Here is a 288,358-nt window from a genome sequence, read left to right as displayed (position 1 = left end):
CAGATTGGATTAGGGCCCCCTAACTGACCTCACTTGAACTTAATTACCAGAGTCTATCTCTGAGTGCGGTCATATTCTGAGGTACTGGGAGTTAGGACTTCCACATAAGATTTTTGGGAGAATGAGGGTGACACAATTAAACTCACAACGTCTATTTTGTTTGATATTAACATAACCACACCACCTTTCTTATGCTATACTATTTATATGGTATATTTTTTTCCATACTTTTATTTTCAACCGATCTTGGTCTTTGATTTCAAAATGCATCTCTTATGAACAGCATATACTTGTATCTTGCTATTTTAATCCATTCTGACAGTCTTTGATTTTTAATTGGAATATTTGACTTTTTAACATTTCATGTCCCCAATGATATGATTGGTTTGGGTCAGTCGTCTTAGTATTAACTTTCTATTTGCCCATTTGGTGTTTGTGCCTTTGCCCTGTTCTGTCTACTTTTGGGTTTTAGCTATACCTTCTTAGATTATCTTCTTAATGATTGCTTGGGGGTTTTAAACATGCATCCATAACTTATCACAGACTACTTAGAATTAATGTTGTTTCATGTCACTTATAATGTAAGAACTTCACAATAGAATATTCTATTTATTCCTCCTTCTGTTCTTTTGTGTTATTGTTATCATATATTAACTTGTGTTTTAAACCCCATAAAAAATATAATTTTTTTCTTTAAAAAGTCAGTTAGTTGTCTTTTAAAGAAGTTAGGAAAGTAAAAAAGGGTAGTCTTTTACATTTACTTACATATTTGCCATTTCCAGTAATTTTCATTCCTTCTTGTAGATCTGACTTTTCATCTGATATAATTTCCTTTCAGTCTAAAGAACTTCCTTTAGCATTCCTTATAGCACAGTTCTGTTGGCACTTAATTCTCTCAGACTTATTTTTCTGAAAACTAGCTGAGACTTTCCTTTCATTGTCTTTCTGGCTTCCATTGTTTCTTATGAGAAGTCAATCAGTATTCTTATCATTGTTCGTCTGTATACCTTATAATAACTTTTTTTCTGGCTCTTCTTTCTTTTTCTTTTTTAGTTTCAGGTGTACAAAACAATGTAACAGTAAGCCATCTCACCCCTCACAAAGTAATAACCCCTCTCCTCCAATCTATTGTCCCTCTGACATCATATATATATATTACAATTCCATTCACTCTATTCCCTATGCTGTACTTCATATCTCGTGACTATATATATAATATATATATATATATATATATATATATATATATATATATATATATTTGTAGTTGACATACAGTATTATTCAGCTTCAGCTTCAGGGGTACAGTGTGGTTATCAGGCATCTTCACCATCCATGAAGTGGTCTTCCTAATGGGACAAGTGTCCATTCCATGCCCTACAAAAGTTTTATATTATTGATTATATTCCCCAAACTTTCATATCCCCGTGGCAATCTTGTGGTTACCGACTGTGCTTTCTAATCCCCTCACCTTCTCCCTCATCCCCCCCTCCCATCTAGCAACCCTCAGTTTTTCCTCTATATCTGACACTATATCTGATTACTTTGCTCATTTACTCAGTTCTTTAGATTCCACATATAAGTGAGATCATATGGTGTTTGTCTTTCTCTGTCTGACTTATTTCACTTAGCATAATGTTCTCTAGGTCCATCTATATTGTTGCAAATGGTAAGATTTCATTCTTCTTTATGGCTGCGTAATACTCCATTGTATGAATGTACCACAGTTTCTTAATCTAGTTGTCTACTGATGGGCATTTTGGTTGTTTCCAAAGTGTTGGCTGTTATGAATAGTGCTGCAATAAACATAGGGGTGCATACATTTTTTTGAATCAGTGTCTTGGATTTATCTGGATAGATACCTAAGAGTGGAATTGCTGGGTCATAAGGTAGTTTCATTTTCAGTTTTTTGGGATACTTCCATACTGTTTTCCATGTAGGTACACCAATCTGCAATCCTACCAACAGTGCACCAGCGTTCCCTCTTCTCCACATCCTCACCAGTACTTGTTGTTTGTTGATTTATTGATGATAGCCATTCTGACCGGAGTGAGGTGGTATCTCATTGTGGTTTTTATTTGCATCTCTCTAAAGATTAGTGAGGTTGAGCATTTTTTCATATGTCTGTTGGCCATCTGTATGTCCTCTTTAGAAAAATGTCTCTTCATGTCCTCTGCCCATTTTTCAATCGTGTTGTTTGTTTTTTTGGTGTTGAGTTTAATGAGTTTTTTAAATAAATTTTGGATATTAACCCCTTATCAGATGTATCATTGACGAATATCTTCTCCCATTCAGTAGGACGCCTTTTTGTTTTATTGATGGTTTCCTTTGCTATGAAAAAAAGTTGTGTTTTTTTTTTTTATTGGGAAATATTGAGGAACAGTGTGTTTCTCCAGGACCCATCAGCTCCAAGTCAAGTCGTTGTTTTCACTCTAGTTGTGGAGGGCGCTGCTCACTGGCCCATGTGGGAATCGTACGAGTGTCCTTGGTGTTATGAGCCCTGTGCTCTAACCCACTGAGCCAACCTGCTGCCCATGAAAAAACTTTTAGTTTGATGTAATCCCATATGTTTATTTTTTTCATTTACTTCCCTTGCCCAAGGGGATATATCAGTAAAAATATTACTGAGGGTAATGTCTGCAAATTTACTCCCTATATTTTCTTCTAAGAGTTTTATGGTTTCAGGTCATACATTTTCTGGCTGTTTTTAAAGTTTTCTCTTTATCTTTGAGTTCAAGAGTTTTATGCTTAGGTGTGATATTTTTGTTGTTTTGTCATAGTCAATTAATATAAAGTCAAAGAATAAAGAAAAGAGCATTTATAGTGTATCTACTTTGTGACAAATACCACGTAATACACTGATATATAAATGATCTTTTTTAGTCATATGCTTGGATTAAGTACATCTCCCTGATGAGGGACTGAAGCTAGAAATTCTGCATCTAGCCATGACAGAGTGACTGATAACAGACTTATCTTCTAGCCATAAACAGTACAATTAGGCTAGATATATGAAACAACTATATGCAGGCATTAGTCAACAGATACCACAACTTCGTGCTCATTGGGAGAAGGGAAACACCCAAAGTCAGCTCCACATTCCATCTCTCCCCTCTCCTCTCCGTACTTTCTGCCTGGGCACTTTTAGACCTTTGTGTAGAGAGGGAGAGGCCAAGTGGAAAGCTACAATTTTACTGCGTGGTGGAGGCAGAGATCAGAGTTGGGGGCTGCTGAGGGGTCTCTAACATGTGGGAAGAGACACACAACAGGAGTTCCCCTTGGGTCCTGGCCATGGAGTGCTGGAGGGTGCGGGTGAGACATCATGAGGCCTGAAGAGGCAGGTGCTTTTGGGCTGAGGGTTGAGTGCTAGGAGATCTAGGAGTCTGGGCCCAGCAGAACAGAGGAAACTGGCTAAGACCCACAGCATACAACTGAGACCTAAGGAAGGCTACATCTTAAGAGAAAGGACCACACCCAGGGATAAAGGCTCTGCCCTGAGACAAGGTACAAATCTGAAACAGACATGTCTATTTCTCAAACTCAGTTGTTCTCCTAGACTCCTCTTCTTCCTCTTTCTCTGCACCCAATACGACTAATAATAGCCCACATTCATGGGGTGCTTACTATGTGCCAGGTAGGCTGTTCTGAGTGTTTTGCTTTTATTGATTTAACTGATCATCCCAGCAACCCTGTGAGGCAAGTAGTATTTTTATCTCTATTTCACAGATGTGAGAACTGAGATACTAAGAGATGAAGCAACTTGTCCAACGCTAACAGTCAATAAGTAGCCGATGATGGGACTTGACTTCACGTGAGCTGACTCCAATGGCCACATTCTTAACCCCAACCCTCAGTACTTCAGTATTCCTTCAGTTGTTACTTATGGGCTAAAAAATCTATCCTGTCTGACCCTCTTCTCTTCCTTGCCTGTTGCCGCAGTCTTGGGTCAGACCCTCCTCGTCCCTTGCCTAGATTTTTATAGTGATCTTCCTATAGATTTCCCGGCCTCTGTATTTCATCACAGAGCTTTTTCTAAATTGCAAATCTGATTATACAAAATCTTTGTTTTTCTGCTCAAAATCTTTTAATGACAGCATCTAAGTCAGTTAAGATCTGGTGTCCACCTCTCTACCTAGAAGTTCCCCAGCATTCTCTTTCTTTTTGTCCCTCATTCTTTTTTCACCTTTAATAAGGTATAATTGACAAATAAAGTTGTAATATATTTTAAGCGTACAATGTGATTTGATGTATGTATACATAGTGAACAGATTCCCATGATACTTAGTTGATACATTTATCACCTCATAGATTTACCTTTTTTTGTGTGTGAGAACACCTATATTCTACTCTCTTAGCAAATTTCAATTATACAATACAGTATTATCAACTATAGACACCAAGTTATACATTAGATTCTCAGACTTTATCTTATAACTGAAAGTTTGTACCTTTCTATCAAATTCTCCCATTCTCCACCTCCTTCAGCCCCTGTCTTATTCTCTGTTTCTATGAGTTCACCCTTCTCTCCTTTAGTCTTTACCACTCCAGCAATACACACCTCTTTGTAGTTTAAAAAACCATTTTATTTCATGCCTCTGAGCTTCTGCCAATGTTGTTCCTTCCACGTCAAATACGTTTCCTTGTCATCCTAGCAACCTCACCTCCTCTCTGAAGCTTGTTCAAGCTTCTCCCAGGCACAATATAACCTTTCTTCCTCCACAGGGGTGGGCGTGCACCCCCAAGCAAAGAACATGACAGATCTCTGGTCTCTGGTTATCACATCCTGGATCAGGGCGATGTTTGACTTATTGTCCAGCACATAGTACGCATACAACAAATGCTTCTGTGGTGAACAGCCAACTCCTAGCACTAGCTGAAGGATGTTATGCTGTCCTCCCCTCAGGTGGGCAGGAAGGAGAGTGAAGGGCGTCTTGAGAAGCCCGAATACACCAGGAAAAGAGAGGAACACGATGGCAGAATGTTCTTTCGGTTTCACAGCCTCCGGGTAGCCAGGCCCTCAGTATCAGCAGATCAACAGCCGTTTCTCTAGGCTAGCGTCCTCACAAGAACCAGAGATATCTCTTCTTTGTTTTTAGACAAAGCTGAGATTCCACTTAAGCATTTCATTGTTCTCTGCCTGCTTCCTTTGCCCAGTTATTCCCCCCCCTCCCCAATCATCTTTATCTCTGAAAGGAGAGTTCACAAGACCTAACTAATTACAAAGAGCTCAGCAATACTTTGGGGGGCGGGGGGAACTTCTTGGCTCTGATGCCTGTGAGCAGAGGAGCAGTGACCCCAGCACCCAACTCTTGCCCACGGGTGCACGATTGAATAGCTTTGTTAACAGATGTGCAACTGGGCCGCTACCCACCTTCCCACTCGACCTTGCCAGAAAACTGTCAGTAGGATAGCTTTTGTTTTTGCCATTTACATTTTGTTTTGCTCTTTAAATAATTTTTACCAAGATCCTGAGAAGGTGGTTGTTTGACCAACATGCAGCTTTGGGGAGGGAGGGGTGGAAATCAGTAGACCCACCGTGCTGACCAGTGTGGGGGAAGGAGTTTTCGCCAGGGCTGGCCCGGACCAGTTTGATTAAAGCTGTGTTGCTCTGCAATGGGCAGCCATGGACTCAAGCTGCTTCCTGCAGAGAGAAGCCAGCCTGTTGTCTGGCTCCACCAGAAAGTTCCAAATCCCGCTGACTGCTCCAGCCTAGGTCAGGTACACCATTGCACTGCCTCTCGTACTTTGTATTAGGTTGGTGCAAAAGTAATTGCAGGTTTCGCAATTACTGAAAAAGGGTTTTTTAAACCTTTTAAACCGCAATTACTTTTGCACCAACCTAATACTTTTCCTTCACAGAACTACCAGAGTGTGCAAGATATATTTGAGGGAGTCTCTTATTAATGATTACCTCCTCCACTGGACTGTGAGCTCCCTGAGGAAAGGATGTGTCTATTATATCCAGACCCCAGCCCAATGCCCGAGACACAGCATTTGTTGAATGAATGAATGAATGAATATTGTTGAGTAGCTCTTAGCAGTTCTTGGAAGAAAAAGGGTTTTTATGAAATATTTTGACCATGATGTATTTGACCATGATGTCCCTCTTTCACCAGCATGACCCTGATTGACACAAGGCTACTTTTGAGCTGCTTGTGCAGGAATAGAGGTGGTCGACGTGACACTCGCGTGCTCAGTCTAAGCCAGTTTCCCCATCTTTGTTGTGGACTGTGGCTGACATCATGGCAGGGACATATGCCCCCTCAACATTCATAGGTTCCCCCCCTTACCCTCAATGGGGCTGTATTAGGGGGTAGGGCCCTTAAAAAGGTGATTAACATTAAATGAGGTCCTATGACCTAAATCAGTGAAATGAGGTCCTAATCTAATGGGACTGAAATGGCCATGTGAGGACACAGTGAGCAGGTGACCATTTGCAAGGCAAGGAGATTGGCCTCAGGAGAAACCAACCCTGCTCACACCTTGATCTTGGACTTGCAGCCTCCAGATCTGTGAGAAAATATATTTCTGGTGTTTAAGTCACATAATCTGTGTTACTTTTTATGGCAGCCCTAGAAAATGCACACAGGCCTTGACTGTAAAAATCAGTTAGGAGTACGGAAATGTAAGGGATACAATCATTGCTTCTGTGGGGTCTGAAGGACGGTGAGGAAGAGGTAGTATTGAAGCTGGTTTTCAGGACAGGAAAGGACTTTAGCAGATGACGATGGGCACCTCCCAGGTGCCAAGCATAGCTGGAGGCTCTCTTTGTGTGACCTCCCTCGGGGCTGACGACATCCCTCGGAGGGCTTTCATGCCCATTTTCCAGATGAGGAAATGGAGGCTAACTGAGGTTAAGTAATTTGTCTATGGTTATACCATTAATAAGTAACAGAACTGGAATTTGAACCCAGAATTTCTTTAGACCAAAGCTGCTGCCCTTTCCTTTACACCAGCCATAGTGTGTATTAGATGATAATAATGCCAGTAATACCACACCCACGATAGCTATGAGCCTAGCATGCACAAGTCACATACATCATCTAATGTCATCATCTCCCAAAAAGGAAAGGAGAGAGATACTCTGAATATCTGTATCTTACAAATTCCAAAAACAGGCACAGAAAGGCTTCATAAAACTCTTTCAGAATCATATACCTAGTGAGTGATTTTTTCAGATGTGCACACATGTGGGAGTTGGGGAATGAGACGGAGGGCATTCCGACTGGGCACTGAATGTTGCTACTTTGATAGTTTTCATGCCAAAATCTTTTAGGACATTGATTGATTGGCAAGAGTCTGTGTGAGCAGTAACAATGGGAACAATCAGCAATGACAAACGCAGCCAAATGTTTGCTTTCTCTGGGGCAAACCAATTAGGGTCAGAACAGTGTGTCTGACTCAATCGCCTCTGCACCCTTGAATGGGCACAGCACCACTGGTGTTCTGGGATTGAAGCATCTGAGAACTGAGACCAGAGGTGGGTGCTTCAGTAACTGACAACCCCTAAGGTTGCTGCAGGTTCTTGGGCCCTTAATCTCACAGCATGTTTGCTACAAACTCACAGTGTAGTTGGCATCCCTCAGTCTGGGCCTGAGAACCATGGTTGGAGGCCTTGAGTCCCAGGAATCTGTGGTTTGGGGCAGGCTGAGGCTCAGTATCGTTCCTGCAGGCAGCAGGCAGCCTCTCCCCAACCCAGCAGCCTATGAGGTGGTAAAGGTGCAGGATAGCCCTCTTTTGGCCATGGTGTCTGGTGAATCTTCACGGCCCTATCACTGTGTGTTAAAGGTGAACCTTTTTACCTGATGGAAACTTCAGGGCTCCATCACTGTTGTTAAAAGTGAACTTTCAGGGCTCCATCACTGTGTGTTAAAGGCGAATCTTCAGGGCTCCATCACTGTGTGTTAGAAGTGAACTTTCAGGGCTCCATCACTGTGTGTTAAAGGTGAACTTTCGGGGCTCCCTCATTGTGTGTTAAAGGTGCACCTGTGTAGGACAGACAAAGCTTTGCTTCGCTCAGTGCCCAGAGTTCCCTCAGAAACTGGCCCAGGGCCTCCCTAACTTGCTATTTCTTCTCTCCTCCCCAGCAGTACTCACAGGTGCCCAGGTGGTTGCTAAACAACTAGCCATTTGGCACCCTCCTTCCGGTTTCTAGACCTCTCCACTTGGACCCCTGTCTGTATGCCCATCTTCCTTGCAGCAGAATTAGCTAGACCCGGACCAGAGAGTCTGCAGTTCTCCTGTGGGAAACCTAGGTCCCCCCTCTAAGAAAAGACAGTCACTGCCCCTTGGGAACCTTCACCTTCCACTGTTGTTAGTGTTCCCATTTTATAACACTAAAAATGTGTGTATTCCTTATGGAAAGATTTATTAGCTCAGGGGTTATCTGGAAGTTTTCCTCTCCTCTCTCATGCTGTTACTTTCTGGCCATTTTCTTCTGGGATTCAGAGGCCTTTGGTACAGAAGAATAATCTACGTGCCATGATTTTGTTGCCACTGGATTAGGAGTGAAGGGGCCAGAACATGGCACCCCAAAATATGCCTCTTTGGCATAAGAATTATTTTGAGCTGAAGGCAATTGAGGAATAGCCGAGATAGTAAAAGCTCAAAAAGCAGAATATTAGTTTCCTTTTTGTAAAGGAACTTTACATTTATGAAGGAAATTGCAGAGTGTAAAGTTGTCTCCTCTCCCACAGCTCGAAGGGGAGACTCTTACTAACTCTTATCAGTGGAGAAGGCACTGACTTAAATCTGCTGGGCAAACCTCACTCAACAACCCTTGTTGATCACATTGTTCCTGGTCATCTTCCCATAACTTGCCTCCCTTGCTCAAAAGCCCCAACCCCTCTTCCTTTGTCTGGCCTCTTCTCCACACTTTGTCGCCATTTGGGGTGGTATACAAGCCCCCAAATTCTAAATGCCTCCTTGGGCCACATTTTTCTTTGTGAACTCCCGTGCATACATATATAATTAAATGTTTTCTCTCTTGTTAATCCGTCTTTAAATAGGTTTTATTCGCAGCCTCCAGTTATAGAAACTATGCAGGTGGAAGAAGAGTTTTTTTTTCCTCCCCTACAGTTTTGGCAACTAGAAAAGGACAAGTGAGACCCCACTTGCTCTGGAGGCTGTAGCTAAAATCCTGGGATGTCTGACAAAAGGTAAAAACTCTTTCTACCGTGTTTTCCCGAAAATAAGACCGGGTCTTACTTAATTTTTGCTCCAAAAGACACCTTAGGGCTTATGTTCAGGGGATGTCATCCTGAAAAATCATGCGAGGGCTTATTTTCCGGTTAGGTCTTATTTTTGGGGAAACACGATAAGTCAGCCTCTCAGATTTCTGCCTGTAGAGTTGACAGAGGGCATTTAAGAATCTTTTTGTCTTTTCTTTTCCAAATTCGGATTAACAGGATAAAAACATTGGTAAGATTCATTATCTGCAATGTGACGCTTATGAATTTGGTTTAGAGTGCTCATTGGTTCTTTTTTTTAATTAAAGTTTATTGGGGTAACAATTGTTAGTAAAGTTACATAGGTTTCAAGTGTACAGTTCTGTATTACATCATCTATATATCATGTTGTGTGTTCACCACCCAGAGTCAGTTCTCCTTCCATCACCATATATTTGACCCCTTTCACCCTCCTCCTACCATCTCTTCCCCCCCTTACCCTCTGTAACCACTAAACTATGGTCTATGAGTTTTTGTTTCTTCATTTGTTTGTCTTGTTCCTTTGTGGTTTTCAGTTTCATATACCACATATCAGTGAAGTCATATGGTTCTCGACTTTTTCTGTCTGACTTATTTCGCTTAGCATAATAATCTCAAGGTCCAGCCATCCATGTTGTCACAAATGACAGTATTTCATCTTTTCTTACAGCAGAGTAATATTCCATTGTGTGTATACACCACATCTTCTTAATCTATCTTCATCTATCAAATTTTGGTTGTTTCTATGTCTTAGCCACTGTAAATAAAGTTTCAATGAACATCAGAGCACATATATATTTATGGATAAATGTTTTCAGATTTTTGGGGTAGATACCCAGGAGAGGGATTGCTGGGTCATATGGCAATTCTAGTCGTAATTTTTTGAGGAATTTCCACACTGCCTTCCATAACAGCTGCACCAGTCTGCATTCCCACCAACAGTGAATGAGGGTTCCTTTTTCTCCACAGCCTCTCCAACACTTGTTACTATTTGTCTTGTTGATGATACCCATTCTGACTGGGATGAGGTGATGTGGTTTTTATTTGCATTTCTCTGATGATTAGTGATGTTGAGCATTTTTTCATATGTCTATTTGCCATTTGTATGTCCTCTTTGGAGAAATGTCTCTTCAGGTCCTCTGCCCATTTTTCAATTTGTTTGTTTTTTTGTTGTTGAGTTGTATGAATTTCTTATATATTTTGGATATTAGCCTCTTATCAGAGGCCTTGTTTGCAAACATTTTCTCCCGTTCGATTTGTTGCTTCTTTGTTTGGCCGATGGTTCGTTTGGTGTGCAGAAGCTTTTAGGTTTGATAATGGTTCTTCATCCTTCCTTCCCAGGGGCAGTCGCTGCTTTCCAGGTTGTCGTACCCTGTGCCCTGAGAGCTCGGTTTGGCTTTCTGCCCTCCAGGCCAGGGCACAGGTGGGTTGGCCTATGTCTGTAGATGGCCAACTATCAGAGGGGGCCCTGAGAATCTGTAGATGATGGACAGAAATGTGAGTCGTACCCCCTTGCAGCTGACATCCTATTGATTGTGGCCAGCTCGCAGAAGTTTCGTCTAAGCCTTTCTTTTGACTATCTCTGGGAGTTCCTCTGGGTCATCAGGGCCATGTCTTTTGCATTGTGTTTGGAAATGCCTTTTGTGTCCATGGTTAAGCTATAAAAAGGCTTATTGGATTTGTTTTTGAGGAATAGGTATACCTTTGGTTAAAAAAAAAAAAAAAAAGCCCCAAATTCCTTTCTTTTTTTGCCTAGTCTCTTCTCCACTTGCCCTTTGGGGTGGTATATGAGTCCCCATATTCTAACTGCCTCTGCACATAATTAAAGCTGTTTCTTTCTCTTGTTAATCTGTCTTTTGTCATTTCTAAGGCCCCAGCTGAAGAATCCAGGTGGGTAGGGGAAAATGTTTTTCACTTCCCCAACAGGAGGCAATGCGTTATTGATTGAGCAAGCATAGCTTTCTGAGTTCTGTGGTCAGAGATGAATAGGATGCAGACCTAAGAAGTAAAATATTAAATAACTCCCCACTCACCGCCACCAGCTGCATTTTCCCTCTTCAAGAAAAGGAGGCGTGGGCAATTCCATCAGAATGCCTGCAAAGTTTGCCCACGGCTGCTTCATTCCTCTGCAGTCTGCTTTATTCAGTGGACTATCCCTTTGGATTTCAAACCTTGTTTACACAACTCTGGTAAAACTCATACGCAGGACAAGACTAAACAAAATGTCAGTGAACCAAGAACATGCTATTAAGCAGCCTTTTAAAAGCCAAACTGGAAGATTTCCATCAAATATCCCCAAACATGTTCATGCATCTTTTCTGGCTGGATTCCACCCAACACTTGCCCCTCAACCGTCCCCCCAAAACAACATCCTTTGGTATCCCCCTCTTGTTGCCCTCCCCATGTTACCAAACTAAAGGGGGTTTGTTCGCCTGTGCACATCAAAGCCAAACGAGACACACATAGGGATTTGCAGCAAAGAAAAGAAGGGTTTATTTAAGGCAACGGTGCCAAGCCCAGAGACACAGGTGAGGTAGTGCTCAAAGACCTGGCTCCCCGATGGAGTGCCTCTAGAGGCTGGGTTCCACAGGGGGAAGTCGTTCATCATGGTGGCTAAGGGCATTTGGATCATGGGCTCCACTGATTGGTCAGGGCTAGGGTAGGGGGCAGTTGATCGTTGCATGAGTTCCTGATGCCAGGCATGGCATCGTTCTGTTTGGTTTCAAGGGCATATGGCCAGGAGGGTGGTAGGGTCATTTGGCCTCCATGGGTCCAAGGCTAAAACACACCTGAGGTCAAGATGTTATCTTTAGTTTGACCAAAACTCCGTTTCTGTGGTCAACAGACCTGAGGCCTTCTTCCCAAGACTGTCTGATGCTGACCGGGATCTGATGTCCTACGTGCTTAATGATTAAGGGAGTGGATGGGCGGCTGTGCAGAGGTGGAAGGATCAGGAAAGAAGGAAGCGGGTGAGTCACCGTGCTGTCAGACTAGACAAGGCCGTTTGAATCGAAGAGAAAGAAAAGAGAAAAGGTCATTTTCAAGAAGTGAAGTGTTTGCATGGTTACACTGACCCATCAAGGAAGCTCTCGCCTCCCCGTATTCTTTGTTTCTATCTGGAGAGTCTGTCCTCCTGAAGGAGGCATGAGCTGAGGAATAAGGAATCAAGAGGAGGAGAACCAGCATCACTGGAGGGACCACCCCTGGCCGGGCACCGCACTTGGTGCTTTCTCTCCTTTTTGCAGTAAATCCTTACAATAATCCTATCACGTTTAATCCAGTTTTAGGAATGAGGAAGCTGAAACGCAGAGATTGAGGGATTTGTTCACTGTCATACAGCTGGCAAAACCCCCAGCGGACTTCCCCTGGTCCTCAACCAGTTCTTTCCAGTCAGGGTGGAGTCCACAGAGCAACAGAGGCTTGCTGCCCTTCTCTACGCCCTGGCAAATCTGGGGCTCAAGCATGAAAACCAAGGAAAATGTAGGGTGGTGGCCGGAGACTTAAGTCCAGGTGCTAAGACAATGAGCTGGCAAACAAAACAGAACTGACCAGAGAGCCCAGAATAAGCCAGAGGCTTAAGAAAAGCCAGCAGGAAGTAAGCAGGTTTCAAGCCTCTCCTGTCCTTGGATGTCCTTGGCAGAATTTGGAAATGCAGCCTTGAAAACCCTGGCTGTGTTTTCTGAACTGGTAGATCTGAAAGCTAAGTGGAGGGTAAAGTGTGCTCAAGATCACCATCATTTTCCTTTACAAAATGAGGAAAGAACTTGCCTGCTGCATTCAGTGATCCAGCTAAAGCAGCCGACCTAAACTGCCATCTCCTTGTTGCTATAGGAACAATTGCCTACACATTTTCTGAAACACTCAGGCCGGGGTAAACGCTGCCATTGTTAATGCATGTGCTTCCACTGGTTCAAGTGGAAAAAGAATGGCCAGGGGGTCACCTACCACAGACAAAAACTGAAGACCTCCTTGCCAACTTGAAAACAAATTGCCAATCTCAATTCTAATCACAAGGGCACCTGCAAACTCTGTCCTGTGCTGCATTCCAACTTTCCCCTCAGGCTTGTTTCCTAGGTGAGGAAGGATTGGTGAAGGAGGTGCTGGTGGTTTAGTTCAAGGAACGCATCCTGGTGACTATAACTCATTCCAGGGGCCTTGGTTCAATACAAACACTAAGCAGCTGCAGATGAAATGTGGTGTGTGCACACACTCATTCACACCACACACACACACACACACACACGCATGCACACACAGCCCCTGTTTGATTGTTGTTGCAATCCACTGTGCTCCTCTCCTGGAGGTCACGTCACATTTGGTCAGCAGAAATCCATCAGACCTTAGGACTCAGGCAAATGTTGCTTCTCTCTGCATTGAACCCCACAGTCTGCACACTATTCCTATTTTACATTGGTGTTCAGGACACTTAATTTTTTAAAGGAAGATGAGGACATTTTTTCAAGGTGGAATTTTCCATGTGGAGGCAGCCACAACATAAGTGGAAAGGGGGCTGGAGTAAGATTCGGAAGACTTGCCCTGCCACTAATCTAGCTATGGGAACTTGAGCAAGTCATCTGGCCCAACTGGATGACATTTTTCTCATCTATAAAAAAGAATGATCAAGCCTTCTTCATAGCCAAGTTCATTCCGTTAAATAGATTGATTGATTCATTCAGTAGTTGTCTAGAGCTGAGGATATTTTAACTAAGCATGAGACAAGGTCCCTGCTCTCATTCTAATGTGGATAAATAAATAGGAAAAATAATAAATAGGGGGTAAATAGCATACAGATGAATAACCAGGGGAGTGTGAGAGGGACCAGACAATTGCTTTATAATGGGGGGCAGGGCAGGGAGGGGTCAGAACAGATATATGTGAAGAAGTGACATTTAAGCTGAGATCTGAATGACAGCAAGGAACCAGCCATGCCAAGATGACAGGAAAAGTCAAGCAGTAGAAGGGACATGTAGTTCAAAGGCTCTGCTATAGGAACAAACTTGGAGTGTTCAAGGCATTGAAACAGGGTGACGTAGCTGGAGCATGATGGATGAAGCAGGGAGGAGGCAGGGGACAGCCCCTGTAGCCCTTTGTAAACACAGGTTGTGAATTGGGATTTTATTTTAAGAAAGATAGGAAGCCATGGGAATGTTTTGAGAAAGAATGAGAAGTCATGATTTGATTTTTCTTCCTATAAGATTTCTTCAGTCACTCTTATGAAAGTGGATTAGAAACAAGAAAACCGTTTAGAAGGCTATTGCACTAGTCCAGGCCAAAGATGACGGTGGCTGGTCTAGGATGATGGGAGAGAGAGGGAGAGAAATGGACACTTCCGGGCTGTGTGTTGCAGATACTGTCGATGAGTCTTGCTGATGGATTGGATATGTGGGAAAAAGAATAATAGAAGAAAGGTCAGGATTTTGGCTTGATTAGGTGGTTGAGTAACATGGGGAAGCTTTGGGAAGGAATAGGTTTGGTGGGAGCAAGAATTCTATTTTATTTTAGACATGTTAGGTTTGTAACGTCTGAAATATCCAAGGAGAGATGTGTCTAGGCAGTTGCTATAGGAGTCTAAAGTTCAGAGGCAAATTGGAGCTGGAGATAGAAATGAGGAATTCATCGTGTCTTCATCAAGAGGCATTGGAAGCCATGGGACCCGATGAAGCCACCTAAGGGAAGAGAGGATGTGCAGGGACTGAACCCTGGCGCTCACGGACAGTCAGACGATGTTGAGGGAAAGAATCCAGTAAAAGACTGAGCGATAGTGGTCACTGTGGTCAGAAGCAAAGCAGAAGCGTGTGGTGTCCCTGAAGGCAAGAGAAGCAGAGAGTGTCTGACCAGAAGGCATGAGTGGCCAACTAAGAGGCCAGGTAATAAGTTTAGAAAAGTGACCCTGCATTTGACAATATGGAGACAGTCTCATCAAGCAGTTGCGTGGAATGAAAAAGTGCTTTGAAAACCACAAAGTGCTGTCAGTGCTACTCCAAAGGAACATTGGTGCGACAGAGGAACCTGGGGTGAGCTTTCTCAAAACACACATGCCTGGACCTCAGGCCCTGGTCAACCGAATCCATGTCTTCGGAGTGTTTGGAAAGCCTCTGATGCAGCCCTAAGTAAGGGCCACATTATTATCCAATTGTAAGTTACTGTTGCTATTATCTCCATGTCCCACTCCCAAGTTTATTCTGTGTCACTTTCACCCTTTCTATAGACGTCTTATGAGCATCATTGTGGGAGGGCAGTTATATTCTTACCATCAGACCCATTGATAATGTGTAACAATCATGTTATACGGTGACCCCACCTAATACTTCACGTGAAAGACTTCTTTGCATTGTCCAAATACCCTTGGAACTCTGCAACCAACAACCGCAGAGTTCACAGTAAGTGTGGCTGAGAGAGGTCTCTGAACTAGTTTATGAAATATCCCTGCTCAAACATGAGTTCCAGTTGGTTTAGATGAGAAAATTGGTAGGTAACCAAAAATGCCGCAAGAGTCACCTTTCAGGGCACAGCAAACAGGTCTTTTCCCACCATGGCAGGTAGCCACTGGGGAGCTCTCGGAAGGCTTGCTCATTAGGCCTCTTCTCTTCCTCCAGCTCTGTGGCCTTCCATTTTAGGGGCTATGGATACATTAGAAGATGTGGACAGGGAAGAATAGCGAAGGGACCATTTTTTAAAGATCTCATAAGCACTTTATTGATTTAAAAATATAATTTTGAAAGTCACAAATAATTGTAGGACAATTGCTTTGAGGAGGTTGTGGAGCCCTGGGGAGAGGATTATGAACACATTATTATGTCCATCACCACACAAATAATCGAATGGCCTTCTTCTCACATTCATACACCTGGATATGACTCAGGAGCGCTGTCACAGATGCCTGCTCTGCTGTGATATCTTTATTAATGAGCAAGAAGCAGAAGTAAATATTGTGCTAATTAAATCTACTGTGGATACTAATCTAGAAAACACAGCTAGCTGGGGGGAAGCACAGATGCCACACTAATTCACTCTGAGCTTTTAAGTATATAGAATGAGAATAACAAAATTAGTTTTGACAATAGAGGATGAAAATAAGAGAAAAAACACCCTAGATGCACAGATTATTGGAAAGATAATAGGAAAAGGGCGATAGCAATTATTACCATTATAACTCACCAAGAACACGGAGTTAGCATGGCCTTGCCCGCATATTGGAACTCCAAAGAAGACTGTTATATTAGTTGGAAAATTAATTTTCAAAGACAGTAAAGAAGAAGGCAGATGATTTGAGACCATGTTACAGAATGAGAGTGGGTTGGGGTCCAGTTGGCTGGGTCAGAAGTAGAGGCCAGTTGAAGTAGCCTACCTTATGGGAGAAGTTAAGGGGCAATTGAGGAAAAGGAAGATTGATGCAGGACTTCTTTCCTTCAGGGTCCTGGGGATAAGTGCTCAATAGGAGTCTGATTGGGCAGAGGTTGACATTAATATATGGTGATTATGCCCAAGAGGAAAAGGGCAGAAATGCCTTCAACTCCTTGGGGACATCAGCCAATTTTCACCTTTTCCTCCTTTTTCCAAAGCTGCTTGGACCCTTAATATTTCTCACCTTTTCTGTTAGGCCTGGGCCTGGCTTCAAGAATGAGTATGAAGAAAATTCACAGGAACCCAAAAAATTAAAACCTCTGGTCTGCCCCTGGCTGTACCTGTGAGGTCCAATAAAATAGCAGGCCCATCTGATAAGCATGGAAGGGTTTAAGGAGAGGTGAGGATATCAGCTGTGACGTGAACCACTGTACTCAACCTCCTTGGACCTGGGGATGGGGACCATGAGAAAGACCCAAACCCTCCCTAGGAAAGAGCCACATTCATTTACTCAGTGTAATTCTATACACATTTATTGGGCAACTGCTACTGCCAAGGTTTGTGTCAACATCTTAGGACATGAGGAAACAGGAAGAACAGATACATCAACAAATCATGTCAACAAGGGAACATAAACTCAATAACTTGATTGTATCCTAAGGGTGTTGTGGCACTGAGGGGGATACAAACTATTCATCACGAGGGCCTGAGGGCTGTCAGGGAAGGTTCATAGAGAAGACACTAAAACTGGGTTCTGAAAACCAAGTAGGAGAGTTTCCCAGAACATGTGTTAGCAGAGAAAGAAAGGCTGGGAGAGACAGGAAAGAAGGGAGGAGAGGGGTACTCCAGAGAGTGGAAACAACATGTGCAAAGGCACAGAGGCATCACATGGCAAGGTATGCTAAGGAGGCCACAGGATTTTCGAACAGCTGGAATTTAAGGGGCACAAGATAGACATTACTAGTATTTAACAGTATCTGGTTCTCCTTTCTTTCCAGAACTCATGAGAGACTACCCTCCCCTCCTGCTTTATAAGGTTGTGGGGCCATACACTAGCTCTGGCCAATGAAATGTAAGTGGAAGTGACATATGCCACCTTAGGTAGTGGAAGCCTCCTGGGTGTCTCTAGTCTTGCTTCTTCTCTGCCATGAAAGACTTAAAGGATCTGTATTGAGACAACAGAGCCATAGGCAGGAGGTTTGGGCACACGGAGTTCTCTCTATGCTAAAGAGTTAGGATACTCTGGACCTTGGAGAGATGTAGAAAGGTGCTTTAAACATGACAAGATCAGGTTTGGCGGCTGGATAGAAGAGTGTGACTGAGGGCAGACAGACCAGTTAGGAGATAATTGAAGCAGTTGACTAACTGTAGCCTTGAACTAAAGCCATGGCAGTGAGATGGGAAAATGTTAATATGGTAAAATTATGAGGACTTAGTAGCTTACATGACTGGAGAAGAAGAGAAGGAAGAATGAATTTAGAATGACTTTTTGGTCTTTGGCTTGGGTGGTTGCATTATGGATAATTTCATTATTAACCAGTATTCAAGACAGTGGACAGGTTTGGGTGACAGATTATTTATTGCCTTCTTCCCTGTCAATTTCCCAAAAAGCTTAGAGTTATATCCAGTAAAAGTTTCTGTGCGCAGTTTCTAGCTTCCAAGTTCTTCCTTCACAATGTTTTCCAGCCACAGCTTGGGCCCAGTGCCACAATTACAATAATTTCTAATGAGTCTTTCATGGCCCTGCTGTCCCATTGATGGAGAAAACTGTCAAAATATCACTCCAGAGGGTTGGGATGTGAAATCAGGCTCTACCCAGCCTTCACACGGCACCCTTGTGGCTTCTGATGAAGTCATACCACTAGGAACAGCAAGTAGTAACAATCCAGGCTACAAAAGTTAGACTACAAAACCAGTTACTGGGAGGCACCAGTAACCAGGAGAAGGAGTGCCAGGCATGATCCTTGGCCCAAAAGAGCCACCCCAGAATTGTCTTTGTGAAAAGAATCTCCTGGCTAGTGACTTAGGAGTTAATGGCCATCCAAAGCCATGAGGCAGTGGTTTTTCCAGATGTTACTTTATTACCCACCATTCCCATAGGTCTTTGGAATCCCATGGCTAAATTGGGAAGTCTTGGTTATCATTTGGAACAATCACATGCCAAACCTAAGAATGTTCATACTGCTGCTGCTAATAATAACATAGTAATAATAATAATAATAATAACAACAATATTCATTGAATATTGGCCCAATGGATAGAGGCGCCCAGCACATAGGCTCTGTGGTCAGCTTCTGTACTTATAGGTGGGTGGGTGCCTCCTAGTCCTAGGACTGGCTAGTCTGGTAAGTACATGGTTCAAATCATATGCCCTGGGGGTTTGTGTTGAGAGCGGAGGGGTCCTGACTGTTTCTAGCTGGGAATGACATGAGGATCAAGAATCCAGTCAGAACTAGGGGCGTGGGGAAAGGGACAAGACGTAAGGGAGGAAAGGTGCAGCTTGCACTCACACGCGTGCCATATGGCTGCCACGGACTGTGGAGCTGCGCTGGAGGCTCGCCCACGCAGAGCACTGGCTGGGTGGGCCTGTGTCCCTGGGTGTCTCAACAGAACAGGCCTGAATCTGTAGGTGGCTGCACATCAGTGTCTCTGGCTGACAGGGCCACTGAGTGGGGACAAATGATGACCTCGGGGACCTCAATGAGACCAAACCCACAGCGCAGGCGAATTATCCAATATCCTTCCTAGGGTCCCTTCCCCAGAATAAGAAATAGATGGGAATTGGGGGACGTGAGGACTGCAAGGCTGTTGGAGCTGGCCTTCTGGGGCTTCCTCTTCCCACAGGCTTTGGGCCTCAGGGCTGCAGTTAAGAGCACGGGCTGACTTCACTACTTACGTTATGTTTGAAAATGGGCCTGCCGCCTACCCTCTCTGAACCTTGTTTCTCATCTAGAAATTGCAGATAACAAGACCTGCCTCGTAAAATGATTGTTGTATTAAATAAGATATGTACTTCACTCTTACAATTTCCCGTATGGTCAGGTGATCTAAAAAAATGGAGGATGGGAACCCCCACCTAGGGCAATTTATAGTGATGAAGAGGAACTTGGAAAGCAAACGCAGGAAGGAACTGGTGGCCATGGATACGGGTTGTAGGGCTGTTACAGCTCCAGTCTCCTCCCAAGTACAAATCTCTAGTATAAGCTTTGTCAGAATCAGAATGCAGAAGTACTGACTCACTTGGGGTTTTCTTTCAGTCTCAGTTGCTATGAATAAGTCCCACCTGTGTGATGGATTTTATGCTTAGAAGCATCAGCCCACCAGGCTCAACACAATATAAGTATTATTTCTGGTTGCAGAACAAGATCTCGCTGCAGCTCATACAGCTTCTCAAGATCTCTGAGCTACTCTGAGAGGAACATTTCTGCTCATACCCATGGCCCCTGATATGTGCTTGTAACACCAAACTGGACTGTGATTTGAAAGAGGAGAAGGAAAGCAGGAGGCCCAAGCTAGCTGACAACCTCACTGATTAGCAAAGCAGTCAAGTTTTCCCAAGATCCAGTGCAGCACATCACCAAGATGTTAATATTCACAAGCAGCCCGGCCAAGTGTGGACACACAGCAGACACTTAGTGCACGTTAGTTCTAAGCATTCAAAATGGCCCTACTGGGAAGAGGAATTAGGCAATGTCTGCCACAGCTACAGATTCATTTGCCCTTTGACCCAGTCACCCCACTTCTAGAATTCTACCTCAAATACACACTGGAAACATACTACATGATGTACGAGTATATATATATATATATATATATATATATATATATATATATGTATATACACACACACACACACATATATACATACACATACACACATATACATATAATATGTATATATACATACATGTATGTGTGTATGTGTACACACACACACACACTCAGTAAAAAATATTATCATGGGGGAAGAGAGAGAACAGGATGGAAGGAGTTGAGTTGAGTAGTAACTAGATATCTCTGAATGCACCTTGTTTTATAGTTTGGTCTTGGAACCAGTAAATGTTTTGTATAATTTTTAATTAGCCAAATAAAAAGAATCCCCTAAAAATGGACATCAAACTGAAAACAATCTACTTGTATATCTAGCTGATATCTAACTACTCATAGGAGGCTTATTTCAAATGACATAAACCACAGGGTTTTCATTATATACCTCTAGTGAATTCTATCCCAAGGGCAGAAAGAGCCACAGAGATATCAAGAAACCTTACTCTGCATTCAAAGGTCTTGTTGTAAGTGGTTTATATTATTATTTTGAAAACATAAAATAAAACATATGTTTGCCCTGATCTCATTTGGAGGGAACCAGCCTTTCCGTGTAAGGAGGTAAAATGTAGACAGATAAATGAATAAAATGAAGACATTTAAATAAAATCCTGGTATTCTTACTTTAAATTGAAAATATCAGTATTAACTCATGATTTATTTTTCTTTTTCTAAAAATTTGATATTTCCTAGTGATGTCCACTGAAAAGATTGAGAAATAACGGTAACTTAATAACAACGGACACCCTAGTTCCCAGATTGTAGTCTCTAGGTGCCATTTCCTGCTTGAGTTGGAACATCTTGTCACGCCTGAAAGCAAGGAAGCTGTCAAAATTTCCTGTGATCACATAAAAATGACGTAGTAGCCAACTTGAAGGAGCCCTCACTTACCAAAGATGAGACAGTTTGATCATTAAAAGGAAAAACAAAACAAACATACTGCAGTGGATTGAAATACACCAAATATGTAAAAGTCTCTGGGGTCATAGCTATACTCCATACCTCCTATACCCCTCCCCTGCTACCATAGTAGGCAAAACCTTAACCATCTTTGGCATTGCCAGAGCACCAACTCATTATTCTGAAAATTTACAAATAAAGTAAAAGACTCAAGTAGTTATCCTGCCTTTCCTAAACAACCTGTGCCTCATGGCAGCCAAATAATTGCCATGAGGAAGTTCTTTACAGAAGAAACACAGCTAGTAAACACAATAGGGATGATAAAATTGGGAACTCTCCAGTTGGCAAACATTGATAAAATAGTGGTTCCAGGCAACAGTCACCAATGGCTGCTAAAGCCATTAGGTAAGGTTGGGAATTCTATAAGGTAAGGCACAGGTTGACACCATCTGAACCCCCAACCTAAACAAAGCAGGTGTTATGGGCATCTTGATGCGCTATCACTGGAGGTACACGGTGTCACTTATGAAGCATTATTCTACCCGTCCTTCAAAAAACAAAGAACCTGAATGTAACCAAACTCTACATCTAACTCAATTTTCAGGAAATATGGGACATAGAGCAACCCCATGAGTTCAATGACACCATGAGTAATTGAATAGAAAATATTAAGTACGTGGGAAATTCTACAGGTCAAATGACCCAGTTTGATCCAGAAATAAATAACCCCTTTTAAAAAAGAAGTGGAACAATTACAGATGAAATGACATTTGAGACACATACCAAATTTAGTGACTCTTGTTCAAAGATATATAGGTGTTAATTAAACTATTCTTTCAGCTTTTCCGTAGGGTTGAAAGATTTTCAATTTTTTTTTGTGTGTGTGTAAGTCAAAGGGAGAGACAGACATGTAGGCCAAATGCAGTGCGTGGCTCTGGTTTGGATGCTGATTTGAACAAGCCAATTTAAGAAGATATACTTGAGGCAACCAGGGAAAATGGAACATGGGCTTTATTGCGAATTATTGTTAATTTTGTTGGGTGTGACAATTGTACTGTGGTCATGTTAAAGTCGTTATTCAAAACACAGAATGCAGTAGTAATCAATGAAAACATATTAACATACAGCTGAGGTCAGAAGGTGACAGGACATGCTGGGTGTTGTCAGAGCTAGTGTTTAGGCTCAGATCCTGGTCCCTCCACTTTTTTGGGGAGAAGCTGAGTGTGTTTCTTGGGCTCTCTGAAATTCATTTTACACCAAATACTCTCTGCCTTGTAGGACCATGAGAATTAAATGAAATAATGTTTATGATAGTGTCTAACATACAGTTGATATTTAACATACATATTTTAATGTAAAGCATTATCCCTTACAGATGGATTTTAATTTAACCAATATCAATATTTTTATCTAGTGACTCTTGATAGATTTTCAAGCAATTACTACAGGCCAATGCCTAAGTTATTCCTTATATCATAGCCTAGATCACCTATAAAAGGTAGAAATCAAGGCTACTTAAAGAAATGGGCAACTCCACACTGATCACATTGCATATTTGTCAGATTAAATGAGTTCATATGTGTAAAAATGCTTAGAACAGTGCCAGGCTCGTGGTATTATTATATAAGCATTACTACTTCTACTACTACTACTGTCATAAATGACCTAGCAGAATACAAGTTACCTTTAACTTCTGCAAATTCATCCTTTTTCTGTTTCTCTGAACTCCCTCTCAGGTACTGAGGTGACAATCTATAAATTGACATATTTTTCCTAGGCGTAGAAAGGATGACTCAATCTCTCAATTCACAGATTCTGCTCTTGTCTTGGGGTTGAGCCATTTTGAGTTTCCATTTTGACTGTATTATCGCTAATGGGTCTTTGGCTCTCCTAGTTAACAACTGCCTGGACCCATCATGATGCGGAAATTGATGGCCCCATGGGGTCCTCCCTCCAGCTTCATCCTGCTGCTCCAAGAGAAGTCTGGTCCTCACTGCAGCCAGTGGTAGTCAGGGATAGAGACAGGAATCCTTTACTAATACACTGAGAAGTTCTCAAAGAAGAGCTTGGCTAACTCGCACTCTAGGGATTCTGCCACTTTTGCTAGAGAGGAGATTTCTGTTTCGCATTCTCCCCCTCACCATGGGCTGTACAACAGATGTCTCTAGGTGACATGTAGTCAGTGAGTTGCCCTGTGTGGTCGCTTTGGGCTTGGAGGTGCTCCAAACAAGGCATGTGGACTCAGAAATGTGACCTGCACGAGCGCTTTGTGACATTGGTAAAATGCAGCATCCGAAAAAGACCGATGCTTCTGGAGCCACATCTGCCTTGGCAGTAAAGCAAGTTGTTGTCTTCACCTCGACCTGAAATTGCAGAAACTTCGGTCCCCTAGGACCCACTGATGCCTCGGTTATTCCTGGGCTTCCCGGACCTCGTCTTACACACTCATTCTCACAATCCCAGCCCTCTTGGCAGAGCGGTGGCCGTCACTGGCCTCTTCTCTCTCTGGGTTCTGACCAGAGTCTGCTGAGAGGCCTCTGATCCTCACGCAGAGGGGGGTCGCAGCGCCACTGCACAGCCTCCCCAAGCTCAGTTTCCCGCTTTCCCTGGCTCCTGACTCTGATGCCACCTGATCCTCTGATGTTACATTGTTTTAAATGAACAATACAGGTTAGTGAGGGGTGGTATTGCTGGCTGGTTACCGCCTCGAGAAAGTCAGGCGGGTGAGATGGCCGGATTGCTACATCCAGAAGACACTGGGCCACATCAGCCAGTGCTGATTGCAGAGGCCAGATCACGTCTTGGGTTTCAGGGAGAGAGGTCAGTGGGGACTAGTGAAGGACTTTGAAACAACATGAGTCTGTTTTAATCTGACAGGAATGGCAGGAGCACCCCTCTGCTAAGAGAAGCCCAGCAGACGCTGGAACCCTGCAGGGGTTAAAGTTATTTGGCTTAGCAGGGCTGTCTGCCTAGCACCCATTTACTAGAAATGGTGTCATCTCTTACTATGCAGCAACCTCACACACCCATTCATTTCCCAGCTGAAATCACACTATATAAAATCAAATCTCAGGTCTGCCACTTACAGATGTGTCTTTGGACTTGTCATTTATCCTCTCTAAGCTTCAAGTGCCTCACCTGTTTGTTTTGTTGTTGTTGTTTATAGTTCCTTATTTTTTTAAATTAAAGTTTATTGGGGTCACAATTGTTAGTAAAGTTACATAGATTTCAGGTGTACAATTCTGTAATACATGATCTATATCTCACATTATGTGTTCACCATCCAGAGTCAGTTCTCCTTCTATCACCGTATGTTGGATCCCCTTTACCCTCATCTGCCACCTCCCTCCCTCCTCAACCTCTGGTAACCACTAAACTATTATCTATGAGGTTTTTTTCTTCATTTGTTTGTCTTGCTCTTTTGTTGTTGTCAGTTTTATATACCACATATCAGTGAAATCATACGGTTCTCTTCTTTTTCTGTCTGACTTATTACTCTTAGCATAATAATCTCAAGATCCATCCATGTTGTCACATATAGTACTATTTCATCTTTTCTTATGGCTGAATAGTATTCCATTGTGTATATATACCACAGCTTCTTTATCCATTCATCTATCGAAGGACACTTTGGTTTCCATGTTTTGGCCACCGTAAATAAAGCTGCAATGAACACTGGAGCACATATGTCTTTATAGATAACTGTTTTAAGATTTTTTGGGTAGATACCCAGGAGAGGGATTGCTGGGTCATATGGTAATTCTAGTCGTAATTTTTTGAGGAACCTCCACACTGCCTTCCATAACGGCCGCACCAGTCTGCATTCCCACCAACAGTGTATGAGGGTTCCTTTTTCTCCACAGCCTCTCCAACACTTGTTACTATTTGTCTTGTTGATGATAGCCATTCTGACTGGGGTGAGGTGATGTGGTTTTTATTTGCATTTCTCTGATGATTAGTGATGTTGAGTATTTTTTCATATATCTATTTGCCATTTGTATGTCCTCTTTGGAGAAATGTCTCTTCAGGTCCTCTGCCCATTTTTTAATTGGATTGTTTTGTTTTTTGTTGTTGAGTTGCATGAGTTCCTTATATATTTTGGATATTAGCCCCTTATCAGAGATGTTGTTTGCAAAAATCTTCTCCCATTCAGTTGGTTGTCTCTTTATTTTGTTGATGGTTTCTTTTGCTGTGCAGAAACTTTTAAGTTTCATATAGTCCCATTCATTTATTTTAGTTTTTACTTCCCTTACCTTTGGAGTCATATTCATAAAATGCTCTTTGAACTCAAGGTCCATAAGTTTAGTACCTATGTTTTCTTCTATGCAGTTTATTGTTTCAGGTCTTATGTTTAGGTCTTTGATCCATTTTGAATTAATTTTGGTACATGGTGGCAGATAGCAGTCTAGTTTCATTCTTTTGCATGTGGCTTTCCAATTCTTCCAGCACCATTTATTGAAGAAGCTGTCTTTTCTCCATTGTATATTTTTGGCTTCTTTGTGAAAAGTTATCTGTCCATATTTATGTGCCTTTATTTCTTAGTTCTCAATTCTATTCCATTGGTCTGTGTGTCTGTTTTTCTGCCAATAACATACTGTTTTGATTATTGTTGCCCTGTAGTACAAGCTGAAGTCCAGGAGTATGATACCTCCAGTATTGTTCTTTTTTCTTAGGATTGCTTTGGTTATTCAGAGTCTTTTGTGGTTCCATATAAATCGGATGATTTTTTGTTTTGTTTCTTTGAAAAATGCCTTTGTGATTTTGATGGGGATTGCATTAAATCTGTATATTACTTTGGGTGTTAGGACCATTGCATTGTAACTATGTTGATACTTCCAATCCATGAACATGGAATGTCTTTCCATTTCTTTGTGTCTTCTTCAATTTCTTTTTAAAATCTCTTATAGTTTTCAGTATATAGGTCTTTCACATCCTTGGTTAAGTTTATTCCGAGGTATTTTATTCTTTTTGTTGCAATTGCAAAAGGAATTGCTTTTTTATTTCTTTTTCTGAGATTTCATTGATAGTGTATAGAAATGCAATGGACTTTTGTATGTTGATTTTGTAGGCGGCAACTTGACTGTATTCGTTTATGGTTTCTAATAGCTTTTTGGTAGATTCTTTAGGGTTTTCTTTATATAGCATCATGCCATCTGCAAAGAGTGACAATTTAACTTCTTCATTCCCAATTTGGATGCCTTTTATGTCTTTCTCTTGCCTGATTGCTCTGGCAAGGACTTTCAACACTATGTTGAAAAGCAGGGGTGATAGGGGACAGCCCTGTCATGTTCCTGAATGTAGAGCAAAGGGCTTCAGTTTTTCACCATTAATTATGATATTAGCTGAGGGTTTGTCATATATGGCCTTTATTATGTTAAGGTGTTTTCCTTCTATTCCTATTTTATTAAGTGTTTTAATCATAAATGGATGTTGTATCTTGTCAATTGCTTTTTCTGCATCAATGGATATAATCATATGATTTTTGTCCTTTATTTTGTTTATGTGATGTATAACATTGATGGATTTGCAGATGTTGAACCATCCTTGTGCCCCTGGGATGAACCCCACTTGGTTGTGATGAATAATCTTTTTAATGCATTGTTGCATTCGATTTGCTAGAATTTTGTTTAGGATTTTTGCATCTGTATTCATCAGAGATATTGGTCTGTAGTTTTCTTTTTTTGTGTTGTCCTTACCAGGTTTTGGTATCAGGGTAATGTTGGCCTCATAAAATGAGTTAGGGAGTGTTGTCTCTTCTCAAATTTTTTTGAAGACTTTGAGTAGGACAGGTATTAGATCCTTTTTGAATTTTTCATAGAATTCACTAGTGAAGCCATCTGGTCTCAGACTTTTGCTTTTGGGAGGGTTTCAGATGACTGTTCAATTTCCTTACTGGTGATCAGTCTGTTTAGATTTTCCAATTCTTTGTGATTCAGCCTGGGAAGGCTATATGTTTCTAGGAACTTGTCCATTTCTTCTAGGTTATTGAATTTGGTGGCATATACTCCTTCATAGTACACTTGGATGATCCTTTGTATTTCTGTGGCATCCGTGATAACTTCCCCTATTTCATTTCTGATTTTGCTTATTTGTATCTTTCCTCTTTTTATCTTAGTGAGTCTAGCTAAGGGTTTGTCAATTTTATTAATCTTTTCAAAGAACCACCTCTTTGTCTCATTAATTTTTCCTATTGTCTTTTTGTTCTCTATTTCATTTAGTTCTCTGATTTTTGTTATTGCCTTCCTTCTGCTGACTTTGGGTTTCATTTGCTCTTTTTCTAGTTCTTTAAGGTGTAACGTGAGGTTATTTATCTGGGATTTTTCTTGTTTCTTGAGCTAGGCCTGTAATGATACAAATTTCCCTTTTAAAACTGGTTTCGCTGCATCCCAAAAATTTTGGTAGGATGTATTTTCATTCTCATTTGTTTCTATGTATCTTTTGATCTCTCCTCTAACTTCGTCTTTGACCCGGTCGTTCTTTAAAAGTATGTTGTTTAATCTCCATGTATTTGTGTTTTTTCCCGCTTTTTTTTTTGCAGTTGATATCCAATTTCAAAGCCTTGTGATCAGAGAATATGCTTGGTATGATTTCAATCTTTTTAAATTTGCTGAGGCTAGTTTTATGTCCCAATATATGGTCTATCCTTGAGAATTTTCCATGTACACTAGAAAAGAATGTATAGTGTGATGTTCTAGGATGAAGTGCTCTATAAATGTCAATTATGTCCATTTCATCTAATGTGTCATTTAGGGCTGATATTTTTTTCTTTATTCTCTGTTTGGATGATTTATCCATAGCTGTCAATGATGTATTTAGGTCCCCTAGCATAATTGTCTTTTGGTCAATTTCTCCTTTTAGCTATGTTAATAGTTGCTTGGTATATTTCGGTGCTCCCTGATTGGGGGCATAAATATTGATGACTGTTATGTCTTCTTGTTGTATAGTCCCCTTTATCGTTTTGAAATGTCCATCTTTGTCTCTTGCTACCTTTTTTATCTTGAAGTCTGTTTCATCTGATATCAGTATGACTACAACTGATTTTCTCTGGATACCATTTGCTTGGAGTGTGAATTTCCACCCTTTCACCTTGAGTCTATATTTGTCCTTATAGATGAGATGTGTCTCTTGGAGGCAGCGTATGGTTGGGTTTAGTTTTTTGATCCAATCTGCTACTCTGTCCTTGTTATTGGTGAGTTCAGTCCATTTACATTTAGGGTGATTATTGATAGAGGAGGATTTCCTATCATACTATCTTTGGTTTTCTGGTAGGATGGCATCTCCATTGTTTCTTTGCCTTTTTGTTGTTGTCTATTATTTCAGTGTGGTGGTAGTCTATGATTTTCTCTTCTCTTTCTTCTTTTATTATGTTATATATTTCAGTTCTGGAATTTATTTTTTATTTTTTATTTATTTATTTTTTTGAGTGGTTACCATTAAGTTTAGGCTTACTTTCTCCATTCCTGTATTCCGGTTCAGGCTTTTACTCTCCCCTCTTTTATGTTTTTGTTGTTTTGGTAGAATAGCCTCCTTCAGTATTTCTTGTAGTGCAGGTCATGTGTTAGAAAATTCCTTCAGCTTCTGTATGTCTGGAAAGGTCTTTATTCCTCCTTCATATCTAAAGGATATCTTTGCTGGATATATTATTCTTGGCTCAGAATTTCTCTCTTTCAATAGTGTGAATATTTGATTCCTCTGCCTCCTGGCTTGTAGAGTTTCTGCTGAAAAATCTGATGATAATCTACTGGGCTTTCCTTTGTAGGTTACTGTCTTCTTTTCCCTGGCTGCCTTGAAGATCTTTCTTTTTCATTTGTTTATTTTTTTAAAATTGTATTGGGGAATATGTTGGAACAGTGTGTTTCTCCAGGGACCATCCGCTCCAAGTTGTTGTCCTCCAATCTAGGTGTGGAGGGCGCAGCTCAGCTCCAAGTCCAGTCACCATTTTCAATCTTAGTTGCAGGGGACACAGCCCGCCATCCCATGTGGGAATTGAACTGGCAACCTTGGTGTTGAGAGCTCGCGCTCTAACCAAATGAGCCATCTGGCCACCCCGAGGATTCTTTTTTTGTCGTTGATTTTTGACAGCTTCAATATATGTGCCTTGGAGAAGGCCTGTTGGGGTTGAGGTAGTTAGGTGTTCTATTTGCTTCCTGGATTTGAGGATCCAGTTCTTTCCACAAGTTTGGGAAGTTCTCATTGACTATTTGTTTGAATATACTCTGTGTTCCCTTCTCACTTTCTTCTCCTTCTGATATGCCCATTATTCTTGTATAACTCTTTCTGATGGAGTCAGAAAGTTCTTGTAGAGTTCTTTCATTTCTTTTAAGTCTCAAGTCTCTTTCTTCTTCCATCCATGTGATTTCCAGATTTTTCTTTTTAATGTCACTGATTCTTTCCTCCATCTGGTCAACTCTACTAAGCCTTAGCTGGCTATTTCATTCTTCATTTCTTTTATTGAGTTCTTAATCTCCAGAAATTCTATTTGATTCTTTTTTAAAATTCCAGTCTCTATGGTAAAATGTTCATTTTGTTCTTTGGTTGTGTTTCTGAGTTCATTAAACTGCCTGTCTGTATTTTCTTGCATTTCGTTGAGTTTTAAGACTGCAATCTTGAATTCTCTGTCATGTAAGTCACGTATTTCCATGTGTTTAAGTTTATTTTCTGGAGACTTTTCATTTTCTTTCTGAGCTGCCTTGTTACCTTGGTTATTCATGGCAATTAATGAATTATTATTTATCTTCTTAGACATCTACAGGAGTGGATTCTGCAACAGGTTGATAGAAAGAGGTTTTTCTTTTGTTTTCTGTAGGTGTTGGTAGAATGTTTTATTTTCTCTCTGACTGCAGCCTTTTATTCTCTCTCACACTGTAGTGTTATATTTTCTCTGCACTGTTCCAGCTTCTCACACAATGGGGGGACTCCCTGGAAGGTGGGTTTCTCCTCTGTGAACAGTTCGCCTGGGTCATAGGGGACCACCTCCGTGGGGGAATGTGGAGAGCTTCTTAAGTTCCAAAGCTCTTCCTGCACCAAATTCAGAGCCCGTGTGTTTCAGCTCTGTTTACTCCTGCAGGGATCTGCCCAGATAGGTGGGGACAGGGGCAGGGTGAGTTGTGAGAGGTGGCCCAGAGGAATGGCGGCAACCACCACCATAGGCAGTCCTGCACCCAAGGTTCCCTCCCCTTTGCCGGAAATACCATGTTTCCCTGAAAATAAGACCTAGCTGGACCATCAGCTCTAATGTGTCTTTTGGAGCAAAAATTTATATAAGACCTGGTCTTAGTTTAAGACCAGGTCTTATATAACATAATATAACATAACATAGCATAGCATAGCATAGCATAGCATAGCATAACATAACATAACATAACATAACATAACAATACTGGGTCTTATATTAAGTTTTGCTCCAAAAGACGCATTAGAGCTAATGGTCCAGCGAGGTCTCATTTTCAGGGAAACACGGTAGTTGTGCTGTAAGTCTGTGGCTGTGGGCCACAGTTCTCAGAACTGCAAATATTCTCTTCTTTTGATCTGACACTGCTACCTTTCTGCTTCTAGACCTGGGAGGCTGGGGGTGGGGCGAGCTCCGGGAGGGTAGGGAGGGGTCAGCTAGGCACAGTGCCTAAGGCTTCAGTTCTCTGCTTAACGTTGAGGGCTTAAACTGCTGTTTTCACACTTCTTCCCTTAGTCTTTGCTCCACGGTCTCTGCCATGAGCGTTGGGTTCAGCCGTGTTATATGCTGTCTCCTCAGCCCTGCGGACCATAAGCGGAGCCCTAGCAGTCCAAGTTCTTCCCTGTCCCGTGACTGTAGTAGCTCCAGAATGCTGGGAGCTAGGAGCTCCTGTCTGCGTCCTGCCCCCTGAAGCCTGTGTCTTCACACTTCCTGCTTCCCTCCTCCCCCACTCATGCAATTTGCCCACCTTTAGGTGACTTCAGTTGCGTGCCTCTTAGTCTTGCCTGTCTGCTGTGCAGGGAGTCCTTTGTGGTATTATAGTTGTTCAATTTACAAATTCCAGGGGAGATTTCAAGAGGCTCGCCTCACACTGCCATTTTTGTGATACAATCCCTCTGTTGTTGTTTTTTAAAGGATAATAAGTGTACCTTCCAAGTAGTATTGTTTGGGACATCAAATGCATGTAACACGCTTGGCACAGAGCCTGGCACACGGTAATTGTTCAATAAATGTATCATTACTACCACCATCAGCATTTTGAGTATCCCAAAATTGTATACATTTTTATATCTGACATTAATAAAACCCCACATGGTCTATTCTCTGCATGGAGTTACATGTTATCCAGGAGCTAACATTAAATATAAAGATATTGTAACATTTAGTCACATTTCCTGAAGAACATTCCAGAGATTCCAGTCCATGTCCAACCCCAGTCCTTTGCTAACCCCACTTCCATCCTTCATGGTCCCCTCAGTGCCCAGCTCCTACAGAGCCTCTTCCAAGCAGCTTACCACCCCAACTCTCTCGTCCATCTGTTAGTCCTCCCTTTTCCTTCCCCTCCACCTGCTGCCTCTTTTTTAACCTCTGCAGCCTCTCTCTTGTAGTCTCTTTGAACTCTGTTCTTCCTCATAAACGATGTAGATCAGAGCTGCCTGGCAAAGAGGAAATTCTCAGGCAGCAGCCTGGGGGTTTCCCCAGTAAATATAAGTAATGTCGCTGGACGGGTATGTAGTACCTCAACATATATTATCTCTTCCTTCTAATTTAATTGAGTGGATAAGGCAACATCCTTTTTAGTGGGCAGGTGAGAAAGACAGAAAAGGTCAGAATAAGCACCAGGTACTAAATCTTGGCTCCAGAAAATGTATGACTTGCTGTGCCCTGGGGCCATCATTGATTGGTCTGCAGTGGGAATTTAAGCCCTGTTTTCCATCAGGGACTTTCATGGGAACACTTGGACTTAGGACCAAGAGAGCCTTTGGAAGCTAAAACTGTAGATTGCAAAACTTAGAATTTTTTAAATCATGCTTTTCAACAGTTTTATTATAGTCATGGCTGTTCATTTGTTTGGCTTATCTGCATGACAAAACAAACAAAAAACCAGTCTGTAGCAAGACATAAGCATGAGGCAGGAGAAATAGAAACAGCAGGTGGAAAGAGTCCCCTGTCTTCTGGATCCCTCCATCCAGGGGTTCCTGAGGCCCTCAGTGATATTTCTGACCCTTCTTTCCATCATTTCCTCGTGGCATAAGTGGATTTGAGCTGTGCTTCAATCCCTTATAACAGGAGAATGTAACCCACGCCCCTAGATTTGAGATGTGGCCTTAGACAGGACTCAGCTGTAGGCAAGGGAGCAGTGCAGCTTAAGTGAGGGATGAGAGTGTGGCCTGAGGCAGCTCTGAGCCAGGAAAGGCCTCCAGCTTTCTGGAACATGAGAAGTGGTGGCCAGCGGATCTATCTGTGGTGCTGGAAAAAGCCCAATCCATCCGCAGGCTCAGCAGAAGCCCACACTGAGCTGTGCGTGGGGGAAGAGCAGCCTGGGAGGTCAGTGAGAAGCATAGTGTAAATCTGGAGCTGGGGCTCAGGCTCTCTCCCCTTACCTGCCCACCCCGGGCCCCGCTCCAGTCTCCACAGAATCCTCCCTCTTCTTGCCTGTCTGCCTTTTTCCCAGCAATTGGTTCCAGCAAGCATTTCTCCTGCCTGCGGTTTCTTCCCCTGCCTCAGGCCATTGGCAACCCCTCCACCCCCCATCTTCCACCCGACCCCATACCCCTTCACAACCTGACTCCAGGCTTTTCCCAGCCATTGGGTGATCCCTTGGCATTTTCACGGGTGCCTCAGGCAGAGGCGCTCATCTGAGTCCAAGCAGGGTAGCCACAGATATTGCATCCTCCACCGGCCTGTGACCTCCTGAGCTTACCCTCCTGAAACCCTGGGGTCTCCTGAGGGAACCTGCTCACCCACTGCTACCGCCACAATCGTCCTACTTGAACGTGAGATTCAAGAGCTGAGAAAGGGAGCTCGCTTTTAAAGTAGCTTCCAAATGCTGCTGTCTTCAGTTCAGTCTGGGGCATGTTGTGAGTAATAGTCATTATTTCGACAGGTGTTATTATTAATTAGAAAGTTTTCAGTGCAGGAAAAATCAGTTTGACAATATGACTGTGTTTAAAGGTTCAGTCAAGCAGTACCAGCCTGACTACAACTGAGGTCACCATCAGGAGTAACAATAATAACAGCAACAACAAAATAATGCTACCATGCATATTTTTAGACTTTATACTTTATACTTTATTTTTCAGAACAGTTTTAGGTTCATAGCAAAATTGAGTGGAAAATCCAGTGTTCCTACATACAATACCCTGCCCCGACCCTTCCCCCACTGTCAATGTCCTCCCCAAGTGGTATGTTTGTTTCATTGATGAACCTACATGGACACGTCATCACCCCAAGTCCATAGTGTATATTAGGGTTCACTCTTGGTGTCGGACATTCTATGGGTTTGGACAAATGTATCATGACACGTATCTTCCATTATAGTATCGTACTGAATAATCTTGTTGACCTAAAAATCCCCTGTGCTCCATATATTCACCACTCCCTCTGTCCGAACCCCTGGCAACCACTGATCTTTTTACTATCTCTATAACTTTGTCTTTTATCGTACTTGGAACCATACCAAATGTAGACTTTTAAGATGTGCTTCTTTCACTTAGTAATTGTGCATTTATGTTTCCTCCATGTCTTTTCATGACTTGATAGCTCCTTTTTTATTTATTTATTTTTTTTTTAGCACTGAATAATACTCCATTGTCTGAATGTACCAGTTTATTTATCCATTTACTTACTGAAGGACATCTTGGTTGCTTCCAAGTTTTGGCGATTATGAATAAAGCTGCGATACTCATCCTTGCGCAGGTTTTTGTGTGGACCTTTTCAACTTCTTTGCGTAAATACCAAGGAGTGTGATTGCTGGGTCATAAGGTTAGAGTATCTTTAGTTTAATAATGTCTTTAATACACATTAATCTGGTTTTGTCTTTAAAGTAAACCTCTAGTGTCACTGGGGTGAATCTTAGATTTTATAGTTTAGCAAATCAAGACTCCAAGAAGTGAAGTGACTCCCCCTAGGTGACCAGACTGAACTGCTACTCTCTTACCTGGGAAGACAAGTTCTTCACCACTGCTGAACTGCAGCCCCTGGAAGTCCTTGGCCCTTGTCAGGCAGCCCTCTACGCTGGCTCTCACTCTCACATGCCTCTCAGGCTGTGGTTGTCAGGATGCCTAGAAGGGGGGTTCAGGGAATCCCACTGGCCCCCTCTGTCTTGGATTGCTTATAGCAGCTCTTGCCTATTGCTCACTGCTCCCTCCCCAACCTACAACCCCATACCCCTCCACCCCAACTTTGGAGGAACAAAAGAGACCGTCTTCCTCCTCAAAGGCTAGAGGAGCCGCCTGCCCCCCCCCCTCCACACACTGCTCACCATTGGTTCAGACCACAGTTAACACTTAGAAAGACCCTTTTCCTGCATCTCAGGGTCCTAAGGGCTGCATTCTTCTGTGGGTTCCTGGATATTCTCATTCTGTGAGAACCTGTCTGATGCTGGGGAGGAAGGCTGAGTAGCAGAGAAAAAATAGTGACTATTGGCCATTTTGCACACACTGGATGGCAATAGAAGAGAAGTTTGAGCCTTGTTTCCTCCTTGAAGGACAAGCCACCTGTAACAATAGGCAATCAGTTGTCTTGTAGGTTTCTTCCTTTGGGGGGAAAAAAACTTTTTTGAGGCTCTGTTCTTTTTGCAGTTGTTTGTTTAAAATAATTTCTCCAGAATTGCCTGTTTATACTGCCCTAAATGTGGTACTTTGTGTTTCCTGTACAGTACATCCTCTTCAGGGGACATAGAGAAACCAGGCTAATAAGAACTATGTACATTTTGTTGTTCTCTTCACAAATGTGTGTGTGTGTGTGTGTGTGTGTGTGGACAAATTAGAATCTGGGAATTTTCTTTGTTTGTAAGAATGATAGGAAATTGCTAGTGGTGTGATTAGGATTATCTTTTCACAGTTATGACTGAGATCAATTTATTCAGCCTGAGTAGCTGTAGGAAAATAGAAGGGAAGGGCTGCAAGAGGACACAGCCATTTGTTCCTTTTCAGTGTCTTGCTTTCTTCTTATTCCATGTGTTAAGGAGACAGATGCAAAAGAAAGCAGCTTAAGGGCTTTTTACATCAACTAGGCATCAGGTACACTCGGCTCCACGGGGACAGAAATTCCTGTGCTTGGGACCCTGTCACTTCCCAGACTTTGCCTGATCCCATTTGGCAATTGTCTTTTTTATTGGGCTGTTCCTGAATTGTATTCTTTACAATAAAACTGTAAATGTTGTGTGTGTGTGTGTGTGTGTGTGTGTGTGTGTGTGTGTGTGTGTAAAAATATATATCAAGAAAAAACATGTGCTTAGTTTGAGGATATGTTGTTCACCAAGACAAAGGTGGTGAGTGTTTGCAATGTTCCCTTTGAGAAACCGCTGCAACAGTGATTCAAAACTCCTAGAAAGCAGGTGGGTAAATACACAGCAGGACAGGGACAGGACTGGCCAACCCTGACAGTGCCAATCAGCCTCAGGGTGAAGCATCCTCCCAACATATAAACGTGGCCCTGGGCCTGTCCCTTGGGAGCAGTGGGCATCGCATTTCTAGTGATACAGATACATCAGGACCAATGACACAGGCGTGGGGCTTCGGTGTGTCTGTGCTGGGGAAGCAGGAGAATTAATGGACAACTCTTTCCTCCAGGGATTCAGATACCTGTGGACTCAGGGGGGAAAGAAAGGCCTGAGCAGGAGAAACCAGGAGAATGAGTCTAGGAGGCCTTTATGGTGGAGGTGACTTTTCTGTAGGGTTTGAGTGGAGAGAGGTGGTGTAGAGAAGACAGAGAAGTGATGTAGAGAAGAGGGAGAGAGCTGTGCTCAGGCTGGGCGCTACCAGTGGAGGAGGGGAGGAACGTGCAAAGCCGGCTGGGCTGGAGTGTGGTCCAGGCTGATGATGGTCTTGGGGAAACAAGGTGTCCTAAATGGAGCTGGCGGAGGATGGGGACGGTGAGAGCACTGTCATTCATATTAGGTGAACAGTTACTTCCATGTTAGGTAGGCCTCGAACTTCTGCCACTTGACATGCTTTGCAAATGGTGAAGTAAAATCTTACCAATGCTATTGCCATTAGCCAGGTTTTTGTTTTGTTGTGTTGTGTTTTTGTAGAAGCACAGGAGGATTTTCTACATTTCTTCAGTTCCTTTCTCCCACTTAATAATAAAAATGTGTTGTATTCAACTGTGGCCAGAAATGGAACTAACTGAGCCTAGAATGCTTGCCCTCAACCCCCAGAAAGTTTTAAAATGTCTTAAAAACCTTTAAAACTATAAGAATGATTCTATAAGAGAGGCTGTCAGGGTGCTTCTATTAGTGAATATTTATTTCAACAGGTATTTATACAAGCTTATCATGCAGGAGGCGCACGGCTGGGTGCTGGGAATGCAGGGCACCCAGGGATTAGAGTGGGAGTCAGGGCAGCTACCTACAGAGGCCGGAACCACACTAGGGTGCGGATGCCAGAGGACAGGTGGGTCTGGGCATGGAGGAGCTCCCTCTAAGCTGCCCCCACCCCCGTCCTTCCCTGCATCTATAAACACACTCCAGGCTCTCCCTGCGGGAAAGAAAACTCCTAGTCCTGCCCTCGAAATAGCATCGACTCTTTCTTTAACCCCCAGCCTCTGAGAAATGGAGATAATGCCCATCATACAGAGTTGCGAGAATAAAATAATTGAATACCCGCAAAGTCGTTATGACAGTGTCTGGCACATAATGAACACCCAGTAAATGTGAGCTATTGTTAGGAGCTCAGATGTAGGCGGGAGTGGGAGGCAAATGCATCTACTCAGTCCATCGGTCTTGAACCAGAACCTATTCTATGTCTATTGGCATAGAAATAGCACATATTAAAAAAAAATGTTAAGCAGGTTACAAAATAGTAATTACATTATGATCCCCATTTTAAAAAAAAAGGCATATTTTTACATAAAAATTAGTGGAGGTTATGTGCTGGCGTTATGTTATAGATTCATGTTGAAGTCCTAACCCGCAGTACCTCAGACTGTAACTATATTTGGAGATAGGGTCTTTAAAGAAGTAATTAAGTTAAAATGGACTAGGTTGAGTCCTAGTCCAGTATAACTGGTGTTCTTATGAGAAGAAATTCAGACACAGGCATGTTCCCACACGGAGGAAGGACCATATGAGGAGAGAGAGGAGGCGGCCATCGGCAAGATACAAAGGAAGGCCTCAGAAGATATGAAACCTGCCAATACCGAAAAAGATATGCTGAAGTCCTAAACCGCAGTACCTATGAATGTGACTTGATTGGAAATAGGCTCTTTGCAGGTGTAGTCAAGTTAAGACGAGATGATTCAGGTGGGCTTTAATCCAGTATGACTAGTGTCCATATAAGAAGAGGCAAACCGGACACAGACACACGAGGAGAATATCATGTGAGGACACGAAGACATAGAGACACAGAGGAAAGACCCCCTGGAGACAGAATAGAGTTGTGCTGCCAAAAGCCAAGGAGTGCCTGGGACCGCCAGAAGCTGGAGGATGCAAGGAAGGGTCCTCCCCTAGAGTCTTTGGAAAGAGCATGGCCCTGCCAACACCTCGATTTTGGGTGTCTATGTGACGGTAGCCTACGGATACTAACACATGGGTTCTGTAGGGTATAAGCAGAAACCAACTTAATTTTCTTTTCCTCTACGGCCTTCCATGCCCACACTCTTAGACCATTTATCCCCAGTCATGAATGCAATCTCAGGCAGATCCCATAGCTTTTTCTGGTCATTTAGATATTAAAAGTCCAATTTTGTCTGAAATCAAAAGTTGTGTCCTTATCCCATTTAAAACTTCTTCTCTTTCTAATTGAGGGTTTAACTGAAGCTTAGAATAGGTGGAACACAGGGGCTATTTAGGGCCGTGAGACTATTGTGTATGATACTGTAATGGTGGCTACAGGACATTATGCATTTGTCAAACTCATAGAATGTACAATGCAAAGAGTGACTTAGTGTAAACTGTGGACCTTAACTAATGTAATAATAAAAATATATGCTATATCATAAACCTAAGATTCATGTAGGTACATAATAAACATATAAATAGATAATAATCAATATTGGTTCATCAGTTGTAACAAAGGTGCCCTACTAATTCAAGATATTAATAGGGAAACTGGGGGGGAGTAGGGGGGGTACATGGGAACTCTACTTTCTGCTCAGTTTTTCTGTAAACCTAAAGCTTTTGCGGAAAACAAAGTTGATTAATTTAAAAAAGAGTAAGTCAACTGTTTCAGTGAGTTGACATCTCAAAAAAGTCTAATAGATCCAGTATTTGGATGTGGTTTTGGAGAAACTATAATCAGTGGGACATTATTTTTTCTCTAGGACTATTGAGTAATGTGACTCCATGCATTAATTCTATTGTGAAAATACACACAAATTTGCTATGATTAACTGGGAAGTTTTCAAGACCTGCAAGCATGAAGATAAGTGGTTTCTCCATGAATGTTCGGTTCCTATTGACCGAATGCCAAGACTTGCACCGTCTCTGGCCCTCCCCCCGCACACCACCCTCACCCTGGCACAACCTGCTCCTCCTGACAGAAGGACATGGGCTTCTCAGGCTTGTCCTGAAACTTGCCTTCTGTGCGCTTTCCCCTCTTTTTCATGTGCAAGAGAAGAACTATTACAGGATTGCTTAGTTCCCCCCAAAACAGTCTGCTCCCCCCCAAGAGTGCACTCATGGCAGGCAGAGAGGTTGTACATGTGCGTGCCTTGGCACTGGGCAACCCTGGCGAGTCCCCAAGCTGAGGGTAAGTCAGAACTCAGAGTGAACACTCCCTAGAAGCTGTCAGACTGGGCCTCGGGAAAAGGTTGGCAAGGGAGGTGGCGATGCAATCCATGCAGACACTTTGGTCCTGGCTCAGTCGGCCTGCGGAGGAGGGTCCCAGTCCCAGCACTACTCACGGTGACACCAGCCAGCAGGAGTGTGTGGCTCCTTTCCGAAGTTTTCCCCTGACATGCACCGAGCCTTTCCCAACCTCCAGGGCTGCTCTCTAAAGACTCCCTGGCCAGCCTGGTTTTCCTCCTTGGGAAGAGGACATCCAAGAAAATTCATTTTACCTGACTGAAATTGACAAGTAGACCATGGCTCGAAAGGGTCTTTTGGCAAGCATGCATCCCCTGACCAGTATGGATCACGGGCCTCCCATGTGTCGGGGTCTATACGACTTTTGATGCTAAAGACAAAATAATGGATAAGAAAATACTTCCATCCTCAAGAAACTCATGGTTTGTGGGGGAGACAGGCAGTCAAGAGGTGCTTACCATGATAATTCTCCAGAACCTCAGTTCTTCTTATGTGAAATCCTAGCATATATCTTAGCAATTCCAGCTGTAGTATCTACACATTGAATCATTCCCATTGGTGGTACTTAGATTGGGGCAGTGGGAGAGGATGGAGCTTGGGGCAGAGAATGGACAAGGAAGATATTGTGAATGGCAGAGTCAAAATGAAGACATTTCCGTTGCAATATTAGGGGAGAAAGCAAAAAAACTGGGAGCCCCCTCCAGAGGGAGAGAAGTGGAGATGTTTACCAGGAAAGCTAAACAAGAGATGTGCGTGAATTTACAGACAGAGCCAAGGCTAAATGACCCGTGGAGGATGGGAGGGAATTGGAACACTTCTATGCAGCTGAGCTTCTCAACTCTTCAAGTGATTTTGAATTAGTGAGAGCCAGAAGTCGGGAACCAACAAGTCCATGTATAAAATCAGAAAAGCTTTGAACATTTAGGTGGGTGAAACAGACAGTAAAGTGAATCCCTTTTATTGAGCAAATAACTGTAAGAAAGTAAAATTTTCATGTTGAAGCAATTTGTTGAATCAGCTGAGGAAGGGAGAGCCTAAAGATTTTTCTCTGAACCAACAGATGTTAATCATACAATGTACATTACCATGAATGCAGAAAGTGTACATGTATTGACAATCTCTTTATCTAAGATGCCATTATTTTATTTTGGTGACTGCAATCGTGTAATAGAGTCACTTGTAACTTCCACCCCTCAATCTACATTTTCATATAAGGTGTTAAACTTCTAATTCTCTAGGGATTTTCTGGTTCCGATGTTACCTAGTTGGAGAGATTTATGGTAGATATTATTGGAAAACAAAGGCAAGCCCATGTTGACCTGGTGTCTTCTCAAGGAGGTGATTTTCTTTTTTTAGGCTGGTCCTGAAAGATAAGACGACATTAGCCAGGGGACTAAGAAGGAGACGTCATAGCCCTTTTCATGTCCACGTCCTCGTGGTCTCCATTAGACCATTCTGTCCTTATCTGGTTGTGCTTCCAATTTAAGAGAGAGCTGAGTAGGAGTGTCAGAGAATCGTAGTAATAATATTAACAAACCACCCCCGAGCTATATAATCTCATGTGATTTACCTCACAAAAACCCTGGGAGATACATACAGAGAGCTCAATTTATAAAGGAGGAAACTGAGGCCCAAAGAAGCTGAACAACTTGCCTAAAATTGTGATGGAGCCAGGATTCCTCCCAGGTCTTCCGGTACTCAAACCTGTGTACTACGAAGTATCAGTACTGGTTTACTATTACCCTCTGCATTTCAGAAGGAACGTACCGTATTGGCACGGATATGCTCTATTATGGCCAAAAAGAGGCTGGATAACATTTGGACCTATTTTAGAATGAAAAAATCCATTATTTGAAATTAAAAAAAAATTTTTGACGTAAATGACTCCAATAAGTGACAGTAAGCAAGGCAAGTGGGGAAAAAGATAGAACCAGTGCCAGCTTTATATATTTAGAGTAATATTAGTTGAACCAACTCTTACAAACCAACAGCAAGGAAAAGTAAAGAGAGCATCAGAAATCGATAACACAATTTTAGTGTTAGCTGCATTTAAGTGAGACAGCTCTGACTCATTCAACATGTGATATGAGGCCAGGCAGGTTGTAAGGGGTAAAAATGTTTTTTGGGGAAAACTTGGAAAAGGAACGATAACTTTGAAAATACCACATCTTGGTAACTCATCACTGTGGATGGAGATAAAAGAAATCATAAGGGACCTTCCTGGAACCCTGAGGAATCTGTATTCTTTCTAATTCTTGCATTGCCCAGTGTAGGGAGCAAAGGCCCTATACGAATCTCTGACAACAGATAGAAGATGAATTCTGGGAAGCCAGAAAAGCAGAAAGTCTTAGGGACCAAAACAAGAAGAGACCTTATACCCCAGTGCATTCAGTCCCTGCAGGCAAGGAGTGATCTACAGCAACACAGAGAAAGAAGGAAGTATCTAACTGCCAAGAAAAGGAGGGTCTTTAACAGTTCTTGGTTGTCCAGTCTACAGACCTCAGGGAGGGTCTCCTGTTATATCAATTTAATTAATCCTTTATTACATACAATTTAAACACTGCCCTATCCTTGGGGTCATTACTTTTTCTTTTCTCCTTCTTTCTATTCTTGATCTAACATCTCTGGGAGGACTCCTTTGGTATCGCTTTTGAGAGACTGGACTGAGCGTTATCTCACATAACTGATGTCTCTGTCCTACCCCAACGGGCATGCTTTGATCCAGGACTCTCTAGAGCCCTGCAACAGAAGATCAGTGTAGGTGGGGTTTTATTCTGCTTGCATTTGTTGTCACCTTTGGTGGGAAGGATGCGTCATCCAACAATATTCATGAGCTCCTTCCCTAAATTATAAAAATTTCTATTATGATGATTACTTTTCTATTATTTCTCCCTGCAGAATTGCACAAAGCTCATATAATAGAAAAGATGGTGAGATGGGCTATGAGATTCCAGCGGGAGACGGGCTCTGAGGCAAAGGATATGTGCACAGACTTGGTTTATAGAGAAATTGATAGCGAGTTCTGAGGCTGTGTCTTTCAGGTAGAGGGAATGCCGGGGCGGGAGGAACTCGGGCCTATTGCTTCCTCAGAGGAACAAGTTTAAGGCATTACTGACTCCCAGGGTGCCTTGCAGCTGTAAGGCTGCTGCAAAAGACTACACAACTGAATGTCATCAATAACTGCCTGGGTTATGGTGCCCCTGAGCTCAGTGTCCCCACTGTGCCTCTGGGTGACAGGCCAGGACAACCGGGAACCGAGACCAAGGGCCACACAACTCCTTACTTTGTATGCTGGTCAGGCTTCCAATTGACAACACCCTCTTCTTAGACAACTGAGGCTTTGGGGTGTCATAAAATAACCAATTTTATTTTAAAATTCATTATTTTTACCTAGAAAGGGGCAAAGCCACCCACGCTCATGGTTTAGGCTTTTGGGAGACCAGGAGTGATTCATCTCCAGTGTAAAATGAAGTGTTTTACAGGATATGAAATACTGTTGTTCAACAAGGAAAACCCTAGACTGTTTATTCTCCTTCATGTTATTGAATTTTTTTAATACCAAAGTTATCCATGCTTGTTATTACAAATCAGATAGGGAGGAAGCTGTCATTTGACAGTTGCATCTCTACCACCCAACCCATCGCCATGTGGTAAAGTCTGTCCCTGCCTGGCTTGCATCTTTCACACCTTTCCTGAAGTGTGTCCACTCACATCCCAGCGCGCACATTCCAGCAGAGCAAACCCCTGGTTCTGACTCTTGCGTGGTCCTCTCCCACCCGCCCCATTTAAACAGGTTTTGAACACTCCCTTCATCCTACCTGTATTTCCTCTGTGCTCAGTGTCTTTGGAGTAGCTATTACCCAGTCTGCTGGGGAACAGGATGAAGGGTGGTGGGGGAGACATAGCACAAGGTGGACTTGCGTGGTCAATACTCTCTGCTTCCTGAGGGGCCAGTGGTCAAGTTGAGTGACTGAGTCCCTCTCTGGTCTGAGAGCGTTGAAGGTGTGACGATGGACACAATGAGACACCTGTGTTGATTCACCCTGGTGCAAAAAGCAGAATCTGGAGACTTCTGTCCAAGCGGGAGAAGCTGGGGCAAAGATGGTTGTTCCCCTTTGATAACTGATTCTGGAATATTCTGTGACAGTAAGTGGATTATTCAGGATTCTTACTTCTCCTTGACCTCCTGCTGAGAACAGTGTCTTGCTCATTAGCACTTCAGTAGAATCGAGCCCTTGCTGTGAGAAGAGGTGAGAGCAGTCAATTTTGCCACTCATTAGCAACTCTGGACAGATGGTGGTGGGCAGATTGAACCAATTGGCAAAATGAGAATCTTCTTCTCTGTGGACACAGCTATTCCTTCTAGTCCTTTCGCCATCAACGGGTCACCCAGAGTTGACTGTCTGCTGGTCTCACAGGGCAAGGGGCAAGACAATATTTTTTAGGTATTAGTTACTTTGTATAACCGCTGAGTCACCAGTATTGTGATCCTTAGTGTAGTGGGAAGACTGTAGGAGGAATAATATCTCATGTATAACAGACACCACAACCCTCCCAGCTGTTGTCTTCCTGTCCTGTAAGGTATTAGTAGGCACTGTTCTTACCTAAATGGTAAGTAGGATCGTGATTGAAAACAGTGTAGGCAGCTCTGTGTGGAAGGACAGCACTTTATTCATGTGTCCCACAAGGGCCTACTCTGATCAGCTGAACTTGATATTTGTGTAGTGTTTTACAGTTTGCAAAGCAATTTGACATATCTTTCAATTCTCTCAACAACTCTGTCGGGTCACAACTTTTCTTGTCTCCATTCCACTGATACTAAAGGTCATGGAAACTAACTGAATTGCCCAAGGTCACATCAAGCGCAGGACCCTTTCCCTGACCCCAAACTATACGGGAATGTATGGGAGCTTAATAAATGGTGAAAGGAAGGGCATCTTTTAACACTGTTTGATGATGTGGAGAATGAAAGGGACACAAGAGAAATCAAGGTGCACCCCTGACTCTAAAGATGAATAGCAAACTTCAGTAACATTGGTTATCAAGGGTGTAGGTGAAGGGTTGAACGAGCTAAATTAAGTAGGAAGAATTTCTATTTCTTGGCTAGTCGTCTTTGGGACATTAGCTTGTTTTTATAAAATGTGGTGCCTCGTGCTGTAATATGGATAAACCTTGACGAAATTATGCCAAGTGGAATAAGCCAGACACAAAAGGACAAGTGTCTGCTTCCACTTACACGAGGAACCTAGAATAGACACATTCATGGAGACAGAAAGTAGAATGCAGATTCCCAGGGCCAGGAGAGGGGGAATGATGAGCTGCGGTTTAATGGGTGCAGAGTTTCAGTTTGAGATGATGACAGAGTTCTGCAAATAGCAGTGACGGTCGCACGACATTGTGAATAAGCTTAATGCCACTGAACTGTACCCTTCAAAAGGGTTAAAATGGTAAGTTTTATATTATGTATATTTTACCATAATTTAAAACAATTTTTTAAAATGTGGTTCCTTTAGTACAAAAAGTTTAATTTGGGGATTCTTCACAAAACATATCTAGGTCAATCTGCCATGTCAATCAGTTGAACTACTTCCTTTTCTGGATGAGTAAACACTTCTATTTAAAAATATTTTTTTCCCGAGGTATTTTGCCTATTAGTTGTATTTTTGTTATGTTTCTGTTTTTAAGCTTAGGCAAAAAGAGCTCTTTTGAGCTCATAGAATTACAGGTAGTTTCTCTCAAGGTAATTGTTTCTTCTTTGTTAAGTGATCATTTTTCGTATTAAAAAAGGTTGCTATTAGAAAATGAATTGAAATTTCCACATAATTAAAAGCAGCTGTCTCGTTAGGATCTTACCAAGTTTGGAGACAAATACCAGAGGAGAAACTAGAGGAACCACAACTTTTGTTTTTGAAAATGAAGTCAGCTTCTTTCATTATTCAATTCCGCATCTTTGAGCCAATATTGAAACCAGCATGTACAATTTCTATCTGAAATTTTATTCTCCTGTGCAGAATTCTGGGAACAAAATATCAATAAAGACTGTCAGAAAAAAACTATCAAAGATTCGGAAATGAGCAGGAAAGCTCCCTGGCTGTCCTTTCGGTGATGGGCTGGGCACTGTCTAGAGACCCTGTCTTTCTAATGACTGGACAGCGTGACAACCCCAGAAAAGAGTGAAGATATAAGAGAAGTGGCAGATGAAGGTACAGACACCTATTGCTGAGTGAGGCTAAGCTGGAAGATATGGTGCAGGTCATCAGCCACCAGGCTGGGGACAGCTCTGGGCAGGGGCAACCTGTCCCCCCTGCACAACTCAGCTCACAGGAAGCGTGGCTCCCCACCAGAGGTCAGTGAGACGGTGAGACTGCACCTCACCAGAGGCCAGGAGGAATGAATGTCTAGGTTTGTGCTCAAGAAAATCCCTCCCGCAGGACGAAAGCCAGGAGAGGGAAAAGGCACCCCCTCCGACACTCCAGGCAATGGCATGCCCTGTATGTTTCCTCCTCCGTCCCTTCCTGAAAAGCTGCGCTTTTCTGTTTGCTCACTCGTAGTACCGGTTGACATGTCACCTTCCCTAGGAAGACTTTACTGAGTGCTATGTACTGAATTGTGTCTCCCCAGAATTCATGTATGTAAACCCTAATGCTGAAATGATGGTATTAGAGATGGGCCTTTGCAGGTAGTTATGGTTAGATGAGGTCAGGAGGGTGGGGCCCTCGTGAAGGGATTAGTGCCCTTATAAGATGAGACACCAGAGAGCTGCTTCCTCTCTTGCTCTTCCTCTTCCTGCGCGTGCACAAAGAAGTCATGTGAGCACACAGTGAGCAGGCAGCTGTCTACGAGCCAGGAAGACAGGCTGCACCAGAGCCCAGCCATGCTGGCGCCCTGACCTCTGACTGCCAGCCTCCAGAACCGTGAGAAAATAGACTTCTGTCATTCAAGCCACCGAGTCCGTAGCTTTTTGTTATGTGGCCTGAATCTAATACACTGAACACAGTCCAAATAAAGTTAATCACGTCTTCCTCAGCGCTACCTCCTTTTATTAAGCTTTCTTTTTTATTTCTTTTTACCAAAGTCAGACATTCACATATTTAAAAAGTCAAGTGATACTACAGAGTTTATAATAAAAATAGTAGTCTATGGCTTTCCCCCTATCCCTAACTTGTGTCTGGCTCCCCAGGAAAAAGCCTTCTTAACTCTTTCAATTGTTCCTTATGAATTGGGGCCCATTCAGTGCTTCTAAGTAATTTTTACGGCACTATTCCCTCCCTGACTTATGAATTTTATGCTTTAGTTATTGACTTTCTATTAAGAGGCTTTAGCATTCTTATACTTCACTACCAATTTCCCTCCTTCCAACTTCACAGTTAAGTGATGTCACATTTTCAGTTATTAAGTGATTACATTATTTATTTTATTTTTTAATTGAGGTATATTTGACATATAGCATTATACTGGTTTCAGATGTATAACATATGGATTCAATATTTGTACACACTGTGAAATGATCGCAATAAATCTAGTGACCATTCGTCACTATACATAGTCACAAAAACTTCTTTCTTTCTTTTTCTTGTGATGAGGACTTTTAAGATTTACCTTCTTAATGACTTTCAAATACACAATACAATATTGTTAACTATAGTCACCAGCTGTACATTACATCCTGAGGACTTATTTGTTTCATAACTGGAATTTTGTACATTTTGACCACCTACACCCGTTTCCCCCCACTCCCCAACTCCCTTCCCTTCTGGCAACCACCAGTCTGTTCTCTGTATCAATGAGCCTGCTTTTTGTTTTGTTTTTCAGATTCCACATGTAAGTGAGATCATATGGTATGTGTGTTTCTCTGTCTGACTTATGTCACTTAGCATAATGCCCCATAACACATTTTTAGTGTTCATTGTTTACATTATTTTGATCATTTAGTTGTCATTTACTGCCAGGCCAAATACTATGACACAACTCCATTTCTTTCTTTGTACAACTTTGTTTTCCCATAGATATTTATCAACTTTTTCTTCTTTTAGCTTACTACCACTATCACAGATTCTTCACAAATTCTCCAATAGAAGTGTTAAATTCCTCTAGAAGCCATTTTTCACATGCTTAAATCATTGAGTTCAATATTTGTTCCTGCTCTCGCATTTTTAAATGCCCATGAGTTTTATGTTGTTCTCCCAATATTTATTTGTTGTTGTTATTGTTCTCTCCTGCTGGATTTAATGCTCTATATGCATTATGTACTTGAATCCTCACTACATCTCAGCAAGGTGTTTATCCCCACTTTATAACTATAAGAAAACGAAGGTTTAGAGAGGCAAAGGAATTAACTTAAGGTCACATAGCTGGTATGGGCCAGAGCTGAGTTTTGTGTGGTGTTTTTAATTGTGATTAAAAGAAACACATAACATGAAATCTACCCTCTTAACAAATTTTAAGTATATAGTACAGTATTGTTCATTATCTGCACATTGTACAGCAAACGTTTACAACTTTTTTATCTTATGTGACTGAAATTCAATATCCATTGAATAACTCATCCAATTTCCCTCTCCCTCCAGGCTCTGGAAACCACCATTCTGCTTTCTGCCTCTTAGTCTGACCACTTTACACACCTCATAAAAGTGGAATCGTGCAGTATTTGTCTTTCTGTGACTGGCTTATTTCACTCAGCATTATGTCCTTAAGTTTCACCCATGTTTCGCATGTGACAGGGTTTCCTTCTTTTTGAAGGCTGGACAATATTCTATTGTACATACTATATAACACATTTTCTTTAACCTTCTATTAGTCTACAGACATTTAGGTTGTTTCCACTCCTTGGTTCCTGTGAATGACATTTTTTTTAAAATGGTAGACTCTTCTTGGTTTGGAGACGCATTTTCTCTTCAAGGCTATTAATTATAAAAGTGTTTCTTTCTGGTTTTCTGTTTCTGCTTAGTTTGCCTTTTGTTGTTTACTTATTTTGATTTCTATTTTCCATGTTAAACACTTTCCTCAGGTGTCGGAGGAGACTTGGGCTATTCATTCAACACTAAAAGATTGATTGAAGCTCTGTGTGTGCATTGGGGTGAGGGGCTTGTCCATGTATGTGTAAGGTTTAGGGTGGGGATCTGTAGGATAACTCAGGGAGCACTTGGGTTTTCTTTCCCTTCTTTCTTTCTTTCTTTCTTTTTGTTTTTTTTTTTTTTTTTTTTTTTGTTTCAGAAATCCCAGTTGTTACTATCTGTATATATCTTTTCTTTGGGACAATTTATTCTCTCCAGAGAAAATCTACTAATCTCTCCCTGAGGGCTATAGGCCTGGTGTCAGAACTCCTAGGAGTGGGGACGGGGGCAGAGGGCTGACAGCCTCGTGGTTCACATGTCAGCGTTCACTCTCAGAACAGCACTTGGCCTGCTCTCGGCTGTGACTGCAGCCCCTTTTGATCCTGCTGTCCAAAAATAAATCTCCCACTTGGGTGGGAGGGATGGCCCCTTAGCTGCTCCAGATGGGCAAGGGACCTGGGATCTAATTTCTTCTTAAACTGAATTTCAGCCAAACCTCTTGTTCTTCACGTCACACCTACCATGACTTCCCACAGTTCAAATGTCTCCAGTTCTCCTGTAGGCACGTGGTAGGCAGATTTCTCTGCTTCCTCTAGTTCCCATCCTGCCAAATCCAATGACGATTCTCATTTGTTATGGTGTCTTCCCCAATTCTCCTTGTCCTTTTCCTCCCATTACATTCATTTTCAGGAGGAGCAGAGATAAACATTCATGTTCAATTTACCACATAATTGAAAGGTCATCCCAAGCCACTTCTTTGGCTGGTAGATACTTCTGCATCCCACTTAGGCTCTAATTTATTGTTACTTTTCTACCTTCCTTATGGGCTATGGTTCTCCTGAGGGCAGTGGTCTCTTTGCATCTCCTGCCTGCAGCATAGAGGGCATGCAGCAATTATTTATTCAGTTGAACGAAACTTAATTTACATAGTTGGTGCTATGCATTGGAAAGCTGGATAATAAAGTAAACAACCACGTAGGCTTCATCACTTGCCCATTCTTTATTAAAAATGGTCCTGATGTAAGCAGTTTTTCAAGGTTGAAGCAGGAACAGCAAAATCCCTCTCATATAGTACCTTGTTTACTGTATGTACAGCCTTTTTCTGACTTTCAGAGAAGTGCTTATTTTACTTAGAAGTGATTGCTTTTCAAAGGCTGGCAATTCTCATTAGTTACCAGGTGAGTGAATCTAATAAGAAAAGTCTCCTGACTGAGGCGGGAAAAGTAATGGAACAAAATGTAGAGTGGGGATTTTTCCCACCTTGCAAACCAAACAGCTCCTGTGCTACACATAATTGAAAGAAAATTGACATGTATTATCGCAGAAGCATTCTTTTCCATGCACCCAGAGAAAACGGGGCATGCAGGGGAGAGACCTCTGAAGGCCAGAAAAGGGCTGAGCTGAGGAGAGCATTTACTTGCCTCTTCTAGAGATGTGCCAGGGAGACCTTTGAAACAGCTTGCATTTGTTCCCTAGGGCTACTGTAACAAATTACCGCAAACTGGGTAGCTTATAACAACAGGCTTAGTCTCTCACAGTTCAAGAGGCCAGGACCCCAAAAGCAAGGTGTCAGCAGGGGTGGCTCCTTCTGGAGGCTGTGAGGGAGACTCCGTTCCATGCCTGTCCCCGGGCTTCTGGAGGTGGCCGAGAATCCTTGGTGTTCCTTATAGCTGCATCCCTCCAGTTCCTGCCTGCAGCCTCCCAGAGACTTCTTCCCACTGTGTGTGCCTTTCAGTCTTTCTCGCTTGTTAAGGACACCAGTCACTGGCTTTAGGGCACATCCTAATCCAGTCCGACGTCATCTTAACTTGATTATATCTGCAAAGACCCTATTTTCAAATAGGGTCACATTCTAAGGTTCTGCGTAGACATGAATCTTTTGGGGACATTAGATTGGATACGTGGCCTGAAAGCCTTCGTCTTCCTGCTCCCTACTTCTACTTATAATTTGGAGATTACGTTTGTAATCAAGTACTTTCAAACAGTTGATATAGGAGAAGACATAGGCCACGCCCAGCGAAGGTGCCTGGGCAGCGAGGGAGATGGGCTTGTAGGTGAGGCTCCCAGAGGCTCTTCACCTTGGCTGCACGTTGGAATCATGCCAGGGTTTTACTCCTGCTGTCCCCGCCTCAGGTGTTCTGAAAGCACCACAGGTAGTTCCAGTGTGCAGCCCGGATGCAGACCTCCGACCCAGGCACCTTCCTGCAACAGTTGCCGATGAGGCGGCCTTATGTGAGCTCTGCTAATCTCTGTACAAGCAGGTCCCACGTCAAGTGTGCTTTTGCTGACTGCTGAGAACTTAGTATCAGCACCTGTGGGGTTTATTTCTGTTCCTTTATTTGCTTTGAAAAGGAATAGCATCATCGGTACCGAAAACTCGAAAATTAATTAAAAAGAAAAGAAAAGAAAACATGTGTAGGGATATATGGATAAGAGGGAGGTTAACATTTAATTTTACATTTTAGAAAAAAAAAATTGTACTTATCAAAGTAGGATGTGTTCATAGAAATGTGAAAACCCTGAAAAAGCCCACAGAAGAAAATCACCTATCATTCTTTCCCTCTCGGAAAACAAGGTGGTGGCAAATGTTCTAATGATTGTTTTTCTATGCATCTATAAACATACACTGTGTATTTCAGGAGTTATGTGGTTTGGAAGCTTGGGTTCTTCATTTAGCAAACATATATCACTAAATGTATGTCAATAAATGATGTGTATCAGTAAATACTTCCCATTAAGTAGTCTTCAGATTTCGAATGGCTACATTTTATTCCTTCATAGAGAGTATACTGTAATTATTTAACCAATCATTATGAAAGAATGTCATATGGAACTTTTCCTGTTGTCTGATTCCTGGGGCGAAATCCAGGACTGAGGAGCAGAGGCCCTGCCTATCGCATTATTCTACACGGGCTCCCAGACCCATCCCCATAGTGCCCGACTCACCCCCTCCCTGGCCCCCTGACAATTTCCATAGGCCCAACATGTGGAAACTGGAGGAGGCTTTGGATAGAGAGTTCCTAACCTAGGGAAGAGTGTGCCCCTAGCCCCGCATCCAGATGAATGGTAGGATTTGAGAGTATGTGTGAGGAGAGATAGCATCTCACCCCATGAACATTTGCTTAGAGTACAATTGCCAATCTGTGTTCTGTACTGTCTGAGCAGGAGAAAGGAACCGGGTAGGAAAGGTGCTGCAAAGAGAGGGAGCCGCCAGCTTTTGGCCCACCCACGTCATCTGGTGTGATAATGGGACATGAGTTGCTGTGGCCAAGTGGGTGCCATGGAAGGAAGTCAGTCTTGGCTGCCTCGTTGGCACCCTGTCCTGGAGACAGACCAGCAGCAAGAGACTGTGGGTTTTTCTAGTGTGGGACGGATTTGAGGAGGGAGGATGAGGTCCAATAGAAGCATGTCTGCTGTGTGAGGTAAACTACATGGGGGGGGGTGTCCCCAGACCTCCCGAAGAACCTACCAAATGCTCCACAAGACAGTGAGCTTCTAGATGCTCAAGCCCCAGAAGTCATGCAAGCCGAGACAGGACAACACCAGGGACGAAGGCGTTTCCCCTGTTCTATCTCTTTCACCTCTCCCTACACTCTGCTCTGGGGAACCTGGAAACGCAGAGTGAGGGGGAGGCGCAAGCATGAGAGAGCAGCCATGCCCTCTCCCCAAGCAGCTCCCCGAGCCTGGGTGCAGGGAGGGCATTGAGTTAGACGTGAAATACAGCAACTTGGTTGTGTGACTCAATAATAGCCTTTAAAACGTGCATGTCACTTGACCCAACAGATCCATCTCTAGGAATTTATCTAAGGGAACACTCAGAGACATGTAGGAAGATTTATGTAACAAGAGAATTGCCATACATGAAAAGTACTTCCCCACATCCTGCAAAGCTATAATTTTTATGTTTAAAAAAATCACCAGTTCTTTCAAAAAGACCAGAATTCTGATGGTCTAATTTTTATAGACATTTGCAATGCCACAGCCCTTATAACAAATAGAATCACTCAGAATAAATAAAGAGTTTCAGAAAGCTGGCCATTACACAGTGTTGAGGACATGGTTCCAGTTACTATTGCTGTGAAAAACTACCCCCAAATACAGTGGCATAAACTACAGTCCTTTGATTATAATCCTGGGTTTTGTGGGTCAGGAATTTGGACAAGGGATGGCATGTCTCTACTCCAGGGTTCTGGGTCTTTAGCTGGGAAGTTGAATGGCTGAGGTGTCTCAAACATCTGAGAGCTATAAACATCAAGAGGCTTCTGTATTCACATGGCTGACACTTAGCAAAGGAGGGCTTTACAGCTGGGACAGTCAAGCAGAACCCTTGTGCGGGGCTTACCTGGGAGCTAGGGCTTCTCTCTGTACGGCTGCCGGGTTCCAAAAGGGAGACTCAGCAGAGTGAGAATTCCGAGGGAGGACCAGATGGAAATTGCATGACCTTTTATGATCTAGCCTTGGAGGCAAATGGTGTCACTTCCACCATACTCTATTGATTGGAGAAGTTATTAACCTGCCTATATTCAAGGAAGGATGTCTCCTATCTCTCAGTAGAAGGCATGTTAAACTGTCATAGACAAACTTCTTAATATTTGATAACAGCAGAGTACAGTCGCCCTTAGCGTCAATTCACACTTTACACTTTTTCTTCAGTATTAGTGTGTACAGGTGGTATCATTTCTCCAACAACAAACATGGTATTCCAATACCCACCAACTGTCCAGCTCTCTGACACCCATCGGATGGCCCACAATTCAATGCAGTTCTGACACTGTGTACCCAGAGTTAGCGCAGACCCCAGTTAAGGGCTCAGCCCCATCAGACTCCCACTCACTTCAGATGCCAGTTGCAACACCAGGGTCACCAGGCGACCCACACTCATGCCCAACATGGCTACAAATTTTGGGGTTCTCATTACCCTCTTTCAAATTTGATAGTTTGCTAGACGACTCAGAGGACTCAGGAAGGCACATTACTTACAACTTGTGGTTTATCGTACAGGACACATGTCAGGAACAGCTAAAGGGGAGAGATGCATAGGGCAAGGCCTCCGTGATGGCCGGGCAAGGAGCTTCCATGTCCTGCCTGGGTCCGCCACCCTTCCCGCACATTGATGTGTTCACCAACACAGAAGCTTCCCTAGCTTCACTTTTTCAGCATTTTAATCAAGACTTTGTTACCTAGACACGGCTGGTTAAAGCATTAGCCATTGATGAACTCTCCAGCTCCTCTCCCCTCCAAAGATATTTGGGGTGTGAGGATGGGGCTGAAAGTTCCAACCCTCTAAATTATGTGGTTGGTTTTTCTGGCCATCAGCCCCCCATCCTGAAGCTATTTAGCCACCTCCCCTGCACCTGCGCCCAGAGAAGGCCTTCCTATCGCTCAGGAAATTCCAAGGGCGTTAGGAGCTATGTGCCAGGACCCAGGAACACATTATATATAATATATATTATAACGCCACAACATAATGCTCATTATTTATATGCTGAGCAAGGGCTGGGTGCTAGAAATCTAAAGAGGAAGAAGGTGCAATACCTGCTTTTGCGGAGCTCTGAACCTGGTGGAGAAGACAAAACAGCTTTCCGCAAATATTGTGAAAGAAGCACCTACCAGGCCTCAAAGGAAGAGTGAGTAACGGTGAGCTAGGAAGCAGACGCTTTAGGAATTGCTCTTCCACTAAAGAAGAAATTACTGACTTGTGAGCATTGCCCCGACTGTTCACAAGCCGCGTAGGGGTTTTGTCATCGGCACACTGCTCACAAAGGGACCGCCTTACAAGGGGCTGTAAAAACTCGAGGCATTTCCAAGTCAAGCAGGGAAAATCTGATAGGGATGAATAGAAACACTCAGCAAGTAGAAATGACCTCTATATACATGTTTTTCATAAAATACAGTAGAAATGCAGAAAGGCTCTTGACATGTGAAGAGTACTTGGTTGTGTATTTGGTATGTGTAGCGCTGTGTACACCTCAGCATTGCATCCCCGCACAGGAGTGCAAAGGAAGGTCCACACCCCATAGGTCTAAGTCTCTAGAAGTTATTAATCAAGCTAATAAACCACCAAGCAAAGTGTGTTTTATCCTCCTATTTTGACAAATACATCTTCATAACAACTTGGAAGGACCAGGTTGAAATTCAGGATCTCAGCTCTATGCCTGATTGTGGTGGGACAGTGAGCGACAGCCTGGGGCACTCCATCCTTATGGCCCTACCCTTGGCTCCGTCTCCCACACATGTGGACACCCCCCTGCACACGGCCTCCCTCAGCCACCCCTCAGGCCCAGGGACACAAGTACCAGCATAGCTGTCAGCTGGGGGATGATGGCCTGGGGAAGAGGCCCATTCAGGGTCCAGCAGTGAGCTCAGGGACACTGGGGGATGTCTTAGTCTGCTCGGGCATCTATAATACAACAGAATGCTACAGACTGGGTGGCCGAAATAACAGACATTTATTTCTCATGCTTTTGGAGGCTGGAAAGTCCAAGATTAAGGCGTCAGCCTATTCGTGTCTGGTGAGGGCTCTCTTCCTGTTTTACAGATGGCCACCTTTCTTGCTATATCCTCACATCATGGACACAGAGCTCTGATCCTTCATGTCTCTTCTCATGAGAGCACTAATCCCATCATGAGAGCTCTCCATCATGACTAGTTCATTATTTCCCAAAGGCCCCATCTTCTAATACTGTTACATTGGGGATTAGGGTTTCAACATATGAATTTGGGGAACACAAACATTCATTCCACAGCAGGAAGGAAACACTGGTTCCTGGATACCTAGTGCCCAGCCCAGAAGGGGAGGACTCATGGGCTCTGAGCGGGCACTTCTCCTGACCCTATGGATTCCTGGCCCATGGGGAGACGTATGGTGGGGTTTGGGCCAGAGCTGGGCCCTCTAAGGCTCAGAGTCTGGGGTGGGTCCCTCTTTCCTGGTATAAGGGGGTACAACCTTGGCTACCACATCTCCTGGCTCTCACTGGCTGACCTTCAGAGCAAATTGAGAGGCCAGATGTGAGGCTGTCTGACAAAGACATGGAGCGATTGTTTAGAAAGCCACATTGCAGGTAGGAAAAGAAAGACTGAGGTCAGGGTCACACATTTCTATCCTAATTCCTGTACTTAACTATTATTTATTACTGCCACTGTCTTAAAACATAACTTCCTTCCTTCCTTCCTTCCTTCCTTCCTTCCTTCCTTCCTTCCTTCCTTTCTTTCTTTCTTTCTTTCATTTTGTACCCTCTCACAGAGATAGGGTAATTTATTAAAACTACTGGATTCTAACTTCTTTTAAAGAAGCAACTGGCTGAGAGCCTGTTAGTAGTTGTGTGGATCAAGCCATTTTCTGTTTCTCCTACTAAAATGTCCTGGGCTCAAACCATCATTCACTGAGTTGGAAACTCTCCGGGTTAGAAGTCACTGTATCAAAACTTCTGTCCTACTCAGAACGTTTGTAGAACTTTTGATGCTACAGGCAACAAGAGGTAACATGTCACTCAGTCCTGCCTTTAATCTAGCTCCCTAAATCCCAGGCGAGGCTGCCCTTAGGGGTCCCCTGGGGACCTCAGAAATGCTGGTGCCTAGGCCCAGCCCCTGACCAATGAAATCAGAGACTGGGCCAGGTGGTGATATTTTTATCAGAGCTTCCCAGGAGGTTCTCACATGCCGACCCAGCTACCAGGATCAGGAGAGCAGATGCTCTCTCACTGTGCCAGGGAGGACAGTGGCCTGGCCAGGTGAATGTCCTACAGGACCAGCTAAGGTGCAAAAGTGCCCTGTCAGCAGTCAGAAGGGAGGCGCCACCCTCTCTGCTCTCAGCGAGGGGATTTGCATGAATCGTGGATTGTGACTCAGGCTGGTACCCATGAGCTCCTCCTCCTCCCGGTACTCGCTGCTGTTGGATAAATGAAAACTTAACCCCCAACCCCCCCCAATCACACAACTGACCTTAATGGCAGCGAACAAATTACTAAAGAGGAAGAGAAGGAAAAACACCTCTGTGACGTAAATAAATCTGGCTCCCATAGAGAGAGCACAGATCAGTACCTGAGACAGAGAATTTTTGTAAGGTTATAGAGACATGCGTGGTAGTGACAGGACAGAGGGTGAAATCCAACTCTTAATGGACTGCCCATTTTTGGAAAAGAAGGACTTGAAGGGAGTACTGAAATCAAAAAGTAGACTCTACACCATAAATGGATGTAAATCCAACCAATCACAGAGATTAAAGCCATCTTTTATGAAAACTTCTCCTGGAAGTGAAGAGTGAATTGCTAAACCAGAACTGCCTAGGGCGTAAGATCTCTTCAGTGCCTGGAAAACCAGCCTGTGGATTGTTCTCTGGTCTATGCCTGCCCGTCACATACACACAGGCTGGGAACGGGCGGGGCCACGGCAAGCAGCCACGGCACGTTTCTCCAGCTGCACTTCTTCTAGAACTAATCTGGCTATGCGCTTGGCACACATTCCTTGAGGGCCTGTTATATACCAGGTATGTGCTAGGTGCTGAGGTAGATCCAGAGAAAGGAATAATCCCACTGTCATGTTCATAGTCCGATGATACATCGGACTCTAAGAACACAAAGAGTAATACACGAGAGGTCCTGACTTAGTTCAGAAACACTCTAACCGTGTGATCTGAAAGTCACACAGTGTCTCTAGGTCTCAGTTTCCCCATGTGTACATTCAGGGCTTAGGGCGAAGGAGAAGCAAGGCTGCTTCCACTCCACTTTTGATATTCACGTCAAGCTTTTTTCTCTGTCACTATTTATATAAACACCTGTACCAGGTCTCTGAAGTAAGCAGAACAATTCTACAGGATGGAACCTGAAACTCTAGACAAAAACTCTATTTCCATAGGTCTCATATAGGCGTGGGGACAAAAAGAACAATTAGAAACAGTGAACCTCTTGCTGTTTTCCATCCCCCCACTTGGGGCGCCGTGGCTCTCTTCAGAGGAGCCCATCAGGGTCCCCAGGTGAGTCTCGTGTGTTCATGAAAGGAGCCCCTGCGCTCACCCAGCCACAGGGGGCGCCGCAGCCTTACCCTTCCCTCTGCCTGGTGTTGCCCCTACTTCTCCGTCTCCACTACGGAAGCGGAAGCGCTGAGTTCAGAGGCCCCTATATGGTGGTCTCTTCCGCCAGGGGTGCAATCGCCACTGTTCCTGGAGGTGCCCCGGTGCCCCTATCACTGCAGAACAGGCTGGGCCCTTGCTGCAGTTACTGCGGCTCCCTCCGGGGCTGTGGCTGCTTCTGACCCTTGCGGTCCACCCCTTTAGTTGATGTGTGGAAACATTTCCTGTGCTGTTTCAAAGGACTGCAGGGCGGAGTCCTTTTCCTTCAACTTTCTATCACATTCTGTTGCACTTGTCCCGAAGCAGCCCTGCCTTGCCCTAGGATTTGTCCAGAGACTCTATAGTTTGGGAATAGTGGTTAAGAGCTCAGGATCCAAGGCCAAAATGCCTGATTTGAGTCCTGGCTCCTCTACTTAGCAGCCAGTTACTTTCTCTGGGCCTCGGTTGCCCTTGCGTCAAAGGGGGATGCTAATATTATTTATTTCAAAGGATTGTTGTGACAGTTAAAGTTGAGTTCTCACATCTCACATGTTCAGAAGAGCATTTGTCACATAGTAAGTGCTCAATATATACTTGTATTTGTACATTTAAAGATGGCTAGTTCTCAAAGGCTGCAGGGCTCTCATGAAAGAGGCAGAGAGTGCTTATGTCTCCACAAAGCGTTTGTGTTTTTATCTCTAGCTCCTAGCACCTGCCTGGCACAGGATCAGTGCTCATTTGGTGAACAAACGAATTAATGAATAAATGAATAAAACAAACAGCCTAGAGGCTGGATGGAAGAAGGCCATAGTGCTATCACCCGAAACACCCAAAGGCATCGAGTGGGTCCTGGGAGAGAAATGGAGGGGACAACAGGAAGAGAACTCTGCTCATTTCACTCCCCCCCCCCCGCCTTCCCCCCCACACATCCAGAGCACTCCCTCAGTAATGCACCCAACATTAATGCCAACTTGGATAAGACATGAATTTGGTTTCACTATGATTGGCTCCCATCCTTCACGAGCCTTGTTCTCAAAGGGTGGAATCAAGTTCTTTTCCTGGGGGAGGGGACAGTTAAGGAGGGCCTGGGTTGGGCACGGGGGCTTTGGGAAGAGATGCCCTCTATCATTTGGGACTTTGAGTTTCTCATACAGTCAGTTGTGTGTAAGTGTCACTCTATTTCTGTGCTTTATGTGATAATACAGAAAAAAGTTTTTTATTGACCTAGAATTTGGACAATTGAAGATTGCAGACCCCACTTGCACATATGGCAGAATTTCACGGCACATCTAGCTCCTGTTGCCACTCAGGAACGTGTCCACTATCCTGTCCAGAGCTAAGTGATCTGGGTGACAAGTTATGGCTCCTGAGATGACCAAGACTAGACCACTCTCCTCAAGAGCCCTGCCCCTCGCCCCTTTCTCTCCCCTTCTTGCCTTTTTCTCCCACCGCAACCACCAGCTGTTAATTTTATGTGCTTTATTTCCCCACCCCCCTGCTGGGACATCAGGGACTGGATCACCCATCCAGGGAATACTACACTAGCTCTGGGAAACAGAGGTGTGCTCCGTGGGGGAAAGCAACTGGTGGCTCAGGGCCTCAGGAAACGCGGGCAGCAGCAATCCTGTGCTAACGTCATTGCCCTCCATATTCAGTGATTCACACACAGCATCATCATTCATTGAAAAACATTAAAACTCATTATCTTCCTTAGAACAAGGCTAGAGACTTTAATTACAAGAATCAGGAAAGGCAATGACATTTTCACTACACAGTAATAGTTTTTCCTAAATGAGTCTTACTCATTTGAGCCAGTGCTGTAAGACCACATTTGAAATTTTCTTTTCTAGTGAAGCCGGAGTTGGCGAGTCATTGCCTAAAATCTTGAATGCCCAGGGAGCAATTTGATGTCAGAATCAAACCCCAACTTTTTGTGTAACCTTCTACTCTGGTGGTTTTGCTTTGTTTTCTCTCGTTAATAGTTTGGGCCACATAAACTATTCCCCTCAGCGTTGTCCCAAACAGAACTAGATGGCATCTCAAAGTTCATCGCAAAACCGCCTCACTTACAATTCCTCTGAACAGAGGCAGACATAAATAATTTTCAAGTGAAAGATTCAGAGAATCAGACTTGAAGTCTGAGCCTGGTGTGTCTTGGGGGCATATGGTAGGTACGAAGGGCATTCCCAGTGTCTCTTTTCCTTTCCTTTCCACAGAAAAGGCTGCCCAAAAGGCATGGGCACTGGTGCTTGGTGCCACTTGAGGGGTACAGGAATGTCAGGTCTTGCAGCATCTGTGTTGGGAAAGCAGCTGTACATTTTGCAGGAAGACAGGCTTGCACTGGGATCCCAAACTTCTCAGATGGTAGCTGTGATGTGGGAGAAACTCGTTGGTACAGTGCAGTGTTAGTTAAAAGCATAACAGACTTTTTTTTAAAAGGAGCTCTGGAACAGAGACAGCTTCATGGCAGTGCCACCTGGGCAGGCACACAGGGCCTGGCATTTAGAAGGGCCCCACGCTTGGTGAGCTGTGCTACTGTTGCTGCCGGGAAATTCTTAATAATGTTTGGACGAGGGGCTCTGCATTTTCATTTTGCGCAGGGCAAATTACACAGCCGAGTCTTCTCTGGAATCTGACAGAACTGGTTCGAACTCTGATCTGCACTTATTATTACCACTACCCCTTTTACTGTTGTGCAACTCTTACTACTGCTGGCTATCATTTGTTAAACCCCTGGCACTGTGCTAAGTGCTTTCCTGGAGTTATTGCATTTAATCCTCACCACAACGCTATATGCTAATTGCCAGTTGTGCCTTCATTTTACAGATGATAAACTGAGAAGTTAAGTAACTTTCTAAACTCGCGTATGGTCCCAAACAGTTTAATTTCAGAGCCTATGCTCTTAACCACTGTACAATTTGGTCTTACTCGCTTTGTGACTTTGCGTATATCACTCAGCGTCTCTAACCCCAAGGTTTCCACATTGTGAAATGGGGTTATAGGGGTGAGAACAGAGCAGGTCAGCTCCCACACTGAGCCCAGAAACTTAGAGCCAAAACCACCCTATTGTCTAGTGAACCTGATTTTGTTATCTTCATCAGCAAATCGTTAGCATGGTTTTATTAGCAGGACTTTACTTTTCTAGGACCCTCCTGCCCAGGCAAAATTTTGATTGTTTATTACAGGAACTTCCTGTAAGGCTCATCAACTCTTCTATGGAAAGCATCATCAGACAAGATGCTTTGAACCCCTCCAGATCCTCACCTTGCTCTTTCCCCCCACCCAGGACTTCCATGTCATGATTCTCACCCAAACCTAACCAGGCCCCTGTTGTAAGGACTGCCTTCAACCAAACTTCCAATTCTCGGTCAGTGCTGACCTTACCTTTCCCTGCTCGGAGACCCTGCTGAGATGGCGTTGGTGTTCTCTCCTACTGCACTAAGGAGTAAACTCATCTTTGTCTTATCAACAGGTTCTGTTGGTGACATTCAGGGAGCCAGCTCCTGACTGTGAGTACAAATCTCAGACCACAAGTCCAGGTATGTGTGAAATACATATCTTTGCTTCTCTGCGACTCCATATCTATATTGGTTCCCCAGAGATAATGGAAACTTACTTTCCATCACTTTTGTGTGGCTGGGAAGGGAAGACTTTTTCTCTACCCTCTTATGATCTGTGACTGGACCTGAGAATTAAACTGACAAAAGACAGATCAGTAGGAGAGAAGCATATCAATTTTATTTGATGTTGATATTTTTATGCGTACATGGAGGCCTTCATACACAAGAAATGAAGACCTAAAGAAGTAGCTAGGCCTGAGAGCTTCTATACCATTTTAACAAAGAATGATAAATTATGGAGACAATAAGACAAAGGAAAAAGGGTTTGGGACTGGGGAAGTAAATTGTGGGAAAGTGACTGGGAAATATATAGGGGAAATTCATGGATGATAAAGGTTATTTTAGTAGATGTGTTTGTATAGACTCATCTCGGAGTCAACTCCCCATTTGCAGTGACAAGAATGTTCGTCTCTTCCTGGTACAGGGAGGGACTTTTTCGAGGGAAATTTATGCTCTGCTTTTAGGTAGAAACGGAGAGGTCAGAGAGCCCTTCCTGCACCTGATAATTTTCAATTGTATTTAGCTTAAAATAATCAGTGTGCCAATATTTTTGGGTGGCATGTTCTGATCCCTGCTAGTGTCCTTTCATATTTTCCAGGACTGTGTCCTTGTTTTTACTGGGGAACATGTGGGACAGTGTGCTGGGGAGGGTCCGAGATGGTCCTCAATCTACTAGAACATCCGTCACCCCCTCTGTGACCAGCTGTTGGTTGGCACAGGTCACCGCTAGGCCTCCCCGGTTTCATTCTGGAGGCTGCCCACATCCATTGGCAGTTGGTGGCTTCTAAGCTTCACTTGATCTGGGCTTTGTTGGAACAGAGTTCAGGGATCTCATTGGGGACGTTCAAGGGCCAGTCTGCCCAGGCAGATCACACGGCCGTTCTCCCTCTGCGGGGTGTCCTGGGGCCTCTGCAAGGAAACCTTGTGTAGGTCCCAGCCGCCTTTTCCTCCCCAGTCCTGAAAGCTTAATGCAGGGAAAGGAGATGAGTGGACTGAATCCACACTCTTACGGGACTCAGCAGTCCCATCTCTGTTCTTTTGGGGAGTCCAAGACAACGCCACCCAAACTCACACTGGCCAGTACTAACTGGGCTCTTTATGGGTCTAGTTCACTGTGAGCTTCCTGGTGTTCTGACGAAACCAGAGACGCAAGCTTCTGCTTCCCCCTGTTGATGCTACCACATGGGGCAGACATGCCGACCAGACATGAAATGGCATGCATTGCCACCTCTTCTTAGCACAGGGGTTCTCCCCTGGGACCAAACCTTTGTCCCTAGTCTCTAACCTCAGGACTCCAGAAGGGCCATGTGGTACATTAGCTGCAGAGCCTGAAGATTTTAGCGGTGTCTCAGTTCTGGGGCTCCCATATTGCCAAGTGCTGGGCTAGGCTGCAGGAGGCCACAGGAGCACCTGCTGCTCGCTGCTGTCTGCCCACATGGCTTGTTCTGAACCACGTCTGACCTCGGTCACCTGCCCTCCCAGGTGACCACTTCTTTCTTGTCTCGTCCCATCTACGCCTGCATGTGAGTAAAGGAACCATCCTGCTGATTCTAGAGCACACTAGATTTCTGAACCTGAGACACTGCCCTAGGCCCTATCACCATGTCACCATTCAGTCTCTGAGCTCTTACCCCAGAGCTCTCCAGAAGCACAGATCCTCTTCTGGAATCTTGGAACCCACCAGTAGGACTTACCGGTCTCTTCAGCCCTGGAAAAAAGGCTGGGTTCTGTGCTGGTTGTTTCTGCATAACAAATTACCCCCAAATTTAGTGCCTTAGAACAACCGTTATTTTTATGCTTATGGAATCTATGGGTCAGCAATTCACAAAAAGCACATAGGGACACCTTCCCTCTCTCTGCTCTAAGATCTGAAGCCTCACACAGGCTCGACTACAGCTGAGAGCTGGAATCATCTGGAGTTTTCTTCCCTCACATGCATGGCTGTGGATGGCAGCTGTCAGCAGGGACCTCAGCAGGGGCTGCTGGCCAGGACCCCTCCCCGGACCCCTCGATATGCCCCGGCTTTCTCACAGCATGGCTATGTAGGGCTCCACAAGTGACTGTCTCAGCTCCCAAGCAGAGCTGCATGGCCTTTTAAGAACGACGCTCAGAACCCACATAATGTTGCTGCACCCATGGTCTCCATCCAGCCTGCCCAGACTTAAGGTGAGGGGACACAGACCCCAGCTCCCTTTGGGAAGACCGTCAGTCACATTGTAAGGAGAGCATGTGAGATGGGGGACAGCCCATCTCTCTAGGACCCTCCTAATTGTATTCTTGTTTCACCATCATCTCTTCCTAGTGTGTGTGTGTGTGTGTGTGTGTGTGTGTGTGTGTGTGTGTTGGGGCAGCAGTGGGAGGGGTGTCGGGGAAGGCAAAAGAGAATTCCTCCTCTTTTTTTTTTTGAATCCTCAAACAATTTCACAATTCCAGTAGACCTCTCTTTTCTCCCATGTCACTGGCTCATGGAAAGCAACCCAAAAATGCTCCCCTTGTTTCCTTTGCAATTGTTGTGTTTCATAAATGGCCTGGCTGTGGGGAGAGAAAAGAGTGAATTATCAGGAGAAAGAGTATGCTCCTCAAAATTCTCCCACCACAAGGAAAATAAGTATCTCATAGACGTGTTGTGAGAATTAAAGTGAGAACATATGCAAAGCCCTGGCAGTTAAACTTGTACTGAATCTTGCCTGTCCTTTCTCTGTGGGGACAACCCCATTTCAGGGTGTGGCCTAGCAGGAGAGTTGCTGTTGCTGAGCAGAGTTGACTTGAGGAGAGTGAATTAATATAAACGTGGACCTGCTGGTGTGGATACATAAGTAGTCCTTTAAAAGCATCTGGAGAGAGAAATGCTATTTGCTAAGGCCCTTCATGGCTCTAAAATGCCTCTCCGTCTCTGAGAGAACCCATGCCACTTACCAGCTTCCCGTTGCCCTGAGGGTCACCCTGGCAGTGACTCACTTCAGCCCAGACCGTCTGTGTGAGTTGATGGGGAGGCCCACATTGGGGGGCATTTGGCTGGTGATTGAGTGCAGAGTGACTGGTGATTTTTCAAATTCAGTGTCTGGGTCTCCAAAGGGTGGAGTCTTCAAAGCATTCCAGCCTGTGAGGTTACGGTGAAAGTGCAGGAATATAAGTGCAGGAATGTAAGCAACTCCTGCTGACAAGAGTCACTTTCCCCCTCTTCAGGTGGGCCAACCTGAAAGAAGGCTGTGGCCACTGGTCGTATTTCACAGGGTTCCTGTCCTGAAAGTTTTTGTGGATAATTTGTAGCCTGCGGTGCCAAAGAAACTCTTAATATCTTCTGCCCTTTCCTCAGAAAGTGGGACTAAAGTCAAGCTCGCAGAATGAAAACAATTTTTTCAAAAAATGTGTAGATAGATGGCTTTGTCGTTGACGGCAAAAGGGAAAGTTTGCCTACATCCTTTCACTGGTGAGCTTTCACTCTCTCAGAGCAAGGAAGAGGCATGCGATGGGCTCAGCCTGTGTTGTCCTTACTCGTGCTGGAAGCAGAAAATGCAACACCTTTGCTTCTCTGTGGTTTAGACTGTCATGCGGCAATTCTCAACTTTTTGTGATCACAGCATTCTTTCTGATCGTGAAAGGCTGGTTGCTAAATGTGAGGGTGCGGAAAGATGAGAACCATGCCAAACCTGCCAACAATCCCGGCAGCGCAGCCCTTACCACAATGTAGCACAGTGATGTGATTCCCAGCCTCGCCTTCAGCGTGAACAGAAAGGCTGCTGCCCAGACACCACTCAAGTGTTCTAGGGCCAAGTTCTCCTACAGTTCAGTATGCGGGAGCTCTCCCGTGCCTGTTCCACGTCACACTGCCCAAGCAGCCCCGTCACCTTCTGTCTCACAACATGGCCCTGCTGTATGGACACTCAGCAGTCGCTAAATGAGTTATACACACCAATTAAAGATCAAGAGCACATTTGTGAAGGGATTCCTGCACCAATGGAGAACCTCTGGATATTACTTTGTGTTAAGTATTATCTCTACCTAACAGCAGAGAGCTGCTGTCCTGGGTGCTGTCCTGTGTGCTCTCGCCCTATGCCCAGTACGTACCACGTACCATCACACTTACCATTATGGATCCAAAGTGTCCTTTTCTCACCCATCTTCCCTATTAAACCATCAACTCTTTGAGGAAAGGAACTCTGTTTTGCTTGCTGGTGTATTCTCAATCTCTAGCAAAGAGCCTAGCACATAGTAGGGGTTCAGGTCTAATCCTATAATGGTCCAACTTTGCCACATGGCAAGAGCTGCCTTTTCCTTTTGGTAACTGGCAGACACACTTGGGGAGACCTGGTCCCTAAGTCTACAGTCTCTCTGTGCTTCCACCTTGTCTAGTACATGGGCAATGCACCAAAAAAGAAAAAAAAAAAGAAAAGAAAAAACAGTTTGTTGAATGAGTTAGCTTAGGAGGCGTGCTTAAGCCAAGGAGTGACTGGATTCATTCATGTTAGTTAGGCAGCCATATTCTCATCTTTGTGGGCCTCAGTTGGAGGAGGACAAGGACCTCTTAAGACAGGAAGAGTGACACAGATAGGTGGCGGTTGTGTGGTGGGGGGTGGGAAGGGTAACATTCAGAAGAAACACTTGTGGGAGAAGTCCAAGTGCTGGGGGAAGGTTACCAGGCAGACAGCGTTTGGTTCAGAAAGTTCCTGGGAGCACTCGTCTCTGGAAATGTCAAGATTTGTGGCGCATTCTTAAGGCTAAGGAGTCCTTCAGGGCTCCAGGTGTGTCTGATCTAACTGACGACGTCGCAGTTTTCAGATCTAACTGACGCTGTCGCTGCTTCCATGGGAAGGATGCTGTCACACAGCAAGTATATTCCATGGCGATTCCTCCTGTCTTTCTCCAAAGTGACCAGTGGCCATTTGCTTAAGTGACTGGACACTGGGGAAAGGGAACTAGACATTTCACTCACTCTTAGACACAGATATGAGTTGACAGTGATACCTGGATATGCAACATGTCATCATGGCCCCCCATTAGAGTGAGGGCTCCCAGGGGCCAGGTAATAGACACCAGCCTATAGTCCAGCTCACTGTGGACCCATTGGGTCTGTGGTGGTCATTTTCCCAGCCCTTGAGTACATAACTGGAACTGTCATACTTGGCAGAGGGTGTGGAATCCACATGGGATCCTTGGACTATGGGTTAATAGTTCTGAGAGTGAAGATGACCAAGTGGACACCTTTCAGAGGGCTCCCTCCTCATGGGCCAACATCATGCATCATAAAATATCACCCCCCAGGGCAAAAGGAGGAGATGAGTGCCACTTTGTAAAAACAGAATCGTTTCATACAGCCCTGGATTGGTCCTTGCCCTGGAGTACATTACGTCCCCTGGGTAACGTAGGTGTGGGCATTTCCACTTACAGCCAGTTCTGACCCAGATCCAGAGGAGCCTTTTCCCTGTGTCTGCCAACCCTCTGCAAGCTGATTTTGTTTAAAAAAATAACAAACCCACCCTGGTAAGTGTATGTAAAATAGAGTCCTTAATGCAGGTAGTAAATTGAGTTTCTTGCATAGACAATTTTTTTTAATGTAGAAGACTCTCAGAAGGTTTATAGAGACATTTAATTTTATTATCCCAAAGATTTAAATCTTTGTCCCAAAGATTACATGAGGAAAATATAAAATAGATTGTTTTTTAACATAGGCTTAATTGGCTTGAAATAATGATTAGAAAGGTCATATATTTCCATTTACTAAATGTTTTCTGTGAACAAGCTGACCTGTGAATTTCTCTCTCTGAAGATACAGACAAAATTAAATGTTTTATTGAACTGAATTAAAGATGACTTCATAACCAGGGAAGAGAGATTCATACAGGCTTTTATCACACGTGATTTGCCAACATGTGGCATCTTTTCTCAAATTGATTTTTCAGAGGCATTAGATTTTATTGAGGCAAAGCCAAACTTAACAAAATTTTATCCATATCTCTTAGAGAAAAACAGACCTCTATAGTTAGTTCATCTGGAAGTGAAAAGTTAAACTAATTCTCCACAGTTAAGTGAATAGTAAAAAAAAAAAGCACATTAATATAATCTCTAGTCTACCTTGTGAATAGTGTAAAAAAAAAGAAAGCATGTTAATATAATCTATAGTGTACTTTCCCCTGCTAAAGAGCAATAGAAAGTAAATATAGATGGAAAAAGTCCATATTTAAGACTTTTCAATATTGTCAATATAATTTCTAGTATGTTGCAATGACCAAATCCAACAAAATTGAGGTTTTGGACTAGCTGATCCTTTTGGATGTGATAAAAGCAAAATTTATATTTCCATAAATCTTTTCTTCTCCAGAAAGACAAGGTATATAGTCTGGACTCAGAACAGCTCTGCTGCTGGCAGGAACACGCCACAGGTAGGGGAGTGAGGGGTTTAGGGAGGTGCCATCAAACCTCCCTCAGACGTCTTTTAAAACGGAAATAACATCTTTCTAACTGGGTTTGACCCTCAAAGGCAGGAGGATGATTCAAGTCTCTTGTTTCTGGTCCTGAGCCTCCAGTGTCACAGTGCTGCCAGAGTCACCCTCAGAGCATTTACTGAGTGTCAGCTAGAGGGGCTCTGGGCTCGAGAGATGCCACTGAGTGTGGCGTGGCTGTGCTCTGACAATGCTCAGTCTTCTTGGGGAGACAGACACTTAACCCAATCTGCAGAACAATGTGGTAAGTGCTGCAAGAAGCCAGGATGCGGTAGCACCCAGAGGAACGTGTCCAACTGAGGCACTCTCTTCAAGACCCTTACTGGTGCCACCTGTCCACTGGTTAACACTCAAGCCCGTGATCTCTTAGCACAGTAGTTCTCGAAATGTGGCTCATGGGCCCATGGGAGTTCTCCAGGCTCATCCAGGGAGTTGGCCGGGTCAAACCACTTTAGTAATGATACTCAGGATTTGGGGATGCGCCTGTCTTAGCTATTCTGCCCCCTTGAGGCCAGATGGTAAAATTTATCACCAGCCCAACCACCTCTAAACTACAATGATTGGGGGATAGAGAGAGAGAGAGAAGGGGAGAGAAAGAAACGTTGTATTTAAATTATAATTCCCATTTTAAAAGGAAAAATGATGGTGTTGAGGGAGTGCTGGAGTCATTTGCTTTTAAGCAGCAGAGAAAATGCAGATGGAGGCCCTTTCCTTGTTTCTGTGGCTCACTTGAGAGACCACAGTATATGTGACTCTCCCCTCAGCATCCGTGCCACACTTCTCTTGCTTCTGATCAGAGCCTGGCTGCTTCCTACTTTAGCAACTCATATTTCACAGTCCTTCTCTTTATAAACTAATGCTCGTGGTTTAGTTTTGTGATTTGCTTTATGAAAACCTCTGCATAAACTATGGAAGTTCAATTTCAGACCATAGTTCTTATTTACCAATTGGATGGCAATTACATTGGAGGCCACTTAGATGAATGTATCAAAGAAATGAGCCCATAAAAATATTTTGTGTGTGGGTAGCAAGAGTTAAATGATAGCTTACTGTTCTTTATTAGTAAATGGCCCTCCAGCTTCTGAAAATGAAAAGGGGACTCAAGAGTCTATTGAAGGAAGTTGCTCATGTGTGGACAGAGAAACCTGAGCTACCATAGGAGCATATCAGTTTGGAAACACGTGCAGTTTCCAAAGAGGTGTGGATTCATCACCTCTTCCAAAAGGAGCACATTAAGTCTCCATAAGGAAGAAAAATAGATCATCCTTTCTTCAATAAAGGATTCACTTAACCATAAAAATCATCAATTACCTCTACTGTTAGGAGAGATTCTGAGAAGTGGTATTTATCTCAACAAAACAAATAAAAAATGCCGGGGGGGGGGGGGGGCAAACCAGAAAAAGAGAGTGTGTCTTTAAACTGGTTTTAAGAGAGCAAAACATGATTTCAAGAAAAGCATGTTTGGGACATTAGACCACCTTCACCTTCTCTGGCCACTCTGAGCCATTTTATTCTGACCAGACAACACCACATTCCTTTTGCCTATTATTTTGTCATTCTTTAATCCTAATTTTATGATGGCATCAAATCAAAAATGTCTGTTAATTAGTGCTTAACTTCTATCTGCAATTTAAAAAAAAAATCCCAGAATCTTGGTGTTGGAGATATTTTCAAGGTCAGTTAGGCTGATCAGTTTTCCTTCTCCCATTAGACGGCTTGGTTTTCTTCTTTATTTTATCTATGAGGAGGGAGAACTGAGACAACTTGTTTTTAAAAAAAGCAGAGAGATAATGAGATCAAGTCATTTGTGTTCAACTATTAGAAAATGCAGAAAGTTGTCCCTATTATGTTTGACTAAACGGAGAACAAACCATACACGAAGAGTCAACTCTGATTGGACACCACATGTAACAGAATTATACACCACAGAAGTTATGCAGAGTAACAACTTTTTAATGTTTTATTTTGATATAATTTCACATTTATAGAAAAATTGTAAGAATAGTTCCAAGAACTCCTTTTTATTCTTTCTCAGGTTTACCAATTACTAATATTTTGTCCCATTTGTGCTGTGTTTCCTGAATCATTAGCACTTTGTTGACATCTTGTCCCTTTACCCATAAATACTTCAGTGTTTATTTTCTAAGAACAAGGCCTTTCAAAGTAATACATTTTAAATCAAAACACAAACTTAACATAAAAATCATCAGAATAAATGAGAAAAATATGTTAACTACAAAGAAAACTACTCCTTTTGCACAAGAGAGGAATTTCGGTCCCGTTGTTCTTTCTGTGATACGCCCAGGCCCTCCCAAGTGCCTGGCACACAGCAAGTGCTCAAGAAATGGCTATTAGTTTCTTAATGTCATGGTACGAGACTATATTGATCACAAGTCTAAACAAAGTATTTCTAAAATAAAGCAAAGGCAATGACAGTTCAATATTCAGTCATTTCTTTATTACCTATAGTTTATAATTCACCAATTACAAAAAGAGGAAAAACCTTCCGATGTAAAGGACTGACAGGCAATTACCTTTTCAGATGAGACAAAACAGATTACAACATAAGCAAACTGACTTTGTTGGTCCCCGTCAGGGCCACCGTGGGGACCTCCCTTCACAGGTAGCGGTTTCTGATGTATTCTCGGTACACAGAGGTGTCTTCTTTCCCAAGGGGCTGCGTGATTCCGTGACTGGCCTGGATGTGGGCCTGGAAGATCTCTGTAGATTTTCTATCTACTCTTGGAGGCTGAACTTCATAGATGTTGTCTTGTGAGAAAGCCGAGATGGGTGTTCTGTAAAACAGAAGAGAAGGTTATGTTAAAGAAATAAAGGGAAGGACCACAGGGAGCGGTGGTCTCCAAGTGTTTGAGAGCTACTGACCTTGAATGAGTGGGCTTAGTAGTAACAAGTGGAGGTAGTGACCTCCCCTGTCCCCTCTCAGATGGCTTCCTCCTCTGCCTGGAGGACAGAGCTGGACCCGCAACTGCCCAGGGAGCTTTCCCTGAAGCACAGGCCAGGCGGGCACCCGTCCTCTGTTCCCACCGCCCTGGGCAGCCATTGTCTGTGCATCCAAATGCCTCCCTCACATGACCGGAGTCGCTTTAGGTGGGCGCTGTACAGACTTTTTGCTCCCTTTTTTTGTATATTGATTTGGTATCCTGTAACTTTACTGAATTCATTTATTAATTCTAACAGTTATCAATAGTCTTTTTTTAAGGAAGATTTAGCAGGAATCAGTGAAGTAGAAGATTCTAATAATTCCTACGTCCCACATTCATTAGAGGAGTAAAGGAGCTTATGTGCAAAGTGCTCACTTAGCATAGCACCTGGCACACTCTAAGTGCTCAGTAAATGTGAACCACTGTTAACAACGATAGGTGCTTAATTCCTTGTCTGCAATTCTGACATCCTAAAAGCTTTAATACCCTAATGTTACTTTGCTGGTAAAACCTGATCCAATTGAAACTCATTTGGTGGCACATCGTAACCTGAACTAACAACACTCATCCCGTTTCCTGTGAGTATTAGTGTGTTTCATTATCAGACAAGGTATATGTTCCACTGTGCTGTGCTAACACCCCCAAAATTCTGAATTCTGAAATAGCCTCAGGCTTTAGGATAAGAGATTGTTGATCTGTACTAGGAAGCTTCCTTCCTTTCTGGGATGATTTGAAAAGTGCCAAAGAATCTCCCTATTCAAAAATACCCCTCCATTCCCACCTCACCTAACCTGGTGTAGCGCTCAAAATTGCCATCCACCCCTTGGGGAAGGTGCTGTGAAAATGCATCTCGCTGTCTGACTTACCCTCTACTCATCAAAGGGTGAGCACCTACTAGTTCTTACATCCTTAGCGGGAGGCAGGGCCTCAAGGGATGAGTCAACCAAGTCAGGTGTGATGCAGTGAGTCCGCGTGTACAGTGTGGGTGGAAGGTCAGGAAGAGGTCACTGACAGGGGAGGATGGTAAACTAAAAAGATGTGTGGGGCATTGGGAGTGTAATGACAACACACTCCACCACTTAGCCCAGGGCTGGCCCTGCCAGGTGGAGGGGAGTTCTCCATTCCCGGGCACCAAGATAACACAGAGAAAGATCTGGAGAATCTATTCTGCTAGGCTGACACCTAGCCTTGTTCATGTGCATATTATCAGAGGAATCAGGAAAGCATCCTGCATGCTGCTGTTTGGTTAGCTGGGACTCCTAGGGCTGGGGGAGAGAGCCTGCAGTCAGAAGCAGAATTGGACCTCAGACCCAGTTAGATCTGTACTTGGCATGTCGTCAACATTTCAAGGGACACGAGGAAGTGTAGACACACACGGAAGACAGCATTTATACACTAACACCCTTGATCCTGATAGGATGTGTTACACTTAAACGTGGGTCTTTCTTACTCTCCCAGAAAACAGTCAAGGCAGCTTACTGTATTTGCTTTTATCTAGAACACTAACACATCCTGCCATGGCGGGAGACTCTGCATTAAGTCACATTAAATAAAATCGCATTAAAATGAAATACAACTAGAGGTGAAATATTCTTTCTGGAAGCCAACCTCAACTGTTTTCACCTCAGGGTAATATATTTCAACTCAAATTTGGTAGATAGTTTATGAAATACTCCCATTTTTTCAAAGCACTCTGATAATTTCACATAATCTCAGAGAATGTATTCTTACTTAAGTAAACAAAAAACAAAGGTAAAACGATTTACTCAAAGTTAAAAAAAATTAAAGACCAAGGTGAAAGGATCCTGAGATGTCTGAATCTCACTTTGAATGTCAGCCTGACAGCAGTGCTGTCCTTCAAAATACAGAAGTTAGTTATTGTCATGTCTGTGGCTAACACGTTATAATGGTGAATAATTAGGATGATTAATATATGAATTCTTCTTCCCAATTTTCTCTCACAAAGGCATAGCAACTCTATCGTCATTTACATAATTCCAAGTGAGATGCTAGAATCCTTTAATGGTTGATAATATTCAGGGTCAAACCATTCTAACCTGAACCTTTAAAAAGGAGGCTCATTAACATTTTTAAAGATAATTATCAAAGCACCGGTCACAGCCTCACACACCACCTACACCTGTCTAGTATCTTCTTCTCACATCCCTTTCACATGTATTATCTTATTTACTTTTCACACCCATCTTGGAGGCAGGAAGCACAGGGATTACACCCTCCATTTTATAGATGAGACATTTGAGGTGGGACGGCTTTCAAATGGGACTAATGGTTTCTGTCCCGTCTCTGAAGGCTGACCTTTGCCAGGATCCTTACAAAGGCCTTAATGAAGGCCTCTCTGGCAGAAATCACACCAGACAGCCAAAAGACGTAGGAAGCTACCATCTGGAATTACACTTGAATGTAGCTGAGAAGGGAGCGTGCCAAGTCACGGAGTCACTGCTTTATCCTTCAGAGGCCTCAGCTGCAGACACGGGCAGGTGGGCTGTGGGAGGTAACAGGACCAGGGCTCCCGATGACGGAAGGCCGGGACAACCACAGGCTGGGCCACAGACTAGCCATTTCCACCCAGGGCCTTGGGTTTCTTGTCAGTAAATCTATCGGGAGTTGCCACCCTGCTTCTGAGTAAATTGCTTCACTGCCCCGTGGCATCATGGGAAACCATTACAAACACTCTAAATACGACATGCCAAACATCAGCCTTAAATGGTAGCAGACTGAGTGGCAGGTGGGTTCAGGGCTCCACCACCACCTCTCTATAGTTGCGAAACAATGTATGGAGTCAGAAAATGCATCCACTACCCCCTTTGTCCTTTTTACTCTTCTAGATTCAAAGTCTATATTAACAAAATTGTGACGTTAAAATGTTTGTTAGTGGATCTGGGCCAGGAAGAAGCTTAAGACGTACCCCATGTTGTTGGCAGAGTCAGAAAAAAGAGCAGGAAGAAATGGGTTCACAAAGAAACCTTTGTTTCCTCAGATATCAAAAGCCAGTCACAATGGGCTCCTCATGGTTTTAGGGCAGTGGTTCTCCAAGTATGGTCCCCAGACCAGGGGCATTCGCGTTACCTGGGAGCTTGTGAGAAATATAGATTCTCAGGCCTACTCCAGACTTACTGACTTGGAAACTCTGAGTGCGGGGCCCAGCAACGGTGTTTAACAAATCCTCCAGGTGATACTGACACTTGCTAAAGGTGGAGAACCCTTGGTCTAAGGAGACCAATTGTACATAACGTGCTAAATAAGACCTTATTTGTGGTCAACCAGCAGCACTGAACATTTTAAAGCAAGAACTTTTTTCTCAAATGATATACTACTACTAACCCTACATTGAGAAGGCATAACTAAACATTTAATTATAAAGATAAGCAGCAATATTAGATTCATCACACACTTCCTCATGAGGAGACACTTTTGATTTCCCCTTTGGCTTACACATATCTAAGATGGGAAAGAAATACGAAAACATCCACGGGTTGGCACTTGTCTCAGAAGGCACTGGAAAGAGATGGAGGTAAACCCAGTAACGCTTCCAATACTACACGGAATAGTCTTTTTTACTAGTTTAGGTGGCATCTGTTTTGGGATATGAAAACCAGTCTTTAAACACTAAATGATATGGAAATTGTGAGACTACTTTCTTTTATTCATTCCATAAAATGAATAAAATCCAGAAAGAGCTGGATTATGGTTGCACTTTCACGGTGGAAAACAATGGTTCCACATTTCTCTCCTGGCCATAAAGAGGGAATTGTTTTTTTTTCAGCTTCTCCTTACAGACCCCAAAGGCACATGACTTATTGACCCTAATTCCAGTGCTAGTTGTATTTCTGGAGATAAAGCATTACAATTACAAATCTGTAGGCTTATTTCTTTTTATCTATAAAACTTAATTCTACCTTTAAGGAGAGCTCTTACAGTCTTATTTAGAATAACGTATTTGCCAGTTCATTTATGGGTTGCTTAACCTATATTGCTTACTCAAACACCAAGGATTGATGACATTTAGCCTTAACCGCAGTTCTCATTCATAGAAGAGCAACGCTTTGGGCAGAAATTAATTAGACACACCATGTGCTTGTAAAGAAAATTCTTATTCTTGCCCTTTTATACTCTTTCTTAAGTGTGGCATTACTTACTTGGTTAAAATGTGACCATGTCTGATAACAACCGTATCTTACACTTGAACACAGAACTAATGTTTGAGTTTCTTTTAAAGTTCAATTCCTGTTGAGGATTTTTTCTGACTTACGTGTATTGAGAACCCAATAAACATATTCTGGTTTCACAAGAAAATTATATATAGATATATATATATATATATATATATATAGATATAGATATATATATATATATATATATATATTAGAAAGTATTTTATATATATGTGAATATACATACACATATATATAATTAGTTTCAGGTGTACAAAACAACATAATACAGAATAAATGTGGAAACAAAACAGAAATAGACTCAGAGATACAGAGAAAAAAACTGAGGTTGCTAGATGGGAGGGGGTTTGAGGGATGGGGGAGAAGGAGAAGGGATTAGAAAGTACAAATGGGTAGTCACAAAATAGTCACAGGGATGTGAAATTAAGTTTGGGGAATTTAATCACTAATGTTGTAGAGATCATGTAGGTTGCCAGATGGGCACTGGACTTATTAGGGAGACCACTTCACAGACTGTAAATACCTGACCACTACACTATGCACCTGAAGCTGAAGTGGGAAAACATTGAATGTCAACTATAATTAAATATATATGTAAATATATATACAGTCACAAGAAAATATTTAATTCAGATTAAAATCTTTTTAATTTAGTAATGTAGTTGGTGATAGAAAAACTAGACACTATTCATATAATTTCAATAATTTTATATATGTGATACTTTCCCATATGTTAAAATCTTATTATACTTTCTCTATGATTAGCATTTTGGCATGCGTCAAACCCCATTTGGCATTTCCAGAAAATTTCGTAATGGCTCTAGTCACAGAATAGGTTTCCCTTCCAGTGGTCCCTTCTGTTGCTACACAAACTCTAAGTTTTCTCCCAACAGGGCTGTTCTCACCTCACCAAATCATTCTTTGTTGGTCATGACTGAATCACAGAATGAAGAGACTACAGAGCTGAGAGGCCCTGACTGCAGACCTTGGCCAGCCCCTCGATTTGCAGATGACGATCCTCATTAGGGCATTTCTCTCATTCCTTCTACTTCCTAGGAGAAAACTACTAGGGGCAGTTCCACGTCGATCAGATGCTCTGTCTCGGTGAACAAAACCTCAGCAAATGCTTGAGTAGCACTAGCCCTTGATTATTAGTCTATGTGTCTTTCTGCCAGTTTGGGCATTTCTACTAGGAAATAATAACCCTTATCATCTAACGGTACACATGGCCATGCAACGATGTGCTCTTGCTACGCCTTCAATATTGCTCAGAGCCTTTAGCCGTCCCTTGTGGATGCCATTCGAACATTTTTTTCGTGACCATCCACTGCTTCTCTTTAGTCCCCTTGTTAGGTTGCTTGTATCTTTACAACAAGGCCCTCATACACTGCAGCCTCGTCATGAATCTATTCTACCAAGGTGATGCAGTGAGAACGTGTTTGCTTTTTCATGTTAAAAAGATGAAGACAGTGCTGCACATTACTCACCTTCCCTGCACAAGTATAGACACCTAAGTCCAACATGCAGCTCTCAAACTGCACTTGTCCTATATGGTAGCCATAAGCCACATGTGGCTACTTAAATTCATTAAAATTAAATAAAATTTAAAATTGGTTTCTCAGCAGCACGGGTCACATGTTCAATGCCTGATAGCCGCAGCAGCCCATGGGCACTGTATTAGCGCAGATACAGAATTTTCCCATCATCACAGGAAGTTCTATCGGACAGACTGTTTTAGAACCACTTTCCTGTTATATTTTTCCTCAGAAATTCTGGGTACTTTTATGTCTTTCTGGACCCATTACCCTAATATAATATGTTTCTGCAGAGCATTTATCACTATCCAATCATTTACTTATGTGTTTATTTACTTACTTGGACGTGAACTCCATCTCTGTCACCCCTTTATCCCCAGTGCCCAGAAGAGCACCTGACACATAGTAAGCGGTCAATAATTATTCGCTGACTGAATAAATGATGTCTGGTTAAGGAAGGTGATTTTACCTTGGGTTTCTAAATGCAGAACCTGCATTTAGTGTGATCTGGATTATTCTAGACTATAGGGAAGCTATAGTCTATTTCCCATCACAGGCCTCGCCCTTAGGTTCCTTAAATGGATCATAGGTGAGCTAGAAAACTGAGGGAAAGCTGGAGTGCTTTCTAAAGGAGCAAAACTATCAAAGGGGCTCAAAAAACAAGGGTAAGACAGGAGGGGTGAGTTCTTACCCCTCTTTAGAGGTGACAAAATAGTGTCTCACAGAGATTAATACATTTACTAAAGGGCTGAAGTCAAGAGGAAAGTGTCAATCTTCAAACCACCTCTACTACAATGAAACAAAAGGCAAAATACACCCCCATATTCTGGAATCCTAGAAAGCAGGCTCTGCCTATACTCACTTTTATATACCCTGTCCCACCAATTTCAGTATTGGAAGTTGAGTAAGCACTCAGGGTTACCGGCTGCCTTGCCCCTCCCCCCCGTAGGGCACTTTCACATGCCTTTGGGTAAATATAGGTGTATGACAGACAGAGCAAAGGTGACAGGCTTGAGGGGCAAGCACTTGCCCTGTATTGGGAAACTAAACCATGTTATTAGCTGCTGATGACATTCTAAACATCATCAAGGTAAAGAATAATAATTAATTCCATTTTACTCCTAAAAGACAAGTTCTCACATACACAAAATGCTATGAATCTGATACACAGCCCACAGCAAAGTCCAATTATTTCAATCTTATTATGCCATTGAGAGCTAATGAACGTGACACAAAACAGGAAACAAATCTGACTCCAAATCTCAACAGTTCCGAATCCGTTTAACAGGGGCTATGATAACGGGATGACTGAACTGTCCTCCAGCACTGACCCTGAAAGGAGGGTTGGAAATTCACAGGCAGGTTAGGATCCATTAAAGCGAAGATGACAATGCCAGGCCCTCCATAAACCACAATTAGAAGGAGCAAAAGGGGTGATGAGAAGCAAGTGAAGGAAATCATCTATGACGCTGGAACAGAAAATGTTGCAGCTCCTGTGTCTGCATAGAAGGCCCTTCAAAGGCTCGGCAACAAGGAATCTCAACTCCTTAGAGCAGACTAGGTCTTTAAAGATTTTGATAAAAGTGGAACAAGGGAGCATTTTGGTCATGAGGACAGCAAAACCTTTACTGTCTGTGTGTTTCTTAGACACGTATCTGCCTTCAGCCTGCAGGGGCGCTGTGAAAGGCACTGCAGTCGCACAAAAGGTGAGGATTTTACACGTACGCCTAAGCAACATGAACAACACAGAACAATTATTTACAGAAGAACGTACACAATGACCTTAATATAGCGCAAAGAAATTTATGCAGTTGTAATGAATGCCTAAGACTGCTAAACTCTATCTTTTGAAGACTCATTTGTCATCAGACCCACTAGATGAAAAAACAGTGTATGTATGTGCACACACACGACTGTATGTAATAGATATATTTACCGGTAACATGTAGTTATGGCTATATACACTATTATATACATGTACGCATTTTTTAAACACAATGCTGAGGAAAGGGCAGTATATATGTATTACAACCTTCCCCACAAAGCGATGTACTTCAAATGAATCCATGAGAACTCACTGTACAGTGCCCATTTTAGTGTGAAGATACTGGCACGGAAGTATATAGCTGATGAGTGTCTAGGATACTGGAGCCAATAAATCTAGGTAACACACTGTAACATTTACTGTTTCTTAGACGGACCTGGAACATCTTAAAAGGTAACTTTTTATTTATACTGTTATATACTGGGGTGCCAAAAAATGTATACACATGACTTGTATTCATCTTTTGTTATCGGTATATATTATTACAATTTTAATAGTTTCCTCCTTTCTTAAAACGTATGCATTTTTTTGGCACCCTCTGTATATATGATCAATGCAATACACACTAGAGCCTTAGAAACTGTTACAAGCTTGCCAGAGGGGGCGCTGGAGAGAAGGTGGTAGAGCCCTTAGTCCCCGTAGTTCTTCTACATCTGGCTGATCAAGCAGTGCCTATCTGGCTGATTAAGCAGTGCCTTTCTGGCAGCAGCACATGTAGAGTTAGGGACATGAAAAAGTGACAGGCTACCAGCTATACTTTTATTGCGTCTCCCATTAGCTAATGGGAGTATGGCTAGTATACCAGGTACCTTACTCCACTATCCAAGCAGGGTGCTTTCCTCATTCTTGCCTAATGGGATTTGATCACTGCTAATACATATGGCAGTTGTATGTTCCCATTCTCTCCTTTGTGAATGACAGTTTTCCTTTTCCTTTGCCACCATTATATATTAGGAACAGTCAGTCTTTTTGTTTATAGGTCACTAAATTACAAGCCGCCTCATCTGGACCAGATAAAGAGGGCTAACACAGAATGCAGAGATCCTGGACTTTGAGTGGAATACAGTAACTTATGGTAGGGGGTGGGGACTGGGTTCTACCTATAGCAAGAAGAGTACGCATGGATTACTGGGCAACAAGATTTCTAAATATCCATTTGAACTCACCTTCTAGTATGCAAAAGCTGAAAAGCAAACAATATCCCAGACTCCCTTGCAATTCAGGTTCAAAACGTGATTTAGATTCTACTCACCGCTTGTACTCACAGGAGGCTTTGATTTGGAACTGAGTCATATGGAAAGAAGCAAGATATAGGATATGTTTTGCAGACTGTGGCAAAGCTGACATATTCTTGAGTTGGCCACTGCAGTGGCAGCTTCCTGATTATAGCTGAGATGGCTGGTTTTGCAGCCAGAGCTGCTGTGATAGCGTCCTGATCAAGGCAGATGCAGCAGCCCCTTTGATAGTTTGCCATATGGTTTTGGGAGTTGTTCCTGGAAGCTTGGCCTATAGTCTCTTTGGCCCTCAGTGATTCTGAAAAACCACCTAAAATCCTGTAATAAATCACTGTCTATTTAATCTACCTAGAGTGGATTGTTTTCTGCAACTGAACTCTGATTACCACTGTGAGCCAGTGAGCAAAGCACAGCCAAGTCCAGCTCTCTCTTGCTTTACCCAGAACAGACAGCCAGGTTGGTTCCTAGATGGTTCTAGAGGGAAGGGGATACTTCCAGCCATTGGGCACGTACGTGTGTATGTTTGCTGCCCATGGAGACGGAAGGGGTAGTCTACCAAAGCACACAGGTGAGTGTTCATGGTGGTACTTTTTATGTTTGCCCATACCCATTAATGTCTTCATTGGTCCAGGTATGGCAGAATGACACTGTTTTACATTCTGTGTGAGAACTGTAAAATGAGAATGTAATTGTGTTTTTAAAAGAAATTTTGGTTTTGGAGAAATAAAGCAGAATGATTTTCGGGCTTTAAACAGGTAAAATGCTTCCAATTTACAGTGCAATTTATAAACCGTATGGATTTCCTCCCATCTATAGGACATAGTATCTTGTTATAGAATGAAATGCAGTTTTTCTCTGTTCCAGCTGCGTTTTTGTTACAAACACTGGGGGAGTGGCCAACAGTACTGGGCTGCATTGTTTTGTAGGCTGTAAGGTGAACATTCCAGCTGTTGTTTAATGAGAGAACCCTTAGCTTTGAGCCACAGACCTCAGGCACTGGTTACGCTGCACAGCACTAGGTCTGTTCTGCCAATAAAGGGCGGGCTGCACATCAGGGACCTAACAGCTGTTCCCAAAGGGCAAGACAGAGCCGCACTGCCTGGAGTCCTCCGATTTGCCCTGCCTGTGTGCAGCCCTGACTCTCCCCCAGGTTAACCAGTCATCTATCGGGCATTTACACTGTGACCTCTGGGAGCCATCTGTCCCTTCTGTACTCAAATATCCTGCAACAGCAGCAGCAAAGGTCTGTCACTCCTTCAAACCTCAGACCAATGGGTTACTGTAGTGGTCATGTGTCTTATCGCCCACATGGAGGTGATGACACCCTACTTATCTTCTTCTTGCCCATTCAGGTATTTTCACCTTTTCCTGGATGATTCACAAAGGGCTACCATTGAGTTTACCATGTCACATCATTACATCTCTTGTAACCTGCATCTTTTTTTTTTTTTAATTTTTATTGGGGAATATTGGGGAGCAGTGTGTTTCTCCAGGGCCCATCAGCTCCAAGTCGTTGTCCTTCAATCTAGTTGTGGAGAGTGCAGCTCAGCGACAAGTCCAGTCGCCGTTTTCAATCTTTAGTTTCAGAGGGTGCAGCCCACCATTCCATGCAGGAATTGAACCAGCAACCCTGTTGTTGAGAGCTTGTGCTCTAACCAACTGAGACATCTGGCCTCCCCTGCATCTTTTTTTCTAACCTTTAATCTTAGAACCACTTTAGATTTATAAAATTATTGTGCAGAGGATGGAGTTCCCACATAGCCCACATCCATTTTCTCCTATTAGTAACATCTTCCATTAGCATGGTATATTTGTTGCAATTAACAAGCTGATATTGACACATTGTTATTAACTAAAGTCCAGACTTAGTTTTGACCCAATATCCTTTTTCTGCTCCAGGATCCCATCCAGGATATGTTACATTTAGTCAACATGTCTCTTTACGTTTCTTATGGCGGTGACAGTACACTTTTCTTGTTTTCGATGACCCTGATTTTTTAAAAATAATTTTCTTATTTTTCAATTACAATTGACATACAATATTATATTAGTTTCAGGTGCACAATATAGTGATTAGACATTTATATAACTGGTTAAGTGATCACCCCAATAAATCTAGTACCCATCTGACAGCATAGTTACGTGTTACAATATTATTGACTATTCCTTAAGCTGTACTTTACATCCTCATGACTATTTTGTAACTACCAATTTGTACTTCTTAATCCCTTTACCTTTTTCATTCACCCCCCAACCCCCCTCCCATCTGGCAACCATCAAAATGTTCTCTGTATCTATGAATGTTTCTATTTTGTTTGTTCATTTATTGTTTTTTAGATTCCACATAAAGTGAATCATATGTTATTTGTCGTTCTCTGTCTGACTTATTTCACTTAGCATAATGCCCTCTAGGTTTGTTCACGTTGTTGCAGATGGCAAGATTTCATTCTTTTTCAGGCTGAGCAATATTGACCATTCTTCTTTACTCATCTGCTGATGGACACTTACTTTGCTTCCATATCTTGGCTACTATAAATAATGCTGCAATGAATATACGTATGCCTATGTCTTTTTGAATTAGCATTTTGGGTTTGTTTGGATAAGTACCCAGAAGTGGGATTACTGGGTCTTTCTCTGTCTCTTGTTAATAGCCTTTCTGTTAAAGTCTATTTTGTCTGGGATAAGGACTGCTACCCCATCTTTTTTTTTTCCTTTTCATTTATGTTTTCATGAAATACCTTTTTCCATCCCTTTACTTTCAGTCTGTGCGTGTCTTTCAATCTGAAGTGGGTCTCTTGTAGGCAGCATATGTAAGGGTCTTGTTTTCTTAATCCATTCAGCCACACTATGTCTTTTGATTGAAGCATTTAGTCCATTTACATTTCAAATAATTATTGATAGATATGTAGTTATTGCCATTTTATTATTCATATTTTTTATCTTTTTTTTTTCTTCTTAAATAAGTCCTTTTAACATTTCTTGTAATATTGGTTTGGTGGTGATAAACTTAACTTTAACTTTTTCTTGTGTGAGAATGACCCTGATAGTTTTGAAGAGTACTTAACCTGCATCTTGTCAGAGTTGGCCTTTCCTTTACTAAGAATCAAAGAAAACTATCTCTTGGAAGGAGCTATCAGTAGGATCATGAGCCTTCAAAACAAATCCTAACTGTCCTGAGTTTTCAGAAAGACCCTGTAACTTCCTGGTCGTCTGTGACAGAGTGTTGGGTGCGCTGGCCAGTGGATATCCAGACAGCTGCTGAAGGGATTTCCGTGGGGTATTCAGTGGAGCAGGGGTTCCCCAACCTGGCTGATCATGACATCCAAACGGAGAATTTTATAAAGCACATGTTCCCGGGCCTTAGCCCAGGTGTAGTGAATCAGAATCTCTAGCAATAGGGCTTTGAATTCTGTATTTTGTATCCCTTTAAAAAGAAAATAATACTGCTAATTTTGTTTTGAATACAGAAAATTATAAAGAAAACATGGTGCATAATGTCAGTATTATTAATATAAATAAAAGTATAAATATAGAAACTTTAAAGAGTAACCACAAAATCCAAAATGAAAACTGAATGCCTCCCCATAATCTACATATTTAACCATTTTCTAGGGAAACTCTGGTTGCTTCCTGTTTTTATTGTTGTCTTTTGTTTGCTTTGGGATTTGTATTTCAACAAGATATTCTGGTATAACAAGACATTTAGAATCTGCTACTACAAAAGAAACACAGATTCAGCTGTGGGGGAGCAGAACGTCCCTTTCAGTGCTGATGTCCATTATAAAATCATAGAGCCTTGCTTCCCCCCCAACAAGTAAGGCTAAAGCCATTATTAGATGGGGCAGGGCAAGGAGAGACAGCCGGTGACAGCATGTGGGGAACTGCAGCCCAGGCCGGGTGAGGAGGCGTCCATGTGGGGCAGCCTGAGCAGGGAGAGGCGGGAGTGGGTATCCATGTGGTGGGGTGACCTGCAGCCCAAGGGATGAGGAGTGCGTTCCGGAGGGTAGGTGTCTCTGCGGTGGGAGTGAGAGCCTGAGTGGAGGGCATCTGTGTGAGGGAAGGGGTGGATGCGGTGCCGAGGGGAGACTGGTTATGTGTGGGGGGATTCATCAAATAAATAAATATAATAAGGGTAACAGGAGCCAAGCTTCTCACTGCTGGAGAAGGAAGTCACTAATATGGACAGGGAGGACAGAATAAATGCTGGGTACCCTACAATTACTGGTATCAGTATAAATTTATGGATTTAAATCTATCTATCTATCTATCTATCTATCTATCTATCTATCTATCTATATTTACCTATGTTTATTTACATTATATTTATAAATACATTTATGTTATATACTAAATATTTATGCAGTATATACTTGTGTATACATATATGTATATGTATAGTTACACATAGATGTCTGCATACATTTACATATATATGCATATGTAAATGTGTACATGTCCTATGAATGGGCCTGGGAGCAGCAACGCCCCAATGGCAGTGGCACACCCAGTTCCCAGATCTTGGCTTTAATACCATTTTCCACTAAAAAGGAACCAGGGATCCTTAGAGAAATGGCTGATTTTGGGGCTGGGGCAGGCAAAGAACATGATGAGCTTAGAACATCTTGTGCCAGAAATCAAGGAAGTGCTCAAAAAATAATGAGGACATGTCCAAAGAACACAGAAGCTAGGTTAAAGGGACGCTGGTGAAATTGGGGCAATTTGAGCATCCAAATAAATGATAGAAACAGATTATTCCCCATTGAACAAAATAGGAAACGGAGATCTCATACTGAGAAAAATACATCAATGAAAAAAATTGAAAGTTTGATGAAGTAAGGGATATTTATATAGTTTCAAAGCATCTTCCACAAAATATTCACTCATTAAAAGAAGAAAGAAAGAGGAACTTCACAGTGAAAACACCCAGAAGATACAATACCACTTTAATCAAGGGATTGAAATAAAGATCGTTAGTAATGGGACGAATTGAAATTGTGTGGCACCTGATAGGATGCAATGAATAGAACCCACCATCCTTCTGTGATAGTCCTGCCTCTGTTCATATGTACCTTAAGCCAACAAACATTATGTCACAGTTTCTGGGAGTCAGGAATCTGGGACTGGCTCCAGTTCAAGGTAACTCACAACGTTGAAGTCAAGATGTTGCCTGGGATGACAGTCACCTCAAAGATTAACTGGGGCTGAAGCGTTCACTGCCAAGGTCACTTCACATAGCTGGTAGGCCTCAGTTTCTCACTGCCTGTTGATGAGATGCTTCAGTTCCTTGCCATTTGGGCCTATCCATAGGGCCGCTCACAACAGGAAGCTTGCTTCCCCCAGAGCAGGGGATCCAAGAGATCACTTTCATAACCTGATCACTTCTGCTATATGCTCTTGATCACAAAAATCAACTCTGGTATAATGTGGGAGGAGACTGCACAGGGTGTGAATAACAGGCGGTAAGGCCAATCTGAAGGCTGGCTACCACACTGCCCAAGATTCAGAAGATAATCATGACAAACCCAAATCGATGGCCATTCTATAAACAATTGGCCTGTATTTTTCAGTGTCAAGGTCATGAAAATCAAGGAAGAATGGGGGAATTATTCCAGAATGAAGGAGACTAAAGAAACATGACAACTAAAAGTAATGTGAGATACTGGACTAGATCCCTTTGGGATTAAAGATTTTATTGAAACAACTGGCAAAAAACTTGAATGGGGTTTCAATAGCTTCATCAGAGGATCAACTGGTAGCAATGTACTGATGTTAACTTCCTGACTTTACCAGACTGTACTGTGGTTTTGTAGGAAAATGTTCTTATTTATACGTAATACCCACTGGAATGTTAAGGAGAGATAGGATATCAGGTCTGCAACTTACTCTCAAATGGCTTTCAGGGAGTGTTCTTTGTCCTGTAGTTGCAACTTTTAGATAAATTTGAGATTTTTTCCAGACTAAAAATGTATATAAATTATAAAGACCTATGAGAGAAATTTAAAATTGTCTAAGTTAAAGTAGAAAATCCTAATTCTATTAGGTAGAACTACAGGACACTGCTGTTTTTATAGGTCAAAATGTGTGAATATTGGTACTTCATATTTCATATGGTTCAGAAAATATTGGCAATTTCATATGGTTCACCTTAACACAGAAAGTCCCAACGAACTAATCAACATCAGAGACAATGAAATTATGGATGTCAATACAACGCAGTCAATTCACAGCGCCCTTTGAGGGTCTCACTCCTGTAGTTACCCACTCTTTATCCAGAGTCCTCAGCATCGGCCTCTCTTGCAGACCCCTTCCTGTCAGCACAGGGAAGCTGCTGCAGTGACTCACATCTTAGAAAGAATTTCTTGATTTCATATTCCTCTCCAGATACAGTCCTATTTTTCTGCACCCTTTTACAGCATTTCTTGAAAGAATGGTTTCCATTCCCCATGTCCTCTTACTCACTTCCCATTTCTTCCTAGATTCACTCCAAGTGGGAGACCATCCATAAACATTTTCTCATCACGGCCATCAATAACTTGCCGGTTCATTTTTCTCTATTCAGCACTGCTGCCCACTCCTTCTTTCTAGAAACATGTTCTTCTCTTGGCTTCTGCGAAACCACACTTCTCTTGAGTGTCCTCCTATTTCCCTCTTGGCTTTCAGCTTTGCCCCCTACAATTCATCCTCCAGAAGGAACCTAGTCATCTTTTAGAGCTGTGACTCACCGCATGCCACTCCACTGAAAACCCTCCAGTGGCTTCCCCGGGGACAGAAGACCGGCTAAGCTCCGGAGGGACCTGGCCCCCACTCCGCCTGCCTCCTTCCCACAGCACATTCCTCTGGGCCTCTCCTTCAGCCTTCTGCTTGCTTCTCCAACCTGCCAAGCTGGCTCCTGCCCTGGTCTTTGTGCACATCCCCCCTGCTTTGAACAGTCTTCCCCAGTCAGCTCACGGCAGGCGCCTCCTTTTCATTCAGGTCTCAGCTCCAATGTTAACTCCTCAAAGTGACTTTCCTTCAAAACTTAAATTAAAACAGATCCCAACCTTTAGCTGCCCCGATCACTCTCTCTCATCACCCTGGTTTGTGTTCTTTGGGGCATTGATTCTAATGTAAAATTGCTTTATTTATTAGTTCAATGTTTGTCTGCCTACCCTAAAACATACACCTCCTAAGGGACTTTGTCAGTCTCGTTCTTTACTATATCTCCATGTCTCAAACAGTGCCTGACGCATAGTAGGGGCTTAAAAAATATTTAGTGAATAAACAAATCACCTACTTCTTGTTTCGAACTGCTAATGATCCCAATCATCGGATGTCCCATGATTGTGATAATGATAATTACAGAATCTTTGAGATGACCTTCCTTCCAAATCTTCTTGTCCAACATCAAGTCCAATGAAGAAACTCTCCCCAACACTGCTGACAGGTTATCCAGCCTCAGCGTTAGTATTCTCAGTAACAGGACAACCCATGACTTTTCATAATGGAATGTCTACATGCCATTGTTGATAGCTCTAACTATTTGAAAGATTTTCACTTCAGCGGCCCTAAATCTTCCTCCCTGTATATTTTACTTATTGGTCCCCAAAGTGAAAAAAATCCCTGCTTCACCTGATAGTGATTCAAATATTACTTGAGAGAATGACCACATGACTCCTAATTCTCTTTCCTGAGATAAATGCTCCCAGTTATCTCTATACTTCATGTGACATGAAAAATTAACCAACACTGCACATGGAAAAGGTCTCCAAAAATTTAGCAGCTTGGTTTAAAAAACTAAATCCTTTCTAAGCATTTTATCTGAAAAATAAAGCATGAGAGTGGCCTGGGGTATTCAGAGACCATGGTCTCATTTCCCATGGCTGTCTTTCTGTTCTCTTAACAGCCTGCTTCTCTGTGTCACACTCTTTCTGATACTGAGGGAACTGCAACAATCACGGACAGCCAAGCCCATGTGCATCTTTCCCGAGGACAAAGACTTTTATTTTTCAGAATATATCTTTGGGTCTGTGTTCTCACTTGTGAATAAATTTTAATAAGATGAGAGAGAACTCTCACATTATAACTGTTTGCTAATGAGCATTGTGGCAAGGGCTCTTTGCTGAAGGCATGAAACAGTTTATTCTACGAGTGAAAAAACAGTTTGGATCTTATTCCCCTTTGGGCTTTCAATATGTGTGGAATGAGGGAGGAAGAATGTGTGTCGTGGTTAAACAGGCAGCATCCCGGTGCATATGTGTGTCCTTCCCTGTGACTTCCAAGTAGAGTAAGCATTCTAAGTATTCCTGAAGGAGCGAGACTATGAAAAAAGAAACTGACGAGCCAGAGGATGTCTCAGCTGGTGCTCTTGTCCAAGCCCTCATTTTACAGATGAAGGAACATGGCCCCGACAGGGAAGAACTCATAGTTCAACAATGCCAGACGTGGGACCAGGCCCCAGGGTTCCTGATTCTCGGGTTTCTTTCCACAGATTCATGCTGCCTCTCTTATTGGGCTCCTGTGCAAATACATTTCCAGCTAACTGGATAAGTAGGAAGGATTTTGTTCTGTTTTCTGTTTAAAAACCAAGTCATTGTGAGTGACTTTCTCACATCCATGTCCCCCAAAATGATTATTTTAAGCCAATCACAGCTAGCTCATGGCCCTTGGCAGTGACAAGTTCAGGGACTGGCAATGTGACCCAATCCTGGCCCATGAGGCTTGAAAAGTCTGCTAGGCAGGTTCTGGGACTCCTTGCTCCTAACAAGGAGACACAGGGAAAATTTCCTTTTCTCCCTTTGGCACCACTGGGTCTGACTGTGGTACTTGGACCTGCTACGGCCATCTTGCTACCAGTCTGAAGATGAAAGAGCAGAGACATGGAAAAAAACTGGACACTTTATGATCCCAGGAAGCTCCTGAATCAACCAACTCCAGAGCCTGCACTATCAGCAATCTTTCAGTGAAGTAAAATTATAAATTATCTTATCGCTCAAATCAATTGGGTAAGATGTTCTGTTATTTGGAGCTGAAAGTATCCAAAGAAGTTCAAACAACTTTTTAAAAAGAAAATATTTGCTGCCTTAATTCTTTAAACAATAAAAATAAATAAATAAACATTTCTTCAACCAGTCAAGAATATCGTTCTGGGGGCGGCCAGTTAGCTCAGTTGGTTAGAGCGTGGTGCTCACAACACCAAGGTTACCGGTTCGATTCCCGCATGGGCCACTGTGAGTCGCGCCCTCCACAACTAGATTGAAACAACTGCTTGACTTGGAGCTGATGGGTCCTGGAAAAACACACTTAAAATAAATAAAAGTTAAAAAAAAAAAAAAAAGAAAAAAAGACTATCTATCATTCTGCTGGCCAGAACTGAGTAAAGCTATAATGTATCAATGTCTTGGTTACCTCAGCGCCACACACTGACATAAATGGTTAAATATTCTAGGCCTTTTTTAGTCTTAGGGCCCCTTTACACACTTAAAAACATTATTGAACTTTGGTTTATATGGGTTATGTCTACTGATATTTACTGTATGAGAAATTTTGTAAATATTTATTAATTCATTTAAAAATAGTAATAATAAACCCAATAAATATTAACATCATTACCAATCACACCAGTATTGTTCATTATGATGGCTATAAGTTTTCTGATTTTGGCTTGAAATATCCACATTTATCATTAACAAATATTATCAATTGTTTCTCTTGAAATGAAACGCTTATTTTTTGTCATAATTATTTAAATTGGTGTTCCGTGAAAAAAGGGGTGAGTTCAAGCTCACAACTTAGACAATTTCACAAGTGCTTTTCCTCGAAACACCATCATATTTTGATATGCAGTGGAAGTGTTTTAGATGTATTTCCCATTTTGTCACAAAGAATACGAAAAAGAAATACATTCAAGGGTTGATAGTTAATTTTTACTGCTTCATCAAGGACCTATGTGTGTAACTGGCCTCCCTTCCTCCCTCCTTCCGCTCCCTCTCTCTCATTCTGCTATAAGTGTGTAGCAATGAAGAAAATGACTACCAGTACAGTTTGGCGCCTCTACTTTGATCTCATAAACCCAATCAAAGGGTCTTGGAACCCCCAGGAGTTCACAGACCACATTTTGACACTCATTGCTTCATGCTTTTTATCTTTATCCTTTTCTTCCTTTGCTGACAACCTGCTAGCTGTCACTATCCGTTACAGTCCATGCTACCTAGGGGAGGCTCCCCACTTTTAGCTGCACCCAGTAGGAGTATGGGTTGGGGAAATTCCAGCTGCCTGACTCAGGCCAGCATGTTATTGGACTTTGGGTTTAAGCACCAAAGAAATGGATTTGAGTCCCAGCTTTATCACTGTATCAGCCCAGGGGACCCTCTCAATTCAGTGCTGTGATGGTCAGGAGGGAGGACAGTAAGATCAGAATGTAGTCACTCCTTTACTCTTCTAATGCTGTCCTTGTTAGTCTCTTTGGGTACAGTGGGGTGAGTCAGTCTCACTCTTGGGTTTTGAGATTTTCACAATGGTCTCTTGTCTATGGAGAGTTGCTCGTTGGTCTTTGAGGGACGTTGAATTTGGGAATAACCTATGTCACCATCATGATCCATGATTTTCTGATTTTCAGTTCCCTGCTACCAAATTGCTGAAGCAATTCAAAAGAGTTCTTCAAAAGAATTTCCCCCCATACGAAACTAGTTCTTGGAATCCCTTAATCAACATGTCTAGAATTAAACCAGGATTTCCTGATTTTCATTTGGCTGTTGTTTCCAAACACATGAAGCACTAAAAAGGTTTGCTTTGTTTTATATGTAGCTTACTCATAGAATCTTATGATTAAAAAAAAAAATTATGACTGTTTGATCTCAGTTGCAAAGGATGAAATTTTTTACATTTAAAAAAAATCTTCCCACTCAAATCCACTTTCCATTAGCTTGCAAAACACTCTTTATAAGATGGTTTATATTCCATTAGTAAAAGGTCATGGTTTCTATTCTATCTGCATGATGTCACCAAAACACAACTAAGCCCCAAAAAATCTGAGTAAAACATATCCTGATAAAGGAACTACCAATTTAGCTATTTATCTGTTGAAATAAGCCTAAAAGAGTTTTATTGTTAAAGAAGTATTATTTTGATGTGCAACACTTAAAAAGCAGTAATTGACGTTATTTTGACATTAATTAATGAACTTCTAACACAATTATAAGTACAGTTTGGCTTTACAGTAGTAAAACAAAATGGTTAAAAAAGTCAGAATAGTCTCAATTCCTCTTTTCTTCTAGAACAGGGAGGGCACGTCCCACGGGGTCCACTTGGGTCTCGCCTCACAGGGATCACTGCTGAAATCTTTGGGTTTTGACCACAGAGAATCAGACAGATGAAATGAAGAAGCGGGAGGGTCTTACAGTAACCAGCACTCAGATTTTGGCAGACCACATTTATCCTTGAAACTACAACTGAAAAGAGATCCCAGCCAGGGACTCTTTCCATCCTCAGAGCTGAGCTCATGGCCCTGTCTGGCCAGAGAGCTTGGTGTGCAGTGGATTAAAAAAAATGCTAAAGGATGCTAATTAATATCACAAAAACATATGCATGTGTAACTCTCACCAGTAATAGTAAATATATAGTAAAGTCAGATTCTCTGATATTGTAATTATGGTGTGTAATTCACTAGTTTAAAAGTAACTAATTTAAAAAATAACCATAACTACAATAATTTGCTATTGAATACATAATATAAAAAAAGATGTAAATGGTAGTATCAGTACCCTAAAATGTAAGGGGGGAGATGTAAAAGTATGAAGTTTCTATATGCTATTGAAGTTATCAACTAAAAACAGGATGTTATAAATATAAGATATTTTATGTAAGCCTCATGGTAACCACAAAGGAAAAACCTGCAGTAGATACACAAAAGATTATGATAAAGCAGTCAAAGTATACTGCTATAAAAAGTCATCAAATTACAGAGGAAAACAGCAAGAGAGGAAGCAAGGGACAAAGGATCTACAAAACAGAAAACAATGAACATAATGGCAATCATAAGTCCTTACCTATCAATTTCTTTAAATATAAGTGGATTAAATTCTATAATCAAAAGACAGAATGACTGAATAGATTAAAAAACAAGATCCAATGATATGCTGCCTACAAGAAATTCACTTTAACTTTCAGAACACATAGACTGAGAATGAAGAGATGAAAAAAAAGGTATTTCAAGCAAACTGATAACCAAAAGAAAGCATGAGTAGCTATATATTTATATCAGACAAAATAGACTTTAATGGTCAAAAGGACAAAGTCATATGATAAAGGAGGTCAATCCATCAAGAAGATATAATAATTGTAAATATGCACCCAATATCGGAGCACCTACATATATAAAGCAAATACTAACAAAACTAAAAGGAGAAATAAACAGTAATACAGTAATCATTGGAGACTTTAACAGCCCACTCTCAATACCAGATAGATCATCCAGAGAGAGATTCAGTAACAAAACTGAGAATCTGAACACTATAGATCAGCTAGACCTAACAGGTATATACAGAACATTCCATCTAACAGCGGCAGAACTCACATGCTTTTCAAGCAGACATGGAACGTTTTCTAGGATAGATCATATGTTGGACCATAAAACGAGTCTCAACAAATTCAAGAAGGTTAAAATAATACCAAGTATCTTTTCCAACCATAATGGAATGGATATAGAAATCAATAACAGGAGAAAGCTGGAAAATTCACATAAATTAAACAATACACTCCTGAACAACCAATGGAGCAAAGATGCTAATTAAAATGGAAGTAAAAAATATTTTGAAACAAATGAGAATAGAAACACAACATACTAAAACTTATGGGATGCAGGAAAAATAGTTACAAGAGAAAGGTTTATAGAGATGAACACATTCATCAAGAAAAAAAAGATCTCAAAACAAACACAAAACCTAACCTTACACCTCAAGTAACAACACAAATGAACAAACAAAGCCAAGAGTTAACAGAAGAAAGAAAAATAATAAAGATTATAGCAGAAATAATGAAATAGAGAACAGAAAAAATTAAAAAAGATTAACAAACTAAGGGTTGGTTCTTTAAAAAGATTAAAAAAAAAAAGATGAACTTTTAGCTAGACTAACCGAGAGAGAGAGAGAGAGAGAGAGAGAGAGAGAGAGAGAGAGAGAGAGAGAGAGAGAGACCCAATTGAATAAAATTATAAATGAAAGAGGAGACATTACAAATGGTACCATAGAAATACAAAGGATTGTAAGAGACAAGATGAGCAATTACATACCAACAAATTGGACAACCTACAAGAACTGGATAAATTCCTAAAAACTTACAACCTCTCAAGGCTGAATCATGAAGAAACAGCAATCTGAACAGACTAATAATAAGGAAATTGAATTGGTAATAAAAAAAACCTCCCAACAAAACCCAAGACCAGATAGTTTCACTGATTAATTCTACCAAAGATTTAAAGACAACACCAATCTTTTTATTCCCACCAACAGTGTATGACAACATGGATGGATCTTGAGAGTATAATGCTAAGCGAAATAAGTCAGACAGAAAAAGCAGAGAACCATATGATTTCACTGATATGTGGTATATAAACCAAAAACAACAAAAGAACAAGACAAACAAATGAGAAACAAAAACTCATAGACACAGACAGTAGTTTAGTGGTTACCAGAGGGTAAGGGGAGTGGGGGTGGGAGATGAGGGTAAAGAGGATCAAATGTATGGTGATGGAAGGAGAACTGACTCTGGGTAGTGAACACACAATGGGATTTATAGATGATGTAATACAGAATTGTACACCTGAAATCTATGTAATTTTACTAACAATTGTCACCCCAATAAATTTAAATTAAAAAAAACACACCAATCTTTCTCAAACTCTTCCAACGAACTAAAGAGGAGGAAAGACTCAAAATCATTTTATGAGGCCCGTATTATACTAATACCAAAGCCAGATAAGGATATTACAAGAAAAGAAAACTACAGGCCAATATCCTCAATGAATATAGATGCAAAAATTCTCAAAATACTAGCCAATCAACTTCAACAGCACATTAAAGGGGTCATCCACCATGATCAAGTGGGATTCACCTCTGGGCTGCAAGGATGGTTCGACATATACAAATCAATAAATGTGATACACTACATTAATAAAATGAGATAAAAATCACATGACCTCAATAGATGCAAAAAAATTGAAAAAATTCAACATCCATTCATGATAAAAACTCTCAACAAACTGTGTATAGAAGAAGTATTTCTCAACATAATAAAAACAAGATATGACAAGCCCACAGCAAAGATCATATTCAATGGTGAAAAGCTGAAAGCTTTTCCTCTAAGATCAGGAACACTACAAAGTTGCCCACTCTCACCACTTCCATTCAACATAGTACTGAAAGTCCTAGCTAGAACAATCAGACAAGAAAAATAAAAGGGATCCAAATCAGAAAGGATGAAATTATCTGTTTGCAGATGACATGATCTTATATGGAGAAAATCTCTAAAGACTCCACCAAAAAAACTGCTAGAACTAATAAATGAATTCAGTAAATTTGCATGATATAAAAATCAAGAAACAAAATTCAATTGCTCTTCTATACACTAACAACAAATTATCTGAAAAAGAAATGAAAAAAACAATCCTATTTACAATATAAAAAAGCAATAAAGTACTTAGAAATAACTTTATCAAAAGGTGAAAGATCTGTATAATAAAAATATAAGACATTGATGAGTGAAATTGGAAGAAGACATAAATCAATGGAAAGATATTCTGTGTTCATGGACTGGAAGAATTAATACTGTTAAAAAGTTCATACTACCCAAAGTAATCTATAATTACAAGTAATCTGTTAATTTCAATCTATTAATTATGAACTCTATCAAGATTCCAATGGCATGTTTTACAAAACAGAACAAATAATCCTTAAATTTGTAAGGACACACAAAAGATCCCAAATAGCCAAAGCAATCCTGAGAAAGAAGAACAAAGCTGAAAGCATCACACATCCTGATTTCAAACTATATTACAAAGCTATAAGAATCAAAACAGTATGGTATTGGCATAAAAAAAGACACAGACCAATGGAACAGAATTGAGGACCCAGAAATAAACCCATGCGTATATGGTCAAATAATATTTGACAAGGGAGGCAAGAATACTTGATAGAGAAAAGATAATCTATTCAATAAATGGTTCTGGGAAAACTGGATATACACACACAAAAGAATGAAAATGAACCCGTATCTTACACCACACACAAAAATTAACTCAAAATAGATTAAAGACTTAAATGTAAGAATTGAGAGCATACAACTCCTAAAAGAAAACAGGGGAAACCTCTTGGAAATTGGTCTTGGCAATGGTTTTATGAATATTATACCAAAAACATAAGCAACAAAACCAAAAATAAACAGATGGGATTTTATCAAACTAAAAACCTTCTGTGCAGCAAAAGAAATGATCAACAAAATGAAAAGGCAACCTATGGAATGGGAGATAATATTTGCAAACCACATGTCTGATAAGGAGTTATCCAAAATATGTAAGGAACTCATACCACTCAATAGAAGAAAAATAAATAATCCAATTAAAAAATGGGCAAAGGACTTGAATAGATGTTCTTCCAAAGAAGACATACAAATGGCTAACAGGAACATGAAAAGATGTTCAACATCACTACTCATCAAGGAGATGCAAATCAAAACCACTTAACACCTATTAGAATAGCTATTATCAACAAGATGGGAAGTAACAAGTGCTGGCAAACATGTGGAGAAAAGGGAATCCTTGTACACTGCTGGTGGTAATGTAAACTGTGCACCACTACAGAAGCCAGTATGAAGGTGCCTCCAAATATTAAAAATAGAACTATCATATGATGCAGCAATTCCAATTCTGGGTATTTACCTGAAGAAAACGAAAACACTAACTTGAAAAGACATATGACATATTCACAAATGACATATTTACAAATGACATATTCATGTTCATTGTAGCATTATTTACAATAGCCAGGATATGGAAACAACCTAAGTGTCCAGAGATGGATTTATGAATAAAGAAGATATGGTATATATGTAGTGGCATATCTTTCAGCCATAAAAAGGTAGGAAACCTTGGCATTTACAACAAAATGGATGGACTGTGACAGCATTATGCTAAGTGAAATAAGTCAGAGAAAGATAAATCCCATATGATCTCACTAACACATGGAATCGAAAAACAAAACAAAACAAAACAAAAAATCAATAGAATCAGAGAACAGATTGGTGCTTACCAGAGGCAGGGGGTAGAAGATGGGGAAATGGGTAGAGGTGGCCAAAAGGTACAAACTTCCAGTTATAAAAGAAATAAGTTCTGGGTACGTAATGTACAGCACGGTGGCTACAGTTAATAATATTGTATTGTATATTTGCAAGTTGCTAAGGGAGTAGGTTTTATAAATTTTCCTCATTCATACACACACACACACACTATGTTAGGGGAGAGATGTGTTAGCTAATTTCATTTTGGCAATCATTTTGCAGTATATACACATATCAAGTCATTACGTTGTACACCTTAAATTTACACATTATAAGTCAATTATATCTCAATAAAGCTGGAAAAATTAAATTTAAAGAATCATGATTGTATTTTAGCTTGTCCTACTAACATTAACATATAAATTAACTAATAAGGACAGCAGTAGTTTTATCATTTGAAAAAATCCTGAGAGACCTGCCAAAATCTCTGAGTTGTTACTACATCTAAAATTGAAAATAAACTATAGTGAAATACAACTTACACATATTTATTATTTGTTTTGCCATTTGCTTCAATTTGTTAACCCTCCCTCTTTTTCCCTCACACTTAATTACTGCATGACATTCCTAGAAGTGGTAATACTACTGAATATCAAATATTACTCATGTGTAATTTATTTAATGCTTACTGTTACCAGGTATTGTGCAAAGGCCTGAGGATACAAAGGCAGATAAGCCCTGGCCTCAAGTAACTCATTGTCTTTTTTAGATTTGTTTCAGATTAAAAATACCACATGGTGGGTTCTATTTATCAAGGACTTTCAGTTCCCATAAAATTGAGAGGGATAGCATAAGGATGTTTATAAAATATGAGCAGTCCTTTAATTGTGAAGACATAATGCGATTAATTTCCATGGTAGTATTCCTCACATTTCTTCATGAGACCATGAAGAAAATGAATAAGAGTAATATTACAATATTAAACATGAAGAATTACTGATATAACATTAAAGACTATTGAAGCCTGTTGGTGAATTTTAAACAAATTAGGACTTAGTGGAATTTGTACTTTACTTTTTAAACCATGTGTAAAAACCCCAAGGGGTTCTAAGTGACTTATAGAACGGTAAAGCTATATTTAGATATAAAATTGAAATGTTTTCTCTTGCATGTAACCAAAAGTGTATCTTAACTGAAAAGACTACTCGTGTTTGGTCAAAGAGAATGGCAATGAACACACCATACCTGGACACACATCTTCATTGTGCAAAGAAAAAAAGGTTGTCAGGAAGCCATGGTGACATAGCACAGGCTCAATAAATGCGCCGTCTGCCCCCCATCATCCCACTCACCTTCCATACACAAAGATGATCAGAATTTGGTAAAGTAGCAAAATATCAAAAGGTTAAACAGTTACAACAAAATGTGACTCTTGTGTATGGAGCTAAGAGAACCAATGAGTAATAGCCCTCGTGTGGCGATAGCCGATCTCCAAGCCTGTTCCCACAGGATTAACCTACTTGCTCATGACAGCGTTTTATGAGCTAAAAATACACTTGGAACTATAACAAATTCTTCCTCTCTATCAGTAATTAAAGGATTGTTTTCCCTGTAATCTGACCATGACTCTCCAAGAAATTTAAAGAGCACGTATGATAATCTATTTAACTTGGACCCCTTCAGAGCAAGTTAAGAAATTTCACTTACTTGCTTTTTAAATCAAGAGCAGAAAACAAAACTAAATTATTCACTATCTTTAATGTAAAACATCTTGAGCTCCAGAAAAATCATCTCGGAAGTCTTATTACTGTCACAAATGAACCACCTTAGCCCCCAAATTTCATGTCATGTACTGCCAATTCCTGATGACCCACCACCCTATCTAGTCAACCAAGCTAGAAAACTCTTGCTCTCACATGTTCCCCACACCCAATCCATTACCTACATGTGGCAGATGGAGCATTTTTTTTTTTTTTTTTTACCAAGCTCTACAGATTCTACATTTACAAAATAACCCCTTTCTTGATTTCAGCTGCCAATAGTACTCCAGTCACTTTGTCCTGATGTTTCCAACAGATACGTTGTTTATTTCCTTGCCTCCAATCTACTCGCCATGCTATTTCCAGAAGTGAACTTTCTAAAACGCAAATATAAGCCTGTCACTCCCCTGATTAAAGCAGACTTTTAGGATAAGGGTCACGCTCTCTCACTTAGCATCTCCATCTGATCCGTTCCTGTCTGTATCTCTTGTATCCTCCTTGACTATCCCCTGGCATGAGGCACCGAATTGTGTATGGGTCTCCCAAGTGGTGTCTGGAGCCTCGGCCCTTTGCCCTCCTTGCCTTTTTAAGCAGATAACTCCATTTTTCCCTTAGAATTTACCCAAGCGTTAAGCCTGCCCAGGAATCTCTGCTTGATTTGGATTCTCCCTGTATTCCTACGACCTCCTCTGCTAAACAGTCACACCTCGCCAGCCCTGGGAATCACTGACTCACCCCGCAGTGTAAACCCTCAGACTCGGGCTACTACGTCTCATTCCACTCTGTATTGTGAGCACCTAACCTGGCACACAGTGAGGAGCATTCAATAAATATCTGTCATTGAATGCCTTTAATGTCTCACCAGTAAGGTAAGTATACCTTACCTTAGAGATCTACGTTCCCGAAAAACAACAAAAAAACCCATTAAGTGGGTATGTAACACCTCACGTGAACTGTGAAAGCTCCCATAGAGGGTATGCTCTGTAGTGATCAAAATAAAACAGGCAATACACTAAATTAAAAAAAAAATACATCCAAGTCATTTTAGATACCTTAAATTAATAACATAAGTACCTACAATTAAATTTATATTTATTATTCCTTATATGCTAGAAACCTTTCAGGGTAGTCCTCCCTGAAAGTTTCAACACATTCACCCTGTTTCTTTGACCTTATGTTGTTTAACATAGTATGCAGATGCTATTTTAGATAATATTCAGACAAAGAGGCATGCACTTTATCTACCTAATGGCTTTTCATTTTGACTTTCAGTTGTAGCTCCCGTGCATGCTCATCCCAGCTCTCAATTCATTGTAAGTAATGAGAGTGTATTCCCCAAGGTCTGCATTTCTTTTACCCACTATGGACACACCACAGAAACCTCTCTCATCTCTTCCTGGCCCCTTTTCTTCCTGACCTGTCTTCTCTTTTTCTAATTATTCCCAACAGGAATCACTCACACATACTTGCATTCAATCAACAAACATTTATTCAGTGTCTAGATTCCAGGAACAGAGCTAAGTTTTTAAATTCATGTGAATCCAGAGAAGGTTCATTCACATAAATCCAACCTGCAACTGTTCCCCACAGTAAGAAATGTACTTTGCATGGCAAACCAGTACATACATGCTGTATTTATGCATAGAAACAAAATTTCATGAAATAAGACTTAATCATATACTATGGGCAAGCACTGCAACTTTCTGTTGGTTTCAGTTCAGTTTTATTTCATTTCACTGTGTGGGAGCCTACACAATAAATTTCATGACCCACTAGTAAATCAAGAATTACAGTCTGAAAAGCACTGTCCTAGAGTATATCAAGGAAGGAAACTTCTATTTTGGAGAGATTCCTGTATTAAAAAACAAAAACAAAAAAACTGAAAATACCCTGGAAGGAATGGAGAAAGGATGGCGAGGGAGGAAGAGGGAAAGAGGAAGATAAGAGTAAAATAAATGGGGGTGGTGGGTGGGGAATGAAACAGAACAAGCTAATTTAGAAATAAAAAAGATATATAGGGAAAGCCAGAGAGGGTTAAAGAAAGAGAGAGTGAAGTAAAGGCCAGAATGAAAGAGGAAGAAAGGCTGTTGAGGTAATTTCTGGGGTGAAGGAAGAAATCACAGCCTCGTTTCTGGGGCTGAGGAACTGTCACCTACCATCTCCTGCCTATGGAGGGAATTAGCTGATTCATCATTGATCCTGGCCTCCCAACTGCTCTCATCCTTAAGCCTTTGAAGACTGTACTCTGCGGTGTTTGGGAACGATAACAAGAGTTACCCATTGAGGAGGAAATTATTTAGCCTTCAGCACAGAGACCAGAGCATTATCTGCAGAGGACTAGATGCAATCAATTGGAGGGGCGTGGGACCCCAGAGAGTGACTTGTATATAGAAAGCACATTATTGAAAATGTTTTCATGAAAAGAAAACAAAGTTGAGTTAGTCATGGCCATTGTGTCACACTCATCAGTGTGAAAAGGTGTGCTAATACTGTGTAAGAACACACTCTCATCTGTGAAACGCTTCCCCTGCCGAAGCCCATACCCAGAGGCATTCACTCTAAGGTCAATACATGATTCTTATTATGAGATGCACTCAGGGAATAATTTCAACCTTATGGTCCTGTAACAGTTAACATACTTATTTACCTTGTATTACATTTCAGCTCATTCTGCATTGGAAAAATCCTCAGACAGTATTTATCCAAACCCTATGTGTTATATTTTGAACCATTTCTTAGAGGTAATTTCTAAATGAGTGAGACATATTCCTGGAATAGGTGAGCTACAGAAGAGCAGGCACTAATGATATGTGTCCTTGTTCTTTTAAACCTACACTGATTGGCCTTTGTTGCTCCGTTAAACACTCCCAGAGAACTGGTTGGAGTGTAAAACGAGAACAGGCTGGTCTTGAATGAATGCAGGGAATCACTGCCAGGCCGTAAGCACAGCACCCCACCCGCCCGGGCACAGCACGTCCTCCCACTTGGGTCCTTCTCACTCTGCGTTTGGTCACAGATGCAAGTGGAAGCAGGACAGAGGGAAAAAAGGCTCAAAACTTGGTGTGCTTACTTTTTTTCTTCTATCAGAAGGCAGTCCGGGAACAACAACAACAAAAAAACCAGGAGGGGGCCGAGGGCTTACAAACAGGAAACAGAATAGGGGAAGAACTAAAAGGAAAGTTCAAGGATGGGGTGAGGAGGGAAGGAGTCACTGGGAGGATGGCAGAAAACCAGGGCGGGCGGGTGAGGTGGGCCTCTAGGGAAGCTCAGGTGGCTTCATACACCCCCTGACAGTAATGAGAGGGTCTGGGGGGCGAGGTGCAGTCCATTTCAGCACTCAGTCTCAGGTACTGTTTTGGGGGGCAGTAGAGAACACCAAACACGGGCTGCCCTCTGGGAACTTATCACCTGCTAGGACAGCAATAACCCTAAGTGGCAGCAGCACTGTTCTGAGGCTGGCCGGACACCGTTCTGAGGCTGGCCGGACAACGTCTGCACGGTGGCGGGAGTCAAGCAAAGCATGCTTGTCCAGGAAGCACCTCTACATTAGGGACGATGCGCTGGGTACCGGGACAAGAATAGAGGTGTATACCGGGGGTGCCAAGAGGATCTAGACATATCATAAGAGATGTTAACACTTTGGTCAGCGTTGCTCAAGCAGTAGTCCGCCATAATTAGAAGTGTCCGGACGCTGATGGTAACCACTTTGAGCACCTCTTGTAATTGCAGAAGTCAAACGTGACTTGTATGCTTCTTTTGTTATCAGTATATATTAATACCGGTTTTTCCCCTTCTTAAAATGTGCATACAATTTTTTTGGCACCCTCTGTATTTTCTTTAAATATTAACAAAATTAAAGCTCAAGAGAGCAGAGAGAGTATGTCTGCATGTAAAGGTGTCTACAAATCCAGACCATGTCAGAGAACCACAGGGAGGGCTATTAACACTAATGACAAAGTATTTCTGCCACTGTGGTTACAAAAGCAGCTGGTCACACGAGGCATTTACAGCTTAGTGGTGGAGATCCAGCCTGTCGGGGTTTGAATCTGGGTTCCTTCACTCGTTAGCTGTTTGACTTTGGGCAAATTACGTATTTCTCTGTGCTTCAGTTTCTCATGTGCAAAATAAAGGCGATAGTAAGATCTACTTCACAGGGTTATTGTGAGAATGGAATTAATACAGGTTAAGACCAGTGCTTACCCAGTGCTCGCTCTGTAAGTGATGGCTGTTATTTCTCCCTAATCACCACCCATCCACTTAGGAAGCGGCATGAGTCAAAGGGAGGGGTCACACGCAAACAAAGTACAGCTTTGAGTGGGCTGACGGTGCAGACCCTGACCAGTTTTGGTTTAACACATCCATTTCTAATAAATGTCTTGCAAGAAGACCTTGGGTGAAAATGTCCAGCTCCCCCATCTATTAGGTTGGTGCAAAAATAATTGCAAAAGCCGCAATTACTTTTGCACCAACCTACTAGGTTTCTGTACTTCTGTTGTTGTATTTACCTCATATTTAGCAAAGGAGTAAGGTTTGCCTCATGATTTCAAGAAAAATTGGATAGATTATGAGTTATCCAGAGAAGAGTAGCTACGTATGTATATATAAACTTAAAATAAACTAATTACCCTTTTAAAATCTACTAGAACCTAAAACATAACAAGATGAGAATCTCGATAATCTCATACAAATCTAACTTCTCTTGGTTTTGGCATAGCTTTGGAAATCTAAAAATGAATAGTTGACATTTTAAGAACTTAGAGTGGTTTCAATTTAAAGTGCACAACCATGTACAAACACAGACACACACACCCCAAAACAACAATAACACTCTTGGGCAGTTGCCATGACAACATAATGCAGAGCCTACCAGGCTCTTTGTTATCCTGCTGAAGATGCTGTGCAAAAACACACTCAACTTAGACTCTGCACTAATTAATTGGAAAAGGTTAAAAAAAAATTCTAGATCCACATGGTTTTCATATGTCCTAGAACTCAGGAAAGCAAATACTAAATATTTTAAGAAAACAATTTAAAAGTAATAACTGCAAGATCAATTATGCATCAAAGTAGTCCCAATGTCAAAGGAAACAGGGGAAAAGGTTTTCTTTCAGTTTGTGTACTATATTCATGTCATCATCTTCTCCTCCTCAGTTGTGCCATGCTATTTTAATGGAATAATCAATTTGTATAATACAATTTGGTTAACAGAGTCTCTTATTTTACTGACACATTTAAATACTTTCCTTCTTTGGCCACATCTATTTCAATTCAGTTAGGAGCCCATACTTCCATATGCTAATTAGACATAAGGGAATAAAACTGTCTCTGCTAGGAGTTTGTATCTTTTAAAAAAAAAGGAAAAACAGAAAAAAATACTGATGGGGAGAGAACAAAGGGATAAATAGCCATTTTGAAGGCTGTGATAAAATATGGTAGAGCTATGATTCAGGATATGAACCTAGTTCTGTTTAAGAATTGACTAAACACCCATTTAACTTTATAGCAAGTTAAGAACTGGTGAGGACCTATAGCTAGAAGAGACAAGCCCATTCCTCCCCTCGAAGAGCTTGTATTAAACTTGAGGAGCATGTCTACAGGGTCAGAGCTGTTTTGTCATCCCACCTCTACACAGTGGAGAGCAGAGTTCATGGCGAGAAGCCTCCATCAACTCCAATCTTAATCCAAAGGATGCATTCCAAGTACCGTCAAGGCTCCCAATCTCTTCCCCATCCCTTAGCTCCCCCGTTTTCCTTGGATAAGGTACTAGGAGGAGATGCTATGGTGCTTACACTATTGTGTTGAGAAGATGATTTTTTTTTTTCACAAAGTCTTCAAAAAAAGCACTATGAATGGCATGAATACGAAGATTTTTTTTTTTTAAAGGTCTAATCTAGTACTTACAATTTTGTAACTCCATCTGGGCACCTGGAACAGAGCTGCTGGCTGCTCTTGTCTTGTTGATGTTGACTCAGACCCAGCTGGACAAATCTATACATTACAATGGATAAAAAGTAAGCTAAAGAAGAAACTACTTGCAATAAGTTCAGTAGATCACACAAAATGGAATGAGCTTTCAAATGACAATACAGTAGTATCTCGGTTTTTGAACATGTCTGTTGACGAACACTTCGGTTTACAAACGCTGTAAATTTTATGGATCTATGGTATCAATAGTAAAATTTGTGCTAAATTTGCAGTTTTAGGGGTTGATTTTAAAGGTCTGGAACGGATTAATCCATTTTGCATTACATTCTATTGGGAAACGGTGCCTTGGTTTTCAAATGTTTCAGAACTTGAATGATCTTCCGGAATGGATTATGTTTGAAAACCGAGGTATCACTGTAATATGCTTATTTCAGAAAAGCACACAAGTATTCTGTGTAACAAAAGACTTTACTTGTAAATGGTTGTCTGATTTTAGAGTGGGTTTGTTAGTTGTAAAGAAGGAGAGATTCTGCAGAACCATGGGTATAAGAATGAAACGAAACGTGTACTTCATTGTATTTCTATCTACTTAAATGTGATACAGAACTGAACCAAAACGTTCCTAAAGCCAAACAGATGATCTTTTAGGACCTCCCAAATCTAAGGGTGACTGTGGCAGGAAACATGGGGAAACATTTGTGGTGAGACACGTTAACAGGGACAGGGCAGGATCGGGCTAGGGATCCATCTCCTAAAGCAGCGACACCGCTGAGAACCCAGGAAATGGACTGTTTCCTTAGGACCAGAAGAATCCCCAAGTGGACTCCTCTCACTCCTAAGAGTACCTTCAACAAGGTGGAGGGGACTGAGGAGACCATCTGCTGAGCACCACTGTATACCAGCCCTCCTTAGAGAAGACTGGAGCAATACTAACCTCGGCCTGAAGCTAAGAGCCAAAGGGTATCGCCCCAGCCCAGTCCGCCGGTCAGAGGATATCTAAGATGGGCCCAGCTATTTCTCAAGCGCAGACCTGTCTAAAGGTGGCCTATGCTACGCGCATTCATCTTCCCCTCAGGGTTGTGGCTTGTAGTTTTGTTCTAATGTGCCCCTGGGAGGTTACAGGGCAGGATTAAAGGGCTAATTCTCTTTCCACTTTTCTGCTATTTAAAACATTTTCTTTTGATGACTATGGATACTTTTATAAATTTATTTTTAATTAGCTTTTTTAAGGTCAAACAAACTGCTGTAGAACTACCAATTCTTAAATCATTACAATGCTACTGAAAACTTTTAAATAGCTTACTTTTACGGAACTTTTTATCTTTACCAAGTGAACATTTTTGATGCATTTTTTGAAAAGAATGTCACATAATATCTAATATTTGTACAGAACTTGAAACTTACCAAATCATGTACACAATCACTGTCAGAATTTTAAAAAAAAAAAGATTTGGTGGGGGTCTGAGGCTTTGCGGAAGTATGTAGAAAAGTTCTGGGTCTGGTCAAGATAGCAAACCAAAGCTACCAGAAAGGATGAGGGCAAAGGATGGTACAGGGAATAGGGCTCAGCAATTAGAACAAAACCATAAAACCAAGAAATCCTCAGGAGTTTGATGGTGGTTGAGAGTCAACGTAGGAAAAACAGGCAGGAGAGCAGGAAGCTGCGAGACAGGCCTCAGAAGCCAACTCTAGCTGCATCACTTCCCTGCACCATTGTTCTATGGTAGCCCACGTGGGAACTGTGACAGGCTAGCCCACGTGGGAACTGTGACAGGCTAGCCCATGTGGGAACTGTGACAGCCTAGCCCACGTGGGAACTGTGACAGCCTAGCCCACGTGGGAACTGTGACAGCCTAGCCCACGTGGGAACTGTGACAGGCTAGCCAGGATAAGGCACCTTTGTTACAAGCACAAACTTTGGGGGTACCAGCCGAGTGGGTACAGAACTGCAGTGGGAGAGGGCACCTCACAATTTAGGGCAGAACATGGGCTCTTGTCCTGCCCTTGAAGCTCTCCCCTCTAGATCAGAGGATGCGCTAAGAGAGCATTGGGCCCAGCGGGGGCAAAAGGGGATGCCAGTCAGTCCCTGCACATTCTTGGCCACCCCATGGCACAGCTACCCATCCCCCAGACCCTGACGGAGCGAGGCTTCCTCTGCCCACAGCAAGGCCCGTGACCAGTCTCAGAGAGGGGAGATGCCCCTACTGCAGACAGGCAGTCTGCCCATAGGAAGGGGCTACTCACAGAGAGAGGAGGAGATGGCCTGGACCCCAGTCTGCATCATAAGCAGGGGCAGCTGATATTACTAAGAGGATAAAGAGGAAGGTACAGTCTAAGATCACAGCACACCTAGGAAGCACGGGCTAGGGCTCCTGGGTAAGTCACTGAATGGCTCTTTCTGTGCTCTCAGCATATAAAAAGGGATAATAATATCTTTTCAGTCTATTACAGAGCTGTTTGAAAAAACAACTAAAACACAGTAAAGTGTTATACACATCAAAGAAGGAGGTGTTGTTCTTCAGAATATCCAAACCAGAATCTTAGTGCAGGACGTGGATTCCTTCCAGTTCTGAGGTAACCCCTTCCCCACAGGCCTGCCCTTGTACACCTCTTAGATTGTTTCCCGGGGATGTTGTGGCTGAACAAGGCTGTATCTTACTTCTCGAGAAGGGAGAAGTAGAAGTGGGCCTCAGGGCAGCCTGAGTTATTATACAAAGGCTCCAGGTGAAAGTTATGCCTGAAGCAAGAGGTATGTTTTGCTTAATTGAGCCAGAATGTCAGTGCTTGACATGTATACTCACGCTCTCTGCGATAAGCAAAGTCATATTATTCAGTCACGAACCCCAGATAACTCGGGCTGCCAGACCGTGCTGCTTACAAAGACCCACTTCAACTAATGAAGAGTTTTTAGCTGCACTGCTGTGACTGCACGTCTGTGTGTCCAGGAGTGAGGCGGGTGCGGCCGAGTTCTGAGTGACTAAATTGGCTTCTCCTAAGACAGTGATGTAGTCACGCCAGTGCTCTTGCAGTCAAGAATACTGTGCATTTTTGTATTTTACATATGACGTGGGAGATCTTACTAGTTTGAATTAAAAAGCTAACAATATCCAGTTCGATGGATTCTGCAAATGAAATACTCTCCTTAGAAAGAATGGAAGGTCAGTGCTCCTTTATATTATAGAGTTTACATAAGCCAAACTTATATGAATGAAGTGGGATGGTGTTCACATACAGTAATTAAGGCTTCTCAGTGCATGTCCTCTAGGCTGAGGGGGTGTTTCCAGTGGTCTCGTCAGGTTCTTGAGGATTTCTAGGTAAAGGATTCTTTTGAGAATCTGATAACTATGAATCTTCTAAGATACACAAAATTATGTATATTAGTAATTTCAGGGAATGCCTTTTGGTGGATCATGTCCTTTCAGCTAGGTCTGCCTAATAAAGGTAGGTAGCATTCTGAATTGGCATCCTGTGTCACTGCTTCCTTTTTCCTGCTCAGCCACCACTCCCACCAGCGGCCCAGAAATAAAGCGAATGTAAGGTCCTCAATTGTGAATATCCCAGGTTCATTGTATAAGAAGGTACAGATCTTAAGGCTTTGTTAATGCAGAAACGTATATGTACTTCAGTCTGCAGCTTATATGTGCGCAGTGAAAATACATGTACGTATCACTACTTTTTATCACTGAGGGGCACTGAGATAGTCTCAGGCAGTAGACCCTTTAACTCCAAATATAAATCAGTGTTTCCAAATTTGACCTAAACTCTATGACTGTACCACAAGTGGAATTCATTTCCCTCTGTATTGACTGTTTTCAGTTTTTCAAAGTTATACTCTCAGAACTTTCACGATCACTCCCAGACATGTGCATGTACAGAACAGTGAAAAATTAGAGTAACCCAATATAATGTGTCCAGCTGAGGCAGAACAAGGTGACACTGTCTTTTTGTTTTAGCTCTCATACTGTAAACAATTATCCTTTTCACAGTCTATAACTAGATGTTATTGTAATAATAATTTGCATTTTTTTCCTTAATCTCTACATGGAAGTAGTTCACCTTGAATAAATGGAGAGATCTTCTTCTGAGAGGCCATCAAAGAGATTAATTCCATATACCTCTTTCATGGGCTGGACCACATTCTGGGGTTAAAAACAAAAGAACGAGGAAGAATTTTTAGACATCTAGGATATTAATTATGTCCAAAGATGAAGAAAAATGAACCTGTGAATTTTTCCACAAAAGTAATCACAATATTTCTTCAATCTTATTCATTATACTTCTCATTTAAATGTTTTATAAAATCTGATTTCATTTCCATTGAAAATAGTTTACTTTAGGGTAAAAAAACTTAAATAATTACGAGTTATATGATGCAGGAGTTGGCAAACTTTTTCTGTAAAGGGCCAGACAGTAAATATTTTAGGTTCTTTGGGTCATACCATCTCTGCTGCAACTACTCCCACTCTGCTGTTACAGTGCAAAGGCCACCACAGACAACATATAAACAAAAAGGCATGGCTGGGTGCCAATAAAACTTTATTTACAAAAACAGGCAGCAGGCTGGATTTGGCCAATCTGGTTGCAATTTGCTGACTCCTGGAATAATGGATTTAGTTCTTATCACATTTTATTTGCCATCTCTACCTCTAATGACTTTTGGCGAATTCTAGAAATTAAATTTCCCCAAAGCTAGATTCGGTTCTTTTGTTGTTTATGTCCCTTTATTTTCCCTTAATATATTAGTTATATCAAATTGAACAGGATGCATTTCCCACTGAAGCTATGCAAAGATTGTGAGGCCCAGGTCCAAACCCTGTATTCATTCCAACAACGGGCTGCTTAAAGAGGGATAAAATTCTCTTTAAAATTCTGAAGTGATAAGAATTCACCATTATACCTGGGAGCAAAAATATGCCAGTCTTTTCTCAAAATGAAACCATTTGCAATTTTGTCGATGCTAAATGTATTCAGCGCCTCAACCACGGCACATTGGACTAGTGTGAGTGAGATAACGTGACCTTTTCTCAGCCTTTTAACGGAAAGTAGAATTTTAGAGCTCTTTCCTCAGAGCCTCCCGCTGGCCCACACAAGCTCCTCTCCCACACACCTCGGTCACTTTGGCACCGTCTCCCGTGTCGGTCATCTTCACTGGGGTGGAGCGCTGTGACACAGAGCCCTCGTCTTCCCTGTCGGTCCCCGAGTCATCCTCAGAGCTGCTGGACACCGCCTCCTCGCTGGGGGGTGGCGGGGCGCTGGCTGCCGTTTTCCGCTGTAATACAGCTTCTTCTCGATTGCTTTTGTTTCTTTGAAAGATCAATATGGAGGTGAAGCAACTTTAAAGCAAACCCTCAACACGCACTGTGCAGCACTCTACCCCAAAGCCTTAGTCCTGGTGAAGCATAAGAAAATGACTGTGAGAAACTGGTTTCTAAGCTCAAGTTGTGCTAATGGGAAAACCTTAATATTTTACCATGTACAGGTACTGACTTTATATGAATTTGAGCCCTGTTACAAATTCAGAAAATAAACCAGAATGTGAGTGTAAGCCAGTGCAGAAAAGTTTTCTGACCACTTAGTTATTGTGCCTTCCTTTGGTAACTGAAATCAATATTTTCAAAATATATGGTACAATAATAGACTACCTGTTTGAGGTATTAGTAAAATTACCTATAACTTGTAAAAGCTTCAATAGCAAATCCATGTATATTTCCTTCCTTCCTGTGATTTTTATCAATCACAGTATCAGCAGATTATTTGTACCAAAGTAGTGAGTAATTAATGAACATAAACTAAATTTTAAAATTTACTGTTATTAGTAAATAACTATATTTGCTGAACATTCCTTCTAATAGTAAGGGCTAGATGGGGGTGGGGGGAGGAGGGGAACAGAAAAAATACCCAGACTTATAAAAGAATTTACTTTTATTTTAGTTCTAAATTTGAGAGTAGTAAGAATATTGTGTTTTTTGATTCAAAAAATATTTTATAGTAATAATTTTGGCTTTTATTAAAAATGTTTAATATTTCACTCTTTTTAAAAAGTTCTCTGCAAGGGATATAAAATAGCACAATATTTTGAAATGTTCTAGGAAAGGAAAATGTAATACTATCTGACTATGGGTTGGATAGTTTAGAAAATAAATTAGTTTCTACTTTCAACAATTAAAAATTAAAGTTGATAGCATTTCTGTGCCATATACTAATATAGCTGGTTATTTATGTATTTGTCCCAGGAACTCCTTAAATTCTAAACTCCTCAGGACATCCTAGGCTTCTGGCCCAGGGCTTAACATATACTATTTAAAGACACATATTTAAGCCACAGAAATGGTGTGTCTGAAAAATAGTAATATATATTCCATTGTATAAATCACATGTAGCTAGAATCTAATTAGGACCCTATACACACTCCTAAGTATAATTAGGACTTAACACCTACAGTCTGGTCAGGGTCTAGAAGAAATCTTATCACTGTGTTTATTCAGGTCAGAGGCAGTAACAGATTCTCATGCTAGAACACAACACAGTTCACTCCAGTCTCTAAGCATGGAGATGTAAACATGGTTCGTCGTCTTCTCCATATTATTGGATATAAGAAAAAAAGTCTCCCTCAAAACAACGTTACAGTTATATACAGAAAATCTATTAATCTCTCTATCTGAACATATTTGCTTTAATGTTTCCTCAGGATGCAAACAAAAGTAAATACGTTGAATATAAATTTTTACCTAAGTATTTTATGTTGAGGGAAATAGAGGATGTTGACTTATTCATAGGACATACATTATGCCATCTGTGATATTTCTAATTAAAAATGAAAAAACACCATGTGGCTGAAATTCCCATAAATTCTACTTTCCACATTGAATACTTTAGTGATCCCAGTGCTACAAACAAACTACCTGTATAGCTGCAATAAATGGACTGTGCCCCAAACTATGTGACTTGAAGTCATTAGTTTTTGGTGGAAATTACATTGCAAATGCTATCTTATTTTATATGAATCTTTAAAATTTCATTCTATATGCAAATCTTACCCCAACACGGATTTTCCGGTTTCATCTGGTTTACGCACAGTAAATGGACTTGGATCAATGCCAACGGTCTTAGGCATAAAGTCACTGAAGAAAAGAGAAAAAAAATTACATCTGAATCTCTGTCCATCCAGATGATACTGGCTTCCACTCAATTCACATTTGTATACTATTCCTTCTTAGCCCTTGGAGTTCCATATATTCAGAGCCAAGTGTTGTGGGGAGCTTAGGTGGTCAGGGCCATAAAACCCTATGAACTAACGGCACTAGGCAACTTCAATGTTATTAGTCTTCACTGTGAATTTTCTTTATAAGTTAGGAATTTGAGATTTTGTGTACTGGAACAGAGTTGATATCTAAATTACTACTAAGATGTATACCCTCTGGTTAGGTATTACGATTAGTTTTCAGGTATAATTAAACTCATAAAACCCACTGACTTTTTAAAACACTAAGCCACTCGGTTTTATGGACAACGTTTTCATTACACTATACCTCCTAAGGAAGCGGACATAATGATAAAAAATACAGTGGCACAAATTAAAGTATCAACATCTACCTCATTAGGCTAAGGTTCATTCATTAAAACACTGGTGGAACACTTAAATAGAAATTGTTACCACCTACTAAGATAAGCAAAAGCTACTTCCTCACTATGCAACACCTACCTACCTGTCACTGCTGAAGTCAGACCAAACTCCTTACTAGCTGCTAAAAAAAGCAACAGTTATTGGCAAGGATACTGCTCCAAGTGTGATTCAATATTACATTTTTTTGAAGGAAAAGAAAGTAATATTGAATCTGACTCAAAATGCCTCTTTAACAGTTTGAAAATGTTGTTTGTAAAATGTAAGTGGTTTAATTTTTCTTTCTTTTTGAACATGTAGTTTATCCTCATTATCAGTGAACTCCATATTTGAGAATTTGCTTACTCGCTGAAATTTATTTCTAATCCAAAAATCAACATTCAGAGCTTTTGCGATCCCTCCCAGATGTGTGCATGTGCAAAAGTGTGAACAATTAGCGTAAGCCACTGCTCCTGTTCCCAGCTGAGGCAGAACAAGGTGACAGTCTGCCTTTCGGTATTAGCTCTCATGCTGTAAACAAGTATCCTTTCCAGTCTATATGGTGCCATGGTTTTCACATTTTTGTGCTTTGTGTTGGTGATCTCTGTCTAAAATGGCCCCCAAGCATAGTGCTGAAGCTGTCTTGTGTTTTAGAGCACAAGACAGCTGTGTGTTATAGAGAAAATACGTGTGTTAGAGAAGCTTCATTCAGGCAGGAGGCATAGTGCTGTTGCTGTGCGTTCAATGTTAATGAACTGACAATATGTATTAAATAAGGTGTCTTAAAACAGAAACACACAAAACAATGGCTGACGAAAATGTGACCAGTGGCTTTCAGGAACCTAACAGTGTGTTTCCCCTAGGAGCAGGGATTCACTGGTCTCTAATTCAGTGTTTCCAGGAGCTTTATAGAACATAAGTCCTGTAAATACAGAAATCCCATGTATACCTGTATGTACGCATATACCTAACATCATCCTTTGCTGAATTGAAAAATTCTGGAAATGACAATGAGCTTATAGTTAAAACAGCTAAACTTTAACAAGTTTAATTGAAAATGCAAGTAACAACTCCAAACTTTCCATCTAAAACTGAAGCAAAATGTAGAGTGATTTATAGAAAATAAAAACCATAAAACGTTTCCGCATGTACCATGTTAAGCTTAGGCATATATATATATCACACTTGAAGAAAATTTAAAATATAAAAATGTAAACTTCAGCATTAAACATAATAATCAAAAAGTGCTATGCTTTACCTAATTTTCTTATGCTAGTTCTATCATTTTCCTAAAAGGCCCCACACCAAAGTCTAAAAGAGACCCAGAAAAATGCAGTTATGTTCAGGGGTGACAGACCAGGACGGGGAGAGTCTGGAAGCAAGGTCACATGACTTACGAAAGAAAGAATGGAAGATATTTACCCTGAAAAAAATTACTACTGCTTCCTCCAATATCTGGCAGGCTGACCTATAGAAGAATTAGACCGGCAGTGTACCTAATAAAAATAGTAATATAATGGTAGCCACCCTTTATTAGTTACCTACCTGTGTCAGGCACATTAGGCACTTGGCATGTGTGTGTATAGTATTTATGTGTGTAGGTGTGTGCATGTCACACACACCCCTATGTGTAAGAAATGAAGAAACGGAGACTCAAGATATGTTGGATAATTTTCTCAAAGTCACACAGGTAGGCAGTGGCTGGTCTAAGATTCACATCCTGGCCTTTCTAATACCAAAGACTGTTTTTTCCCTGTGAATTATGTTAGCTCTCAACTTCTATGTTTAATGAAAAAAAATTGAGTTTACTTCAAATGACAAAGTGAGACCAGTGAGAGGCAGGTTTCAACGGGTCACAGGGCAGCAATTAACTCCAGTTGTCTAACAATAGAAGGGACTCCCTCCTGAAGTGGTGGGCTCCCCATCACAGGAGGTATTCAGGGGCTGAACCACCACCTGCTAGCAGGCTTGCAGAACAGATTTCGGGTAAAGTAAGACATGTCTCTATAATCCAGGACAACTGCAGCTCCCAAATCCTTACAGAAGCAGAATGCTCGTGACATACCGTGCGGAACTTGTCATAGCCAAGCAAAAGGTATCGTCAAAACTGCTCAGTTCGTACGGTCGGAAGAACTCGTTGTGGATGTCAATCTCTTCTTCGTATTTGTGAAATTTCTTCACTATCAACTTCTTTAAGTTCGCAGCACAGATAACTAAGGGAGATACTGCCTGTTACTCTTTCGATTACATCTAGCAAACATGCCGGTAATTATCAACTGTTTCCAAACAGCACACTGAACAAGGTTCCGTTTCTGTCTTTGGCACTCAGAAAAGAGACAAAATATATGTGCACAGAATATACAACGTAAAGCCGAGTGTCACAGGCTGTAAGGGGGCAGGAGCAAGGAGTTGTTTTAGAAGCCACATTACTCAGCAATTTCAGTTCCTTTCTGTTCTTAAATAAGTGCCCTCTGGCCTTCTAGATAAAAATCGAGCAGCTATTTCACTAAATTTTCTTGTATATTTCAAATCTTGTTTATGGCCAATGTTAAACTGTTAAAAGTCCTTTCCTTTCTTCCAGAAACTTCGTAGCAATATGAGTGATCATTTTGCCCAGAATGTTAAGCTTCCAAATACTTTTTAAAAATCAATTAATTTATTAAGAACTAAAAATCATTTGCTATCTTCTTACTTCATGGTTTCACCACCCAGAGCTGGGATGGTTAACCACGACTACATGGCGTCCCCAACCGGAGCGTTCCAGACGGGCAGTAATCATACTTCCCTTTCACACATAAAAAAAATTGGCTTGCCCAAGGTCAGGGGAGTCAGAAGCAGAACCAGGGCCAAACTGTATTTAAAACTGAGCAGTTATTTAAATTCGGAAACATCATTCTAATGTATTGTACATTGGAGAATATTTTTTAATACAAAAATTTTCCTGCCTTTCTGACCAATTAATAAAATTTAATTTAAACTTTAGTGACTAAAAGATACTTTTATAAACACATCTGTACCTTTTTTCACTGCTTAGGTACAGGAAAAGGTTTTATTGCTCCTTGTAAATGGGTCTTCACTTTCTCCCCATTCCCACCAAATATCTAGAAATACAATCAGTACTAATTTGAAATGATGAAGTAGTATTTTATATCTACTAACCATGTGAGGGACATAACCTAGTAAGTGTAAGACACAATGCAAGGCATTGGCCTACTTAGATAAAAGAAGTTTAAAACAATCCTTGCCCTTAAAAAAGCTGTCTAAGATGTCTCAATCCCCCATTATAACAGCAACATAACACTGAGTAGCTATTCATTTCTTTCTAACAAAATATTATATGCCAAGAATTTAATACTTCAAGCTCATGTAGGAATAATTCCAAAACGTTAGTATGAAAACTAAAAGAGAAAAAGCATACCTACCTTCATCATAAGGCAGGGGTAAATGTTTTATTATCTCTGGTGTCCACCAGTAAGTATAACTATAAAATAAAAAAAAGAAAGATGGATTAAATGTAAATGTTGGTTTTCTACAATTCACTGGATTAAAGGGATTGTATGATTTATGGTAAGATAGTTCCTCATACATCAAAGTTTTTTTTTCTTTTTCTTTTTAAAACACGTTTGTGAAGCTTTTGGCATGGTAAGTCTTCAACATGTTAATTCCTTTCCCAAGCCCTTTCTTGTTTCAACTGTGTCACAGATCTACAAAAATGCCATGAACACATCTGAGAGTCAAGATGTTCTGATGTATTTACTTTTTGCTAAAACAAGATTTGGGTATACTAAGCCAGATTCTATGAGCTGCTGTTACTTGTCCCCAGGGAGGGGACTGGCACCCGGTGAGTGGCAGGGCCTTGGCCGCCAGGATTGGCTTGTACGTAATTATCTGAGAGTTAGATTATCTTTTCTACTCTGCTCTATGTGCATGGGTCTGTGTGTATAGTTACTTAAAACAGTTCAGCAAATTCATGAAGTGAATGGATAGTCCTAAAGAGCAAGTTCCCTCAGAAAATAGAAGAAGCCCTGTTTATCTTTCTAAGTATTCATTACTTGATCAGAGTAATCAAGTGAGAGTAAGGCAGGGAATTTCAATGATCTGCATTTCTGCTTGAACACTCATCTGCTCTGAGCAGAGAATCTGAAAGAGCGTTCTCGCTGAACACTGAATTTCATTATAAATCAAATTCTGATGAAGTGGATATTTAAAGAAAAAATGCTATATCAAAGTTCATGAGAACTAGGAAGGGGAATGATGTGCGGTGGCATATCAAAACTTTTAAAAAAACACCTTTTCAAAAGGTTCAGAAAAAAGAGCCTATGGACAAAAATGCTGAAAATATAATTTTAAAATGAAAGGCTTTCTAAATATAAAATGCTGAGATTATAATCTTGGATAATCCCAATTATGAAGAATGGGGGAGTATTTAAATGAAATAGGCAACACAGAGAACTCTCTTTGGAGATGGCAAGCAGAATATGCGTACATAACCAAGCATGATGAAGAAAGGAAATATGAAACAAAATATACCCAGCTTGGTCAATAAAAAGTAAATATTATAAAAACTTGTTTTAATTCAGAGTGCACCATGTGGAGAAAAAGAATTACGAGATAATCTTGTATTAGTGATTTGAGACCAGGACGTAATTTGTTTCTAAAGAACACTAAACTGTATTTCCTAAGCAAGACAAAGCAACTGAACAATACTTTTTTGGAAGTCCACCTCCTCTAAGTGGGTCTCAGAAGAAAAGAAGCCCAGGAGAAATATGTGCCCTGGGAAAGATGAACTGAGATGGATGAAGGATGAGAGCATGAGACCAAGCCCAGGACGGGGTATCTTCATTACCTCCAGCACCAGGTACATTTATTCAGAGGAAGAACGCCTGCGCCAGGACAGAAACCTCCTTTGGGACCAGGGATCAAAGGAGGGAGATGCAAGGTGGTGTCAGTTCTTTCTCTGTGTATATACAATACCTAGTAAGTTAGCATCTTTTCTCTCTTTCAGTCCCCAGTATTAAGAACGCTCAGTTCCACTGGCTCATATAGAAAGGTTAAGGAGATTAAAAATGACTCTTTAGTTCCCCAAGCTAACTTGGGAGCCCTCTGAAATAACATATATGGACTTTAGCAAAGCAATCAATATTTGTGAACAAGACACAGAAATGTGGGCAGGATGACAGTATAGTTAAGTGATAATAATATAGTAAGTTAACAGCTGTTGAAATGATTCCAACCAAAAATTATGGAACAATTTTAAGGAATTGTCTGGTGGTATTCCACAGGCCAACTACCCTATTTTATTCAACAGTTTTCATCAAAGACTTTTATTAGAATCAAGGTGGCCCAGATGATTAAATGTGAAGAAGCTACAAAGCTACTAAGATGAACAGTTAATAAAAAGGACACACATTTAAATACTTTTTTGGGGAAGCAGTCAAAGCACATATGAGCACGACCAGAGTGCTCCAAGGAACACAGCCTGGTATAAATAAGGCGCGGCAGTGCATGTTAAACAGACTTGGGAGTTCTAACGGACAGGAAGCTCAGCGTTAACACTGATGGCAAGGCTGAAAACAGTTAATGTAATCTTACACTTAATGATAAAAATAGAGTACCAAGGACAGGGGAATAATGGTCCCATAATAGTTGGCACCAATCACACCAAACTCTGACTATGATTGGACCCAGGTTTGGATATCAATTTAAAAAGAACATTGACATTGAATGGAATACATACAGAGGAGAGAATTCTGAAGCTAAAGAGACTTGATACCACAGTATACGAGGAACAGCTGAAGAAAGTGGGGCCATTTAACCTGGAGAAGACGAGATTTTGAGAATGTATGAACTTGTCTTTAAATATTTAAAAGAGGATCAAGTGGATGAGGAAATCATGTTCAGAAGGTCTCAGTGGGTTGAACTAAGATTCGTAGGTAAAGTACAGAGAAGCAGGTCTCAGCATGATATGAGGAAGAATTGTGTAAGTGAACTTTCCGAAACGACTGCCTCCTCAACCAGGCTTGTGATGGATGACAAATGAGGACAAGTCAAGCATAGACCAGATGACCTCTCTCTGGGCAGATACAGAGGAAAGTCCCATAGCAGACAGTGAGGGGAGCCAGGAAACCTCCCAACTCTGAGTCAATGAAATAATTAATGCTTCATATCTAACAACATCTTGGTGACATTATAAACACTTACATGACGGATGCCACAACCTAATTCAGAACAAAGCTTCAATTAGTAGTTTTGAGCCGATCAATAAATGTGGGATTTTGAGTAACAAGTAGTTACCTGTAGGGGACCTGGTTTGGATGAACTCTAGGCAGAGCTAGGTTTATTATTCCTTTATCATTCAATAAAAATATTATTTCAGAATAAATCAATGGTAAACACAGTATAGAATACAGGATTATCACCAAATTTGGAAACAAACAAATACATAATAAAGTTTCTATTTATATTATAATAAGCGATAAAATAACATTACTTAAGTTTCCAGATTTTATGGCCACCTATATGATTTTTAATAAATGTTACAACTAGGGAATGTGATCTATTTAAAGAATAAAAACAATACTGATGTCTATTGGATTTAGTATGTGCTAAGCATTTGTATTATCTCATCTGATTCTCAGAAAAACCTACAAGTTATACACTATTCTCTCTGTTTTACCGATGTGGACAGAGAATCAGACCAGTTACATGACTTGCTCACCGTCTCACGGGTAGTAACTGGAGGCAGTCTCTCCATCACCTGACCGCTTCAAGGCCTTGTTTATTCTGTGTCAGACCCGGTACTAGGTACTTCCCTCACATTTTCTCATTTAATCCGCAAAACAACCTTGTGAGGTATGCAGAGTCATATCCATTTTACAGATGAGAAAACGAGATTTCCAGAGGTTAAGTAGCAGGTCTAAGGTCAAACATTTGCAAAAATTCCAACTCAGCTGCATGCAAGCCTTAAATCCATGCTCTTGTCCTGTTAGTGCCTCTGGCTAAATAGTTCATTTCCTCTGAGAATTATACTGCTTTAACTGTCATCAAAATAATCAGTAAAGGTGAGTGACACTAGAAAGTCCAAAATAAAACACTGAAATTTATCTTACAGAATTTATAACTACTGTTTATAGGCAGTACCAATTTTTGACATGATTAACCAATTTTGGGGATTCTTGACGTTCTGGAGAAAAAAGCAAAAACAACTGAGAAAGAGCCGTATCAGCTACTTCGATAAAACTTTATTTTTAGTAGCAGGCTTGTAGCTGATTCTTGTTAAATCACCTAACTAGCTGAATAATCTGTCAAGATACATTCTCTTCACACCTCAGTATCCTTTTTTCTAGAAAATGGGGATGTAACACCAGCTTCTTTTTATTTCCCCAAATAAGCTCTAACACTGCCTGCCTTACTTATGTAACTCAAGGTAAGCAAGTGGTTTAATTTACCCTTGAAAAATACTAGCTAATTTCTGCAGTAGAAAATCAAGTTTTTGTTGTTTCCAGCTTGTCTTAATATTTTCCATACTTAGAAGCAATATAAAATTTCAGAAAATCAAACACATTTACCCATAGTCAATTGTATCACCAAAGCTAAAATAGGTATTTACGCTCATTTCTCCCCAGATATATGTAATTAGTTCCAATTTTTTTGCTTGTCAGCCAAAATTCACATAGACAATCATTTATGAATATTAAATTTAATGTAAAAACCAGCAGAACTTCATTCATAGGAAAAGTAAGCTCAAGCATTAAGTTGGTTATTCCAGTAATATGCACATATCAGAACAAATCTGAGAAACTTATGAAGTCTGACACTTCCCTAATATTTTAAATATTCCTGAAGTAACACAGAATTTGGTTTAACAGCTGTAACATCCGCATTTATTAATTCACCAGTTATTTGTGGTCTATCCACATAATTAGCACAGACTGTCAATAACCCCTGTAGTGTTTGGGAGGCGTCAGTGCACAAAATAAGGGCTATATCAAACTGGTGCTGTGAGAGAAGAGCATTATGAGAGAACTTGACATTATGGCCTGTGAGCAGAATGGACCAGGCTCCAAACTCATATACATATGTGAAAATTGCGCTTATGGGGCAAAACTGATCATATTAGGACATGACTCCTCAATTAAAACCATGAGTGTTCTCATGAAATCCTCACAATAACTCTGTGAGGCGTGTCCTGTCATTTATATTTTGCAGATGAGGAAAATAAGGCTTAGAGAGGTTAAATAACTAGTCCAAGGGCACACAACTGCAGATACTCAACTCTCTGACCCTGAGGCCCACACTACCTGGTGTCCTGTTAAAACACTTCAGGTAAACAGTTCATCTCTTTTGAGAACATTAATACCAATTTAACTGTCATCAAAATGACCTGACCTGATGAATGACTCTAAAAAGTCCAAATTGAGTGGTAGAGGTGATGGGAGTGGTATCTGCCACTGAAGTCACTGCTCTAGTTTCCTGTCTTTACTAGTATCACCAAGAGTTGGTTGTGCTTCCTGGAGGAAAAGACACTGGAGGAATCCCAAAGTGATGCTACTTAGACACCACCCTTGAAAAACCAAATGCTGACTTCTTAAATGTCAGAATTCTTTAGAGTTCCCCGGTTGTAGGAAGCACTCAAAAATGATGGTGATGGTTTGCTTCAGTGAAGCTAAAACTTACATTCAATAAGGAAGTTCTGAAACTTTGTATCTTGCAGAAAATGCAAAACACCAATTGTTAAGGACAATTTCCCAAACCTACTATCAGGACGTCAACAATACTAAATTCCTCATGGCAAACATGTAGAAAGACTGACTACTTCAGTAATATGTAATTATTTCTCAAAACAAAACAAAAACAAAAAGTTTCATTTTCAAAATAATATCAAATCTGAGTTTACATAGTAGACTAGGAAGAAAAATACCTTCTTGTTGGTAGAAGTCTCATGGTGTTTTTATGATGCAAATAAAAATCTGTTGGAAGTTCCCAGAGATGAGGTTTCCCTTCAGTGGGATGGAAAACTCCCAAGAAGAGATTAATGGCATCTTGTCTGTCAGCATCTAAAAAGCAAAAATACGCATTTCAGGAAATCCATTACTGACATATACAACTCAGAAGAACGTTTTCTCAGGAGAATGAGTACAACTGTGATTTCATGGGATATATCTTTGAAAATAACAGTATTTATACTTCAAAAGCCATACACAAACAAATCTAAAACCAAGATTTTGAGCAGAGTTCAAAATTTGCTTCAAAATGTTTTCTTTTTGCTCCATACCGCTCATAATATAGAGGATACTGCACAGAAACTACTTCTTGAACTTTGAGAGGCTCTTACAAATCTTTAAGAACTGCCATAATACCACAGTGATTTTTAGGATTAAAATATATTCTCACCATTTGTTAGTTTTATTGAAATAAATACATCTCCACTTTACTGCAAAGATAAGCGGAGATATTAGAGACAAATAAAATAACCCATTTCCTACCCATGTTCTGTTGCACATCCTTGAACAAGTTAGTTCACATAGTTTCCACTTTGAATCCTTGAAAAGCTAGTCTCCATTTCTTTAGCAGAGAATGTGTTTACAACATTTCCTGCTCTCCTGCCCCGCCCAGCTGTGGACCTGGCCCATTCCCTTTTGTGTGTGCTAATAAAGGCAGAACAGGCACACTGATAATAGCCTCATTCTAACCATTCAGTCACTCCAAATTACTGACCATGTATGTATATGTTGTATTTCCTCTTCCTCTTCTAATTAAATTTTGGTAAAAATGATGATAAGCTCTGAAGTGGTCTTATAAACTTCCCTTCCCATTCTGCACCGTCTCCCCCCAGCATCCTTTTTTCTTTCCCCTCACTTCCTTCTTTTCATTCTTGTCTCAGAGCTCTAGGTACTCAAGTTTGGGGCAGATATCCACAATATAAATAATGACCTCTTTCTGAAAATGAGCATGGAACTCAAAACATAGCCCAGTACAAATGACTGTTTTTGAAATAACATTATCATAAAATCAATTTTCTTCCAATAGATATTGTGAACACATATACCTGAAATTAGCAACATTGTTCTCATTGGGCTATTTGGTCATTTTAGCAAAAGCAATAAACGCAATATGGTACACCAAACATGTATTTGAGTTATTAGTATTTTGACAGGAAGTATTCCATTAAAACAGCGCTTTCAGGCTAAAAGTAACATATAAATGCGATGTGTTTATATGCTGAATATATTTGGGGGCTTTTTTTGCCATTTGTTGAGAGAAAATATCAAGTATTAAATGATGTAGACATTATCGCATCCTCTTTACACAATACAAAAGTAAACATACTGCTTTTATGGTAATTACATTCCTTATGCTTCTTGAATAGCCTTAATGACACTTATTAACTCATCTATGTGGTACCTCAAAATATCTTAATGCTATCTAGAGAAGCTTTCCATTTTTTAGCCATGTTTTCAAGGAGTTTCTTTCATCCTTTAAACCAAGAGTAGCTTCCTTGAATTTTTAGCAAGTATGAAAAAATATAGGATGTGAGAAACATAACCAAATAAAGAATAGTCCTTCAAAGGATCATAATGAAGACTTCTTGAAGGTACTGCTATTGTTATAACTTAAAATATATCTATGGAGCTTATGGTCACTTGTTAAGCTTGGACTATAAAGCCAGGCCTAATGAGCCTGAAGATTTTTTCCTGGCTCTTTTTGACAGCAAGTAAGACAATCACACTCAGGAAGTACTTGTGGTATTTTGGATATGGACAATAGCCTAAAACAGGGAAGTTCTCTGTAGAATAAAATGATTACCTATTTTTGTACTCAATCATGCTTCAAAGGAAAAAAGAATATGCGCCAATTCAAACTCCATTCAAACAGCTAAACACTAACCAGTTTTATTATACACTGTATTTAAATAGATCAGGCTTGAATATAACAATTCTTTTTAATCAGCCAAAAACTTTATTTTGGAAGTAGAAAATTTGTTATTCTAATATTTTATTAAGTGTGTGATAAAAGGGCCCTGACATCAGTAATGAAAAGGAACATTATTTGACTGTCATAAGAGCTGCTGCAAGGCTGAGTAGATAAAGATAGAAAAGTGATCCCTGGGATTTGGCAATGTGGGAATAGTCGGTGATTTTGACAAGCACAGTTTCAGTGGCATGACAGAGCAGTGAAGCAGATGGAGAGAATAGGATTTAAGAGAGGAAACAGGCAGGCAGATAATTCTTTCAAGAGGTTTTGCTTATGTAGAGAAATGGGATGTGGGATTAAGGATAGAAGGAAAGGTAAGATGGAAAACACTAAGGTGTGCTTTCATGCTAATGGAAAAAAGGCAGTAGAGAGGGAGAAACTGACCAGGTACAGCAATGAGAACATAATTACGGGACTGCAGGAGGGAAGGGATTTCAGAGCACAGTAGAGGGGGCAGGGCCACTCCAAGCACAATAACACAACACAAGGTAGCAACTATGGATGCCATAAGGGCAGGTTCTGCATTTGGTGGTAAGACAAAGCGGGAGTTCACCTCAATGACTTATTTTCTCGAAGCAAGGTCATCAGCTGAGATTGGAGTGCTATAGGATTAGAGAAAGGACAGGTATGAAATGGTTGTTTTGGAGAGTGGGAGCATGAACATACCAAGGAAATGTAGTATAGTAGCTGTCACGCTGTTTTTAGTGTCCTTTGGAAAACTGCAGTCAGTTTAAACTGAAAGTAAGTAGTAAGTTAAAACTTTTTCTTTTGCCACATTTAATTGTGGGAGAGATGGGTAGCTGTGTTTTAATGAGAGTTACTAATGCTATTTAAAATGTCATTAAAGCAAAACATGTTTCCAATTGTCCTCTTTCCGTATAGCCAAAGCTTATTCACTCTAAACATGCTGTTGGAAGAATGACCTTAGGAGGCTGTCTCACGCTTCTTGATAAACTAAAATGCTCAGCATGCTCCCTGGCATTTACCTCTTTCAGTGATGAGCAGAAAGAAAAACAGTTCCACTACCTTATAGTACTATCATAATGCTAGATGATACCATCTGGACAGTTTTCTGTAATTACTGTTTTCTGTACATGGTAAGCTTTAAAGTCTTTACCCTGAGAGCTTTTTTATTTTAAAATCTCTGTTTGAGGAGGCTATGATTCCCCTCCATGCATGCATACACACACGCTTACATTTAAACTGTACGTGTGTATATATGTATGTTTGTATGTATATATACAGATCTATTATTAACTGCTGTAGATATCCTATTTTTTTCCTTATAATAGTATTTAAATTCAGTGAGCCTCAGCAAAAAAAATTCAGGCTTACAAAAATGTAAATGTAAAAAAAAAAAAAATCAGAAAGAGCTTAACAACGTCCTTAAGGCAATTATAATTACAAAGCTCTTCCTAATATCCAAAGTGAATATCTAGGTACCTCTTCCTTCCTTGTTGGCATCCGTCAACTGATTATGTAATCAGTTATGTTAGAAATGAAAAGATGCTTCTTAGAGACAAACCTCAGAGCCTGCTAATATGTGAAGCCTTAGGAACAGTTTTTAAAATGAGTTCGAAAGGAAGTCAGGTGGGTTGTCCATATAGCATCAATCTATCTAATACAAACCAACAATAAAATTCCTAACAACCTAATTTCAAATATCTTCCTGCTTACCTACAGGCATAACATGAGGACATTAAGTTTTAAAGTCATCTTGAGTGCTTTAAAGAATATGGTTCTATAAATATATTATTATATAATATTCATTGTAATTTAAAAATAAGTTGTACACCCCAATGACACCATGCTTCTCAAAATAAAGTCCATTTTAGCACCATTATTCATAAAATAATTCCTGTAAAGTAATTCCCATCATACTAGTTCCTCTTTCAGTTGTGCATGTGATTTTACCTTGCCTTTCCACTTCTGCATGTTACTATTTTATAAAAGTTTTAGGGCAGCCAGTTAGTTCAGTTGGGTAGAATGTGTTGCTACGGTACTAACACCAAGGTTGCCAGTTCAATCCCTACATGGGCCACTTTGATCTGCACCCTTCTTTAAAAAGAAAAGGAAGGAAAATTTTTATTAAATTCATTGGGGTGACATTGGTTAGTAAAATTATATAGGTTTCAAGTACACATTTCTGTAATACATCATCTACATATTGCATTGTATGTTCACCACCTAAAGTCAGTTCTCCTTCCATCACCATATACTTGACCTCCTTTCCCCTCTTCTACCGCCCTCTTCCCCCCTTACCCACTGGTAACCTGTTGTCTGTGTCTATGATTTTTTGTTTGTTTGTCTTGTTCGTTTGTTGTTTTCAGTTTTATATCCCACATATAAGTGAAGTCATATGGTTCTCAACTTTTTCTGTCTGACTTATTTCTCTTAGAATGATAATCTCAAGATCCACCCATGTTGTCACAAACGGCAATACTTCATCTTTTCTAATGGCTGAGTAATATTCCATTGTATATACTCGTATGTACCACATCTTCTTTATCCAATTATCTATCGAAGGACATGTTGGTTGTTTCCATGTCTTGGCCACCATGAATAATGCTGCAGTGAACATAGGGGTACATATATCTTTACGGATAAATGTTTTCAGATTTTTTTGCATAGATACCCAAAAGAGGGATTGCTGGGTCGTATGGTAATTCTATTCTTAATTTTTTGAGGAACCTCCACACTGTTTTCCGTAGTGGCTGTACCAATTTATATTCCCACCAGCAGTGTATGAGCGTTCCTTTTTCTCCACAACCTCTCCAACACTTGTTACTTGTCTTGTTGATAATAGCCATTCTAACAGGTATAAGGTAGTATCTCACTGTGGTTTTGATTTGCATTTCTCTAATAACTAATGAGGTTGAGCATTTTTTCATATTATCTGTTGGCCGTTTGTATGTCTTCTTGGGAGAAGCTTCTGTTTAGGTCTTCTGCCCATTTTTTAATTGGATTGTTTGTTTTTTTGTTGTTGAATTGTATGAGTTCTTTATATATTTGGGATATTAGCCCCTTATTGAAGCTGTTATTTGCAATATCTTCTCCCATCTGGTTGTTTTCTTGATAATTTCATTTGCTGTGTGGAAGTCTTTTAGTTTGACATAGTCCCATTCATTTATTTTTTACTTTTACTTCCCTTGGCTTTGAGGTCAATTTCATAAAATCCCCTTTGAACCCAAGGTCCCTAAGTTTAGTACCTACGCTTTCTTCAATGCAATTTATTTTTTCAGGTCTTATGTTTAGGTCTTTGATCTATTTTAATTTTGGTATATGGTGACAGATAGCAGTCTATCTTCATTCTTTTGCACGTGGCTTTCCAATTTTCCCAGCACCATTTACTGAAGTGGCTTTCTTTTCTCCATTGTATGTTTTGGCTCCTTTGGCTAAAATTAACTCCCTATGTATATGTAGGTTTATTTCTGGGCTCTCAGTTTTATTCTATTGGTCTGTGTGTCCGTTTTTCTGTGAATACCATGCTGTTTTGATTATTGTCACTTTGTAGTATAAACTGAATTCAGGAAGTGTGATACCACCAGTCTTGCTCTTTTTCCTCAGGATTGCTTTAGCTATTTGGGGTCTTCTGTGATTCCACACAAATCTGATGATTTTTTTGTTCTACTTCTTTAAAAAATGCCACTGGGATTTTGATGGGGATTGCATTAAATCTGTATATTGCTTTGGGTAATATGGCCATTTTAACTATGTTGATTCTTCCAATCCATGAGCATGGAATATCTTTCCATTTCTTTGTGTCCTCTTAGTTTTCAGTGTATAGGCCCTACACATCCTTTAAGTTTATTCCTAGGTATTTTATTCTTCTTGTTGTACTTGCAAAAGTTTTTTTTTTTTTTCATTTCTTTTTCTGAAATTTCATTTTTAGTATGTAGAAATGCAATGGATTTTTGTGCATTGATTTTGTATCCTGCAACTTTACTGTATTTGTTTATTGCTTCTAATAGCCTTTTGGTGGAGTCCTTAGGGTTTTCTAGATTTCTCCTGCTGTTTTTTGTTTTGTCTTGTTTTTTTTATTTTTTTTGCAGTTGATCTCCAATTTCAAAGCACTGTAATTGGAGAATATGCTTGGTATGATTTCAATCTCCTTAAATTTGCTGAGGCTAGTTTTGTGTCTGAACATATGGTCTGCCCTTGAGAATGTTCCATGTACACTAGTAAAGAATGTTTAGTCTGGTGCTCTAGGATGAAGGGCTCTGTAAATGGCAATTATGTTCATTTGGTCTAATGTGTTATTTAAGGCTGATATTTCCTTACTGATTTTCTGTTTAGATGCTCTATCCAAAGCTGTCAATGGAGTATTTAGGTCTCCTACTATTAATTGTATTGTCCCTTACTATAACTGTGTTTTTGTCAGTTTCTCCCTTTAGTTCTTAGTAGTTGCTTTATATATTTTGGTGCTCCCTGATTGGGAGCACATATAATGATGAGTGTTATGTCTTCTTGTTGTGTTGTCCCCTTTATCACCATGAAATGCCCATGTTTGTCTCTTGTTACCTTTTTTATCCTGAAGTCTGTTTTGTCAGATGTAAGTATGGCTACACCCACATTTCCCTGGATACCATTTACTTGGAGTATCGTTTTCCACCCTTTCACTTTGAGTCTATATTTGTCCTTGCAGCTGAGATGTGTCTCTTGAAGGCAGCATATGGTTGGGTTTTGTTTTTTGATTCAATCTGCTACTCTGTCCTTGTTATTGGTGCGTTCAGGCCATTTACATTTAAGGTGATTCTTGATATGTAAGGATTTCCTGTAGTCATTGTATCTTTTGTTTTCTGGTAGCTCAGTGTCTCCATTGTTTCTTTGCCTTTGTGTTTCTGCCTGTTATTTAACTTTGGTGGTATTCTATGGATTTTTTCCTGTTTCCTCTTTTTTTAATGTTGAGTGTTTTTGTTTTTTGGGTTTTTTTGAGTGGTTACCACTAAGTTTACAGTATACATTGAGCTTACCCAGAGTAGTACAATGGGCAGAGTAGTACAGTGAATTCTAAAGAAACGATCTGAGCAGCCTAAGAGTGCCACTGATAGGCTACATATTATTAGGCTGACATACTTAGTCCTACCAATGTTTCAATTCAGGGAAAAGGGGGAATTTGGTAGGACCTAGGTAACAAATTAACTCATGCATTTATTAATTCATCCCACAAATATTTAGTCTGCCACAAGCAAGCCTTGGGGGCACCATAGTAAACAAGCTGTATATGGAGCTCTCAGGTCTCATTGTGGGGGGTGGGGTAGATATGGAAAACAATTAATTGCATAGTTAATGATTTAACTGTAATTGTGCCAACTGCCACAAAGGAAAAGTACAGAATTCTACACCAAAAATTGGAGGACCTTCCTTGAGAAAGTGAAAGTAGAGTGAGCTCTAAGGCCTGGCTAGGAATTAACTAGAAGAAGCTTGCTTGCAGTCATGTGTTCCAGTAGGTGGAACAGCATATGATTAAGGAGCCTCTGGCAAAAAGAAGTATAACTTAGGAACCTATGAGAAGGACGGTGTGTCTGGGGAGTAGCGATGGAGGATGGAAATAGGAGTGAATGCCAGGATGTCAAGGTAGGCAGGGCCAGGCCGTGTAGAACCTCTAGGTCTGTCTTGTACTCCTTCCTGCACCCACAAAGTTGCCAACCAGTTTCTGACTCCCCCATAGTGTGTGACTAGGGAAGGTACTTGGTGTGGTAGAGTCCAAAGTGGCCTCCATGATGTCCACCTCCTGGTCTTCATACCATAGTGTAATACTCTCTGCTATGGAGTGAACTCTGTCTCCCCCAAAATATACATTGACGTCTTAATCCCCAATACCCATGAAGGTGATCTTATTTGGAAATAAGGTCTTTGCAGATGTAATCAAATTAAGATGATGTCATACTGAATTAGGGTGGGCGCTGATGCGATATGACTGGTGTCCTTATAAGAACAGGGAAATTTGACAGACACATGAAGGAGGAAGGCCATGTGACAACAGATTGAAGTGCTGTAGTTGCAAGCCCTGGAACAGCAAGGATTGCTGGCAAAACTACCAGAAGGTAGGGAGAAGTAAGGATTCTCCCCTACGGGTTTCAGAGGGAGCCTAGTTCGGCTACCGACTTGATTTTGGATTTCTAGCCTCCGGAACTATGAGATAACAAATTTCTATTGTTGTAAGTCACCCAGTTTGTGCTGTTTTGTTATAGCAACCCTAGGAAATGTATACAGATTTCCCTTGTGTGTTGGTGGGATATGGCAAAGGGATAGGATGTCACACTTATGGTTACATTAGTTATATAAGACTGTCTTGCTAGAAGACTCATCCTAAAACTCTTTCCCATGCTGGATGTGAAGAGGCAAGCTGCTATGAGTCCTACAACACAAGGAACTATAAGGAATTGAATTCCAACAAACACACGATGGGGACAGTCGCTCCTTCCCTAGTCAGACCTCCAGATGATATCCCAGCCTGGCTGACATCTTGACTGCAGCTTTGTGAGACTCTATGCAGAGAACACAGTTAAGTTGTGCCTGGACTTCTAACCCACAAAAATCATAAAATAATAAATGCATGATGTTTTGAGCTGCTAAGTTTTTAGTAGTTTGTTACACAGCATAGAAAACTAATATTCTTGAACAGTAGCACAGGAAACTGGCTTTGCATTCTCTCTGGGCATGGAAAATGTTGAAAGATGACTCTTGTGGATGCTTTCATGCCCACTTCTGAGGTTCCCATCACTGGGTCTCTCCTGCAGTTCCCTTGCTATGGGCACAGGCATCTTTCATATTAGTCAGTTTCTTGCACCTCCTTCCTTAGGAATCCAGTGATCGCCTTATCCTGATTCTTGCTGTTAGGATCCCTCTGGCCAGGACTTAGGCCAACCCCATATCAGCACCCTTCTCCATGAGGTCTAGATCTGGTCACCAGTAAACACTTAACTAGTAAACACATGGCCCAACCAACTCTAGGAGGGCAGGCCATTGCCAACATGGCAGCCGTCACCTCAGCCCCTCCATCTGCTTCAGTCTGCTCCACAGGAGCCCAAAGCCAACAGCTCCAACCACAGGACACATTGCACTTGCCCAGTCAAGCCTGTTCTAAGCTTAAGGTGAAAGAGTGACAGTCACTGCGTGGCAACAGTTTGCTGCAAAGTATCTCTTTAGCAATCTGCCTTCTTCACATCCTGTAAACATTTTTATCCTTGATCTGGTTCAAGAGCCTAAGACTCACAGAATCAGTCACTGAGCACTTTCTTTGTAAATTCTGTGCATGGGGATTTATCTCACAATCACTTTGGTCTGTGATATCTATTATGTTGGAAATTCCATCAGAATGGAGGCAGGAAAAGTAACATTTTTAACAACCTGTTACTTTTAGTATTCACAAGTCATAAAATAAGAAAATAATTTACTGTTAATGTTATCATTCATTTCTAACTGTGCTGTTTTGTTAATAGCACCCCTAGGAAACGTATACAGATTTCCCTTGTGTGTTGGTGGGATATGGCAAAGGGATAGGATTCATTTCTAACATTATTTAAATAAACACAGTGATATTTATATTCTTAGACAATTGTCAAGATTATGAACTCTATTTAAAAAATTATTCAACACACTCAAACACTTTTATCTATGTATTGCAAGCAGAAATATAGGAGACAGAAGTCAAGGAATCAAAGTATTTTGCATTATGTAAAAGTTCCAGTTATGAGTAGCAAAATGCAAAAGTGCCCCATTTAAAATACAAAGTTGATTCATTTACTGAACAAATGTTTACTGAGTACCTTCTCAGTGACAGACTATTTTATTTAAACTTTTTAAATATTTAATTTTGAATTTTACTTAACCAGATAGCTAAAAAAAAAAAGTGTATGTATAAGAAAAACGCACATTGGGATGAGACTTAGAAATGCCTAATGCTCCAGAATTACCTGAAAAAGCATTGCTGTAATATCTAGACAGGGTCTGCATGATGTCTTTTGAGTGCTGGGTCCACGGCGCTATCTTTCTGTAGGTTTTTACACGATGAACAAGTTGAGAACCACCATACTGAAGGGACAAGGTATCCCCATGATCTTCATAGAGTTCCTCAAATAACCTAAGCAAAAAAACCACAGATATTAAATAATTTTAGAAAAAGTGTCACACATGTTATTTACTTAGCCACAAACACAAAATATGTCTTATTTTAGTAATTCTCTGAACCTTTCCTGTCAAGAAGATTCGTGAACATCTTGAATAGAAATGCAAATGCAAAATACATTATATTTTATAGAAATAGTCTATTGAGCAACAAAGTCACAGAAAACAGTAAAAAAGAAGTGGGGCACCAAAAATATAACCCACCAAAGCCAGACCAAGCTGGTTCTAACCTTATTAAAAGATGCCTGTATCCAATCATCTATCGAAGGACACTTTGTTTCCATGTCTTGGCCACCATGAATAATGCTGCAGTGAATATAGGGGTACATATGTCTATACAGAAAAAAAATGTTTTCAGATTTTTTGGATAAATACCCAGAAGAGGCATTCCTGGGTCACATGGTAATTCTATTCTTAATTTTTCTGAGGAACCTCCATACTGCCTTCCATAGCGACTGCACCAATTTACATTCCCACCAGCGGTATATAGGAGTTCCTTTTTCCTTTTTCTCCACAGCCTCTCCAACAGTTGTTATAAGTTTTGTTGATAATAGCCATTCTAACTGGTGTGAGGTGATAGCTCATTGTGGTTTTGATTTGCATTTCCCTAATAGCTAGTGAAGTTGAGCACTTTTTCATATATCTCTTAGCTGTTTGTTTGTCTTAGAAAAAGTGTCTGTTCAGGTCTCCTGCCCATTTTTTAATTGGATTGTTTGGTTTTTCATTGTAGAGTTATATGAGTTCTTTATATATTTTGGATATTAGCCAAGGTGTCCTTCCATAGATGATTGGATAAAGATGTGGTACATATATACAATGAAATATTACTCGACCATAAGAGAAGATGAAATACTGCCATTTGTAACAACATGGATGGATCTTGAGATTATCATGCTAAGCGAAATAAGTCAGAAAAAGTCAAGAACCATATGATTTCACTCATATGTGGGGTATGAAACTGAAAGCAACAAACGAACAAGACAAATAAACAAAAAATCATAGACACAGACAACAGTTTAGTGGTTACCTGAGGATAAGGTGGGAAGGGGGCAGTAGATGAGGGTAAAAGGGATCAAATATATGGTAATGGAAGGAGAACTGAGTCTGGGTGGTGATCAACAATGCAATATATAGATGATGTATTACAGAATTGTACACTTGAAACCTATATAATTTTACTAACCAATGTTACCCCAATACATTTAATGAAAATTAAAAAGAGTTACTTCTCAGGATAAAAAAAATACTAAAATATAAAAGACGCCTAACTTTCTGCAACCTTCCAGACCAATTTACCTCACATGACAGAATTTTCTGTTCTCTTTGAATTGCCTTTTGAAAAAAGGACATGCTCTGATCACAGATAAACCATATTCTTTCCTGAAAATACATGTTTGAAACTTGCATTTCTTCAAGTGCCTTTTAAAGACTTTCAGTGCAATGATATTTGTGGATCTGACACTTGTAAGCTGATCACTTCCCTTGATTGAGTCTTTCTGACTATCTCAGATGACCGATAACAGCTATCACTGTATTTTCAAGAAATAGTACTTCACGGTTTAGGGAATATAATCCACAATGTTGTAGAGATCATGTAGGGTGCCAGATGGGCACTGGACTTATTAGGGAAACCACTACATAGACTGTATAGATGCCTGATCAATGCACTGTACACCTGAAGCTGAAGTTGAATAATATTGAATGTTGACTATAATTAAATATATATACAGAGGGTACCAAAAAATGTATATACATTTTAAGAATGGAAAAAACTGTATTAAGTTTATAATACTCAATATATACTGATAACAAAAGATGAATACAAGTCGTGTGTATACATTTTTTTGACACCCCCGGTATACATGTATATAGTCACAGGATGTGGAGTACAGCATAGGGAATATAGTCAATGCAATTGTAACAGCTACATACGGTATCAGAAGGGTAGTAAATGGGGGCGGTATCAGTTTGTGAGTGGTGTAAATATCTAATTATTACATGGTTTTGTACACCTGAAACTAAAAAAAAAAAGAAAGAAAGAAGCAGTACTTTATGCAATGCCATGGATCCAATGGATAGTGAAGAAACCAATCCCTAATGAAGACTCAATCTTTTAATCAATCAATTACTTTTTTTCCTAATATAGGCTAGATTTGTTTTTTAAAAGTCCCACTAGTTTGGATTTATCTAGAGCACTTCAGATTTATCTAAAGAACAGTGTTTACTGATAATTAACACAAACAAAAAAACATAGCAACAACACATAAGTCTTTAATAGAAATATTTATTACAGAATTAACTTCAAAAATTAGCAACATCATTTCTGAGAAGCTGAAAGTAGAAACGATTTCATAAAATCCTTATAATAATTAATCAGGTTTGCTTTCTGTCATTATCAGCATGCAAAAGGCAGAACATAAGGCTTACCTGACTGCATCTGTATCAAACTGCAGATTAGGTTTGTCAATCAATCCCAAGGAATAGAGCTGATAAGCCAGAGCACATTTTCCCACCATAAACTGTGCTGTGTTCGTGCGATCTAAACAGTCCACACAGTTGGTTCGAAGAACACCAGTCTAAAGAGAAATACCGTAAGACTTTTAATCGTTATTCAGTCACCAAAACGACTTTCATACTTAAGATTTATTTTCTTTAAGAAGTAGAAGACACGCTGTAGGCTTGGTATTATTCTTGAACAAATAATGATGAACACTTCTTAAATTATAAAAGGTCATATTTGCTGCTCACTTAATGTTGCTGTAACAGCATCATTACACTTTCTAGCCTATATTTGAATTTTCTTCTTTAGTTTAACAAGATAAACCACATACCTAACATTTTCCACATGTACCAATTAGTAAAATATGTGCTTTTTTCCCTGATATATCTCCTTTACTGTACAAACCAAGTATTCAGTGGTTGAGACCATATATATCACTTACCATGTTTCCCCGAAAATAAGACCTAGCCGGACCATCAGTTCTAATGCGTCTTTTGGAGCAAAAATTAATATAAGACCTGGTCTTATTTTACTACAATATAAGACCGGATCTTATATAAGACTGGGTCTTATTTTACTATAAGACCGGGTTAATATAATATAATATAATACAATATAACATAATACCGGGTCTTATATTAATTTTTGCTCCAAAAGATGCATTAGAACTGATGGTCCGGCTAGGTCTTATTTTCGGGAAAACACGGTAAAGCATAATTAGTAAATATAGTGATCATACCTGGCTCATTGTCCAAAGTCATCCTAACTTATTCTTTTCACATTTCTGTTTATGTTTTTATTTCTATTAATAAAATCTATACTATACAGAAAAAAATCTGTAGGCCATTATTTTAGCTGCACATCCTCTGTAGGAGTTAAACTAGCAGTAAGGCTTTTAAAATTATTCTCAAATGATTAATAATTTTGCATTAATTAAGAAGGATGTCTCTCCATGGTTGCTTTCAGAAACCATCATACACTGTGGATACAGATTCTGTTCATTATTAATATAACGTCGTCTATACCTGCAGGCGACCAGTGGGAATCACACATCCTCCTAGGTCATTCCACCTGTGTTTAAAAACACATGCTTTAAAAAAAAGTTTTTTAGAGGTTTCATTTATTTATTTTTAAAGGTTTTTATTCAAATGTACCTCACATACAATATTATATTAATTTCAGGTGTATAAAAAGTTTTAGTAGCATAATCTATATTCATTTTTGGTACTAGATCTTTATTAAGAATCACATAAAAGTAATAGACCTAAATGCACTGAAATCATCAGCTGATTCTGCTTACTTTCCTTCTTTCTGGTAAGTGAACAAGCAGATTACTGCGCTGGTACGCTATCCATGCCCTCCTCAAAGACAGCCCAGGAAGGCAGCATCCGAACTTGTCCCAGTGCCCCACACCCTGCCATTCGGTCACCCAGGTCCAATCACAATCGCTCTTCTTGAATTCAAGCTCATTTCTTGCTTTGTTTCTACAGACATGAATAATAATTGCAGGGCATCTTCCTAATCAAATCTTCCAAGCCTTATCCTTCTACCCTCAACATTAGGATTCTCTAGCTCCTCCGGCTTTTCTTCATGGAGCTTTGTCCCATTCCTTTGGTTATGTTTTTTGTTCTGTTTTCTTAGAAGTATTAGTGTGTCCTTCCGTTTCTTGCTGTGTCCTTTGGCCGTTTTTGCAGACTTCCTTTATTATATTCCTACATGTTCTCCATGTGCTAATGACAGCAGGGAGATTTGTTCTAAGTACTACAGAATGACACTGATATTTTATTTTGATTGTTTAACAAAAGATGTAGTGCAGAAGAGTTAACATAGCAGGCCTGACTGCTACCCTCAGAAAGGTGGTACCTCTCAGAACTTGGGTTCACACCATTCCCAGAAGAGACAAGAGGGGCTCACTGTGCCTAAACTGCCTGTAGAAACAATACAGTTTTGAAGAATATCCTCTTTCCTTCTGGGAGACTGGAATTTTGGTATGCGCCAGGCAGAGATAAAAAATCCTGGCACTGAGTCTCTAATAACCTCCCCTGGTTGGCAAGATTTCACACATGCTGTCACAACAAGTTGCTGGGGGAATTAGTGTGTCCTGGGTGACTACTAGGAGGTCTCTGGAAGCTTGCGCCGTGCACTGGCTTTTTCCTTTGCTGATTCTGCTTTGTATCCTTTGACTGTAATAAATCATAGCCATGAGTACAATATGCCGAGTTCTTTGAGTTCTGTTAGTGAGTCACTGAGCTTGGGAGCGGTCTTGGGGACCCCTGTCACAGGTGCCCTAAAATTCAAACTGTAACCAAAGGATTACTTCTAAAGACATACATACTAGTAGTTGATTGTTTTTTGCTCTTTTTTTTTTTTAACCATTAGTTAACTCTGTTAACTGAAAATAAAATGCTAGAAATATCGGTTCCTTACAAGATAAATAAAGCACAGATCTTTGATCTGAAGATACTCAAAGTAGTAGTGAAGATCTGTGAGCAAATAACTATAATACAATGATAAATATTACTGTCATTAAAATATAAGTATTTAGTCTATAAGGAAAAAAACTTTCCTTCTCTTATTTAATACTGAAAAGTATATTCATTGCAGAAATTTTTATTTACAAAAGTATTTTACATAATATTTATTCCGTGAATCAAGAGATAGAGTCCATGGCTTCCATCGGAAGGTATACAACCACCTGCGGAAATCTCCTGCCCACAGTGAATGCTCGTTACACAGGCCCATGAGCACCTTGTATTGTCTCCCCATAGGAAAAAATTCATCTATCTTCCAACTAGTACAAACTGCTCATATTTAGAATATTTTTATCCATAGAGCAAAATTCTTAATTCATTTTAAGTTTTCAAACACTATACATACTTTTCATCTGGCCGCAAAATGCTACAGTAAGAATCGGGGCGGTTTACAAAGAAACCTGTTTTCTTCACCACACTTTCTGCGATCACATTTAGTCGATCAAGAACATTACACAGCTTGCTGAGGGGAGAAGGAAGAATTAGAAAAGTGAGAACAACCCAAGTTTTAATTAATATTTATCCTTACATCTAAAGCAAATAAAGTCTACAGTATGATATTTAGGGATTTAATTTTAAAAATCTCTGGTGTGTACTCAGTTGGGACATTGTAACAATTTTTAGAATATAATGTATACTCAATAACTAACAAGATGTGGTGCAAAGAGACACGAAGGGCCTGTAACTTAATATTAACTATTGGCAAGCCTTAATCTTGGCACATTACATCCCTTCAAGAACTTTTCCCAAAGACTTTCACTCCTCAGGAGACAAGTCAGTAACGTCAATATACATTCAGAAAATGACTGTAAAGAGAGCACAATACACTGTGGGTGGCAGGGGAAGAAAACACTGGACAATAAATTAATATGAATGGCACCAACCTGTAATCAAGCTAGTTATACTCTGGGATAGTACATGCGTGCGTGTGCGTGCTGTGTGTGTGTGTGTGTGTGTGTGTGTGTGTATCTAACCACATAAAATGATTTAGAAAAAAGTACGAGTTAAATGCAAAGCAATACAGTAACATTAAAAAAAAAAGTGAGACCTCAAAATAAACTCAGTGTTTGTATGATGCCTAGTAAATGAGCAAAAAGACAATGCAAGGTTAATGAAAGGAAGTTCCTTGGAAGAGATGAGCTTTGAATCAGCTTTTGACAAGTAAAAGAGGTAGGAAAGCTCACTGAGAAGAAGGGAGGGTGAGTGAACAACAGAAACAAAGGCTGCTATGCTGGGGGGCAGAGCATAAAGTTTAGCTTTTCTGAAACAGAACAGCCCTAGAAATAAAAAAGTTGTTACATTCTGGAACAGACCAGGTAACAGGGCTTTCTTTAACATCACACTAAGGAGTTTGGATTTACTTCAAACTCTCAGTTACTGCAGGTTCCTCCATGAGTGGGACCATCTGCAAGAGGTGTCAGAGAAAGTGACTAAACAGGGAGCTAGAAGGAAATCCAAACAAGTGAAACGAATGCCTTGAACGAAAAGCAGTGGAGTAGAGATGTTCTTAAATGATGAGATACTACTTCAGAAAGGATTTGCAAATGGTATAAATAGTGGGCAAAAAAATGTTTGGTCAATTAATCTAAGCACTCAAGTTCTACACCAGCAGCAAAACAGCCCCTCAGCAGGTTCCTGCAGGAGATTACCATGCAGATCAGCTTCCTGCTATCTTACATCAGAAGAAAAGGAAAACGTCCCGACCAGACATACAAATGTCTACTCGCCTTTTGGTGTACTTGGCCATATCCCAAGGGATGTAAATAATGGTGTGCTCAGGAGGCAGAAACTGGTTGAGATATGTTACAGCAGCTACGAGCTCTTCACTCAGAATTCTCTCATGCTTTCTTTTCTCTCGTTCCTTTACCAAAAATTAAACATTTTCAGTATTCTAATTACCCTCAATGTTCTAATTAGCTTAAATCAGAAGAACAGACTCTTAACATTTTTATTTTTCAGCTAAGACAAGACAAAAACCTAAGTCGTAAATATACAGAAATGAAACCTACCTACCCAAATGAAAATCATATAAATACAAAGAAATAAATATTTCATTGAATTAAAGTCAACAGATAAGGAACTTTTAAGACTCAGGGAGATCAGGTCTTTTCCCAGTAACCTGCTGCAGCTCCAAGAATCTCAGCTTACCCTACACAGGTCCGGTCTACACAGGTCTACACCCCACTCTGACAGAGGAGAATCCCCAAGGATCAGAAGAAGGGAACCCCCAAGTCCAGTCAGCTACAGACCAGGCAGAAATCAAATGGGTCAATGGATAATCCCCAAACTGGCATTGCAAAGGGTGCTTTCGCAGCCTCTGCGTGTTTTAAAATTTGACTCTCGTAAAATATCCTGGGAGGCAGCCAAGGCAGGTCCTTTTGCCCTTTTATGCTGTGGGTGAAAAAACTGAAGTTGAGAGGCGTCCATGTCTACACTTTACCTTCTGCCTCCTTGCCCGCTGCACCTCTTAGATATTACACTGCCTCTCATTCAAAAGGGGCTAGCGCATGACTGGACAGCTGTGTGGCTGGAATGCTAGGTCTGCCCCTTACTGGCCAACTGTCCTAGGCCGCCAGGTCCTCATCTGTATAATGGGCTAACAATGATATCTCCCTTACAGCATTCATGTGAGGTTTAATGGGGATAAAACATGAGCATTTTGTATCACAGCATCTGGCACATGGTAAGTGTTCATAAAAATTAACTATTTTATTGTTATCCTGAGCCAACCTTTACTGAGAAACAAAGAAAAACAGTTAATTCAGCAATGTTGACACTGACGTGGTATTGAGACACTATTGCTGGCAGTAAAATAGGTCTTGGCTATTTTCAATCATGGTGATTACTTTTCAGTTGTCATGAATGTAATTGGACAACCACTATGGAAACAAAAGAGGTGTCAATTTTGCACAGCTGAATAAATCAAATGGAGGGGTTAGATAAGAGCTGATTAAAAACTGTTATATCAGTTTAGGATGAACATATATTTAGCTTACTTTTACATCTGAGAAAATTATATACTGGAATTTTTCTCAAAAACATTTTATTTTTTTAATTATTTGTTCAGTTGTGGTTGACATTCAATATTATTTTATATTAGTTTCAGACGTACAGCATAGTGGTTAGATAGTGTTGGGAAAACTGGACAGATATATGCAAAAAAATGAAACTGGACCATCTTCTTATACCATATACAGGAATAAATTCAAAATGGATTAAAGACTTAAATGTAAGACCCGAAACCATACAACTCCTAGAAGAAAACATAGACAGTGAACTCTGACACTGCTCTTAGTGATATTTTTTCAAAAGCACTTTCAGTCAAGTAGGGAAACAAAAACTTCTTGAAATTCTTGTATCAAATCTGATGTTTTATGAGATGGAGAGAAAAGGTTATTTAATCAACTTTCGATCATCTCTATGTAAGGAATCGGCCATAGTGGATAAGCGTTAGTGGGCCAGTTAGTCAGCCTGCATAGGCTCACAGGCCCCCTTAACCAAACGAAAACTTCACGTATATAAGTGATTTTTCGTTTCACCTCAGAGGGTTCAGAGACCCCTGACTGGCCATCCACGGCCCCCCTGATGTACAGTGATGCTCATCCTAGGTTAACTTCCTATTGATCCCCCAGCAGCGGCACTGAAAGCGTACAGATTGGTGCCAAACGTCTGTCACCCAGTGCCTGAGACGTCCACAAGTGTGGGGGGCAGGGTTCACAACACAGGGTAAAAAATAAAAGAAACCAAGAAAAGTATTTCACTTTAGTAACCTCATATGGAGGCAGAATAAAGAGCAAATATCCCTCAGTATCATTCTACACACATTCATTCTTTGACTCTTTAATCACAAGTTAATGATTTCTTCTAAATGAACTGAATAAACATCTTCCTTTATCCTCTGAATATAATAACTAATGACAAAAACAACAAAAAACATTATTTCCTATTCCTCAAAACAGCAATTTAATCTCTAAACTATTCTCTAGTTAATCTCTAGTTATTGCAGTATTTTTATGAAAATGGAACAATAAACAAGTAGTTTTAAAATCCACTGACTGGCCTTTAAATATTTAAAAAAATGTAGATTTGAGAAATCACATGTATCAAACATTATTTTTTGAATCTGCACATTTAATAGAGAATTATTTCAAACATTGTAGACTGAATCTCCATTTGACCACAGCTTTTAACCACACTGTAAGGACTCTAAAGTATGACGAAGATTCACTAATTTAGGTTGAAGTTTATATTCCAGAGACACTTTGTAATGTCGTGCTTTAGCAAGAATTTATTTCTGTACTAACAAATATCTTATTTTCTACACATTTACTAGAAAAGTGCTCATGAAGGTTTTTGTTCTTAGCGTTTTCCTCCTTTAATTTTTCAATTATGTATATTATAGTAGGCTAAGGTTACAGATTATCCCGCTACATTGCCTTATATTACTCTCACTTGACAGGGAGAGAGACCGGAAAACGAAACTTCTGAAATAATGTGAACAAGTCTAGAAAACGACATAGTTAATATCTGTATGATTTGTTTTACAAAGTCAGTCCCTGGTAGGATGCAGTAATTACATAAACCAAAGAGCAGCAAAGGAAGAAATAAAGGTGATTGCCTCATTGTAGCCTGGCCACTTTCAGGCCATGATCTTCTAAACTCTTGTTTTAACACACACACACACACACACACACACACACACACACACACACACACACACACCGGCTCCTTTGAACCTGTGCATTTATTAGGTTGGTGCTAAAGTAACTGCAGTTTTTGCAATTATTTTTAACCTGTTAAACCGCAGTTACTTTTGCATCAACCTCCTAGTTACGCGGTCCTCTCCTGGCAACTGGCTCACAGCCTTCGTCCCGACCCCAGCCTCTGCCTCTACCCGGGACCAGTGTCAGGACAGTGAAGTCGTCACTCTCCCCCTCCCATCTTAGATATGTCATCAGCACAGGTAACTCCTCTGCCTTCCACTTGCCTGTTCAGAGCCTGTTTTATTTTCAGATTGCTTGTTTTAACTACCCCCATCTTACAGGGGCCTCAATCTACCAACAGCCCCACCTTCTCCATCAAGCCCACTCCGTTACTCCCCTTTCTTCTCCAGCTCAGACTTCATGGTCCACTTCAATTATATTATTGCCAATATTCAAAACTCCTTTGATCCTGTCTTTTCATGTCACACCTGGATGGCAAAACTAAATGAACCCAATTATCTATTTTATCTGTGATTATACCCATTCAGAAACCCTGCCAGAAGAAGCCAGGCGAAAACAGAATGGTTCCATTTAAGAAATCCTGATCGCCAACCTGAAATGAGCCCTTAGCACTGGCTGGATGTCACTAGTCAACTTCCCCTCCCACGTACACGAAGACTGTTAACCCTTCTCCACGGCCCTCAAACCCCCACTCTGGGATGCTGATCTGTCCTCCTCCCTTAGGGAGAGGGTAGAGCCATCAGCAGGGAGCATGTGGGTGTGCATGCCCTTACTATTCTCTGTCCTCCCAGTAAAGTAATTCCTCCATCTCTGTTTCCAGTTTCCTCCTTTCTTCTTTTCTTGAGTACATGATGCCACTGACCATCCCTTCTCTCTCCTGTTTTCTACCTCTCCTCAAGGATCTCAAATGGATCCTTTCCACAGGCATTTGAACACATCATTATAACCTCTTAAAAAAAATGATAAAAACGCCAACTCTTTCATTTTTCAGTAGGCACTCCCCGGGGGGGGGGGGAGGGAAAAAGGACTCTGCTCACTGCCACCACTTGCTCGTGTTTACCCCACGCCTCAGTCGGCTTCGGTCAGCAACCTCGGAGTCACTCACACCAGTGAGCATTTTCCCCTTTTCATCTTACTTGACCCGTTAGCAGCACTTACCACTGCTGACCACTTCCTTCCTTCATTGTGAAACATGCTTTCTGTTGGTGTTTATAACACAGCACTCACCTGGTTTTCCTCCCACTTTTCTGCCTGGTTTTCCTCTGATTCTTCTATACACTCACTCTACTCTACCTGGACATTAAGAGCTGGAGATTCTCAGGATTGGACCTGAGGTCTTCCCTCTTCTCACGCTGTACCCTCCCTATGGGCTTCCCATCCGTGCCCAGGCCTCAAATAGCACCCGGACACAGAGGAGTCACAAAATCACACCCGGGCTCAGCCCTCTTCTCCGAGCTTCCAGCTCACACTGCCACCTACTTGCCTCTCCTTTGAGAGGACTCGAGGACACCTCAAACCTCAGCCTTTCCCACCCATACTCGTCATCTTCTCCCACAGACGGAGGCAGTGTTCCCCCATTTTAGTGAACGGCTTCCCCATTTTAGCGAACGGCATCCCCATCCATCCACCGGAGTAGACCAGAAACCTAGGAAGCAAGCCTGACATCATCCTCTCCCTCATCTTCCACCAGCCCATCACTGAGTCTGCTGCCGCCATCCACTTCTCTCCATCCCCCCCACACCTCTCTAGTGTAAGGCAGAGTCACCCCTTTTCTGGATAATTATAGTAGCCTCTTGTGTGGTCTTCCAGAACTGATTTTAGTCTTATACCAATCCATTTGTTATCTATGTTGAGATCAGGATAATCTGAGCATAAGGCTCTCAACCGTGCAGAACCTTCAATGATTTTCCCTGACTCTCAGGATAAAGACCAGACTCATGAACACATCCCACAAGACTCTGCATTGTCCGTCTGTGACATCTGTTCAGCCTCATCTCGCCAAAGCCTCTCTTGCCCTCATCCTTTGGGCCCCAGCCATACAGATACAGGCCTTTCATCCTCAAATGCACCATGTCCGTTCCTGTCCCAGGGACTTTGTACCTGCTGTTCTGAGTTGAATATTATTCTTTTTCTTCTTGGCCTAACTAATGCCTCTTCCTTCAGGCTGCACTGACTCGTCACTTCCTCAGGGAAGACTTCTCTCCCATTGTAAGCGCTCATAGCACCATTTACCCTGTCTTGGTACCTGTGCATTACTTCACCTTCTCCTCTTCTGGACTGTTAGCTCTGTGAAGGCAGGAAGTGTTTCTATGATTGCCTTCACACAAAGGAAACCTTCAAAAATACTTATTAAGTGATGGGCTAAATGAACACAGGACTCCTTGGTTTTTTTTTATGGAATTGAGTTATATTTATAACCAACCTCTCAGAATAATCTGACACTACTAGGTGGTTGGTGGCTGTCACAACAATAACAAAATCCTTGCTTTTCATACTCTCTTGACTGGGGACTGAGAGTCTTTCAGTTAACTTGGCTGCACCATATACAGATACAATTTATCGTCTGGTCTCCCTGCCCTCCACCCTAGGCTCCTGACCTAAGAGCCAACTCATATACATGACCATGGTGACCAGACACTACTCTAAAAAGGAAGCATAGAACTGAGGCCATGCCACCACTTTGTCTGCCTGATTCTTGAGACACAGTGGCACCCCATTTTCTGAATCTAGCCTTTAGATCCTATTGCTACATAGTAACTTGCCCAGGAGATTTTCTGATTGTCAAGGGAAGGGCTGTACCAAGACTGGGCTGTGGCTGTTTCATCTCCATGTTTCCTTCTCCAGGCTGTCCTGGATACAAAAGTAGAATTTCACCCATGCCTAGTTTACTCATGGAAATCAGGAGATTGCATCGCTCCCTTCCCTTGGACACATGCCACTGATTCTCCTAGGTATCCAGGGAAGAGGTCACATGCAATCTGAGGCCAAAGGACAGTGGCTCAGACAGCTGACACAGTGAACCATCACAGCATGATAGGTCTACAAGTCTTTCCTCTGGGAAGAGGTAACACAAGCTTGTGAAACCCTTTTGTGCTGAGGAAGAGGTTGTCCAGTGTGGCTGACCTTCATAACCAGACAGGTGAGCACGTCATACCTTCACTAAATTCAGGATGATGATGGGGGAGCCAAACCGCTGAAGCATCTGGTCAAAGTGAAGGGCAGCCACATGTGCAAATGGATCTGCCTGATCCACTGGGGAGAAAAGAGGAACACATATCAGAATGAAAATGATAAAGCAAGAATAAAAGGAATATAGAATTTTGTGTTGTTTTTTAATGTTTAAAGATGCCATTCAACGAATCTTCTAGTAGTTTCACTTCCCAAATTCCTCTCGAGCTTATTAGACACTCATTCCACATGTACATATGGAATGTGAATGATTCTTCCATTTCTGATGTGAAATATAAATAATTTACTAGCAGCCAAAATTAAAGAAAAAATATAAAGTTACTGCATAAAAATAACAGAAGTCCCTCTTCCAAATTATCTTTCTTGGACTAAAACTTGATTAAGACCTAAGCATTTATGAGATTTCTGTGACAACAGTCCATTGTCTCTAAATGTGTATGCAGAACAGTTACTATTGAAAACACTGTTCCACGCACATGTGATGGGTGGTTTAGGCATCATAGTTGAAATGTCCTGAGACCAGTATAAAGGAACTGATCCTCTAACTTGCACATAAGAAGAGTAACTTCCTGCAGTAAAAGACATCACAGAAGCATCGCAGAGTATTTGCTCAGTCTCCACTTCATTTGCAACATCACCCTGAAAAGAAAGGTGCATTTAAATGGATTTTATGTTCTTAGAATTTTTCATGGAAAACATTTCAAGTACGCAATGAAATTCTAATTCTTATTCTCAATGTTTTAAAAGACATAAATGTTGATCAATTGTCAATATGCACATTAGACAAGGAAAACCATTAAAATGTAATAAAGGAAGGCAATTTAAAATAGCAGAGATAAGACTAGAAAAAAATAAGACTAAATAGCTACGAATACAAGTAGTAGACAACAGCTTGAGTGATATAAGTGGCAGAGAGGGGGAGAAAAGAAAAACAATTACATGAAATTATATAGGAGGTTAGGAATACCAGTGGAATATAAAAATCTGCTTCTGAAGACCAAGAAGAAATGAAAGGACGAGAGTGAGATTCAAATAAGGCCTGATACACAGAAGGAAAAAAGGGTCTTGAGGTCAGTTTACCTACAAGGGCATATATGGATCACTGCATAAATTATACAAATGTCTAACCACTATGCTATACTAATATAAAATACTGAATTGTCAACTGTAACTGAAAAAAATAATTATTAAAAAAAGAGTATATATGGATATGACAAATAATTTTAGAGGCATAAACAACATGTCTGTTTGGTTATCCTTTGAATATGTGAAAGTAAATAATATAGCTACAAAATTCTGATTTTTTTAAAGCACCAGTTATAACTATTTTCATTATTGATACAATTCTAGGAACAATGTTGCTATTTTAAGCCAGGATCAAAACCCAATGTCTCACTCAATCTGTCTACTCAATCACACATCTGCTTAAGAGTCAAATAGTACCTACTGCAAACAGATGGAGCACTCCATGGGGAGTACATGACTGATCGCAGGAAAGATGAATTTTTGTTATTTTCTGGTAGTGAACAGAATAAGGAGTCTCTTTTGAGCCAAACTAAAGCAGAGGGAAGTGGGTAAAGGGTTTCCCGTGCTTTGCTCTCCTTAGTCTTATCATGGATGCGTTCCCAACAAGTGCTCTCCTCCACTCATTCCTTGGGTGGAGGTGCTTTGCTATTTTAGTCTCTACACTGAATACGTACATTTTTTCATGTATTACAGAAAGGGTGAGCCCTCCCAAACATTAGACATTTCGTAACTCTCTAAGGCATTGTATAACTCATTCTAAGATAGCTGATTCTTTAGAACAACTTGTGAGAAATATGACTAATATATAAGAAGATATTCTGGAAAATTATTCTCTTGATAATGTCCCAAACTAAGCCATTCCACCTTCTATAATTCCACTTTGCTTCATCTGCCAGCAAAGCTGATGTAAAAGGTTAAAATACCAGCAGCACTGTTATTTCCCCATCTTACCTCGCAGTTTGCACCTCTCTTGAGAAAACGGGTCCCAGCAAACTTACTGGATCTTCTAGCTATTAGAGTGACATACACTGGTCGTCCATAGATCAACAACTCTTAGAAATCAAGTTAAAGTTGTTTAGCATTCATGACTGTCACACGAAACCAAGAGGATCATTTTTTATACCTTAAATACCCATTTAAACAGATCTTGAGTTTAAAAGCTCCACCCAAGAATGAACAGCATTGAGTCCAACTATTCTTTGAATGGTGCATGTATTTAAGGCAAGAACAGGTTTCCCTAAGGGGTGGTTTCTAAGAATTTCAGAGGAAATGGTAGCCAGGTGTAAGGTTACTGACCAAGGGAAGACCTGGTCTCTCCTTATAGCCAACTACAGGATGTAAAGAGGTACAACTAAACCTCCCTTAGTCTTCAGAGAGCATACATCTCTCAAAGAGAACATGTCACCTAACAGGCTATTTAAATTAAAAGCAGTATATAATACTGAGTGAATGGAGTGAGTTTAAAACAATCCAAATGTGTCACCTAACTGCAAACACTGAACACTGCACTGTTTAACCAACATACAGCTTATTTAGTTCTACAACTTCATTTAACTTTCTAAGCCTGTTTCATCTTCTTATACCATAAAATGGTGTAAGTATTAATAATGTAACTAATTGTATTAGGTGGTTGGGAGGCCTAGGTTAGGAAATGTGTGTAAAACTAGTGTCTGGCCTGTAGGAAATGTTCAATGGATAGTAATTACTTTTATCATCATATAGACTTCCAGAATTCACTACATGCTTGATGAACTAGAAGACCAGATTCATCATCTAAACTAATGAGCTTTCAAATTATAATCTATGGTGCTATTCACTACTTCATAAAAACAAACATTTATCGTGCTCAATCTATGCCAGGCCCTGAGGTAGCTCTTGGCAATACAAAACAGCCTAGAACTACCTTTTAGAAACTGCCTTTAGAAACTGTAGCACAGGAATCTCACTCATCTTCATTTCAAACTTCCTTTGTATCTTTATCTAGCCTCTCCTCTCCCTCACTTGCCACCAGGAAGGCACTACCGGTCCTCTTTAAGGGTAACCTCTCCAAAGTAGTCCTTGAGTCCACTCCTCCCAAATGCTTACAAGAAAGCATATTGATTAATCACATTCACCCACTTACTGGTCTCCAAACAACCACTCTTTTAAAGTTTTCACTATAGATCTTTTAAAAATCTAAGACACAAGGAAGAATATCAACTAGAAGACATGCTAGGTGCTCAAATGCCGTACTTGATCTCAAAAAGGGACAGGAAAACCCTGAACACCACTTCTAGAAAGCAGACACTTGCATTCCTAAGCCTCATAATAGCACTTCTTTGAAAGGTTTCAACATAGCTACCGTTGTTTCCTGGAAAATAAGACCTAGCTGGACCATCAGCTCTAAAGCATCTTTTGGAGCAAAAATTAATATAAAACCTGGTCTTATATAAGATCCAGTATTGTATTATATTATATTATACTATATTATATTATATTGTACCCTGTCTTATATAAGACCGGGTCTTATATTAATTTTTGCTCCAAAAGACGCATTAGAGCTGATTGTCCGGCTAGGTCTTATTTTTGGGGAAACACGGTAGAAATTAAATGGAAAGGAAAAATAGTATTTATAAATTTGACCTCATCTGCTTAACCCAAGGCTACTTCTATTTAATCTATTACGCCCCTTTCTAATTAAAGCCTTTATTACATTATGCCTGAACCACTACAATTTTTTCCTAACTCACATCCCTTGTTCTAGTCTTAATTCAGTTTAAAAATGGCTGTCAACTCAGGGATTACTCAGCTCTGCTTTGTATATGACCCTCTTAAAAAAAAACAAAAAACTTTCAACACTTCTAGCACCAAACCCAAAGTCCTTAGTCTGACCACCAAAGCAACCCAGTAACTGGCAATCTGACTCCCCACTAGCAGTCTCCTTCCCATTACATTGTACCTTCCAGGGGTTTTTAACACAAGCCACAAGAACACTCCCATAAACTCTTCCACCTCCACACCCATAATGCTTCCCCAACCCATGATCTTGCTCCTTACTCGCTGCTAAGGCCTGACTTTTGTTTAGGGCCCAGGCCAAGTTCAACTTTTCCTAGGAGCCTGCCCCATCCTCCCAACCTGTCAGTAATTCTGCTCCCTCTCTCGGGTAAGAATGATATTTCCCACCTATACAACTTACTAGGCACATTGCATCTTCTTCCTTATTATTTATCTTTCGGCGTACATAATAGATTTCTTCAAGTGATTTGCACTCCTCTCTGTATTTCTACTACATGGCATCACGGGTTAAGTTTCCCATGGGTGTCTATCGTGATAATTATAATCTTATAATTCATCTATAGCTTTCTACAAATTGCTACAGTATAAGTTTAATAATATGTATCTTTTTTTAAAAAAAGGATACTTGATTGCCCACAGAATCCATGAATAACATATAGCAGCCAGTCACGATGCACAGTATTTTTAATTATATCCAGAAGTTCACCATTCCACACATACTTCATGTAAGGCTCACTACAGATCCCAAATACACCTGAAAAATAAAAATTAGTTATCAGAAAGATAAGGAAATTGGTTGACACTCAACTCATTTTTAAGATCTTAAACTTCCATTTTTAACCTCAAAATAAGATGCCTGATTAATAGCATTGCCATTTTCAGTGGGTATCATTTATATCATTACCCAGAACACTGTGCTGATTCTGTACAAACACAATTTCTGATCTGTGAGTTTTTAACCTAAGAGGAAAGAAAACAAGAGGGAAATTAAGGACTCCTATACGAATATACAAACAAGGCCAAGAGACGCACAGAGCAGTCAGTGGCTGGGAGCGCTGATCTGGGGGCAGAGGGCCTAGGTTCAAATCCTGGCTCTGCTCTCATCAGCAGGGTGGCAGGTTTGACTAGGACTGTCACATACTATCTCAGTGCCCTGCTTCCTCACCTGGACCTGGATCGTAAAGATGAAATAGGTTAACAATGCACATACAGTGCTTACTGATACTTCCATAAGTGGTAGTTATTAGTGTTATCAGGATTTTTGTATATAAAGAAATGATTTCAGCATATCTAGATACATTTATTAAACATCAATGAGTTTTATAAAAGTTATATAAAGTGAAAAATGAGTATATTTATAATAATGGTTTAAAAGGTTGCAACAGTTCTGGATAGCACGCAATCAATACTATGTTTCTTCTCAAAACATATGCTAAGCGTGTTTATATACTATGACGAATACATTTGGTTTGAGTCATAAAAACAGAACCTTCTCTGTCTTTTTAATGTGTTACAAAGAGCATGCTTAGTACAGACTCGGATTGGAGTCCTGTCTATGCCACTTACCAGCTCTGTGATCTTCGGCAAGTTACTTAATGTCTCTGAACCTCAATTTTCTAAACTGTAAAATGATACAACTACTCACTTCAGAAATATTGTTCAGATTAAACAATATACGCAAAGTCACTAATACACTACCTGACCCAGTAGAGACTTTTTAAAAAATGTATTATTTTATTTTTCTACCTACCCCCATACCTTCTGTTTCCTGTCAGTTTTCCCCTGCGTGGCAGGAGAATAATGCCCCCCAACACCAAAAAAAGATGTCTACGTCCTAATCACCAGCACCTATGAATATGTTCCATTACACGACAAGGAAGAGTTAAAGTTGCAGATGGAATTAATGTTACTAATCAGATGACTTTGGATGGAGAGGTTTATTTGGATTATTCAGGTCGGCCCAATGTAATCATAGGATCCTTATAAATGAAGAGGAAAAGAGGAGTGTGAGTCAGGCAGCCTTTAGAAGATGGAAAGGACAAGAAAATGAATTTTCCACTAAGTTCTCAATAAAGGAAGGCAGCCCTGCCAACACCCAAATTTGAGTCCACTGAGACCTATTTTGGACTTCTGACTTCTGTAAGATAATAGATTTATATAGTTTTAAGCCATTAAGTTTGTGGTAATTTGTTATAGCTGCTATAAAAACCTAATACACACTGTTATTCATATCTATCAAGTAGAATTGCTCTAATGATAGTATAAAAGTAAGTGGCTTCAGAGGCTTAATTAAGATCCCAGAACAGATATTCAAATTCTGGGATGAAAATTTAGTAATCCTTTTAGCTTTTCTATTACAAAAGGTGATATTTAGAAGAAATGTTGCAAGCAAATATTCAGGCACACGTTATCTTACTCTCTACCTGTGTCTAGAAGTATATGTTACAATTCAGGTTCTGAATAAGGGCAAATTGATGTGATCTAGCTGTTCTGGGGTAGGGAGGGTGCATGGGGTTTGACCTTAGCTAAAGTGTTAGTCAATCTAATAAACTGACAGGAGTCAAGGGTAATGACAGAGATGGCATTCAGTTTAAGTAACAGTCTAAATCTTCTTGGGGTGGATCAGAACCTTCGGCAAAATGGTACCAGAGCACAGCCTCTTCTTGTGTGTCCTACAAGGACAAAACTTCTGGAACTTTAGATTACATCCTACCTCCTGCACCCACATATTCATCACTATCATTTAAGTTGCATAGAGCAAGGTGCCCAAGATGCTGTTGACTTATTACGCTTCCATAGCAAGTCTAATTCAGCTAAACAGCCTTGGCTATAAGTTTGAAAGGATTCCTTCACATTCACTTTAGCAAGGCCTCTGGCTTTAGAGGTCTAGACCAACCCAAAACCTTAGGATAAAGATGCCAGTTCTGCTGTAGGACTGGTTAGTCTAGGGTCTCCGGTGTCACCCTAAACTAGTCTCACCGTGGTCCTGCAGTGGTCCTACAGTGGGCCTGACAAAAGCAGGGCCTATGCGGGACCAGGGGGTAAAACTGGGACCAACGTACGAATAGCCTCTGACCCGCTGCACTGGATCCTCTGGGTATTGGCCATGTGGGCTTCATCTCAGGCCTCCGTTTCCTGCTTAGTCCTTATTTCTTTCAAAGTGGCATTATAGCTACTGAGCAGCTTTTATGGGGATTAGAGGCATTGTGTGTAAATGGCTAGGACACAACAGACAACGCATGGTAATTTTTCTCTAAAACTCAGCCCATACAGAGCTGGTCTCTATGAAAGAAACTCTATGGGAGTAGCGTGTATTCTCCAATACTTAGACACAAAATTCTCCATTTCAGCTTCACCAAAGTGTAGACCTGAATGTATTCCACAAAAAGTGCATGAAAATTTGCTACAAAATGTCAGCATACCATTTCCTGGCTGGCCTACAAATAAAATCACCCAGTGATTAATCTCTATAAAAATGAATTGGTCAAGTTCATATATCTGAAACGACCTCATGTAAGGACAAAGAGCAACGAGGGATGCAGAAATATGAGGGAAAGGTGAGTGAATTTCATGAGTGCCATTACATGGAAGCCACATTAACATGCATTAGATGTGCTGAAAACCACCTACCACTTCCACCCTGTGTAGTTAATCCTTCATCTTCAAAGATGTCGAAACTCTCCTGGCGAGTCTGGGTCGTTTCTGACTTTAACATTTCCAGGGGCATTCGCAAGACAGTGAGATTATATTGAAGTGAGTGGGACAAATCATAGCTGTAACTGAGAACAGAACTGAAACTTAATAAGAATTACATTAGTAAAACATATTTCAGGGTCTTGGTTCCCATATGGAATTAAAAACTGTGAACTAAATTACTTAGCACCTGTTACTTTACCTAAAAGCAATGCTGTTCAAGTGAGCACAGTAAAACAGAGTAAACCATGAATGTAATTGAAAATTCAAATATCACTGCATGACTTAGGCATCTGCATGGCTGGAAATATAACATATACAATATAATGTGAATAATCTACATTCATTGATTTGCAAAGTGCATTTTTTGCTTCACCTTAAAATCAATCTAACTTCATGGCCTTGTAAAACAGGGTCACCCTCTCACATATATCTGAATATCGTTTACAGATGTTATAGTATCTACTGCAATAGTGCGTGCTCTGTACTACAGTTTACCTATGAACTAAAATAATTGTATTAATTGTTAATGGTGATACTATAACTGACTTTGTAATAAAACAGGAATAAGAATACAACACAAGCCATTACAGTGGAACATGTTTTAGGAGAGTGACAGCCACCCAGGAAATTATAAGAGTTTGAACAGTCTGTGCAAATAAAATTTGGACTTTAAGCCAAAAGAAACCCTTTACAATTCTGATTCACATAATAATTTTTATAAGTATCTCTCTAGCTACATAGTTTTAGCATATAATTTCAGACGGTATCTAGATTATTTAGGTTTATACAAATATGTAAAATATTTTAGTCATATTTTACGATGGTTATAATTGTGCCTGAAGACTCATCCATTATGTTTTAATTATTACTTCTTCTTTTATTTATATAATTTCATTGAAATTTATTTGTTTCATCTGTGAAATTAATTTTCACCACATTTGTTTGATAGAGCAATTACTTTACCGCCAACTAATCTCACAGGGATAAAAATTGTATTAAGAAGTTGGTTTTTCAATCCCACCTACAAGAGCATCAGAAAAAAAAAAATACTTAGGAATAAATTTAACCAAGGAGGTAAAAAAATCTATATGCTAAAAATTATAAGACATTGATGAAACAAACCGAAGAAGACACAAATAAATGGAAAGATAGCCTGTGTTCACGAAACAGAAGAATATTGCTTCAATGTTCATACTGTCCAAAGTTATCTATAGATTCAGTGCAATCCCTATCAAAATTCCAATGATATTTTTCACAGAAATAGAAAGAACAATTCTAAAATTCATATAGAACCACAAAAGATCCCTAATAGCCAAAGCAATCCTAAGAAAAAAGAACAAAGCTGGAGGCATCGCACTTCCTAATTTCAAACTTTATTACAAAATTACTGCATTCAAAGCAGTATGATACTAGCAGAAAAGAAGGACACGCAGAACAATGGGACAGAACTGAGAGTCCCAAAATAAACCCACTCATATACAGTCAACTAATATTTGACAAGGAAGTCAAAAAGATGCAATGGGGAAAGGCTACTCTCTTGAATCAACAGTGCTGAAAAGACTGGATAACCACCTGCAGAAGAACAAAACGACCCCTGTCTTACACCACTCACAAAAATTAACTCAAAATGGAATAAAGACTTAAATGTGATACATATACACAATGGAATATTATTTGGCCATTTAAGAAAAAGAATACAGGAAATATACTGTGTCCTCTGATTCCGTTTTTATACCCTGGAAAATAATATAAACATTTAAGTGACTGATAGGAGAAAAATTAAGCTCAAACTTACCTAAAGTAAAAATTGCTAGATAGGTCCACATTTTGAAATATTCGTAGATACCTAAAAAACAAATTTAAAAAAAATAAAAGCATGTTACATGCATCAAATACTATTTTTTTCATAGCTTACCATAAGCTCATATATACATTTATGTTTGTAAATATGTTCATTAAAACTGAGGAATTCAATCCATAACTGGATTAGTGATTTCATCTGAAGCAATTTCTAAGTCTGTTGATCATCCTTTCAGAGACTCTTAACCTTATAGTTTGACCATTTCCTCATCACTGATTATGCCACAGAGGGAAAGTCATGCACTTACCTGTGTGTGGGGGTAGAGGGGGAGTGGCGGGGGGGGGGTACCTGGACTTGGGGAAGACAGATGTAAACACTGTTCTTGTTTTTATGATGTGCTTTGTAAATGCTTTGAGGTTGGAGAGAGGAGAGTAACAAAAACAACCAAAATACTTGTGGGCCATCACAATTTTAAGTTGGAAAGTGTTTTTAACATAACATTTATAATCTTTTGACTAGCTTTCTAATTGCTCTACTACATTAAAAAAAATAGTAGTTACCACCAGCACATACCTAGCTTCATCAGGATGAGTAATTCGTACCGAGTCATTGGGTATATAGATCATATTTGTATCTTCAATTTTATATATAGCATGACCTCCAATATCTGCCATCTTCCTCCTTTTTGTTATTAACACAATATAATAGCCTTCTAAAAATCTGACGAAACCTACAGAACAGAAAAGAAAGATAATGTTTCCTAAACTTAGTAATGCTTTTAAATAATACATTTAAAAGGAAAATGATTTTGACATATTTCCTACTTTACTTCTCTCTATGATTTATAGTCATACAAATTTTCAGTTGTCTTAGAACTATTCTCTAGAACTATCTAAAATGACATTTATCTCACTTAAAAATATCACGCTAAACAATTTTATTTCCTTCATTCATTCTTTTACATTAAGTCTCATTCCAAATAGGACTTCAGTGCTGTAAGCAAAAATATGTACAAGATTAAGAAGCATTGTTGTTCAGTGAATATAAGTTTCAGTTTTGCAAGATGAAAAGTTCTGGAGATCTGTTGCACAGCAAGGTACAAATAGTTAACACCACTGTACTGTACAGTTAAAATTGGCTAAGGTTGTAACTTTTATAGTATGTTATGTTTTGTACATACATCTGTACAATAAATCAATATGCATTTAGTAACACGTATGTAAAAACCACCTAAGTTCTCAGAAACTTATAGTACTGTGCTAACTTGCACTGTGAACCTTGAGGAGGGACAAAGATTAAGCACCACCATAGATTTGTTTGATCAAGAAACCTCATCTCCTTTTCAAAATGAAATTAACCAATGGATAAATACATATTCTGAGGAACATACTTTGAAATATATTGCTCAAAAGTAAGAACAAATTTCATGGATTCTTGATTACTAGAGGCAAAACCCAACTTGAGTCAGCTTTTGTTTATTTATTTATTTATTTAGGTTGTTTCCAGTTTTTATTTATTTATTTACTTGTTTCAGGTGTACAAAACAATGTAATAGTTAAACATTTATCATTTATATCCCTCACACAGTGATAACCCTCTACCCCCATCTACTACCCCTCTGACATCGCATACAGCCATTACATTTCCACTGTCTCTATTCCTAATGCTGTACTCCACTTCTTGTAAATATATATATGTATACACACACACACACACAGTATATATATATATATATATATATATATATATATATACACACACACACACACACACACACACACACACAAAATTGTAGTTGACATTCATTGTTGTTCAGCTTCAGCTTCAGGCGTATAGTGCAGTGATCAGGCATCTACATCATCCCTGAGGTGGTCTCCCTAATGAGACAAGTGTCCATCGGATACCCTACAAAATCTTTACAACATTATTGATTACATTCTCTAAATTGACTTTCGTATCCCCGTGGCAATCTTGTGGTTACTGATTGTGCTTTCTAATCCTCTCACCTTCCCCCTTATCCCCACCCCCCAAACCCCATATAGCAACCCTCAGTTTTTCCTTTATGTCTCTGAGACTGTTTCTGATTAATTCATTCATTTATTCTTTTCTTTAGATTACACATATAAGTGAGATCATATGGTATTTGTCTTTCTCTGTCTGACTTATTTCACTTAGCATAATGTTCTCTAGGTCCATCTATATTCTTGCAAATGATAAGATTTCATTCTTCTTTATGGCTGTGTAATACTCCATTGTATAAATGTACCAGTTCCTTAATCCAGTTGTCTACCGATGGGCATTTCGGTTGTTTTCATGTCTTGGCTATTGTGTATAGTGCTGCAATAAACATAGGGGTGCATAAATTTTTTCGAATTAGAGTTTTGGATTTCTCTGGACAGATACCTAGGAGTGGAATTGGTGAGTCATAGGGTAGTTCCATTTTCAGTCTTTTGGGATACCTCCATACTGATTTCCATAGTGGCTGCACCAATCTGCAATCCCACAAACAGTGCACAAGGGTTCCCTTTTCTCCACATCCTCGCCAACACTTGTTATTTGTTGCTTTATTGATGATAGCCATTTTGACTGGGGTGAGGTGGTATCTCATTGTGGTTTTTATTTGCATTTCTCTATAGATTAGTGAGGTTGAGCATTTTTTCATATGTCTATTTGCCATCTGTATGTCCTCTTTAGAAAAATGTCTCTTCGTGTCCTTTGCCCATTTTTCAATTGGGTTGTTTGTTTTTTTGGAGTTGAGTTGAGAGAGTTTTTTATAAATTTTGGATATTAACCCCTTATCGGATGTATCATTGGCAAATATCTTCTCCCATTCAGTAGGATCCCTTGTTGTTTTACTGATGGTTTCTTTTGCTGTGAAAAAACTTTTTAGTTTGATGTAATCCCACATGTTTATTTTTTCTCTTACTTCCCTTGCCCGAGGGGATATATCAGTAAAAATTTTACTCTGGGTAATGTTTGTAAACTTTCTTCCTATATTTTCTTCTAGGAGTTTTATGGTTTCAGATCTTACATTGAAGTCTTTACTCCATTATGAATTTATTCTTGTGTATTGTGTAAGGAAGTGGTCTAGCTTCATTTTTGAGCCAGCTTTTAAAAAGGGAATTAATATGAAGGCTACTGAGGTGATCCATGACACCAATGGGCAACAATATGATTGGGCCTCAGAAAAAAACCTAGTCAAGATGCATCTCTGAATGTACTCCACTCTCATCTCTCTCCATAGACCAGGCTCCTCCACTTCTCTGGATCGTGTGGTGGGAAATACAGCTGCTAATAGCTCTAGGCTTTACATCCCAAAGCTTCCCTGGAAAGAAACAACTTTTTTATCAAGCTCAATTCCAGAATTCCTAGGGAAGTACTTGGATTGGCCCAACATGGATTTGGCGCCCATCCTTCAATCAATCAACTGTAGCCAAGGAATAGAGTAACATTACATTAGAAGCCATTCAATACAATAACTACCGGTAGATGATTTAGATGAGGCACAGGGCGTTGGTTCCAGTTCCCAGAAAACAGGTTGATCAAACAAGGCAACATATCCAGTAAATAGCATATCCTTCATGCAACTCCCACAAATATCACTTCTGATAGTTAAGCATTTTATGAATGTTGGAGTATTGGAGTATTATAAAGTTATATTTTATGTTAAATCATTGGAATGCACATGTTCTATACTAGTGATTCAAAGAAAGATTGTATGTGTTAACGTTCAGTAACACTAATTTCTCAGCAACACACTAGTTACCACAGAGCCTTGGTCAAAATTTTCTGGTTCCCAGAACTTTTGCTTTGGGAGTTAAAATTAAATCTTTAGGTGGTGGTAGTGGTGGTCGGTGGTCACTCCCAAAATAGCAACATGAGGAGTTTGGAGACCCTCTCCCCAGTGGAACAACCATAACTGGGGAATTTTTTTTTTTTTTTAAGTTGAAAGTTTCTGGAAATTGTCCTAATGCAATTTAGCAAACAGAAAAACACTTATTCAAGAAAATCTACTAAACTTTGGTAAAAACAGATCTGTGGCATTTGAATTACCTGCTTTCCTTCCGTACCTCTCTCCTAGTTCCGTGTGACAGAGTATCTATTCCAGGCAGGTGCAGCCAAGAAGATAGTGCTTCCCCTTCTCTGCCCAGCTCTCAGTCTTGGGCCATGGTTTCTGCTCAGGAGGTACAGGCCACCAAAATTCCTCATTCCCTTCAGCTCTGTGTTACAGAAGCTCTATTCCAAGCAAGAGCTGAGATCTGGGTTCATTTCTTCTACTCAGCTCCTACTCATAGGGTGGACACTCTACCCCAGCATAAATGGTCAAGAATCCTGGGTCTCGATCCCCCTCGCCCAGCTCACTCATAGGGCTAGTCAGATACAGTCATATACAGCTGACTTCCTATCAGAAACACAGAGGCCAGAAGGCTGTGAGATAACATATCCAAAGCACTGGGAAAAAAAATGTCAACCAAGAATCTTGTATCTAGCGTAAATATCTTTCAAAACTTTCTTTTGTGCACCTGTGAATATGCTTGTTCTCTCTCTCTCTCTCTCTCTCTCTCTCTCTCTCTCTCTCTCTCTCTCTCTCTCTCTTTCCTTCTGTTGCTGTCTGTCTCTGTCTCTCTCCCAGAGTGTTATATTCTATAAAATCTGAGCTAGGATCCTGGTGCTATGAATTTTTGTTCTAGAATTGACAAATACCCATTGTCTGTGTCTTATTATTCGTGGCTGACAAAAAAGGAAACTAGTGATTGAATACACTAACATAAATGAGCTGAAATATATTAGAAAGATGTTTCAAGGAGTTTATGCTTCAAGGAGCCACACTACTGAGAAAAAATGCTATTAAAACAAGGAAAAATACTTACATTTTAGAGATCCACACAGCACAAAGTACTTTTTAAAAAATGTTCATTTATACTCCTTTGCTCACCTCAGAGACTAGCCAAAAATTCCCTGACTAAAGCTAAAGGATATAGGAATGGGAAGGAAAAAAAGATGATGACAATCACATTAATAGCATGTCAGGAAGTACTTATCCTTTTAGAAGGATAAAACTTACAAAAGTAAGGCTCTCAGAAGCAGCATAAAAACACTCAAAAAGAGAATCTAATTGGGTTTAAGTAATAAATATTTCCAAGATGAATGATTTTCCCTTTTACTCTTGCTATATACTTATTTTTATATAAAAAATCTCTGTAATAATTTCTCTCAACTTGCATTCCAATTGAATTTTAATTTTACGTTTTTAGCTGTAGACTAATATCACTCTACCTTTCCCTTTATAATTTGTATAAAGGAAAGTAAATATATTGCACAAAAGAGACTCTTTTCTACCAGAAAAAAAAAAAGCCTTCAGTATATTATATTACAGATGAGAGTATTTTCTCCTTCCTTTTTACTACAAATTGGAAGCGGCACTCTCTTTTTTACAAGGTTCCTATCAAATACATACAGCCAACAATGAAAGCGTTTCTGTTTGGCACAGACATCTGCCAAGAGTCAGCCTATTCATCACTTTAACACACTAAACATCAAAACAACCTTTTTCATCTTCATTCTATGTACTTGTGGAGAGGACCCCGCCAGCCGACCAATAGGGAAGAACACGATACCTGTTTAGGGAGATGGAATCACCATGCCAGCTAGTCATCATCTTGAAAGCCTATAGGGAGAACAGCACTCTGGCGGCGAGGTTTGAAAAACCTCCACAAGGTACCTCGGGTTTTTACACAACAGAGCCCACTGGAACCAAAGGGACTCCCTGACACCAAGTCTATTGCTCCCTTGCTAGTCTGAGGCTCACACTTTGATGTTGCTGTTGTTTTCATTATTCATTATGTTGTTTCATTATTAACTTGGATCTGCAACCAATTTCTAAGTGTACAATTTTAAGTAATAACTGAGTCCATTGCTTATTTGGCTTCTTATATAAGAAGTAATAAAACTTCTTATTCTACCACTTTTCTCCAGTGTACTAGCAGCTTAAAAGAGGATCCTCTGACAGGTGACACAGGCAGAAAAAAGACAGACCTGAGGCTATTGAAAGGGGCTGGGGCGGTCTCAATCCCAGCGGAGGTGAGAGTAGCCAGGACTACAGTCCTCCAGCCCCCAACTCCATGGACGTGCCCCTAGACCTGATAAAGCAACTTCTGTGAAAAGATGCTCTTCATCCCATCCAGTGATTTCCCAAACTTCCTGCTGGCGATCAGATAACAATAGGGCAGGTCGGAAACGGGCAAGGTAGCTACAGGACTGGATCAATCCATGTCTAGGGACGAGTGATAGTCCATGAACTTCTGGTACCAGCTCACGAACAAACTGAAAGTAAAGGTTTAGAAACTTTACAACAATTTGAGATGGCCACAAAATCCGAGCGGCATGATCAATGAACATGCCTCAAACAGGGTGTAGACTAGTTTGGGTATTATTGAACTTGTGTGATGAGTCACATGTGGTCCAAGGTGCAGACAAGTTCTGGACAGTATGGTTGTATTAGAATACATAAAAGGCATTTCCATAAAAATAATAAATGCTTACTTTGTACATTGTTGTGTTACTTTGCTGGCAGGTCACTCTTTCAGTGACTTCATCTCCAAGAAGAGTCTCACACCTGAGAGGCCTAATCGCAAAGGTAGCTACTACAACACCTAAGTATGTCACCTTTAAAAGAAACATGAAGACACCTTCAGCCCTTACTCAGAGGTTATTAACCAATACTTATATATAAAATAAATATCTGATTACAAAGTTGGTTATCAATTGATAAAAATAAAGTTTCTGGTTTTACAAGCTTATTTATCAATAGATTTAAAATGAGGCAAGGAATATTGCTAAAAGCAAATGTGCCAAGAACAATTAAGAGTGACTAATGTACCATAAAAACAACAGTATAGCAGACTAGGGGCCATTTAATGTAAAGGTAAACTGCCCAAATTCAACTCCAGAATACCCAAGGGAACCTATTTTTAAACACTATTCAATAACTGATCTTCACTTTGTTATACTTAATCATCAAAGATAGTTCAATTTTGAATAATAAACCCTGGCTAATGAGGCAATCAATATTACATATGCCTTAGGAAATTTCTATTTCAAAAAGTTGTAGTAAAGTAGCAACATTTAAAGGAATAAGTTTAACCTATTAAGTAACTTAAATTAAGCCTACTGTATTTAAGACACATTTTACTTCCAATTTTTTTCTTTTAAATATAAGCACCACTTAAAGTGAAATTTAATATATATGGAATTTATGGAATTTAAACATGTGAACTCATATGACATACAGACACGCACACACCCACAAACACTTATCTAGACATGTAAGTAACCTCAAGGGACTTTTCAGGACTGAGCAGAAGGTGTAGAAAAGGGGCCAGTCCAAAGGAGATGAAACTAACCATCAACTAACCACACCTGACCTTCCCTGGCAGCCACCTAAGACACCAAATGGAGTTACAGGGATTACATATGAAGAGCTCTGAAAGCAAACTGAAAAAAACAAACTTCCAATATGGCAGAATATAATCAAAATATCAACAAATACAGAATCACAAAATACAAAGTGTTAATCAGAAAAACTGTTAGGTTGGTGCAAAAATAATTGTGGTTTAAAAGGTTAAAAATAATTCCAACAACACAATTACTTTTGCACCAACCTAATAACATAAGAATTTGAAACTACGGCGTAGTTAGGGCCATATTAATTTTAATATCTGTAGAAAGCAATCGCTCACTCCATGATGCATGAAGTACAGTAGGTTTAAGAAGCACAAAGATAATTTTGTAAGTGTTTAAAAAAATAGACTTGAAATACAGCTCTGCCAATAGAGAAGGTGAGATACAATTGCCCTCATTTTCGCTTCCAAGGCCCCATCGGGCCTCACACCACTGCTTGCCAACGTTCCAGGACCCACAGGCTTCTTCATGCCTGTACCTCTGCTGACAGCCCTACTAGAGTTCTCTCCTCTTCTCCCCACATCCATCCAAATCTTGTTCGGCCTTCAGGGTCCAGCCCAAGTCTCGTCTTCTCCAGGAAATCCTTCCTGGCCATGCCAGATCCAAGTGATCTACCTCTTATGTAACTTCCAACACCACTTAGCTTTTACTACATATCTCGGCCCTTAATTACAACCTTGGGAGTTCTTTCATGGGCATTGGTTTCTGTCTGCCACCCCAGTCTAATCATCCTAAGACGCGCAAGAACAAACCCGCAATACAGCAAAGACGGGTTTACTGACCCTCTGCAGTGAGGGACGAGCACACCAGAGAACTATGGGGCACTCATAAAGGCCCCACCTGCCAGACAGCACACTCCTTAAAGGCCAAAACCATATCTATCTTTGTTCATGAATAAATAAAGTAATGGAGTTATCGGATTTGAGGGAAGAGTTTAGGTAAAATTGAAATGAAGAGGATCAAACAAAGCAGGACCGTATGTAAAGAGACGAATATCAAGTCTGGATGGTGAAGCCGAATCAGTGTCCCGTTTCCTTGAAAACAGTGCAGTTAGAACAACTGTAGACTGCTGTGTCCACAAACCCCTTATCTGAAGCTCTGCATCTGAGTTGTAAATCGAGGTTGCTCCTCTGTGTCAAAGCGGCTTGGATCATCCAGGCAGGAGGGGGTGTTTTCTCTCACTGCCAAAATTTCCAACAGCCAAGTGTCTGACAGTCTATGATTCTAGAGAACAAAGTTTCTCAATGAGCAAGAATGCAGCAGTCATGGAAGGAAGTTAGGACACTACACTGCAGCATGTCCCTGGGAAAAATTCCTGTTAATTTTCAAGCTAGTTTTTCCAGCTGATGAACAGCAGGGCAGATGTTTACAGTCCAAGATCATTCCTCAACAAGCCAAAGAGCAGACTCCTTAACGGCCCCAACCATTGTCTCCACTGGTTTGCCTCCTCGATGACACGAGCATACTGCTGAGTGTACAGCAGATGCTACAAAGGCTGCTTGACATCTGACTGATGGATAATGAAGTTTTAAACAACCAAAGCTACAGAAAATGGGTTATAAGTATAAAGCACTTATATACCCTTGCAAACTATTCTTAAGAAGTCTATGTAGGGAAAAAAAAAAGGTAGTAAGAGGGAGATATGTTTCTTACCTACAACACCAAAAGCAGAAACAGCTCGAAACAACCCGGAGGAACCTTTCTGTCCCATCTTTGTTCTATTTCCGAGATCCAAGCGGCCAAGGAGTTCTCTCACTTCTTGTGGAGAATATACATGCTAAAAATAAGCAAATTTAATCTGTAAGGTTGTGCTTAGTTTTTACATTATTTATTCTTTACTCCTAAAAAATTAAAAGAATCATTACAAGAATCATTAGTTATTTCACAGATAAGTATATAACAGTGCAGGACTAAGCTACAATTTTAAAAAGCCAACAAATTATTTACTATTGGCAATGAAAGGTGGTTATCAGATCACGTTGCTATACCATAAAACTGTATCAAACCTTATCTCCTGAACCAGAGATTTAAGGGATTCACAAATTTCAAGAAATCTGTAAACCCTTTAAAATTATAGGCAAAGTTTTTGTTGTATGTGCATTTTTTATAAGAAGGCGCTTAGCTTTTTTAGATTCTCAAAGAGAACGCTGAACAATCATTCCTACCCCCAAATAAATTATTACATTGTATTAATAAAAACTCCCAGATTTGGGGGGTGCAAGAGATCACGACACCCAGGAGTGCAGGAAATCACAAAATAGAATTTATCTAAAATTATTATAACACAGAAAATTTTGCAAGAGCTTAGTGAAAATTGGTTCCAAACTGTAGTTACTAATACATTTGAAAAACCAGGAATCTACATGTTTTCAGAAATATTCACAAACTGGAACTTTAATACAAAGGATAAGTTAGGTTCTCTCATTTGAAAGAGTTAAAATTAACTGTTCAACACCACCATATTTTGACTAACAGCCTCGTGTTTTTGTGCCACCAGAATTAAGTCTCATATTCCTGACTGGGTAATATAACATCTGGATAAAAATACTTTATCATTTTTCTAGTGCATAGTAAGTCATCAGGAGAGGTCGTGCAGGTGATTTTTTTAGCAAAATAATAAAGTCTGCAGTAGGGAAGTCCTTTCTGACTTCAAGTAACTTCCTATTAAAGCATAGTAATAAATACTCTCTTGGGTAGATGAAATATTAAGAGTTGTACTGAATTATTAAAATGTCACCTTTAAGAAAATATATTCTTATACAAAGAGTTTGCTTTGTAAAACAAATCAAAATGAGGAACAAAGTGTCATTCTGGCATATTACTTGACATCAGTAATTTGTAGAAACCACATTAGAGATTCAAATTCTAGCCAATCATGAAAAATAATTGTAATTGTTAGATGCATGATAAAAAAATTATGTATCGCTAGAAGGTGTAAGGATATTTCATATCCTTTAAACAAGAACCAAAGTTTATGTTTGTATTCAGGTTTGCAAGATACTTACCCTATCATCAATTATGACCAAATCTTTTGGTTCTGTTCTATCAATTTTCAAAACACGGTATTTTGTTTCTGCATGATTGCTCCCAACCAGAAAGTATCTCTATAAATAAAAAGGAATGTCATTAGTTTTTTAAGGCATTTTGCCTTAAACACATTTAATAATCACTTGTTTTTGAAATAAATACATTAATAAAGTGAGATTAATTTTTAAAAGAAACATTTCTGTTAACACCGGCACATTAAAAGAAAGGCTGATTCAAAAGGTCAATTTTAACATTGAAATATTCTTAGTGGTTTCATGATAAGCATCAGTCTGATAGCTGAAATGTACCCAGTAACCAGGTCAGATGAATTTAATTATATTATATAGAGATTAACCTAACTGATTGGTGACTGATGTTTAAACTTTGCCAGGAAGGAGCAGCTCTGGTAAGAATTAGAAAGCTCAGCATATAATTAGAAATGCTCAATTATCACTATTAAAATATTGATAATATATCAAATAAATCTTTACACATTTTCTATAGAAGACTGAAAATGACTTTAATATAGCAATGTAAAAATCCACTCCAAAATCTTATGAAAGTTTAAAATGAGTGCACTTTCTCAAATGGCTTTTTATAGATAAGCTACAAGAAATAATTAATATTCTTTATTTTCTGAAAGAAACACTTCCTTGGATCATTATACCTGAACATATTAGTCTTCTTATATGAATACTGAGAATAAAGTGAATAATAAAACTGTAGAAAAAGAATAATCTTATATTTAAATGAAAATGCATTTAAGAAAACCTAAACAAGATGAATCATTTTAAAATTGCATTTAAGAGAATAAATCTCCATTAGCAAAAATAAGTTACTTAAAGATATTTTCCTTCAGAAATGTCCTTTAAAAAGTGCTACATCTTCAACATTGCAAAAACTGAGAAGACATTGCCACAATCAACTGGCATCTTACCATCTCATTGGTCAAACGAGATAGAGATACACAAAGCAATTAGATAAAATTCTCTAGATTAATGACCAAACTGAAGTGTAAAGACCACAGCAATTCAGAGCAAGCAAGATTAATGTGGATTACTATCGATGCAGAGAATGTCAGTGGAGTCAGGACCTAAATTGAGTCTTAAAGGATGGGTAAGATTTCAGTAAGATTTTACTGTGTATCAGAATGTAAGCACTTGGTTGTATTGTTTTAATACTAAATCTGCAGAAATAACGAGTTTTTTATTAAGTATATATCGGTTAGTAACGGTCTGATCTAGACTTCCAGGTTATAAAGAACAATACTATATGTTAAAAGATGCTGGGTTAGCCCTATCTCAAGAGGAAGGCTAACCGAAAAACCGAATCCCTCATCTCCTAGGAGAGGTAAAGTCTGGATGACACTACCAGTTATAACGAGGTGGGAGACAAGCAATTGTAATCAAAATTAGTAAACTACTTCCAGACGTCCTGGCACTTCATGTGACAGGACTTGATGCATTGGGGGTAGAAAGGCCAGGAGACAGAGAGAGGGAGAAGCTCCAAATTCTCAGCCTGGCCTCCTTTAATTTCTTCCCTCAGTCCCTGCCCAGAGGGGAGGGATAACCAGGTAATAAGGTTAACTTCAGAAGAATGGTTTGCAAACTATAGACGTTTGTTAGCAGAAAAGGGAGCCGGCTTCTTGAGGATCTAAGGAAAAACAGTTTCTGGGAGAATAAGTTACTTAAAGATATTTTCCTTCAGAAATGTCCTTTAAAAAGTGCCACGTCTTCAACATTGCAAAAATTGAGAAGACATTGCCACAATCAACTGGCATCTTACCATCTCATTGGTCAAACGAGATAGAGATACACAAAGCAATTAAATAAAATTCTCTAGATTAATGGCCAAACTGAAGTATAAAGACCATAGCAATTCAGAGCAAGAAAGAGAGAAGAAGCAGCGAGTACAAAGACATGGAAGGAAGAAGCTTGGTGTTTTTGTTAGAGGAACAAGATGACAGGTAACTGAGAAAATGCTCCCTAGGACACCTAACACAATGAATAGTGTTCAACAAAAAGCACTCAATGAGTGTTAGTTTCTTTTCTCTCCTATACTTTGTAAGATATCAGCAAGTTTATGACATTGAATTTGAGAAAAAGGGGGAAAAAACAGTAAAAAAAAGTACCTCAGTGGAAGAAAAGCATGTATAAGACCAGAATGGAGCCAGATAACAGAAGAATGTACACGTCTGTTAGTCATCAGTCTTTGTCCTCAGGAGAGAAGAGCATGCACATCAACAACCATGAGTAGCGGGCAATAATAGAGATATGAACTGGATGCAATGACAGCGTGACAGGAGGGGCACCTAATCCATCTGGGGAGGGTCAGAGCAAGCTACCCAAAGAGGCTAGTGCTGTCCTGATGTGGAGTTTGGCTTGAGGGACCTCTAAAATAGGCCTCGCTATACTGAGCCATGATAGACAAGGGATACCCACCATGTCCGCCAGTAACAATCCTCTCATCACCGGCCCCACCAAAGCACTTTTATTGGTATCTAAATGTAGCACTTACTTCTGAAGGCCTTGTCATAATTTGTTGGGGGCACGTCTGTCCCCTTCACCTAATTATACACGGCTCAGGGGACGAGGGCTAACACCCGAACCTCTGTGGTTTTTAATTCCAGCCTAGGGGTACAGCTTGGTTCCACAGGCACTGGGTAAATGGTAGGTGAAAGAACACTGCCCACCACAGACTAATCATTTAATTTGCTGGGTAACTTTCTACAACATCTACACGAACCCATAGTTTTTGGGTAAGCACACAGAAAGACGGCTCTTTTGGTCAACCACTCAGTAAGGAAGAACATCACAGCTTTACGGGAGGTAAAATCCCGGAATGAAATTCCTAGAATTTTAATAGATCCTAGGAACTCTGAAGATTAATTGCAATATGACTATGATTTGGCAGTTCGTAAAAAATACACACACACACACACACACACACACACACACACACACTTCCTGAGATTTGAGCGGTTAGTGGGCAAATGCACTGCCGGCCCTTGGAGCAGATACATAAGAGGGCAGACTTACACCTGCCATTTCCAGACCCCTCCAAAGCCTCTAGTAAGCAGGGGAGCCAAAGCTAAAATCCACAGAATTTTGAAGCGGATCTGAGTGGGGAGAAAGAAACAGAAAGTAGTATATATACCTATATTTTCTCTCTTCTAAAGTAGTCTAAGAATCCTAAAAATGTTTTGTGCAGAGAAGAGCGACTTCATATGAAGCCAGTTATGTGGGAAAGAAAACCACAGCCCTCAGCTGGCGTGCTCCGGACAGAATCACTCTCCTGCACTGCCCTCTGGTGGGCAGTTGACCATCGACTTTCACACCAAATTTTTAAGAGATAGTAACTTCCAGAAAGCCCTTATTTCTACTCGGTTTAATTTCCTTCCTATTAAATATATCAACTCTATATAACTATGTATGTATATCCTTAGACTTTGTTATATTACAACCCATTTGCTTCAAAATGGACTTCAGCATTTGGAGGCTTAAAAATTGTCCTGAAATATCTTTTCCTTAAATTCTTCTCCACTGCTGATATTTTTATATTTTCTTATTTTGAAAAATTTTCCAACCTACAGTAAGATGAACAGAATATACAATAAAAACTCATATACCTTTCACCTAGATTCACCAGTTGTTAACATTTTGCTACATTTGTTTACTCCCTTACTCTCTGTAGAGATAAGCTTTTTTCCTTCTGAACCATTTAAAAATGAGTTGCAGGATCATAACACAACACCCCTAAAAACTTCAACTTGTGTTTCCTAAAAACAAGGACATCCTCCTATATAATCATATTATCTATATACAATCCATATACTAATGAAGTAGTTTTATGCCCCAAGAACAAAAGGAAAAGTGAAGGAGATAGCAGCCAAAAAATTATTTAAAACTGAAAAGCATGCCCAAGAAAGCTGACTCCTACGCTGGCAATGAGAAAGTCAAGAAGCAATCCAACTTACACCACAGAACTTCCAAAAGGTGTCAAAATGTGTGGCATCTCTTATCTCTGGAGGAAGGAATGTAAAATTTCAGAAAACAAGATAAAAAGAAGGTAACACAAGCTTCTAAAGAGGAAAAATACAAGCTTGAAACTAAAGATCAAGCACTAGACTAACAGTAGAAATTCTCAGTAGCAACACTGGAAGGTGGAAGCCAGGGACATAATTAATACCTTCCAAGTTTTAAGGGAAAATTAATTTCAATCTTTAATTTAACATTAAACCTATCAATCAAACATGAGCATAGGATAAGGACATTTTCAAACATGCATGGGCTCAAAATAATTTATTGTCCATGAATCCTTTCCCATGAAGCAATTGGAAGAGGTATTCCACCAAAATGAGGGAATAAAGTCAAGAAACAGGAAGACACAGGGTCTGGGAAAATAAGGAAGTCATCACAAGGGCAGCTGTAGGATGATGGTGCATAGGCAGGACAGCAGCTTGCGGCAGCCTCAGGAGCAAGCAGTCTAGATTCGAGCCATTGCTTCAAGAAGATGAGACCCAGAAGAGTACCTAACGGAGATTTTAAACACCTGGGAAAGTTGAGGTTGAATTCATTGTAAGTACTTAATAAGAGCTAGGGCTTGTAGAAAGAAGGAATGGTCATCTCAAGTACGGGCAGTCTGAAGTTCAAATGGTAAAGATGAAAAAAGAGGTAAATAAAATGCCCAAAAGCAACAGAGAAGGAAAAGGAGCAGTAATTGGCGTGTACAGGATTTCCATAGGCCCGGCTTGTGTCCGCTGGATTGCCTGAATGCCCACATACACGCAGGTGCGCATGAATCAGGGGAAAACGTTTGTGTGTGCTTATAGATGTGTTGGGGGTTGGGGGCTTGGCAGGAGTTGGGGTGCAGAATTAAGATACCAAACAAAAGCTATATTAAAATGCCCATTAAGACAGAAGATGACCTGAGCTGGCTCTCTTCCGAAAGTTAAGCATCGGTATTGAAGAAAACGCTTAAAATGTCAATATGTGGCTTTAACAGTGGTTGACTTAATATAAAGATGCACATGTTTCTAAAATATATACATGCACTCCAAATGGAATACAATAGATAACCCGTTTAACAGGAAATTCGGTATCTATTAACATTATTATCTCCTTTTATAATGACAGGCTAATTAATCACTCACTTTTCATCCGAGGGAAGAAAATCAGTCTTCTTGATAGACAAGAAATTTTAGGTTGTCTGATAGCTTCAATTAATGTTAAACTTCACTTGAACTTTCGGAATAAAGGTATTATTTTTAAAGATCACCGTGAAGTTACTTCTCACTACCTAACAGTATTACAGACCTCCTACCTCCTCACTTTTTCCAGTAATCCCACAATCAGTAATGCAGCTCAGAAAGTGAAATGGGTCGCTGACAGTCAAAAGGCATGTCTCCAAGTCCACTCTGCAGATGCAGAGCTTTACTGATGGGGAAGCTTCAAATCCCCTGTAGCTACAAGTGTGAAACTTTGACTCCTCCAACCACACCTGCCAAATCAACTATGCTTCTCTCTCCTACTTTATATCATTTCGTTCCCTGATCCAACCCCTAATTCCGTTCCCTAATGACACAAATCAAGGCTAATATGAAGGCTCATTGAGTAAGCTGCATTCCTCATGATGTGGTTCTTACTTACTTTATTCTATTTTATACGATGGGGTGGGAAGTAGGGAGAAGCTTCCTTAAATCCTTTTGGAACAAGGCAGGAATTAAATACACACTACCTACTCGCCCAGCTGCATACATACAACCAGTTTTGAGCCAGTAAGAGTAAAGGTGATGCTAACATCGTCACCCCCGCAAAACACACATGCAGACACAATAATCTGCCAGTTCTTTCTATTCAGCTACCAATTTTAAAGTCAACTGCTATGCATTCATTTCTTTGTTATGAAATGTTCACTTATTGCAATGGTAAGACCCCCTAGGGCATCACACATGAAGCAAGAGCTATACATTGTAAATCATCTAAGGTAAATTGCAGTTTCACCCAGGAAAACTTGAGGTTGCTGAAACTCCTAGTTGCACTGGGCTGCATGAATGTCAGGGCTGGGTCTGGTCTTAGTTTATCTGTGGGCCGGGGTCACAGGGCAGATAAGGGCTAGAGCTGAGCTGCAGGAGCCAAAGGACAGCATGAAGGTGCTGGGTGCCAGGGAGAACAGGTAAGTTTGGGAGGAAGCAGACCCTTCACAAGGCCCCAACGACACTTCCTGCATGCCACCTACCTCCCTATCCTCTCCAAATAGTCCTCAAACTTCACCTCTAAACACAGGTAACAATGACAGCCCAAACTTCACCTCAGGAGCAGTTTTGCTCAACTATCCTTCTAAATGCAGACTCAGGACAAGAGCCACTGATCTTGCCCAATGTCTCTTTTGTTCTTTAATGTGTCCCTAATTCCTTCATAACCAATTACTACACTCCCAGAAACCCAAACAAGAATGCCCGTTTCTTTCACATACTTGCCAACAATGACCTTGGGTCAATCTTTGCCATTCTGACAGGTGAAAAATGGGAATCTATTTTGATTGTATTGCCTTCATTAATAGCAAGTTGAATATCTTTTCATATTCATACTTCTTTTTGGCTAATTACCTATTCATGTATTTGTTCTTTTTTGTCCGGTGTTTTATTTTGCAAACTAATCTATACATTTTTTTGCATGTAAGAATATCCTACTTTACCCATCTTTCAGGCTATTAATATTAGGTTGATGCAAAAGTAATTGCCGTTTAAAAGGTTAAAAATAATTGCGAAAACCGCAATTACTTTTGTACCAACCTAATACTATCTCTGTAGTCTTTTGACTATTTTTTATTTACATTCATAGTTTTAAATGTTTTCTATTAGAAAAGAAAAAAATTAAGTCAATGATCTAAATGTCTACCTTATGAATCTAGAAAAGATGAACTGATTAATCTAAAATTCCTAAGAGGAAGAAAATAAGCTTCAGAGCAGAAATTGATTAAATAGAAAACAAACAATAGAAAAAATTAACCAAGTCAAAAGTTGGTTCTTTCAAAAGAATAATAAAATTGATAAACACCTAGCAAGATGGATCAAGAAAAAAATGAGAGAACACAAAACACCAATGTCAGAAATGAAAGAAGGAGTTTCACTACAAATCCTAGAGACATCCCAAGGTTAATAAGGGAATAACTTGATGACAATAAATTCAACAATTAAAATGAAATAGGCAAATTTCTTGAAAAGCACAATTTATCAGAACTGACTCAAGACCCATGAAAAATCTGCATAGCCCTATATCTGCTCTATAAATTGATTCATTATTAAAATTTGCCCCACAAAGCAACTCCAAGCCCAAATGCTTTCCGTAGTAAATTCTAGCAAACATTTAAAGAAAGAAACAATAGAAATCTTATACAATCACTTTCAGAAAATAGGAGAAGGAACACTTCTTGACTCATTTTATGAGGCCAGATTTACCCTGATATCAAAATCAGGCAAAGATGTCAAAGAAAATGATAGACCAATATCATGAACATAAATGTAAGAATCCTTAACAAAATATTAGCAAACAGAATCTAGCAATATATGAAAACAATAATATAGCAAAGTGGTAGGTAGAGAATGGAACAAGTTAGAGATAATAAAAGATGACAGAATGTTGGCAATTTTGAATCTGGGTGATGGATATATAGAGTTTATTATCTCATTCTGTTTACTTTGTATATGCTTAAAATTTCCATAATAAAAAAGCTAAAAACCAAAAAGACATACAAACCACAAGCCAAATGTTCTAAATTATCTGATGCCTCAGAAATATAATTGCTCTGTCAAACTGCTATAAAAGTTTCTAATCATTTACTCAATTTCTATGTACAATTTGTCACAGTCCAGTTACAAACTATGCCTAACAGCAGTTACTGACCCCCCTCAGTAACCCTGTCCTAACCTCTCTTTGCCTCATTTTTTTCTTCACCACATAATAATAGTAGTAGTAGTAGTGGAACAACATTTACCTCTTAGAGGATTTATGAGGACTGAATAATAAAATCTATGTAGACTGCTTTTTGGTGCCTAGCATACAAGTGCTCCGTGAGCGTTAGTGATAATTCTCATTAATACAACTTGCTAGTTTTTTTTTTTAATTCCTAGGATCGATTTAGTTGCCAGTAATTTCATGCCTTTTTCTGAATTACTTACATCCCTTAAACTTTGAGCTTCTTACTCAAAAAAATCTTTTGCTTATTTCTTTGCTTAAGTCAAAAATGCACCTACTGTACTAATGAAGAAACTGAAGTTCAAAGATTAAATGCAGCAGACATGGCTCAGGAGGTTGCCTTGGCCCAACCATCCCCTGAAACAAAGCAATGGTTCCATAGACTAGTCATTACTGCCAGACCCTTCCTGACCACGATGGTTTGTCCACCCAGGAGCAGATTCCCAATCATAGATGAGTAAGATTCCTTCTGTCAGCACTATGCTCTGTCCTTGGTAGCGCTCTTGAGAGGGTTCTCAGACCCTGATGTGTGTTTCTGTCTTCGCACAGGTTGGAGAGTTAGGCTCCTCCATGATTCTTCTAGGCAACGGCTCCTTCAGCATCCTTGTGATAAATTCGCTTTTTATCTCTAAGCTGGCTAGACTTAGTTTCCACTACTTAGATGGCTGAGGCGTCACAGCTGAGTTCTAGAACACGATACTCTTAAACCCCCTCCACCAGCATCTATTGAGAGCCTACCTTTTTCAAAGCAATGTACCAGATCTGGGCTGTGAGGACTAGCAAGATTTTGACAGGAGAAGAAGGGGTGGGACATTACAAGGAGAGAGAACAGCAGAAAAGGAACTGAAAGAAATACAATTTTGCTGCAAAATAAAGCACATAAAAGTACAGTTAATCTTCAATAAATGTTTGCTGAATTGATATTAAACTAGATATAAGATCAGACAGACAAGTTGACGACCAATCATATGTCAAACTAAGGGATTCAGCATTTACTCTCCTTAAAATGGGGGCCACTGAAGATTTCTGAGCAGAAGAGCCCTATATGAATTGTGCTTTAGAAAGAACATCTCAGCCAGTCCTCACGAATGCTCAGCTTATTAAAGAGCTGAAATTTCTGTGTTTTCAGTAGTGTTTATATTTCCAGCTAGGGACATTTACCAGCATATTGTACAGAAAGCTGAAGGTTTTGCTTTCATGTGAGAATGATAATTTCTGTATGACTCTTCTCAGAGAAAAACTGGATATTTGCAAATACAGTATAGTAGATAATTTCATCTTCTGGTCTGGGTCTCATCAAATGAAGTTGTTAGTAAAATTAATTTAGGGTCAAAAATTTTTCTACACTATGATGACCTGAGGCAGACATGATATTAGGACCATGTTATAACTGAGCAACTATTAAGCTAAGTACCTTCTTGTACTCCTCTATCTAATGAAGACAATCCAAGTTCCACCAAATGTGCCTCATAAGACACTCCATAGCATAAGAAAGAGTATTACGCAGGCTTCCAGCATATGCAATCTTGTTATCATGACGTGTAATTTTAAACAGAGCCTAATACACCAATTTAGAAAAGCTATGCTTTATTTTCCAACCACACAAATGACAAAATATGTACTGTACTTCTATAAACACCATTCCCTAAATTTTAGGGAACTAGTAAGCTAAACATAAAAACTGATCTGCTATTCGACTAGTAACTATTTACATGGCCATTTGAAGTAATAAAACAAAAGACATGTGTTGGAAAGAAGTCTATTGAAAAGCAAAATAATTTTATCCAAACAAATCAGCTGCATGTAAACAAAAGAAGTTTTTCTTTCCTTTCAAATAAAGAAAACCAAACATTTCAGCAATAAAACTACTGGTAATTAACATTGATCACAGTGATGGTATACCATGGAGTAGTAAAACAGACAAGTTACCGATTCATAGGTCAAAAACACCTTTTCATACCCATGCCTGTACTGTAACTAGTGAACTGTAGAACTCTAACAAACTTTCTGAAAGTTGAGAAAAGTCCAGTAACTCCTACAGAACCTCATGAACAGTTTCTGAGATACCACAAGCAGCTGTTTCCAGCATGTGCCAACCGTGGCTTTTAAATGGAAATATGTAGATGCGAAAGCACCAGTGTCCTGGGTGCGACAGCAGGGCAAAGCCCCCCTCAGACATATTCCCCAAAACTGGGATTAGGGAACTGGAGGATGGGGGTGGGGGTTATGCTGCCTCTGCCCTAAGGCCTCATATTCACTCGCCCGCCATCCTCCCGCCCGCACCCCGCCGCGTCGGGTACTCACAGCTCTGGTCTCATACAGAACCAGCTTCTGGACCGAGCTGATGATGGGAGCGGCGGCCGTGGGCATGGCCCGAGCAAATGGGGGCCCCCACGAAAGGGCACCAGGCGGTGCTGCCCAGGTTGTGGCAGCCTCCGATTGCCCAAGGAGACCCAGAGAGAAGACACCTCAGACCCCAGACAATTCCTGGGCCCTAAAGATGAAGATATAGATGACCCGCAACAGCTCAGGTGTTTCCGGATCCCGACGTCCCACCTCCAGGCAAGCCCCGCCCCGGGGGCGGGGCTGGAGGATTTACCATAGAGAGTTAGGGTAGAGGTTCCCAGAATCTGCGTGCTGAAGAGGAAGGAAGCGAAGGACGGCATTTTTAGTGCGGGCAGGAGAAAAAAACCGCGGAGGAAAGGTAGCGGATTAATTAAGTCTCTCATGTATTTGGTCCTTCTCTTTGGAAAGGGGGACTTGGAGCTCTATTACTTGTTTTGAAGTGTTTTTCCGAGTTGCAGACAGATCCATTCCCAAGTTGGTCTGTTTTTTCACTGTCTCCTTCTGCCTTTATTTTCCTGGAAACCTACTTTTACCCTTACGAGTCACAAAATCCATATCGTCCGGAGAGTGTGTGGTTCAAGGAATTTTTTAAAAAATCACCAGAAGTTGGAAATTTTGGACTTTGCCACGTATTTGTGCCTGAGGCTAACCGTTTGTAAATTCTACAAGTAAACTCTCGAGGGTAGTGTAGTGCAGTGTAGTGTAACACTGGCTTTGGAGTCAGGCAGTTCTGCGCTAAAATAAGGTTTTTTCCATTTGATGTTTGTGAACATAAATGGGCAATGCACGTACCCTCTCTGTCGCCTTCCATATTTGTGAAAAGCATTGCATTATAATTATGAATATAAAGTTAGGTATTCATGACTACAATTATGAATACAAAAAAGTGAATATTTAAAATAAATTTTTTTTCTTATTTTAAGCCACTCCCCTTAAAGCCCCGCCCTCGCTGCCACCCCACCCCTAGAGGCCCTGCGCGCCGCACCGCCAGGGGTTGCCTCGGCAACCGCTCAACAAATCCGAGAGTCCCCAGAGGCGGCTGCCGCTGGTCAGTGGGGTCCGCTGGGGTCCGCTACGACCAGGTAAGTAGGGGTCATAGTCCACTGCCTGGAGGCATTTTGGGGTAGATTGAGGGGAATCCCACCTCCTGCAGGGACCCCAGACCAGTTCCTTTTCTTGCATAACTAAACTTGGAGATCTGCGTAAATTACACGTTTTAAAATCACCCTTTCAGTGACTGTTTTCATTCCACAAATATTTACTGAGCACCTACTGTGAGAGCATAAAATGTACTGAAGTGGCTGCTAATCTAGCCTAGGCAGAGTGCTAGGTTTCCCAGGAGTTGAGCCCCCTGTAAACTGGACACAACCCGCTGCTAGAGAGTTTTTCAACTACTAAAAACGTGAGGAAATTTTAAAAATTTGTATTAAATTATAGTGTAAACACATAAAATGTAATATTAGAGATTATATTATACAACAATGTGATATTAGAGATAATATTGTAAATTCAAAATGGAGAAATTACAAAACTTTTAAAATAATTGGTTTAAATTTTCTTTCACAATTTAATACAACTTTTATTAAGAACTAGGAAGGTGACCATGTCAATTCTGGCATTTTGCATTGACTTGGGTCTTTTAACTGGGAAAAATATTTAGTCCTGTTCCATTTCATAATGGAAACCAGCTCTTCTGAACATGAGTTAAATATTTGCACAATGTTTTTATTTGGGATAACAATTCTTTTGTGTGTGTTTTTAGTTTCAGGGGTAAAAAACAATGCAATAAGTAGACATTTCACCCCTCACAAAGTGGTAACCCCCCTCCCCTAATCTATTGCCTCTCTGACATCGATATATCTATTACAATTCCATTGACTCTATTCCCTATGCTGTATTCCATATCCCGTGACCATATATATATATATATTTGACATACAATATTATTCAGCTACAGCTTTAGGTGTTTAGTGCAGTTGTCAAGCTCCTACACTATCCGTGAAGTGGTCTCCCTAACAAGACATGTGCCCATCTGACACCCTACAAAATCTTTACATTATTGATTATATTCCCCAAACTCTCTTTCATATCGCCGTGGCCATATTGTAGTTACCAATTTGTGCTTTCTAATCCCTTCCCCTTCTACCTCATCCCCCTCCACTCCCTTCTAGCAACCGTCACTTTTTCCTCTATATCTCTGAGATTGTTTCTGTTTACTTTGTTCAATTTATTGAGTTCTTTAGATTCCACATATAAGTGAGATGATATGGTATTTGTCTTTCTCTGACTTATTTCACTTAGCATAATGTTCTCTAGGTCCATCTATATCATTGCAAATGGTAAGATTTCATTCTTTATAGCTGAGTAATACTCTATTATACAAATGTACCACAGTTTCTTAATCCAGTCATCTACCAATAGTCATTTCAGTTGTTTCCAAGTCTTGGCTATTGTGAATAGCACTGCAATAAACATAGGGGTGCATATATTTTTTCTAATTAGTATCTTGGATTTCTTTAGGTAGATACCTAAGAGTGGAATTGCTGGGACATAGGTAGTTTCATTTCGTTTTTTGAGATACCTCCATACTGATTTCCACAGTGGCTGCACCAATCTGCAATCCCACCAACAGTGCACCAGGGTTCCCTTTTCTCCACAACTTCGCCAGCACTTGTTGTTTGTTGATTTATTGATGATAGCCATTCTGACCGGAGTGAGGTGGTATCTCATTGTGGTTTTTATTTGCATTTCTCTAATGATTAGTGAGGTTGAGCATTTTTCTGTATGTCTATTGGCCACCTGTATGTTCTCTTTAGAAAAATGTCTCTTCATGTCCTCTGCCCATTTTTTAATTGGGTTGCTCGTTTTTTTTGGTGTTGAGCTGAATGAGTGTTTCATAAATTTTGGATATTAACCCCTTATCAGATGTATCATTGACAAATAATTCTCCCATTCAGTAGGCTGCCTTTTTGTTTTATTGATAGTTTCCTTTGCTGTGAAAATACTTTTGTTTGATGTAATCCCATGTTTATTTTTTCTTTTATTTCCCTTGCCCAAGTAAAAATATTTCTCAGAATAATGTCTGTGAATTTACTCCCTATATTTTCCTCTAGGAGTTTTATGGTTTCAGGTCTTACATTTAAGTCTTTAATCCATTTTGAATTTGTTCTCATATATGGCATAAGGAGGTGGTCCAGTTTCATTTTTTTGCCTGTGTCTGTCCACTTTATCCAGCATCATTTATTAAATAGACTGTCTTTACCCCAACGTAAATTCTTGCTTCCATTGTCATAGATTAAATGACCATATCGGAATGGATTTATTTCTGGGCTCTCTATTCTGTTCCATTGATCTATGTGTCTGTTTTTATGCCAGTACCACACTGTTTTGACCACTATAGCCTTGTAGTATGATTTGATGTCAGGTAGCATGATACCTCCAACTTTGTTCTAGTTCTTAAGATTGCCCTGGCTATTCGGGGTCTTTTATGTTTCCATATAAATTTTAGGATTATGTGTTCTATTTCTGAGAAAAATGTGACTGGTAGTTTGATAGGAATTGCATTGAATCTATATATTGCCTTACGTAGTGTTGACGTTTTTAACTATATTAATTCTTCCTCTCCATAAACATGGTATGTGCTGCCACTTATTTGTATTTTCTTTGATTTCTCTCTTCAATGTCTTATAATTTTCTGAGTACAGGTCTTTCACTTCTTTGGTTACATTTATTCCTAGGTAAATTATTGTTTTTGAAGCAATTGTAAATGGGATTAATTTCTTGATTTTCCTCTTCTGGTAGTTTATTATTGGTGTATACACATGCAACTGATCTCTGAATATTAATTTTATATATTGCTACTTTACAAAATTTGTTTGTCAGTTCTAATAGTTTTTTGGTGGAGTCTTTGGAGTCCTCTCTATATAGTATCATGTTATCTGCATATAAAGACATTTTTATTTCCTCCTTTCCAATTTGGATGCCTTTTATTTCTTCTTCTTGTCATATGCTGTGGCTAGAACTTCTAGAACTATGTTGAATAAAAGTGATGAAAGTGGGCAACCTTATCTTGTTCCTCATCTTAAGGGGAAAGGTTTTAGCCTTTCCCTGTTGAATAAGATGTTAGCTGTGGGTATATCATATATGGCCTTCATTATGTTGAGATATGATCCTTCTATTCCTACTTTGCTAAGAGTTTTTATCATAAATGACTGCTGGATTTTATCAAATGCTTTTTCTGCATCTATTGATATGATCATGTGATTTTTATTTTTCATGTTGTTAATGTGGTATATCACATTAATTGATTTGTGGATATTGAACCAACCTTGCATACCAGGAATGAATCTCACTTGATCGTGATGTGTGATGTTTTTAATGTAATGCTGAATCCGATTTGCTAGTATTTTGTTGAGGATTTTTGCATCTGTGTTCATTAGGGATATAGGCCTGTAGTTTTCTTTTTTAGTACTGTCTTTGCCTGGTTTGGGGATCAGAGTAATAGTGGCCTCGTGAAATGTGCTTGGGAGCCTTCCCTCTTTCTGGATTTTTTGGAATAGTTTGGGGAGAATAGGTATTAATTCTTTTTTGAATGTTTTATAAAATTCACCTGTGAAACCATCTGGTCCAGGACTTCTGCTTGTTAGGAGATTGTTGATAGGGTAACAATTCTTAAAATAGCTGTAGAATTCTAGTTTTCCAATATATAGTTTTCAATTATTATATTATATTATAATTAAACACTTCCATTTGAATCTTGTCTTAGTTCGGTTCACCCAGAAGCAGATTCTGAGAAAAAAAAAAAAATTGAAGAGCAATGGTTTATATGGGCAATAATCTAACAAACAACAACAGGGAAGGGAAGGAAGCTACTAAAGGGAATACTATCAAGCAAATTTCTCTGTGGGCTGAACTCGTTGGGGGAATACTTGGATGTATGTGTCAGTTATTTACTCTTAAGGGGCAAGGGACGTGGGGTATTTATTCACCAACCCCTACCAGTTATTGGCTGAGACCTGCAATGGCAGAACATTAATTCTCTGGAGCTTCAGTCTGCCCTGTGCTCAGGCAGAATAGGTTCTGGCAGCCAGAGAGAGGCAAAGAATCACACATGCCAGCAATTGGAAGTTGGGCTGGCCATGCATGGAAAAGGTGTATGTCAAGTAGATATGGGCAGGGCACTAATAAGATCTCTGTTCCAACCTTTGCACCACTCATATCCACTCCTCCCCCATATTAAGTTCACACCATCCATCACTGATTCTTCAAGGTGGTGTCTGGTCCCAATTTCTAAAAGAAAAGGACTCACAAAATATGATTAGTAAGACAAGCTACAGAATCCACCACACAATTAATCCTAGGTCTGTAACTGACAATTCATTACTTCCCTCCTTTACCACCCATTCTAAATTTCCCTTATCCTTGGCCAGCACTTCTGGTCTAAGTTATTTTCCTAGTAAGGTAACCAGCCTTCATCCCTGAGTGGTGTAAGCCTCTGGTTATCATCTCCTTGTCAGGTTGTGGTTGCTGCAATTATCCATTTACTGGACATGAAAGCATCAAGAGGATCTCAGGGAATCCCAAGTTGAAGACATACATCTCCCTGCCCCAACTGTGTAGCAGCAACCCTACCTCCACCTGCCAGTGCAATAACTCTTTAAGGGCATGTGGCACCAAACATGACCAGGTGGCAACAGCAGTTTCAGGATGAGTAAAAACTAAGTGGGTCCCCTGCTAGAAGCATCTCTCTCCTCAGTAAAAAATCAGAACCTCCAGTCCAGCAGAACCTCAAGTTGTGAGGAAGGGTGGTATAAATTCCTCCTGTCAGTCACTGAGAGTGATGGTGGGAGGGACCACTCCTGCCAAATCCTTGGTTTAAAGAATATTCCTCATCTTGAAGTACAGTGTCTCAATCCCACACAATCCCAAACTGGTGCTTTAGCTGTACCTTTAAGAGGCCATTTCAGCATTCAGTTTGACCGGCATCGGTAGGATCAGTGGATCTCTCTTATCATCTCTCCTTTACTGTGAGGACGGTCCTTTGATCCAAGACAATAGTATATGGGATCCCATGATAATAAGACAACTCCAACCCCTCAGAAAGTGGTGCTTGCCAAGGCACTGCAGGTAAGGAAGGTAAGCCCTTAGTAGGAACACATGTAACCTGTTGCCCTCTCCAAGGTGAAGGAGTCCTGTGTAATCAATTTGTCACTGAATGGATGTATTGAGGGCTTATCCTCTCAGTCTTTGCTGTGGACAGGTAGGACATCCAGTGGTGGTAGTAGCTGGATCAGCCTGATGAGAGGAAGCCTCGTTGAGCCCATGCATAGCATTGCCTCCATCGCCTCCATCCTGACCATGCCTACTGCATTTATGAGCCATTAGGCAGGCACTGAAGTGACCGACGACAAAGACTGATTGGCATCCACTGGATAATCATCCTGTAGACGAGTGCCTGGTTGATGAGTGCCTCTTCTGAGATGGATGCTTTGTGAGAGACAAAGATCCACATATTTTGTATCCACTTGTGTTTTCTATGCTGCATAACAACTAACCAAAAATTTAGCAGCTTAAAATAACACACATTTATTTTCTCACAGTTTCCATGTCCAGCAGTCCTGGCATAGCTTAGCTGGGTCCTCTGTTCAGGGTCTCACAAGGCTGCAATCAAGGTGTTGGCTGGGCTGCATTTTCATCTGGAGACCCGACTAGGAAAGACTCCACTTCCAAGTTCATATTGTTGGCAAAGTTCATCTGTTTGTGGTGGTAGGACTGAGGTCCCACTTTTATTAGCTGTTGGTCAGTGGCTGCCCTCAGCTTCTGGAGGTCACCCACTGTTCCATGCCATATGGTCCTTTTACTACATTGCAACTTACTTCTTCAGAGCCAACCAGGGAATCTCTCTCCAGTCTACTAAGGTGGAGTCTTATATAACATAATGTGATCATGGGCGTGACACTCCACCTGCACTCAAAGGAAGAGAATTACACAAGGGTGTAACTCATTAGCGGTCACATTAAAGTATGTTCTCTACACTACTTTCATAGGTCCATGTAAATGACTTCTTCCCCCAAACTCTTTTCCTCTTTTCCAATCTTGCTCCTTCCAGGCCCTTGACCAAGTGAATTAGGACCCACTCCAGGTGACCTAGCCAGGATGTAAAAGCATGAGTCCTGGGAGAGAGCCCACGTATCAATAAACACTTATCCAGTCTACATTCCCCTATCCAGCACCCTCAGGATCGCCAAGGTGCGTTCTCCTGACACGTCATAGCCAGACCCTTCAGCTCTTTCAGTGCCTAATACCTTTCTTCCTGTACCAGTGCCTCCCCGTTGGGCTGGGCTGACACTTGGCCCCAGTTATTTCTCTAGAAGCTATGAGGGAAGATGAAAGCAAGTCTTGTGGAGGGCAAGCATTGTCTTCTGAGGCATCTGCCTCAAGCCAGGCAAGAAGAGGCTGCTATCTTCCCGAAATGACCTATTTCCGTTACCAGAAATTACCTATTTCTGGTAATGCAGAGCATTCAGGGTCATTTGAGGGTTTAAGGCACTTAGACATCCACCTCGAAAGCCCCATCCCAGGCCTTAGAGCCCTGGTTTTAGTACATAATAGAGATTTTTAAATAAGTGTACCATCTCTCTAAAATATTTAGATGCATTTTCCCCTTAGAACTACATTTTATAGTAGTAGTACTTATTTTTGGTGTTAAAAATACTTAAAATTTCAGCCCTTTAGTTCATGAAGTCTTCATTTCAAATCTTTTTAATATACTAGTAATGTTTTTTGCTATGTCTTGTTTTATGACATCTTAAAATAATATTAGTATATTAAGCCCATTTACCTGGAAGCGTATGTCCCCTCGATCCATTTTTATTGTTCTATGAACATTGCCCCAGACTACTGGGACATAGTTTTGTTCCATTTTTGAAGTCTTTTTATAAGGTTTTGTAATTTTTCCATGAAGGGCTTATATATCTTTTGTTATATTTAAACCTGGTTATTTTATATTTTTGCTGTTAAGGTAAGTCATATTTATCTCTGGTTACATTTTCTAGCTGGTTTTTTTTTTGGTGTATAGAGATGCAATTGAATTTTATATAATGATTTTGAATCCAGCAAATTGGATTCTTATTTTTTAATTCTTAAAGTTTATCTGTGATTGAGTCTTTTATGTAGGTAATTGTATCAACTGGGAATTGTCACGTCCAGAGCAACACGGGCAGTGAGGGAACGAGAAGGGGCAACGTTAGGTTAAAATTTAAGAAAGAAAGAAACAGAGACTTAATGCAGTTAAATCTCAGAGAGCCAAGGTGTCTTGCAGCCTGCCAAGAGACTGGAGCCCCGAATCGGACTGACTGGTGGCTTTTATTGATAATCATACAAGGAAGTAGTATTGTTTTTTACACAGTCTGTGAGACTCATCCATCATGTCACAAAAGTGAATCAAACCAATTATCCCTGTCCACTAGCAGCTGGAGCAGAAAGCCCTATGATGACTTAGGTGAGGTATGCACATCCCTGGGGATAAGTCTCTCATGTTGAAACTGTTCCGTTGAGCTAAGCGGAGAGACCTGATCTTTATCACTCTCATGACTTCTCTCACAATCAGGTGAGAGAGGAAAGCCAGAGTCAGCAGTGGCTTTTCCCAGGCAGGGGCAAGGGGAGGCAAGGCCCCTTCCCAGATCTTCCAAGGCAGCTCATTGGGTCCCCACATGGTTCCGCCTTGCTTGAGTTGTCCCCCCACCATGGGGAATCTTACTCGTCATTGGCTACAAACCATCTTTTGCGGACCAGACAGAGAGACATGAGGTGTAAACATCATGATAAAAGAAAGTCCCAAAAAGGCACAGTCTCACAGACTCTCCTCAAGGAAAGACACAGGGGGACAGTTGGCTAGGCTGCTGTGTGACAACAGGGAATAATTACAGTTTTCTTTATTTATCTTGTTATGACCTTAAAAGGAACATATCGGATATTTAATTATTAAATATAATGTTTGTCTTTTGTTCATATCCTTTATCGGGTTAAAGCAGTTCTAGTCCTAATTGCTAAGAGGTTTTCTTCTATTAATCACTAAAAGGTATTGAATTGTTTCTTACATTTTTCCGCTAAGATGATCATATAGTTTTTCTCCTTTAATTTATTTTAATATAAATTAATTTTCTCATACTGAACCAGCCTTGAATTCCTGAGGAAAACCCAACTTGGTCATGATGTTATCTTTTCTGTATATTGCTGGATTCAATTTGCTAATATTTTGATTAGGATTTTTAAATCTTGTTGATGAATGAAATTGGCACATAATTTGGGTTTTAACACTCTTCTCTGGTCTGAGTATGGAGGTTATATGAGACGCAGAAATTTATGTAGGAAGTCTACACTTTATCTTTTCTCTGAAAGAGACTTTGTAAAATTGTAAGACCTAGAGCTCTTCAATAACATCATCTGGTTTTTTGTGGGAAGATTTTTAGTTCTTGACTCCATTTCCTTAATGGTTGTAGAACTGCGCAGGTTTTCTTTTTTTTCTTGAGAAGCTGATTTTTCTAGGAATGTATCAATTTTGTTTAAGTTTTCAAATTTATTTTGCATAACTTTGTTTATGATATCCTCTTATTTACCATAGCTGCAGCATTATTATCTCCATAGTCCTTTCTCTTTTCTATATCTAATATTGTTAGATGAGTTTAAGTTATTTGCAATTATTGGCAAAATCTATGCGTTTAGTGGTGTGAGATACCTTCTGGGCTAAGTAAATTCACAGGGTATTCTAATACTCCCTATCCTGACTACGTTTTCCAGCTAAATTAGGTGCTTTAATACGCTTATTCTTTCTTATTATAGTATTTTGTATTATGACTTCTCAAGAGAAGATAGAAGAGCATCCTTTTGTGGATATATTTAATGAAGATGAAGCTGAAAAAGATTTTATGTTGTCTAAACCTGTTTGCTTTATTGTATTTGGGAAACCAGTAAGTTACCTCTTCTAACTTATTTAATATAATATTTATTTTTAAAAGCATAATCTTACATTACCATGCAAGAATGAAAACCACAGTGTGCTAATTTTTTGTGTTTGTTAGACTTTCATTGTATAACTTAAATTCTGATACAATATTGGTTATAAATTGATAACTTTCTCTCTTGTACACTGTAATTGAGAAGGAACCTAGATTGTATTTTTCTTTGGTTTTATATTATGAAGAAATTAACTCATCAAAGCACTGCACCATGACAATTGTTAGTAGTAAGCGATCCAAGGTGATTTCAGACTCAATCTGCATATAAAACTTTCTGTGAAATTTATTGCAAGGTTCTCTGGATATGTGAAGGTAAGACACTATTGGGACAAATGGAGGTTCTCCCATTGATATCTGAAGCTACTGAGAGGAAAGGTGTCTCACCTTTGCTCATAGTGTGTTAGTGGACCTGTGCATTGTCTTTCCACAAAACAGGAAGGAACCAAAAATGATTGTTAGAAGATAGCTTGCCTTTCTAGGCACTTCTAGTAAGGACCTCTAGCTAAGAGCTATTTTCAGCCAGAGAGCTAGTTGGTAGTTACTATTAGAGGAGCTGAACTGCTTAAAGAGTATTTCCAGAATGGCAGAGACTAAGGGCTGGATCCTGTATTTGACTTAATTTTATATGGATCCTGGGGCAGATACCAAGAAATGGTTCTAGTAACTTTCATTATGTTTGTAAAAACATAACAGAATTTTAAAAATCAACAGTGAAAGCAATCAGATGCAAATGTTACATCATTAGAGTGATCTTTTATCTTTAAAATATGATACTTTTCAGAGATGTCCGTTAAGGACTATTTTGCTCTTTGGAAGTTAATAAATGGAAGTCTGTTAAAACATTCATAATTATAAACTTTAGGAAGGAAATAAAATCATGAATCTCAATATAGTCACAATAATTTGTGTTCAAAATTACAAAATTTGACAATAAAAAATGTATAATACTTCGCATACCATTTTGGTACAGCTTCCTGGTTTCAGGGCTATTTTCTTAAAAAATTGTTTAAATCACTTCACAAAATACGGCAAATGCAGCAATTAGTAGAGGAAAATGAAACTACAAATATCTAAGGTCTACTCTTTGTTTATTTTGTGGGAAAAAAATTTACTTGATAATATTGTATCCATCAATAGAAGCTTTAAAAATGAGAATACCTGTTTCACTGGCAAATAGCTGTTTTATTGGGTTTTAAATAACATCTTTCTTTTTAAGGGAGTTGGAAAGACAACATTAGCCCAGCAGATAGCACAAACATGGAGATGTATTCGTGTAGAAGGTAAATTTTACTCTTTTTCCCAATATTTTATGCATTCAAACATGCATACAATGTAAAGAATTATACAGTGAACATTTATATACCCATCTACTCACCATCTAGACTCTATGATTGACATTTTGCTGTATTTGCTTTGTCACACATCACATTCAACACAGTGAATGTTATGTTTATAATAATATCAAACATGTTTTGCATTTCTCTTTACTCCTGGTTTTGTTCATAGAGTTTAGGAGGGTTTATAAAGTGTCTTTGACTCCATTCTACTGCTTCCAATTCTCTGATTTTATAATTTAAAGCTATTGGGGATATGTGTGTTTGTGGTATCTCCCTATGAAAGATCAGAAGAGAAGGAACTCTCACAGCTGCTCTTGGGAATAGTTTCCATAACTTAATTATCTTCAGTGATAAATTTTATTTTTTGTTATTTATAAATTCATTTTAATTCTTTGCAATACATAAGACAAAGATTGATATCTTCATATATAAATATTTTTTTAATCAATAAAACTATGTATGCCCTAATAGAAAAATAAGCAAAGGAATGAATCGTCAATTCATGAAAGTAGAAACAAAAATAGACAAATATAAGAAAAAAGAGTTTAATCTCATTGTTTTTCAAAGAAATGCTAATTAAAGTAACACTGCTCCATATTGTCTATCAAATGGGCAGTGAATTTTTAAATTTTCTACAATTATTGTTGGCAAGAATGCTATGAAATGAGCATTCCACATGCTATTGCAATCTGATATACTTCTTTAGGGAAAACATAACACACATACACAACTTTTAAATTTTCCTCTTTCTTTGATCAAAAAAATTCATTTGTAAGAAATCTTAAAGAATACCAAATGTTCAATAGAGTATTAGTAGCGAGGGACGTAATTGAGCTCCTGGGTCCTCCCCTAGGTCATGGCCCTGTCATTGCTATCCCAGGATGTCTCCCACCAAGGGATGGAATATTTCCTCTTAAAAAGGAGACATGTTATTCAAATTTCAGCCTCAGGACCCCTTTTTCTAATCAATGTTTATTGATTTTAACATTTCCTGATGTCTGTTTTCCTTTTATACAATCAATGTGTAAAATTAGTGGGCTCTGGATGTAACTGAAAGGTTATAAAAGTATCTGGACTAATAATACTAGTGTGTACTTTGTGTGATACTTTACAATTTCCAAATCACTGTCATATACCCAACTTCATTTCATCCTACTTTCTCTTGTGTACCACACAGGGCATACATACGAAAGTGCAGAGAACACGTGTTTCGGAAGTTAGCTTCCCCAAGGTCCTTTAGCTAGCGAGTGGCAGAGACATGTGCTCTGTGGAATACATTCTGCTGCCTCACACTTTGGTTAGGCTTAAATGACGTAATGTGTATAAACATGCTTTGTAAACTCTAAAGTGATATTATTAACAAATGTTAATCTTTGTTCCCAGTTACAAAGCACGCAAATATGTTTCTGAATTTGGCAATTCTGATGCCCATTTGTGCTAATATTTTGAATTCATGTTTTAGCTTTAGCAGTGTTGGAAGAACAAATTGCCAGTGAAACCGAATCAGGAGTTATGGTAAATAAATCTAAATTTCAAACTTAGTATGATTAAAAAAACAACAACTCTGTATTGTAGGTATATTATACAGTAATGTGCAATACCTGTGCTTGTTCTTAGTTGCAATCGATGCTGGTCAGTGGGCAAAGCATTCCAGATGAACTCGTCACAAAGCTGATGTTGGAGAAGCTGAACTCCCTAGAAGTTGCCCACTTTGGTATGTTTATTTTTATACATCAGTGGCTATCAAAGCAGCCTTAGAACTCGTGGTTTGTCTGAGGCACTAATAATTTCTGGAGTTGCTCTTTCTTTTGCCCTAGTACAGATCCCAGAGCCTGAATTCAGTTGAGCAGCTCAGATAGTTTTATTTGCTTGTTTATTTATTTTTATTATTCATATTCTACGTTTGTAAAAAAAAATAAAAAATAAAAAAATTAAGTTTATATGATCCAGTCTTCTTTTATTAAGTTGGTGCAAAAGTGATTGTGGTTTAAAAGGTTAAAAAATAATTGCAAAACTGCAATTTCTTGTGCACCAACCTAATAGCATTGTGTTATCCGTCAAAAGCATAAAACTCTGCTGCGGTCCTTCTCTCAGCGCTGACACACTCTGCTGACTGCTTTCCCATTCACCCTGAGTTTTATTATTAAGTCCTGTCAATAGTTAGGTTTCTTGGCATTAATCCACACTTACAAGGCAGGAGCAGGAAGTAGAATAGCCCCAGGTTAGCCTGTTCACCCCACGTGCCTGCCCTCTGACTCTGGGCCCGAGAGGTCTCTTGCACTCACACATTGTGGAGCATGGGCTCTGGACCTAACTGCTCAGACAAGGGCTGCTGGTGCTCAGATTGATGGAAGAGAAAGGAGCAAACTGTGACATTCGCAAAAGCAGGAAGAAAAGTAACGATGTGCTTGGGAGGAAATCACCCATCTGAAATAGATTTATTGAATGAAAGAAGAAAAATGTAGAAAGCTGTTTTACATTCTCATTAAATTAAGAGAGGACTTAATGATTATTAAAAATATAGGGATAAAAGTAAAGTGCAGTAAAGTGAAAACCATGATTACAAAGCAAATCAATGATAGTAGTAGCAAAAGCAGACTTGTCACTGCAAACTGTATCAATACATCTCTCCTGTATAGGTGATATATAGAATGAACTATATCCATCCATGTATAGACATATATCTATATGTCATCTATTATATATGTGTATATATATATATATATATATATACACACACACTGATCAGTGATAAAGAGGGTGAACTTGGTAAAAAACTCCCAGGATGTGGGAGGTTAAATTAGTAAAAAGGACAATCACAGAATTGCAATGTAGGTCAATACAGAGGGGGCCAAAGAAATGTATACACATTTTAAGAAAGGAAAACTGTATTAAAATTGCAATACTCAATATATACCAATAACAAAAGATGAATACAAGTCATGTGTATACATTTTTTTGGCACGCCCAGTAGAAGACCTAAAAAAACATAATGATTTAAAATGAAGCATGTGTAAGGTAAGGAGGCAAGTATCTTTTTGTTTATACTTTACCTCATCTTACCTCTTCAAAAATTTAGAGTGATTTACATGGCTACAAAAAGATAGCATAAATTATGAGTATTGGCAAAAAGAGAAAGGAAAAAAACCATGAAAAAATAAATCTACTCAGCTATGCTATGCACAATGTTCATAACCTTTTCTACTTCTTATTATGGAAAATTTCAAACAAATGGAGAGAGATTGATATAAAATCCACCCCCATGTGTATCCATCACCCAGTTTCTGCAATGACCACTTTTGTCTAATCTTGTTTCATATATTACTTCTACCTACACCCCTCCCCTAACCTACTTTATTTTGAAGCTAATCCATATCATATCAGTTTATCTGTAAATGTTTTGTACATATCTCAGAAAGATAAGGATTCTTTTTGAACTTAATCTATCAGTTCCCCTATTTCTTTCTATCATCTTTTGTTTTCTTTGTTGAAGAAACTGGTTATTTGTCTTTTAGAGTTTCTACATTCTGGATATTGCGATTGCATCCTCTGGCATCATTTAATGAAGTTCTCTGTCCCCTAGACTTCCCTGTATTTCACTTGGGAGCTGGCAGAGGAAAAGTGGTCTCAATGACTTCTTGAGTCTGAGGGCCCACTCTCAGCATGCATGGGCAGGGCCACGTTCTAGGCGTACACAGCTGAGCCCATTTAAAGACTACAGTGGAGCCCCTTCTGCCCAGCCTCCCCTCACCCATCCTGTAGCCTCCCCAAAGGAATTCCTTTGGAACCTAGCACTCTGGTAGACACAGTTTGAAAGTCTCTGCTCAGCAAGGATTCCTTCTGATGTTTGGTCGTACTCAGCAGCCTGGCAGATGGTAGAGGAAAACATGGAAGTTAAAGGCTTTCGAAGCAGGGATAGTAACTTGGGCTAGGGGCTGGACTAGGCTGCGTAATTGATGACTCCAGGATCCCTCAAGGCAGAGGTGTGCTGTGGGGAGCACTGCACAGTAGGGCACTGCCAAGTTCAAGCTCAGTTTTTTTCTGTACCAGAGTTCTTTTACACTGGGAGCTTCTATCACTATTTAGAAGGAACGTATACACTCTATAATTACAATCCTTTCATTTTTAACCTGTTGTGCTGTGTTGGCCTTGAGCCAAAATCAGCTTCCATGAAGTGCATCCTCACCCAAGAGAAAACTGTGGAGTTAGTTGGACAGCCCTGGTCTGGGCATTCCCTACCCCAGGGGTATCACATTGTGCATGCTCTGGCACGTCATTGATCACCAATGTGTCCACTCATGCCATGCTAGCCTGAGGCCAGATGGATTTAAGAACTGGCTGGACACGGAGCTTCCCGATGTCTCTGACTCTCATCACCTCAGTCTGAAAGCAGTAGCATGCCATCTTCAGTTTTGTGGAAATAGGGAATACCTTCTTCTTCCTACTGTGCCAGGAAGAGGGGACAAAGTGATGGTATGGACCCATTGGTTCCTCCTGGGCAATGGGGTGGACGGTCTTTCAGTTTTCTCCTGGTGGGGGTGATGCAGGCTGGGGACTAGACTGCAGCCTGCCGGCTCTGTCTTCGATAGTACATGCTCAGGCTCCCAGTGAGGGGTGGCGTGGGGTCTCACATGCCTCCATCTTCAGCGTGGAGGGCAAGGACTTGGTAATGGTGTCCAGAGGTATGGGACAGGGACCGGGAGTCCTCTGTGCTTTGTCTTCCCACTCTTGCCTCTGCAATGAGCAGTTCTGGTCTGTTTACAAAGAAGCATCCCCCTGAGATCTTCCCAGAATCAGGTCTAGGCAACTGTTATTCTACTGTAAATCTTCACGGGTGAGACACACTTAAGTGACATAACTGTCTCTCCCACGTCTTTTCCATAGATGCATTCCTAGGGTTTGGATGTGATGATAACTGGTCATCTCAGTGGGTAGAGCCCCCAAATCCATCGCTCAGGACATTCGGGCAGCCCAAATAATGGCCTATCCGGAAAGAGCCAGACTGTGGAAACAACCCCCTCTCCTGCTACCTCCCTCAGGAAAGAGACCAAGTGTGAAACTCATTTAAAGATACCAGGACACCTGAGGTTTAGCATACCTGCCAATGGTCACGCTTGGAATGCCTGATAAGGCCTCCAGGCAGTGGCAGTGGTTGTAGTAACACACAGGGTCCTGGAGAGCACAGTAAACAGAATGCCAGGCATTTTTGTGTCATCTGCTTGTGAAACACAGATGTTGGACAGCGCTGCCAACAGAGGGACAAGAGGGAGAGATTGTGTTTAGAAGGGGAGGGCATGAACTCTGGAGACTGACAGGTCTCAGGAGTTTGTCCGATCAGAAAGCGTGAGCTGGCAAGGGATGAATTCAATCTAGGGCTAGGCCAAGCTGTCCCCTTTACCCCAGTACCCACCATTGTGATGGCCAGACAGGGGAGGTAGTGCCAGCCATCATGTCCTAGAGGAGGCACTGGTCAAAGTCTTGAAAACAAGTTCTAATAAGATTGTTAATCAAGTGGGGGCTAGATTAACAACAGGAGTCAAACCAAACTAGGGGAGTGCTGAGCCAAGAAAGCAAGAAGCAAGAACAGCAGGAAGAAGCAAGCAGAGACATCTGGCCCGATTCCTGAGACGGTGCCAATACATGCAGGGCTGTATTTTTGCAGCGGTATCTTGAGCTCATTTAAAGAGCCTCAAATAGGATGAATGCCTTAGGATACCGCCACTATTTTCAAAGTGTTTCAAAGACAACAGCAAGAGCAAATAAGTAAGCCAAGCTGGAAACTAAGGATTATAGCAAGACGGGAGGGAATCATGATTACAGCTCATATATCCCAATCCAAGATAATAGGTCTCCTTTTCTGCCTTTTGAAGTTAAACTACTTAGGATTGCTTCTCTGGACAGTGTCCAACACATAGTAAGCAGAAATAAAGAGTTTGAGAAAGCTTAGGAGAAATTGGCATAAGCCTAAGCATTTAATGAGATTTTGGATTACCATGATAATTGTTGATCTGATTTTTCAAAATAAAAGATTATGGTCAGCATGTTCTTTCTTAAATAAGGATTTTGAGGTTGGCTTATTAAACACATTCATTCGTCTATCAACAGATGCTTAGCAGCTCTTATATTATCCTAGGCATTGTATAGGATAGCAGTTCTCAAGCTTTTTGTTCTCAAAACTCCATTACACTTATAAAAATTGTTGAGGTCCCCAAAGAGCTTTTGCTTACATGGATTACATCTATCAATACTTATCACATTAGAAATTAAAAGTAAGAACTGTTTTAAATATTTGTTTAAAAATAATAAAACTGTTACATGTTAGCATGAACAACATATTTTATAAAAATAACCATTCTTCAAAGCAAAAAATGTAGTGAGAAGTGTGGTATTGTTTTATAGTTTTGCAAATCTCTTTAATATCTGTTTTAAGAGAATACCTAGCTGGATTCTCACATCAGCTTCTGCTTAATCTATTGCAATACATTGTTTTTGTTGAAGTACATGAAGAAAATCCAGCTTCACACAGATATGTAGTTGGAAAAGGGAGGAATATTTTAATTGTCTTTAGAATAATTGTGGATATTCTTGGTCCTACACCAAAACTTGACAAACGGAAGTTTCTTAAAGAGTAGTTGCATTGTGGACTCTGAAACCATATTAGTGAACTTTTCAAACTCTGTTCCGTTAAAATCTATTGATCTATCTTGCCCTTGGAATGGGTCTTTTACCCATGCGTGATTGTGTGGCATTACGCATTGGTCATTTGCAAAATATTTGTTCACTGAGTTCTGCACACTTTCCAAAAGTTGGCCTGTTTCATTATACAATATCAAAAAAGTCCCATTTGTTAATACCACCACCAATCTCATCAAGACAAGTGTGAAGAATTGGGAAGCTATTACGCTTATGGCAGTGGATACAAGTTTTCCAAAATTCTAATTTTCACTTGAATTTTATAATTAGGAACAAATACTGTCAGTTGTTGTCCTTGACATAACAGTCTCACTCCATTCGCTTTTTACAAAATTTCTGTAAAATATTCAAAGCTGAATAACCATAATTTATCTGTCAGTTGTTATTCCAAGAAAAAAAATGTTCTACTAAAATAGCGGGAAAATTGATTGAAGGCCTATGAATTCCCACTGCAGGAGTTGAGACTTTATTCTATTAATAAGAAAAAAGTTTATCAAGCAAGACAGTGACATAATTAAAGAAATATATTAAGATTAATGTGATGTTGGTTAACAGCGTGAATTTCAATGAGAAGATTTGGGTTTCTGGGTAGGAATGCAACCTAATGGATGTACTATGCCAACATCATATTGATAATTTCTTACACTCTGTGAGAGGTTTTTTATCACTCTCTATAACTTACATATACGTTATAAACACATATACCCTGTTATATTATAAAACATTAAGAAAGAAATATACCACACAATCCCCATAATATACCTTTGCCATTCATTATATGAGCTTTCCTAATATGAGTTAAAACAATTATTAGCATAGAATTTCCTTCCCTAGGCACCTCATGTGCCTAAAATAAATTAATTTGGAGTTTTTAAAGTTGTGTCCTTCTAGCCCAATGATTTTATTTATCAGAAAAATACTATTCATAGTTATTTAAAGATTTAAAATTTAAAGATTTTTGGTAGATGATTTTAAGACCTGCACTAGTGTTCATCAATAACTAGATGATTTTTTATAAAGTAATAATAAATCCAAGCTCTCATATGTGGATATTATTATAAAACTTTAAAATTCTATTTTACTCTACAGGTTATATCATCACTGAAATACCATCACTTTCAGAAGATGCTGTGACTATTTTGCAGCAAATGGAATTAATTAAAAATTTAGCTTTGAAACCTGATATTATAATCAATATTAAGGTAAGAATATTAGTTGTTTTTCTTAGTATAGTTAACCAATCTTTCTGATGATAGTGAAATTAAAGGAATGCTTTCAAAAATGTTAAGCTGTTAGGAAAATACTAACTTATGCATCAATTATAGGGACTGAGTTATACTTTCTTATACTTCTGTGCTTTTGCACCTGCAGCTCTATCTACAGGACACATCTCTTTGCCTCTTCACCAGACTTGACCATAGTCATCCTCTGAAAGTCAGTTCAGGCGTCATCTCCTCAGAACTAGCCCTGATGACCACCCCCTACATACCAGCACACATTAACTAATATTCTCTCTCTCCCTCTGTCTCTGTTTCCCTCTCGCTCCTCTCTCCTTCCTTCTTCCCCTCCCTTCCCCTCCACCTCCCTCTCTCCTTTCCCCACACATATTAGTACTTACCACAGGAAAGTTAAATATTTCTCTGATGACCAATCATGTTACTCTCTTCTTTCCATCATATTACCTCACTGTCTTGTCATTGCCCGTTTCCCTTCTGGACTCTGCCTTACTTGAAGCAGGAACCATGTCTTACTCATATAAACAGCAACTAGTACAATAGATGACACAATAGTTTGCCAGTTAAATAAAATGAAAGAACGAACAAATAACTTGGATGTGAATGTTAAAGAACTTTACTGGATTGAGTAAGAATCAAGGCTGAGTGCTGTTCCCAATTCTCTCCTTTTTCAGCTGTGAGAATTTGGTAAGTCACACTTAGGAGTCTCAAGTTCCTCTTTACAAAGATGGTGATAGCTGCCCCATGGGGTTGATAAGAATTCAGAGAGGTGAGGACTGCTTGTTTATGTAAAATTGAATGATAAGCTTCTATATTCGTACACTGCCCGATTCTCCAACAGGCTTGACAGCTCAGAATAAATTAAATGGTTCTCAGCTCAGGTGTTGAGCCCCAGTGGTGTGTTAGGGTCAGCTGTGAGGGAGGGGGGGCATTGCCGTGCTGGACTTGCAGCCCCAGCCACAGGTCCTGGTCAGAGGCCAATCAAAACCCCTGTGTGATCCTGGGCGTGTCACATGTGAGCACGTGTATGATGGAGAGAAGGAAAGAGCAATTAACTGAAACCAAATAGAACGTCTAAGCCATGGGAAAAATAGACTATATAAGAAATTGAGACCTGGGCCCACAGGCTATATGGCCCCAAGTGCTTACTAAATTTGAGGCATCAATTTGGTTGTAAGTTGAATCAGCCAAAATGGAAGGGAAAACGTGAGCAGTTATATAAAATTCACATTGTCCATGAAGACAAGCCATTCCTCAGGAAAAACAAAACTCCCACTACAAATGAGAGAAATGTCTTTTACATGGGTCTTAATGTAAGAGATTGTTAATGTAGAGAGTGAAGTCTTGAACCCCGTTTACGTTATAAGTGAGGTAATGGGTATCATTTATATTATAAGTGTAACAGTGGGGATCCACAGCAGTTTCTACAGGGTAGCCAGAGTGTAATCACAGGGCCTACCCTGAGACAGAACTCAGTATAACACACTTCTCTGATGGTTTGGCCTTATTTAGGGATAAAGCTTGAAACTTCTGGAGCAGAAGTTCTTAGCCTGGGATCCATGAATCTTTAAGTATCCATGAACCTCCTGAAATTACATGCAAAATTCTATGTATACATGAATTTTTTTTCTGAAGCAAAAGCCTATGGCTTTCATCATCTTCTAAAAGAGTCTATACTAAAAAAAAAAGTTAGGAACCAGTGATCTACAGTAGTAATTCTCAGAGTACAGTCCCAGAGCCAACTGCGTTGGTGGCACTCAGAACCTTGTTAGAAATGCAAATGTTCAGGCCCCACCCCAGAACTATAAGTCAGAAACTCGAGGGGTGGCGTCCAGCTATCTGTTGAAAAGCTCTCCGGGTGACTCTGACGCCTGCTCTGAAGCTTGAGGACCACTGCTCTGTAGCACGTCCCTCAGGCTCACCCTCTTGTTAATTACTTCCTATAAGTGGAACCAGGAGACAACTAAAGGCAATCGTCTTTGTCAAGGACCCACAAGTGAGTGTTCTGGCTTGCTGGAGAAGGGAAATACATACACAGTTTAAAAATTACCTAAATGGGTTGAGATCTTTTTTTGTGAAAGTTTGGACACCTACATAAATGTCTTACTTCAATAAATTCCCGTCATATCACCACATAGAGGTGGCCGGAAGAAATCAGAAAATGAGCAAGGAAGGTTCTTAAGTTTCTTGCTTCTTTATGTGGTACATAAACTGTCGGCATCAGAATCACTGAGGATGCTTGTTAAAATGTCTAACCTCACTCCAGACTTCATAAATCACAAGAGAGAGCAGAAATTTCTATTTATGAGTCTCCATACACGGTTACACCCTAATGTTTGAGAACCACCATAGAATGTCATCCAGAGTCTTTTATGCCGAAAATTATTCAGAGCAGAATAACGGAAGTTATCATTAATAATGTGCCACAGAGCCGGGCTCTGAATCAGAAGGCCTGGTCCCACGTCATGTCCTCACTCAGGACGGTGTGATGTGAATCCTCGTGCAGACGAGCCTGATTCTCTCTTCTGTGCCTTCACCTACCGGAGCAGTCCTCTGGTCGGCAGGATGGCATCAATCGGCATAGTGGGTCGTTTCTCTTACAAGATTAGTGTAAGGATAGAATCAAATACATGTGAAAGCACGTTGAAGGAAGAAAATTACTATTAGACTTTGGTTTGGGCTCTTTTTTTTTATCATCCAGGCTCAGTTTTCTCATTTACAAAATGAAAAGGTTAGACTAGAAGAGATGACTTTGTAGGTCCCATTCATGACTGCCCTTTTATGAAATACTACACTCGTAATGCTCTAAGTGATAGTAAATATTGTAAATACACGATATATTTTGTTCTAAATATATGGATATTCCCCATTTCCCTCCATTCTCAGCCTTTTCAAACTAATCTGACAGAATCCTCTTGCAGACTAACCTGATTCTCTTTTCTATTTCTCTAACTCTTTCTGCTATTCTTATAACCCTCTTTTTTCATCTTAAAACTTCTGATATTTTCTCACATGTATTAATTTTGGATAGAGAGAAGTGTTGGCATAGCATAAAAGTTGTGTCTTGTGCCTCTCTTGGCTTGTGATGAAAACTGATACAAAATGACACTGACAATAAATATTGCACTCGCCTAGGGTTTTAAGGAATTTGGGGGTTTGTGTATTGCATAGTATATGAAGGAAGTAAAGGCATATTTAACATGTTCTAAGTGATTACTAACCTTGTTCCTTAGTGTCGTGATTTTGATTTATGCCAAAGAGTTTCTGGGCAAAGGCAGCACAGTGCTACAGGGCACATATACACAAGAGATCAGTGGGATCCTGAAGTCATTGGGAATCGTAGGAAAAGGAAGAGAGAAGCCCAGAAAGAAGGAAAAGGAGAAGAGGAAGGGGAAGAGGAAGAAGAGCAAGACGAAGAAGAGGTAATATCCCAGTACCATATACTACACTTTAAAATTCACAACAATTAAAGTAAATGATGGCATGGATAATAGGAAAATAGCAGATGCGAGAGGAAATTACATTTTCTTTGTGTTTTTATTCAGTCTGGAGGAAATAGCAAACATATTTCATGTTTTCGAGAACTAGTAGATCGTACTCTGGAGGTCATCAAATTTAGCCTCCTTCTCAGAATGGAAGCCCCTCCACATCCTGTCAGCTGATCGGCTTCATTTCATAGCAACACAGTTATTGGTCACCCACTTTGTGTCAAGCACTGTGCAAGTTAGAGTGAGGAGTTAGAGTCATAAAAGAGTGTATTGTGGGGAGCAGGTAGCCCAGGCATAATGCAATTTGTGGAGTTAATATAACCCCGATTCCAAACTGACAGAGAGAGCACATAAAAAGAACTCTATAACCCAATTTCACACCTACATGTTGCTACCACAATCCTAAAGTCAATACTAGTAGGCATAATCCAGTAAGGCACCCAAGGAAGCTTCTACCATGATGGAATGAGGACAATTTGAGATTAAGAAATCTGTTAACACGTGGTGGACTGTATTTGGCCCACAGAGGTGGGATGGGCCATCGTTTGCCAGTCCCTACTCTACTGAAATATACCTGTGATTTCTATTATAAATTAATTAATTTATAATTTTATATCATTATAATTTATTATAAGTGTATTATAAATCAATACCATTTCTATTAGGGCCTAAACTTTATTAATTTATAGATGGACACATTGCAAATCATGTCCTAGGGAGACCAGATAATCCCGCAGGTTACAGTTTTATTGTCCTGTAGGTACTGAGCAGCTTTGCCACTCATATCACAGTCTTATTTCCGTGACTCTGTGTACTTCAGCTTTGTTACCCTGCTGGCTCCACCACTAATAGGTTCCAGGCATTTTTGACATTTGTTCTCTCATTTAAGAGTAGATCTTAAAATTTCTCATCACAAGAAACAAATTGTTTATATGTAATAATGAATAGTAATTAGGCTTACGATGGTGATCATTTTGCAATGTATACAAGTAACGAACCATTATGTCGTACACCTAAAACTAATATAATGTTATATCAATTGCATCTCAATTTAAAAAGCCTGCTAATGTAAGAAAGCCCATTTAAAAACATAAAATAATCTTCCCTGTGCAACTATGGCATTAAATAATCGTCAGCATCTATTCCAGATCTGTTTTTTTTAAAAAAGAGAGCCTCATCGCTAATAGGAACACACGAGTATCATTTTAACATGAATGCAACATACCATCTTAAATCAAAGACAGTGAGAGGTAGGGCTCACACTCTCATAGTGGCCAGGGCCACGGTGACGTCAGTGTGTGATGTTGGCCAGGGAAGAGTGAGGACGAGGCAGGCTAGGGCCACGCTGTCCAGTATGGCAGCCGCTGGCCCCATGTGGCTGTTTAATTAAAATGATAAAAAAATTAAAAATTGAGTTCCTCAGTAGCACTAGCCACATTTCCAGTGCTCAGTGACCAAATGTGGCTGTGTCTTCCAAATTGGACAGCATAGATACAGAACGTTTCCATTATTACAGAAAGTTCCTCTGGACAGCTACAGGGTGTATGCCCTTCTTCAGAGGACAGCTGTCTCTCACCTCCAGCCCAGACAACTATTGCCACGGGGGAAAGCTGGCCTGCTTTTACCAGTAGTCTGGTTTTTCCAGAGAAGCTGAAATCAGTGTTTTAAAATACGAGTATTTGGCGATTAATATGAAAATTTTAAAATATGTCGGCCAATGCTGTGGGAGATAATTAAATTATGCCTTCAGGCTGGATTAGCCCCCCGGGCCTGAGTTTGCTGTGATACCTGCCCAGTGGCACAGCCGTGTTCAGAAGCAAACCTGCCACCCACCTGAGTGGATGATGTGAAAGTCTTCACCCTTATATTCCCGCAGCTGGAAACAATCTCCCTGAATGCTATAATAGCTTTGTTAATGTTCTCTTAGCTTCCACTTTCCTCGACCCACCCCATCCCATTCCTTTGTTTACAGAAGCAAGCCAGAGCCATTTAAAAAATATATATATATGACCCTCGATGAATTTCTGTTACCTGTAGATGAAAATCCAAACACCCTCACATGGTTAAAAGGCCGTGGACCCAGCCTCTCTGATCTCAGCCCTACCTTTTCTCCCCACGTGCTCCCCACATTCCAGCCACCTTGGCCTTCCAGCTAGTGTTTAACTGTGCTGAACTCAGTCTCACCTCATCTTTGTGCTTGCTGTTTCCTCTCCCCTCTGCTGACTGCACCCTCCTCCAGACCCTCTTCATGTGCTCGCTCATTCCCATCACCCGCGTCTCACCCCAGGGATGACATCTCCAGAGACCATCCAGCAAGCAACTCTAACCCAGAAATATACCCCGCCATATATGATTTTAAATGTGCTCGTAGCCACTTTTTTTAAAAAAAGTAAAAAGAAACAGGCAAAAGTAATTTTAGCAATTTATTTAAACCAATATATCCAAACTTTTATTTCAACATGTACTCAACTTAAAAATTCTAAGAATGATGCACTTCTTTCATGTGAGCTTTTTGAAATCTGGTGTGCACTTTACATTTGCAGCTCGTTCCGGTGTGCACTTGTCACATTTCTGTTCTCAGTCGGTACGAGTGGCTGGTAGCTACCATTCGGAACAGCACAGGTCACCCCTTACCCTGTTTCCTTTTTCTCATAGCTCTTATCCCTTTCTGAAATGGCGTTATTTGTTTAGTTGCTTATTATCTGTCTGCCCCACAGAAGATAAGCTCTATGCGACAGGGACTGTATCCCCTGAGCCTGTAGCAGTCCTGACGTATGGTAGGTGCTTAGTAAGAGGTTGTGTACTGATTGAATTCACAAGAATCCTAGCAGAGCCCTCTGCTAGAGAGAGAAGAATGATAGCGTCTTTCGGAAAAGACAATGTGTATTAAGCCACTTTGAAATGTATAATCTTTGGTTCGGTAATTTTACTTTTAGGAACTGCTCTAAGGGAAAATATTAGCAATATAAAGATTTATGTACAAAGCTATTCAGTGAAACGTTATTTATAATCGTGAAAAATGTGAAGCATTCTTGTTGTCCAACTCTAGAATAATGATTAAATAATCATATTTTTAAGGATATTAATATATTATTTGACCATTAAAATAGTATTTAAAGCATTTCAAATAAGTTAGTAAATGGCTTATATAATAGATAATGTGGTTTAAATGATATAAGACATGGATATGTATGCATTGATAAAAAGTAGAATTAATAATTAGGTAATAAATATAATAATGGGATAATAAATATGATAGTGAACATTTTCCAGGCCTGGGCTGAGAACTTTTACATGTACTATTCCCTCTGCTTTGAAATGTTCATTCTCCAGAAATCTGTGTGGCTCTCTCCCTCATTTCCTCTGGGCTGTCTTCAAATGTTACTTCTTTCATGACTACCTGCTTAAAATAGCACTTTTCCCATTACTCTCCATCCCCTCTATCCTGCATTACCTTTCTTCCTCCTGCTTACCACCACCTAACCTGTTATATACCAGGGGTGCCAAAAAAATGTATTCACATGACTTGTATTCATCATTTATTATCGGTATATATTGAATATTACAATTTTAACACAGTTTTTTCCTTTCTTAAAATGTGTATGCATTGTTTCTGAAACCCTCTGGACTTATTTGTCTACTGTTTATGTTTTGTCTTCCCCAAATGGAATGTATGCATTGTTTCTGAAACGCTCTGGACTTATTTGTCTACTGTTTATGTTTTGTCTTCCCCAACTGGAATGTGTACTCTGCATTCCCCAACTGGAATGTGTAGGAATCTCCACACTGCCTTCCGTAGAGGCTGCACCAGTCTGCATTCCCAGCATCTTACTTAGTTTTATTCACTGTAGTATCTCAAGCTCCTAGAAGTACCTGACATATAGTAGGCATCCAGTCAATCTTTACTGAATGAATGAATGAATGAATGAATGAATGAATGAATGAATGAACAAATGAACTAGAAGCTCAGATATTCAGAGAAAATCTCATTTCTTTGTCTCTAAAAATCTGATACTTTCCCCCTGCTCTTCCCTACTTACTGAGGAACAAAAAGAAATGAATACGTCTCAAAGTTAATTTAAAGTTTTATTCCATCTGATAAAGGGCCCCTCGAGGTGTCTCAAATAAAAATCTTCAGTCTCTGATTTTTCCCTTCTGCCTGCTTCCCAACCCAAAATGGCATGTGGTTTGTAAATTAAGTAATCATTAAGATAAATGTATATATAAAATCTCTTCTTTTCCATGTAGGCATTTATTGCTGAAATGCAGATGGTGGCTGAAGTTCTTCAACATCTAGTTCAGAGGCCTGAAGATTATTTGGAAAATGTTGAGAACGTTGTTAAACTTTATAAGGACACAGTTCTTCCTACTTTAGAAGTAAGAACAAGATATATTGCTGAAAATGGGAATATTGATACGCATTTGTGTTCTGTCACTGTTTAAGTAGCTTTCACAGTTATTCATCTGCCTGATTCTGCTCCTCTTGAGCTTGGTAGAATGCTATTAAAAAAGGCTTCCATCCCAAAAGCTGTTTCACAGAACAGTATTATTTTACAAAGCAGCAGTGTTGCTGAACAGTGATAAATGTGCTGCATTTTTCAAAAGCCACTACAGGAATTCACTTATGGTTGCAGGTTGGAAAACCCATGTTAAGAGACTATTTTATAAAAGCATTTTCAATCTGTAATTTATGGGTTTATCAAAACAATTGTACACTTAGGGTGCATGTTTTATTCTAAAAGGAATTGTTAACTTATTTAAATTGCAATCTAAAGAAGAATTATCCCCAGATTGGTTTCTATCATTATCCCATTCAAAGTTGATTATATGTAAACATGATAAGGCCATTATATGTAGTAATAGGAAAGCTTTAAAATATGATTACTAAAAGTCAATATATGAAAAGCATATTTTATACAGCCAAAAATCCAGGGAAGACTGTCAAATTTGTGTTGGAGATTTAGTCAACAAACATTTATTAAACTTGGGTATTTGGGCAGACACCAGGCTAAGCTGTAGAACTACAAAGACAAATAAAAAACAGTTGTCACATTGCCTCTTCCCTTCTGACAGAGAAATTAAAATAATTTGATTTATGCTGATTTTTAATGTTATATATTTTAAAGACAAGTAAGTGGATCATTTTCATTCTCATCATCTACTCCCTAAAATGAGAACCAAATTTCATTGTTTTCTTATGTATGACCTTTATTCCTCACTTCCTCCTCTTCTATTCTGGGCCTTTAAACATAGCTTCTTAAGAGTAATTTACATGTCTATCTATAACATTCTTTTTTTTTTTTTTTGATTAAAGTTTATTGGGGTGACAATTGTTAGTAAAGTTACATAGATTTCAGATGTACAATTTCGTAATACATTATCTATATCTCACATTGTGTGTTTACCACCCAGAGTCAGTTCTCTTTCCATCACCATATATTAGACCCCATTTATCTTCTTCTAGAGCCCCCCCTTACCCTCTGCTAACCCCTAAACTATTGTCTAAGTCTATGAGTTTTTGTTCCTTCATTTGTTTGTCTTGTTCTTTTGTTATTTTCAGTTTTATATACCACATCATCAGTGAAACAATACGGTTCTCTACTTTTTCTGTCTGACTTATTTCGCTTAGCATTATAATCTCAAGATCCATCCATGTTGTCACAAATGGTGCTATTTCGTTTTTCTTACCACCGAATAGTATTCCATTGTGTATATATATCACAACTTCTTTATCCATTCATCTATCGAAGGACATTTTGGTTGTTTCCATGTCTTGTCCACCATAAATAAAGTTGAAATGAACATTGGAGCACACATGTCTTTATGGATAAATGTTTTCAGATTTTGGGGGTAGATATCCAGGAGAGGGAATGCTGGGTCATGTGGTAATTTTTTGAGGAACCTCCACACTGCCTTCCATAACGGCTGCACTAGTCTGCATTCCCACCAACAGTGTATGAGGGTTCTTTTTCTCCACAGTCTCTCCAACACTTGTTACTACTTGTCTTGTTGATGGTAGCCATTCTGACTGGGGTGAGGTGATATCTCATTGTGGTTTTTATTTGCATTTCTCTGATGATTAGTGATGTTGAGAATTTTTCCATATGTCTGTTTGACATTTGTATGTCCTCTTTGGAGAAATGTCTCTTCAGGTCGTCTGCCCATTTTTCAGTTGGGTTGTTTATTTGCTTTTTGTTGAATTGTATGAGTTCCTTGTATATTTTGGATATTAGGCCCTTATAAGAGGCACTGTTTGCAAAAATCTACTCCCATTCAGTTGGTTGCCTCTTTATTTTGTGGATGATTTCTTTTGCTGTGCAGAAGCTTTTAAGTTTGATATAGTCCCATTCATTTATTTTAGCTTTTACTTCCCTTGCCTTTGGAGTCAAATTCATAAAATGCTCTTTGAACCCAAGGTCTATAAGTTTAGTACCTATGTTTTCTTCTATGCAGTTTATTGTTTCAGGTTTTATGCTTAAGTCTTTGATCCATTTTGAATTAATTTTGGTACATGGTGACAGATAGCAATCCAGTTTCATTCTTTTGCACATGGCTTTCCAATTCTGCCAGCACCATTTATTGAAGAGGCTGTCTTTTCTCCATTGTATGCTTTTGCTTCTTTGTCAAAAATTACCTATCCATATTTTTGTGGGTTTATTTCTGGGTTCTCAATTCTATTCTATTGGTCTGAGTATCTATTTTTCTGCCAATACCATGCTGTATAACGTTCTTTTTTCATTCAACCGAAATATCCTGCATCATCCTTAAGTGGCTGGCATAGCATAAGAAATAAAGCATAATCAAAATCAGATTCAGAAAATTAGAAAACTATGTTCATAGGGGGAAAATAAACAGAGACAGTCTCTTCCATCCTAGCATCGCCGATACTCAGTGCAGTCAGTGCCCAAAGTCTGGCAAGTGGTAAATGCTTGACAGATGTTCAGCTGAGCAAGTGATGAGATCACAAAGGAAAACAAAAAATGATAGCTTCAACTTCATTACATATGAGACTTGGAAATAAATTGTTTTAAAAAAAAAACCTCGCTCAAAAGACAACAAACTGGAAATATATCCACATCAGTTACGAAAAAGTCATAGAATTGATTTTTTTAAACCTGTAAGTTCTCACCCTCCAAGATAAATAGGCCATAAATATGAACAGAGTTTACAGCAGTGAAAGACAAAAGAGTAAAAGGTCTCTAGAAAAATGTTCAGCTTCACAGATTATAAAGAAATGCTCATCCAAGTAATGAAGAATCATTTCCATGGTCAAATTTTAAAAGATGAACAAAGAATAAGAATTTCTAATGCTAGCAAGAATAGGGTAAAGCAAACACTCATGCATACCCTGTTGAAAGGAACAGAAATCAGCGTGGTCATTTTTTAATAGCTTGTCCATAAGAAGTCCAGGAGTGGAAAACTTCTAGGCCCTGCTGCAAAGCATAGATAAGAATTGATTATCCTTGTGCCAACAAAGCAAAAATTTCAAAGCCATGAACCTAGACTTTAGGCCTAGGTAACTTGCTTAACAGTGAAACACTTGCCTTATACAGTAATTCCAGGGTACTGGTGTGTGTAGAAGGAGGTGGGGGAGAGCCAGCCAATACCATGCTGTATAACGTTCTGAAAAGGTAGGAGCCTGCATTTCTAGTCTCCTCTGACCTGGCTGAGATATCAATTCACTTGAGAGACCAAGACCAGCAAAATTCAGTATGCCTCCAAGAGACATGAGGAAAGCAAGTGGGAGCAAAATAACCTGCATAATTTTCTGGTTTATATCCTGCTTCAGGAGTAATCCAAAACCAAGTCCTCATTCTTACCTGTCTTTAAATCCCAACTTGACTCCTGGTTTCACCTGGTGTGTGTGTCTTTAGCCTCTGGAGTGTTCATACCCTTCGACTTAGTAAGTCTACTCTTCAGAATCTAGCTTGAGGAAAGAGTGCTTCTTTGTTCAGAACATGGTTATTTATGGTTAAATAAATAATATTGGCATATGTTTGTTCAGACTATTGTAATAGGGAGAACCTTCATTAATGAGGAACTTCTCAAAGAAAAGGAAGGGGACCTGGGGTTTTATGGAGGCAGGTAAACAAAGGAGCCATTCTCGAGTTTTACGGGAATAATGAGGAAGGTTGGAGATAGATCTTATCTGAGTCCTTGAAGAACAGTAGAGATGGGTCTTAGCTCTCACCATTCCTACTTTTTTGGGAATACAGGGCTCAGATAAAGTTCAGCACTGCCAATGTACAAAAATAAAATCCAGTGGATTTTAGATTTTAATCTTAGAAACAAAAAAAATAGCATAAGAAAATTTAGATGAATAGAAGTATAATCGAGATAGCGAAAATCTAATTTAAGCAAGAAAGGAAATCCAGAAACAATGTAAACATATATTTCATTATAAAAATGTTTTACATTACAGAAGTTACCATAAACAAAGTCAAAAGATAAATCCTAGCCAGGTAAAATATTTGCCATTCCTATAATTGATAAGGGTTAAAGACTTTACGTGAATGTCAGGGAAAACGAACAATCTAATAGAAGAATGCATAGAGGTTATGGTTAGGTGGTGGACAGAGATCTGGATCCTGAATCTCCCCTTAGCCAGGGGACTGTAAAGTGAAGTGAACCAATCCCATTTTTTAATTATCAGTTTGACAAATTATTTTATAAATATCTGCAGAGAAACAGATGTCCCAGCACATTTTTCTAATGGGAAGGACTCTAAGACTTCAGTGTAGAGAAAAACTGAAAAAAAGAGAAAAAAAATAAAATTCATGGTAAGATGACTAGTTTAGGCTTTGGCAAAAGATCTCTTGAACACTGAAAATAACATACATCATATCATGTATAAAGCAATTTAGCTTTAAAGATTTTTTCATAGTATATTAAGATTCTGATCTTGCATTTAGTTTTCCTAATGATCCTGCATTAAAAAATTTCTGTTATCTGCAGGAAGTAATGGCTGAACACAATTCCCAGTATCTCATTGAGCTAGATGGAAATAAGCCCCCAGAGGAGCTCTTCATGGTAAGTGTAATGTTCAGTCAAAATATCCCACGGTTTGGAAAATCAAAAAATTGTTGACTGGATTGTACTTATTTTAATAAAACATTGGAAATATATTTACATTTTTAAAACCACTTATTTTTGAAAATTTCATTTTGACACTTAAAAATTTGATGTTGTGTTTATTCATTTATCCGTATTTACTAAAACTACATTTGAATTTAATATCTCTGTATGACAAAAAGTGCCTCAAAGAAACTTAAAAGCAAGTAGCAGCCAGTAAGCACAATAAGATGCTTAACAAGTGTCATTAGGAAAATGCAAAACAAAGCCATAATGAGATACTACTTCACACTCACTAAGTTGGCTGAAATAAAAAAAAAAAAAATCAGGCACTAACAAGTGTTGGCAAGGATGTAGAAAAATTGCAACCTACATACATTGCTCGTGGGATTGTAAAATGGCAGAAGGGCAGAACCTAGTCTGGTGAGGAGGGCCATTTGTCTGAAATTATTTTTAAATTGAAACTCTAAGGATGAGTAAGAATTAGACCTAGAAGGCTAGGGGAGGGGAGGGAGGTGGGACAATGGTCCATGTTGAGAGAAGAGTCTGTGTGAAGCCCCAGAGGCAAGAAAGAGCACAGTGAGTTCTAGGAACTGAATGTAGGACTGGAACACAGGTGGGGTTTGGGGGAAGAAGGGATGGGACAGGTAGAATCGTGCCAAGGAACGAGCAGGGATTGTAATGATGAGGCCTAAACTCTTTAATGTGAGGGAATGGGCGGCCAGTAAAAGGTTTTAAGCCAGAGAATGAAAATAATCCTTCTTGTATTTAAGAAAAGTCACTCAATAGCATAAGGAATATAGTCAATAATATTACAATACCTATGTATGGTGTCAGGTGGGTATTGGATTTGTCAGGGTGATCACCTCGTAGGTTACATGTCTAATCTCTATGTTGTACACCTGAAACTAATATAATATTGCATGTCAAATGCAACTGAAAAAAAATTTTTTAATTATTTTAAAAATAAATTAAAATATGCTTCAGTCTGAAAAAGAAAGAAAGATCACTCAGACTGCAGTGCAAAGAAAAAACTGAGGAAAAATAAAATTGGTGGTTAAGAAGACAAGCTCTGGCTTTTGCAGTAGGTTCAGTAAGAGATGGTGGCCTAACCCAGGGTAATGACTGAGGGAATGGACAGAAGATGGACCTAAAAGGTATTTAAGAAGTCTGTATGACGGGACTTGATGAGTGACTTAATGTAGGTGTGAAGGGGGAGAGAAAAGTCAGACATAATGCTCAGATTTGTGGTTTGATGTAATTCATGGCAGCATAGTAAATGCTGGTGGTAGAGAAGCTTCAGTGGGGATGTGTTCTTGCTAAGCTCCTCAGCGATCTTCTCCTGACCACAGCCACTGTTCATTCTTCAGTCCTGATCTAATTCACCTAGCAGCAGCATTTGACGCAACTCATTACTTCTGCCTTGTTTCTTTCTTCCCTTCTTGCACCCCACACTGTAGTCCCTTCTGCCTCACTGGACACTCTCCACGTCTAACTAACCTCTAGAGTTGGAGGAGTCCAGAGCTCACTCCTCGTTCATTCTTCTCTGCCTTCCCTCTGCTTAGAAGGCTGCATCCAGTCCAACGGCTTTCAATACCTTACAACCTCTGGTGACTCTTAAATTCTTACTAATATCCCAGACCTTTCCCCTGAATTCCACACTTGTATAATCAACTACTACTCAATATATCCAATTGGATGTTGTATTGGAAAAACTCCATTTCCACCTGTGAGTCTTTCTTTACTCTCACACAGAACCCTTCACTTCCGACCCTTTTGGTCACCAAATGTGTGGAGGTTTCCCCACAGCAAGCAATCCTCTGTGATACCAGCTGAGTATCCTAAAATTTAACTCAATTCTGAAACTAGTTGGAGATAGTGTCAGGTCCTACAGGTCAAGGGCTCAGTCACACACGACTGTTCCCACCCCACTGCAGGTGCCAATCACAAGTAGTCGGTCCCCAGGTTACCACAACTTCTCTCCAACTTGGCTACAATTGGAGGTTTCCACGACCCCCTCTTAAGGTTCAATTAATTTGATAGAGTGGCTCTCGGAACTCATGGAAACATGTACTTATGTACCTGTTTATTAAAGGATACAATAAAGGATACAGATGAACAGCCAGATGAAGAGATACATGGGGCGAGGTCTGGAAGGTTCCCAATCTCAGGAGCTTCTATCCCCATGGAGTTGGAATGTATCATCCTCCCATTGGGGATGTGTTCACCAACCCGGAAGTTCTCCACACCTGTATTATTGGGATTTTATGGAGGCTTCCTTACGTGGGCATGATTAATTATTAACTCTGTTTCGAGCCACTTTCCCTTCTCTGGATATTAGGGGGTGGGTCTGAAAATTCCAAGCTTCTCATCATGGCCTGACCTTTCTGGTAACCAGCCCCCATCCTGCAGCCATCCAGGGACTTACCCAGGCTCTCCTCAATAAAACAAAAAATGCTCGTAGGCCTCTTATCACTTAGGAAATCACAAGGGTTTTAGGAGCCCTTTGTCAGGAATGGATCAGAGACTAAATATTAGAACAACAGATGCTCCTAGTGCTCTTATCACTCAGGAATTTACAAGGGTTTGGGGACCTCTGTGCCAGACACCAAGGCAGAGACCAATATATATTTTCTATGATCTCACAGATGTCTAATACGCATCTTAGCTTTAAATGTACGAGATAAAACCCGTGATTCACTATCACTACAGTCCTGCCTCAAATACATTCCTCCTACAGTTTTGTCCTCTCAGTAACTGTTACATCCATCCTTCCGGCTGCTCTTCTCTTTTTCTCACATCCCACATCCAATCCATCAAGTATACACATCAGGCTTCTCCTTCAAAGTATATCCAGAATTTGACCACTTTTTGCAACCTGGGACACGCTTTCCTCAAGGAGAGGGCAGAAACTCCAATAGGCCTGGCTGAAACTTGCCAAGCCTGTTATGGCCCCAGTTGGTTTAGGGCCCTGGCACTTCTGCCCACATTCTATTGGTCAAAACAAGTTGCATGGAAAAGCTCAACACTAGTCGATAGGGAAGTATTCTCTACCCAACGTGAACTAGGGAATTAACAAGGGTGGGGAGGGAAGGGTAAATTGTGAGCAAAGAATACAATCTACCACAGATTGCTGGATACCAACAGGACTTTGTCTATCTCACCATCTCTCACCTCAGGCTCTGTTTCAGACTCTTCCACAGAGTGTCTAGGGCTGCCTAAGCATTAGTTTCTAACGGCTGCCATAATAAAGTATCATAAACTAGATGGTTTCAAATGGCAGAGATTTATTCTCTCACAGTTCTGAAGGTTAGAAGTCCAAACTTGAGGTGTTGGCAGGTACATGCTCCCTCCAAAATCTCTAGAGGAGGATCCATCCTTGCTTTTTCTGGCTTCCGGTACCCCACCCCTCAAGCATCCATTGGCTTGTGGTAGCATAACTCCAATATCTGCCTCTGTCTTCACATGGCTGTCTTCCCTCTGCCTAAAGAGGTCCCGTAGAGCAAGACCTCTAAGGACATGGATATTTGGGGACCAGAGGGCAGACTGTTGTAGATTGAATTGTGTTCCCCCAAAAGATTTTGAGGTCCTAACCTCCAATAACTATGAATGTGACCTTATTTGGAAATGGGATCTGTTCAGATGCAATCAAGTTAAGATTTGGTCATAGTGAAGCTGGGTGGGCCCTCATGCAATATGACTGGTGTCCTTATGAGCAAAGAGCCTCAGCTACACAGGGAGAAGATAGTTATGTGACAACAAAGGCAGAGATTGGCCAAGGAACACCAAAGATTGCCAGCAAACAACCAGAAGCTAGGAAGAAGCAAGGAAGTATTCCACTCATGAGCTCATCACTTTTTCAGAATATTCAAATGCCAATGTATTTAAAGATTTGTTCTTTAAATTTAGACAGTTATGGATCGACTTAAATATCTGAACCTAAGAAGAGCAGCTATTTTAACTAAACTCCAGAGTGCAGAGGAAGAAATGAATGAGGCAATGGAAAATGTAAGTTATTTTTAACTGTTTGAAAGTGTACCTTTTACTGTATGTTGTTACCTTAATTTGTATCCTTTCAAGGTTTAAAAGGAGTTTCAGGATGCCTTTTACAAAAATGGATTTGATTTTTGAAAAGAAGCTATAATATTTGCACAATATTCTAATAAACACTAAATACAACAAAAGTTTTGAAACAAAGAAAAACAATAAAAGCTGAAAAACCAACCACAAAAATAAAGAGAAAGAAAAAAACCAAGTGCACTTAAAAATGTTTGCAGTACCAAAAAAAGCAAAGACATAAAAGCCCACAGCTCTGTAAGCATTCATTCATTCCTTCAATGATTCAACCAATTTTTTAGAATAACTGCTGGGTTCCTGTCACTGATGTACCCATATTAGGGATGTGATGGTGATCCATTTATAATTGCTAGGTGCTAGAAGGTCCACAGGGCTTGAGTGTATGTGGTGCTGAAGCAAGGACACATGGGGGCTTTAATTGGAGGATTCGATCTATTCTGGAAGGGAGAAGAGACAGAGTTCATTCCTCTGCTGTTATTTTCCTGAGGTTTTCAGAAAGCAGCAAACACAAATGCGTGTGTTTTCTGCCTTGTTTAACCAGAGGCAGTCCTGATTGTTTTTAAGACTGTATTATCCAATTCACTTAAAAACTCATCTTCTTACTGCACCTCAGCACCTGCTAGACATGTGGCTCTGGGGGCTTGACGTTGAGAGAGAAACATTGTCTGCTATTCAACACTTTTCCCCAAGTTGGGACAGGAAATGGGGATGATAAGAAAAGGGTGGCTGCCTCCTGACTTGACTGGATCATCGGTTGTAGACTCCATGGAGAAGCAGGGTAACCACACCGACGAGGGTCTTGGTTTCAAGCAGCTCCCCTAAGCTGACACATTCCTTTACACTTAACTGCTTCTCCCAGCCTTCAGTTGGGGACATTCATGCAGCATCGCTGCACTGTACGTGCCTCTTTGCTCTCTGATGCTGCAGCGGTCCCAGCAAGACCATAGCTCCCATTCTATGGTCTCCCAATCAACTCTGGAGCCAGTAAGGTGAGATACTTATCTGAAGATGGGCGGGAGCCACCCTGGACCCTGGAGTTGCCCACCATGCCATCTCTCTCCAGTTCTCTCATCTCCTAATAAGGTGGTACAAGGACAGTGAACTTTTTAGCCATCGGTTGTCTATAGAGAATTGGTTCTTCACTTCTCTGGAGGTTACCAACAGAAAGGATTGCTGAGGGCAACTTTACATTTTAAGATGAATGAAAGAGCTAAGTAAATGCAAAAAATAATCAGTGTCTAACATCTTACTATTTAAAAACTTAAATAAATTGGCAAAGAATCTGGTACATTTTCAAATCTTTTTAATGAGAACTTTTCAAAATCTGTTTTCTGAAACAGATAATAGAAAACACTCTATCTACTGTATGCTCATTCTACCTTATAATAGAAAATGCTCAGTAAAATTTAAATAAGGTCTTATAACAGAAATGGAAACTACTTGTGTATTAAATTTTGGACAAGTAAAGAATGGTTGCAATTAAGAAAAAAAGCCAAATTTGCTTTCTAAATTATTTCTTACGTAGTAAAGCACTATCAAACAAGAAATGAAATCCTTAATATTGTTCATTTCAGCAAAACTTATGTCCACATATTTAATGTAGTATTTGTTATTAACAGGATGAGCTGTTCCGTACTCTTGCATCTTGTAAACATATTGCACCAAGATACAGATGGCAGAGAAGCAGATGGGGACGGACGTGTCCCGTGAGTTTAAAAGAAGGTAACATTCACCTAGGATTGCCAGACTTTTGTGTAAGGTACGTAAGATTTTCAGAACTTCATTTTTAAACTTGCCCATACCTCTTTTCAGTTGTTTATGATTATGACATATTTTAAGTTTTCTAGGTAAAATATACTGTCTGTCATCAGAAGAAGCATTAAAAAAATTTTTATTGAACCCACGTCCCTATCTCCTTCCACCTATGCCAACACCACCGTTTAAAGTATTCATATTTGGACCTCAGTCTTCAGGGAAAACAACACTTAGCAATTTGCTTGCAGACCATTACAAAGGAAAGGTAACTATTTGGCTAGCTAGCTAGCTTTCTACCTATCTATAACTAATTAAAATTTGTAGGATTTGTACTCAGTTTTCTGAATTTTACACTGTCAGTGGGGTAATTGTTCCACTGGGTTTGGAGTGGGTAAGGCATCCTCCTTGCTGTTGATTGTAGCTTCCAGAGCATAGCCCCTCCCTGATTCCCAGAAGCCCCCAGATTTAACTGTTACATCATGTAGACGATGCCACCCGTTACCTCTCTTGCTTCCACTGGTCTGCCGCTTCCTGGATTATACCCTCTTGGCTCAGTGTCACTCTTTCCACATACTCACTCCTGTCATAATTCTTGGTAATTTTAGTATCTACAAAGATGACCCTCCCAAACCCCTGGCCTGTCAATTCATTGACCTCTCCCACCTTGTTCTCCACCCTCAGTAAGTGAATTATTTTTAGCTTGAATCTCAGTGGTAGCTGTGGAGGTGGTAAGAAGCGGGTAGACTTGGGATAGCATTTGACGATGGATTGAAATACAGAGGAATTGTATGAAGGCCAGGGTGGCGAGAGTATAGGGTGTGAAAGGAGGAATGGCACACCATGAATGGCGGAAGACGTAGTCACAGTAACACAGGTCCTGGGAAGGAGTTTGAATTTATTCTAAGTGCTACTGAATTCTTTTAAACACAGGGGTAAGATTTTTATTTGCTTTTAATTTTTTTATTGCAAAATATGGCAAACATACAGAAAAGTGAAGCTCACTGAATTATCACAAAACAAACCCTCATGTAACCACCACCCAGGTCAAATATGGAATGTTGCCAGCACCCCAGAAGCCCCCTCAGGCCTCTTCCCAATGCCAGTCCTCTTATTTCTTCCACGAAGGTACCCACTGCCCTGAACTTTATGGTATTCACTTCTGCACTTTTCTTTTATGGTTTTACCATGGAAACCTACATCCAAATACCATAGGTTAATTTAGCACCTTTTTCTTTTAACTTTATGGGCTTATACAATGTATGTTCTTGGTGCCTGACTTCTTTCACTTAACATTTTGATTGTGATATTTACGCATGTTATTTGTGCATGTTGTTGCACATAACTATAATTTATTCATTTTTATTGTTTTACTGTATTACATTGATTGAATTATAATTTGTTTGTCCATTTGAATGTCAATAAAAATTGGGTTAATTCCAGTTTGGGTTATTATGAGTAATATTGCTATAAACATTCTTGTACATGCCTGTCAGTGCACATGTGCATATCTTTATAAATATTTCAGAGCTATATCTAGGGGTAAAATTTCTGGGACACAGGGTCATATGCATATGTTCAATTTGTATAGATAATGCCAAACTGGTTTCTAAACTATTCTACTGATTTGTAGTCCTATCAGCAATGTATGAGAGTTCTGTTATTCCACATTCCTGCCAACTTTTGTTATGAGCATTTCCCTGATAACTAATAAGGTTGAACATTTTTTATATGTTTATTTATCATTCAGATATTCGCTTTCTGAAGTGTTTGTTCAAGTCTCTTGCCCGTTTTTAAATAATTTTTTTTATTTTTCAACTGCAAATGACGTACAGTATTATGTTAGTTTCAGGTGTACAAAACATGATAAGACATTTATATAATTCACGAAGTGATCACCCTGATAAATCTAGTACTCTTCTCACACCATGCATACTCATTACAATATTATTGATTATATTCCCTATGCTGTACTTTACATCCCCGTGAATATTTTAGTGAAAAATGCATCATCCTCTTCATTTAAAGCAAGTCACTAAGTCCTGCCTACACTGAAGAGGGGGGATTAGACTCCATCTTCTGAAGGGAGGAGTGTTAAAGGATTTGTGGACATGTTTTAAAACCATCACAACATGTTTCAGACAAAGGAATTATGATTTTAACACATAAAGAGTTCTTACAAATCAATATGTAGATGAAGCCCCAATGGAAAAAAATAGCAAACAGATGATTTACAAAATAATAGATAAAAATAGCCATTAAACAGAAAGACACCAAAAAACCAGTTATGTCTTGTCAATCTCATGATTAGAGTTGAAGGATCATTGTTGACACCCAATATTGGTATGTGACTAAAATGGGGAAAAGGACATTCTCACACACTGCTGGTGAGAGCATACCCATTCGGGAAGGCAGTTAGAAATATGTATAAAAGCCGAAAATGCATGTATATCATTTGAACTGGCAATTCTATTTTATAGAGTTTCCCTAAAGGAACTATCAGACAAAGATATATACATAACTGTATTCATCATAGCCTAGTTTATAATAGCAAAATCATGTATACCTAAATATACATTATTGGTATTTTAGTTAAATAAATTGTAATATATTCACCTAATACAATACTGTGCATCTACTGAAAAATGGTGGTGTAGATATATATTTATTGGCATGGAGTAAAGTAATATAAGCATTTTGAAGAAAAGCCAAAATGGAATCTAGAAGTATGGAAATATGTAAACTTAAAAGGCATCTAGAAATTGATTTCTAACAACTCAGTATGAAGTATATTATTTACCTGATAATATATATCAGAATATATATAAATTCCAATTTTTTAAATGGGCAAAAGTTGACATTTGCTCAAAAACAGAAGATAAGTGAATGACCGATAAGCAAATAAAAAGAAGTTCAAAATTGCTAGTGACTAGGGAAATGTAAATTTAAACTACAATGAAATACTTCTTCAAAACGGTTAAAATTTAAAAGATTCACAAACCAAGAGTTGGTGATGAGGTAGGGTAACTGCTAGTTTCATACATTGCTGGTAGGGAAGTAAAATAGTTCAACTACTTTGGAAATAGTTTAATGGTTTATTGTAAAGTCAAATATACACTTACCATATGACCCAGTAATTCCACTCCTAGATATTTATCCAAGGGAAATGAAAACATATGTTCACAAAAAGATTTCTTCACAAATGTTAGTTACTACTTTGTTTCCAGCCAAAAACTGGAAACAACCCAAATGTCCATCAATAACTAAAAGAATAAAAATTGGTATATTCATATAATAATACTACTCAACAATAAAAAACTAACAGATTACTGATACATACAATTACACTGATGGGTCTCAAAAACATTATGATAAAGGGGAAAAGCTTGGAAAAGATTACACACTGTATGGTGCCCTTTATGTGAAATTCAGAAAACAGTAAGTGGTTGCCAAAAGCCAGGAACTGACTATAAAGAAGCATGAGGGAACTTTGTGGGGTAATATCTTGCTTGTAGTTGTTATTATATGTATATATTTGTAAAAACTCATAAAACTGTATATTTAAAGTGGGTACCTTTTTTACATGTAAATTATACACACAAAATTGACTTTAAAAATATATATGTAACTTGAATATATATTATGACATATGTAAATATATAATCCTACATGAAAAATGTGACTGAATTCTATGAAAGCAAGTACTCAAAAACCCAGTGAATTCTGAAAATAACATACTTCAAGCAGCATTAAAATTTTTGAGATGTAGGGATAGATGAACAATGTGTTAAATTTCATGGTAACTTGTGCTTATTTGGTTTTCTCAAATATTCTTTGCAGGTAGTTGACTATGCCAAACTTGTTCAACCACGTTTTGATGAAGCCCTTGAAACAGTAATAAAAAATACTATAGCTGAGGCCACTGAAGCAGCTATTAAAACTGTGAAAGAACGGCTTCTCACAGAACTAGAAACTGAAAAACAAGGTGACCCATCTTTTTAAAATATGTTTTTTAAGATTAAGACTGGCTACCTGAGGGCAAGGACTTGGTTCACTCGTCTTGATATCTCTGGCACCTGGCACATTGTAGCCTCTTAATAAATAGTTGAAGAAATGGGTATACATAAACCTGATACATAAACAGAGAAAAATTTCAATTCTGGACTTCTAAGGAAAGGAATCAGAAAGAGCTTCCAAGTTTAAATTTCTTTACTTTCATGAGTCAGCTTACTTGCCAGTGACTGAGCAGAACTTTTACCTTTAACTGCACCAATTGTGACACCACCACTACTCCACTGACTCATGGAGTTTGCTGTTGTTGCTGCTATTGTTGTTGCTTGGGGCTTGTGTATCAGCTCTGATTGTAAATTAAATCTTTTTGTTTGGGGAATATCAATTTTAAATTCAAAATGTTATCAATTGGTGAAACTGGAAGAAACCTTAGTGGTCAATTGAAACAATTCTCTAACTTTACAGATGGGGAAACTGAGGCACATGGAGGTTAAATGACTTCCTGCACCGGGCTGGTAGCATAGCTGAGACTTGAACCCTCATTTCCAAAATCCCAGTGTTCTTTCTATTGACCATCCTGCTGCTTCTGTATTTCACTCTTCAACATACTATTTTAGGAAGACACAAGGGTTGGGGTTTTTTTTCTTTCTGTTTTTCTAAAGGAAAAATGAGAGATCTTATTTCATGGCTGTTTTTGAAATTCATTGATTGCCTTTGGTAGAATTTATATCTATAGTTGGCGCCCTTGTAACCAGTCCCATTAGAACATGTGAAAGTAGCTTAATGTAAACATCGCCTCTTGGTGGGATACCCTCAGTGCAGCACTTCCTGTTCACTACATGGGATCTTTCTCACTTTCTAAGATCTGGATCCAAAATTTGAGATTAACTCCAGCAATTTTAGACTAGCTTCAACCATTACTGTTTGGATTTTCAGAAGCTATGGCAGTGTCCTGTCCTCTAATACGGGCATCACTGCCTCAATTCCAAAATTCTTCTCCTAATGAAGTTTTTCTCATTACAAAAGTAACAACAGATAATATTTATTGGGCATTTACTATACGACGGGGCTATGCTAAATGCATTGCATGCATTGCCCTATATTTAATTCTCATAATGCACCTGTGAAGTAGGTATTTTTATCTCTACTTTTAGTAGACTAAGAAACTAAGGCTCAAAAGGGTGTAGTAACTTGTCTGCAATTGACAGCCAGCAAGTGATTGAGATTCAATTTGATGCCTGTGCTCTTATCTGCTGTCTCTAGTGGTCACAGAAAACTGGAAAGAGCAGATGGGAAAAAAGATTCACTCATACTTACTCTCCAGTGATGTCCCCTGTTAAGAATTTGATGCACTCTCTAGCCCTCTTTTTTCTATTCATGTTGTAATGATTAATTGTGATCCTATGATATGTGCAAAATTGCATTCTCTCATTTCAAAATAATGCTTCTTTCTAATTAATATGTAATTATTGTAATAAATTGTGTGTTAGATAGGGATCTAAATTCATTATTTCCAAAATGGTGGACCAATTTTACAAATAACATTTACTAAATTAGCCATAATTTTACCAGAGATTTGAAATGCCATTGTTAATATTAATTTCATATGTGTGTGTAAACTTCTGAATTTTCTAGTCTCTTCATTTTTCTAGTACAGCCTTTAATACAAATATAATTATTAAAGCTTTGTGATGCATTTAAAACTAGTAATGCAAGTTTCTTCACAAAACATTTTGTCTTAAAATTATTGCTGAGTATTCTTTCCCTTATTACATAAAATGAATGCTTACTGTGTGCCAGGAGCTGTACTAGGCTTTGGGATACATGTAGAATTTTTTCAAGTTCTGTAATACAACAAATCCCAGTGGGATGATTATGTTAACATTCAACAATAATTTGACAAGAATTTGCATCTTTACTATTAAGCCTTCTCATGCAGACAGATGAAATCTCCATTTTTTTGGTATAATAGTTTATCCTTCCTTAACATTTTGTAGCTTTCTTCATGTGTTACCTACATTTCTCTTAATAAGTTTATTCCTAGATATTTTGTCATTTTGTTACTATTGAATGTAATCATTTTTCTGTTATATTTTCTAAGTAGTTATTACCAGCATATTAGAAAACTGTTAAATATTTATACATTTGTTTGTAACTGTCCACATTATTAAACTGACTTTCTAGTTCTGATAGATTTTTAGTTGAGTCTGTTAACTTTTGCAGATAGCCAGTCATATCATTTGAAAAAGAATTATAGTTTCAACTCCTCTTTTCCCATTATTTATGCTTATTTCCTTTCTCGACTAATTATGTGCTAGCAGTTCTAGAATGATGTTAAATAGTGGCAGTGATAGTGGGCCTGTTTAAATGGATTCTTTCCAAGGTTTCTCCATAAGGTTATTAAGTGTTTTTATCTAGCATGGATGTTGAACACTCTCAAATGCCTTCTTGGCATCTATCAAGATGATCAGTTTTTAATCTTTTGACCTATTGATTTGATCAATTATACCAATGTATTTTCCAAATTAAACCATTTTTGTAGTTCTGAACTAAACCTTAGTCATTACTTTTATATTTTTTCTTTCGTTTTTTAATCTAGGATTTTTTTCTATATTTATAAGTGTAATTGTATATAACATTTTCTTTTTTGTGCTATTATTTGTCAGATTTTGCTCTCAGGGTTTCATTAACTTTTTACATAAAGTAGGAAGCTTACCATTATTTTCTATCTTGAAACTATTTAAATAGGAAGGAAATTATCTCTTTTTACGTGGCAATGTTGAGCTTTTGCTAAGTAAGAACACATTATTGCCTAATAAATCTGCCTCTCTTTTTTCTCATTAGCCTATAGACAATAGTTCAATATGGTGCCCAAGGAATTACAAAAAAACAACAAAAAGAGCTTTGAAATTACATGCCATCCAAATGATCATCCAGATGGTCCAGAATTAATTTATATTTTTAGTATATTATCTTCAAAATGAAAAATCAAAATTTTTATAAATACTCTTAGACAACCTACAAGCTAAAGCTTGAGAATAATGACCAGACTACTAAAATGGCTGGTTATTCCCTATTTAAGGCTGGATGAAATGCATTTGTTAATTCATTCAGCTACATGCTAGAGTACCTACTTGGTGTTAGATGTGATTCTAGGCACTGGGCTACAGACATGAAGCTCCTGTCCTTGTGGTAGTTACATTTTAATAGAGAGTACAGGGGCAAAAACACACAAGTAAACATAGAAAAATGTAGACGGTAATGGGGCAGGCAATGAGAGCGGTCGGGGTGCTGGAGTGTTAGAATGACGATGGAAGACCTCTGAAGAGGAGAGAGACATTAAACAGAAACCTAGATTAAAGAGGAAGGTAGCCTGCCTGGCTCCTGGAGGAAGAACAGTGCTCTGTAATGTTTCTTGGAGTCTATAGTGATTCCTTTCATGTCACATTGTGGCATAAAATCATAGATTTTAAAGCATTCCATAAATTGCCTTCTCCCACCAGAACATAGAAATAGATGCTGTCTCTCATAGGCTGCAAACGTAAAGCCTCTTTCTTTTTCAAATTCACAAATTATTCTAAATCTGACAACAGGGTTAACCTTTCTTAACATTTAAAAAATTGGAACATTTTTGCTAGTGAATTTTACTTCAATGTATTTTTAAGAAAATTTCAGTGGAGAATATTGAGGGTTTTTTTTTTAACGCAGAAAATTATAGTAATACAGAGGATGGCAGCTAACATGGTGCAGGCTTCCTGCGTGCCAAGCATTTTCTAAGTATTAACATCCATTATTAATACTTGCAACAATGCTTTTGGTTTGATGATCCTCATTTTGGGCAGTAGAAATTGAGGCGAGGAGATCAAATGATTTACCAAACCACGCTGAATGAGTCAGAACTCACACCCAAGTCTTCCTGACGTTAAAGCAGAGGATTTAATCACTATACCTGTGTCCTGACCCCAACTATCTTTTGCTAACACAGCCAATTACTATCTTTCAGCTGCGCCAGCTTTAAGACAATTCGAAACAGAATTTGAAATGCCAGAGTATGAAAATTTCCCAAGTGATAAAGGCTTAGAAGAGATGCCCTCCTCATTTGATGAAGATGGTAAAGAAATATATTACTGCTGTTAGTGGCCAAATCTTTCCTGATATTAATATAAACAGATTAGCTGATAAATCATATTATTCTTTCACTGCAGTGTTTACTCTCGAATCCCAAAGAGAAAACCTTTTAGAGGACAGTGAAGAAGCGAAAATGAAGTCCGTTATCGATCAAGATGCTACAATTGGTCAAGATGGTAACAAAATGAACTGTTAATGCCACACTTATGGTTCTTATTTCCATTTATTTCATATTTTATCATGTTGATATTGAAGCTTAAACTATTCCCCTTATTGGAAAGTTCAGGAGAAAAAAGTTAGTTCCTCTCTTACAGATTTAAACTGAACAACTCTAGAACAAAACTAGGTTTACTAGAATGAAGAAGAAAATGTAGAGACAGAGGCGCTTAATATGATTAGAACCACCCCAAATTTTTTAATGTTTCTAAACATAATACAATCATTATAACAAATTCTTTCTTAAAAGCTTGCTACTTCCTTTTGTGTTAGAATCCAGCCATCATAAACCTAGAGTTTTAGCTGTGAAATGTTATCATTTCACAGCTAAATGGTACTATTTACCCTTATAAAATTTTTCTATTCATATTTTAACCTAATCGAAAGCTAATATGTTTACATAGTAACATATGTTTAAATATATTTACATATGTTTAACCTAATTGAAACCTAGTATGTTTATATTAATAAATGTAAACTATTTTTACCTATTTTTATTTATAATGTAACATTTTTAATTAAATTACTTTATTAGGAAATATTTTAACCCTCATTTTCTTTTTCTTTTTATTAAATTTATTGGGGTGACATTGGTTAGTAAAATTATATGCGTATATAGGTATACAATTCTATAATACGTCATCTATATATTGCATTGTGTGTTCCCAACCCAGAGTCAGTTCTCCTTCCATCATTTTCAATTACTATACAATTTCCCTATTTGTAGGTAATAGTTTTAACTAGTTCTTTATGTTGGAAACAAGTTATTTTTCAGATTTGTTTGCTACTAAAAGTAATGCTTCAATGAATTTTTTACTTTAAGTTTTGTCTGCATGTTGACATAAGTGAAGTCACTGGTTTAATGAGTACGAAGCTATAGACAGAGTCAAGTTGCTTTGCATAAAAGTTCTTCCAAACCATGTTCCACTTGGTAATATACAAAGTACATGTTTTTGTTTCCTTGGTATTGTCTCTTTAAATACTATTTTTAATTTTTTTTTAACTGTTTCTCAAGTTTAAAATTTTAATATTTGTTAACCATTTATGTTTCTTCTTTTCTGAGGTGACCTTTTTTTTTAACCCATTTTTCTAAATTGTTGTATCAGTTATATGGTTCCTATATAAGCTTTCTATATTAATCACTTACTTTTCATATTCTTTTTCCAAATTGGAGAGTTTCTCCTTTAAATCACCTTGCTGTTTATGAAGTAGAAGAATTTTTTATATTTTTGTAGTCAAATCATTACTTTCCTTTTGTTGATTTCTTTCATTTATTTTCAGGCTTAAAACGTCTTCTCTCAACCAGAGACTTAATATATATTTATATTCTTTTTTTTAATTGGTCCAACCTTTTTGTATTTACTTTTTAAGTGCATCTGTAATTTCTTGTGTTATATAACGTAGAGCTGATATTTTTGGTTTGCTCCCTCCTCCTGATTCAGGCAGATGTGTGCTTGCCTGCTGTTTATTTCAAGCCTACTAGGAATTGAACTGAGCAGTCAGAAACTTATGTATGGCACTCTTCTTCCGCCAACATACACACAGGCCCACCCCCACCCATCCACCACACACACACACATTTTTCACATTTCACAGAAGGACCTTCAATATTACATTTTTGGCGAAGTGACATCTGGGAGCCCCATCTCTGCTGCTGCAGAATTGCCAGCACCAGGACACTAAGATAGCCCCTGCCTCATGCTGTCTGTTCCATCCTTGGGGGAGGCAGTCTGAGGTAGAAGCAATTGTCAGTGCTTCTCCCTACTGCTGCAGGGATGCCAGCACTGCCAGTGTTCCCTGCTAGAAGGGCACCCTCCCTACCCCATGTATCTGAGATAAGCACAGCACTTACCTCTGGGAGCCAGGGCACTGTTAGTTACCTCGGGAAGGGAAAGCTTGAGGTTTGTTTTTTTTTCAATTTAGACCCACTGGCATTATATGAAACTAAAATTACTCTTGGTTTTGTTACAGGTTAACTAAGTTATTATCTTTATTTTCTACTGCTGATAGATATGTGTACCTATTTGATTATTATGGTTATCATTTTAATTTAAAAAATTAAGAAAAGATGAAATAGTGCCATTTGCGACAACATGGATGGATCTTGAGATTATTATGCTAAGTGAAGTAAGTCGGACAGAAAAAGCCAAGAACCATATGATTTCACTGATATGTGGTATATAAAACTGAAAACAACAAAAGAACAATGCAAACAAATAAAGAAACAAAAGCTCATAGACACAGACAATATGATAGTGGTTACAAGAGGGTAAGAGGGGAGGAGGGTGGTAGATGAGGGTAAAAGGGATCAAATATATGGTGGTGGAAAGAGAACTGACTCTGGGTGGTGAACACACAATGTGAGATATAGATAATGTTTTACAGAATTGTACACCTGAAACTTATGTAACTTTACTAACAATTGTCACTGTAATAAGCTTTAATTAAAAAATAAATTAAGAACATGAGTCCTGGGTCCCTGGACCCATACATACCGTAATCTTCTTTGGGAATCACCTACAGTTTAATGCTGTTATTTAGGTGTTGACAATGTTTATTCACAGATGAAAAAGAAACCAGTGAAACGTCTATGATTAAAAGAAGATCTCAGGACATTAGTCAAGATCTAAATCTGGCTTCAAAAAAAGGTAAATTAATAGTTGAGTAATTTGGTTCTCTTAGATTGTGGATCTAAAAAGCAAAAATAGTGCCTTCAGAATTTTGGAGGAGAAAGGTCATTTTTTAAAAAAGCATTGTTAATATCCAACTTACTCTACCTTAAAGGCTACTCTATTGTAAACAGTTAGATGTGCATGAACACAGAAAAAAGAACATGTACTATATTGTTTTCGTGAAAAAGAACATTGGGAATACAGGAGATCTATCTTTCTGTTCTGCCATCCCTGGCATGTGGCTACCAGAACAATTTACAGTGTGGCTGCTGGTGCTCCAGCCATCATATCACTGCACCTAACAGGAAGGAAGAAAAGGCAAGGGACAAAACTGGCACTTCCCCCAGCTGAGTGATTCCTGTTTAAAGAGATGGGAGGAAGACTTGCCCCTCAAAAAATTCTGCTGGCATCTTATCTATGGGCCATGCAAGCTATAACAGAAGTTGGAAGTTGGTTTTTTGTTTTTGTTTTAAGTTGGGCACAGTGCTGACCCCAACAAAATCAGGGTTCTGTTACTAAGCAAGAGGAGAAGGGACATTGGGTAGAAAACTAGCAGCTTCTAGCACATTTAGTATCTGGCTATTTCTGCCTCTCCATGCCCCCCTTCCCAACGCTACAGGAAGACCATGACTTCTTGCCTCTTCCATTCTGGTTGTCCAGGAACTGCCGGATCTCTCCATCACTGAGAACAGACTTCTCGTTTCACGGCAGGGAGGGCACCTGGACGCTGCTCTTCAAAGGCCCATTGGGGGTTTTCTGGGCTGGGATCAGTTGGGCTCTGGCAGGAGACCCTGACACATGGAACCTTGGGGCAGTGCCTCAGGGAGCACAGTAGGAAAGACAGAGCAGAATCGGGTGGAGCTGCCCGTCTCTTGTCTCGTGTACGTCGTCATGCAGCCTGTGAGCCCGCTCAGCCTTGTAAGGAGACATGCAGCGTGCAGCGAGGGCCAGAACCCAGTGTAACACTTGAGAAACCAGCCTTCGTCACCCTTTCTTCTGTTTCCTCCAACTTGCCTACCTCCTGTCCTCTTACTGTCCCTTGTCGTCTCATGCTTACAATCGGAAGTGGCCATCTGATCATTCCCTAGCTGCTTGTGTTTTAGCTTGACTCCTGGAATTCTTTGGTCCCCACCTCTTCTCCCTGGCTTCCTGGTTTTGACTCCTGCCTGACATGACTTCTCACCTCATTCACTTTCATTCTGATGCACTGGCTTTAAGCCACTTTTCTGATATTTTGTGCTTCCTGACCTGACATTTCTTCCCTTGTCTGTTTCCCCTTTCTTTTATCATGTGCTACAGTAACACAAAGATTGTCACGTATTAACAATCATACTCTATTGCAAATAGAATTGTCCACTAAAGTTATTAACGGCATTAGTTTATTAACTTATTTTACTTTAAACTCAATAGAAGACTCAATAGAAGAGGTAACTGCAGATCATCCAGAGGTTCTTTCCATGATAAAAGAGACTGTGAAAATGACAAAGAATATGAACTTTGAACAGCCATATGAGAAACATGCTGAAATATTAGAGGAAGTCCTAGAAGAGGTAAGAAATCCAGGCTGTTCGTTTTTATCATTAATTTAGCAGTAACTGAGAAAATTAACCTTTTATATATATGTAATTAATTTAGAGTCTCCTTTGATAGTACTGAAATCTATAGCCTTCAAATGCATGTACATTTTATAGTCAACATTGTTATGTGTAATGTACCCCAGAGAACAGTTGCTTATGCTCTTTGGTAAATTTTCACTTATCAACAGTTATGCAGTATAATTTCATAGCTATGAAATTAATTCTTCCTTAACTGTTATTGTCTTTAATTCAGTTCACTTGGTTAAAAGATGGTACGAATGAAGCCAATACCAAAGCTAGATATTTCATCTATGAGCTAATTAGTTGTAAACCGAGACAAATGTTGCTCCACAGATAATTTCATCCAATCACTGGGAATGTGTATTCATAATGGAGATGGATAGACACAAGTTAGTTTCCAATCTGAGGGGAAAATAAAGCCTCAGATACTATGTCCTACTGATGGCAAATCAGAATGCTTATCTTTTGTTTATAAAGAACAAGATATCCGTAGGGGTCTGCTTTGTATGGAGACCTTGAGTAAGCATTCAGAGCAAAGTCAGAGAACAAATCAGTTTTGGACTCTCAATGAACTTCTCCTATATTTCTGTGTAAATTGAAAATGGTGCAATTTGCAATTATTATGTGAGAAGGAAAAAAAAAAAAACTATTCTGTGAGAGTATAGAACCACTCTGTAACACACTGGGTGGTCTCCACGAGCCCCAGGCTATACCCAAGGCAAGTTGCTGTCCCCCTCTGAGCTTCCAGTAGAGATCTTTCAACTTCCTCTGCGTCTCACCTGGTTGTTCTGTCATCACTCTGAGCACCTACTGTTTGCCCTGTGCTGTGCTAGATCGTAGGGATCTGCAGATGAATCATAACTTCCCTTTAAGGAGTTATCTCTCAGGTGGGGGAAGGCTGACGGATAATCCAATCATTGAATTCTGTGCTTAGTGGTAAATAGAATAGTACAAGATGTAGGAATTTCACAAAGGCAGGGGCTGTCAGCTCTGCCTGGGATGTGAAACAAAGCATGGGGGTGGGGCGGGGAGGCGGGAGATATGCAAGTGAGGGAATCTGTGGCCCTGTGGAAGTCCCATCCTTGCCCTTCACTGAAAAATTTCTCGATTCCCTTCAGAGTTTGTTCTGGAGGATACAAATCTACAGGGAGTACTACTAAAATGCTTCTGCTAAAGGAACATATATAATGTTTTTAGATGGTAAACTGTGACTCTGAGACTGTAGGGGAGTTTAAATCACATGAGCTTTTGACATCAAAGCTCATATGAGATTGTGTCTCAAGAGAACAGAAACCTGTCATCCGTTTCTACTCTGTGAGTAGGAAACCTATTTTCAAAAAGTAACTAGTTAGTTACTAATTTTTTACATATAAAGACAACATTGTTTGATGTCTTTCTCAAATTAACTTATAGATTGATGCAATTCTAATAAAAATCTCAATATATTTTGGGAACTGACAAAATAACTCTACCATTGATTGGGAAGAACCAAGAGTTGAGACTAGGTAAGAACAGTTTGGCAAATTATAATAGAGAGAGACTTGCTCTACCAGCTAGTAAAATGTGTTGAAATGCATGGAGAAGATACAGAAACAGACCTCAATACAGATAATAAATTGAGTATGTGTTAAAGTTTACATCACAATCCAAAAAGGAAAGGAAGAATTATTTAATACTGTTGATAAAATTAACTATTCAGGGAAACTAATTTAGATTCTCACCTTATATCAAAATTAAAATAAACTTCATATACATTAATAAGTTAAATGTAAAAATGGCATTTTTTTAACTAGAAGAAAGTGTAGTGATATTGAAATGATCTTAGAATGGTCAAGTACTCAGGGAGTAAATGCAGTGGAAGAACTGTTAAAGCAAAATCTCAATAGAGGGGATACTTAATAATGATTCTCTATAAAAAAAATTATGAAAATCAAAATTTTAGGGCAAAGGTCAAACTGGAGAAAGATTTATAATAAAATGAAATTAATTCCTTAATATAAAGATTTCTTACAAATCAAGGAAAATCTAATATCACAACATAAAAGCAGGCAAAAGATGTAAACAGATTATTTCATCAAAGAAGAAATATAAATGTTTAATTGAGAATTTTCATATTCAAGTGTCAATAAAAATATGAAAATTAAAATAATGAGATACAATTTCTCACCTATAAAATTGGGAAAGATTTTTTTTAAACTTATAACAATTCATACTAGTGAGGCTCTAGTTATATAGTCAGATGGGAGGAGTGAAAATCAATACACACATTTTTGAAGCAACGTGACAATGTGTATTGAAAGCCTTTAAAACGTTTCTTCCTTTATCCTCCTTGACCTAAAAGCCCTTCTAGGGATCCAACCTAAAGAAATATATTGGAATACTATTCTGCCATAAAAAAAAAATGAAATAGTACCATTTGCGACAACATGGATGGATCTTGAGATTACAATGCTAAGTGAAATAAATCAGACAGAAAAAGCAGAGAACCATATGATTTCACTGATATGTGGTATATGAAACTGAAAACAGCAAAAGAACAAGACAAAAAAATGAAGAAACAAAAACTCATAGACACAGACACTAGTTTAGTGGTTACCAGAGGGTAAGGGGGGAGAAGGGTGGGAGATGAGGGTAAAGGGGATCAAATATATGGTGATAGAAGGAGAACTGATTCTTGGTGGTGAACACACACCCAGAATATATGTGATATACAGATGATAAATTGTGCACCTGAAATCTATGTAACTTTACTAACAATTATCACCCCGATGAACTTTAATTAAAAAAATATATGTATGTATATATATATATATATATATATATATATATATATAAAGAAATATATGTTTGAACAAAGATTTATATACAGATATTCATCACATGATCACAATGTTATGATAAAATTATAAATTATATAAATGTTTAACAGTAAGAGGATAATTGAACAAATTAAGGTTTATTCATTTGATAAAATACTATGATGTCTTTTTTTTTAATTAAATGAGATGGGAAAACCATAATTGATATATTGATATTGCTTTAATCTTCGTATCTTTGAAACTTGGACAGTAAAAGTTTTTACTAACCATTTATATTTTTCCAGTTTTATTGAGATATAATTGACATATAACATTGTAGTTGTTTAAGGTGTACAACATAATGATTTGACGTTAATGATCTGATATATGCATATATGCAAAATGATCATCACAGTAAGTTTAGTTAACATCCATCACCTCACATGTTAATAGTTATTTTTTTGTCTGTGTGTGAGAAGAACTTTTAAGATTACTCTCTCAGCATCTTTCAAATATACAGTATAACATTGTTAACTATAGTCACTATGCTGTACATTATCTCTCCAGGACTTATTTATCTTATAACTGGAAGTTTGTACTTTTTGACCCCCTTTACCTATTTTCCCACCTCTGGCAACCACCAATCTGTTTTCTGTTTCTATGAATTCAGTTTTTCTAGATTCTATGTATGAGTGAAATTATACAATATTTGTCTTTCTCTGACTTATTTCACTTATATTTCTTCTCTATAACTTTCTTTTTTTACCCTTTAATTCTCTTGTGTTACACATTTCAAAGTGTTTAAAATTCATTTTTTCAAAAGTCTTCATTCAGATGTAAACTCATAAAGCATATAATCTGAAATTCTGCATGGGCCAGAGGGTTACATGAGCCCTTTGACTTACTTCTAACATCCTGTGATTACCTGATGGCACACAAACCCTCAGAAACGTTGTACTGACAGATCCACGTTACTCGGATCTATACTTGTATTGAAGCTATTGCTGTTTGGTTGTTGGTTGGGGTGAGTTTAGCAGAACTGAACTGAAAGATTTGTTTTGACCCAGTTCCCTCCACAGCTATTAGTAACTATCTCAGTACCTCTCAGCTCTCTCACTGAGGGCTGAAAAGCAAAAGGGAAGTTGTCACTAAAAAAGGCAAGCTGGACCTTGCTACTCAAAGAGTGGTTCATAGACCATTATCACCTGGGAGCACATTAGAAATGCACTCTCAGGTCTCATCCCAGACCTTCTGAATTAAGATCTGAATTCTGTAATACTGAAGAACATATAGCAAAAACATGTGTTGTTATATTTCTTTAATAAAGCCTTTTCCTTTCCATTCTTAATTTTTAAAACTTACAGCTTTCTTGCTTTAAGTTTATCTTTTGAAATTAAGAGGCTCTTTTTTTTCTTCCAAAAGTAAGAAGGATTCAAAAGATAATTGGTTAAGGTTCACAGAAATGTTTTCTCAAGCTAGCACCCTTGACTTGTGTAGCTATCATGGTAATATCAATGTGTCGTTTTTCACAGGTAGTTGAAGAAAACAAGAACAGGTTTTCTGGTGCCCCAAAATATGGAGGATGGATACTGGACAACTGCCCTATTATAAAAGAACTGTGGACAGTCTTAGTTGAGAAAGGAATTACACCAGATTTAGTAATTTGCTTATCAAATACAGAAAACAATGGTTGGTAAATATTTATCATGTAAATTTGAAATTGAAGTTTTTATTGATGATAATATTTTTATTTAAAATATGAAATGGGAAAATCTCCACCCTCCATAGGTACAAATACCACCTCAGCAATCCTTTCACGATCCCGAGATACACAAAATGAGGCATCCATCCACCAAGCAGATGGCCAGCATAGTGTGCTGGATCACTGAATGTTCTATCAGGCCCTTAGGATTATTCTTTAGAGCTGAAAATTAGCACCGTCCCCTCCAGTCAGCACTTCTAAATGAAATACATGTAAGGTCGAGGGCAAAGACTATATATTAGCCCTTCTTCACCTCAAATGGGAAATATTAAGTACTTAAAGATAGCAGAACTAAATTTTAATTATTTTTTCACTTTGTACAAAACTATAATAACCAAAACAGTATGGTACTGGCATAAAAACAGACACGTAGACCAATGGAACAGACTAGAGAGTCCAGAAATAAACCCCCACCTATATGGTCAACTAATCTTTGACACGAGGGCTAAGAATATTCTGTCATTTTGCCTGTTAGGAAAATGTATTTGAAAAGAGTTTCCAGGGTGGAAATACAATATATTGCCTTTTTTCATGTTTTGGTTATTTATACCATGCCAATATATACTTTTTAAAAAAGATTAAGTTGGTCTCTTAATATTTTAAAGAAACTGGGCTCTATTTAGATAAATGCTTAAAGGAAAATGTTTAGATATAGGGAGAATTAATTTTTTATTATTAATTTCCAAAGTATATCTCACTATATTTTATAGAGCATCAAAATTAATATTATTCTCTTTATATTTCAGGAAAGTGTTTACTTAATAGACTGTATTTGGAGAATAAACCTGAAATTGACTCTAAGATATTAGAAAGATTATTAGATGAACTACAAAAGGAAAAAGCAAAGGAAGAAGCAGCAAGGTAAAATCTGCCTGGCATAACAAAACAGGTTAATTAATCTTTTATGAAGCTGTTAAATATCTACTTACGATTTATATTTATGAAATCTCTTTAATATCAAAATGGTGATCTAACTGATCCAATTCTAATTAATTCTAAGAAAAACAGTAACTTCACAAATAATTCCAGAATGTCTAACGTAGAGTTGTGGATGTTTTCACAGTCCCATATCAAAGTCATTCCAAATCAAATGTCTACTCTCGAGACACTAAAAAAAAAGAGCACGGATAAGATTTTATTTCTTTTCACCATATTTATCTGTGACTTAGATAATTTTGCTAACTAGAATCCACAAATTGAAGAAATAATATGATAAAAACTAAATGAAAATACACTTAATGTGATAGGACTAAAATGCAAAGCTTGACTAAGTCCTACATAAGGAAAGGACTAGACCAGTTATTTACTATATTCATAGGTTTAACATCAGGACTTTATTCTCCAATCTGGGTACAATGAAGAACTTTTAAAAATATGAACACATACCTGTTTCTTCATGACTGGGGTCAAGAACTCTCAAGTTCTTTTTTTTTTTAGTTTCAGATGTATAAAGCAATGTAATAGACATTTATCATTTATATCCCTCACACAGTGATAACCTCCCATCCCCCCATCTAATACTCCTCTGACATCGCACACAGCCATTACATTTCCACTGTCTCTATTCCTAATGCTGTACTCCGCTTCTTGTAACTATATCAAGTTCTTCAGAATGAGAAATAAAGTATAATAAGAAACAGTGACTTAATTAGCTAATTGTTCTTCCTAGCTGAAACATGTTAGATACTTGAAATTTTAATTTGTCCACTGGGATTCCTACTTCTCAATGTGACAGAGGCTGAGACATTTAAGAACTAAATTTCTTTATGTTAATCCACTAAACCTCCTACAATTAATGATGGCACCTGTACGAGCTTTCTCAAATGCTATTTCATTTTCCCCTTCAGATATTAACAATTTGAGCTGGGATTTAGGAGAGCTCTTTAAACTCTGGAAATTATGAAGCCAGTATCTGGGTTATTAGAGGGTAGAGGGGCAGATAACTGATAAGTGTGTCAGAGAATTTTTTTTCAGTGTTCATTATTCCTCTAAGTTAGCCATTTCTTTAGGGACTTATCATAAAAATATACAAAGTATAATTTAGTTAGATTAATTAATGAGATTGTTTGACATATTGACTAAAAAGTATTAGTAATTCAGGTAATACTTGCAAACTGATTGCATTTATTTTTAGCTTTTAAAAGTTTTCTTTCAAATAGAGCTAAATCTTCTAGGATTTAAGGGATTACGTAACTTTTTTCCAGTGTATGAGAAATAGTCAAATATTTGAGAACTGATGAAGATAATGACATAAGACTAAAACAAAGTTCATATGATTTCTAGACTGAAGGTCTGCTACATTTTAAATGCATAAAAATAAATATGTCTATAATTTTTTAAATTTTTATTAAATCTATTGGGGTTACATGGGTTACTAAAATTATATAGGTTTCAAGTGGACAGTTGTGTAATACAACATCTATATATTGCATCATGTGTTCACCACCCAGAGTCTGTTCTCCTTCCATCACCAGATACTTGACCGCCTTTTCCCTCTTCTATCACACCTCACTCACCCCCTTACTCTGGTAACAACTAAACTGTTTTCTGTGTCTGTCATTTTTTGTTTGTATGTCTTATTCATTTGTTGCTTCCAGTTTTATATCCCAGATATGAGTGAAGTCATATGGTTCTCGACTTTTTCTGTCTGACTTATTTCTCTTAGCATGATAATCTCAAGATCCATCCATGTTGTTGCAAATGGCAGTATTTCAAAGATGAAAGCTTATGGCTGAATAATACTCCATTGTGTGTATGTACCACATCTTCTTTATCCAATCATCTATCTAAGGACACTAATTGTTTCCATGTCTTGGCCACCATGAATAGTGCTGCAGTAAACATAGAAGTACATATACCTTTATGGATGTTTTCAGATTTTTTGGGAGATGACTCAGAAGAGGTATTGCTGGGTCATGTGGTAATTCTATTCTTAATTTTTTGAGGAATCTCCATACTGTTTTCCATAGTAGCTGTACCAATTTACATTCCCATCAACAGTGTATGAGGGTTCCTTTTTCTCCACAACCTCTCCGACACATTATTACTTGTCTTGTTGATGACAGCCATTCTAACAGGTAAGAGGCAGTATCTCATTGTGGCTTTGATGTGCATTTCCCTAATAGCTAATGAAGTTGATCATTTTTTCATACATCTGTTAGCCGTTTGTATGTCTTCTTGGGAGAAGTGTCTGTTCAGGTCTTCTGCCCATTTTTTAAATTGAATTGTTTGTTTTTTTGTTTTTGTTGAGTTGTATGAGTTCTTGATATATTTGACATATTAGCCCCTTATCGAAGGTGTTGCTTGCAAATATGTTCTCCCATTCTGTTGGTTGCCATTTGTTTTGTTGATGGTTACTTTTCCTGTGCAAAAGCTCTTTAGTTTGCTATAATCCCATTCATTTATTTTTGCTTTTACTTACCTTGGCTTTGAAATCAATTTCATACAATCCTCTCGGAACCCAAGGTCAATAAGTTTAGTACCTATGCTTCTATACAATTCATTGTTTCAGATTTTATGTTCAGATCTCATACAATTCATTGTTATATGGTGACAAAGAGCAGTCTAGTTTCATTCTTTCGCATGTGGCTTTCCAGTTTTCCCAGCACCATTTATTGAAATAGCTTTCTTTTCTCCGTTGTATGTTTTTGGCTCTTTTGTCTAATATTACCTGCCCATGTATACGAGGTCTGACAATTAAGTTCGCGAACTCATCCTAGAAAAAGTGCTACATACCTCATTGCTGAATATCACTACGGTCACCTTCGAAGTACTCCCCTTGGGAAGCTATGCACTGATGCCAGCACCTAATCCACCCTTCAAAGAAATTTTGGACCTCTTTCTGAACTGGCCATATTACCCTTGAGGTCCTGAATGTCATCAACTGTCTTCCTTTCAATATTTCCTTTATCTTCAGGTAAAGAAAGAAGTAATTGGGGGCCAAATTAGGTGAGTAGGGAGGGTGTTCCAATACAGTTATTTGTTTACTGGCTAAAAACTCCCTCACAAACAGTGCCATGTGAGCTGGTGCATTGTCGTGATTCAAGAGCCATGAAGTGTTGGTGAAAAGTTCAAGTCGTCTAATTTTTCACGCAGCCTTTTCAGCACGTCCAAATAGTAAGCTTTGTTAACTGTTTGTCCAGTTGGTGCAAATTCATAATGAATAATCCCTCTCATATCAAAAAAGTTTAGCAACATCATTGCAACAAGTTCACGAACTTAATTGTCTGTCTGACCTCGTATACTTTGATGCTCCCTGTTTGGGAGCATATATATTGATAAGTGTTGTCTTCTTGTTGTGTTGTCCCCTTTATCATTATGAAATGTCCGTCTTTGTCTCTTGTTACCTTTTTCATACTGAAGGCTGTTTCATCTGATATAAGTATGCCTATGTCTGCTTTCCTCTGGATGCCATTTGCTTGGAGTATCATTTTCCACCCTTTCACTTTGAGTCTATATTTGTCTCTTGAAGGGAGCAAGTGGTTGGGTTTTGTTTTTCAATCAAATCTGTTACTCTGTGCCTTGTTATTCGTGAATTCAGTCTATTTACATTTAGGGTGATTGTTGATATATGAGGGTTTCCAATAGCCATTTTATCTTTTGTTTTCTGGTAGCTCATTGTCTCCATTGTTTCTTTGCCTTTGTGTTTCTGTTATTTTACTTCAGTGGCAGTCTATAATTTATTACCTCTGTTTCCTCTTTTTTTTTATGTTATGTGTCTCAGTTCTACATTTATTTCTGAGTGGTTACCATAATTTATGTGAAAGAAAGTTTCATATGTACAGTAGTCCATTTTCTTCAGCATGCATCTTATCTCCATTCTCCTTTGCCAATTGAGATCTTTACTCCCTCCCCTTTTATGTTTTTGTTGTCACAAATTATCCCTATTTATGCTGTGAGTTCATTTCTGAGTTGCAGTAGCAAATTGTCTTCTCTCTCTGTCTCTCTGTCTCTGTCTCTCTGTCTCTCTCTCTCTCTCTCTCTCTCTCTCTCTCTCTCTCTCTCTCTCTCGGTTTTTATTTCCTTTACTTTTTATGTGTTGTTTAAGTGTATAGTGCCCTGTTCTGTGTAGGGGTTGCCATTTCCTGCTGTTGTCTTTCTATTAGTAATTTTCTGTATAGTTTTGTGTCCTTTTGTCTTTTTGTTTCAGGTAGAATAACCTCCTTCAGTATTTATTGCAATGCAGGCTTTGTGGTGGAAAATTTCTTCAGCTTCTGTATATCTTTATTCCTCCTTCATATCTAAAGGATAACTTTGCTGGATATATTATTCTTGGCTAATAATTTGTCTCTCTCAATAGTTTGAATATTTGATTACACTCCTTCCTATCTTTAAGTTTATTTTCTGGATATTTTTCATTTTCTTTTTGAGCTGCCTTGTTACCTTGGTTATTCATGGTAATTGATGGATGGTTTCTCTTCCTGGACATCTACAGGAGTGAATTCTGCAGCAAGTTGATATGAACATGTCTCTCTTTTGTTTTCTGGTAGGTAGCGCTGGAGCATTCTATTTTCTCTTGTCCTGTTCCAGCTTCTTGCATGGTGGGAGGTTTCCTAGGGAGGTGAGCGTCTCCTCTGTGACCAGTTTGCCTTGATCTCAGGGCACCACCCCCCATGGGAGGATGTGGTAGGTGATAGGGTTCTGAGCCCCCAAAATCCCAGTGCTGCCCCCACAGCCAGATGTAGCGCTGTGCACCTCATCAGCCCTGTGTGCCCCTGCTGGGATCAGCTGCAAAAGTTGGGGGCAGAGTGGGCTCAAGAGAGGTCACTAGTGTGTTTGTGTCTGTTTTCTTCTGAGTAATGGTGACTGCCTTTAATTTTGTGTTGTTATTGCAAGCAACTGCAGTATTTCAGTGATTTATAGACAGGGTGACCATATTTCTCTATTTGCCTCACCGCTGTATCTCCTCCCTTGTCTCTGGAATTATCCACAGTGTGTGTCTGGTGCTCAGGATCTATCTCTCCAGTTCTCAGGACTGTAGATATTCTTTAATATTTGATACTACTACAGTTTTTTTCTGGGGCCCACTGCTAGCACTGGGAGGGTGTGGGAGAGGCGAGCTCTGGGAGGGTTTGGGGAGACTTCCAGGCTCCATGGCTTTGTTTTCTGCCTGGCAGTGAGGGCTCTTAGACCACAGTTGTTGCACTTCTGTACACAGTCTTTGCCCGAGGTCTCTGCTCCGATTGCTGGGTTCAGCCATATTATATGCTGGCCATTCAGGCAGGATTGCTGGGGCCAGAGAGAGTGCATCTGCAGTCTAAATCCCCCCATCTCCTGGGACCGCAGTGAGCTCTGGGTTGCATCCCACAGCTCCCATCTCTGTACTTCTCCCTTCTCTCCTCTCCTGTTTGCCCTGATTCGCCCACCATCAGATGTTTCAATGTGGATCTCTCAGGCATATTTGTGTGTTACGTAGGGAATCCTTTGTTGATTTATAGCTGTTCAACTTGTTGTAACTTCAAGGCAAGATATCAAGGGGGACCCCTCATGCTGCCATGTTTCTGACATCACTCTACATTTATAATTTATTTTTAAAGGAAAAAGAGATCTTTTCTACTTTCTCCCAACTCTACTTTCACCTTGCTTTTACCATATAGAATTTTCTGAGGTATGTCTATAATCAGTTTTTTACTTCTTTTGATTTTAAATGTTTATATCTTTATAAACTTCTTAATGTCAAAGACTTGCCCAGATTGAAGCAGGCTTTTCTACGTGTCTGTATGTTCCCTTTTAAATTCAACATGAGTATTTCAGAACAAACATTTTCTTCATATACTGCAGAAAATGAAATCTGAAATGGAACCAGAAAAAAAAAAATGGTCAGAGACTCTTTCAAAGACCTTGCAACTTGGTTAGAAAAGAGATAACAGGATTAAGAATTCCATGTTGAGCCAAATATCTTAAGACACACCGAATCCTACAGCTTTTCCAGCATCAGTTTCCACATGTGCTAGTCAAATGCAGAATAATTTTTGTCGTCATCATTAGTTAGTCTTTGACCCATCTATCCAAGTGGTTTATCGAAGTATCTAATAAGTGGCATCAGAAGTCTTTCTTGTTCTTGCCAGGTTTAGATTCTTAGCAGCAGTATACCTTATCCAGATTTTGGATGAGGGGAGCCTCACAAAAACGTCCTGTATGAACTGCCGATTCATACACGATCAAAATGGGGAAAGAGTTCAGAAACAATGCCCAGTCATCTCAGAGGTCTTGTCATAAACAAAGGGAACTCTGGTTGTTTCCATGTCTTGGCCACCGTAAATAAAGCTGCAGTGAACATTGGAGCACACTTGTCTTTATGGATAAATGTTTTTGGATTTTTTTGGTAGATACCCAGGAGAGGGATTGCTGGGTCATATGGAAACAACCAAAATGTCCTTCGATAGATGAATGGATAAAGAAGTTGTGAGATACATATATATATATATATATATATATATATATATATATATATATGTATATGTATATGTGTGTATATATATATATATATATTGTGTGTGTGTGTATATATATATATACACACACACACACACACACACACACACACACACACACACAATGGATGGAATACTATTCGGCGGTAAGAAAAGATGAAATAGGACCATTTGTGACAACATGGATGGATCTTGAGATTATAATGCTAAACGAAATAAGTCAGACAGAAAAAGTACCCAACCATATGATTTCACTAATATGTGGTAATAAACCAAAAACAACAAAAGAACAAGACAAACAAATGAGAAACAAAAACTCATAGACACAGACAATAGTTTAGTAGTTACCAGAGGGGAAGGGGGGAGGGGGTTGGTAGATTAGGGTAAAGGGAATCAAATATATGGTGATGGAAGGAAAACTGACTCTGGGTGGTGAACACACAATGTGATTTATAGGGGATGTAATACAGAATTGTATACCTGAAATTTATGTAACTTTACTAACAATTGTCACCCCAATAAACTTTAATTAAAAAAAACAAAACAAAGGGAACTCAAATTACATCAAAACTTGAGGCTGAATCACAGGATTCGGAATACAGTGAGAGAACACCCCCTATTAACAAGAAACACATCTGTTGGGAGAAGAGTTCTGATACTGTCTTGTGAAGAGAATATAGTATATAACTAGATTTTCAAAGGAAGGGGAAGAGGACACAAAGAACAATAATATGAGAGAATGACAAGCCTATAGGGAAGACTGTCCCAGAGTGTTCCACTGGTATAAATGGGCTCTACTTTACTTAACTAGTTCCCTGTTGGTGAATACTTGGTACAGTTTTTGGTATTATGTTTTAAAAATGAAATTATTTTGGAAAGAATGCAACATTGTTGTACATGTTCCTTTGTGCAATAGTTTGCTGATTCCTGAGGGCTAAATTCCTAGATATAGAATTTCTATATCAAAAGTACACACATTTTAATTTTATAAATATTGCCTCTCTCCATCATTTTACTAACTTTCCTTATACCTGTATTCACCATTAAGGCAGGTTGAGTTCTTCATCCCTAAAGAAAACTAGATTCCCTCCAGATATTTAAGTTCCCATATTCCAAATCTCTTTAAATTTCATCATTACTGTGTTAAATCAGAAAATGATTATTCTGATTACAAAGATAAATGTATAAATTTTCTATTTATTCAGTACAGAAAATTTTTTAAATGTAAAAAACTTAAATAAAATTAAAAACTCTCGTAATGCCACCATCCAGAGATAATTACAATTATAACAATTTGACTAATTCTCTTCTAGTCTTTTAATCATTTATATATATTTTAATTACAGAATTGAAACTATTATACATAGTTTTATATTCTACTTTTTTCACTTAACATTATGTTATGAACATTTATCTTTTAATCAAAAAAGGAAATGGCACAATTTCTGCCATTTGGCATTTCAACTTGGAGTTAGACAATCCTTTTTTAATTTTGACAGGTTTCCTAATTAATAGTCAAAGTTTTTCAAAGTGCAGTATTCCAACTTGTCTTTCAAAACAAAAATCCTGAAAATTAACTGACCTCAATATGAGTAAATTAAATATTTACATTGTAAAGTAAAAAGTGTAATGAATATTGTAAACAATTTACTCTTTTTTTTTACCACTGTAAGCCTTAAATCCTATAATTTTGTGAAATGTGTGAATTTCCTGAGATAGTTAAATTTTGAACTTTTTTATTTCAGAAAAGCCAAAGAAGAGGCATTGAGACTAGAAGAAGAAAATCAAAGAATACTGGAAGCTATGAATGAGAAAAGAAAAGGCAAAACACAGATTGATATGACTAATAATTTGTCATTTAATTTTGTATTGTTACTGCAAGCAGCTGCATTATTTCAGTGAATGATAGACAGGCTGACCATATTTCTCTATTTGCTCATGAGAGTTCAGGTTTATGGTTATGGTTCTGATGTATTTCTTTGACCTCCTTTCAATTCTCAAAGTGTTCCAATTTGGACAATAATTTATATGTAGTAATGAATTCATAGGAAAAAGACTCCTGGTACAGATACTCACGCACCCTCTAAGACTGGTACACAGCAGGACAACATGTGCAGCATGTCTTAAAATAGTTGCCCTTGTCATAGATGACACATATTGGGATTATTTCTATTCGAAGGATCCTACAGAAGTTGAGAAAACTGTCAAACTCTTACTATACCCATTGTCTTTGCACTTAAACTTATAGAAGAACTTACTACTAAAAGTTTCTTTTAAGACTGGCGTTCTTAACCTAGGGTCCAAGGATAGAATTCAGGGGTCTGGTAACTTGAATGAGAAACTAATCATAACTTTATTTTAACTAACCTTTAATTGAAATTTAGTTTTTCCTTAGACTAGAAATTAATATAGGCAAAAAAACACACAATAGTATTAGCAGTAACTTGACTTTGTCACTAATAGAAATGAAGATATTTTTACACCATATTAGTTTTATATATCTTATTTATGCATATCCCTATCCCCAAATTGTGGTAGTTATTAAACCAGCTATTAGTTCTTGTTATTTAATGCATTAGTAAAGATGCACAAATTTCTTACAGCACAAGAAAATTTTTGATATCTTTATGACTATTTCAATACAATTGGCTTCTTACATATTTTATTTTATAAGATTGAAAGCATTATTCTAAGAAGGGGTCATTAAATTTCACCAGACTGCCAAAGGGGTCCATAGCTCAAAAGAGTAGAGTATCTGTTTCAGTTTTCCATTGCTGTACAAAGAGCCACCTCAAAACTGTAAAACAACCACCATTTTTATTATACGCACAGTTCTGTGGGTCAGGACTTTAGGCTTATCTCTGTTCCTCAAAAATCTCGATTCTGATTTTAAATAACCACCTTGGAAGTAGATTCTCTGGCCCCACTCAAGCCTTCGGGTATTACGGCTCTGATTAACATTTTCAGTACGACTTACGAGAGACCCAGAGCCACAACCATCAATAAGCCACTCCCAAATTCCTGACCCCAGAAACTACAAGGATAATATGTGATTATTGTTGTTTTAACCAATACACTTTGGGGTAACTTATTCTGAGGCAATAGATAATAATACAACATATACTTAGTCAAAATCACAGATAGTACAAGGATCATATAACACTTTTCAGTCCATTTTTTACTTACATAGTACTCACATTATCCATTAGGGTTCTAGAAAACAGTATTGGAACTTTTTACAGTTTTCTGCATCATTATATAAATTTTTTTATTTGTATGTTTTACAAAGTACCTACTATACAACTTACAAATAACTAAATAGATGCATATTGGAGGTATATGATTTTGTAAATTATTTTTTATTTTTTTATTTTTTTTACTCTAGGAGATATTTAGTTGAAAGACATTTTGAGATTCTGGTGTAGAGCACATAACTTCATCCCAAACCCTAATAGGATTCAGCAAATGCTGCTTCTCCCTCCTGTGTATCACCATAACATTCTTCTTGTAACACAAAAGATTCATCACATTCTCAGTCATATACTCGGAAGGAACACATGTGTTTAGCAGTCCTGGTCAGACCTCGAGATATAATGACACTTCAGGATGCTTTTCTTGGGTGCTTAATCACCCAGATTTAGGTAAACATCCCTGTGCCAGAGGTATTACACACCACTGGAATGTGATTCTTGGAAGGTGCTCACTGGGATTCCCGCAAAAATCCAGAAAACAAGCTCGTTTATTTTCTCATGTCATCTCTGCATAGAAAGTACCTTGTTTTGCTGTCAATTTCACAAATATATTAAAGGATTGAGGAGATAGATTTTTCTGACACCACCAGTTACTCCATCTCCTTCCTGAAAGACTTCCATGCATTTATTTCTGATAGTGGTCATCAGCAACTACAGAAAACGTGGAGTTATGCTTTTTAAATTTCCATTTAACATATTGATCAATATACTCTATTACTTATTAGCTGTAAGAAAACAGAGTCTAGCGAGGTGCTGCCCAATAGAAATATAATGCAAGCCACATATGTAATGATAAATTATCTAGTAGACACATAAAAAGTAAAAAGAAACAAGTGAAATGAATTATATTTTATTTAATATGCAATATCCAAGATACTATTTTGACATGTAATCAATGCAAAAATTATTGATATTTTGCATTCAATTTTTCATACTAAATGTAAAATCCATTGTGTATTTTATGCTTACAGCACATCTCAGTTTAAACCAGCCACATTTCAAGTGCTCAATAGTCACACATGGTTAATGGCTACATATCTGACAGTGTAGGTCTAACCATTCCCTTATTGACTGGACATCAGGGCTGTTTCCACTTTCTTACTGTTACGATATTTGGGACTGCTACAAACAATTCCTCTTTTAAATGAACCCTTCTGCTCGTGCTCCCATAACTCTTTGAGCACATGACGATAATCCTTTACTTACCACTACATTTTAACAGGTAAAATATATAGTAGTGTATCTCTCTCTCCCCCAGTAAACCCCTTGCTCTGGGAGGGCTGGGACCATTCCTTATTCTTTGTTTGGGTCTGAGCACTTCTCAGAGTGTCTGGCTCCCAATTAAATGTTTGCTGACCTTATCTGAATGATAATTTATTTTTTCTAAAAGCAGAAGATCCTGAACCTGAGGCTGAAGAGGAGATTGAAGGTGATGAGACTTTTATTCCCGAAGGGTCTGAGGCCCTTGAGGTAGCCGAGGAGACTGGGGGGTCCTTACCTGAGGCGTCTGAAGTGTCCTTGGTCCCTGAATCAGGTTAGACTTAATTGGCAGCCATATCCTTAATTCTACTCATGTCTATTGGTGTGTTTGTATGTGCACGCGTGTGTATATGTTTATCTGTTAATAAAATGGAAGCAGGCTAAGAATGGAAAAAGGAGCCTCCAGATAGCAGCCATTTAGTCCAACACATGGTTTGAGTGCAGTAGGAAGCCAGCTCTGCTCTGCCCGTCCTGACACTCGGGAACAGGGCCAGCTATGTCATTTGTGGGACACATTGTTCAAAAGGTAGGGGGAAAGTGCCATTAAAGGTAGGAAAATATAAAGCTTTTTCTTCCATAATCTCTCTCTCAACTTATTATGTTTCGCTTTTTATTTGCTATTTAATGTCATTCTAAGTAAAGAAAAACTAAAAATTTAAATTATTAGCATGAATTTTACCATTCTCCTTTATGTTGTGCAGTGCCATTTTTAAATGAAAATATGAGCATTTAACTCATATGCAGAATCACTGAAACGACACAATTCACATTTCACAGCTCATACATACATAGGTATTTCATTCTCACCAGAACACTGAGTCTGTTTTGTGCACAAAACTAAATCAGCTTTTTATTTCACTTCTTAATATGCACATATTCTACCAACACTCTCTACCTTTAACTTACTAATGACTAAGGAAAGACTGAAAGAAAAAGGAACATTGGTTGTCCTGTCTTTTCTTTTCCTTCTGTCATCCTTTTCAGCCTACGTATTTACTACAGGAAAGTAACAAGAATAAGAAAGGATATGATGGGGTTCCTTGGTCATTCATGTCTCTCTGAGCGCTCTAACCTTTTTTCTACATCTGAAGCAAGTTCTAGTTCCAAGGGAAAGCATGGTCTCTCAGGGCTGTCAGCATCCTCCCCTGCCTGCTGTCACCACTCAGTCACCGTACTCCCACGCATCGTGGGTCCCCTGGAATTGTGCACTCATGATGGGGCATCAGGAACTCTCATAAGAATGAGATGGGAAGATCTGGCAAACACATATTGTGCATATCTCGGCTTATATGCATGCTCTGTTGTCCCGTTGAAGTCACTTCGGATTTTGCTTACAAAACACAGTTCAAAGATAAAAATTATTAAAATTTTCAAATTGACAACCACAGAGCATTAAACTAAACATGAAGCTATTCTGAGTGAGGCTCTGTACAACTGCACAGGCCACACGCCCAGGAAGCCAGCCCTGCTGCAGAGGTGCAGTTTGCTGGGTTGAGGCAGGGCAAGAAGGAGTCTGTGGGCAATGAAAGGCACTCTCAGGACCAGAGAGTGGGCTTAAAGCAGCAAGATACAGGGTACCCCACCGTGGAGGGAGGGAGGCTCGTAAATGCTTCCAAGCAGAGTTAGTATTAGATTCAAAACTAATGCTACAAACTGAAGGTCTTCAGATACTTGGAACTAGATGCCAGCCTGGAGCAATTCAGAGCTGGAAACCTGCTGTTGGCTGGGAAAAGAACCAGGAGTAGGGGGAATTTTCACACTGAGAAATCTCAAATTCAACATAGATCATTTTTACCACAAGGATTGGTATTAGCTCTATGGGACAATAAGAATAAAATTAGATTCCCTTGTGCCAGACAGAGGAGCCAGCAGGGTGAAATACCCAATTTTTTTTTAAGAGTGCCACACCTCTATTTATTTGTGCTGCCACCCACAAACCCCGTCATTTTCTTTAGGATCTAACCAATTAAGCTGACAATTCTCCCTCCCACCTACCTTTTACAAGATAGTCCATAAAATATCAAAAGAAATAGAAGAAACTGACATCCATTAAATATAATACATCAAACGTATCCCCAGAGTTCCAGTTTCCATAGTGTCTCACATTTAGTATTTACTAATGTAACCGATCTAGGGGACAATTTAGTTTTATTGCCTTTTATCTCCTTACTATTTCTCCCAGGGAGCCTCCTTTGGATGTTCTAAAGCCAGCATCTTATTCCATTTAGGGTCAGTTCTAGCTCAATGCTGTCGACATGACTGTTATCAATCAGAATTGTATGTTCCATGTGTCAATTATTATTCTGGTCAATGTCCGTTAGTATAGTTAAGAATATTCTTCATTTTCTTCCTTATACTATTAGGTATTTTCAGGCCATACTTTACCTAACAAGAACTGGATTTTTCAATTAGACATAGTGTATACAATTTAAACTGTGTTTGAAATTTTCTTTGTGCCAAAACTCTGATAAAGGAACAATGTTTTAAAATTAAAACACTAACTATTAGATTTCTTTTTTAAGTATCTGAGCCTACTGGGGAAGCTACAGTTGGAACAGAAATTCCAAAAGAATCCAAAGAGGACCTAGAAATTACATTACCTGAAACAGGTTAGCTTATAAAAGTAGTGCATAAAAGTGTTTTTCATATTCTCCTACAAAGGGTCTAGTCCCTTATTTTAGGCATAGTACCAACTTTCTACTTACTTTTTTCTACATCGTTTGCCAGTTGATGTGTTATATATATTTAGCTTCTTACATTAAAAATGTATCTAGCCAGCTTATAATACTTTTTCATCAAATTTTATTTTATTAACAGTTAAGGTTACTATATGAAATGCACATTAATTAGCCAAATAATTTTATTAATAGGTAATAATTTACAGCCAATACAAAGAATGAAGCATAATTAAAATGTGAATTTCTAAATCTACATCATTGCTCAGAACACTGAGTTTATTTCTTTCAACTGTTTTTAAAATATTATAAAGTATAAATTATTTTGGCAATATGGCTAAAGATATCATGTTTGAAGCCTCTTTTTTCTTTCCTTTAACCTTTACTCAAAAGTCATACTACCTGAATTTCCAGAAGATGCTTATCCTGATGTTCCTGAAATGGAACCAATGAAAGAGAAGATTAAATCTTTCAACTCTGTCTGGAAACCTCTGGAAACAGTAATCACTGAATCTTCCACTCAGATTTTCAACTTGGAGATTGCTGGCAAAACTCCAGAGCAACTACTTCAAAAAGTAGTTGAGACTATGGAAAGTAAGGGCTGTAATCCTAACGTTTACTGTCAAGAGCTAGTAATATTATTAAACATACTGTGAAAGTTTAAAGCTTTTCTTGATGGTCCATGACGTACAACATTCAATATATCCAGGGATGATGTTTAAAATATCTAACAACTCCCATAGCGCAGGCATCCACTAATCAGAAAAGCGGTGGGGCACAAGCGGCACTGCCACACTGGCCAGTTGTCACATAAAGCATTTGTAAAGGCTGATTTGCATACACATTTCAGCTAAGAGATCAGTCATCATGATTCGTTTTCTTAATCTTTGACTACTGTAGTATGCTAATATAATTTTATCATAAAATTGTATTTCCATATTTTCTTTCTTTCTTTCTTTTTCCTTCCTTCCTTCCTTCCTTCCTTCCTTCCTTCCTTCCTTCCTTCCTTCCTTCCTTTTTTACAGAACCTTTCCAGTATACTGGATGGGAGCTAAGTTTGGAAGATTTCGAAGAAGAAACAGAAGACTATCAGGCTGAAATAGAAGCTGATGAGGAGCTAGGAGAAGAAGATGAGGAAGAGGAAGAGGTATGAGTCAGAGATTGGGTTTTTTCCAACTCTGTGTTGCAGTGTTTATGGCCCATTTGATCTAACAGATCTTTCAGTCTGTTAGGCTCCCTTGGCCTATAGGTGGTGTTTCATTTTTTTTCTCTCTGTGGGGTTTCAGGTCTATTGCTCGGGTGCTCTCAGTGATGTCATTCTCAAAAATTGTGACAGGCAAAGTGACTGCTCTCCGCATAGATCAGGAGTGTAGTAGCAGATAGGCCACCTATGTGTTGCTGAGGCCTGGACAAGCCTAGTCGTTTGGAATCCTCGTATTAGCACAGATTCAGAGTCAAGGAGGACTCCTGTCACACATACAGCTCCTTCTTGGTCTTGAGCAGGTCAGAGAGACCACAAACACTCCTGGGTGATAGCTGCTGATGCTAACATTCCCCAGGAAATCCACAGATCTCTGAAAACAGAATTTCTTTTAGGACTTAACCACCTCAGTACTCTGGTCCCTCTGATGTTTGCCCCAGGTACTCATCGAGCGGTAGTGGTAAAGAGTGCTGCACAGGTTTCTCCCCTCAGATGTGCATGATCACCGCCTGCCCCAGCAGTTATTTCACTCTAAGGAGTTGTTAGAGCAAGGAAGGGAGTGTCCTCAGATCACCACCTTCCCAGAATCCCTTGCTCCAAGGCACGGCACCACCACCATCGTCACTGCACACATACCTCACATTCTGCTTCTAAAATTTATTTAGGGATAATTCTACGCAACCCATTCTAAGGCAATACTGGAGTCAAAAAATATATGCCATTTACAACAATTAACTGTAAAAACAAAATAGATCAAATGGATCAAGATATAAAAAGCAAATGCTAGCAACAAAAAAAGAAATGGCATTCTGAATATCAATAAAAGTAGATAGAATTCAAGGAGAAATGCATGTTTTAATGCAAAAAGATATTTTATACTGTAAAAGATAAACAAAACTGGGCACTAGTTAAAGTGCTAAGAACAGCTTTTAATCAGTAATAACTATTGCGATAGGGAAAAGAGTCCAGTGTGAGCTGAAATCAACTTTGGTTGAGTTGGATGGACATACAGAAGTGAAAGAGAGAATTAAGGAATAAGGAGGGGGGCAAGCAGGAGTGAAAAATTACAAAGCATTAGTTAGTCAGTCAGTCAGTTTAAAAAACAATTGAGCCAGCTGTGTCTGCTAGGTGGCAGTTATGTAAGTCAGGATTCTCTGCTCCCATAGAGACTAGGAGACAGAGAGCCTGTCCTCAGGTGCTGGCTGGAACAAACAGTCCATTTTTTTGGCAGCCTTGAGTTAGGCAGACACGAAAAGAGAGTAGGGTCATATTAGGGATGTGGCCTTGAACTGTTAGAAATTATGTTAGTGTTTATTAAAAGTCTTTTTAAATTTTTTTTCCAGCTTTATTGAGAAATAACTGAAAAATAACATTGTGTAAGTTTGAAGTTGTACAACATGATGGTTTGATACATGTTTATATTACAAAATGATCACCACAGTAATGTTAGTTAACACATCCATCATCTCACATAATTACAATTTTTTGTTTGTCGTGAGGACATTTAAGATCTACTCTCTTAGCAACTTTAAAGTGTATAATACATTATTGTTAACTGTAGTGACCATGCCATACATTGGATCCCTAGAACTTACTCATCTTATGACTAGAAGTTTGTACCTTTTGACCAACATCGCCCCATTTCCCCAACACCCCAATCCCTGGCTACCACTGTTCTACTCTCTGTTTCTATGAGTTCAGCTTTCTTAGATTCCACATATAAGTCAGATCATACAATACTTGTCTTTTTCTGACTCATCTCACTTAGCATAATGCCATCAAGGATCATCCATGTTGTTGCAAGTTGCAGAATTTCCTTCTTTTTTACGGCTGAATAATATACCATTGTATATAAATATACCCCATTTTTTTAATCCAGTCACCTGTCAGTGTTCAAGCCTACACCCATAAAGAATGAACATTCTCTTTAATGCTCATATAGTAGTTCACAAAGAAAACCACAATGAAGTATAAAAAGTAGAAATCGTACAGATCACCGTCTCTGATCACAATGTAATAAAACAAAAAATTAACCCTGGAAGGCTAGTACTTCGCCATTCCCCCAATATAAACACTTGAAATTTTAGCAATACACATATTTTCTTTCTAAATGTTGATAAGTTAAATAAGAAATCAAAAATGAAATTACAGACTAATAATTAATGATAATTAAAAGATCACATATAAAAGCTTTGTTGCACGGCAGAAGTAGAAATTAGAGTTGCCAGATTAAAAATTTGAATTTCAGATAAATGAGTAATTTTTTAATGTAAGGTACATACTTATGTATGGTATATACTAGAAACCTTGTTTTTTATGTGAAATTCAAATATCACTTGAGAACCTGCATTTTTATTTGCTAAGTCTGACAACCCTACTTTAAGAGCATTTTTTTTTCCCCTTCTGCTTCCCCCCACCACACTCGGGTTCAAGCGTTGTTTCTCAGTCTAGTTGTGTAGGCCACAGCTCCCTGGCCCATGCTGGTTTTATGAGCCTTGCGCTCCCCCCGGCTGAGGCAGTCAGTCACCAGTCATCGGTGGACCGCTCACGGTAGCTCTCACCGGCTGCTGGCCGCTCACGCTGGCCTCCAGCCGCTCCTGGCAGCACATGGCAGCACACGCCAACCTCTGGCTATCTCAGCAGCCCAGCTCCAGGGAGAGCCATTGTTCACAATCTTAGTTGTAGAGGGCACAGCTCACTGGCCCATGTGGGAATCGAACCGGCGACCTCGGGCATCAGGAGCATGGCACTCCAACCACCTGAGCCACCGTGCCCCCTAGAGCATTTATTGAAAGACTGGAAAAATTAATTGAGCATTCAATTCAAGAACTTGGAATAAAGCACCACAAAATAAACCAAAGGAAAAGAGAAAGCAAGAGATAAAAGGCAAAAATTAATGAAATAGGAAAAGAAGGCCAAATTTTAAAAATAGACCTAATTTCAAAAAATGAAAAGTTGGTTCACTAGCAAGAGCAATAAAATAGACAAATTTCTAACAAGTCAAATTAGGTAAAAAGAAGCAATACATAACATTTGAAACAGAAATTTACCAGTATATAATCAGATTTTAAGAAGAGGGTAATTTTAAATTACAGGAACTTTATACTAATAAATTTTAAATCAAGATGAAAAGGATTGTCAATATACAAATTACTAAAATTTTCTTAGAAATAAAGATAAAAGCTGAACAAACAAAAATAATAGAGGGGAGTTTTAGTTCATTTCAAATATCCCTTCATTGAATAGATAATTCGTATGTTGTTTTAACTCTTCTACATCATAGAAAAAGATCAATACTTCCCAGCTCATTATGAAGCTTGCATAATCCTGATACAACATTGAACAAGAGTGTTGCAAGATACTAGTCACAGGCGTGTAAAGTACAGCGTAGAGTATATAGTCAGTAATATTGCAATAAGAGTGTATGGTGTTAAATGGATACTAAACTTATCAAGGTGATCACTTTGTAAGTTATACAAATGTCTGATTACTATGTAGTATAGCTGCAACTAATATGATATTGAGTGACAAATATAATTTTAAAAACTAACATTTAAAATAAAATTTAAAAAATAAGAATGATAAAAATTAAAAAAGAGTGGTACAGGAAAGGTAGAGATTAGTCTCATTTTTTTATCTTTACAGAAAGTTGTTCATTATATTTTGTTTTGGGGGAAAAAAGATGCATGTAGTAGAATAATCATGTAAAGTATTTCCATTGGTATTTTTAAAAATAATATATTTGTGCCTAAATATCTATTTTTGTATGTATATTGTTAATATAGTATTAGAAGGAAAAAGGTACGTGAGAGGAAATTTTCATTCTTCACACATTGTGATGTGTTTTGAATAATTTACAATAAGCATGTATTTTATAACACAGAAAATTATTTTTTAAATATACTTCCACTGCTTTAAATAAATTACAGGAATCCCTAAAGGCTTTACACATAGCTTCTTTATTTTTCACAATTGAAAATATATTACACATTTCCAATGGACTGAAATAAAATAGTTCCAAATTACTTGATTATATATCCACTTAGTAGGAAACAAAGCAAATCCTGAAACAGCTCTCATCTCAGTTTCAGTGGGTAAGAAGTTGTGACCCTGGCTCAGCTGTTACTTCTTGGCAGTTACTTTATTTGAGAAACTGACCCTGCACCAGCACACCCTGGAGTTTTTCATTACACCTGTGTCTGTAGAGGGCTGGGGACGCCTTGATTCTCAGTGCTGCTTTATTTCCTTTATGAAAATAAAGAAGCTTGAGATGTGAACTTGGATATGAGAAACTGATTTTTTAATTAATTGAAAGAGTATAAGAACTGGCTTTTGCAAATTGTTTTAAAGGTGTATTGTTATGGTTAAATATTATTCAAGCGACCTTATTTTTCAATCCCCTGTTTAGTATTAAAATATTTCCCAAATGTTAAATAATATTTCTAGAATGAAGAGAGAGTGAAAGAGAAGAAAAGGCATTTGGGAGACACAAAGCACTTTTGTCCAGTGGTTCTCAAAGAAAACTTCATCCTACAACCAGGCAACGTAGAAGAAGCAGCTAAATATCGAGAAAAGATCTACTACTTTTCAAATCCTGAGGCTAAAGAAAAATTTTTGGAGCATCCTCAGGAGTATGTGGCTCATAACGAACCATTAAAGGTGAGAACCATATTCCTGTCCTAACAATTGTGTACTTTTGGGGGGACTTAGTACATCCACCATTTTACTTAATAGTGAAGTCCTCAATATGCTATAATAATGTAGTGAAAATTTCTAAGTTCCACAAACAATTTTTGAGAATATAACCTAAAATAATTATCTGTTTTGATTTGTATGGTTATGCCTTGTGTCAAACTAGCACTTAATATTTGTCTTTTTAGCTGAAATAAAAAGACACATTTGAATTTGCTGCTTATACATTTATTGAATTTTATTTATATTTTATTTTATTATTACATGTATTTTATTCCTTAAACAGCTATGCCGGTTAGTCTCTTTGAGCAGAGCCGTCTGCTGATGATAAGACAGGATTTAGGGGAAGTGTAGGACTTAGGGGTTGGTGTTCTTTCAGTGGGTTGGCATGTGATGATTCAGGTGAGACTGCTGGGGACCTGTTTCACACTCAGAGGCATGATTATGGGGGCAAGTCCGTGCCTGATTGCTTGACTCTCAAGAGCAAGGGCTGGCACTGCTTCAAAAATTACAAAAGAGTGTTCCCCGAGGTGGTGTCCTTGATCAGTTAAACTGTTTTAAAACTGGTTCAAATAGGTATAGAACAAGTAATCTTCTCTGAAGTTTGTGGGAACTTTTTTTTAATCCTTACTTGTTTATCACCATTGGAACTGTTTTCTACTTTCTTTAAAAAACATTTATTAAAGCCAGACACAAAGGAACAAATACTTTCTGATTCGACTTATACAAGGTACCTTGGATAGGTAAATTCATAGGGACAGAAAATAAAAGAGTGGTTGCCAGGGCCTGGGAGGAGGGGAGAAAAGAAGGTGCTGTTTAATCGGTACAGCGTTCCAGTTTGGGATGATGAAAAAGCTCTGGAGAGAGATAGTGGTGATGGTTACGCAGTGTTGTGAATGTACTTAATGCCACTGGATTAAGTGGCATTAAGTAAATTAAGTACACTTAAAAATGCTTCAAATGGTCAGTTTTATGTTATGTATATTTTACCACAATAATAAAAGAACATGTGGCAACATTTTATTTATTTTTTAAAACAAAGCACACACATAAAAGCATGAGCTTTAGACAAGAGTCCTCATTTTTATGTTTTTCTCTTCCACATGGGTATATATTCTTTCTAGTGTATATAATGTTTTATAATCTTTTTTCACTTATTATATCATAGGAAATTTACGTATTTCTACATAGATCACGTAATGCTTGATCATTTTGACATACCATTTTAATAAAATGTATTGTTTGAGTTTTTATCATGTCAAAAAAGTATCTTTTCCATTTTGTTAATTAAAATTTTTTTTTAAAGCTCATTTTATTTATTAAAGGCCCTTTGGCACATGATATCAAGGTGATCTTATGGTTGCTGTTGCTCCAACGCAATGAATCATGATAATTGATACCCTAATGTCGAACATCCTTGAGTTTGTGAAGTGATAATTCAGTCTTAGGGAGGGCAAATAATTAGCCTTATTTGTTCTAATTCCTCAAAACTTCCTTTCCTTCACTCTCCCTTTCCCCACCTCTCCCTGACTGCCCCCCACAGGCTCCTCCATTAAGAATATGCCTTCTGGGCCCCCATGGCTCTGGCAAAACTGTCTGTGGAAGACATTTGGCAGAAAAATTGGGCGTTTTTCACATTCAGTTTGAAGAATTTCTTCAAGAAAAACTAATGCTCAAAACTGAAAAGAAAATTGGACCTGAATTTGAGGAAGATGCTGAGGAAGAACAAATTGGAAAACAAGAACTTGAAGAGCTTGCATTTCAGGCCAATGTCACAATTGAGAAAGAACATACAAAGAAGCCGGTAGTAATATTAATACTCTCTTTGCAGATAGTTGTGTGTACTGGTATTACTTTTGGAAAGTAGAATATATGCTGTATAAAACTCTAGAAAATTTCTAAGAAGCAGAAAGAATTAGCCCATAAAAGTCATTTAAGAGTCATCCTCCCCATATGTTAGATGCAGAACTTACTGTTCATCTAGAATATAAATTGAGTTTTACATGTCTCTAATAAAAATCAGAAAAGCTTTCCCTGACACGAATGTTATATAGCATTTATTTGAGACTATGTTATTTGATATGTCTCACCTCGACTATAAGGTTTTCCATTATTGTGTTGTCTGGTTTTTTAAACCATATATCATAAAAATCTGCTCCAATGCCAGTGGAGATCTGAAAATATTAATTTCTAATGATACCTCATACGAAAGTTTGTATGTATCTCTTAGACAGTTTCTATCTGGGGCTGTAAAGAAAAAGTTCTTAATTGTAGCTCACTTTTTAACCATTTCTGATATAGCTAGACCCTTTTCTTCTCCAATGATCCCCTGTAAATTGACCCAGGTACATATTGTATTTCAGATGGCTGCCTGGCTAACCCATCCTTTAATCAGGATCTAGGTTAAATAAATAGAAGATAGATGACAAAAATCAGTTAAGCCATACAGATGTGTGATCTAGATTGAACAAGGTTTTAGCAAAAAATGATGAGACAGGTATCCTGAGGCCATGTATGAAAAATCAGTTATACTAATCATTAGTAATTCCTCTTAGCTATAATAGATATAATGTAATATTTAAAACCATATTCAATATGGGTTTAAAGAAAAGAGCTCAAATTTTAAAAGGTTTACAAGCAACAGTACAAAAAATAACCTTTGGAAAGCAGGTCTTATCTTAATCAACTAAGAATATAGTATTGTTTATTAATATAGAATTTAAAAATTTTGTTTTCTGATTTTTGTTTTTAGCCTCCAGAAGTAAAATTTACAGAAGAAGAAGAAGCAATCAGATTAAATCTAATGGAAAATGAGCTGTTGCCTCCAGAAATTCTTGAAGCAATTCTTTCTGAGTGGTGGTTTAAAGAACCAATATGGTACCTTAATTTATATAGGTTTATACATTTATTGACTTGTATTTGCTTTATTCTCTAAAGTTAAAATTGTAATCCAACATCAATTGAAGAATTTTCTCTTTTATTCTTATGTAAACTAGTGATTCTATACATTAAAAACATCTGGGGAATTATTCCAAAATTACTGATGCCGGGGACCCTAAGCAAAACAATTAAATCAAAACCTTCAGGACTATAAGGTTGGGATCCAGGCCCTGGTATTTTTGAGAGCTCCCCAAGTGATTCTAATGTGTAGTTTCAGCTGACTGCCCATGTTCTAAACCTATGTACACTAATGCTGGGCTGGACCCTTTTCCCTGTCACCTTTTAATAATTACCGTGAAAATCACTTAATAGCTGTATATGGTGTTATCCCTTTATCTAAAGCCAGGAACAAGGCTGATGCCAGACAGGACACGTGTAGGAATCTCCAGGTCACCAGAGTTTAAAACTTCACTTCATTTTCCCAACCAGAATCTCCTTATCCACCAGCAGACAGGGAAATGATATTTACAGTACTAATAGTATAAGAACATCGATAAACAAATTTTATGTGCCAGGTACTGTTCTATGCATTATTCATATTAATTACTAAATCCTTACTACTACCCTGTGGAATAGAAACTTTTATTGTCTAATTTTGGAGATAAACTATTTCAGAAAGAAATCAAATAAGTAGCCAGTCCCAGAGCTCCTCGGGACCCTCTTTCCCTTAGTCCCTGGCCTTTAGGGACTAAATAAGTAAGTGGGATTGTTAGTCATCAACTTTAATTTTAATTTCCTGATCCCTAAATGAGATCAGTAGTTCTAGTGAACTTAGGTAAGTTGCCTACAACAGTAGTCATGAGTTGTTCCTCATTAATTTAGCTCCTGACCTCACACCAGACATTGTCTTAAAAAAAAAAAAAAACTTATGAATTGAAGAATCAAAAGTAAAAAGTGAAATTCTGAAAGCCTAAATAAAATAGCTAAACATTATGCAACCATTGAAATGTATTATTTAATGAAGAATTTGTAGTAGCATACGAAATATTATTATATAATGTTAAGTTACAAAGAAGGTACAAAGTTATTTGTAATATGGTTGAGAGATGGACACATAAAGAACAAACTGGAAAGAAAGAAAACAAAATGTCAATATGAGAATGGAATATGAGATTATGGATAATTTTGCCTTTTTTCATGCTTTTGTGTAGTATTGTCCACTTTTTCTATAGTGAGATTTGTTGCTTTTATAATCAGGAAAAACATCAGCATATTTTTAAAAAGCTACTACCTTAGTCTGGAAAGGTGTAAGTGCCTAAACTAAGGTGTAATGTTAGAAATGGAAACTTGCATACAGAAGAGGATGCACCAGGATTTAGCTACTATATGTGAGAATGAGGGAGCAGTCCAAATGTCTCTGAAGTTCGCCACCTGAATACTAGTGAGTTAGTAGGAATAGCAGTGTGGAAGGATAACAATGAGTATTATTTTTGACAATATGATGCATGTATGATTCCTGAAGGGCAGTCAGAAAGAGAAACTACACAGGTTTTTTAAAATTCCGAATCAAAACTCAGAATAGAGGTTGGGTGTAGAGGTAAAGATTTAGAAGTTATTGACAAGGAAGTGACAACTGGAACTGTAGGAATGAAATTGTTCCTCACAGAAGAGACTATGCTGAAGGCATCTCCAAAGAAAAGGACACGTATTTTATGGATAATACATAGAATTTGCCCATTTAATAAGAGAAAACATTTTTTTAAATTTTTAAAAATTATTTTAGTATTTTATTATTCTCATTTTTTTAAAAAGTTTATTGGGGTGACAATTGTTAGTAAAATTACATAGATTTCAGGTGTACAATTCTGTATTACATCATCTATAAATCCCATTGTGTGTTCACCACCCAGAGTCAGTTCTCCTTCCATCACCATATATTTGATCCCCCTTACCCTCATCTCCCACCCCCCTACCCCCTTACCCTCTGGTAACCACTGAACTATTGTCTGTGTCTATGAGTTTCTGTTTCTCATTTGTTTGTCTTGTTCTTTTGTTGTTTTTGGTTTATATACCACGTCAGTTAAATCATATGGTTCTCTGCTTTTTCTGTCTGACTTATTTCACTTAGCATTATACTCTCAAGATCCATCCATGTTGTCACAAATGGTCCTATTTCATCTTTTCTTACTGCCGAATAGTATTCCATTGTGTATATATACCACAACTTCTTTATCCATTCATCTATTGAAAGACATTTTGGTTGTTTCCATGTCTTGGCCACTGTAAATAAAGCTGCAATGAACATTGGAGCACACGTGTCTTCATATTTAAATGTTTTCAGATTTTTTGGGTAGATTCCCAGGAGAGGGATTGCTGGGTCATACGGTAATTCTATTCGTAATTTTTTGAGGAACCTCCACACTGCCTTCCATAACGGCTGCACTAGTCTGCATTCCCACCAACAGTGTATGAGGGTTCCTTTTTCTCCACAGCCTCTCCAACACTTGTTACTATTTGTCTTGTTGATGGTAGCCATTCTGACTGGGGTGAGGTGATACCTCATTGTGGTTTTTATTTGCATTTCTCTGATGATTAGTGATGTTGAGCATTTTTTCATATGTCTATTTGCCATTTGCATGTCCTCTTTGGAGAAATGTCTCTTCATGTCGTCTGCCCATTTTTCAATTGGGTTGTTTGTTTTTTTGGTGTTGAGTTGCATGAGTTCCTTGTATACTTTGGCTGTTAGCCCTTTATCGGAGGCACTGTTTGCAAAAATCTTCTCCCATTCAGTTGGTTGCCTCTTTATTTTGTCGATGATTTCTTTTGCTGTGCAGAAGCTTTTAAGTTTCATATAGTCCCATTCATTTATTTCAGCTTTTACTTCCCTTGCCTTTGGAGTCAAATTCATAAAATGCTCTTTGAACCCAAGGTCCGTAAGTTTAGTACCTATGTTTTCTTCTATGCAGTTTATTGTTTCAGGTCTTATGCTTAAGATTTTGATCCATTTTGAATTAATTTTGGTACATGGTGACAGATAGCAGTCCAGTTTCATTCTTTTGCACGTGGCTATCCATTTCTGCCAGCACCATTTATTGAAGAGGCTGTCTTTTCTCCATTGTATGTTTTTTGCTTCTTTGTCAAAAATTGTCTGTCCATATTTATGTGGTTTTATTTCTGGGTTCTCAATTCTGTTCCATTGGTCTATGTGTCTGTTTTTCTGCCAATACCACACTCTTTTGATTATTGTAGCCCTGTAGTACAAGCTAAAGTCAGGGAGTGTGATACCTCCAGTATTGTTCTTTTTTTTTAGGATTGTTTTGGCTATTCGGGGTCTTTGTGGTTCCAAACAAATCTGATGATTTTTTTGTTCTACTTCTTTAAAAAATACCATTGGGATTTTGATGGGGATTGCATTAAATCTGTATATTGCTTTGGGTAATATGGCCATTTTAACTATGTTGATTCTCCCAATCCATGAGCACGGAATGTCTTTCCATTTCTTTGTGTCTTCTTCAATTTCTTTTTAAAATGTCTTGTAGTTTTCAGCATATAGGTATGTCACGTGCTTGGTTAAGTTTATTCCTAGGTATTTTATTCTTTTTGCTGCGATTGCAAAAGGAATTGATTTTTGTATTTCTTTTTCTGAGATTTCATTGTTAGAATATAGGAATGCAGTGAACTTTTGTACGTTGATTTTGTAGCCGGCAACTTTAATGTATTCACTGATTGTTTCTAATAGCTTTTTGGTGGAGACTTTACGGTTTTCTATATATAGCATCATGTCATCTGCAAAGAGTGACAATTTAACTTCTTCATTCCCAATTTGAATACCTTTTATTTCTTAGAGAAAACATTTTTAAATGCCAATTAAGGGCTGAAACTGTCAAATGTTCGTGAAGGTCCTGTTCATATTAAGAAGAAAACATATTTAAATACAAATATTTAAACAAACCAAATTTTAAATAAACAGGATAAATTCTCATTCAAAATATTGACTTTGTCAGCTAAACAAAGCCAAGTTCTCAAAGCCTGATTGTTTATAGGTACTCCATAATGAAAATGTGTTAACATTCCAGTTATTTTCAGGATTCTTAAAGTTTCATCATACTTGAACAAGTTTGATAATCCTATTTGAATAGAATCACCTTACACATATGAACCAGATACATACATTAATAATTATCATTGGTTACAAGAGGACCTGGGGAACAGGGTATGAATTGTCTCATGAAAGGAAGCATTGTTAAAAGAAAAAAATACTAAAAGGTGGATTCCCACTAAAGGTGGGCTAGCCAAGCCCACCTTTACATAAAAAGTGACCCGTTCGTTTGGCTGGACATTCCTCTCAGGCAGAGAATTTATGTTTTCTTAATTTTTCATCAAATACTAACACTATTTACAATTAAAGAGAACTTATCTATAGTATAAATATAAGTATAAAATATTATAATTTTAATCTAATTCTATACATTTGAGAGAAGACACATAATTTTTATACAGATAGAAATATTAAAAGAGGGCCTGCCCGGTGGCTCAGGTGGTTGGAAAAAAAATATATATATATGTTAAATATTTAAAAAAAAGAAATGTTAAAAGAAGAGATACTATAGTAAACTTTAAACTATTCATTGCACATCTCGTATAAAGTTGGAATTTATCGATACTCTTTCATTTTTAAATCAATATTTATAATATAATATTTTGAAGAAATAAAGTAAATTACTAAATTTCCACCTAGTTCCACAGGTTTTATATTAGATGGTTTCCCACGATCTCCTGATGAGGTCCAGTTTCTGGGGGAACATGGATTTTTCCCAGATGCTGCTGTTTTTATACAAGTTGAGGATCAAGACGTTTCTGATCGCCTCCTGCCTCCCCTAATTGAAAAGTGGAAACTGAAACAAAAGAAGAAATTAGACAGGAAAAATCTCATTAAAGAAATGAAGGCAAAAATCAAGGTATGTAAAAAAAAAAAATATGGGAGTAAATTGGTTGAGTATTCAGTTTATAAAGTGGTCTTTAAAAAAATGTAGTTTTCTGATTTTAATACCACAGTCAATATGAAAACACTTTTCCACAAATATTAAGAGTATTTATAATTAAAGAGTTAAGAATTATTTGAGGCCTATGTGATTATCAACATGTTAATGCTTCTCTCTCCAAGGCAAATAAAAGTAAAGATGGTAGTAGCACTAAAGTATCCCTGTACCAGACACAGGAGCTAGTGGAAGAGGCAGCAAGCGGAGCAGGCATGAAACACAAAGAATTAAAACTCTCAGTGGCTTTTTCACTAGCTCCTGGAATTGTGACACCACCATGAAGGCCATATTAGCCTGTACAGAAACAGATCCAGATATTAGCTTAGAATGTCTTTTCTAAAACTGTAATGTGAGTAGTATTCCATACAGTGTTCGGAAGTGTCATAGGGAAGCCAACAATCCTACTTCTAGGAATCTAACAGAAATGAAACACGTCCACATAAAAATATGTATATGAATGTTCATAACAACATTATTCATAGTAGCCAAAAAGGGGAAACAATACAATGCCCTCAACTGATGAATGGATAAACTAAATGTGGTAGACATCCAGATAGACTGCCCTGGGTTCTGGCCCAAGATGGAGACATAGGAGCCTCCTGAACTCCTCCCATAGACACAGTGAAGCTATAGCTATACACAAAGCAATTCCCTCTGAAGGAAACCTAGAAACTAGCTGAGCGAGTTTGTACCTTTTATTCCTACACATTGGGCAAACAAGAAAATATCCATATCACCCATATCAAAATATCTGCTGCCCAAAGTTTCAGCTTCCCATCAGCCTGTGTTGACTGCAATCTCCCCTTTGGGACATTGATGGGTCATAGCACACTCTCAACTACTGGGAGCCACAAAGAACACAGAAGGTAGATTGAACAATCACAAAGGTTTGAGAGACAGCCAAGAACTCGGGCCAGGATGATCAATAAGGTCCGTCTTCTACACAACACCATTCTGTCAAGACTTGGAGAGGTGTCTGTTTTATCTAATGTGCAGAAACCAACATAGAGAGTCAAGGAAAATGAAGAAACGAAGGACTATTTCAAACAAGAGAACAAGATAAAACTCCGGAAACAGACCTTACTGAAAAGAAGATAAGTGATTTACCTGATAGAGAGTTTAAAATAATGGTCATAAATATGTTCAGCAAGGTAAGGAGAACAGCACATGAATAAAATAAGAATTTAAAGAAAGAGATAGAAAATATAAGAAAATACCAAACAGAAATCACAGAGTTGAAGAGTACAATAACTGAACTGAAAAATTCAACAGAGAAAGGTTCAATAGCAAACTAGACACATACATCAATGAAAAAGAATAGAGAGCCCAGAAATAACCCTACACATATATTGTAGTTGCCAGAACCTGGGAGTTGGGAGAAATAGGGAGAGATTGGTATAAGGGTACAAATTTTCAGCTGTTAGAGAAATAAGGTCTGAAGATCTGATGTATAGTTGATCACATGGCATTGTATAATTCAAATTTTCTAAAAGAAAACTTAAATGTTGTTACCAAAAAAAAAAAAAAAAGATAAATATGTGAGGTGATGCATCTGTTAATTAACTAAATGGGAGGCATCCTTTCACAGTATATACATAAATCAGATCACCACGATGTACATTTTAAATATCTTAACATTTTATAAAACTGATTAAATAAATAAACAAAGTGCTACATCCATATAATGGCTACTACTCAGTATTAAAAGGAAATGAACTGTGGATACACCCTACAACATGGATGATTATCAAAATCATTATACTAAGTGAAAGAAGCCAGGCAAAAAAAATAGTACATACTACATGATTCATTACATTTATATGACCTGTCTTGACATGGCAAATCTATAGATCTGGGCTGGAGTAGAAAGAATGGAGCTTTCGAATCTGGAACTAGGAAGACTAAGATGGAACATGAGAGCCGTGCTCAATTATTTGAAGGGCTTTCACGCTGAAGAGAGCTTGTAGTTCCATGTGGCCTCAAGGGAAGGAACAACCATTGGCAGGAGGAAGGTACAGAGAGATGTATGTCTTTATTAGTAAGCGTTTCCAAAAAGAACCAAGATTGAAAGCAGTGAGCTATTTGTCAATAAACACAGGCTGAATGGACATTTGGCAGGAATGCTGTGGAAAAAACTTCTCTGTAGTGTCAGAGAGCTGATCAGTTAAATCCAATTCTGAGATACTATAACTTAAGTTGCTTAATACAGTCTCACAACTCAATCCTCACTGTAGACAAAGTGTTAAAAACCATGACGTTCCTCTTCCATCGCTGAGACACAATCAGCAAACTCTTTTTGGAGTTAGCTGGAGGAAATCCCTTCAAGGGCATTGCCATCCATCCCTCTGCTCTACCACACAGAGTGCGTGTCCCAGACCACCCCTACCCCACCCAGAATGGAGGCAAGCTGACCTCTCAGCCATCCAAAAACTATGGAAGTAAGGAGAGAGATGTGGAAAGGTACCCAGCTTCACACTGTTCTTGATGACATTCTTCCCTGTTCTGCTGCCTGATCTCTCTGAAGAAAATAGGCCAAAGTGTCTGTCCGTGTGGGAATGGAACAGAAATATAGAAGAGGGACTAGCACAGCACATTGTGTGTTACCTCACTGTGGGCTGGGCACCTCTAGACCAGCGCTGTCACGGAGCCCTGTGACGGTGGGACTGTTGTGGCCGGTGTCTTCACCTGCAAACAGCAGCTACGAGCAGCAGCTGTCTTCACCTGCAAACAGCAGCTACGAGCAGCAGCTGTCTTCACCTGCAAACAGCAGCTACGAGCAGCAGCTGTCTTCACCTGCAAACAGCAGCTACACGTGTGAGGACTGAGCACTTGAATGGGGTTAGAGAGTCTGAGAACCCAAATATTTAGTTTTACTTAATTTTAATTGATTTTAATATAGTCACAAGTGACTAGTAGCTACCATATTAGGCAGAGCAGCTCTAGGGCAAGGAAGCTCCCTCCTGGACATCTCCTGCCCTGAGAACTTGAGGGATATGGAGCAGAAAAGATGAGGTTTCAAGAGCTAGTTCATAACCTCATGCATCAGCTCCTGTCCACACCCACAGCGCTATCCTCGTCCCCCTCCTTCTCAGCTCACACCCGGCACTCCTGCAGTGACCTCCTACTCTTCCTTCCTGGCTTCATCTCTGGGCCCTCCAGGCCATCCTTCTGGCCACCAGAAGACTGGTATTCCTAAAAACTCTGTTTGGATCTAGCCACCCTGTTAAGGTCTGAACTCCTTCGTCTGGCATTGAAAGCCTACCAATCTTGTTCCAAATCCTCTTTCTAACTTTCTCAGTGGAACAACTGAGAAACAACTGTAGCACCCAACATGCCTTATGCTTTTCCGTTCCCTTATCTGGAAGTTTCTTACACTGCCCTCCACTGGCCATGTGACATTGCATGAGTTAAACCCTCTGACTTCGTTAACTCACCTTAGAGTAGGATAATATTGTCGGCCTGGCAGATATGGCTTAAACAGAAAATGAAAGAATATATATATTGCAGCGCTCAGAACAGTGATGGCATCTGGCAGACATACAATAATTAGTTGAACTTGACTAAACACAACTTAATTTGAGTGAAAGGATCAGAGGAAAAATAGATTCAAAATACATGTGTGTGTTATTGTGCGTACTTTGCACTTCATTATGGTCTCCACAGTGGTCTCTATGTATGTTACAAAAACACAAAGGAGACTGTGTTTTCACAACTCTGCAGTTAAAGCACCTCTGGTAAAACTCTGGTTTAAAAAAAAAAAAAGGAATAATAAGAGTTTTTGTAACCTCTCACCCTGTAAAGAGCTATAGAATCTCTGGGGGGGCTCAAAAACTAAATGAATTTTATTCCGTTCAGTTTTATCATTTTATCTACAAGTATTTGTTGAATGTCAACAAAACATAAGTTCTCCAGTTTATATACTCACTAATTGCCAGATAAAAGCCGCAGGGTCCTGCTGGTCTAGACCTGAGGCCCCAGAGCACGTCTTCAGGCATCACTCTAATCTCTCAGGACTTAAAGGGACTCCAGTTTGGAGAGCCCTGAGGCAATGAGCCCCCTGAATCAAAGTGGGGCTGATTAGTTTTCATGCGAACCTTGGGGACATATCAAAGGATCCATTGCATTAGATTTAGAGGCCCGTGGAAAGCTGGGAGGACTGTGCATACACCATGTCTGTGACCGTGTCCAAAGTACATACGCTTTCCCCACTGGTATGCGTATTTTTAGGTTTTAGTAGGCTCTTATATTTTATAGTTTGATAAAAGATTAAACATTTCCAACAGATTGCCTCCAAGTTTTTCCTTATTTCTCCATGTGCAAAATCCACCTCTTCACTAAAAGCAAACTAATAAGTAATAAATGTGAGTAGGAATTCCAAAGTTGGTAGAAGAGTGTGTGGCCCCATGTGTTCTTCATCCGTCTGTAGGGAAATGGCTGACCTAGCAGTCTGGGATACAAGGATGTCGTAGCATAATGACCACCCTCACATACTGTTTGGGAAAGCTCACCATCCTTCCATCCAAATGTTATTCCCACTTTGGGAAATATGTATATGGGGAATTAAATATACTAATACATAGAAAGTCATTTTATCATTACCCATTAAAAATTTAAATGTCTCTTTAATAGGATGATATGATTTCTAAAAGAAGGGCTGAACTTATAGCAGAGAAAGAGAAAAAAAAGAAAGCGGAGGTAAGTAAGACTTTTTTTTTTAAGCAGGACACCCATTGTGTGTGTGTGTGTGTGTGTGTGTGTGTGTGTGCATGTGTGTGTGTGCACATGCAGTATAAAATAAAACGATGCATAGAAAAAAGTCTTGAATGATATACAGTTTATGTAGAAATAGTGAAAATATATATGATTTTTATTTTTATCCTTTTTGTTATTCCATAAGAGTATACAATGACCTTTTATTATTTTTAAAATCAAAAAAATGAACACTGAAAGGAAAGAAAACCATTAAAGATGTTTAAATAATCTAATACAAAATATAATGCTACATTAAACTATGCTTCTTTTGGATTTTTATTTTTGCTTTTCACATATTTTTGCTTTTATCAATCTTTGTCCCATGCCACAGGGAGATAGGCTGGGAGCTGGGTGTTAAGGTGTAGACAGGGAACCTGTAAAGGTGCGCTGGGACTAAAATGCAAATTATCTCAAGATAAAGAATGGAACGGGCAGAACCTGTGAACCCTCAGACTCATATACTGTGCAGGAGGCTCAGTACAGCTCCTTGTCTCCGTCTGCTGATTTTTTAAAAACATAAACCTTCAAGATAGTGGATTTTGTTTTGTTTAAGGAGGAACTATTCCCAAATTGATCTAGCTGACCCAAACACTACAGCCAAGCTTGTTTGGGGGTGCAGGAGTTAAAGAGAAGGTGTGACTAGACCAGCTAGTTCTGTAAAGGACCTGAGGCTCATATTTATACAGTCAGTTTACAAGTAACCCTTGTAACCAAGGCAAATAATACGGTAGTCTCTGCCTTCTTGCATTTCCTTCTAGTTCAAGGCACCCTTATAAAATCTTTTCAAGGCTGTCTCTTCTTTAATCTGATTTCCATCAGTATAAAAATGTTCAACCCAACAAGGGGAAGGAGAAAAGAGGGATAACAGAAAATAGGGCTCGCTACACCTTCAGCCATGTGTCCCCTGCTGTGGATATGCTATGTTTACTCCTGATACAATGCAGCTGTAACTGTGGGCCCAAACATTGCAGAAGAGCGGCCAGAACAATTGTTTGTTTGTCCAAACAAAGTATTTATAACCAGAAGTTGATCTAAAACCATTAAACTGAGAAAGTTATGGTACCATCTAAGAAACAAGAACCCTCTTCATTATTTGCTTTGTTCTTCATTCATCCATTTGGTCAGTCAGTGAGTCCATCTGCAAATCTTAATTGAGTGCTCACTATAAAATAGTGCCCGGCACTATTTCAGACACTGGAGAATCAGCCATGAACAAAATTCACAGAAATCTCTGGCCTCGTTCTAAGGCTCATTGTCTGAACAAACATGTTCTGAAACTCTACTCTGTTCAAGAAGTCATGCTAATGTTTAGGATCAAAAAAGTCAGACATCCTAACATGGGATCAACCAGTTAACTATCTTTAGCCCTTGGGAGCCCCTAGTGGTCCCCTTATGAATCACCTCAAATGTCTCGGACATATTACCAAGAGTTCAGACTTCAGGGTCGAGTTTACCTAAACTGGTATAATCTCTCCGGTTCTTGCTGACTTTGTTCATTGGTGGCTACCTAATGCCGGACGTAGTGCTGACACATAGTGGGCAGTCAACTTATAGTTGTTTTGTTGCTGCTGTATAACCTTGAACAAGTTACTTAACCTCTCTGAGCCTAGGTTTATTCACTGTAAAATGGGAAGAATTAATAATACCTAGTTCCCCTAGTTAACAATACTTTAATTTCCCTTATTTACCATTGTTTAGTTAAGCCTTCTTTTTCTTAAGAGAATTAGTTTTCAGGATAAATTTTAAATGTTCTTAATTTATAACTTTTTCATTTGTTAACATTAGAATGGATGGGGGCTTTCTTATTTTTCATTCCAAGATTCAATATTCTATCTTATAAATTAAACAGGTTTTTGTAAGTTAGCTCCCTTGAGACTTAATATTTTACGAAATTGGCTATGTATCCCACACAATTAATTTCTACAAACTGACTTTTGAAAGACAATTCCTAAGATTTTTGGTAAGTCAAAGATTAAAACTGTGTGTTGATTTTCTTTCCAACTTCTTTATGAGAATTTTATAAGATATGTCATGCTACTGCCTCAGACAAAAAAAGACTAAACAAAATGTGGTCTCTCAAAGATCACATAGTGTGGTTGTTATAATCAGTTAATGCGACACTGAGTCAAACCCATCCTGACAAAACAGGCCTTGGAGCTTGCTTTCATGAACAGAACCAGGGGCCTTCCCATCATTTGCCTCTTTGTACAGAATATGCAGCTCCATGACTCACCTCTTTACAACTAATTGGGGAACCATATGCAGATAAAGCCCTTCCCAGGTTTGTCTTCTCACCTTGCCTTTACTGGCTGATTGTTTAGCAGCAAATAAAACATTTTAACATTAGAAGTCACTTCAAAGTCTCAAGGTGACCTTGGTCTATTATGAGCACTGCGCTCTAACCCACTGAGCCAACCAGCGGCCCCTGACTGTTATTTTAGATGCCAGTCCTGGGAAACTGGATGTGCAGAGATGGAGAGGGAGGAGTTAAGATAACTCTCAGGTTTCCAACTGGAAAGCAGTGCTCTGAGACAAGGACTACTTCAGGGAGAAGAGTGTGGAGGCAGTGTAGGAGGATCAATATTATAGGGTTCAGTTTTGTGCAAACTGAACTATAACACTGAAAGCCGTGTAACACTACTTATTATCTATATCCTGTCACAGTCTTTAATAATCATTTGTGTATCATTCTTGTTTCCTCAGATAGGCTGTAACCTCCTAGAGGGCATATACTAGTCTATTAGTACATGCTTTAAACAAAGTAACATAGTAACTATAATAGCTGTCATTTGCATGCTTACCATGTACCAGACACTTATCCAAGGGTTTTACATGTATTAACTTATTTAATCTTCCCAACAAACTTGTGAGGTAGGTACTTTTATTATTCCTATTTTACAGTTGAGGAAACTGATCTTGTCCAAGCTAACACAGCTAGTGAGTGCTTTATACTCTTAGAGTTACATTAAATATTTTTACTGACGACCATCAAAAACGTAAGATTCTGACAACCATAGACATAAATAGCATTTAATATCTTGTCTATCTATTTATATATGGGGTCACAACGGTGGCAGAATCTTGAAGGCATTAAATTTTTGGGTGCCAGATATTTAAAATTTTACTGTGTTACTAGATGAATGTTGCCACGCCATACCAACTAAGATCCAGTGATACACAATATTCCAGATGACTAGTTAGCAGTATCATTTGTTACCTATTTCATATGTATAGTAAAAGGAAGTGTTTTCTCCCTGAGGTTGTTAGAGAAGATGAAGAACTTAGTGAGGAAGGGGCTGAAGAAGATGACGATGATGACGATATTGACAACATCCTCGAAGATGAATTTCCAAAAGATGAGGAAGTGATGAGTGAGGAAGATGAAGAACAGGAAACTGATGCACTTGAACGCCTGAAAGGTGAACTGGGAGAAAAATATGAAGCAGATATGACTAATTTACAAGTAATACAGGTTATTAATTTTCCTTCATTTTTCATAAATCATAAGTGGCATTTGAGAATGAAACAAAAGAAATTTGGTTTATGCCTTGGTTATTTTTTTAACGTTTCAAAAGAAATGTGTGTTTTAGGGATATATTCCCTTTCATCAGTACTACTTTCAATTGTGAAAACAAGTTAATAAATCAAGGGCAGCATGGAAGCCATATAGGGTCAAAGGGTTTATTAGGTTGGTGCAAAAGTAATTGCTTTGTTTGCAATTATTTTTAACCTTTTAAACCACAGTTACTTTTGTACCAACCTAATAGCTGCCCACATGCATTCACTCAGAAACTGAAAGATATTTGTGCTCTAGACTGACGTAGCAATGTCTGTATGCTGGGACGGTACTACCACCTTCTTCCCACTAAAACATATTTGGTTTCATGATTTTTCTCATCAGGATGAATTTGACAAGTTTTTAATACCAGTATTTCTCATTAATGGAGCTCGGAAAATTCACATTGTACAATATTTGTTAAACATGAAACTGAAACCACTGGTGGAGAATCGTGCAAGCATTTTTGAGAAATGTTATCCAATATCATCACGCCTTGCCCAGAAAATGCTCAGCGTTACCTATAAATATATAAGCACATTCGGCTATTGGGACCCTGTAAAGGTAACGTCAACAAATGCAGCTGAAAGCATGCATAAAAAAAAAGAAGTTCTTTTTTTATTTCTTTTATTTAAGTATGTCTAGAAAGACAGGGTAATTTCAAAAATAGTAAGCACTGTACAGTATTCTTAGCTAGCTATAACAATATGTGGTTGTTTTGCCTTTTTGAAGTGGGAAAAGTAGTTAAAAGGTTTTCATTTCTTTTGTCTATTTCTGTAGAGATAATCCAATTCCAACTGGGTTTTAACTTAGTAGCAGAAGAAGATGGTGAAAATATTTTCAAACTAAACATCTAGAGAGCTGAGCTCTGATACTAATTTGCTATGTAATTTTAGGCAAGTCATTTAACCTCTTTGATTCTGTTTCCTTACCTGTAAGATGGAAGAATAATGCCACCAAGCCACTGAGATCAAATGTAAGAGTATAAGCCCTCTAGAAAGTGTGAGACACCATACAGAATGTGCCATTGATGTTTCTAACAAACTTACTTCTAAGTACTATATTTTGGCAAATACAGTACTTATGTGGACAAACAGATTTAATACCTTCAAATGTGGGATGGTTTTCAACAAATCTTAACAAAGAACATACCAGCCACTATTCTAGTTCTTGGAAATAAAGTAGTGAACAAGATTGACAAGTTTCTTTTGTCATGGAGCTTATATTCTAGTTGGATTGGCGAGGGAGGATAGGCAATAAATAAGTGAGCACACAGGTGCTTGTCAGATACTATTAAGCACTACGTAGACAATAAAAAATGTCATTTCGTAGTGAGCTGCTCACTCGACCAGCGTACCTTCTCATTCCCACCAGTGATGTGGCACAGTGGAGAAGACTGTTACCTCTGGAGCCAGACTATCTGAGTTCAAAAACACCCCTTACTAGCTAAGTGACCTCGAACAAATCACTTAACCTCCCTGAGCCATTCCCATTTTTGCAATGGGAATATGAATAGTCTCTACCTTACAATATTGTTACAATGATTAAATGAGCTAATCACTGTGAAGTGCTTGCAACACTGCTTGGATTTTTGTAAGTAATCAATTAATGTGAGTTATTGTTGTTATTAATATGTATTACTATTATTGTATTTTGGAGGATGGGTCCAAAATGGATCCATGTGCATGTTTCTTGAAACCTCTTTCATGGTTGATATTGACACGATCAGTCTCAGTTCTAATTAATTGTGCTACCTTATTTATCTTAACCATAAGACTCTCAAGAGAAACCTTGTCAGATATCATGCTAAAATATACAACACCATTGCAGTTGCCTCCACAGAGAACTGGATAGTTAAGCTTGTATGAGAATCACCTGCAAAGCTTGTGAAACATGGTCATGCCCTAGCCTCTGTCTGAGCTGGGCAAGGGAGAGAGAGAAGCAGGCAAAGTCAGAACCCCATTTAGGGAGAACAAAAGTGGAGTCCATGTCCAAACGTAGTTGGGATTGTACAAAAGTACTTTGTGGAGTGATGAGTGCATGGTCGTAGGAACGGTTTAAGCATATAAGGAATCATTTTTCGGGGCTGTTGGGAATTTTTCTGAGTGCTTGACAATTTGGTATTTCTGAGTTCATAACACTGTGGAAGGAAGCATGCGAGGTATTTTGGGCAACAGCAGAAACTATTGTAAGGAATTTGAAATGGAACCATTACATGTTCAGCTTTTTTTGTTGTTGTTACCATACGAAGCATAGGGCAGATATTCCCACCCTCTCCCTGAGTGACTCCTTATCCTTGGCATTTACTCCCAGCCGTGAACCTCACTCCAGCCCAAGAGTGATGGTCATGATGGTGTTGATAATACCATTGAAGGATGAGGACTGTCCTGGTGTAGTTCTGGGGGAGGAGTGACATTACCACCTGCTTCACATCTACTCTGTCAAATCCAGGGATGGCTGAGGCTTGGCCATCTGATGCTGTCAAAAAAGATCTTCAAACCTACCATCAGTTAATTACCCAGTTCTCATCATCACCGATACAAAGATGTGAGACTACCCCTCCCACTCCATTCCTTCCCTATACCTTAGGCAGCCTTTTAGTGTATTTTTCCCTTTTGTGGCTGCTGTTAATGTTTATGTGCATGGAATTTCATTTGTATAAAAACATGGCAGAGAAGCCAGTGGGATTTGTCCTACCAGGATAGTACACCCTAAAAGATAACCCAGGATCCCACCTGTTTACTATAATAGAATACCACAAACTGGGTGGCTTTAAACAATGGAAATTTATTTTGTCACAGTTCTGAAGGCTGCAAATTCAAGACCAGGGTTCCAGTGGGTGGTTTTCAGGCAAGGCCTCTCTCGCTAGCCTGTAGACAGCCACTTCTCACTGTGCCCTCATATGGCCTTTCCTCTGTGCTCACACTCATGCACGCCTGGTGCCTCTTCCTCTTCTTATAAGGACACCAGTCCTGTTGGACTAGGGACACACTCTTCTGACTCATTTAACCTTAATTACCTCCTGAAAAGCCTATCTCCAGATAAATTCACTTGGGTGTTAGGGTTTCAACCTATAAATTTTGGGGAGCATGTTTCCATCTGTAACACCACCTTAGGAATGGACCTATTTGTAAAGATAAATAAGCCCATGAATATATCCAAACAACTTTACATTACTTGGCATAAACATTCAGTACACACTAAATACATTATAAAGGAAACAGAAGAACTATCATTGTCATAAACTGAAAGCCATTTAAGAAAGATGACATTAATTACATGTGGGCATAAAATAATTTGTTCTTTTCACACAGTTTTTTAATATCAATATTTGATTATAATTAGTTTCATTCTATAAGAAATATTTATTTTGCAAATTGTTGTTTTTCAAATGTATTGAGGGAAATGATGTATGAAGTAAAGCTAACTTACTAATTTAATTGTGTGTATATTGCAGCTAAGTGAAGGAGAGACCATCAAGCCAGTTGAAAACTCACAGAATCCACTTTATCCTGTAATCCATCGTCAGTATATTTATTTTTTTTCTAGTAAGGAAACTAAAGAAAAATTTATGAAGAACCCAATCAAATATATCCGCCAACCCAAACCTAAGCCTACTATGCCCATTAGGATTGCAATTGTGGGGCCTCCAAAATCTGGGAAAACTACAGGTAGGGTGTGTTTGCCTTTGTTATCCATAAACATAAATGAATCCCCCGAAAAGTAGTGCCCCTTCTCCAGGAAACCAACTATCAAAATTGATTCAAAAAGAGATAGGAAATCTAAAAGAGGCCATAGTCATTGAAGAGGAGGCAATCCAAAATATAGCCCCACTCCAAAACAGCCCAGTATCAAATGGTTTTGGAGGAAAATTATAGCAAACTTTCAAAGGGTTAAAAATTCAAGAGATACTTCCTATGTTTTTATAAGCTTTTCCAGAGCAAGGGAAAAGACAGTATGCTTCCCAATTTATTTTGAGTTTCTTTTTTATTAATGAATATAATCCACATAATCCAAAAGGTATAAAGAATAAAAATACATTTTAATTAGCATAACCCTGATATCAAAACCTAACAAATACAAGAAAGGAAATTACAAACTAGTATTACTTATGACTATAGTCAAATAACAGTATATTAAGATTATATTAGCATAAAAATTATTTTAAAAGATTTTATAAATATACTCTAATGTATTAATAGTTTAAAGAGTAAAAATCTATTATCTTAATATTGCTGAAAAGGCATTTGGTAAATGTATTCCTCTAATGTTTGAATTTAGCATAACTTTGGATTGGTTTTTTAATAAAGGCAAATAGTCAACATGAATAGTGGATGATCGAAATGAGGTATTTAAAAGGAAAGCAGTGGGACTTAATGACTGACTGAATAGAAAATGATGGGGAAATATGAGGTCAAAGATTAATTTGTCACCAGGAATAATAAAGGAGAGTTTCGTGTTCTACCTCTAGATGAAAAGTTTGTTTTGCCTATTTAAACTTCTTAACATAACAAGACTCTAATGGTCAAACTCTAAATGTTCACAAAGATAATGATATTTCCCAAAGAAAGCAGAACATTGACATTCAAACTAAGGTCCTACAACAGCAGCCAAAAAGTGAAAATGGAGATAAAACAATTTGATTTCTAATTTCTTTGTTAAAATACAGGTTAATTTTTTAACAAAATGTCACATTTTAAAAGCTTAATTATTTTTAGGGCTTTAAAACAATAGGTTTGAAAGTTGAGACTAAGGGTTCTGTAGCTCTCACAGGGACTTCCCTTTTGAGTGGCGTTAACTGTGGTCAGTTAATCTGCATTCCTATGGGATTAGATGGGCTCCTCTGTCTTCTCTCTCTCTCTCTCTCTCCCTCCCCCCTCTTCTCTCTCTTTTCCTCTCTCTTTTTTCCTCTCTCCCTCTCTCCCTCTGTGTGTGTGTGTGTTTGTATGTGTGTGTGTGTGTGCGTGCGTGCGCATCTGTGTCCTATACACATGCTGTCTCCAGACAGCGATGAGGCAGGGTATATAGACCTCAACAAAACACATCCACATTTTTAAATTAAATTTATTGGGGTGACAGTGGTTAGTAAAATTACATAGATTTCAAGTGTACAATTCTGTAATACATCATCTATAAATCCCATTGTGTGCTCACCACCCAGAGTCAGTTCTCCTTCCATCACCATATATTTGACCCCCTTTACACGCGTCTACTATCCCCCTTCCCCACTTACCTCTGGTAACCACTAAACTGTTGTCTGTGTCTATGAGTTTTTGTTTCTTTCTTTCTTCGTCTTGTTCCTTTGTTGCTTTCAGTTTTATACCCCACATGAGTGAAATCATATGGTTCTCTACTTTTTCTGTCTGACTTATTTTGCTTAGCATAATCATCTCAAGATCCATCCATGTTGTCACAAATGGCAGTATTTCATCTTTTCTTATGGCAAAATAGTATTCAATTGTATATATATATATACCACAACTTCTTTATCCATTTATCTGTCGAAGGACACTTTGGTTGTTTCCATGTCTTGGCCACCGTAAATAATGCTGCAATGAATATCAGAGTACATACATCTTTATGGATAAATGTTTCAGCTTTTTTTTTGAGTAAATACCCAGGAGAGGGATTGCTAGATCATATGGTAATTCTATTCTTAATTTTTTGAGGAACCTCCATACTGTTTTCCATAGAGGCTGTACCAATTTACATTCCCACCAACAGTATATGAGGGTTCCTTTTTCTCCACAGCCTCTCCAACACTTGTTACTATTTGTCTTGTTGATGATAGCCAATTTAACCAGGGTGAGGTGATATCTAATTGCGGTTTTTATTTGCATTTCTCTGATGATTAGTGATGTTGAGCATTTTTTCATATATCTGTTGGCCATTTGTATGTCTTCTTAGGAGAAGTTTCTGTTCATGTCTGCTGCTCATTTTTAAATTGGATTGTGTGTCTTTTTGTTGTTGAGTTGTATGAGTTCCTTATGTATTTTGGATATTAGCCCCTTATTGGAGGCGTCATTTGCAAATATCTTCTCCCATTCAATTGGTTGCCTCTTTATTTTGTTGATGGTTTCTTTTGCTGTGCAGAAGCTTTTTTAGTTTGATATAGTCCCATTCATTTATTTTAGCTTTTACTTCCCTTGCCTTTGAGGTCTAATTCATAAAATGCTCTTTGAACCCAAGGTCCATAAGTTTAGTTCTATGCAATTTGTTGTTTCAGATCTTATGTTTAGGTCTTTGATCCATTTTGAGTTAATTTTAGTACGTATATGGAAACTGATAGCAGTCTGGTTTCATTCTTTTGCACATGGCTTTCCAGTTTCCCCAACACCATTTATTGAAGAGGCTGTCTTTTCTGCATTGTATGTTTTTGACTCCTTTGTTGAAAATTATCTGTCCATATTTATGTGGGTTTATTTCTAGGTTTTCATTTCTATTCCATTGGTCTTTGTGTCTGTTTTTCTGCCAATACCATACTGGTTTGATTATTGTTGCCCTGTAGTACAAGTTGAAGTCAGGGAGTGTGATACCTCCAGCATTGTTCTTTTTTCTTAGGATTGCTTTTGCTATTCAGGGTCTTTCATGGTTCCATACAAATCTGATGATTTTTTGTTCAATTTCTTTAAAAAATGCCATTGGGATTTTGATGGGGATTGCATTAAATCCATATATTGCTTTGGGTAATATGGCCATTTTAACTACGTTGGTTCTTCCAATCCATGACTACAGAATGTCTTTCCATTTCTTTGTGTCTTCAATTTCTTTTAAAAAATGTCTTATAGTTTTGACTGTACAGGTTCTTTACATCCTTTGTTAGGTTTATTCCTAGGTATTTTAGTCTTTTTTGTTGGAATTGCAAAAGGAATTTTTTTTTTTTCATTTCTTTTTCTGAAATTTCATTGTTAGTATACAGGAACGCAATGGATTTTTGTACATTGACTTTGTAGCTGGCAATTTTACTATGTTTGTTGATTGTTTCTAATAGCTTTTTGGTGGAGTCTTTAGGGTTTTTTTAATAAACAACCAAGTCATCTGCAAAAAGTGATAATGGAACTTCTGCATTCCCAATTTGGATGCCTTTTATTTATTTCTCTTGCCTGATTGCTCTGGAGAGGACTTGCAATACTATGTTGAATAACAGCGGTGATGGGGGCAACACTGTCTTGTTCCTGAACGTAAAGCAAAAGGCTTCATTTTTTTCACCATTAATTTATGATATTAGCTGAAGGTTTGTCATATATAGCCCTTATTGGGTTATGGTATTTTTCTTCTATACCCATTTTATCAAGTGTTTTAATCATAAATGGATGTTGTAGCTTGTCAAATGCTTTTTCTGCATCTATTGATAAAAATCATATGATTTTTATCTTTTCTTTATGTGATGTATCACATTGATCAATTTGTGTATGTTGAACTATCCTTGTGCCACTGGGATGAAGCCCACTTGGTCGTGATGTATAATTTTTTTAATGCATTGTTGTATTTGACTTGCTAGAATTTTGTTCAGGATTTTTGCATCTGTATTCATCAGAGATATGGGTCTGTAATTTTCTGTTTTTGAGAACACACCCACATTTGGTACTAGTTACTGGGAGTCATTGCTTGGTCTCATATAAGAGAAGCAGAGGCCAAGGTTAGTCCTCTTTCAACCGATGGCAACACCTTTGTGATCGTGGACAAACCATTCCGTTCAACTGGGCTTCAGTTCTCTCATCTATAAAACTGGAATTTCAATATTCATTCTATCCACCTGATAGAATAGTTGAAAATGTCAAGTATAGTCACAGAAGAAAAAGTGCCTCATAAGTTGTAAATTACTATGAAAATGTCAGGTGTGCCATTATAATTTTTAAAAATTTGTTTCCTAGAGGATTAACTGAGTTATTTTGGACATAATACCAAATATTAATAGCACACATCAGATGCTTTGTAAAGCTCTCAAAAAAATTGCTACTTCATACAGAAGGAAAACTTAAATGTTGATTCGGTTATGATAAAACCCCACAGAGTTGGCTTGTTGCCCAGATCCATCAGCCACATACCTTACGTATTAATAATGATTGATTTTTGACAATATTAATTCAGTAAAATGTAGCAATTTTAATTTTTGAAGTTGCTCTTTCAGGAATGTGAAAATTAGTTTGCTGTAGATATCAGTTAACCAGAATCTGAAACTAAGGTTCACTGATGAATGTGTGAAATGGAGTAAGTTTAAAGTTTTAATTTTTTTTCAGTTGCCAAAAAACTTTCCAGTGAATATGGCTTGAAGCGTTTGTCTGTAGGAGAAGCCATGCGTTATGTACTAAACAGCCAACCAGACACAGAGCTGGCACTTATGTTAAATTGGCATCTTCAGAAAGGAATGACAGCACCTGATGAACTGGCTATTGAGTCCTTAGAAATCGCTCTGATGGAAAGTGTATGTAATACTGCCGGGTAAGTGGGTGCAGGGGTGGGAGGAGGGGTAACTCTTCCAAGAAATTATTCACTGGAACTTAAAACACCTTAAATAGGGTTTACAGCTCTTGGAAGGGTGGGATCTGCTTCTCAAACTTTGGGGACCTTTATGGTTACATACTCATACTTTAATTTTCTGTCAAGCTAAAACTTGGCTCGAACACTCATGTGCCAGACTAGCAAACAGGCCACTTCACTCCCTGCAGCAACCCCTGAGATGTCTGAAAGTCTCCAGCCTTATACAGCCAACCAAGGAGGCCGCTGTGACTTCCACAGCCCAGCAGAGCTTCTCACTGCCCTGTGCAGTGATGAAGGAATGGCCCTTCCTGTCCCCCGGATGGTACTCGTTCAATGGAGACGCTCTCTCACTGGCCCAGCTCACCCTCCCTTTAATGCCACATCTGTACAGGAGAGCTCTGTGCTTGGGCTGTCTCTTCAGTTACCCTCCCCAGCTCACCCACTGCTCCCCTGGCACAGCTACTGGTCACACCTCGTAGTAAAAGCCAGTGACACCTAAGGCTCTGCACCTGAGCCCAGTTCACTGACCTACAATTCCCCTGATTTACTCAAGGTTGTTTGATATTAGGCTCCCCCTTGCCCTTCGCTGCCACTGGTCCTTAATCAAGTCCTTGGACAGTTCTAATTTCAGTTATGGGGGAGCAGATTCTGGGGTGTCAGATTATCTTTTTCCCCAGAGACGACCCCAGGACTCATGCAAATTGAGTTACCTCCTCCCTGCCGTTCAGCTTTGCATACAAGAAATCTCAGTAAGTGCAATCTTGGTTTCGTCCCAAAGGTTTCATTTCACCTTAATATCAAGACAGTGACTGCCCATTCACCCTGAATTTCCCTAATCCTGAGGGCCCCTCAAGAACAAACAAGTTGAGCTACTCTCCATTCAAAAAAAAACTTAAAACCAATAACAATGGCACCTCCATACATTCTCTACTGGGCTGGCCTGGCTATATTATCTTCCAGTCCTCTCGACCGTAGAACTTAGAGCTACTTTGTGCCTAAAGACTTGGCTAGAGGGCACAGAGGGTGGGCATCCTGTGACTTGCTCCAAACTAGCCCTTCTTGATGACCGTCAGCCAGTATGCCCAGCTCGCTCCCACCTCAGAGTGTTTCCTGAATTTGGGGGCCATTCCTCCCAGAATTTGAAAACAGCCTTTATTCCTCCTGTCAGTCTAATAGGAACACTCTCATTATCTCCGACTGTTGGACTAACTTCAATTCTCCATCGTTTCTGCTCAGAGGCGTGAGGTGTCCTGATGGAATGATTCTCTCCCAAATATCACAGGGCTCCTCTCACCAATTCCCCCCTCCCCTTCTACACCCTGGCCTGGCCTCCTCAATTGAATAACACAGTATTCAAGGTGTTATGTGTCTTATCTATCTCTTGAAATCTTGTCAAAATCTAGCTCTGTGGCGCTAAGTGTATGAATCCAGAGCTGTGTCTATATGTTTGCTGCCCTCATCCAGGGTCTTGGGCTAACTGAGATGAAAAATAGAGAGTTAAAGAGGACAAAATGCCAAGAAGATAAATTGAGTTACATAAGAGCATGGGATGACTCCGAAAGAGAGACTAGTTCTGGAAGACAGAAAGGAAGGGATGAGAAAAAAGAAACCTGAAATTTTTATTTTCACATTTCTCCTTGTTAGTGTTATCATTGATGGATACCCTGTAACTAAATATCAAATGAGTCTCTTGGAAGCCAGGTCAATCATCCCCATGGTCGTCTTTGAGTTGGATGTTCCTTCCAAGGAGATTTTCAAAAGATTGCTCCTGCAGAAAAAAGAGGAACAAAGGTAATGGATGTGATGAAAACAGTGATGAAGGAATGAGCTTCAGTCACCCAGAAGAAAGTATGTTTTAAATAGCTTTTGCACTTTCTTTTCTGTTTCTCTATTAGCTTGCCTTATCCATTACACAATAGCACGCAGATTACCGCTGTCAAGAACTCAAGATACCACAAAAATATTGATGCGATTAGGCAATATTACCAAGAACAACAGCAGAACTGGTATGTGATTGATGGATTTCACAGCAAATGGTGGGTATGGAATGAAGTCATGAAGAACATTCAAGTGGTGAATAAACATATACAGATATACCTGGAAAAAATAAAAGCAGGTGAGAAAACATTTAACTTAAAATAGAATAAATATGAGTTTAAAGCTACACATGCCTGGCTCATGTTACCATAATTCACTCAATCTGAACATTTGTTCCCACCATTTTAATCAGTATTTGAAACATATAGTACTATCCAATTATTGCTGACATGTATATTTGTTCTAATAAATGACTGCTGCTACTCAAGCTCTCATGTATTGAGTACCTGTGTGAATCTAGCACGTAAAAATAATACATGGTCTTTCACTAGAAGATTTTATAATGTGTGGAATGCCATGTAAGAAGCTACTTTCAAGAATGGTAGTTATATGAGGTCAGTGGAGTGACACTTGGCAAAATTTTGTTTTGGAATCTAGAATTAAAGTTATTTTTACTATTTACATTCACTAGAGTATTATATAAATGTTGAGTCTATAAAAAAACTTGAGCACAAATTCTTTTACTCTATATTTGGAATCCATGAAAGAAAATGTTCGATCATAAATTCCTGTAAGTTTTTTATTTTTCTCTGAAAGTACACAAACAGAAGAAAAGTTACCTGCATCCGACACCTCTAAAAAGAGTGATGATGACTCCAAAGAATTTATCTCTGGGGGTCTCACAGACATCTGTTTAATGACTTTGTTTAATTTTGGAAACTTATACAGGAACTATAATAAGGTTTGATAGAGCAACATGACTGAGAGAATCTTGTACAAGGAAACATGCAGCGAGGATTCTGATAATAATTGTATCATTGAATCTTGACTTGTTTCATTATTTAGAAATAACAAATATCTCTGGTTCCTGTTTGTCTGTAGATTGGGAATTCATTTCCCCTGTGTATTTAAGGCATGAAGATAAGAATGCAAGGAAGGAAGAATTAAATTTTTAGAAACCTACTCCCGATAAATTTCGGATAGCATCACACTAGTAAAACATTCCACAGAAGACTTTAAAAGCAAAAATCGTGCCTCATTCATTTTCTGTGACCTTATTTCCTCCCTGCCTTAGATTGGGTTCCCTGGAAACAGACTGAAAATGAAAAGTTGTGTGCAGAAGCTTTACCAGGAAGTAGTCTCAGGAGTAAATTTGCCAGATTTAAAAAATAAAAATACAAGATGCCTAGTTAAATTTGAATTTCAGATAAATAACAAATGATTTTTAGTATACATATGTCCCAACTATTGCATAGGGGAGTACTGTATTTTATCCGACAGCCCTAATCAGGAGATATGCCTGTGGGGAAGGGCAGTAGAATTAGGCAGAGGGAGAAACTAACTTGCTTTGTAGTGGAAACAGAAGCCTCAGCAAGTCCTATAGGGGAGCACTGGAGCCGGGATGGATTTTCAAAATTTCCCCAATTGAGAGAAGGAGCCGGGCTTTATATCCTCCCAGTGGCTTGTCACTGACCATAAGTCATAACCTGTAACAGAGGGGCAATTCCCAGTGCAACACTGAGCCGTCAACACCAATGTTCCCAGCAGCTGGGGGCTGGGTGCGTGAGCCCTGAGGAGGGATCTGGATGGGAACCATGGGATCCACTTCATTATTCCATATGTACTTGCCTCTCCGCCTTGGATAGTTTAATCTAATTGAAGTGACCTCTTGCTCTTCTGCTTCAACTTCCGCCTGACAATCTAGTCTGTATCTGAGTGTGCAAATTTAGTTGAGATTTTTTTTGTTCCACATTTCCTTTTAATGTTACACAAATGATCCTCCCATATCAGGGGCCAAGGTTTACTCCAATGAGATAGAGCAAGGTCAGGGCCAGAAGATTAAAGAGATTCTCCACCTTCTGCCACATTCCAGAATAGAATATATAGACATTGCCAGATGTCATCAAGAATATCCCAAGAATCAGAGAAAGAGGTATTTGAGTGTAATTTAGGACTTGAAATCAGGTGATTCTAAATTTCTAAACCTGTCAGGATTGGTGAGGTTCAGCACATCTGAGCTAAAGAGCAACCTAGGGATATATAGCATGGTAATACTATAGTACCACATAGTATAATATTATAGCACTACATAATACTTTATACTTTAATAGTACTATATATTATTATATCATAGTACTGTAATTGTGATACTTTAGAATAATAATATTACACCACTATAGCATTATAGTGGTGTAATATTCTTCATAGGAAAGCAATATTGGGGCTTCTTAACCTTTTCATCTGTGCCATAAATAACAGATGAAACAGTGTATTAATTTATCTATTACTGCATAACAAATTATTCCAAACCTTAGTAGCTTAAAATAACACACACACACACACACACACACACACACACACACACACACAGCTTCTGTGGATCAGGAATCCAAGCAATAAATAATAGCTAAGAATTAAAAACAACCAAACCATTCATTAACAGATAAGTGGTTAAGTAAGCTATATGTATATTTATATAATGGAATACTGTGCATCAATTAAAAAGAATTTGGTAAATCATTTGGAAAGATGTCAAAGACCGTAACTAACTGACAAAAACCAGTTGCAGAATAATGTTTCAGTATAGTGGCATAAGTATACAATATGCAAAAATCACACGTGTACATGCAAATGTACGGGAAAATGTCTGAAAAGGATACACTCAACAGTGATTTACCTCTCAGCAGGGTTTGAAAGTTACAGAAGAGAAACTAACTTTTTACTCTATTGTTTAGAATTTTACAATGTATGCATTTGTATAGTTCTTGTGCAATTGAAATTATTTTAATTTAAAAAATCATGTTTTCTATGAAAAAAATGTATATATACATATATAATAGTTAATCTGTTAATAATAGGGAAAGCCGCCTGCATTGACAAGTTATGCATCACTCCTCAAGAACTTATTTCTCGCCTGGGCGAATTCGAACAGTTCTGCCCCGTCAGCCTGGCAGAATCGTATGAATTAATTGACTGCTCTGTAACTGAGTCCTTGGAATTTGCAGCAGAGTTCAGAGGGCACTATTATAAAATGAGTTCTCAGGAAAAACTGAATGTAAGTCTGCTCCTCACTTCAAATGTTTACTAGGAAAAGGAAATGCCGGTCTCAGAATTCATCAAATAGGAAGGGGTGGGCGCAGCTGGGAACACACAGGGATTGGGGTTGAGGAGTCCCGTTATTGGAACCTGTGACTCTGGGACCGGCATTTCCTTTCCCAGGGCAGATTTTGGCACAAAGCAGAACTTTGTGGGTCAGTGATGGGTGCTCGGCCTAGGCCAGCCTAAGGAGGGGGGAGACCCAGCGGTGAGCCCCACCAATGGAGGGGATGCTGAGCATCAGGGCTCAGCCCGCAGGGGGGCACTGAGGAATTCAGCTTTAAGGGCGCAGAAGGGAAGTCAAAGTCAGTAGGAATAGAGCAAGAGTTGACATGTCTCTGTGCTTTAAGTTTTTTTCTCTCATTCGAATTCCCTGCATACCTTATATTTCTGTTTAATGGACTAGAATACAGATTTGTCCTGATATTATAATGTCCATAATTTGATGATATAAAAAGGTTGGTAGTGGTAAACGAATCAGATGCCTCTGAACATTTTCTTTTCCCTGGAAGAGTTGGGAGTTTTTGATCACTTTATTAAGGAGACATTGCTTTCTTCCTGTTTATTTAAATGGTAATCACAGAATTTTAAAACTGGAAGTGCAAGTAGAGATCATGTATCTTGTCGGCCCCCTCCATTTTACAGAGTGATAACAAGCTGGAGAAGTCAGCCCACCTGCCAAAGGGCATCCAACTAGTTAATTATGCTTCAGGACAAGAAGATAAGTGGGCAGGTGACTGTACTTTCCAGTGCCTGGCACATAGTAGGAGTTCAACAAATATTTTTTGTATGAATGGATGAGTGAGAGTGAGTGAGTGAGTGAGTGAGTCAGTTTAGGGGAGACTTTAGATACAATCACTTGGGAGTATTACTCTCGGGAACTTCTAACCAGGGAAGGAGTCATTGTAGTGCTGAAAGCGGCTCTCAAACATAGCCACTGAAAATGGGGAGAGTATCGAGAGAGCCTCAGTGGGTTTTTGATTGGCATGGCATTCTTGTTTTAAATGGTCTTGTTGCTGTAATCCTTTTCTCATAGAAATTTTTGGAGAACCCAGAATTCTATGTGCCTCCATTAGCACCATATCCACTCCCATCTGCCGACATGATCCCCAAAAGGCTGACGCTGTCAGAGCTGAAGAAACGATTCCCTAAGTGTCCTGAGCTCCAGGGCTACTGTCCTGTGACCTATCAGGACGGAAAACAAAGGCAAGTCCTCAGCCTCCTGGAAATACAGAATGATATGTCCACTCAGAATACGGGGTTCATATAACAATCTTAACAAAAGATCACTATTGTTTAACTGGAAAATATTCTATTTCGTCCTTGAGTTGCATAGGTAGAAAAATAAAACATTTTGACATTCTATTTGTACAGTACTACATATTAATTATACAATAGATTTATTTTTGGCTTTCAGATATGAAGCCCTAGTACCTGGTAACATTAAATATGCCATAGAATATCGTGATCGTATATATATTTGTGAGAGTAATGAAAAACTCCAGAAATTTCTGAGGTGAGACCATTCACTAAGTCACAAATATTTCTTGAATATCTTCTATGTTTAATGCAGCATGCTGAGATTGTGAGTGTGTGTGTGTGTGTGTGTGTGTGTGTGTGCATGTGCGTGCATAAGGGGTTATTTGGGAGAGTTAGAAGCCTAAGGAGAATAAAGAAAATTTTATATAGTGTGAAAAATAAGAAAATTGAGATGAGATGAACAGGGCTAGGGGCCTATGTGAAGGTGGTGGTCATGAATTTCTAGGAGCCCCCGTCTTCCCACTTATATCATTTTCTCCAGTGGAGGAAAACAGGTGGCGAACTTCATCTTTTAATTGTCTCTGGTGTATCTACATTACTATGTGCACACAATGAGTATATTTGTGAGCATCCCTCTAATAAACTTTGTGTTCTTAGGTTGCCACTGAAATACTGGAATCAGAAGCTTCCGTACAAACTTCCCCCATTAAAGGAACCAATACATCTTACTAGTCTTCCTTTACCTGGATATCTGGAACAGGTTCAGTGACATAATTTTCTACGTATATACATATATATATTAGAAGAGTACAGTGATCTCTTCTTTAACATTAATTTTCTTTTGGTTACAATGAAATTCAAGGCAGAGTTTTCTGATTTTAAGCTGCAAATCCACATTTAACCTATTTTGTTTATGGGTGGTTGTGAAAGTAAGATGTGTGAAAAGCCCCTGCTTCCATAGCTAGTTCCCAAATACCTACACTAAAGTGAAGAGAGAGTAGACTGTCATAAAATTATTTACATTTGACTTGTAGTTTGGTTTGTATTTTGAATTTCAGTGTCTGTAAAACTTTTCTTAATTTGAAACGTACAGATTCAGTCTCTAAGACATTTATTCCCTGCTCAGATTTGTCACTACAACTAAACCACCAAAGCCATATTTTGCTCAAAATCCAGATAAAGCTATCTACTCAAGTCAGATTTTATTTATCTAAATATAAATCTTTTTAAAAATAGTAAAAATTTTCGATAGCCAACCACTATTTTTAATTCTATGAAACAAATGCCCAGGGTACAATTTCAGACTTTTCTCACAAATTCTCACTTTGTTTTCTTCAACTCTCCTAGATGTTTGGCCTTCAATCTGGTTTAATATCAAAAGGCAAGAAGAGGCCCACCCAGAGAGGGGCATTCCCATAAAGGCCAAGTTGTATCAGAAGGGGGGCCTCACACCTTCTTTGCCCCTCCCCCCAGAGTCCAGAATCTTGAAGGCAGTGGTAACTGTGGTGTCTAGAAGCCCTTGTCATGTGGCCAAGGGTCCTGATAGTGGGAGCCAGTCTGGCCAGTTCTGAGCAATAGAAGCAGAGATGGGCCAAGACAACACAAGGCCCACTGTCCCCTTCTTTCTTTTTAAGTTTTCGTGACATGTCAAATGTATAAAAATAGACAGAATTGTGTAATGAAGCCCATCTACCCATTACATAGCTGGCACTAAGCCAATTTGTAATTTTCATTTTTCTGTATTTTGTCTTTTCTATTGGCTAACCATCTTTATAAGCCCCATTCCCAACCTAAGGAGGCTATTTGAGGCAAAGAATAGCCTCTTTATCTATTTGCCACTAAGAATAGAAACCAAACTCAAATATGCACATGATTAAATTGTTCCCTACCTGCAGGGTATCGCAAGTTCTCTAATTAAAGCAATGAATGCAGCAGGATGCTTAAAGCCCAAATTTCCTTTCTTAAGTATAAAGAGATCTGCGCTACTCTATATTGCATTTCATCTAAAAGGTAGGTCTTTTTAATGGTATACTACTCAGAAATAATTTAACATTAATTGCAGTACACGAGGTCTGTCAATTAAGTTCGCGAACTCATCCTAGAGAAAGTGCCACACACCTCATTGCTGATTATCACCACGGTCACCTTCGAAGTGCTCCCCTTGGGAAGCTATGTACCAATGCCAGCACCTAGTCCACTCTTCAAAGCAATTTTGGAACTCTTTCTGAACTAGCCATATTACCCTTGAGGTCCTGAATGTCATCAAAATGTCTTCCTTTCAATATTTCCTTTATCTTCAGGTAAAGAAAGAAGTCATTGGGGGCCAAATTAGGTGAGTAGGGAGGGTGTCCCAATACAGTTATTTGTTTACGGGCTAAAACCTCCCTTACAGACAGTGCCGTGGGAGCTGGTGCATTGTCGTGATGTAAGAGCCATGAATTGTTGGCGAAAAGTTCAGATCGTCTAACTTTTTCATGCAGCCTTTTCAGCACTTCCAAATAGTAATTTTGGTTAACTGTTTGTCCAGTTGGTACACATTTATAATGAATAAACCCTCTGATATCAAAAAGGGTTAGCAACATCGTTGCAACAAGTTTGCGAACTTAATTGTCAGACCTTGGTATGTGATAGATAGGATTGTTGAGCTGGGTTGGTCTTTTGAATGGTTGTGTGTGTGTGTGTGTGTGTGTGTGTATGTGTGTATAAATATTTTAATAAAAATATCTAAATTTCTAGTTTTTTAGAACATCTAGTTTTTAAAGCAGGGACACTGAATAATATAGTCAGCTCTCAATAATCCATGCCATAAAGGAAGGTGAAAAGCAATTATATCTAAAAATAGAATAATCCCCAAACTTTATTTGGGATTTGGATATCTACTCAGCTCAATCACACACACAGTTCTCTTTCTCTGTAATTTAATGATTCACTAACCTAACAGAAAACATTCACAGTTCTGTGAAATTTTCTACAGCCTTTAATCCCAAAGGTTCTGAATATACAAGAAAAATGTATAAGAAGAAGATGGAGCAGTTTATGGAGAGATGTGAACTCATTACATACCTGGGTGCCAAGATGACCAGAAAATATAAGGAACCTCAGTTTAGAGCTATTGACTTTGATCATAAATTACGGACATTTGTCTCTCTTAAAAATATAGACCCAATTAATTAATAGTTTGCTTGGGTAACTGCAACCAGAATTTCGAGAGTTTTTAAAAAGCAGAGAAGGAAATAGATTGAAACTCTGACCCTCTCTAATGTACTTTTCCCTCTGAGTGATGTACCATGGGCCAGACCTCAAATAGACTCAAGTATCTGCCATCCAGGAAGGAGTGCTCTTCTGTAAGCATGTTTTAAGGTAATTTTAATGTTTCTTGCTCTTGGCCTAAACTTTCATGCTTCAACAAAATGGTTATTCCATTTAGAATTCCATTTAGAATATTTAGGTAATTTATTTTGCTTAAGCTATTTTTCATTTTCCTTTTTAACATTTTCAGTAGAAAAGTCAGTCTCTGTTAAAGAAAATTACTCAGTAAATGTTAGAAAGGTTCAAGAAACAAAATTAACATTGATATAAATAAAATGGAAAATTGGTTACACTTTCAAAATAAGAAGTTGTTTGTAAACTTCATGAACATAAGATACTTTATCATTTTCCCAACAAAATAAATGGCTTTTGAGATAACAAAGTAGCTGCCTCTTTTCTTTTTCTTAAATATTCAAGGAAGTGCTTTATATGTTATTTTATAATTAGAAATTATCTGGAGTTTTTAGAAAGATGAAATTTAGAGCCTTATATGACATTATCAGGAAGTATATGCTAGAAGAAAACTTACTAAATTTTAATGTGAATGAGATTTTAAAAATATGATTATCAATTTTTCAGCAGTAGCAGTATAAGGAATCTAGACTGTGAAGTAGTAATATTGGGTCTTTAAAAAATAAAAATTGAGGGGGTAGCCAGTTAGCCCAGTTGGTTAGAATGCGGTGCTTTTAACAAGAAGGTTGCCAGTTCAATCCCTACATGGGCCACTGTGAGCTGCGCCCTCCACAACTAGATTGAAACAACTACTTGACCTGGAGCTGATGGGTCCTGGAAAAACACACTTAAATAAATAAAAGTTAAAAAAAAAAGGAAATGAAAGTTCTAAAATAAATTTTTAAAAAAGAATATTTAAAACTAAAAAATAAATAAATAAAAATTGTAACCTGTGTAACCTTAGGTAAATCTCAATTTCCCTGAGCCTTTGCTTCTTAATCTCTAAAATGAGTGAGTTAGCTCTTTTTTCAGCTTTATTGAAGTATAATTGACAAATAAAATGATATATACTTACAACGTGAAGATTTTGATGTAGGCATACATTGTGAAATATTTACCACAATCAAGTTAACACATCCATCACCATACATACTTAGTGTGTCTGTGTGTATAGTTAATATGCTTAAGAACCACTCTGTTAGTAAATTTCTAGTTCATAGTTCAGTATTAACTATAGTCTCCGTGCTGTACATTAGATCCTCAGAATTTGTTCATCTTATAACTGAAAGTTTGTGCCATTTGACCAATATCTCTCCATTTCTCCTGCCCCCAGCCCCTAACATTCATCATTCTACTGTCTGCTTCTGTGAATTTGACCTTTTTTCTTTTTTAGATTTCATGTAAACTTTCCCCTACCCTCAAGGTTCTTTAGGTTGGTCTAATAATGCTATCTACATGAGAAAGATTTACAAGAGAAAATAACCAAATTTAATGACATGTCGTATGAGAACCCCTCACATCTGAGAGAGTCAGAAACCCCACATACAAGAGAGGTTCAGGGACAGAAAATTAAAATGATGTATAGATGGCATTTTGAGCTAAGGTAAGGTACCTTGGGGCTTCAAGGGGGAAGAAAGTCATTCACAGGACAGTAAGAGAAACAGATATGCAGTAAGTAGAAGTTTGCCCTGCCCTAATATAGATCATGAAAAGTTATTATGGTGATAACACTTACTATGGACGAGGCGCTTGATTTAAATTCTTCTAGGTAGCTGGGGAGGGTTGGTGGCAAAAGTTTCTCTCGAGCCTGCAGGCTCTTGGATGCCTTTAGCTCAATCCACATACCAGAGGCACATCTTGGGTGACTCATTCTGAACCACTACAAAGTGAAAACAGACAGTATCTGTCTTTCTCTGGCTGGCTACTTCACTTAGCATGATGTTCTTCAGGTTCATCCATATTGTCTTTGATCCTTATCATTTCAACCATGTTAATTAAAAACTAGAAGCCTGTTTTACATATATTTTGTGTGATGTATTTCATAATAAAATCAAGACATATGGGGCCTAGAAACTGGAGCATTACTGAATTTGTGCTATAAAATCCCTATAAAGATGCCCTATTGACATTGAATATTGTCAATTACCCTCCTGTTCCCCTCAAATCCCTTTAAATCATAATGAGCCTTGGACTATAGTTTCTTCCAGCTATAGTTATCAGTCAACCATCACAGCTTACAGGGATGTTTTTAATGACAAAGGACTTCTACCAACTTCTAATTGCCAGCTGATCATGACCCTGTCCTTCCTTCAAATTCCTGCCAGATCCTCCATTGACCCAAACCACCCAGAAGCCAGGTAGGTACTGGGCTCTGCTGAAGAAGTCCTTACAGCCCCTCAGGGCCATAGATGGGGAGAAGGGTGGAGATTGGATTTGGAGAGAAAAGAGAAAAGTCTAGATAGCTCTCTTATCTATCAATATTCACTCTGTAAGTGATCTTTATTCTATTATAATAATTTATAATCTGTACTCTGCTAAATCCAATGCCAATATCTCAAATTCTGTTTTCACTTCTGAACTCCAGACCCTTACCTATAACTGCATACCGTGTATATTTACTTGGTTATCTAGCTGACATCTCAAATTTAATATGTCCACCCCACACTTGTTATCCACCCAATTTCTCTTCTTCCAGTTTTCCCCCAGATCAGTTAATAGTAATATCACACACTCAGTTGATTTGGCTCCAAATCTAGAGATCATTCTTTCCCTCACTCCCCACATCTACTCTCTCCACAAGTCCTGTCAAAGAGAGTTACTTCCAAAATAAACCATAAGTCTGGGCTCTTCTCATGTTTTGCACTGCTCTCACCTAATCTTTATGCCTCTATTCATGTCCCTCTAAGATCTAGTTTTCATCTAGCACCTGGAGTAGTCTTTAAATACGTAAATCAGATTTCATCAGTCCCTTTTAAGCTCTTCGAATGGCTTTCAATTTCAGTTAAAATAAAATCCAAACTTCTTACTCTTAGCATGTATATAATTAATTTTATATGTCAACTTGGAGGGTATTTTGGATGCGATTAAAATGTAAATTGGTGAACTTTGAATAAGCAGATTGTCCTCCATGTGGGTGGGCCTTATATAATCAGTTGAAGACCTGAATAGAACAAAAGACTGACCTCCATGAGCAAGAGGGAATTCTCCAGCAGCATGCCCTCAGACTTCCTCTGTACCAGCAGCTCTTCTGGGGCTTAAGCCTTTTGGCCTACACCTGCAGATTTTGGACTTCCCAGCGTCCATAATCATGTAAGCCAATTTCTATAATAAATCTAAATCTCTTTATATCTCCTATTGGTTCTGTTTCTCTAAAGAACTCTAACACAGTATAAGAGACCTTAAATGATATAGCCCTGTCTAACTTTTCAACATCTCCGATTCTTTTTTATTCCTGCTTTTGGATTGACTAAGGATTTTTTAATTCCATTTTCTCCTTTAAAGGTTTTGAAGTTATGCATTCTATTTATATCCATTGAGTGACCATCTCTACTCTTAACATGCACACTTAGTCTAAAGGTAATCAATATCTCTGTCCTTAAAACACTTAATACCAATCACCAGCTTCCCATCTTAAATGTTATTTTTATTCAATATTTTTTATCTGGTCTACTTGTTTCCTATCCAAATTAGACACTTTCTTTTCATAATCAGTGTTGGCTTAAGTTTTCTTCATGTTTTTATTTTTGTTTGTTTGTTTTGTTTTATCACTGTTCCTTACAGCTCAGACTTTCCTTCTGGGCTTATTTTCCTTTCTATGATAGAGGTTTGTTTGTGTTAATGCTTTGAGTATTTGTCCAAAATTGTGTTGATTTTTCCATTGTTCCTTATGATAATTTTTTGGTATAAAAAATAGAAATAGACGATCTAAATAGGCCTATATCTATAAAGAAATTGAACCAATAAATAATAATTTCACAAAATAGAAAGCACTGGGCCCAGATGGGCTCATCAATGAAATTTACCAAACGTTTAAGGAAGAAATTATACCAGTTCTCTACAATCTCTCTCAGAAGATAGATACAGAGGGACTACTTCTTCATTCTATGAGGCCAGCATTATCCTATATCAAAGCCAGACAAAGACATTACAAAAAAACTACAGACCAATATTTCTCACAAACACAGAAGCAAAAGTCCTCAACAAAAAAATTAACAAGTTGAATCCAACAAGTATAAAAAGAATTATACATCACAACCAAGAGAGACTTATCCCAGGTATGCAAGGCTGCTTCAACATTCAAAAATCAATTAATGTAATCCATCACATTAACAAGAAAAATCACATGGTCATATTAATAGATGCAGAAAAAGCATTTGACAAAATCCAACACTCATTTTTGACAAAAATCTCTCAGTGAACTAGGAGTAGAAGAGAACTTCTTCAACTTGATAAAGAACATTTATAGGAACTTACAGCTTACATCATACCTAATGGTAAGAAATAAGAGGATATTCCGCTAAGATCAGATAAGGCAAGGATGTCCCCTCTCACTACTCTTTTCAACATCATACTGGAAGTCCTAGCTAATGCAATAAGGCAAGAAAAGGAAATAAAAGGTATACTGATTGGGAAGGTAGAATAAGACTCTTTGTCTGCAGATAGCATGATTGTCTATGTAGAAAATCCAACATAATCAACAAAAACCCACCTGGAATTAATAAGTGATTATAGAACAGTTGCAGGATACAAGGTTAATATACAAAAGTCAACTGCTTTCATACATGCCAGCAATGAACACATGGAATTTGAAATTAAAAACATAATACCAGTTACATTAGCACCCAAATAAAATAAATACTTAGGTATAAAGCTAATAAAATATGTACAATATCTATGTGAGGAAAAGTACACAAAACTCTGATGAATGAAATTAAAGAACTAATAAAAGGAGAGATTCTACGTTCATGGATAGGAAGACTCAATATTGTCAAGATGTGAGTTCTTCCCAACTTGATCTACATATTCAATGGAATCCTAATCTTAATTCCAGTAAGCTATTTTGCGGATATCAATAAACTGATTCTATAGTTTATTTAGAGACGCAAAAGACGCAAAATAGCCAACACAATATTGAAGGAGAACAAAGTCAGAAAACTGATGCTATCTGACTTCAAGACTTACTATAAAGCTACTGTAATTGAATTGGTGAAAGAATAGACAAGTAGATCAATGGGACAGAAAAGAGACCCCCGAAATATACCTACATAAATATAGTCAACTGATCTTTAACAAAGGAGCAAATGCAATACAATGGAGTAAAGATAGTCTTTTCTACAAATGGTACAGGAACAACTAGACATCCACATGTTAAACAATGAATCTAGACACAGACCTTGCACCCTTCACAATAATTAACTCAAAGTAGATCACAGATCAAAATGTAAAATGCAAAACTATAAAACTCCTGGAAGATAACATGGAGAAAACCTAGATTACTTTGAATATGGCAATGACTTTTTAGATACTACACCAAAGGCATGATTCATGAAAGAAACAATTGATAAGCTGGACTTCATTAAAATGAAAAACTGCCCTGCAAAAGACACTGTCAAGATAAGACAAATCAACAAGACTGGAAGAAAATACTTGCAAAAGACATATCTGATAAAGTATTGTTATTCAAAATATACAAAGAATTATTAAAACTCAGTGAAATAACCCGGTCAAAAATGGTCAAAAGATGTGGACACTTCACTAAAGAAGATATGTAGATGTATAATAAGCATATGAAAAGATGCTCCACATAATATACCATTAGGGAAATGCAAATTAAAACAACAATGAGATACCACTACATATCT

At 39.0% G+C, this 288,358-nt stretch overlaps 2 protein-coding genes and 1 non-coding gene across 14 annotated transcripts; 2 read left to right on the top strand and 1 right to left on the bottom strand.

Annotated features, from left to right (window-relative positions):
• Positions 1-69,499: 69,499 nt before the first annotated feature.
• On the bottom strand, positions 69,500-172,981 carry FIG4 (FIG4 phosphoinositide 5-phosphatase). Its single transcript, XM_019735020.2, has 23 exons — positions 172,727-172,981; positions 162,425-162,523; positions 161,073-161,196; positions 152,532-152,688; positions 151,953-152,003; positions 150,092-150,240; positions 147,087-147,215; positions 144,638-144,738; positions 143,137-143,299; positions 142,626-142,723; positions 136,475-136,608; positions 135,094-135,210; positions 133,242-133,287; positions 132,144-132,292; positions 129,506-129,672; positions 119,533-119,668; positions 114,035-114,093; positions 112,678-112,825; positions 110,050-110,133; positions 108,120-108,315; positions 107,069-107,151; positions 102,989-103,075; positions 69,500-70,147 (listed from the first exon to the last, which is right to left on the bottom strand). The coding sequence occupies exons 1-23, from the start codon at positions 172,790-172,792 to the stop codon at positions 69,970-69,972; spliced, it is 2,721 nt and encodes a 906-aa protein (XP_019590579.2). The 5' UTR covers positions 172,793-172,981; the 3' UTR covers positions 69,500-69,969.
• Positions 88,213-88,286, top strand: TRNAV-CAC (transfer RNA valine (anticodon CAC)). The gene has a single exon. It is a non-coding gene; the product is annotated as a tRNA-Val (tRNA).
• Positions 172,982-173,046: 65 nt separating the features above from the next.
• Positions 173,047-282,912, top strand: AK9 (adenylate kinase 9). 12 transcript variants are annotated; one of them, XM_074333408.1, is made up of 41 exons: positions 173,047-173,126; positions 182,609-182,736; positions 184,001-184,064; positions 185,584-185,636; positions 185,739-185,835; positions 191,904-192,016; positions 195,283-195,471; positions 199,786-199,914; positions 204,493-204,567; positions 208,519-208,617; positions 210,306-210,445; positions 210,526-210,706; positions 214,279-214,423; positions 218,453-218,560; positions 218,655-218,753; positions 221,358-221,441; positions 222,876-223,015; positions 227,394-227,550; positions 228,370-228,484; positions 236,802-236,878; positions 239,701-239,841; positions 242,090-242,176; positions 242,636-242,836; positions 243,268-243,389; positions 247,890-248,102; positions 249,679-249,939; positions 250,888-251,012; positions 255,754-255,973; positions 260,684-260,749; positions 264,066-264,278; positions 264,708-264,926; positions 267,820-268,033; positions 272,603-272,804; positions 274,488-274,634; positions 274,739-274,959; positions 277,739-277,935; positions 279,013-279,182; positions 279,394-279,492; positions 279,894-279,996; positions 281,132-281,246; positions 282,211-282,912. In XM_074333408.1, exons 2-41 carry the CDS (start codon positions 182,620-182,622, stop codon positions 282,408-282,410), a joined length of 5,718 nt encoding a protein of 1,905 aa, XP_074189509.1. In that variant the 5' UTR covers positions 173,047-173,126; positions 182,609-182,619; the 3' UTR covers positions 282,411-282,912. The 12 variants fall into 12 exon arrangements, with proteins under 12 accessions (XP_074189509.1, XP_074189511.1, XP_074189508.1 ...); XM_074333410.1 differs by lacking the exon at positions 173,047-173,126 and adding an exon at positions 173,695-173,850 and having other exon boundaries at positions 282,515-282,912; XM_074333407.1 differs by lacking the exon at positions 173,047-173,126 and adding an exon at positions 173,695-173,850.
• Positions 282,913-288,358: the final 5,446 nt, after the last annotated feature.

Source organism: Rhinolophus sinicus, linkage group LG05, assembly GCF_036562045.2.
Source record: "Rhinolophus sinicus isolate RSC01 linkage group LG05, ASM3656204v1, whole genome shotgun sequence".
NCBI classification, from domain to species: Eukaryota; Metazoa; Chordata; class Mammalia; order Chiroptera; family Rhinolophidae; genus Rhinolophus; species Rhinolophus sinicus.
The sequence above is the reverse complement of the archived record's forward strand: the minus strand, read 5'-3'. Positions and strand labels throughout refer to the sequence as shown.

Excerpts from the sequence above, each read along its gene's own strand:
- FIG4 (XM_019735020.2), bottom strand. The coding sequence starts at position 172,792 with ATGCCCACGGCCGCCGCTCCCATCATCAGCTCGGTCCAGAAGCTGGTT. Across the intron at positions 152,004-152,531 it reads ACTCATCCTGATGAAGCTAG|GTATCTACGAATATTTCAAA; the intron begins GTATGTGCTGGT and ends TTTGTTTTTTAG. Across the intron at positions 110,134-112,677 it reads GCTATGACAAGTTCCGCACG|TGACTTTATGCCTAAGACCG; the intron begins GTATGTCACGAG and ends TCTTTTCTTCAG.
- AK9 (XM_074333408.1), top strand. The coding sequence starts at position 182,620 with ATGACTTCTCAAGAGAAGATAGAAGAGCATCCTTTTGTGGATATATTT. Across the intron at positions 221,442-222,875 it reads AAATCTGGCTTCAAAAAAAG|AAGACTCAATAGAAGAGGTA; the intron begins GTAAATTAATAG and ends TAAACTCAATAG. Across the intron at positions 242,177-242,635 it reads AATTACATTACCTGAAACAG|TCATACTACCTGAATTTCCA; the intron begins GTTAGCTTATAA and ends TTTACTCAAAAG.